General features: G+C 36.2%; 9 protein-coding genes and 1 long non-coding RNA gene across 27 annotated transcripts; 7 read left to right on the top strand and 3 right to left on the bottom strand.

Moving 5' to 3' along the window:
* The first annotated feature begins 1,725 nt into the window (after window positions 1-1,725).
* Window positions 1,726-65,644, top strand: LOC113508905 (NAD kinase-like). Of its 11 annotated transcripts, XM_026892114.1 has the most exons (10): window positions 1,726-1,828; window positions 7,817-7,948; window positions 54,326-54,409; window positions 55,777-55,906; window positions 59,581-59,775; window positions 60,082-60,184; window positions 60,566-60,769; window positions 61,134-61,291; window positions 61,941-62,023; window positions 63,904-65,644. In XM_026892114.1, exons 2-10 carry the CDS (start codon window positions 7,818-7,820, stop codon window positions 64,115-64,117), a joined length of 1,302 nt encoding a protein of 433 aa, XP_026747915.1. In that variant the 5' UTR covers window positions 1,726-1,828; window position 7,817; the 3' UTR covers window positions 64,118-65,644. The 11 variants fall into 11 exon arrangements, with proteins under 11 accessions (XP_026747915.1, XP_026747932.1, XP_026747924.1 ...); XM_026892131.1 differs by lacking the exons at window positions 1,726-1,828; window positions 7,817-7,948 and adding an exon at window positions 8,275-8,562; XM_026892123.1 differs by lacking the exons at window positions 1,726-1,828; window positions 7,817-7,948 and adding an exon at window positions 8,275-8,574.
* A 562-nt stretch (window positions 65,645-66,206) lies between these two features.
* Window positions 66,207-66,867, top strand: LOC113508896 (39S ribosomal protein L41, mitochondrial). The gene has a single exon (XM_026892067.1). The coding sequence runs from the start codon at window positions 66,309-66,311 to the stop codon at window positions 66,795-66,797; it is 489 nt and encodes a 162-aa protein (XP_026747868.1). The 5' UTR covers window positions 66,207-66,308; the 3' UTR covers window positions 66,798-66,867.
* Window positions 66,868-68,999: 2,132 nt separating this feature from the next.
* On the top strand, window positions 69,000-77,614 carry LOC113508887 (1,4-alpha-glucan-branching enzyme). The gene is made up of 14 exons (XM_026892054.1): window positions 69,000-69,342; window positions 70,691-70,860; window positions 71,256-71,473; window positions 71,862-72,006; window positions 72,174-72,264; window positions 72,604-72,813; window positions 73,053-73,124; window positions 73,439-73,610; window positions 74,030-74,239; window positions 74,589-74,760; window positions 75,147-75,331; window positions 75,774-75,911; window positions 76,782-76,895; window positions 77,345-77,614. Exons 1-14 carry the CDS (start codon window positions 69,230-69,232, stop codon window positions 77,390-77,392), a joined length of 2,058 nt encoding a protein of 685 aa, XP_026747855.1. The 5' UTR covers window positions 69,000-69,229; the 3' UTR covers window positions 77,393-77,614.
* LOC113508878 (glutathione S-transferase C-terminal domain-containing protein homolog) lies at window positions 77,607-80,608 on the bottom strand. The gene has a single exon (XM_026892044.1). The coding sequence runs from the start codon at window positions 80,060-80,062 to the stop codon at window positions 77,627-77,629; it is 2,436 nt and encodes an 811-aa protein (XP_026747845.1). The 5' UTR covers window positions 80,063-80,608; the 3' UTR covers window positions 77,607-77,626.
* Window positions 80,609-81,895: 1,287 nt separating this feature from the next.
* On the top strand, window positions 81,896-82,706 carry LOC113508866 (tail-anchored protein insertion receptor WRB-like). Its single transcript, XM_026892023.1, has 2 exons — window positions 81,896-82,139; window positions 82,212-82,706. The coding sequence occupies exons 1-2, from the start codon at window positions 82,053-82,055 to the stop codon at window positions 82,632-82,634; spliced, it is 510 nt and encodes a 169-aa protein (XP_026747824.1). The 5' UTR covers window positions 81,896-82,052; the 3' UTR covers window positions 82,635-82,706.
* A 129-nt stretch (window positions 82,707-82,835) lies between these two features.
* Window positions 82,836-96,646, bottom strand: LOC113508829 (mitochondrial carrier protein Rim2). 2 transcript variants are annotated; one of them, XM_026891973.1, is made up of 8 exons: window positions 96,236-96,646; window positions 94,968-95,130; window positions 87,349-87,506; window positions 86,109-86,287; window positions 85,784-85,896; window positions 85,441-85,660; window positions 84,804-84,906; window positions 82,836-84,724 (listed from the first exon to the last, which is right to left on the bottom strand). In XM_026891973.1, exons 1-8 carry the CDS (start codon window positions 96,274-96,276, stop codon window positions 84,604-84,606), a joined length of 1,098 nt encoding a protein of 365 aa, XP_026747774.1. In that variant the 5' UTR covers window positions 96,277-96,646; the 3' UTR covers window positions 82,836-84,603. The 2 variants fall into 2 exon arrangements, with proteins under 2 accessions (XP_026747774.1, XP_026747781.1); XM_026891980.1 differs by having other exon boundaries at window positions 87,349-87,416.
* A 663-nt stretch (window positions 96,647-97,309) lies between these two features.
* Window positions 97,310-100,541, top strand: LOC113508859 (superoxide dismutase [Mn], mitochondrial). Its single transcript, XM_026892012.1, has 5 exons — window positions 97,310-97,532; window positions 97,777-97,949; window positions 98,750-98,888; window positions 99,739-99,893; window positions 100,261-100,541. The coding sequence occupies exons 1-5, from the start codon at window positions 97,501-97,503 to the stop codon at window positions 100,401-100,403; spliced, it is 642 nt and encodes a 213-aa protein (XP_026747813.1). The 5' UTR covers window positions 97,310-97,500; the 3' UTR covers window positions 100,404-100,541.
* A 266-nt stretch (window positions 100,542-100,807) lies between these two features.
* Window positions 100,808-213,409, top strand: LOC113508799 (kinesin-like protein unc-104). Of its 6 annotated transcripts, XM_026891917.1 has the most exons (41): window positions 100,808-101,124; window positions 114,231-114,266; window positions 168,393-168,550; window positions 180,994-181,076; window positions 184,219-184,297; window positions 184,808-184,968; window positions 185,841-186,025; window positions 186,383-186,494; window positions 186,855-186,998; window positions 188,218-188,220; window positions 189,229-189,392; window positions 189,727-189,866; window positions 190,329-190,373; window positions 191,838-191,966; window positions 192,279-192,482; window positions 192,852-193,009; window positions 193,464-193,614; window positions 194,087-194,262; window positions 194,673-194,787; window positions 195,194-195,327; window positions 195,821-196,032; window positions 197,356-197,550; window positions 200,014-200,151; window positions 200,599-200,729; window positions 201,203-201,367; window positions 201,603-201,783; window positions 202,097-202,187; window positions 202,764-202,862; window positions 203,370-203,600; window positions 203,995-204,133; window positions 204,486-204,606; window positions 204,945-205,047; window positions 205,392-205,566; window positions 205,830-205,942; window positions 206,253-206,381; window positions 206,782-206,905; window positions 207,176-207,305; window positions 207,679-207,919; window positions 208,375-208,511; window positions 208,799-208,900; window positions 209,346-213,409. In XM_026891917.1, the coding sequence occupies exons 3-41, from the start codon at window positions 168,451-168,453 to the stop codon at window positions 209,392-209,394; spliced, it is 5,289 nt and encodes a 1,762-aa protein (XP_026747718.1). In that variant the 5' UTR covers window positions 100,808-101,124; window positions 114,231-114,266; window positions 168,393-168,450; the 3' UTR covers window positions 209,395-213,409. The 6 variants fall into 6 exon arrangements, with proteins under 6 accessions (XP_026747718.1, XP_026747761.1, XP_026747752.1 ...); XM_026891960.1 differs by lacking the exon at window positions 190,329-190,373 and having other exon boundaries at window positions 100,810-101,124; window positions 191,841-191,966; XM_026891951.1 differs by lacking the exon at window positions 190,329-190,373 and having other exon boundaries at window positions 100,811-101,124.
* A 137-nt stretch (window positions 213,410-213,546) lies between these two features.
* On the bottom strand, window positions 213,547-226,964 carry LOC113508842. 2 transcript variants are annotated; one of them, XM_026891991.1, is made up of 3 exons: window positions 226,662-226,964; window positions 215,491-215,681; window positions 213,547-214,830 (listed from the first exon to the last, which is right to left on the bottom strand). In XM_026891991.1, the coding sequence occupies exons 1-3, from the start codon at window positions 226,739-226,741 to the stop codon at window positions 214,442-214,444; spliced, it is 660 nt and encodes a 219-aa protein (XP_026747792.1). In that variant the 5' UTR covers window positions 226,742-226,964; the 3' UTR covers window positions 213,547-214,441. The 2 variants fall into 2 exon arrangements, with proteins under 2 accessions (XP_026747792.1, XP_026747800.1); XM_026891999.1 differs by having other exon boundaries at window positions 226,668-226,964.
* On the top strand, window positions 216,706-218,073 carry LOC113508874. The gene is made up of 2 exons (XR_003402053.1): window positions 216,706-217,004; window positions 217,480-218,073. It is a non-coding gene; the product is annotated as an uncharacterized LOC113508874 (long non-coding RNA).
* Window positions 226,965-227,375: the final 411 nt, after the last annotated feature.

The raw sequence follows: 227,375 nt of genomic DNA, 5'->3' as shown, positions 1-227,375 counted from the left end.
TGACTTCTGAACGACTGAAGGTTGAAGTCTCGTGTAGATTATCATCTGTTGAGCAATCATATGTTGGTTTCTAAACTAAACAACCTCTTAAAGTTAGGCTGTTGCTTGTGTGGAAGCGTCACAGAGCAATACAAACTCCAAAGTGCCGTCTCTATCTTACAACTGCAATAGTGACTTCGAAAAAGAAAGCTATTTATTGTTACTATCACAAAAAAGATATACTAGAGACTAGTGAGTAACTTAAGTGCTAGAAATAGTAATTAAAGAAGGTGGCTCAGCTTATGCTGTACCGGTTTAATCCACTCCTGCTCCCTTGGATGCAAGGCGGGCGTTTTTTTACTTGCATTGGGTGTGGACTGCCTTGCATCGTTTGTAATTATAATATCCAGAGGTTTTTTTACATAGAAAGTATAGATTTGAATCTGCATCAATTGGATTCACCACGCAAAATATGATACTTCAATACGAATTTTCTATTCACCCTGTAGCACTGCAGTTTTAAGTTAAGAGGCCCGAACTTAGTCGCTACCTGTACAATGTAGACTTTATTTCCGCATTATTATTTTTTATTGCGAAATCTGGCTTTACGAATATTATTATATAAATTAGTTTTTTACTCCTGATTTATGAAACTTTTAGTTGATTACCAAGACCTTCATTTGTTAACCTCAGTCTTAACGACTTAATCTGCAATTGGGGTAATTAATCATTTTTTTGTAGGCGAACTTGCGTCATTGTTCTTCCAAAAATATTTTTATTGTGAGGTGCCTAAAACATTGTTAAGTTGTCACATATTAATGAATATTTCAGATTATTACTGAAGTATCCAAAAGCAAATAAAATTAAAGTTTATTCAAAATTCAAATCGTAAATCTTCAATCCTTGAATCTTAAATCCTTCGATTAAGGTTTCAAATATTTCATTAACTGAGATCACAATGACTTACAAGAAATCCTTTTTTTAATTCAACTTCTTGATTTTTTTAATAAAAATTCCTAAGAAGATGATAAGACAAAACTGATATTAAATACCACAGTAAGTAAACTATAAACAAGAAAGAATTTATACGCATATAAGTACCAGCAGTTATAAAGGGTTAATCAAATTCTACCAACAAAAAACTGGCCGCTCGTTATCAAAGCAATGATATATCGATTGCAGCCTGATTACAGACAATATGATTGATAGGGTTCCACGACTATTCGTCCCATATTACGTAACACGTATAATTTTTGTAGAACGGATTCAGAACGGTTTGCTCACGTGTATTTATCCCGATCGCCCGACTAGTTTCGGACCCAACCGGACTCTTTTCTTTTTTTATGTCGGATGGAAAATCTTCAAATTACTCCGTCCGCCTTGGGTTGAGCGGAAGGGAGTGTCAGACTCCTGACTAAAACCCACCCATGTTCCTTCCTTTGCCCTCCGTGTACCAGCGCCACGGATACCGTTTCGGACAATCCCACTGCCCCAGCAGGCATCAGCTCTAATTGGCTCCGCAGAGTTAAAAAATGATCTAAAGACTCGTCATTCACGTATCAACAAACTGTCTTTAAACAATCATTCATCGTATCATATCTCCCATTGATCGTACTCGGAAACTGGTGAGAGGCTTCACAATCTGACCGTGGCATACTTCACAGACAGATGTTCGATCTCGCAGCCTGCGACACGCCACGACCCCACGGCAAAAATACACCGCATTGTCATACAAATGGTTTGAACGCGCACACGCATATAACGCGGAGAAAATACGAGTTTAATAATTTGTGACTCACATCTCATAGTGTTTGGTTTCAGATTATGTGAATATTGAGTGTTAAAACAAGTAAGTGTTGTTTACCTTTTTTTGTTGAAGGTAGGTGAAAGATTTTGTGGAGTAAAATAGTACAAGTACAGGAATGAAAGGGGAGTGAGATGTTATCAGTATTAGCTTTATTGTTAACTAAATTTAATGTCAGCTTTGTGGGTAATTGATGTTGTCAAAATTAACTTTACCCGTGTCTAAATGATCTGCGATAATGGGCTTTTGATAGACTCAAACGTATCTGATGACAATTCAAATGCATAAACGTTGTTTTCATTATACTTATTACATAATCCTAATTAATTTAATAAATAAAAAACACAGTTGTGTTATTAGAAATTCCAATGTGTTTTAATAAAAGCGTATTAAATACAGTAAACAAAAAATCGGTCATGAATACTTGTGGTTACGTATTGAAGCAAGTAGAAATAAATTGGAAACATTGAAACATATAACTATTTATTCAAATAAAGTCCAAATACGTAATTCCTTGCCCCATAACTATACCTTTTAACTTATAACCCTCAATATAATCAAAATCGAACCAAGCTAACTCTACCGGATCATTTACTATGATTGATCGATCACAGCTAGTTAGCAGTTGATATTGAAACATCAAGTGATTAACATGTAGTAACTATTAAAGTCACACATAAGTGTTGATCAGACGATGTAATTAGAGCTGTCGTAATACCTTGCTATGGTGATTCAATATAATGCTATTTCCTCATTCCTTCTTACTTAATGAAAATCACGTATCAAGTTATTATGGTGTTTAAGTTGTATGTAGGTTATGTTTTCATAAATAGTTCTTCCCGTATGTAGGGGAGGAATAAATATTACTTAACTCGCTTTTTAGAATTCCGTACCGTAAAAACGGGACCGTCGCGCGTAGTGGTCAGTCACCGACAGAAATTTTCACAAACGAATTTTTACTGATGATTCTAGTGGTGTAGAGCAACATTGTTTCGTTTATAAATGTCTTAGTGGGGAACAAATAAATTAGGGGGTTAACCCAACTGATTTGTTTATCTTTAGCGTTTTTGTCTGAAAATTTTTGAGGCAGACTCGCACTTGACCGCCATTTCTACTTCCTGGGGGGGACTTAAATTATTATCTAATATTTATCTTCGTCTTTTCAGGTCAGGTCAGTTTTAAGGAAAAGCTAAAGCTAAAGACATCTTTTAGTTATTGAGATATTACTATTCATCTATTGTAAGAAATTTGTGTTGAGCATTCAAACTCTAACCTTGAACTTCGGTCTTTAGTAAACAATGGATAAATACATCATAACGTAATTTAGGTAAGAACAGTTTTCCAACACAGGTCTAGAATCGCGCTGAGCATGCGTGAGGGATCTCGTGAGTCTGACTTAAGCGTATGTATGCCCAGAGTGCCTATGCCGAGGGTGATCATAAAGTGTATGAAGGATTGCAACGCATTGCCATACACCGACACAAAAATACTGATGACGTAGCACGGCGGTTCAAGTTTAGTCAGTAAAAAGTCTGACACTACCCATTTCCTCCCCCGACGGAGACGGTGTCCATGAGGATTTCCCCGCCTTAACAAAAAAAAGGGTGATCATAGAGTAGTAAGCTTTTCACCCGGGAAAAAAAACAAAAAAGGACGTTGATGTCTCTCATCCTCCATCTTCTTTAAGCACAGGAATTCCACACGTTAATCCTTTTTCCTAATGCTCCGTGGTACAAAACTATTCTGTTTTGTATACACATGAGATATTCGAATAAAGAATAATAGAATTCTTTACCATTGTGTTGATATGAAATTATTCATCCGCGTCTACGTCACTTCACCTCGTGCCATTCAAGAAAACAATAATAAGATTACCCTGGGGTTACATTATTTTTAGGGTTTATTAAACAAAGGGTAAAATTTTGTTACTATGGGTTCGCTGTGTGTCAACTGTCTGTCACGAAGTTGTATCTCATGACTCAGTCTATGGCTGCTTCTTTCTTTTGCAAATACCATTATTTCTTTCGCAAATGATCCGTTTTTTCTTCAAGTATTTTTAGGTTCACAAACATTGAAATCGTATGCACAAACACACTTAAACTTAGAACATGCTTTCGAGAATCTCATACCAATCCTACCGGGGATCGAACCTGCTTCTCGTCACCGTAATAACTGACGTTGTAACCTATCGACTATCGTTGCTTCCTTATAATATTCAAACGCTTACCAACATAATTGGTAGCACATGCCCTATAATTTACCAACATTGTCTTAAGGTAAATGTCATTACGATAAAATAGATTACCAATATGGGCTATAACGGTCATCTAAAAAGGCTTAATTATATATTAATGGTAACCGCAATATACATATAGGCCAATGTTAATTGTACATCAATCAAGTCATATGCTATAGGTATTGAGAATAGGAAACTGCGACGTGTGATAAAATCTCAGTACTTCGTTGAATATTGGCTAATAAGGCGCAGATGGAAACCAGCGTCAGGCACTCTTTTGCTGAACTTAGCCTATTTGGCACAGCCGTGCTGGCTCGCGATACCCTGGGCCCTGGGCCCCGATTCTGCTATTTACAATGTCCGATAAATTAATGTTAATTAGACATTATTCGTATTCTCTTACGCATTTTTCAAACGCGATAATTGGAAATTCAGTGCAGGGCGGAACACTCACGGCCAATACAATGAGTTTCCAATAATTTATTTAGTGCTCTCTGTCATTGCAATTGTGCGAACAAGGCTTGTCAAATAAACCTATTTTCGTTCACCTTTCAATATGGAAAATACCTTTAAAATATGTTCTTATGACTTGCATCTTTTTTTAACACAAAAAGCTGTGAATCAACTCATGGATTTTTTTGTGTTTTACAATCATATTTAATTTAGCATGATTAGACAGTTTTAGTATGTTCCTACGCAAGTAAAGGAATCTTAGAACTATACGAACTAGAATGGCATCTCTCTTTAACAACTGGTGGACGACCAAAGTATCTTGAACGTGATTACGATGAGGTGCAAATCCGACATAATACCTGATACTCAATGAAATCATTTCTAGGGATCCAAAAAAATACCATCTAGCTGTTGTTTTGAAAACTGGTTAAATAAGTCCTGGTGGACTAGCGACTCTATGCATAGATTTGTTGACACCCGGATAAAGTTCGATCACAAGGCAGGCAAAGCATAAATATAACTATTTTAAACTTATTTGAACTTCCTTAATTATTGTAAGACCACAAAAAAATGGTAAAGGAAAACATCGTAAGGAAATCATGGCCCCAATCATCAAATGGCCGATGAATGAATGGAAGTAGGATAAAATCTACTATCGCCAACCTGCAGTGACATAATAATATGGTGATCGATGCTCAAATCTTCCCTACAGTGGCCAAGATCTATGCCCAGCAGTTGGGACATAAGGCTGATATTTAACCTGGTAAAATTGGTCGAATATATTGAGGATGCAAAACTAACCATAAATTTTACCAACACTGGCGCGGTGATTTTATAGTTGATTATAATAAACAAACATAGTTCAAGTCAAATGAAAAGTTAACGGCACGGGCCGAGTGTAAATAAGTGCTTGTTTAACCGATGGGACAAGGTTTCCATTACTTTGTACATTGTACCTATTCAACGTATTCTAATACATAGTTAAAAGTATAAAAATACTTGGTATAAGAATTTTGTCGTTTGCTACGAATGTTATGGTTGGGACTGAACGATTGAGATTCTATGAACCGTTTTGGGGGTTGAATTTATGGCAAAAATGCATGTCAATGCTAAAATTAAGACTGTAACCGCGCCCGAAAATTTCTTCGTACAAAAATTTTATGGGTTTCAAAAGCTTTTTGTACGGAACCGTGCGAGACCTTTAACGCAAAAAGTTATATCCTCGTGGAACTTGTTCATAACTTTAAAGAAATTATCCTAAAAACTATTCCTTCCAAAGACTTTCCTAAAGTTGATAATTTATAATATCCCACAACACCATTTAAACCGTCTTAAACTAAGCAAAGCTTATATATTCATACCAACAGACAGAACAAATGAACGTGCCCATCACACAAACTTTTGCCCTTTGTGAGAATCGAACCCACGACCTCTGGTATACAAGTCAGGGCCACTAACCGCTAGACCAACAGACCAGTCAATTAGTAAAGACATAGAAAAATACATTTAAAACCTCACGATTGCTCTACAGATGAAACAATCTACTCATGTTTAATTAGTTAGCATATACGGTCGAGGTTGCAACAATTAATTAATGTCTTTATTGCACTGCAATTAGATGAAGCGCGAAATTCTAAGCAACTTAAGTTGTTAGACAGGACTTAAGATGATTTCGAAACTATCGTGTAAATAGCGAGGAGTTGTCACAATTTTTGGCTCGGAAACCAGAAAATAATGAAGCGATTCGTGACTGTTTTAGTTTTTTTGGAATCCAAGAGGATCGGAACCACTACTACCTACCGTCCGTCCGTCAGTCATCAAACTGTATCTTGAACCGTGGTAGACATTTGATATTTTCATAGATGATGTATGATATGGATGCGGTAGGGATAACGAAGTAATTAAAAATCTAGGTTAAGAAACAGTTGGAACGGTTATAGATTTGTTGAGTGTCAATTTGTGGTTTGTTTTTCTCTACTTGTACGGAAGTCGGAACCCTCAGTGTTGTAAATCTCACCAGCACTTGACGGTATCAAATCAAGAAAATCTTAGTCCCAGTAAGGCTAGTAAGAAAACATATCCACAAACACGCCATTCGCCAATCAAAACATCAAAATCCAAGCAATAAATTTCGCAACACAAGACACACCCAAATTACAACCGAACATCTGTAACACATCAAATCGATTCAACGAAAACGATTATCGGTTACACTCAATTCGATAATTACGAGTGCAGCTGTGATATTGCGAGCACACACGATTGTAAGCTCGTAATTCGTAATTATAAAGACACGACAACACGAAGGCGACGCGTTTGCCTTGGCCAACCAACAGGATCCCAATGCTTGCTAGCTAGCTTTTGTTTGTGGCTGCTACAGTTATCACTCATACCAATTTTGGATTTTATTAGGTACTTGATACTTGCAAGGCGGGTATGCGACTGTGCGAACATTCGTTGCTCAATTGGTGACTTGACACGTTTTGTAGTGCTAGATGCAGACCTCGTATTTATGATACTCTAGTATTTGAGTATTTTTTGGCCCTTGGTTTAAAGACCTATGTTTTCTTTGCAAGCCTTTCAATGGAAATAAATGTAAAATGTTATTTTACTTCTTCTTTTTGCAATATACTTCTGAATAACGTCATTGACATATCGTTTGTTTTTAGACAGGTAATTAAATAATCGTTGATTGAATGAGTGCTTGTGCTGCGGGAGTGTCATTATAATATCAAAAATATGTACTTCCTCACCTATAATGCGAATCTTAAAATGATTTCACTGAGGCAAGATCGACCGCCGCAACACTACATCTAAGCAATTGCAAATGCATTGAATTAAATAACTAAGGCACACCCAGCCAGGGGTACTCAAGGAAATTAGTTTAGATATTTCTTATTGATATTCCATCGTTTTGTTTTCCAAACTAGAGTCTAAGATAGCTATTGAATGCTACTCAATAGAAGGTGTTGTCGTCACTGTATTAGCATGACGGGTGAACGACCACAAAGAATGCTCATGGCGTCACAGTTCTCCTATTGTATTATGAAAGTTTAGTGAATCACTCAAAATTATATAACCTGGTACCTATGCATGCATGTATTGGGCTTACTTATATGTAGGAAAAACATTGTTGATAAAACGTAACAAAATTCTTTTCTGCAATAAAAATCAGTCCAGATCAAAATCAAAATTTACGTTGTCTACCTAAAAATGATAAATTGTTATTAGCAATTAACGGCCCCGCGAGTTTGGCTCGTAAAAAAACACTAGGCGTTAACTATTTATACTTCAAAGAAGTTAACTCATTTTGAGCTACAATTAATGAATTGTTTTTTTTACAGGATGAACGAGCAGGATTTAATGGTGGCGCGCGCGTTGGCGGCTGAGTCTAAGGAGAATTCACCAGGTGGATCTCCAGGACCGCTCAGAAAAACTGTGCTCACCAACCTAGCCGATAAACTTAACACATTCAGGTGAATAATGTTATATTTTTTTCGTTTTGAAATATAATACAAACTGTCAAAGCCAGGTGCTGTTTTAAACAATTTCCAAGCTTGTCGTATAGTACCTTCTCGTGTACAGTTTCGTTATTCAGTGTCTAGATGGCGCTGCATGTAAGACACAGCTAAAAGTCCGCTAACTGTATTGCTTATTTGATGAATTACTTAAAAGAATAATAAGTTTATAGAACAGTTAATATAAATAATACAGACAATGATTGATCTCAATATGCTGATATCCAGCTTTTTTCTCCTTTGGTTAAAGTCATGTCAAAAATGACAAGACGTCAAACCAAATGTCAACACATTTTTTACGGGCGTACTGAACTTAACCTGTAAATTATAAGATTTCACGATAAATTGTACTTTTAAATGTAAATATACAAAATAATGACTGATTGTAAACTTTGTAGTGATAATATTGTGAACGTTTTCTTACAAAATGACTTATTATGAAAGTATTGTGGTGAAACTTGGTAACTGTGTTGTTTAAAGATGGATAGAAGACCTATTAAAGTTAAGCCGAGATCTAGATCAAAGACTCGTCCCACGACCAGCGAGGAATTCGCTGCTGACGATGAAGACAGGTGCGTACTCTTGTACGTAAGATATTCCATCAAATAACCGTATGTATTTTGATATACATGTATACTTTTTCAAGTGGTCATCCGAAACCGTACTTTCTACGCTCAAATTTTACAAAACGTTCCTTAAACCCTCTGTTGTTTATAATCAAATTTTGTACATTTTATGTTGTATAGCGTTGTCGGAAGTCATCGGTCTTTGTTGACATTCGTGATTCGCGCAATCGATTTCACGTCTCTATTACACGGTGCGTTCCAATACACGTATAAAAAGTGCATCGATAAAAATTAATGACTTATTTACACAAACATGGCTACGGTATGACTCATTATTCGTTATAGCTACTATGTAATTTGTAGGTATTTGGTTTATCCTCTCATTTGTGACGTAAAACAAAGACCATGAATATTTTCTCTTTGTTCTAAATTAGCGTATGATTTGAATCGTAGTAATATACACTTAATAGCCTAATGATACTTAAAAACAATATCAATATCATAGAAATAATTTTCAAATGCAAAAAGGTAAGTAATACTGAATTTACGCCGAAACCGATGTTACTGCGAAATAATATTATGTACTATCGATAGAATAGAATAGAATAGAATATTCTTTATTGTACACCATGGAATTACAGCAGTGATTCTTAATACATACTTTCGTTTGTTTTTAGAGTACTGATTTAGTACAACTAACCTCAACATCCGACATGCATAACCTCAAATCTGAGGGCACGGCAGTGCCCCTGCCAAGTCTCGAGCAAAACGGGCACGGCCGTACCATCTTTTCTCGAAGCGATTCGCGGCTGTTTCGCCCCCCCTGTATCTTCGACGTGGACAAAGCTAGGAGTTTAGCTTTTCGGGGAATAATAGTAGGCATTAGAACAAGCTTAAGTTCGAAATTACATGCCAATTGAATTAATGGTTTAGGAGTTACGGTCGATCAAAGTTACACCATTTTGTCACTCACTGACTCACTGACAGATCATCAAAAATCTAAGGTACTTCTAGCAGACTTAGAAACTTCAAATTTTGCACCAAGATAGGTCCTTAGCCACATATAAAGGAAAAATTATAAAAACATTAAAAAATAATATGCCATAGAAAACAATTTTATATTTGCGGTTTGGCAAGAACATTATGTATGGATTTTGACTGCATTGTTAACTTTGTTCGTTGTTTAAGTACCTATTCAATTGGATGAATACATACATAGAATAGAAAAGAATAATATAAATGTAATACACAGACTATCATTAATACAAATTAATACATAAAATTCATAATTCATTAAATTAATAAAGCTAAAACTCCATTGTATTGCGATAAATATTGTATGCGCGCTCGATAGATGGCGTTGTACGTGTCTGAATCGCGCTATGGTTTCGTTACAAAGCGCAGTCTAAGTAGTACTTCAGAATAATTCGATAATTTTCATTTGATAGCGCCACCTGTCTATGAAAAACCATTTCGAAACTAAAAAATATTGTAGTGATAATTGATATACGGAGAACTTTACGTGTTATTTAGTTTAGTTTAGCTATAGTTTGTAAGTTAGTAGATATATATATGCATATATATATAAGTTTAAGCTTGTTTACATTAGAAGTAACGAAGTCTCAGAGAAGAAACAAAAGAGATAGAGATAGAGAATGGGTTCTAAGCAAAGCAGTAGCTGAAGTCCTAGAAATTATGACACCTAAAAAAAAAGAAAGAAATACACTTACAAAAAATAAATGAGATCCCACCAAAAACATTAAATGTAAAAAAATGCCAAGTCTCTCGATGCAGTCTTTCCATCGTAAAAAGTTTTGAGATCTCATAGAAGCCAAGTCCTATTCAAAATATTTTGTAGTTATAAATCAACATTTAGTAATTGTATCAATAGTTTTCTTTATATTATAATTATAGTGACTTGGCAATGAGCACAAATTAAAAGCTGCTTGATGCCTGGAATTATGTGCAAATGTTACTGACGAGACCAGTGATCAGATTATTTGTTATGTGTGAATCATGATGGTCACTACCGACTACATGCTCCAATACAATAATTAAGAATACCTTACGGGCCATCGCTTTATGAAAGTAAATGAATCGAGAGTACACTAAGACTGACTGCCGTTGCCGAAATTCGGTTGGGACGACACGGATAAACCAAAAGAAAATTAATTTTGTGATATTAATGTTTACGCATGCGGTGTGTGTAACTTTCAACTCCTACAAATATGCCGTTTTATTTGTTTCTTCTTGTGCTCATTGCCAAGTCACTATAATTATAATATAAAGAAAACTATTGATACAATTACTAAATGTTGATTTATAACTACAAAATTATTTATTACTTAAATTACAAAATATCAGACTAGCGGACGTATTTTCACGAAATAAAAGAAATGGGGGTTCATGTATTATGGTAAAATCATATCTTAGATTTAAAATTATCTCCGAAGCAAAAAGTTTAAGTATCTGCAACGTATTTGAATGTAGTGGCATAGAACTAGTCGATCATAAACTTATAATATTATGTATTTACAGACCACCTAAAAATAGGCAAGATTACCTGGAGTTGTTTTTTTCTAGACTTACAGAATTACTTAACAAAATATCATATTTAAGGAGAAAAGTAATAATATGTGGGGATTTCAATATTAATCGGTTGGATAACAACAATGTATCTAGACAATTTGAACATCTACTAACAAGTTATAATCTAAAACTAACTATAAACCAACCCACTAGGATAAGTAGTATGACATGTATAGATAATATAGCCCATAATATTAGAGGTTCAAAATCAAAAATTCTGGAATTTTCTCTGTCTGACCACACAGCCCAATTACTGACTTGCCCTATAAAGAAAAGCTATTACATTACTCACTGGTTTAAATATATACGCGACTATTCTGAAGAAAACATAATCAAATTTGTTCAATGCATAAAGAGTCTTAATTTCACAGAGTGCTACTCGTATGTTGATCCTGAAAAGGCATACAATTCGTTCTATGATTTGTTTCACCTACTTTATGATCTGTGCTTTCCAACCATACGAGTGAAAATACCAATAACAAAAAAACCTAAATGGCTCAGTAAAGGCATTCAAACATGCTCAAAACGGAAACGTATATTACTTTGGAAATATAGGCGAACGTCAAATCTAGAAGATAAAAAACACTTCAAAGACTACGCAAAACGATTTAACTCAATAATAAAAAAGACTCAAAAAGCACAAAACAGCTATTATATTAATTCATCTAAAAACAAAGGTAAAGCGATATGGCAAGTCATAAATAATTATAAAACCGTGACTCCTAAAGAAAATATAGAACGAATAAATGTAGGTAACAAAATAATTACATCGCCGAAAGAAATAGCTCAATCATTTAATAACTATTTCATAGATGATATAAAACCTTTGTCTAATGATTCTAATACATCCTCGGCAGCACTTGTTTGTAATCAATTAAATTCAATTTTCTTGAAACCCACAAATGCACAAGAGGTAAACCGGATAATACGAGGGCTAAATAATACTAATAGCACGGGATACGATAGTATAAGTACTAAAATTGTAAGGCGAGTTTCTGATTATATTGCGCCAGTACTCAGTCATATTATAAATCAGTGTCTTGAATATGGAGTATTTCCTTCAAAACTAAAAATAACGGTAATAAATCCACTATTCAAAAAGGAGGATAAAGAAGATATGAGTTTTTACAGACCAATTGCTCTAATACCAGTTATTGCAAAAATCTTTGAAAGGGTAATCTATGATAACTTATATAACTATTTCAAAAGCAATAATATACTTGCAAATGAGCAGTTTGGTTTTCGCAAAGGAAGGTCTACAAGTGATGCTCTTTATAAATTCTTAGGTAAAATAATGAAAGGACTGGACGACAAGCAACTAACAACTGCTGTTTATATGGACATGTCGAAGGCGTTTGATCACGTAGACCATAATCTACTATTAAAAAAGTTAGAAAAATGTGGGGTGAGAGGAAATGCTTTAAACCTTATAAAGTCGTATCTAAGTGAAAGGTATCAAATAACTCAAATAATAAGAATAATAAAAAATACAGAACAAACATACTTGTCAGACCCTAAAGTCATCAAATATGGCGTGCCACAGGGGAGTATTCTTGGCCCACTGTTGTTCATCATCTATATAAACGACCTCCCAAAAACTATTAACCAGGAAATTATACTATTTGCAGACGATAGTACAGCCATATTTACTGAAGATGACAAAAGCAAACATGAAGATAATATAAACAAATCTCTTGACGAAATTATAAACTGGCTAACGGCTAATAACCTGAAAATTAATATAACAAAAACTAATTATATGTCCTTTACAAACAAAAATACTAAATCAACAAATCTAAATATAAACTACAAGGGAACAAAGATTAATGAAGTCCATAATGCTAAATTTTTAGGAATACATATCGACTCAGAACTAAACTGGAAATTTCAAATTGATCAGGTCTGTAAAAAATTGAACCAGTTCTCATACGCCCTCTATATGTTACGCAAAGTGGTAAATGAAAAAGTGTTGCTAAATGTCTACCACGCATACGCAGGCTCCACATTAAAATATGGCATTATTTACTGGGGTAATTCTACTAACAGAGAATTTGCTTTCAAGGCTCAAAAAAGATGTATTAGAAGTATATGTGGACTTAAACCAAATGATACATGTAGAACAGAGTTCAAAAGATTAAATATTTTAACTCTTCCTTCGTTGTACATATTTGAGGCAGCAGTAATGATAAAACGCGATATCAAAAATTATGAAACATTGAGAAGTGTGAGACACAAAAATCAACTATGTATAAATAAATGTAGAACAGTTAAATTTAGAACAAGTATATTTGGCATGGGAGTAAAAATTTATAATAAAATACCAGAATGTATAAAAAATATTCCTAACATTACTTTATTTAAACTGAAACTCAAAAAGTTTCTAATATCCAAAGTGTATTATTCAATTAATGAGTTTCTAGAGGATAAAAATCTTGACTTATTCTAATAATTAACTGTGACATATGCATAAATATAAATCCTTTATTCTTTAATTGACTATAAGTGCTGACATAAATATTTTAATGAATGTATGACATGATTAAAACCTCGAGATAATTAAGTGATGTACCTACCTAGCTAAACTTGTAAGTAATTGTGTATTCAAAATAATTATTTTCTTCTCATTATGACATTGTACACCTCAAAGGTATGTTACAGCGATTCTATACATGTTTAATTCTAAGAACCATATTTTACCTGTGACAACAATAAATGAATTTGGTTTGGTTTGATTTGGTTTGGTTTGGTTTGGTTTGAAAATATTTTGAATAGGACTTGGCTTCTATGAGATCTCAAAACTTTTTACGATGGAAAGACTGCATCGAGAGACTTGGCATTTTTTTACATTTAATGTTTTTGGTGGGATTCAAATATTCATGATATCCCTTACCACCATACCCTACTGCATACCTATTATAAACTGCTTGTTTTAAAGTTTCCATAACAAAAGTAATTGTTTATCGAGAAATAAGCTCTTAATGTTTTTGTTATCGGTACCTAACGAATATGCTCTGTAAGACTGAGAGTTTCGAATAAGTACTTAATGATTTTCGTACACCAAGTGGAAGAAGACAAAAAGGACGAGAACTAACTCTGCTAGGTATGTCGCTTTGTATACGATCTGCGTATCAATTTAACATGGAAATTCCCAAAAAAACCCCATTGTAAGCAAAACATTTTTTTGATTTTCGTTCACGCCTCTTTTTTTGGTTATTTAGATCGCAGACGCGATGGCATACATCGACTTGAAGATTAGCGTCATTCAATGAAATTTTCTGAGTCCAATGCCCTCGCTAAACCTACGCGACCTCATAAGCGTGGCTAACGTCTAAACCGACTTATTTGGTGCTGGTTGTTACCGAAAAAGTGATAAACGCTAGGCAGAAGTATATTGCATTAGAAGTATTTTCGAAATGTATTGTATCTGCGTAAATTTCCAAATTTGGCTTTTTGCCAAACTGTGTAACTCCTAATTCTGTGGTACTGGCGTGAAATAATCTTTTTTAAACATAAAAGCCATCCATCGACAATATTTTTCGATTTCCTATTATTTGTATAATTACAAGTAACGTCGCAAAATAACTGCAAATTTTTGGGCATGTAATGTAAGTCGGCGCGACAACTTTCGACACTCTTCCAGCACATATTTTCAGTTTTTAGCACATACGATATCCAATTTCGAGTATCTCAATTAGAGGTCAAGTATTGTACCTACGTAATTAGGTTAATCTCATGATAAGGAAATGAAAATCACGTATGTTTTGCGAAAAAGTTGAATATCTATGGGAATAGAATATATCCCGTATTAACCTATAGAAAGCGTTAGATTGTCCATCGAGATCTTAAAAAAATCAAACATTAACTTACTGTATGACAGACCATAAATATCATCTTGTATATATAATATTGCGATGCGGCTTGTGTTTCAAGTTTTCGTGTCTGAGTCACGCCTGGCCAGGAACGTAACAGTTTTAGGACAATGACTCTTGACCCACACTCATATTAGGAGTCATACCATGTACAAGGAGAATTCTACGTATTATATGAACACTACGTATGGAATAAATGGCAGTAGTACTCGGTGTTAATAAGCCTATTGCGAATTCGACGCCCAGAAGTCTGTAACGTAACCTTAAATTAATGATGACCCATCTAAAAGGGTCCCGCGAATTAAATATTACTTGGAAAGAGCTTGTATTTGATGTTGACTGTGAAATTACAAAGGAATTTATAAAGAGGTACAAACTGAAGCGGCATTTTTGTGTGAATTTTCAGATAAATAACTTTCAAAAACATAGTAGTTCATGTCTCACGAAACTTTATAAAACAATCTGCCGTAAATCATTTTCGACGTTCCCAATTCTTTGAACGCTTAAACACTCTCCTTAATTAGTCATAAAGCAAACAATAATTTAATTATAAACACGAAAACTAAGTACTTAATCAGTGGAAAGAGACATGCGAACTAACAGCTGGTTGGTTCATGGGTGGTCGCAGTTTTACAGGTTTTTCAAATAACTTGCTCTATTTCCATTGAATACCTCATTCATATTTAATAACTCATAAGCCATCAATGTTAAAACGATCCGATAAAACGGACCAGCAAAACTGAGACTTCTTGAAGTCCGTTATCGCATGCCATTTGTAAAATGGCTGTAAAACGAAAATTTTCAGTTCGCCGTGACGCAGTGAAATTTTCGCCTTCCACAGTAATATGTGCTTAACACAACATTATCAATACTTCATCAGCACTCTATCATGATTCGACATTATCAACACATTTTTTTAATATAATCAGGTTGATTTTAGTGCTTCGGTGTAACCACTGAAGGGCAGTGGTCCGCGAAAGTTAACTCTAAATACTCCCCTGTTTTATCGCCTAATTATTAAAAAAAATGAGTTTCCTAATGTATTGACTGGTGACTATTGGTGTGTTGTTCGAAGATATAATTTCAATGGCGAATCGGCAAGAACTTTTCAAGATTCTTGGTCAGTATATGAATTAATTTGTTTATAGTTATAAATAAATTTTCGGCTTCGGTTTAAACCTTCAAAGAGAGGTGTGTAGAAGTGTGTGTCTGAATACATGTTTTTTTTACAATTTTTATTTTATTTTTGAAAAACGTTTATCAGGTGTGAACTTGTTTGCAATAATTATTTTCCATGCGAAATGTCAAAACTTTTAAAATTAAATCGGTCTTTGTCTCAAAAAAAAAATAATCTAATCGTGCTTTCAAAAACATAATATTTTAAGCAAACTATAATTGTCATGTCAAATGATGTCTAATTTATTGGGGTAACCTATAGAGTCTGAAACTATTCCGATTGTCCTGAAATAGCCTGTTATAAGATTTTTTTTAATTTACTTTAGAATTAATATTCCAGTACACGGCTGCACAAAAATGAGACCTCGATTCAATTTCAGCAGAAAAGAGTTTATTTATTCAGTTCACTGGTTAGCGTGTGCCTTTAATTAGCAAACACTTTCATTATTAACTAGCTCGATAGAAACAGACAATAGTTAATCCGTGTTTTTATACTCATGCATATTGAAATCAAGATAATTCACGGATCACTGGTTATTTGCAATCAGATTAATTTAATAAATTATTTAACGGCCAGGTAACTGGAGTGTTTCTTTTAATGAACATATTTGCTAATTACCTATTATATGTTTTGTGTTCTATTTTCATTAAAAAAATAAACTTCAATAATATAGAATAAACATAGTTTTAAAATAGTTAACACGTAAGCGACGATTTTGGGTGAAATGTGCACCGAAATCATTTTTCGTAAACCTTTTCTGCGCGTGAAGTAACCCTGCACATGTTTTAATTATATATTTCAGCGTTCGTTTTTTCCCGTCATGAATTGAATGCCACCGATGTGGACACCTCATACAATCTGTATCTAAAAGTCAGGTGCAAAGTCCATGGATAAACAATGCAAGAAGTATTTGGATAAGGGGAAATAAATAACTTTAAAACAACTACTAAAAACTTGCTAAACCCAATATTGTAGAGTTCGCTGACCATATTTTATGGGTGTTAGTAAATCTGGGTTCTTCCACAATCTTTGCTCCTAACCGCACGGCCTGAACGAAGTATTTATTCTGTATATTTTATGCCCTGCCTATAGTGTATTTCGTCAACATCGATGCATTTACGCGTGACGTCACGTGACAAATGAACGACAGTTCCGCCGTCATCTGAGGGGAAGCACCTTCGCACACTTAACTATACGTTAAGTTAGACAAATGACTTTATTATTAAGTTTAAAAATAAATACTAATACTAAAAATAAAAATGAAGAATTTATTCTAATGAGCATTAAAAAATGTAACCTCACGAAGGTTACATTTTTTACACATACATACAGGAACTTGAGCGTCCATAGCCTTGTTGAAAAAATAACAGTTTACGATAAGATAACGGTGTTTTAAATTAGTTACATAATGCTTATGTAATGCTAGCTCTTGTGTTGTTTCTCTCGTTTAAACTTTTCTCGGAAGATAAGCTATCGTCAAGCCAAATTCATTAAAATCGGTTTAGCGGTTTAAGAGTTTAAAGCGCAACAAAGTAACTCAAATCGCTCTTAAGATATGTTGGTAATTTCTTTTCGTAAGTAGCGACCTAGGACTAGTCTCAGAACACAATCGCCTGCATATTTTTTTACAGAACAACTTAAAAAATGAGGCCATTAGAAAAACAAAATTGTCATCCATTTTGTCTTTGTAAAAAATAGTAAAAAAATTAGGAATATTAAAAAACTGATACACCCCATTTTTCCCGCTTTCTCTGACCTTTGGCCTAATATCTGACATTGACTTCAATTTTATTGAATTATTTATTAAGAGGGTCAACGCTGAATACTCGACTATCTAAAAGCTTTCAGTGCTTAATAAGAAACTTGTACTATCTACCAAAACTCCTCGTACTCTGCTTTATTTTGCGAGCATTAACATAAAAAAACTTGTTTACATGTTTATTAAACGTGTTATCGCATGAATGTTTGTTTTGTTTGTTACATCTGTCTGTGATGTCATGTCAGGCCGCTACAGTATCTGTGATAACGGCAGCGTCCAGACACCTTTTGTTTGCAATTTTTGAGCATTCGGCGGCATCGTGGTCGTGGCGGGAGGTTCGCCGGCCGCCGCACTCGCGCTCTCAGTCGGCCGCTCCACGCCGCCACGGCTCCCGTCGCCACTCGCACTAGCGCGCGGCTCGCTCGCGAACGCGATACCGACTGCGGAACCTATCCGCATATTTACTTCCATAAATTCATCGGACAAACAGCTTTCTACCCAAAATATCAACATCCAGTCCATTAAATAATCGTGTACAATTGCATCACGACTTCGCGCCGCAAAAGGTTGCCGCATCAAAACATTCGATTGCAACATTTTACACAACTTTTGGTTATAAACTCTTGAAAATTGCAACAATTTTAAAGACGTATTCCAGTAACTTAAAGTTTGCCGGATCGTTCGTCTTAAATTGCGATTGCAACAGTGCGGTACCAAGGTTGCTCGTGAGAAAACTTTTGAACAGTATTTGGGATTAAGTGATGTGTTTAAACTAACGTGAAACAATGTTGTCGATGGAGTCTTTGTGGTGTGGGTCGGAGAGTGAGTTGTCGACGCTGAGGTTGTGTAAAACCGCGGCGGATCGACCGGAGTACCGGCTGTCGAGGCGCAAGCCCTCGAAGAGTCTGATCCCGCAGGCGCTGCTGCACGCTCCGGACCCGCAGCCGAGGGCACACCGGCGACGAAGGTCTGGCACTTGGCCGTAAGTGTACACCAAGCACTGGCACACCCCACTCGCTAAATATTTACAATTTAATTTGTACACACAGCCCTTATCAGTTCATACTATGTATTTAAGTATGTACTATATGATTTATCATGTATGTGCGATAGAGGTCTACTATACCACAAATTGCTAGAAACATCGGCTATTATCATTTTCATTGCTTTATTGGTAATGGTGTCGTAACTGGAGGAACATAAAGCAACTTAATGATCTAATTAGCTCAGGTATCATGTTCATATCAGATTGCTATTAATTTCGTATTTTCTTCACCTTATCTACTTTATCTCTGTTCAGAGATTCAAATGTTTGCACCGTGTACTTTTATGTGGAAGCGAATTATATGCTAAATAACGAACATAAGAAAGGCATAAACCTCAATTACAGCTAGTTTCATAGTTTCTAAGCAATTAAAATAGTACATAACGAATGCCGTTACATTCTAGACTCTGGGCCAACGCGTTTGGAGCAACGTTCCAGATATACCTGTCTAACATGTCTTTCATATCGCGTACATGCACCTATATGTCACAGAGCTAAAATTACACTACTTCAAACAAATCTGCGTCTTTCGAACTTTCTCTTTTAAACCTATATCAAGTTAATTCAAGTGCTGTGGATCAGCCGCCTCTATAGGTAGTAGTTCTATGGTTTCACTGGGTACCTCGTCTTCGCATCCGTCCCGACCCAGATAGCAGATGATGCGTTGCGGCTTCAACCTTCGTAACTTGGTCAACATATTCCAAGTATCATTCGAAACTATTATTTGCTAATGTTATGGTAAATGGTTGTAAGAGCAATTAAAACAATTGCCTATCGTTTTAGTATTGTCAGTGCAATACTCAATGGTATTTGACCTAGTTTATCAAATTTTGAACGTGACTGATACATGCATAGAAAAATTAAATATGCATGCATTCTTGTCGAAAGCAAACCTAGTGTGTGCCAAGTAAACTGCCTTTTCAAATAGCAGTAAAAGAAATGACAGCCGAACAATGGTCATGAGTAATCGTGTTCTAAAATCGAAAGGTGCATATTTACATACTGATGCAAATCTTCAATTTTTTGCGGTGACCGCTGAGCTCAAATCGTGTGACGTCACGCCACCATAAAAAGAAGAAATAGATGCTATACACTAATAAGTACACAAACCCATTCAAGGTATCATGGTCGAGGTTAAGTCTATAGAAAGTTGATCCTGTTGGTAAACAGGCTTTCCCATTCAGATAAATAGGAAAACCAATCCATTGGCCAGTTGAGACTTTAGTAATACAATGCGTTTTCTAAAACATTCATAATCGATTATGACAACAATTAGGCAAAGAATGTTAATTATTTTGCAAATTAAGTGGGTTTTGTGATGTGTACATTTACATAATTAAGATGTACGGTTCGCTTCATTGATCACTGTTTTCTTTGATTCCAATTGGCGTTATTACTTTCCCTGCATATTTGAGTATCTTATGAAAGCTGTCATTAATAGAAACAAGTATTGAGTTCCAGTGCTTTACATGAAAGGCGTATTTAGAAGATACGAGTTGCAATTGCGAAGTCGCACAGTTCTGGTATCAAAAGTGATATATCATAGTCGGCAATTAATTGTAAATCGCGATGTTTCTCGCCTTGTTTTTTTTTACTACACATCGCCATCTAGTCTTCACATCGCCGTCTTTCATATTTAAACTTAGCAAAGTTTATAATCTTTATGAAAGATGTTAAACTACAAACAAACATATTGATATAGTTTTCAATGCATACGTATTAAAGATAAATTACACCCAGTAGTGAAAAAAATGGTCATAAAAAAAAATCCTAGTTCAGAATCGAACCCGATCTCAGGCATTGCAGTCAGGGCCACTAACCACTAGACCATGTCAGTTTTGGTTCTACATCAATTGTATTGTTCCCTTTCTCACTAATTACATCAAAATTAACACTAATCATAATATAAGTATAATAGAAGGGAAATCTTACACGTTCACGTGTCTCAGTGACGTCCGTCAGTTGAGCAATATTCGCTTTCCTGTAGTAAGCAAGGTTTCATATCCGCGGACATGCAACTATGGCGCGTAATACTGAATCTAATCGCCTATTGTTTCAAACGTATCACGTTTGTTTCTGCTGTTTCTGTTGTTCTTGTTCACGCTTTATACCTTTTGTGGTGTCTGACTGGCATTAACTGGGTTTCTTTAATACATTTTCGCAGTTCGAACTTTGATTTTTTTGAACTCCGTACCCAAAGGGATAAATTGGAACCATGTTATGTACTAAGATCCGCTTTCTGTCCGTCTTCCAGTTATGTATTAAGGCTCTGCTGTCTTTCAGTCTGTCAGTCCATCAAGCTGTATGTCATGAACCGTGAGAGCTATTGTTTTGTTTTGATACTTATTAAAAGGGAAAACGATTTCAGTATCTTCTAATACAAATACTTTTTTATGTATGTATATCTTTTGACGCTTAACAAGGAGGCAATTATATTGCTTGTCAAGTTGTCATGTTTTGTGTGTGAGAAATTGGGTTAGTAGATTTTTCTCAATAGAAAAAAAGTTTCCAATTTCTAGTTGATTACAAGTATAATATTTATTGTATTCTTTGGGTCTCACAACTTACTTGGTTTACCTAGAATAGTACCCAAATCAGTAACAAAAACAAACACCAGAACAGACCCCTATATATATGTATGTAAATCTCCTTTTAATATTAGAAGAAACATCTGCCCTTATCCAAACAAATATTTAGTTCTTGATTCCCACAAACATTGCTATATTTTGTTGTCAGTGACGTAATTCGCGTTTAAACCTTTAACAAGCAATTAAACTCTGAAGTTCATATTGTTGTCTTTATCTATGCATAAACATGCTTCACATGCATACATATATTTTAAAATTGGAGTGTCTGTTTGTAATATTTAAATAACAGTTTTTTTAACAAAACGATTTTTATTTTTGTCCGTTCCGGTTAATCGCTGAAGATAGGGCCGGTTTTGACGGGACTTCTATTGGCAGGAACTAGTGTAATAAGGAGTAACTTTAGGCTATTTAAAGGCAAAAAGGGCTATTTTTATAGCGATGCTGTGTTAAAAACTTAAAATACCAAAAATCTGATGGACACATAATATAAAAATATTTCAATTTCAAGGAACCACTTGAGGCAATACCGGACTAATAAGATCGTGGCCTCATTTACTGTAGCTAATTAAATTAACTATAGGCATAATACTGTAAACTAGGTAACTAGACATTACTAGACCAGTTTCACCAGTACAAAACATCCTAGGTAGGTTAAAACACAGTTTTATGGTAGTACCATTAAATATTCAGATCTAAGTCAAGATGATAGCAGAGTGTATTAGCACCCACTTATAAAGGCACAGTTATCCTGAATACTATTAAAGTTTGAGATGCCGCCATGATAATTTTCTTATGTAGGCGATAGATTGGAATATTTTCTCGAGCATTTCCTTGTAATTTAACATTCGCGTGAACGCTCGGCGCTCTGTTCTATGATTTATGATCGTTGGCTAGAGACACATAATGCTCACAGTGACAGTTTACATACGTGTAAAATTTCGTTGATAGAGTCCCGTTGCCAAACGGCAAGAAACGGAGCCCTTTAATATAGATTTTCATACGAAAAATAATCATACCATTTTGGGGGTTCTCCATACTTAGAACTCAAACTCATTTTTTTACAGTTAACACGTTTAGGTTATCCTTAGATAGATTGCCGCTAATTTTAATTAAAAATTGGTCGAAATGTTATACCAATACACACACTGGTTTATAAAATTACGTCTTAACCAAACCGATCGCTGTCGGCGTTAGATTTTTGAAAGGGTGATACTGACTGGCTAACTTAGCTATCGGCTTGTGTTTTATTACAAGTAAATTTTATAGACTATCATCACCATTTCGCATTAAATGTGATTTGAATAGATAACCAACAGGATGGACGATGCAGTTACATCATTAACGTCCCAAGTAGGAAGGTCGTATTATAATTAATATGATAATATGAATAGATACAGCTTCATATAATACCTGTGTTAACCATATTAAATCTACGTCTCTTTCGAGAGCTGACTCGCACATCATTAAACGCAATGTTTATTTACCCCTATGTTCGGTTCAGTTTTGAATCCAGAAAAACAGAACCAGGCCCTATAAAGTTTAAAATAAAGGTAAGGTATGTAGTATAAAACCTCTTTCGAATATAATAGAACAATCTATCGACCGGCATTTCGTAAAAACCGCAAGAATGTTAAAACAATTTTAAATCAGATTTCCCTTCCTTCGGTAGCATACGATATATAAAATATATTTACAACACCTTACACAATCATTCAATTTAATTGCACAGTACTGAATGATAGATTTAATAGCATAGTAATTACTTACCTATTGTTTATTGATATATACGCTGTGCTGTAGAGTAACGTAATAGATTATTTGCTGTGTGCTAAGCCATGTGTACTCGTAACTCACGATCCGCATGCAACCTGCGGTTCATCATCTCAGCCTATCGCCGTCCACTGCTGAACGTAGGCCTCCCCCAAAGAGCGCCAACCATCCCGGTCCTGGGCAGCCCGCATCCATCCGCTGCCAGCCACCTTCTTCAAATCATCGGTCCATCGTGCCGCAGGACGTCCTACACTACGTTTGCCTACACGTGGTCTCCACTCTAACACGTGTCTGCTCCATCGACCGTCTGTCCGTCTGCAGACATGGCCGGCCCATTTCCACTTCAGCGTGCTGATTCTGCGAGCAATATCGGTAACTTTGGTTCTCTGGCGGATGACTTCGTTACGAATTTTATCCACCAGAGATACCCCGAGCATCGCTCTCTCCATCGCACGCTGAGCAACCTTGAATTTATGGACCAGGCCCACGGTGAGTGTCCACGTTTCAGCTCCATACGTCATTACGGGTAGGACGCACTGGTTAAAGACCCTGGTCTTAAGGGATTGTGGTATCGACGATTCAAAGATATGACGTAGCTTCCCGAATGCTGCCCAGCCCAAACGTATTCTTCTGCTCGCTTCCTTCTCGAAGTTGTGTCTCCCCAGTTGGATGGTTTGGCCAAGATATATGTATTCTTGCACAACCTCGAGAGCAGCGCCATTTACGACCACGGGTCTCGGAAGAACAAGGCCATTGTACATGACTTTAGTTTTATTTAGGTTCATTCCGAGACCCACACGTCGCGAAGAATCGCTTAGGCCGTTAAGCATCAGCTCCAACTCCTGCAGAGATTCCGCCATGATGACTATGTCATCTGCAAATCGCAGGTGTGAGATGTACTGACCGTTGATGTTCAATCCCCGTCCTTTCCAATCAAGCGTTTTAAAAACGTCCTCCAATGCGTTTGTAAACAGTTTCGGAGAGATTACGTCTCCCTGTCTTACTCCTCGACGCAATTGGATTGGTTTTGTGCTCTGTTCTTGTACTTGAACGGTCATTGTCGCGGCCTTGTACAAACACCTCAGCACCTCGACATATCGGCAGTCCACGAGACATCTCTGCATGGATTCCATCACAGCCCAGGTCTCGACGGTGTCGAAGGCTTTTTCGTAGTCCACATACGCTAGGCATAGAGGTTGATTATACTCCTCTGTCTTCTGTATAATTTGCCTTAGCGTATGTATGTGGTCCACGGTGCTGTAGCCTTTTCGAAACCCGGCCTGCTCCGGTGGCTGGAAGTCATCGAACTTTTGGGCGAGACGATTCGAGATAACCCTCGAGAACAGCTTATACACATGGCTCAGAAGTGAAATGGGGCGGTAATTTTCAAGCCGCGTATTATCGCCTTTTTTGAAAAATAATACCACCACGCTTCTGCTCCATGCCTCCGGTGTTATGCCAGTATGGATGACGGAATTGAAGAGCTTAACAAGCTCTGTCAAGACAGGTGTTCCACCTGCCTTGAGCAGCTCAGTGGTTATTCCGTCATCTCCCGGAGCTTTGTTGTTGTGTAGCTGTCCGAGAGCTATTCTAATCTCACCCATGTCAATGTCGGGAAGCTCGTCTGTAAGGTGGCGTGTAAGTCTGGCTCGTGGGTCATCCGCGCTGTGTGCTTGGGGCGGGCTCGATTTTGGTGAGTATAAGTCCCCATAATACTTTTCGACTTCAGCGAGTATCTCTGGCTTCGAGGTAACGGTAGTGCCCTGTGACGTACTGAGTTTTGTCAGGTGACAACGGGAGATATGAGCCTTGGAAAATACTTTTGAGCCTTGGTTCCGCTCTATAGCTTGCTCAATGGATCGGGTATTCGCACGCCGAGTATCGCGTCTTATCAGCTTTTTTATCTCCCTGTTAAGTACCTGACGCTCAGACGGTGTTGCGTTTATGTTTTCTCGCCGTTTCCTCATCAATTCCAGGGTCTCGCTGGTGAGTGCCGACTTGCGTCCATTACTCATCGGTCGAAAATACTTATAGCCCACCTCACGGACAACCCGTACCAGACAATCGGTGGCGTCGCTAATATCCTGAGTAGTTTCCAACATAGCGAATCGATTTCGTAGCTCCAACTGGAAGCTTTCGCAGCCAGCCTCGACCTGGGGCACGGTTGGTCTGAGAGTTGACTTCATCAATCGCGCTCGCTCGATTTTGAGATTTATACTCAGAGTGCCTCTTACCAGTCGGTGATCACTACCGGTATTGACCCTGTTAATCACAGAGACATCTCTGAATATCTGGCGCTTGTTTGACATAATGAAGTCTATCTCGTTCCTCGTCACGTTATCGGGGCTCCGCCAGGTCCACTTCCTTTGGGGCTTCTTCTGAAAGAATGAGTTCATCAGGAAGAGCCCCTGAGCCTCGAGGAAGTTTACCAGCATTTGCCCCCTGTGATTTCTGCGCCCAGAGCCGAAGGGACCCACTCTCGACTCGCCATTCTCTTGTACTCCTACTTTGGCGTTGAAGTCACCCATGACAACAGTGTAGAATGTTTTGGTACGAGACATAGCTTTCACTATGTCTTCGTACATGGCCTCGACTTCGTCGTCTGGGTGCGAAGACGTTGGGGCATACACTTGAATGACCTTCAAAGTGTAACGCTCCGTTATTTTAAGAACAAGGTATGCCACCCTTGCCGACACACTGCCAACTTCCACAATGCTGCCCTTGAGTGACTTGTGGATCATAAAACCGACGCCACCTTGAGATGGTTGGTGTCCTTCTCGGAAATAGAGTAAGTGACCAGCCTCGAGAGTTATCGTCTCCTCCCCCTGTCTTCGAAGTTCTGATAACCCTACGATATGCCAGTTAATACGACTTAACTCTACTTCCAATTCGGCAACGTGCTCGTTCAGCCGTAGTGTACGTCCGTTATACGTCGCCAAAGTCAATTTGCGTAGGTACCCTGCCGTCACCCGGGGATTCTTAGCACCCCCCACTGCACCGTTACCGTGGCCGGTACCATGGCCAGGAATAGTGCAGCTACCGGGAACTGGGGGCCGTGAATTTAAATTGTGCTGCATAAGGGGGGGATTTGCCGTAGTCACCACGCTTGGCATGCGGGTTGGTGACCGCAGTTCTGTGGTATAGTTATTCTCCGTGGGGCGCTGCTGCCCGCCCCCGGTGTTGTTTTGTCCCTTAGTCGCCTCCTACGACACCCACGAGAAGAAATGGGGTGGTGCAATTCTAGCCCGGCACCACACGGGTGGTGAACCAACCTGCGGTTACACTGCATCAAGTATGTAAGGTTCTATGTCAGGTCGAATGCGTATATCCTGGTAGAGAAACCATTCTAAAAATATGACGTGTAAGTTATGACTAGGTGCTGTATCGTTTTTGATAGTAGTCCATTGTTGTGATGTATCGAATGGTACCATGGTAATAGTATGTGCTAATGCAGGGCAGAAACCTCATGTAATGAGCAAGAATTACGCCATCATATTTAGATATGAAATAATTTGCTTGGCCTTTTTCAAAAAACGTCTCCTAAGTCAAAGAATATCAAGGCATAAGACAAGGAACTTTTGGGTTACAAACATTCAAGTCACATTCACATACACATACATTCGTAGATCACAAAAATGCTTGTCTTACGTGAGGATCGAACCCGCGAGTCGTCGCGATTTGTGGGTTTGGCGTGGTGACCTCGACCATCGGTCGGTTATGTATGTATTTACAGTATTTTTACAATAAAAAATCAATTATAACAACCAAAGATGTAGTTCGTAACGCTAAATTGAGTTATTGCAATGATGTGTGATGATGCAATAGCGGCTTTTCATATAATCTCGTTACGTTAATAGGTATCCTAAGTAAAGTACGATTCAAATATGTACTAACAGTATTCGCAAAACAAATGTTATCTCACCAAGAGAATGTAGGACGAATGTATAATTTATTCCATGTTAGTATAACCGCGATTGCTTTCATAAAATATTTATTGTTCGGCACATCCACATGTGCCTCTTTATTTCTAAACTCGTGTATGCTAAGTGTCAGTGACGAAATGAATCTATACTTACGTCACTTGCTTAGGTGCATTTGTGAGATGTGTAGAATTACAAACAGGTATTGTGAAGACATCGATTTTTGTTGTGAAATAGACAGGAAGATGGTCTGGAAACTCCAACCCCGTCCGTTCAGGATGGATTAAAAGAACGCACCCTTTTTTTTCTGGCTCTATATTCGGAAAAATGTGGCCAAACCACTACCGCCAAACACAAACCACAGTTCCCAATCACTAAAAGTCAACGATTAAAACAGTCAAAAGACATGCTGAAACGTATGAAGATGTTATGAAGATAAAAATCCCTGGTCAATAGAAATTTATTTTATAGATCTTGGAATCGGCAATTATGAGATTCATAAGAAAGGCGACACCAGCCATCTTGCGCACCGTTAATACTAGGAACTCATGTTGACCTGTCATCTAACTGTTATGACCATCCGGCCATTATGAAGATGACATTAATCGAACGCCATCTCAGGTTTTAAGACACTTCATACATCGGTTTATGAATCTACCTGACCGTTTCCTTCTTAAAGGATATTTTACGGTTCAACATATACGCTAGTAGATGCACAAAAAATGCAGCTTCTATGCTAGCAAAATATATTTTTCATATAATATTATCGAAATAAATACAAGTCAACAGATGATAAGCCCAAAATGGCCATTCTCCAATTTGGCCATATCACTTTCCGCCATAACGTACCTAATTAACTCTCAAATGAAAAATGGGTTGACGTACATTAAGCAGAAACGGCTGAACCACTAGCAGATATAAACGACACTCATCATTCAAACGCATCACACCCATCTTGCTGTTTATATCTCTCGAGCACATGCGTGGGTGGATAAGGATTTAATTCTGTATTTCCTTCTTATGCAAGCTTGATATACTATAAGTAGTTGATTTTAAATTACACTTCTATTGCTGAAACGTTAGACTAGTTACTACTAACCAGTTTTGATGGAAAATTACCGTCTGTACCACTTACGAATGTTCCAATCGCAATGTTTTCTGTGTCAAAAATTTCGAAAGAGTACGTTTTTTATTTTGAGTCATAGTACATACAAGTTTTTTTTTAAGCCTGTTTTGAGTATAATACGTTTATTAGATTTGTCATAAGTGCAATTAAGGATTTTGTCTGGAGAATCAGGCTGATAAACCAGTCACATGTTTTAGGACAAAAAGAAAAATGATTACCTAAACCAGTAGCCAAGTTACATTAAAAATTCTCCGAGTGAAACCGATGGCGAATTCTTCCTATGTATTAAACAGCTGATAACTCAAACGTGAACTTGTGCTTTTGGTTCGTTTTATTGGTCTTCTTAGTTCTGTCGTAGCCTTCAAAAAGTTTACCACTTGGCTTCTATCTTTTGCTATAGAATCTAGTGAATATTCTGTGTAAGTTAGGTTTACCAAACCAGACGTTCAATGGTCCATAAAACTGCCAATGTTCTAATTTCATCGTAAGTGTAATCAATGCAGTTAAGGCCAAACGTGTATCGATTATTCAATTAACGTATCGTAGGTAGTGTTCTAATTTTGTTACCTATGTTGGTAATTTAATTTCTTCCTCAAGGTCTCTAGAAAGGACACCATCAATATGATCGGTTGCCGGAACGTGCTTTTTATAGGATTTAACGTTACATAACTTAAGAGTACGATTTTTTTTCCAATATTCGTCTTGTTGTGGTCTCAGAGCAGTCAGAATGAAGTCAATATTATTGCTGGTGTCGAAGAGAGACGCGGCTCTACGCACAATATTGCTCTGTCACGCTTCCACAACCATAAAAATATAGCCATTTAAGATGGTGATAGACCCCCAGAATATTGACTACCATTAAAACCATCTCAACCTACCATACCTTAAGTTACCGTATTGCCTTGCTTTGTTGTACGCCGCCGCCGTACCAAGGACTGGGTCTAAATGAATATCATTTTGCTGACTAACATGGACTTTAAACTTATGCATTTATTTTTCTCTTATTTTGTTAACGGTTGGTGTATCACGTTTACTTCTTATCAGATACTGGTCAAAAACAATGATTAAAAGTTTGTTTCAGACTTAACCTTCATAATCATAATTAATAATCACGATATTTTGTTATTACTGTGGTTTTGAGATTTAATCAATGATGCATTATTTGAGGTATACTTTTCTCCAAAAAATGTAACTAGTACAATCAATTTCATTTCACGTTATTTCTCCTACTACTACTTACGGCTTTGGAGGTCGTTTAAGACATTGTACTTACCTACCTGAATTAGTTTTCACCTTGTCTTATTTTTTTATCTAGCCCCGTGCTCTACAGACCGTAATACGTAATCTATTTGTCTATTTTCAAATTGTTTGTTTCAGTCTACAAGTTTTTACTTTCACAAAAAATTGCTTGTAGAAACACTTTTTGTTAGATTAGCCTTTCTCATCCATTCTCTTTTAGTCATTATGGCTAGATATCCAGCTTTCAATGCCTTTATTTACACAAGCACACAATACACAAAAGTAAATTAATTTAATCTCAATTGGATATTGTTTTAATTGCTTTTATGTATTCTTAGTCTCGTTTTCGTGTTTACAATAAAATTTTGTTAATAAAAGGGTTTTGATTAAGCATTCGTCATACCTTGAAATAATTCACTAAAATAATCCGGAGAATCATTTTCATTCAACACTTCTTCGTCCATATTCTTATCCAGTTTCCAAACAACATCTTTTATAGCTAAAGCCTTTTACCGTAGTACCGTAGGCAAATAATTTCCTTTTCTAACACGGAAATCTTTATAAGCAATATTCTGCTATGGATATATTGAGTCCCGCAATCTTTCTCATGTATAGACACTATTGTGCACAAATTGTTCACGTCCGTTCCATTTACGGTACGTATCAATTTGCTGTCATGATTAATAATAATAATAATAATAACCCCCCCGGGGGGATCACCTTGACGTGGTGGGGGGGCTTCCGGATACATGGTACTGGTCACATGGTCTGAACATCTTATCAACCATAAACACCTATATATGGTACTGGTCATATGGTCTATTAACTCACCATTCAATCACCTATCCCAACTAACGATCCCCAAACCCATTAAATGGAGAAAAATATGGAAAGTCAATCAAGAAGATATAGTTTGCGGCCGCTGCCCGGGGGTCGCCGGGGCGCATCTGGAGCCGACGCTGGATGCCACAGCATGCGAACCGTTGGCGACGGGGGACTGAACAGGCGGGTTCCCCTCGAACAAAGTACGACAGCCGACCGTTCACCATCACCATCATCCTCCGAACATTCACTCTTTGCTAACATCCCATCACCATCATCAACTCATACTTTATTCCGATCCCCTATTTCATCGCCATCATCTACATATTCAACTCGTTCTACAAGGTCAGCAGCTGTTGTGCAGGAGGCAATAGCCATTAACCCTGCACCCACTGCAGGCCCTCTTCGTGCGCGAAAAAAGTGGTCTGAAGATATGAACCGATTCATATGGCGCACATACTTGTTAATAACGAAATGTGAGACTACACAGTTAAATAACTACTTAGAATCTTTACACCGAGAATTTGATGATAGATACCCAGATATGCAAGCTACTCGGCAACGGGTAGGTGATCAAAGAAGAGCTATATTAAGGAGAAAATTATTAAGTCAAAATGTACTGGAAGAAATAGAATCTGAAGTCAAGGAACATATTCAAGCTTTTGATCACTTACCCTGTACACTCAACAGAAACCTTACGGGACACACTACATTAACACAATCACACACAGCTACTGCAGTCACTAGCAGAATGAAGTGGTCCGATGAAATTAATGAAGATATTATTAAACTATATTTTGAAGCAACAGAACTCGATACAAACAAAACTAACTACAGGAAAAAACTTTACGATTTATTTATAGAAAAACATTCAAATTTATCTCATATAACAGAACAAAGAATTGCAGACCAAAGGAGATTATTATTTTGTAACAAGGCTAACGAAGATAAAATTAGTAGGTTAAAAAAAGAGGTAGAATTAAAACTGACGGAACAGAATAGTTATCTTCATTGCGACATTGGACGAGTAGAAGACGCAGTAATGAATATACATCCACATAATACCACATTAGAAATACACGCATCTCCAGAACAACCAGTAACGGAGAGTGTAGATGTTGCTGAAGAACCTATTTTAACAAATAACGATTCTATGGAATACCTAGAAGCAGAATTTAATAAGGCTGTAGGACAATTTAGTAGCATGGATCCTGAACAAAGGCCCTACATTCCTAAGCAAAGAACATCTCGCAAATTTGCCCAAATCGTCCACAGTCTGAACAGCGTAATTCTCCCGAAACATTTAAATCATGAGCTAGATTTTACATCGTTGCATTGTTTAATTTACTCAGCAGCTTTTACGGCAGCCATTTCTAACGGCACCAAATTAAATTTAGAAGAAAATACGTCTAGGAGTAGGTGCAATAAAAAACCTGCATGGCAAAGAAGGATTGAAAGTAGGATAGAAAAATACAGATTAGAAATAGGCAGACTAACTCAATATATTGCAGGAAATAGAACCACTAGAATATTAAAGACAGTAGACGAAATAAGAATTAAGTATAGCACACATTCACAGCATGAAGAACCAAACACGGAGCCGCAGCATTTTCTAGATACTTTAAAACAAAAACTAAACGTGGCATCCAATAGATTAAAACGATATTTAGCTTGTACATTGCGTAAACAACAGAATGCCACATTCAGTAATAACGAAAGACAATTTTACAGAAATTTAGGTATTGATAATCAGCAAAATCATGAACCTGATGCCCCTTCAGCTCAACAATTACAAAAATTCTGGGCTGACATTTGGGAAAGCCCAGTTCAACATAAGAATGATGCCGATTGGTTACAGAAAATATCAGATACGGGGCACATCAACCAAATGAATTTTGAGAATATCCCAATCGACACATTTGTGCAAATTATCAAGCGTACACATAACTGGAAGGCACCGGGTACAGATAATATACACAACTATTGGTATAAAAAGCTTAGTTCCACACACCCATTCATTCACAGTAAAATCTGCCACTTCATACAGTCCCCACACTCTATGCCATCTTTTATAACTCATGGAATCACGTACATGTTGCCGAAAGGTTCAGACTCCAAAAACCCTGCAAATTACAGGCCTATTACATGCTTACAAACGATATACAAAATTATTACTGGTTGTATTAGCGATATAGTCTATAAACACCTAGACAAATACAATGTCCTTGCCGAACAACAAAAAGGATGTAAGCGTAATAGCCAAGGATGTAAGGAGCAGCTGACAATAGATGCAGTAGTAATGAAACAAGCTCAGACTAAAAACAGAAATATTCATACTATGTATATCGATTACAAGAAAGCGTTTGACTCTGTTCCCCATAGTTGGTTAATTTATGTACTGCAACATTATAAAATACATGAGAATATTATTTCATTTTTAGGTACAACCATGCTTCAGTGGCAAACAAAACTTAAGTTGCTACAAGCGTCAATAACTACCGACCCTATCAAAATACAAAGAGGGATTTTCCAGGGCGATGCACTTAGCCCACTTTGGTTTTGCTTGGCACTGAATCCGTTGTCTGAGTTACTAGACCACACCCAGTTAGGTTTCCAATTAAAATATAATAACTCTTCTCACGCCCTCTCACACTTGCTTTATATGGATGACATAAAAATTTATGCATCTAATATCACTGAACTCGTAAATCTGGCCGATATTACACAAATGTTTTCTAATGATATACACATGCAGTTTGGGGTAGACAAATGTAAAATACAATCTATACATCGTGGCAAAGTGCAAAATAACTCTTATTTACTAGATACAGGAGAAGAAATTGAGCCCATGGATGAACAGAGTACATATAAATATTTAGGTTTCCACCAGTCAAAACAAATACATCAAAAACGTGCAAAATTAGATTTGATTGATAAATTTAAAGTAAGATTAAATAAGATTATGAGAACACATTTAAATTCACGCAATAGTATAAAAGCGATAAACACCTACGCGATACCGGTACTCACCTACTCTTTTGGCATTATTAAGTGGTCAAAAAGCGACTTACTAAAACTACAACGCATTATCAACACGCGTATGACCACCCACAGAAAACACCACCCTAGGTCGTGCGTACAACGTCTGACACTACCGCGCCAAGAGGGGGGAAGAGGCCTTATCGACATACAAAACTTGCATAATAATATTATAGAAAATATACGCAAGTATTTTTACGCCAAAGCCGAACAATCACAGCTCCATAGTTTCGTATCAAAAATAGATATTAATTTGACACCCTTACACTTAAATAATACTAATCTTCAGGCCAATGTAGTGAGTAAGCAGCAAAAAATAGATACGTGGTCACAAAAGTCTCTGCACGGGAGGCATCTCGCCGATCTCAGTCAAGAACACGTCGACAAGGATGCGTCGAACGATTGGCTACGGCGGGGTGAGCTCTTCCCAGAAACGGAGGCTTTTGTGATCGCTATCCAAGACCAAGTAATAGACACACGTAATTATCAAAAGTACATCAGTCGTATCCCTAATTTAGTCTCAGATTTGTGTAGAAGATGCCATAGTAGTTCTGAAACGATCCAGCATATAACTGGAGCGTGTAAGTCCATAGTACAAACTGACTATAAGCACAGACACGACCAAGTCGCAGCAATTATACATCAAAATTTAGCACACAAACACTCTTTTATTCCATTTAAAATAGCTTATTATAAATACAAACCTAGCACAGTTTTAGAAAATAACTTGATTAGAATTTATTGGGATCGAACCATTATTACCGACAAAACAATTCATTTTAACAGGCCGGATATATTAATATTTGATAAAATCAATAAGTCGGTATTTATTATAGATATTGCAGTTTGCAATACACATAACCTTCTCACTACATACACTGAGAAAATGTCAAAGTACATTGATCTGGCCACCGAAATAAAAAGACAGTGGCAGGTGGATTCCGTTAGAATCTTACCTATTGTGATATCTTCTACAGGTGTGGTCCCTAAGAGCCTTCAGCCTAATTTAAATACCCTACATATGCCCAAATCCACGCTCCCACTTTTACAGAAAGCTACTCTACTAAATACATGTCGTCTCACTCGCAAATTTCTTAGTTCACCATCATCATCATAATTTATTCCCCCAAGCTTACACACTTGGTTAAGGCCCGTGTGTAGGTTTTATACACCCCTTTAAAAAGGGAGATCGAAATTCGATAAACATAAATAATAATAATAATAACAAGAAGGCCTATGACTCGGTGCCGCATACATGGCTCTTGAGGGTGCTGGAGTTGTATAAAATTAATGCAACTCTACGCACCTTTTTGATGACATGTATGCGGCAGTGGAGTACGGTGCTTCGCTATCCAGGGTGTCGGGAAATCCTACAGAGTGGAGAACCTATCAAGATTGAGAGGGGAATATTCCAAGGTGACAGTTTGAGTCCCCTGTGGTTTTGTTTAGCCTTGAATCCTCTTAGCACTCTGCTTGAGAATTCAAGGCTAGGCTATTCGTTGCGGAGAGGAAGCCAGGTTATTTCCCACTTGTTATACATGGATGACTTAAAATTATTTGCGTGCACCAAATTGCAACTGATGAAGTTACTGAAGATCACTGAAAGCTTCAGTAATTCCATCAGAATGGAATTTGGTGTTGACAAATGTGCAGTCATGCATGTAAAACGAGGTGGGATTGTAGAATCCCAGGGTATACAGCTCTCAGATTCTATAAACCTGAGGTCCCTCTCCTCAACGGAAACCTACAAATACTTGGGTATGTCAGAGGCGTTAGGCATTAATGTCGTTGACATGAAACAATCGTTACAGACACGTTTCTTTGGCCGCCTGAATAAGGTACTAAAAAGTTCTTTATCGGGCGGTAACAAGGTGCGTGCCTTTAATGGTTGGGTCATGCCAGTGATTATGTACTCCTTTGGCATACTCAAGTGGACACAGACCGAGCTGGACGCCTTGGATAGAAGAGTCCGCACACTGCTCACCGCAAATCGAATGCACCACCCGCGATCATCGGTAATGAGGTTATATATCCCGCGAAAGTGTGGGGGGCGAGGCTTCTTAAACGCCAAGACCCTTCATAATCGCGAGATATGTAACCTCAGGGAGTACTTCCTCCGAATGGACGTGGGGATGCATCGAGATGTTGTGGCAGTGGATAAGGCCTTCACTCCGCTCTCTCTAGGCAAAGAGAACTGGCGCAAACCTGTCGTACTAAGCGTCAAAGACCGCAAAGATGTATGGCAAAGCAAGGAGCTACACGGACGCTATTATCGGACTCTTCATGGAGCCGATGTAGATCTCTTAGCGTCCGTGGCCTGGCTACGCTTCGGTGATCTTTTTGGTGAAACCGAAGGGTTTGTTTGTGCAATTATGGATGAAGTTATCTTGACAAATAACTACCGGAAATATATAATTAAGGATGGTACAGTTGACATCTGTCGGGCATGTCACTGTCCCGGTGAATCCTTGAGACATATAGTTTCGGGTTGTTCTCGTCTTGCTAACGGCGAATACTTGCACAGACATAACCAAGTGGCCAGGATTATCCATCAGCAGCTTGCTTTGAAGTACAAACTTGTGGAATCTGAGGTGCCGTACTATAGGTATGTTCCCGACCCAGTTCTCGAAAATGGTCATGTCACATTGTACTGGGATCGATCTATCATCACTGACAGGACTATTGTAGCCAATAAGCCTGATATAGTGGTGATAGATCGATCAGAACGTCGAGCAATGATTGTTGATGTCACCATCCCCCATGACGAGAACCTCGTGAAAGCGGAAAAAGAAAAACAAATGAAATATTTGGATTTAGCTCACGAGGTTGTCGACTTGTGGGAGGTGGACTCGGCAATCATTGTCCCGATAGTCGTGAGTGTCAATGGCTTGATAGCCAAGAGCCTCGATCAACACCTTATGAGGCTCTCGTTGGGCGTCTGGGTCAAGGGTTTGATTCAGAGAGCGGTACTTCTGGACACGGCGCGCATCGTGAGGAGGTTCCTCTCTCTGGAGCCCTGACCACCGGCAGCTTGGGCCCTGTTCCCGTTGCCGGTTGGACACTATTTTTTATATTTTTAAATGTATGTTGTTTTTTTATATATATTTAAAAATGTAATTTATATGTATTTAAATGAAATAAAGAAGATAATAATAAAATAATTTATTTCCCAAAAAATATTACAAAGTTTGTCTTAATTATTAGCTAGAAGAAAACAATGGTTCAGATATATAATAGCATCCGCTGCCGAACTAGGTTAGGACCTGTATTTCAGCAAAACGGCGCCACTCCCCGTAGCATCAGAATTTAAACTAGCTTATCACTATTTTACACAAAAACATCAAACTAGAAATAAATGTGAAATAAATGGTGTGTAAGAGTGCCTCTCTTTGTATATGGGTGTAGTGAACGTGTGTGTATGTGAGAGGGTGTGTATTGTTTACATATCAGACTTATGAATACTGATTCCCGCGAAACAATGACTTGTCCAGCTTGTTGTTATTTACTACGTATTTTAATGTATTTATTTTATATTATTATGTATATATATATATTTTTTTTCTATTTCTCTGCCTTATATATTATTATTTGTTATTATTAAATTATTAATTGATTATCTTTGTACGTTTAAATTACCGTAAAACCGCCAAAAGCTCCTCAGTATCTTTGTATTGCAAAGTTAGTAACCAAGCTTCAACAGTTTTTTTGCATTTGTTTTTATGTAGTGGATAGATTGTAAGGATATTATTGATCTTATTATACAAATAAGGACCTAACGCACAAAAGAACTTCCTGATGAAAGCTGTGTGAAACTGTTTTGTATATTCACATACTCTATTTTTGCGTCGTTGCGTATTGTTTTGGGGATTAAAAGGCAATTCGTGATGTTGCTTCAATATTAGGGACGAAATAAACAATTGTCTGACTGTAAGCACTGCACAGTCTTTATAAAGTAGTGCTGTAGGGTACAAGAACGGGCGAAAAGTGCTTACCTTTAGTACAGCACGTTGTGCGATTTCGAGGCGTTTTATAATTGTAGCCGGAGCACCACCCCAAACAGTGATACAATACGAAAGCAACGACTGGCATAGTGCGAAATACACTTGTTTTACAAGTTTGGGTTCAGCTACATATCTTAATGTTTTAAAAACTATTATAAGCTTGCGGATTCGTCCAGTTAAAACCTCAATATATTTAGCAAAATTTAAATTTTTATCTAAAATTAAACCGAGATATTTAATATGCTCAGTTTGTTTTACTTTGGGGCAACAACAGTTCTGGGTATTAGAATTAGGTTCCACGCAACTATGAGCTACCAAAACATGTTCATCTGAAAATCTACTTTGGTTACGAATGGTAAAAGTCATGTACTTCGTCTTATCAGCATTTAACGTCAAGACATTATCGGCGAGCCATGTAGTTATAACGTTAAGTGCATTTTGAGCAGCTTCGTATGTCTCTTTCCAGGTATTTGCTGAAAGTAAGATTACCGTATCGTCTGCGTACGATATAACTTGACCCTGGGTGATATTTTTTTGGCACAGATCATTAATATACATCAAGAATAAAGTAGGCCCTAAAACGCTACCTTGCGGAACTCCAAAAGTTACTGGCAAATCGGCGCTTACGTAATTTCCTATTATTGTAGCCTGACATCGATTTGTCAGATAGCTTGTAAACAAATCCAACTGTTTGTCTCTAATTCCAAACGATTCGAGCTTATTCAGAAGCATGGGGACAGAGACCGTGTCAAAAGATTGAACGCAAGCAGATCATTTTATTGTTCTGACAAAGGGCCACCTGTCGGGATTATGGCATGTTTGTATGCATAATGCAACGCATCGTGAAGCATCAATTGTACGGCGTGGATTGTATTTGACGTAACTGTGTAGACTTCTATTGGGCCGGTTATTGGTAAAGAAATTTCGTTTGACCATCAGTCGTAAGGTCTCAAGCCCAAGTGTGCAGAATTTTTGCAAGAGGAACTTCTTATAAACGACTCTCGAGGTGTTTTTTCCTTGTATCGCTTGGGTCTCACAAACATTCAGTCCACATGCACAAATACACCCAGATTCGTAGATCACACAAATGCTTGTCCTATCAAAACCGCGACACGGCTTACTCTGTGGTTTTGGCGTGGTGCTTCAACCACTCAGCTATCCGTGCAGTCGAAATAAAATAAAATCCTACTCTGCCTTGTATCCCCTTAATTTGCAAGTTTTACAGCTATTTCGAGATACATCTAACCCATCTTTATTGTTGAACCTGGTCTATCACGTTTAACGTGTGGTTAAAGCTTGTCCACTAGACTTGCGTATTTATGAATCTCAACAAGTTTTTATAAGAACTAATTAATTATGACCAATCAAAATCCACTTAATTAATAATTCTCAAGTCGCCTCTTGCAAGAATGTGACATTGCTCTCAAAACCTGTTTTAAACAATTTTGCATTGAAAATAAGTCGAAGGATCTGTATTTATCTTTGAATCGTCAACAGCATATTAAAAATTCATATCAAATTGAACATTTTTGGTTTTTCAGTATTCCTACTTTGTGTATAAGTAGTTTCCCATTCGTGAGTAAACCATGACTCAGCCATATTAAAGCAAGCTTCACCTTCACAACCGTCCGTCCTATGGATTACGTACGTAGGTAACAGCCCATTAATATATTTACTACGTCTGTCCACTATAGCTATGTTGACACCCAGGTTGCCATGGCAACGTGTGTTCATATTACTTTTTTTTTAGTTCATATTATTAGTCGCGTTTATGAGCTGGTTTTATGATATACTTTTAATATCGATAAAGTATGATAGAACACTCCAATTATATTAAACGCTTTATGAGTTATTATAATTATGTACATATAATTATTATGTATGTTGTACTTAGAAGACTTAGATCCATTTGTAATGTCCACATGTCCGAAAACTAAAACAGTTCATCCACACACATTTCTACAATCATTATCGTCAAAAGATTAACAGTCAAGTCAGTCAAATGTACGAAAATGACATTTAGTTTCGATTAGTCACGCGACTTTGACCTGTCATCTTCACACTTCTTCTATGAAATATATATATGACGGCGCGCGGATTAATTGAGAATACTTTGTTTATTTAGACGATTTTAATTGATTGTGGAAATGTGTATTAAGATAGTCCATAATTATTATTATAATGAGTAAGTGGTAAATTATAAAAGGGAGCGGGTTACCCCGAATAGAGTAGTAGGTGGCGCTAGGTGCGACGACGTTCGTTTTGCTTGTCAAGACAGTTGTCATAAAAATAGCGAGCACGTACTAACCTATTGGCTCCAAATAATATTCCATCTCAACCGTCCTATTGTATTCTACTCCATAATGTTATAAGTTCACATTATACAATCTACAAGATAACATTGACGCTTTTATTTCGAACATCCCGTCGCTCATACGCCCAAGATGGAGGCCAACCTAGACTGTTCGGAAAATGTTCCTGACGCTCCCACATCAGAAGTGGGATTACCAGCGACGCATCGTAAAAGATAAATACAGGTCAGCATGAAAATATGTCCTCAGAAAATTATTGCGATTGTTGGAAATATCTTTTTGCAATGCAACTACGAAATACATTTGGTGAAGATAATATAGACCGTTTCCTGGAATAGCATACCTGAATTGAAGACGTGTTTTGGCAACATTTGATCAATTGAAAAACCCCAGCTGCAAATTTATGGCGATTACTCAATAGAAGTCGATGATTGATATGAGTTATGAGCACCTGAACCGCACGGATGAAGTTCTTGTCAGTGGAGAAGACTGCTATTGCTTTTACATTGGCGCACGCAGCGATGATAGAACCACGATTGTACAGAATTGCATTTACCACAGATATTAAAAGTCGCAGTAGACTGCAACAAGAACTCGTCGCGCTTACTTTTAGAAAACAAAGCCTACTATGTATGAGTATACCATTTCGCCGATAATGGCAATGAAGTCACGAGTAGAAGACGTTCCAAAGGCCTATAGTTGTGGCAAGCAGGATTACGTATCGAATGAGTGCCGCAACCGTATAAAGAAAACGATCAAGTTCCTGTATAAGCTTCTAGAAGACAGAAGTGAGGTTGTTCTGAAATCGGTATCGACGATAAAGCAGTTTGTACGAGAAAAAGCAGGTTGACAGATCAAGCATTTGGAAGAAAGCGGATTGATTTGGTTTGAAATCTAGATTTGAAAATGAAAATTGGCCAACTATATACTACGTTGCTGTCTTACAATGCGTACTAAATTGAAATTCGGCAAGACGTTTAAAGGTTTGATGGTTATTGTACTAAGTTAATAAAGAAAAGCAACGCACGTAAGTGAATTTGTCTTTGCTAAATGGAATGTAGCATCATCACTTCGAGTCAATTGTATGTGGTCAAGTCAGTTGTATGTCTTGTGTTTGAAAAAAAGAAGTGAGTAAGTATAACGATTGTAGCCATTAGGCGAGGTATCGGAAGTTTAAGCAAAATGTCTTGAGTTTGATTTTTGTATGGTGCCAATATTGACAACTAATTATTGCTCTTATTACAGCTTGTCGTCTTATAATGTCGATTCAAAGAGACAGTTATTTGCGGAGGAGGAGCGACCTATGTCGACCGCTATGTCTGTACCTTAAAGTCATCGAGGGAAACTGGTGCGAAGTGCGGAGAGTGATCTGATCGTGTTGCGCTGTGTGAGCTCCAGCGAGTATCGAGTTAATTTGAACTGGGTGCTTATGGTCAAGCTTTCCTTAGGATCACTAACACAACGGTGGGTCGATTACAATTTATTTTTGATAAGGAGCGGCATATTTATCAGTATGAGTTGATGGCAGTTTCGTTAAGAAGTTGGTTATTTAAGATTTTAAAGTTATTGATTTACAAAAGGGGCTATGTATAGGACAAATAAAGTGTCAAATTGAAAGAACCAAGTTTAATGTTATTTTGATCAAGGTTTGAGAAAGTGAGGTTCTCTAGTAGTGGGTGTTGTGTTTGTAACCGGATGGAAGTTACGTGTGGTAGTGACTGGATAGAGGTTACCCGTTGTGATCGTTACCTAAGGAGGTTGCATGATCATGCCCGGAGGGAGGTCATTTTGGTTTGATGCTTATGATTGGATTAAAGTTATAAGTGTGATGATGAACATTTCCCAGGGTTAATCAAAGTTAAGCACTGATATGTTATAATAAGTTTCTTATTGTTTGAATGATAATAGGTGTTATTGCACATGTCATTGGCAGTTATGCGTTCTGAGTATAAGGCTGTTAACACTGTTGTTACCACTAGTAAAGATTTTATCCAAAGTGCCTATATATTTAGTCCGAAAACTAAGTACCGTTCCAAATAAAGAACGAGGTCGAGAATGGTGATAGTATAGAATTTTAGGTCAATGGTCGGGATCGAAGCAGAGACCGTGTTAACTATGGCAGAGGTGGCGACTGAAGAGACTATGGTGACTCTGGCTGAGATTGGGTCTTGGAGAGGCCATGGAGTCGGGTGGACTCAGTATTCACATGGAATGCGTGCGGACTTTGTATGACTCAGATTCCTGCTTTGAGATTCGTGATTAGTTCCAGTAGTGAGTTGCTGGTGGCAACTGTAAGATTGTAGAGTTACTTGGTAGCTCTGACTTAATGAAAGGTTTCTGGTAAAGAAGATACAGATGTTAAGATAAAGTCAACTATTATAATCATGATAACGAATGACCGAGTGGTGAGTACTGCTGTGTTGTTCTTTGATGCATAATGATCTTTAATAAAGCAGACTTTAGCTGACAAGTTTCCAGGCTAACGTAATACAATGCTGTGCAATACGTAGCGATATTTTGGGTTGAGTCAACGCGGCCGTGGCCGTGCGGACTTAAATGACTTTGTCCTAAAAATTAGGATTTCATATTTTTCATAAGTAAACATAAAGAAATATTCTTGGCTGAAAACAAATGTTGAATTTTGAGCTACGAGGTTTCCGTTGGTCAAATAAGACCCAATCCACGTAAGTGTGGAGCCTGAATTTGGAACTTAACTGAGTGAATTTTTGTTCTTGGTTTCTTGTACTTTTGATAATTTGTCCCTGGGATACTTCATGAGTAGAATGTGCCGATGACGGCGCGGGTAAGTGAGTCCTACTTGTGTGGTTAGAGGAGATCACTACTTAGCAGTTGATTCAATTTATCAGTTGGACTGTGTGGCACCGATTGGACTGTGTGTTGGCCTGTGTGGCAAATAGCCTGTGTGGCAAATGGCCTGTGTGGCAAATAGCCTGTGTGGCAAATAGCCTGTGTGGCAAGCCTGTGTGGCAAGTAGCCTGTGTGGCGAGCCTGTGTGGCAAGTAGCCTGTGTGGCGAGCCTGTGTGGCAAGTAGCCTGTGTGGCAAGCCTGTGTGGCAAGTAGCCTGTGTGGCCAGCCTGTGTGGCCAGCCTGTGTGGCCAGCCTGTGTGGCCAGCCTGTGTGGCAACGATTAGCCTGTGTGGCGACGATTAGCCTGTGTGGCGACAACTATCCTGTGTGGCACAAACTAGCCTGGGTGGCGAACCTGGTTGGCATTCAAGGGCCTATGTGGCATTGGTGAGCCGGTGTGTTTAATATTTGCTAATCTATAGCTATAGCTGTAGTTGGAGTATAGTTCGGAGATGGATTTTATAATTTTTAAGATAGATTTGTGGAAAATGTGTCTTATGAGAAATGATAAGTGATCAGCAGTCACCCAATTGGTCAGGAAGGCCAAGACGAGAGTGTAGTGTATCATTTTATCTAATGTTTGCAGACAACAACGATGCACATGAGACACACGAGGACGTGTGACGACGCAGGACGGCCGTGACGGCGCGCGGATTAATTGAGAATACTTTGTTTATTTAGACGATTTTAATTGATTGTGGAAATGTGTATTAAGATAGTCCATAATTATTATTATAATGAGTAAGTGGTAAATTATAAAAGGGAGCGGGTTACCCCGAATAGAGTAGTAGGTGGCGCTAGGTGCGACGACGTTCGTTTTGCTTGTCAAGACAGTTGTCATAAAAATAGCGAGCACGTACTAACCTATTGGCTCCAAATAATATTCCATCTCAACCGTCCTATTGTATTCTACTCCATAATGTTATAAGTTCACATTATACAATCTACAAGATAACATTGACGCTTTTATTTCGAACATCCCGTCGCTCATACGCCCAAGATGGAGGCCAACCTAGACTGTTCGGAAAATGTTCCTGACGCTCCCACATATATAAATAAGGCTATAGCTGTAGTCCAGTTTTGACGAGTGACAGATACGTATTTCCAAAAGCTTCCTAAACTCAACTATCTGCCATTAAAATACCTATCTAATATTTTCATATAAACAATAATTTAGTATGTCAGTAAGTGGGACAAAGCGGATCTCTAACAGAAGTTCCATTAGACTCCATATCAGTAAGTAAACAATACTTTTTTATAAACATGTTAACTATCGGGTATTTGTATTGTTTAATAATAATAAAAAAGTAATGACAGATAACGTGTCAATGTCACTGTTTGATCAAACAGCCATGTTTTGTCTCTCTCTCTGAATTCAAGCATACATTCCTTATTTGTATAGAAAATATAATTTACTAGCAGTTCCCCACGTGCCCGCCCGCCACCTATCTCAAAAGATCAAGTATCCTGTGTTAATCCAGGTCATAAACTAACTGTGCACCAAATTTCGTCTTAACCCATTCAATGGTTTTTGCGTGAAAGAGTTACAAACATACATACACCCATAGTACAAACTTTCGCGTTTATAATATTAGTAGTTTATTAGGATGGATTTTTCTTCTTCTTCCTGCCCTTGTCCCGTTTCATTTGGAGTCAGCGCAATACCTATTTTCTACCATTCCATGCTGTCACTCGTTGCGCTATCACAAACTCCTTTTCTTTCTTATCACTCTTCACGCAGTCCATTCATGTCTTCTTTGACCTATACTAGATGATTGATAATGTGTTAATTCATGAGATGATCAGTCTTGGTAAGGATGACGGTGTTGATACACTTTTTGGGTTCAAGCAGTCAAATGTGCCGTATCAAAAGAAGCATCAATTAAGATCAAATCCCGAATACATTTATACTAATCTAATAAACTCTACTCAACGTTAAGATAATGAGAAACTTAATTAAAGACTTCCTACATCCATCATTGTTTTATAAGAGCCGCCGATCCGATGTCGTACGTCACGAGTTGAAAGTGAAAGTCCAATTCCGTAACATAGGACCAATACCGGTCTTTTTAACTGCATTCTTTCTTGAATGTCGCATTCAAGAAAAATTGGTCCCGTTTTTCCTAGATAGTTAGATTACTTCATCATTATTATCTATTTGTTTTTTATTTTTATTATTTTTCTATTGTTCATTGTAGAGATTCGGTGTGGTGACATCATTTTTCGTGTTTTTTAATTCTGTACCGTATTTGTAGACTACAGTTCGTATTTATGCTGAATTCAAACCAAATCGTCGGAGATCGCATCAACTGCTACACTCTTTTCGTTAATGTTTGCGAGTAATAATTTTCTTTCCCATTTATCAAACTACTTTGGGGTGTGGCCATATTCTGTTAAGTACGGTATTTCAAACGGAGCCTGCGTATCTGACCTCGACAACCCATTAAAACGGCAAACTCTATATTCCCTGGCGGACTGGTTGTCAGAATTTTAATGACTTAACAACTATCAACAATTTGAAACTTAAGAAACAAAAAATATACTTAAAAACCGATATTGGAGATGACTTTTACCAATAAAGTGAACAAAGAAAACAGACTGTTCCTTATCACCATGGCACCATGATGACCTCAGTCATTAGTCGAGAGATAAAGGCACGTGGGTCATGCGCCCGTCCTGACCCCATCTAGATTGATCCATCATCTCTTCAATACTTTGTTATAAGTAAGAAACGTATAATTATGCGGTATCTCGATGCGGTAGTGTACTGAAAATCCTTAGTTTAAGTTGTAAATTGTTTTTACCTAAGGACCGGTCCTCAGATACTCAGATGAATACTAATACACGTTATTTTGTAGAATAAGTAGTTAAAAAAGAGATTATTTTCGGTCTCAATGGATAATGTATACTAATTATTATGTTCAAGGATATTTTATTTAAATCTTTGATCGACAAAATTACGGTTCCTTGACTAGCTATCAACATTTTATGATTGAAGAAGACATACAATGTAATAATCACGTGTTTGATACCGTTTAGCAACAAAAAGCAGCTTTAAACCATGCTGTATAAATTATACTTAAAACATAATGTTGATATAGATGTTTTTGAGCATACGTCACGAGTTTCCGCATAAATTCTGGTTTTCGTTCAGGAGATTGACCCGATTCCAGTGTATTCACCCTATCAACTAAAATCTAGACCGAGGTGTGAATTTGAATCTTGTTTAATTTAAAATGTTCTGCCCGTCGAAATGTAATGAAATGCTTACATGAATGAACCAATTTCGTTATCCCTACTAATATTATAAATGCGAAAGTAACACTGTCTGTCTGTTACGCTTTCACGTCTAAACCACTGAACTGATTTCAATAAAATTTGGTACAGAGATGGAGTGACCGTGGCCGTGGGAAAGAACATAGGATAGTTTTTATCCCGGACTTTTGCAGAGGTCTCTTGTTGCTCTAGAGAGCGGGCGAAAAGCTAGTACGTACTCGAACTTAAACGTTTAGAATTTGGAAATGTATTTTCTTCTAGGATATTAATTATATGTATGGTCTCTCCTCCCTTTTATTTATTATTTGATTAATTTTATGTGGCCTCCAAGAGAGTTCATGATTTCCTCTAGAACATACCGTGATTAAATGTTTCGGTGGTGTTCGTTGATGACGGACATGTGTACGCCGCACATACCCATCATTCCAGCTTCTGTCAGCCGTCTTTCTAGCTAGACCCATTTAAAAAAATACGTTAAAATGAAAAGTTTTCGAACAATAAAACGAATCAGCATTAAGTTCATGCTTAAATTGTTGGTAAGTCTTAGACTACGACTGTAAGATATTTTCCAATGATACGTATACATATACAATATTCAGGCACGACAATTTGTATAATTAATTATGTGATCAAATCTTAAACGGGTGTTATCGCTTATCATCGAATTATTTATTCTTAACGTTCCTTTTAAGTTATTTTTCTTAATTATGATTGCATATATCGATTGCTGATTAGAATGTTTTCGAAAAACTGATTAAATTACCTGTGTTTTAATATTAAAACCGACACCAGGGAATTTCAAGCGGTTTTCTACGAACTTAATTTGTTTTCCTAATCCTTTCCCCTGCAAAACAAATACTTAATCCATCATAGTTTTCTAAGTACTGTCGCGCTGTTTTCTCTTATTACACAACCGCTAAGCATGGAGCACCCCTCGTAACAACAATGAGAGCCAGTTTGGAATCCGATGATGCAACCTTACCGCATGTTCTATGTCGGTCAATGTTGCCATGTTGACATCTAGTTTATTGTGCAGCCTTCTAATAACCTCGGAGAATTAAGGACCATTATCAAAGCCCGAAGGACCAGCGTGACGTCAGAGAAATTCTTTCTATTTACTTAATCAGCGTTGTGGCGCCGCGCCCTCTAATGTCTAAGGACTGCACGCGATTGTATATTAACTACTTGACAGTTTAAAAAGCTAGTTTGATGCAAATTCTAATTTTTTTTGTCGGTGGCGGATTGTTGGAAAATTTAGATGAAAATTAGGTGATAATGATATGAGGCATAGATTATAATATGGATGAATTATAGCTTATTGATGCAAACGTTATTGCCTATTAAGATCATATAGGTTACATTGGATGATTATAAAAAAAATTAATCAGCTGCAAAATATTGTTGGTGGGTGTTGGTTATCGAAACGTTCAGCAAACCAATCATAAAGATTGTATTTTCCGAAATGAATTTCTTTTCGTATCGTGAAAGAGGAAAATCCATATTTTAAATCACTGTGTGTGATCACTGTGACATAGTGTGACAACTGTAAATGTTATCTGAACTTTTTAAACTTTGACTGCGTCTGTTGTGAACTCTGTCAACCAGCAGCCAACCGGCCAGGTATATCGGTCAATGTCGCACTGGCCCGACACAGATTAACAATGCTGATTCATTCGTTCTCCAACGAACAATATGCTAATACAATAAATATACATTCATTCTGTCCAAACAAGGAGCAGTAAGCGATAACACATATTTACATTTTTTTGACTCCAAAACCAGTTTCAGAGAGCATAATACATATATCAGTAGAAAAATCTTGATAAAATATTATCTGACATTGAGCAGAAAAACGTTATCACAATCCCAGCATTGATTTCGTTCAATATAAATGGTTTGTTTTAGTTAGAATGAACTCAGGCAGAGTCGTCTCCGCTTCCGATTGAAACGGCTTACGGGGCGACGCTCACGATAATCGCGAACGGCGCGAACGCTGCGTACACTTCAAGGTCAGAACTGTCACTTGTCCGGCAGAGTCTCGGCGTGGACTCCTGCGCAGCGCTCGTGAGTCGCGCCAGTCGCCCTCTGCGCACGCGCCTCCTCGCGCCCCACCACAAACTCACAGCCAACAATGTGTCGTCCCGTGTAATCTTTATTAACACTCAAATCTTCCGCCTATAACACACCATTAATATGTTTTTGTTAATACATCGGTAGTTATCTGTGAACTGTGAAGTTTGTGCTCTTGTCAATATGTTGCGACGCCAGTTTTCGCACGAATCCGGAAAAACGGAGCTTGTTAAAGCAAGGGAGGAGTATTTTGATCGCAGGTATGTTGCGAATGTGATTGCCGATAGCTATGCTATGATTTTTGTTATTGATAGTACATAATACTTTTGTGTTGACTTTAAATTGCTAACTTATAATCACGGAATCGAATTTAAGAATTATTATTTTGTTTTATTTTTATAAGTAAATACAAGTTTCCGGTACAAACGTACGGAGTGTTTTGATGCTATTCGACGCGGTTAAAACATCTTTTTGTAATGGTATCTTATAAGTCAACTTAAAAGGTTGTTGGCAAAACGGACTTTACTCTGAACATATCTAATGAGATCTAGCTAACGTTGAGGATAAAATATAAAAAAAACTATTTCACTTTACAGGAATATATACTGACACTATTAGGTTGAAATAAATGTTTCACCAAAATTAATTGGGTTGTATGTATATAGATTTCGTCGAGACCGAAAATCCTATTTCTGATAAACAAAGGTTTATCAGAAGAATATTAAATCAGTGATTGATTACACATAAATAACAATTAAGTAAATAATACAGTCTATATAAAGATCAGTTATTAATTAACCGATTTAAGAATAGTTCAACTTAATGGTAATCGAATTTGTTGAGGTAAATAAAGTCACAAACATAATTCACCTTATGATTCCATATCATGGAAGTGCAGACGTTATTTTATAATTAACAGTATTTAAAACTCTGTCAGTTAAATAAAGAAACATTAAAAGTACGTACATTTCGAGCAAGCGTTTATTAAATATGAAACATGATTTACTCAATTCTGCTTTTCTCGAGTTCTCGCCATGCATTTTTTGTAAGTCCTCTATGACACCAATGACTTTTTCAATTTTATATGTACTTTCTTAATTGTTCTAAGACGCCTCTGACAATCGGTGAATGAAAACATCGTGACTAAACCTTGGTTCCAAATACTAAAATCTGAAATAGCGTTAGTAATATAGCGTTTTGATCAATGTTCTCATACCGGCCTGTGCGTAGCAGTAGGTGGTATATAGGCGGGTATTATGATTAATAGTATGTCTCTACACTGTATTGACTCAAGTACATAAAATACCTTGCCCTTAACATATGACGTAAAACTACATAGAAACTTCTTTAATTCTATTTGACATGTGAAGTAACTACAGACATACTACTATTTCTACTTATCTAACTTTTACAAAGTAGCACAGTGACTATACAAAAATACTCGATGCTTTTATCGATATGATAACGAATTTAATCAAATACAACAACGGTTTCGATAACTCATATCATACGGTGAATTCATCTGTTTTTGTTTAAGACCATCTGAATAATGGTGATTTGGACGTGATAGGTTACAAGAAAAAATATTCATGAATTGACAATATTTCACCATGATTATTGTGTATTACTAGCATAATGCATATTTTTATTATTGTCATTAAGATTAGTATTATCATATCTTTAATGACTAATTCTATAGCCTCAAATAAAACGCAATGAATCAGAGCCCTGGTCAAATTTTCAATAATATCATTGCCAAGAAACAGTAATGACCATTATTAAAAAAAAAACCCAGAGCCCGTTCCCAAAAAATAATGGAATTACCAAACAAACAGATCATCAGCTGATTAAAAATAAACTGCTTTCCCGAAAGCTTCATTGTTTCTCTGTGCATTAGTATTCGGGAAAACCAACAACAATCACAAGTGGTACTTAAAACGGCAGCTGGTTTTATTTAAATTACGTGCTATCTGTCACAAAAAAAAATAGTCTTAAAACAGTTGTGAAAATCATCATCGGCCTAGCCTTTTCCCAACTATGTTTAGGTCGGCTACCGTTTACAATTGTGAAAATATATTACTCAATTAAAAAAAGATAAAGATAACGCTTGGAAAAGGTTAAAAAACGACGAAAGAGTTTTAGAGATTTATTTTAAGGGTATATAAACTCTGATACCATTCTTATTCGTATTTTCGCTGTCCTATAAATTCAAGTGACAGAAACGAACTTAATGCTATTTACAGCGTTAATTAAAACTTCATCATCATAATCAGCCCATATTCGTCAACTGCTGGACATAAGCCATAGAGATATCTTCGAATTAAAACTTAAGATTGGAGAATTTTGATTTTGCAATAACTGGAACTAAACTCTTAGCGTTCTTACTTAAAATTACAAAACCAAACAATAAAATAACAAATCGATTTTAATAACACTGGTTCATATGATGATATCAGCTGCGGAAATGCTTTTAGATATATTTACTATTCCGTCATCATACCATAATAATTGACGTACCTATTGATGCGATAAAATTATCTGACCTCCATAGTCACAAACTTCATGCAATTCATAATAATCCTAAGGTATCGTGTTTTCTCTGTCCTTATATGAGTACCTATTCGTCATTCCAAATATCGTAAGGGAAAGAAGGAGGCTGTAGAGACTTTAAGCCTGTTGACAATCAAACATGGATAATAGTAAAAAATATGGATGAAAGAAATTAAGCACACGATGTTTTTCACCGCAGTCAGTGCATATATCAAATCGAAATCATAAATACGCCAAATAGTTGTTAACTTTTCCTCATCGATCAATTCCTCCACGAGTTATTGTATGACTGATTCCGGAACGAACAGTTCTACCCCTTCCTACAACCCGGATATATTTCTTATCCACTATACATGTTCTTCCTCACCTCAATTAGCTTTAACAACTCGTACTTATCTCAAAATTGATGTGAAGACACGCGAAACAATAACAACCAAGCATACATTCAAGTTTTTTCTTTTATTTTTTACCAGTTTCTATATAAAACCATTTCGTGCTGACTGTCGTGTTCTCCTCATTAACAATGTCAATAAGGTTAGTACTAAAGTTCTTGTGCATAATGTTTTAAATTATAGTAATTTAAATTCCATACAGCGTGTTTTAAAGACGATAAAATTAAAGGCAATTTAAAATTAACGACATTCGATAAAGAGTTAAAGGCATCATTGTTCTGTTGGGTAAGAGAGATGGGTAGATCTATTGTATAAGCTCGTCCCTCTTTGCCATTAGAAAAGTCATGGATTAAAAATGTCATTACTAAACTATTAATGTCGATTGCAGCGAATTAATTTTGTGGTTAATTTATATTTGTTGACAAAGCACTAAGGCATTTATAAAAAAATTAGGATCGAAAGACCGCGCGTGATAACTGAATATTATACATTTTAAATTCAGCTCCTTATATTTTTTATTACATCTGTAAATATCTTAATAATAATGTCTATGCCCTTGTGCGTAATTCGTATGCGGAAGAATACATCTTTAGACGATTCTCAGCCTTATTTTGATAATCTTATAAAATCTAAGTAAAAAAAGAAAAGTCACGCAGATTGCCTAATCGCAAGGTTTGTGCCACATTACTATCAACAAGTGACCTCAGGCCTAGTACCACATGTTACAGTAATATTATTGCAACTGTGAAAGCGTGACAGAGCGCTAACCGCATAGAGCACCGTCTCTTTTCCCCACCTGCGTTACGTATTCCCTTGACGTTTTATACATTCTTATATTTCATATTATTGCGTTTATTTGTCTTTTTGCTGTAACACGAAATAACTCAAATAATTTACTGTTAAGCAAGATTTTTTTAGGCTGACCTTACGCGTTATTTAGTTACTCAGAAATAGAGTGGTTTTTGAAATAATTTTATAGTTTAAAATAACAGTATAATGAGGAGATATGGAAACCACCCACTCGAGTATGGATGTGAATGGAATGAGGAAGACAGGACCGAAACAGAGTATAGGGGCTAAAGACGATATGTAAAAGAAAGGTACGAATACATTTTTAAGAAAAGATGAATGAAAAGCAAATATTGCTCCGACCCTCATTGAATGAAAACATGGCATTAGAAATTTGGGAACAAGTATAATAATAGGTTAAAATGTAATCAAAACAAATGCCAACTGCCTGTATATACAAAATTAACATTAAGTAACGTCCCATTGCGATTCGTATTCGTGAAATGGTAGTCGCTTGCGTACAGTTGCGACATACGTTAGTCTCATCAATGGAACTACGAGCGTAGTAGGTTCAGGTATTTATAAACTTACATTAATTTACGTTTTCTCGATCGCGTCTTACATAAGTGTTTATCTAATATATAAAATTCCCGTGTCACGATTTTAGTTAACGTACTCCTCCGAAACAGCTCGAGCGATTTTTATGAAATTTTGTATACATATTGGGTAGGTCTGAGAATAGAACAACATCTATTTTTCATACCCCTAAGTGTTAAGGGTTGCTCACACTAAAAAACTAAAATATTTTCTGGACGAAATTGTTTGTTTTTATTTTTTTATAATGTGGCACTAAAATACATACAACTACTAAGAAAAAGAAAGAAGAAAAATATTCGGCTAAACAACGTTTGCTAGGTCAGCTAGTATTATCATACGTTAGTTTGAAAATCGTGTTTTACTTCCCAATAGCATTTGTAAGTCGATTTTTAATTACAGTATTATTTTATCGTTTGATTTATCAGTTCGGATAAGTTTAATCGATAAGCCTTTATATTTTTAGCTTTCGTTTACAAAATAACCGGTAATATTCTGTAGTGAACCCTGCTGTTTTCGCTGGTCCTTAGATCCGATGTTTCGATCGATGCGGACCGAAGGATCCTATTCAAGTTCTTTTAATGTGAATGCATAATTTATAACTGTGTGAACGTAGGTCAACACAGTTTTTTAACAAGACAGTCTTTTCAAATATGTTTCTTTTCAATTAATTCCTATTAATAAATAATTATGATTGTTAGTTTAAGGGCCTGTTTCACCACCGCCATATAAGTTGTCGTTAAATTACTTGACAGATTTTGTATAAAAAGGAGGACATTTTTTTTACATTTATCTACCAGGTAGCAGTGATTTTGAGGAGCTCGTGGCTAAGCTATAACCGCATAAGTGATTCGATCACAGGCTAAGCTATGCTTGACGCGGTTGGTCCGTAGATGGGTGACCATCTTTGTCATAACGAGTTCCTCCGTGTTTCGGAAGGCACGTTAAATTGTGGGTCCCGGCTGTTATTCCTACAACTTTGACAGTCGTTACAGGTAGTGAGAAGCTTGAAAAGTCTGACAGCCAGGCTAACCAAGGGGTATCGTGTTGCCCAGGTAACTGGGTTGAGGAGGTCAGATAGGCAGTCGCTCCTTATAAAACAATGGTACTTAGCTGAAACCAGTTGGACTGGTGGCCGACCCCAACATATTTGGGAAAAGGCTAGGCCGACGATGTAGCAGTGATTTTGGAACAAGCGCTTAGTCTGGTTGTTTAGTTAGTTATTCTAGCAATACACTCAAGTAACTTCTTCTATATATTTTTAGACTCTTTATAACTAATTTAACATTATTAAGCTTATTTAAGAAATTAATATGCTAATTTAGAATTAACTTGCGTCATTTATGTTCATTATGACTTCCTTGCTACGAAACAAATTATAACTACATACGACTAGGATGACTGTTTCTCAGTCATTATCTAGACTCTAAAGATCTAATCACAGTAAAAAAACATTAAAGTGATGGTATCTTGTTTTGCAAGATAATAATAGATGCTATAATAGTGTACTTGGTTTGTATGTGTGTGCTTCTACTTGTAATAACGTCAATTGTATTCACGTTAATTAAGACGTCGTTATATTTAAGTTTAATGTTATAAACAAGGTGATTAAGGTACCACTTGCATGGCTATATCTATCTCTGAGGTACGTTGAGTGTTAGGCACATGATTCAGTCAAATACCGTATTTTATATAGATTGCTATCCGTCTTCTACAACCCTTTTTCAGTAAACTCTATTGATAAATAAATTACACTAATATTGGTAATAATTCACGATATTACTATAAAAGCAAAAAGCGGCCTATGTAATTGTGGGTAAAGGACCAAAACATGCGAAAAAACTTCAGATTCAATCCACTGTTAACCTGTCCTTAAAATACATATAGGTATTTAAAAAAATCGTGCTTTACTCACCGTTCCCACATACTGTAATAAAAGCATAATATTTGAATGTGTGTTTGTTTGTTTCCAGGCGGACGAGATCCCTGAACGCGCCTTCCCCGATACAGCAGTTTGGACCATGCGGCAGAATAATGAAGAACTCTGCTATGGTTATGTAAGTATCCTTAAATCCCTTTAAATAATTTCGGAATATGTGGACATCTAATGAAAAAAAAAACACTACCGCATTAAGGATTTTAATCCTTGTGTCGCGGGGCTTTTCACAAACATACATGTCACATGCACAAAGACGCGCAGACCCAGGACAAGCATTTATGGATCACATCAATGCTTGACCTAGGCGAGATTGAACCCACGACACGTCGCAGTTAGTGGGTTTGGCGTGGTGACCCCAACCACTCGGCTATCAGTGCATTTTCTCTTTTGGAGATTATTTATTTAATGTCCAATTAACATGGGGTTAAGCGGAAAGATTTACCAGGTGAAACTAAAATGCTGAAATTGGCTTAGGCAAATTAGAAGGCTCTGGGTGTTTTTAGTCAGCGAGCGTCCCACTTAGTCACACAGTGTACTCTTTGTGACTTGAAGTCATAAGGTTTTCATCCCGGACAAAAAAAGAAGTATCGGACATTGTGACATTGGATATCTTTTTTTTTCAAAATATTTCATTTTAAAAACAGTTACACAACACACAAACAAACACACAAATAACGAATCTATTTACCTATGCACTTAAATTATCATATATTTTGTAAACATTGTGTATTTCAAAGTGTCTAATGTTGATGTCATGCGTAGCGTGTAAAAAAAACAATTAGTTTTATTTGTTCGACGCTCGTAACATTGTATATATTCTTGACCTTTGTATTTGAACGTTACCTTCAATTAAAGCTATATTATTTATATTTAATTCTTTGCTTATAACTGTACAATTATTCTCAACTCAATTGATTTATTACAATAAAATTCTAATGCCATTCTCGAATCAAACAATGTACATTTTTTGTGCCTGAAATTGAATAACTTTGCTAACACTCGTAATAATTTATGTTATTTTTCCTGCATTAAATCATGTGTTAACATAAAGTCTTCAAAAAGTAAAAACATAACAAATACGGTAGACATATTTCCTCACTTCGTAAAGGAAAAACTATTCGTACTCCACTCAAAGTAGATACTGTAACTGTTAGTTAATTGAGTTTGTAAAACCTTTTCATAAGTAGCCTCCTTCTCACAATACTCAAAATAATAGGAAACACCTGCCAACATTTCCACTTATAGAGAGATTATTTTATTTGGAAAAGAGCTATATATATACACATGGCTAAATGATTTTCAAGACTGTTAATTGGCTCTAAATTCCTCTCAACAAGGGCAGAGTCAGCCGAAAAGAAAAAATAACGAAATTTTGCTCATCGTTGTTTTAGACTATGTCCTCAACGGGTGACCTATCATTTACCCATACAGCTACACCACGTCTTCAAATTGCCCCAAAACTAATAATTCCCTATAAAATTGCAGGCAAATCCAGGACCCGGCGTCGCAGCGGCTCACATGGTACAAGCCCCCGCTGACGGTGCTCGTCATCAAGAAGGTGCACGACGCCACCATCCTCGCGCCCTTCGTGCAGCTCGTACACTGGCTGGTTCATGTGAGTTGACATAAACACTAGAAATGTGGAAAATTGTTCGGGAGGATACACGTATACCCAAATGGTCTAGAATAGGCTAGTTGTTACTTATTTCCTTCTATCAGAAATCCTAGGGGCACCTTTAAAAGTGCAGTTGTTAACCTGGCCTTTAGGTTTGCAGTTTTTAAGTGTAGTTGTGGTAACGTATCAGTGCACTATAAGGTTTAGCAGCCTATCTCTTCCTCAACCATAAAATTGTTTTTAGAATGCTATAAAATTTACAATCTCTACCCTTATCTCACTCTACCTTACTTTTAGCGACGTTTTTATGTAGGTATCTTCCTAAAATTTAGTATCTTCCGAAAATTCCCCAAAGTAGTCATTTCAAAAAATTCATTCAAAAAAATCATTTCAAAAAAAAGGTTTAGTCATTCGATATAATGATATGTAAATATAATATACATTTATACATAATTGACATATAATCATCTACTATATTTATAAACCATTAAAGAAATTGCAAATGATTATGAAATAATAATTTAATAAATATGACTTTGGAGCAACCAAAGTCTTAACTGTATTTCTGCCTTATCAATAGCCAAGCCCGCATGGGTGTAGCGTGATCACACTCACTTGGTACTTGTTATCTAAGAACCAGTTATAATTGCAGATTGACACTTGATAGTGTTACAGATAAGTCTTAATGTTTATTGAGTAATGTAAACATTTGTACGTGCATGGGTGCAACAATCTAGTTAGATTATTGGTCTAATCTGTAACGATGTACAGGATTAGGGCAATGTTGTGTGTCGATTAAATGAAGTCATTAAAAAAAGGAGGGCAGGGAGACACTTCAGCGCAGTTTAGTGAATTATGGTCGAAGTTAGAGGCAAGAGATGGGATGTGCTTGACAGTGCATTACTTTCACGTTATTATTTTCTGTTCATCGCGAAAGAGTTACCGCGGCTCTGGTACGCAAGGGGCAAAGGAAGGAACATTGATGGGTTTTAGACAATAGTCTGATACTCCTTTCATCGCAACCCAAGCGTTTTATAATAAATGTAATGGCTTCCGTGTTTTATATGGCACGTAAAATTAGGGTAATCGTAAATAATGAAGAGTAATTTTGGTAATCAGTTAAAAAATGAATTTTGTAATCCATCTTCAAATGTTTTTACAAAATCTATTTTAAATGAAGAAGGGTCTTCGATACGGTAGTCAAAAGATGTATTTGTATTCAAAAACACAAAGAGCGTTCATTGAACTGTCGTCGTGATTAATCTTCTGATTCCTATATCGCTGTTTCTGATAACGGATTTTGAGACTAGAGAAACGTTTTAAATAAATTGTTTCTAGTAACTTGATCTTGGCAGTTATAGAAATTCCATATTCGCATAGTCGTAATCAATACAGCTAGAGGTCAGTCACATTAATAAGACACGTGACAATATTTAATAAAAGTATTTCTTTGTATATGAACGTTGAATTAGCTTTCGTCGGAAAAGACAAAAAAGTTGTAAAGGCTTTTTCCCCATTTCTAGCGAATTGCGTAAAATATATTTGATTAATAAATATCATTTTCAACTTAACGACTTGCGATAGTTGATTAATTAGCGATAAAGCGCGAGGTGGGCTCGCGACACAAGATCTCCGTACTAATAGCCTAGAGAAAAACAAATTGGTTGGGTGGCAAATACGTTTAAGGGTAGGCAACACACAAACACATTATTGGGCACCAAAAAAAATATAACGGCTTCTTACCCTCGTCATTTTATAGCGGTATCAGAGATAAATCTGCGTAGCTATCAAGGTTCATGAGATACAGCTAGCTTGACTAGACGCACACATATATGTAACTATAAAAAAGAGTATTAATGACAAAAATATAATAACGATTTCTTTCAATATTTCAGTAGGTAATGGAAGTTGACCAGGATATCCGTTTATTAACATTTCCTGGTAGCCCGTAGATCAGATAGCTGTATACACACACAACCAATCTTCAGTTCACTTCTCCGAAGCGCAGCCTATTGTCAGTCTTAAACAATACCACCGGTTAATATGACCGGGTTTACGGAACAGAGACACATATTAAGACCCAGGACATCGGCAAAGAACGGCCCAGAATATTCTAGGCGAAATGGATTGTTCTGGTCTTGACCCGCACTGGGTCAACCACGAAAAGCGTAACGTGTGGGGTACAAGTAACGCTGTACGCGCTTGACCCAGAGAGACCCAGTACGTCGTTTCAGAGCAGTAATATGGTTAAACATTAAAGGCAACAGCAGATTAAATAACCCCGAAAGTAAAAGCTTTCAACCCTCGTAACTTGGCGTAAGCGTTTTTGATCATAAATTTAAAAAAAAAACTGTATTTGTCTCCACTCTCCCGTATACAGTAGGCATGTCCGAGTTCCCCAGACAGCTGTTTAACCAGCCTTATATTGTATTGAAAGTTATGACAGTACGAACAGTCATTTCCATTTTTTTCTTATTAGTTTCATCTCATGAATCGTCAGTCACGCCATTTTTCCTCACGCAAACAGCGGAACTCTAACGACGATGTCATTTAAGATTATTACATTCACATTCTCATACATTCCTTATTAAATCGATATGGACTAATAATACACGTTCTTGTCTGGTGTCTCTATGATAAAAACAAATGTATCCAACCTGTTTTTTTCGGTGGACTTGACATATTTTCGTAAGGTTGAGAAAGTTAATTCTGCCAAACTATTATCTAAAATCACATTTATTGTCCTATAATTGAGTCATGTCATGCCTTACTAAAATAAATTAGTCTTAATTTAATTATTAAGTAAAAATATTAGTCGCTAAAACAGACCGTAAATACAAATGGATCATAATGTAATATGTGACGACGAATACGAAGAATAAAGAGTCGGGTCATCTTTTTCTTATATTACGGAAACTAATGGGACAAGTCGCAGGAAAGGTTTATTGCACTATTCAACAACATAATTCATTTATACACTTGACTTCATAAACTGCAATACAATGAGAACAATGTAATAGAACCTCATTAATATCACAACAAATTCAGTCCCATGAATTATGTATCCAAGGATCGATTGGAATTTGGTCGGCCGCCAACTTTCCTACGTAAATCATTTTAATTCATAAATACATTGCGATTGCATTAGGTGAATGTAAATTGAATAATAAACACAATGTCGGTCCTATTGCTGTTGTGGATTTAATTGTGAAATGCGTTCCAAGATTAATGTTATTGTGGTAAAAATAATTATTTATTTATTTCGTTGTTAAAACAAAATTTGGTTTTTGTGTAGACATATCCGACCAAAATGAGTGCTATGGTTGAGAAACCTCATGAGAGCAAATGTCCCTTCATCCATCACCCAGGTTTCCTGAAAGAAAGAAACATTTATTTGTAAGAATGTAGTACAATGGGTGGTTTTTATAGTCTGCAGTATCTTACATTTTACCGGATCGGTGTACAAATTTTTGGTGTCGCAGACTAATGGGGCAGGCACCCTCGGTACACCGAGCTCCATCACAGTAGCTTGTAATCATCCCGGAAGACTTCTGCGCTTCTGGAGGGAGTTGGGATGGCTGGACTGATAGGCTTCCATAGCCACCCGACGTACAATGGGCCGACTTGGAGCCTACGTGCGGAAAAGGTCATCAACCAGTTATTATCTTTTCCAGGACAAGAGCATGGTGGTATTCGTGGAAGCAGCAGTTCTGGACGACAGGCTGCTGGCCGAGTACGGAGACTTCACGTCGGTCAAGGAGAGGCTGATGACCTTCAGAGCGGGCACCGATGACCTCACCGATAAGATTGACTTCATCATCTGTCTCGGCGGTGATGGCACGCTGCTGCATGCTAGCTCACTCTTCCAGGTAACATCAAATTGAGATAGCAATGTTATGATAGCGATAGTAGTATAACTATATAAAAAAGATATATTTCTTCTTTTTAAAATGACATTAAGTATAATGAAAATACCAGCCTATCAATGTCCCAATTTGGGACTGTAGGGTGGGAGCCCTGACCACCAATTCACAACGAATAAAGTATATTCTTTTTGGCATTATGGTATGTGAATATATATTGTGTCAAAAAAAACCCAATACTTGTATAAAATAGACTGAGGCCAAATTAATTTTGTTTTATTATTTTGGTCTAACTATGTGCATATATTCCAGCAATCAGTACCTCCTGTGATGGCATTCCACTTGGGATCGCTCGGGTTCCTCACGCCTTTCGAGTTCAATAACTTCCAGGGACAAGTTATGAACGTTCTAGAAGGTAAGATTAGAAAAAAAACCTATGGTTATTTAACAGTCCCAAATTACATGAATCCACTCCATTTCTTCCCACTTTACAAAATATGACAAAAACTGCATATTATTTATTCAGATTCATAAAGTTGCCTGTGAGAATGAAGAATGTTGTATGTCTGTACTTCTGTAGTCCATATATACATCGTAGGTAGGTATATGTATAAATCAGATAAATAACAAGACTGTTTCAAAATCAAAAGTTATATATTAAAATTAAGCTACTAAGAAGCACTTTTTGAAGGTCAAATTACATTAAACAACACCCTATTTCACCCAACAACAAACCCGGCGCAAAAAAACCAAAACGTATTCCTTACCCCACTACATGTTTCATCAACGATTCCAGGGCACGCAGCCTTAACACTAAGATCTCGTCTCCAATGCGTGGTACTCCGTAAAAGTCGTGATGACGCGGACGGCAAGGAGAAGAAGAAACCCACCACCATACTGGTGCTGAACGAGGTGGTGGTGGACCGCGGACCCTCGCCGTACCTCTCCAACATAGACCTGTTCCTGGATGGAAAGCATATTACTTCCGTGCAAGGAGACGGTGAGTGGAGATTCAATAATCATTGATTCCAAATTATACCTGGATGAGACAGCCTATTTTGTCCACCCTTCACCGCTCCCTAAGTACTGCACTGTAGCTGTTGTGAAGAAACGGCCGAACCAATGCACATTGCATCCACTCGCTGCTTCTGTTTTAAGAACGCCCTGATAATCTCCAAGTTTAAGTTGTTCAAAGCGAAACTTTTTTTTTAACCACTTAATTTGTAAATAAAATTCTGAGTTCGTTTCTTCTCACAGCGAGAGCACATAGGAAGCGGTGAAGGGTGGGCGATACGAGGGGCTCTCAATGTAAAATAATATTTGACCTATAGATTTTTAATGGATTTTGATTTTGATTTATCCAGGTCTAATAGTATCAACCCCGACGGGCAGCACGGCGTACGCGGTGGCGGCCGGCGCCAGTATGATCCACCCCTCAGTGCCCGCCATCATGGTGACCCCCATCTGCCCCCACTCCCTCTCCTTCAGGCCCATTGTGGTACCAGCGGGGGTTGAGCTTAAGGTACAGTATACTGATCATTATGTGAACACCCTAGGATCCCGAACTAAGTCAATAGATGTCTTTGGATTCTGGAAGGATGAATAATGAAAAACAATCGTCTAAAAAGATTAATATGTTATAACTTATTATTTTGATTTTTTACATCTTTGCTTAACATTGATCAGCCTTATAGGATCTACTTTTTTTAAACACTTTTTGATAATATTATAATAATTTACTATTGTATTTATAAAGAACACAAATACTCGTAGATCGTAAATCTTTAACACAAGAGTAGCAAAATATATGGCAGTATTGTGTGTAAAGAACACCGTTTTCCCACAGTTTATTTTGTGACAATACATTTATAGGTACTCCTAGATTATAAAAAGAAAAAAAACCTTTAGTTGTTAATGACACGCTTTTATTAGTCTGGAATAGAAAATTTAAGGGAGAATGACGAAAATAAATATTAGCTCATACTAAAATCTATTTCTTACATTCAACTTTTTTTTTATTAATTTTCTTTCCAAAATAAATGCCGAAATAAAAATCCTTCATTACAAAAATGCATACAATTTTCTTCTAAATTCAAAGGCTGAATAAAAGCGTGTCACCCTCAAAATAGTGATGTAACACACACCACAGATAAAATAACGCTAAATTCTAGATCGCACTGTCCCCGGAAGCGCGAAACGCTATGTGGGTATCGTTCGACGGCCGCAACCGGCAGGCGTTGCAACATGGAGATAGGTACAACGTACACAACGTACAACGTAGTACTGCTTGCACTACAGTACGCTACGCACGCCGCTACCCGCGCTAACGGTTGCTGAAAGACTAAACAACTATATTTACAATTATATTAATCAATAAGGTTCTACTCTGGGGCTTTTTATTTCAGATCGCTAGTTGCCATTAAAGCCACGTTTAAAAAAAAAGGTTGTCAATCATCTGTCAAAATTCAAATCGAGAACAGTGGTTGATTTTTTTTTTGTCAAGCACCGAATTTTTCACCAACAAACAATCAAATCACTGGCAACTAACCTAGTCAATAGATTTGTTGTAACTTTCAGAAACCGTTGGTTAGTATTTCGCATGTTGAAGAGGATCTAATATTTAATTTTATGTTGTTAACCTGTGCATTAATTAACTAAGTTTAATTTAGTTGTTATGTGTTGAGAGTACTAGTAGGGATACAAGTTGTAGTACTGTTTTATTGGAAACACGGAATTCGAACTCACACCAAAGAATTTAAAAAATATAATAAGTAATTTAAAGTACAATATGTAAATGATAGAAGAAGACACTTTAGCTAGGTAATGACAAACATACGAGATTCGATACCTATACTACTGATAGGATTTCAAATAGACATAAATTATGAAATATATTCTAATTATACTCAAGGAAAATACAAACATTGAAAACTTTTACAAACACTACAAATCCACAGTGTATCACAATCTTGGTAAAGAATGGTCAAAACTTCCCTATTTGAGAAGAGGCCTGTGCCCAGCAATGGGACAATAATTATAATACCATTATTACATAACCTACATATTCTTATATTTATCACTCCGCTTGAGTGTTGGACTTCTCCTATATGGAGAGGTAATCATTCCCTGAAAATTAGGTACCATATGGGAGTTTGACAAATCCAAAGCTAGGGTACAATAGAGTTTTGCCAGCAGGCTGAGGTCCGGGCTTGTTTCAGATAACGCCCACGCTAGAGGGGCGGAGCGCGGCCAGTGTGTCGTTCGACGGCCGCTCGCAGCGCACGCTCGGCCCCGGCGATAGGTAACCAGTAGACTGCCACACGACACACGATACATCTCCATCATACAGCCCGGTCAACTTGTCAAAGACAGCTGATAAAAAAAAACATCTCCATAGTTTCTTGTCTTGAAATTTAAAATTTTCGAAAACCACAGATTAAAAGTTTTATATCTATTCAGTTGAATCAGTTGTGAGTTATCAAGGGTTCAGGGGTTTCGTCAAGGCGAATCTTCACAGCATTTTCTATGAGTGACGGTTCTCTTGCATTCATATCCATATACAACAACCAATGATATATTTCACGATTGTACCTGGGTTTAGTCACGGCTGTATAATGAAACTCTTGTGCCATTTAAATAATGAAAAGCATAAACACTACAGATAATAGATAGGTATCATTTCCCACCATAAACATTTAATGGGTTGGTTTCGCGGTTTTTTGGTGAAGGTTTAAAACACTAAAGTTTGGTTAGAGTTCATCGTAATGTAGTCTTAATTGTATTGTTATATTTGTATATGCTTTCTGCTTCTGCTTTGCACGTACTTAATCATTATTAACATAGTTGTAATTTGGTTTAACACTTGTATGGTATTCATATTTTTAAGTAATAATGTTTTCTCCCATTTTTCTTTGTCAAATACTTTGTTGTTTTATCAGAACTTTGTTTTTTTTTTGGATATTCATGTTTTTTTTTTCTTAACAAATTCTAAATTTACATTCTTAAAAATGTTCATTTTCCAATTGGGAAAAACTTCCCACAAAATAATATTACGAAGTGGATTTCTTGGAATAATCTAAGATTTGGATTATCACTTAACACTACATTAGCTAATAAGCAATATTCTTATTTCAGTCTTTACGTGACGACGTCAGTGTACCCTGTCCCGTCGATATGCGCGCAGGACCAGATCTCCGACTGGTTCGACTCGCTCGCCGAGTGCCTGCACTGGAACGTTCGCAAGAAACAAAAGCAGATCGACGAGCTGAGCGACCTCACGCACTCCTCCAGCGACCCTCTCGAAGACCTCGACAACAACCACCACGACGAGAGACCAGTCGACACATGACCGAGTGCAGACAGTCCCCCACGATACCGCGGTACTTGTGAACAAACGTGACACTATAGACTTTAATAGGAAATTCTTGCTATGTAAGCGAAATGCCAATGTTTTGTAAAGATTAACCTCCTTAAAGGTTCATATTTGAGTGATATGTAAGATTTTTAGGTTATGTACCGCCTTGATGTCAGGCGTATAAGATGTAAGTGCTCTGAGGACCCGTTTAAATGAGAATGATGGATATTCGTTAGTATGTCCCTACTACCAAGACGTGATCTTAATGTTCGTGTTAAAAGAAACAACGAAAAACAATTCTAAATGATGAGAGATTTGTTAAATTTCGTACGTGAAGGTGTTTCGATGCGCTTGAGATGTTTATTGCCTGTCTGCTAGCTGTATGTGATAATAATTTCGATTTATGTTGTTTTTGACATTCCCTTGGACAATAAAAAGCAACGTGTTATGTCTTTCTCGGGTTTGATCGGACTTCCTAATCTTTTGTTCTGACTTCTTTTTTTCAAATCTACGAAATATTTTCGATGCTAAACATTTTTACGATAAACAATCTCAAACATTACAAAGTTAAGCGATTAACTTAAAAGGTGCTAACCGAAATAACACAGTGCCAATGATATAAAAAGTAAGTAAATAAAAATAGCACATTTTAGATGTAATCCCTTGTCGATAACAATAAGTTTTTTGACTCAAAATGGCTAGTTTTACTACAAAAGCAACGTTACTCAATCTTTTTACAGGTGTTTTAGATTAGAAACTCGTTTGATTTACTTAAAATATTGAAAAAAATATTGTACTAATGTACATTTACGCTATTCTCAAAAATTTTACGTTGTCATTAAAAGTCGTACATTCTAAAAAAGGTTGAGTACCCCTGCCCAAGTATACCACTAGTGTTCAATAGTGAGCACAAAATGTAGATAAATAATAGCTTTTTTTACTGGCTCGTATTGTAAGAGTATTATATGCGGATTGAATATTAAAGTGTACAAAATGAATTGTGCGATTTTATCATTATTATTTAGAATAACATCACAGAATTGAGCTGCTAACAAAATTAATTTTGCCAGAGTTTGATTAAAATGCTAGGTAACCTTAACTGAACTTATGTATGCAATCAGATTTTAGAAATTATGTTGATTTATGCGGTTGGAATGATTTTGTGTTAAATGATTTCAGTTGGTATATTTATACCATAGAATAAATCACTCTTTGTCACAACTATTACTCTAACATGATCATAAGATCAGTGTAATAAATAAAAAATAATGAAATTGACATGAAATCTGTAATTGGTGAGAATTGTCTTGTAAAATGTACACAATTCTGTACATTCGTCTTTAAACTGTATAGTTACTGATTAATTATTCATTCGGTAATGGCAATTTATTATTATGCAAAAATCTTTTGATATTTTGTTATTCCCTGGATGTACTTTTTTATTGGTGTTCCATGAATATAATAGAAAGATAATTATTATGATTATAGGATTACTATAAATTATATGAATGCGAATTTAAACTTGGTTTTATTTAACAACCACTATTATGATGTTTACCTAAGAGTTACTTAGGATATGGTAACTTCCCACATGAAAATAATCTCATCATCGGCCTAGCCTTTTCCCAATTATGTTGGGGTCAGCTTCCAGTCTAACCGGATTCAGCTAAGTACCAGTGTTCTACAAAAAGCGACTGCATATCTGACCTCCTCAACCCAGTTACCTGGGCAACATGATACCCCTTGGTTAGACTGGTTGTCAGACTTTTCAAAGCTTCTGACTACCTGTAACGACAGCTAGTTTATTATTGAATAGAACACATAAGTATCAAGGTCTCATTACCCGGCCCGGATGTCAGTATTACAGCATGCTACTGTATGCCCCAGGTGAGAGATATAACCAATCTACTTCTTTAAGCCAAGGTAGTCCATAACTATTACTCTACCACAAAGACCATATATTATTTAAATCTCTTAATTATAAAATTATTTGGTGAGAAATGTTGAAGCTCCGTAATTATTGAATGCTGCATGCGGCTGTTACCGGTTTTCTCAACCTTGTATTTATATAATCTGTCAGCAACTGACGTTTAACTTGACGTCTATGTATGATATAAAAACATAACCTTAAAATAAGGACCTATATTTTCCTAAATCATTCGAAAGTAAAAATAACAAGACCATAATGTCGAAAATAAGTAATTTAATAAACTTTTTTTCGAAAAGAAGTATTTCTGTGTCAGCTCCTAGAGAAGGCAAGAGAAACTTTAGAAAAATGGTGATCGCGAACAAGAGGGGCTCTCGTTTACATCGTCTAAAACAGGCAACTGAAAACAGAGAGTTGGATATTGACAAGCGAGGTGTGCGTGATGTGGGATACTACATGAACGGCCGCTTCGTGCCTGTACCAGAGATGATACCTGAGTTAATAGTCCCGGACCTAAAAGACTTCAATCTCAAACCCTACGTCTCGTACAAAGCTGCTGATGTTATACAAAGTGAATTTACCGCTCAGCAGCTGTTTGACGCTGTGTACAGTAAGAAAATCGTCACGGATTACAAAGAGGGCAAATTAGATGAAGAAGGAAACCCACTAGAGCCATCGGAGGAAGAGAAATTGAATGCAGAGGAGGCTGTCAACAGGGCTAAACGAACTGGCTCTGATATATTCTAATGTGTTAGTTTCTGCTGTAGTTTAGTTGTATATAGATAAGATTATTAAATAAATGTTAATTGTGAATCAGCGGAGTCTTCTTTCATATTTATATCAAAAATTCAACTTTTCAACAACTCAAAAATTTTACTCACCAATCGCTCTGTGTTCGTTTCTTTTACTAAGAATTTCGATCCCATTGTTCCATGTTAATAACTGTTTATAGACTTTTATAGTAAATTGGTTATTACACAAATATGAATTGACAATTGTTGCAGTGCTAACTGTTTTTAACTGTTTTTTACGTTTTATTATAGTGTGACAATGGTTTCAAAAAAAGCAAACATAATTTGTAATAAACAGCAGATTAAATATATTATCTAAAATCTATAACCATACTTTACAATGCAACATATATTATGTTTGAATTTATCCATAAAATTAAACAAGAATAATTAAGCAGTGAAGTTGAGAGTTGTTGTTTTTTACTGCATCTAATTAATACATTAATATAGTTCATTATTGTGATTATTTAAAAAAAGTGCAACGAATCAAAGATAGGATGACACATTTACAACTCAAACTGGATACTTGGCTAAACACCTATTAACTTAAATACAACACGGATTAAAAATAATGTTTAACAGAAGTTTCTTACTTGTGAATTAATCTAGCTGTTACACGCGAAGGTCCGCGTCGTTATAAATTAGTTAGTACTAGCTATTGCCCGCGGGTCCGCCCCCTACAAATCGAAAATGGTACCACGGAAACATAAAGTCTGGATAAAAACTATCCTGTGTTAGTTCTAGTTATAAACTATCTGTGCACTAAGTTTCGTCTAAATTCGTTCAATGGTACTTGCGTGAAAGAGGAACAAACATCTATACATACAAACTTTCACTATATAATATAACGTTTATAACATTAGAAGTAGGGTTTTTTTTCAGATGGTGTTTGAGTTTTAGTTAGCACGCCACTTCTCCCGTTTATTAACAGATATAATCTGTACTCTCTTGCTCTACTCTTAATAATTTGACTGCACGGATAGCCGAGTGGTTGAGGTCACCACACCAAACCCACGGTGCGCGACGAGTCGCGGGTTCGCTCTCCGCGTAGGACAAGCACGTTTTAAAAAAAAAAAAGAATCATAAAGTGATGTTAAATATCCTAAAACTTCCTCAATAAACCCCCTTCCCTCCTCCTCCAAAAGTATCCAAAATGTGTATCGAATATTTTTTGGAAAACTGTCAGACGGACAAGACAGACTATTTTGTCAAGCCCTATTTGAACCTGAAGATTATTACTAACTTTCCACAGAGTTAGTAACTTCTAGTATCTCAGCCCGAGGGTGCCAAACATAAAGGTAGGTTTTTTCGATCGTCGCGCGTCGGTCGGAGATAGAAAGGTAGATAGATGATTGATTTGTTAGAAATGTATGAAGAAAACTGCAATTGAGCTGGCGATCGCCGCTTAGACATCAATCTAGTCCAACGAAATCTATTAATTAACTACCTATTATATAAAACAGTAACATCTTCTTATCTGTCCACCTATAGATATAGGCGGAGTGAAAGTTCACAGATAATGGAAAGTGATTTCAATGTTTTGTTTTCCGAATGTCTAGTCTAGATACACGTTTATCACCTTACACATGGAGCTAATTAACTATTTATCAGTAGTAAAGTAAACAAATGTTACTATGTTTTAGCCGGACACCCGTCTGTTTACCTATGTATTTAGATTAATAACATAAGTAATGAATGCATAACAAATCTGTAGAAACGTCTATAGTCGAGCGATAAGAATAAAAAGATTAGCATAACTTTAGATAAGAATAGAATTTAGTATTAGAAATTTATCGTTTGCTGAGATGCGTTTATTTATAAATTGGTTTATTAACTAACCAATGCATAAAGTGCAGTAAGTACTGTAAGTAGCCATTTGTATGCGAATCTAAATATAATAAGCAAGACAGATTTAACTTTCGATTCCTGCAAATGAATTCAGAGGATTTGAGCAATAAGTCTCATGATTGTTAATAAAATATAAATTCGAAATTACTTCGTACCTAGATATTTACTTGTACAGTTTTATGAGAGTAATACACTAAGAAAGGTGTTAGGTAATCTTAATCCATACCTAAAATTTATTTCGCTTAAAGTGTTATAAAATTGATAAGAAATATCACAACATCAATGAGTGCTTTCGTATCGGGGGTAGATATAGTATTTTTTATAACCAAATGACTGGTTCGTGAACAAGTAAAGTTAAATAAATGAAGCACCGTCTCTCGTGGCACTAGTGACCCTTACTTTATCTGAATAATTGTACATCTCGACAGTTAATAAGTCGAACAACATTTTATCATTTAAACGATAGATATCATTTCGCGCGGTTGTGGAGCGCCTGCGCATTACGTACCGGTTTGACAAATAAGCGACTGTATAGCTATAATGGGTGGTAACTATTCAGCTATGGACCCGATGGAGGTTCCCGTGCCTGATATCGCGATATTATTCGAACGCGACGGTTATTTGAAGCCATATGAACGAGAAATCCGTCGCAGGTGAGCCCTAATAGTCCCTTTTATCATTTACGTTAAAGTTTAAGTGAGTTTAACAACAATATCAGTGAGTTTCAGTGATATTTAGCGTTCATTTTAGGTTAAGTGAGCTGTGTTTACGAATTGACGTCCGTGAAGCGGTATAGCGCTTTTTTCAATACCGCGTCTAAATACGTGTTAAATAAAACCTCTTTTGTAATAATACCTACCTAACTTAAGTGGGAATTAATATTGAGACCACACAGACAGAGTTTATCTGCTAAGAATAAATTAAAATTTTCCGTAACGACATTTATTATGTCTGTCAAGTTTATTTACCCGTTCAGCGCTTCAGTCGCTGTATTTCTATGACATTCCCAATGTCAAATGTAAGGTCAATTGCTATCAGAAATTGCATTCTGTAGCGGTACAGAAGTTTCGTTATATTTATATAAGTATTATTAGATGTTACAATTCTATGTTAAAATAACATTCACTATGAACTAATCTACTGCCGATAGTTACAACATAAGTAATGATTATCTTAACTACTATTCAATCGCACTTTATCAAGGGACCTGGGAATAGTACACAAGTGAATCAAAACATTATTATACCTAAAGTAAATAAGTAGTAAGGTCTTAGATAATGTAATACCTAGACTTAGATACCTACTAACCTACTGCGCATATATCGACACGTTAATTAACTTGTCGTTTCTGCCGACTAGCGATCAGTAATAAACAGTTTCGTTTATCTAAGTAGGTACATACGTAAAAGTGAATTTATAAGGCTGAATATGACAACACTAGTTTTAGATTTTTAAGTAAATCTAGTTCGAAATTGAAAATAGAGTAAATTAATAAGTTCCAAATTAGTATCTTATCCAGCACTAAAAAGTAACTAAGTGGATAGTTACCGTGTTACATTGGTAGTAAAGTTTGAGAGAACTCGACTTTTTACGATCTTTAAACTTAGATAAATCTTTGTAGACTTCTTCTACCATCCACAGCATAAAGTAAGTTGATGAAACCTGGTTTAAACCACCTAAAAATCGTCCCTCTTCTCTTTTACTGTAGACAAAACAAAACCGCGGTTCATAATTCAACAATCCCGGCAACTTTATTTTTACCATTATCATAATCAGTCGTCAAGAACCTACTGCTGGCCACTGGGATATAAGCCTTCCTTAGTTTATGCCATTCTCCTATGTAATTGTATCAAGGTATAATTAGAGTTACGCTTACTCTACCTACAACTAATTCTAATATCTTCTTTATGTGTCTACGATCCTCTCTGACCAAAGTCAGCGTAAACACTCATCATTCTGATATTCAAGTTCTGTTCTAAAAAACTTTCCTCCTCATTCCAGATATGGCTGCTACAAAGACCTGTGGGACAGGATAGAATCATGGGAGGGTGGTGTAGATGGGTTCACTAAGGGCTACAAATACTTTGGGCCACAGTACAACTCGGATGGTTCAGTGACGTGGAGAGAATGGGCGCCAGGAGCACACAGTCTACATCTACAAGGAGAATTCAGTAAGAAGACTATTAATTAAACCTCCTTAGTAAAAATAAAAAAAATCTTCTAAGATTTCAGTACACGAGAGGCTAAAAGAATCTTTGTCTAACGTATTTTGCCTTTTTAAACTTTTTTTTTACATTCAAAATGAAAACATCCTGATTCTTTGTAGGTTTTCTTGCATGTGATTATCTACATTTCTGTGATTCCCCCACGACAAAAGGTTCAATCTCCTTACTCGGGAATCATTTCAATAAACCCATCTACTCAGCCTACGTAGGTTTCCCCGGAGTCCACTTAGTTGCGCTATAAAGAGCGGTTTCCGTCTTAGGCATCAAGACTACAAAATGTCCTGCTAAGGTTACCTGTCCATTGGAAATCTCTCTAATCTCCTTCCAAATCTTACTTACAGATGGCTGGAATTCAAAGAGCCATCCATTCAAAAAACTAGAATACGGCAAGTGGGAGCTCACAATACCTGCAAATGCGGACGGATCATGTCCATTAAAACACGACAGTCGCGTCCAGCTCATAGTCAACGACCACTTGTACAGATTGTCGCCTTGGGCCAGTTATGTCAAACCATTCGAGGGATTCACTTATCAACAGTTTATTTATAAACCTGATCATGTAAGTTTGCCTAAACCCTATATTTTCTAGCCTAAAAATCATACAAAATTGTGTCATCCTGTAAAAATTATAATATATCCCATAGTTTTCATGCAAGTCCTAGTCATTAAATGAATGAGGGTCTACCACCGTCTTAAAGCAATAATAATATAGTTACCCACAATTATTTTAGTAGGCCCCCGAAATCCTGTGCCTTATGTACGGTGTACTGCCCCATCCTGTCGGACACGTACCTCAAAAACGGACTACCATTTGAACACCCACTATTCCTATCAATTTCTTTTCACTATTATAAAACACACCTATATTTTGGGTTGTCCTAACACAACTACGTTTTGGCTAAACCTCTTGAATAGGACCTTCTTTTAAAGTCCTTTTTCTTTTTTAGCCATATCAGTTCAAGCATCAGAAAGTAGCGAAACCAAAGTCTCCCCGCATTTATGAGTGCCACGTCGGGATAGCGACGCCTGAAGGAAAAGTCGGCACATATAACGAGTTCAGGGAGAATGTTCTGCCTAGGATCAAAAATCAAGGTAAGTTTTGTAACCCCAAATATTTTTCTCCTTTTTTTTACCCACCTATTCTAAATAGGATATATATGATTTTTGTTTTACAACCTGCCTTAGGGTTACTTAATCTAAAGAGATAATACATGTTTCTTGATCCTTAATTTTGTATCTTAATTTTTTTGTTTTTTCAGGTTACAATTCCATTCAGCTTATGGCTATTATGGAGCACGCCTATTATGCATCTTTTGGATACCAAGTTACAAGTTTCTTCGCTGCCAGCAGGTAAGTTATCACATTGATTACACTCTCTGCAGAATTAAATAAGCATTTGAATACATCAAAACAAGTTATGAAATTAAGTTTTTTTTACTATTATCGTGCCACCTAGAAATAACTTCAAATATTTTGCTCCATTCACCATGGCACCTGATAAGTTAAGATGTCGATGCAAAAGCGCTACAGACAGCAGAAGAACCTCTTATAAATATTTTTTTTATTACAACATCAAACCAAAAAACCAATCACACTCATCATACTTACATATATCTTCAGTTCTGCTTATTTAAATTTCAAAACAATTCTAATGACCAAATCTCTCAATAACCATCATATGTCCTCCAGTCGTTACGGCACTCCGTGTGAACTGAAGCAGCTGATCGACCGCGCTCACGAGCTTGGTCTATACGTGTTGCTAGATGTGGTCCACTCTCACGCCTCCAAGAACACTCTGGACGGACTCAACGAGTTCGACGGAACCAACTCCTGCTACTTCCACGACGGAGCCAGGGGGACACATGCGCTTTGGGACAGCAGACTGTTTAATTATTCAGAGTAAGTGAAATCTTTGTACATTAGGAATTATTCTGATATTTAATTATGGTATGCGCAGCCTTTAGTTGTACCAGAGCTAAATATAGACTTCCTCTGATATAGGGAAGGTTTGAGCATTGATCATCTTACTTCATTTTACCTCACCACAGTTACCAATTAGTCTACCTTGTTAAGTTTTGTATCCATACATAATTGACCCTCGTCTCCCTTGATCTAAACACTCTTGTGTAATTTTCCAGGACTGAAGTATTGAGATTCCTACTATCAAATCTGAGATGGTATCAAGAGGAATACCAGTTTGATGGATTCAGGTATGTACTTTCTAATTCTTTGCATAAACTACAAGGAAAGGCAGAAATTCTTCTAATTTTGACACTAAGAATCAGCTACCATTTTTTTGGTTGTGGAATCCATTGGAGTCATTTGCTTTGGGAAGCCAGTTGCCAACAGCTGGTCTAAGTTGGTACCCATTCAGATGTACTGCTTCGCCGGTAACCAACAGAAGTAACGTTGAACTGACTAAGTAAAATAAACAACCCTTTCGGACAATCCAACTGATAGAATCAGATACTGACTAATAAAACACTACTTAAAGGCAATGTTTACCAAAATTTTTCCGTCGCAGGTTTGACGGCGTGACGTCAATGCTGTACCACAGCCGCGGCATCGGCGAGGGCTTCTCGGGGAGCTACGACGAGTACTACGGACTGAACGTCGACACAGAAGCGTTGGTCTACCTCATGCTGGCTAATGAGATGGTGCATAAGATCGATAGCAGAGCCATCACTATTGCTGAGGTAGGTGTACACGAAGCCTACTCCCTACTAATATTATAAACGCGAAATTTGGTATCCATTTCACGCAAAACCCACTGAACTCATTTAGACGAAACTTTGTACACAGATAGTTTATTACCAGGTTTAACACATAGTTTGTACATATGTTCCCGTGGGATCATTTTAGATTTTTAGAGAATCAATTAATCTGACACCTGAAATGTTAAGGTATTGATATCATGGCGTGTTTGTTTGTAAATTTTCGTCACAAATGGTTTTTTAAATGCACCAGAGCATCTCTCTAGATGCTTGTGTTATGAAACAGCAGAAAAAGTCAGAAAACGTCCGTCCCTATATGCCACTATACATATTTTCATTTCAAATCACAAAAGACATCTTTACTCACATGCGTAACCGGATCAAAATGTACCCCTTACCAGGACGTATCAGGCATGCCAGCGTCCTGCCGGCCGGTGAACGAGGGTGGCACCGGCTTCGACTACCGCCTGGGCATGGCCATCCCGGACATGTGGATCAAGCTGCTGAAGGAGGAGAAGGACGAGGACTGGAAGATGGGCCACATCGTGCACACGCTCACCAACCGACGCTGGATGGAGGGGACTGTTGCCTACGCTGAGAGCCACGACCAGGTACCACTACTGAGTACTTGACGATTTTTGTTCATAATGACTTTGCTTCTTTTATGTGGATATGACAAAAGAGGTTTGATTTAGTTTGATACTTAAATGATATAACGATGTACACACGTGTTTTTGTTGGGATCGTCGCCCGACTATTTTCGGAGCCAAACATCGTTAACTGACGTAGACAGCAAATTTTGTTTTGCCATATAAATTATTTATTCCGATTCTCAGACTTACCTCATATGCACAAAAAATCATAAGAATCGTTTCAATGGAGTTCAATTTCGTACACCGTGTGACACGAAAATTTTACATAATAGAAGATTTATTCACCCATATTTTATTTTATCCCTAGGCGTTAGTAGGCGACAAGACCATAGCGTTCTGGCTGATGGACGCGGCGATGTACACGCACATGTCGACGCTGAGCGAGCCCAGCGCAGTGGTCGAGCGCGGCCTCGCCCTGCACTGCATGATACGGCTGGTCACACACGCACTCGCCGGGGAGGCCTACCTCAACTTTATCGGTGAGACTTACTTATTTATTGAGTGTAACAATCACGTTTTTACACGGTATCTTAAATCTATGCCCCACAAAACCATTTACACGGTTTGCTTGTGGTTTGTACGTGAACTATTTACGAGCCAAAACTCAAAACAAGCAGCTGTGGATGTTGGCAACGATTTTGCTTTATCATAAGGAAAATTAAATAATTAAAGACTATTAAAAATTTATATCAATATTAATTTGACTAAATTGCTATTCTGCTCTCTTCCTCACTCCTAATTTTTTGCTTGCCCAACATCGTCCATATTGATCTGTTACTGTTATTTTTTTGTACCATCTCTGTAACAAATGGAATGCAATAAATGATTGAGTATTGAGTAAATCCCTATTAATATTATCCCGTAGGCAACGAGTTCGGTCACCCCGAGTGGCTGGACTTCCCCCGCGCCGGCAACAACTCCTCGTACCACTACGCGCGCCGCCAGTGGAACCTCGTCGACGACCAGCTGCTCAAGTACAAGTTCCTCAACCAGTTCGATAAGGATATGAACGACTTGGAGGAGAAGTATGGATGGTTGAGCTCCGCACCGGTAAGTACCTACAGACAGGGTCTAAAAGATCTTAAAGCGCGCAAAGCAATGAAGAATGTTAGGCATGCACAGACACTATAGCAAAAAATAAGATATGTTTACTTAACTTCGATTTTAAAACTGCCTAAATTATGGTGTGTGTGTGTGTGTGTGACCATTGCATCTCAACCTTGGAGAAAATAATAAGCAAGAAATGGGATGTCATGATAAGTTTGACCGCCATACCTACTACCTACGCTATATCAAGATCGGCTGAGCCGTTTTCATAGCGTTTGAAAGTGAGGTTCACCCCACCCCAAATTAAAAACATTATCAGCACTTAAATATTACCCTCACTCTATGACTTCCGATGTAATATCCTAATTTACGTTGTAAACTAGTCGCAACCCTAATCTTTAGTCTACTAAATCTCGTAGTCACTATTGTATTTCCTTTCCCCCAGGGCTACGTGTCTTGCAAGCACGAGGGCGACAAGCTGATCGCGTTCGAGCGCGCGGGCTTGCTGTTCGTGTTCAACTTCCATCCCTACCAGAGCTTCACGGAGTACAGGGTCGGAGTCAACGAGCCTGGTAATTACAAGGTAAGGGTTTTCTTTATCTTGTTTTATTTACGGTGCTTTTTACCCCGATGCTTTATACAAACATATTTTTTGAAAATTAACGCTTACATATAATTACTGGCCTAACCGCAATCTTATGTCCATTATTATAATGCGATAAAACATTCTAGCCTCGTCCGTTAAAGGTGAGGCAAGAATGCTATTATAGAAGCCCAAAGGTAAGGGTTATAAATCAGAATATTCCACTAAGTTCGGCACTGGGACCAAATTAGCCTACTGATAGTTTGGGGTATCAGTTAATGCAGCGGGATTGTCCGAAAAGGTTTTCGTGGCCCCAGTACATAAAGGGCAAAGGAGGAACATGGACACTCTCAACTCAAATCGGAAGGAATCATTTGAAGATTGCGCATCCGAACAAAAAGTTTATCTGTTAATACTGTCAATCAATACTTAATTTAGTGTAAGTTGTTTTGTGCTGGAGCGTGAAATGGTAACGAACATACCAACTAACTTGTTTTTAAAATGATAGTTGACCCGTGTCCACCTCTGTGGATTGTATGATGTGTAGATACGACACTTGTGGATAACATGGCTTTCTTTTAGTACAAGAATTTGCAAATTCAGGTTCAGTAATTCCTGTTTTTACCCCTAAAACTCATTGTTGCTATAGTATGTGGTTATTGTAAGTTTATTTTATGAGATGTCTAAGAGAAATCAAGACGCACGTTCTAGTGGATACAATTTCTATATAACTTTAACGATGCTTCAATTCTGCGCACAATACATTAAACTTTCACCAAACGAAAACCTATCCTAAATATTTACATCGAAACATGTGTGGTATTAATAATAATGTAATTATTAAGCAAAGCTTTATTTTTGAATTCGCAGGCAGTCCTGTGTTCAGATAGCAAGAAATACGGCGGCTTTGGCCGCATTGAGCCAGACGGCGAGTTCCACAGCACGCAGGGCGTACCCTGGGGCAACAGAAACGACTCAGTCCAGGTAATAAAAACACGGACTTATTTAAAACATTTATTTCACAACTATTAACATATATAAAACATCAATATGATTGCAGTAGATATAGCACTTGTATAGACACCGACTTTACGACAAAGACTAGTAGAATATGTGGAATAAATATGTACAGACACGTCCAAAAAGATGTGAATTTCGAAAATTGTTACTCCAAAATGTTACAAGGATTATTTTTTTTATAAAATTGTTCAGTTTCAGTAAACACTTACACTTAGTCAGTATAATATACATTGTATTAAAACTTTTCACTACGAGTATACATCTTTTTAGACGACTGTTTATCAAGTAGACATCAATAACATCAAGACTGTCAAGAATTATATTAAACACGGATCGATAAAACTATTACTGACAAAGTTGTATACATTATTTTATTTCTATGCGCTGATTAGGTATTGTATTCTCTTTTGCAGTTGTATATCCCATGCCGCACAGCGATTGTCTACGCGAGAGTTAATTAAACAACATCAATAATAAAATATATTAGCTACTAAGTACATCAATTTATAGACAATAAGTATGTTTAAAATTCTTTAAATATTGTTTAATCAGTATGAAATGCATGTTATATAAATGCCTATTTTTGGAAAGATTTTATTTGGGAAGGTTAAGATTGAGCTATTGTGATAGTACAAATTCTATATTTTAAAAATTTGTTAAAACAATAAATGATCTGTTACGAATTTGTTTTTTGTTTAAATTGGGACGCCTATCAGCAAGTTGTTCTTAGGCGTGCAAGAGAGAGGTTTTAGATAAGTAAGTGTGACTTTGTATCCCGATTCCTCGGCGAAGCGCAACCTATCTGAGTCGATGACAGTCATGCACCTTGCGCCTCTCACCGCCAAGGGATGCTCTTTGTGAGTTTGGTCGGCTGCGTGACCAATACACATGTACTGCTCTATTGGCACGTTTCTGAACATCTGGCTCCGCGGATATGCGATTCTGTCTGTAGGATGTAGGGAACCATAGCAGCATGGACTTATCACGAACTTGGCTTTGGCTTTCAGACACTTGTCCAGAACAAGGTCACTGGCTATACCACAAGCATGTAAACCAATCCCAATGTCGAACTTTCCGTCGAAGAAGTCGAGGTTGCATTGATAGAAAAATACGTTTTTCAAGTTCAGTTGATAGGCCCTTGCCCTGGCTCGGTCTAGAGACTGTTCTTTGTTCTCCAACATCAGTATTGTGCACTGTGGCAACAGATATGCCAGCAATATTCCAAGATGGCCACTTCCACAGCAAAAGTCTATTATTGTGTCTCGTATTTTAGCAATATTAAGTACTGTGCCTGCTAAGTTTTCCAGCTGCTGAGTTTTTCGCGTTACCCTATCACTGGGTAGATGCCCGGCGGTGGGGTTTGCGCCATCAGGGATCGATGCCCAATTAAATGCAGGTTCCAACTCATTTTCAGTCATGGGCAGCTCCATACCCTCAGTTATAGCACTCAGAGCCTTTTCTATATCATCTTCTTTTGTAAACAACCTCTTCCTTGGATTATTTCGTTTTGGGTCACTCTTGTAGAGACTTACATCATCAGGAGTTGGTACTATAACATCAGCAAATGTCAAAGATTTTACATGCTGTTTGCTCAGCAAGTTAAGACATACATTTACTTCTGGTACAGTTTTAACGGTTCTGAACCATTTTGCTGTGAATGGCAAGTATGTTTCAAACATGAAGTCACCAAATGCCTGGTGGATTAAATAATATGAGGGTAGCAACACCACGTCAGCCAATGTGAAGAATGGGCCTTCAGCAAACTGATGAATAATCTGTAGATTTTTAAGTTCGATTTTTCGACTCTTTTCCTTCTTATTGTTTGATTTCCATTGCCTTTGTTTAGGTACTCTTGACGATGTGCTTGGAGCATCTATAGGCTCTGAGAGCTCCTCATCATCATCAAGTAACAGTCTGGCTGGCATACTACCCGAGCCAGATGCCACAGCTCCTTCAATACCTTCGTAAGATACACTGGCACCTTCATTAACCGCGCTAGATGAACATGCGCCTTCATTCCCCTGACTAGATGTACTGGCTTCTTCATATACTTGAATGGCACTTGCACCTTCAGTATCACTTACTTTATTAGCATGGCCATTGCTGGTCCCTGGCTTTTCTTCCACTTTAGTGGCAGCATGTCCATTCTGATCACTCCTGCCAGGTTTAGCTTCATGTATTTCTGCAGTAGTAATATTATCAGATTTTTCATCTGCTGCATTTGATTTGCCAGCATGAACTTCTGCTTTGGTAGTGGTACTTGTGCTTTGATTGTCATTGCTGGATCCACTTGCATGTATTTGTGCTTTAGTCGTATTACTTTCAGTTTCATCAACTGGGCTTGATAAGCTTGCATGAATTTCTACCTGGATAGTACTAGTTCCATGCACAAGGTTTTTATGAAAGTCTGCTCTAGGTATAGTTATTGGTAGTTCATCAATAGGGCTTGCATCATTAGAGTAATCAGCATCTTGTGATGTTTCCTCATCATCCTCGTCAGACAGCTGTGCAGCTCTCAACATCTCCTCCCTCTTCATCTCTCGAGCTATTTTATACATGTTATGAATGCGAACAGGTTTCTTCAAGTGATTCTCATATCGCACCAAATTAATTGGTATCTCTTTAACATGTACAGTAGATAGTATTTCGTTGACTGCACTTAAGAGATCAATCTCACAGAACTTCGTCCATATGGAAACTTCGTTTGGAGCTTGAAGGCAACTGTGACGAAAGCCCAGTATGCCATGCTCATGCTCCTGCACAGCCCGCTCAGAATGTTTAAACAGGCATATGTGCCTAGCCACGGCACACAGCCCGGTGACAATAACATCTGCGCACATAGCCGCAGGATACGTACAAGCTGCCACTTGCCATGGAACATCTTCCTTATATGAAAATATAAGGTTATTATCATAAATAGACAAGGCCGGTGTTCTTTTCTCAACCGGTCTATTTAATGGCACAAACTTTACATGCAATAGTTGTGGAGTACAAAACTTGTATATGCAGTAAGTAATCAATGTTTCCAATGGGACTTTAACTTCATGTGTATTTTTGTAGTCCTCGTGGGATGAATATGATTCTAAAAATACAATGTTGATAGGTTTCTTTTTGAAATTTATTCCCACCATATTGAAGCCTCTGTGCCTTTAAAGGCTCTGTTAAAATAGCTTAGAATTCCTGCTTCAGTTCACTTAAGTCTTTTTGTATTAATTTTGTTTTAATTTTCTAGTTTTTTTATCTTATTTTATCACACACCTTACGCAGACTCTTTGAAATACAATAATATTTCGTTTATTTTTTTTAGCACGACCCTGACCTTACATTTGAGCGTAATCATTCAGTCTAACATATTAGTATATTATTTTTTCAGTATTTAATACTGTAATATTAAAGTAAGTATGCTCAAAGCTGAGACAAATTTAAATTAAATCATAATCAGGCTCACAGTGTTCACTCACTACACTCAGTATCACAAATTGTCAGACCCGGGCAGATCCGAGTGTTGCCTACACAAGCACAAAATGTACCACGTGGGAAAATTAAAATGCATCCTCCAAAAGCAGAAAGGACTTAAATACCTTGAAAAAATATTTTTCACTTTATTATATAGATTAAAATACTGTTTCCAAATAATGAGACGGTAACAATCGTTAAGGTTTTATAAGGCACATTAAAAATAAAAGATTTTTGAGAAAATCAGCAGTTCCTTAAATATTTAAATCTTTTTATAAAGGTTATCATAACAAAAATATTAAATGTTACTAGAGAAGTCTTTCAGTTCGAATCTACTTCTTAATTTTATTTTCAAAAATCAAGGAATGACGTATTATATACCTGACGACTTACCGTTGATTGTGGTAATTGTCGCAACAATAACAACATTGGTCCTGTGGAGATGGCAAGCATTTCTAGTGCGGATCAATACTCAGCCGATTCTGCTAACTATTAGTCTATCTATTGGTCTAATAGATATTTACATCTATACACCTAGTACAGAACCGTTTTTAACAAGGTAGAATAAAGGCACCGAAAATAGGCTTCCAATGGTCTCATAATTTGAGTCGTCTGCAATATCTACATCTCTCACAAATTACAGAGCTATACTACATTATTTTATCATTTTAATATTAAGTAATGAGGTATTGGTAACAATGAATGTATGTGAAGGTCCGAACAAAAGCTCTCAATTCATGCGACAGTGTTCTTTCTAGCTATGATGTCCCATTGTTCCACCAAATATTTCCACAATTCCAGATATTATTAAAAAGTTAGTATAAAGAAATAACAATTAACCCAAAATCCTATTATTTATTACAAGCTGATATTGACCTTCACCTGTCCCTTAGTCTGTGATTAACTCATGTGAGTTAATTTTTACACATTTTCCAGGTACCTATTGAGCTGCATATTGCGTGACAAAGCCATATTATGATTTCGTGGAGCTGATCTGATGCTGTAGATAGATGGCGGTTAAAAGAGATACCCTCTTAAATAAAACAACCCCATTGAGTTTTGAATCGTTTGAGTTATTTAGAATTTCTATTTCTAGTTATCTAAATTTGAATGCTATTATTTTACAGTAAAGTGTGTGAGACTATTGTACTGCTTTCATCTCTCGTTTTTCACATTAAAAAAATAAGGATACTTGTTTTTATTACAAAATTTCTTATGAAATTCTGTTGTGTTGAATGATAGAAGAATATAGAAGCAGACGAGGAGAGTTAGAAGTGAGACATTTTCTTTTTAGTTTTTAGCTTATAAGACTTGGGCTAATATATTATCCAGTTGTTTGCTGGTGTGTTTCAACATACCGCAACAAAATTGCATGCTGTTGTTCAACTCTTTTATCGTATTTTAAGCAAATTAAGATATTTGAATTTGCGACTTGCAATCAATAATTTTATTGATTCATTGAATAGTAGATTTGCCATTTTAGGGATAGCTACACTCATGTTACGTCAAATGAAATTAATGTCAAACTCACATTGATGACATTTGCTTTAATTTGAATCTAAAAGTAGGTTTTTCAATAATTTCGTGTTATATGCGCATTTTGTTACCTTTGAATACTAAAAACACGGAGTGTACTTGTAATATAAAATTATATAAATCGTCAGAATGTTGGAGGTTATAAATGGATTCCTCTTGGTCTATTTTGTTGTTTTGTGTTCACTCAGTTTACTTGTTCCGCAATTAGTAAAACCTGTAAGTACACATACATATAACTGAACTATTTAAGTTATAAATATACAACTTTAGTCTAATAAATAATTGCAGATATCAGCGTGTTTTGGTAAGCCTTCGCACGAAGAGCGGTCGGTGTGGGATGAGGTTGTGAAACTTAAAGCTGAACAGAAGAGCATATCTATGAAAGATGAATTCGCTGCGTACTCAAAGTTGCAGCGAAAGATAAACAAACTGGAGAATCAACTGAAGGATAATTCACAAACGCGCATTGGGAAGAATTTGGCTGTTAAAGGTACTCTTCAGTTGGTCCTGCATGCAGTTGTAGGTTTAATGACTCTCGTTTCTGTAATATGGTTCAGGCGCGAGCCTATTGTAGCTCTCAAAGGAGATCTGTTCCCCCTCACCACAATGCTAAGGTACCCCAGTGACATGCCAAATGCAATCTCCACTCATATGTGGGTGTTAATATCTAGTGTATCTATCAGAATTCTTTTAAAACCTATTGTACCATAATTAAATATTCTTAGTTGTTTATTAAGTAAATTTATGTGTTGTTTGGAAATAAATTATTTGCATTTTTATATAGGACATAGTTTCATTTATTTTGAGTAGTTTTAAAGATTTTATAGGTCATGAAAGATGAAAGGGAAACAAGAAAGGGGTAAATTTGTATTATATCCAGGAAAACGTAATAAAATAAGGTAAATATTTTGATTTAAATATTTTATTTATTAAACAAATAATAGTACTTTATACTCAGTCCGACAAAAGTCCAAATGTGTCCTCTAAATTTTAACATAACCAACAAAGATCTACTTGTCTATGTCTGGAAACAGTATTATGCTTAATTTATAAATCACTCTTATTAACTTTGATATAATTATAATATTTAACAATCTTTATCAACCATAAAATATGACTGATCTCAAAACGTTCAGTGTTTCCAGACTGGATAAACTTCTATATAAAAAACTTACACAATCTTAAATTTATGGTCTATTCATATTTACCAGTTTCGCGCACAAGAAACACAAAAATAGAAAATATTACAAGACAACCAAAACAGATAACAGATACAAAAATAATTGGTATATAGAGGGCTTGTAACAATTAGTATTGAGTTTAACTGAAATAAACAAGTAAAGTCCAAGACCAAACTAATAACTAAGAATAGACCATACATTTAAAAAATTGCACAATAAACAATGTGTGACAGTAATTAATTTTCCATCATTAATATTTACAAGCTCTATATCACAGCTTATGTTTACTGTTTGTGCTGAATAAAAAAAGAATTTAATAAAAAATACTCTTGTGCATAACACTTTGTGGTAGCAATGTTTTCAAGGACGTTATCTTTAGGAAAATAATATTGGACAATGACTGACTAGTCCATTATCATAATGTACAATACAATTAATACGAACTACACTTGCTATTGTAAAAAAGCGCTTTTTATTACCTACACAGATACATAAAACAATATTTTCTAAATGATGTTCCCAAAATATTCTAGTTGGCACAAATTATATTTATATACCAGCAAATTAATTTTATCAGCTGATCCTACTGAAATTAAGAATAAGGTTTTAACACTTAACAAGACTAGAAACTAATGACTAAACGAATTCAGGTTGCTGGCGGGCAATGTATTCACAAAGACTATCTCTTCAAAATATTTTTTATATTTTTAATATTTATTTTCATCAAAATATAAAATTTTTGTTCAATATTTATTAAGACACAGATACATATTGTACTGGTATTATTGAGAACTTGAATAATTTCAGGTACTCATAAAAATTGAGAATATATCAGTTGTACACACTATACAATACTAAATAATATATTGTTTTATACACATTAACAAGTAAATTGCACCAATATATGTTTTAAAAGCTATATTTTTGCGCGATTAGATCGTCCAAGCAATAACGATCTATTTTATTTGTAGAGAAGAGATGTATTTTTAGAATGGCAACATTGCGCCAGGTCTAAAGGTTAGGAGAAAATTTACGGAAAATTATTTTATCTTATCTGCATAAGTAGTATCACCTTGTAAGTACATTCCAAATCCCTTACACGTTTTTTTACAATTTTATTATTATGATCTACAAAGCTGACCAATCAATGGCTAAATATTAAAAGTTTAAAGATCTTCGTAACGTTTATCTACTTCTTAAAATAGTAACTTTAAAAGTAATCAACCAGTTTCTTAAATTTACAAACAGCCAAATTACCACCAGCCTGTTAGAAGCCTTTTAAATGTGTTGTCCTTACTGAAAACATGAAGCATGGTGTTTAATTTTTTATCTAAAATGGGCTGGGTTTTGGTTTCGTTTCGTAACATCTCAGCCGCAACAACTATACAATGTCTCCATCTACTCGGACATTCGGGACGTTGTCATCTAACGATGGCCTACGAAACTACTGGCGTGGCGCTGGACGCGGCTCGGACACGACTAACAACTCTCCCAGTCAGCTAGGTGTTCTCATAGAAGGAACTATTAAAGTGTGATGTGAGGAGGTACACCACGGCCTCATACGTCGACATCATGATCGCCGTGTTAGGTATCTGACGCACCAGCTGTGTGCCCAGTCCCCTGTAATGATACAATGTTATTAATAAAAGTTGGCAGTCTTATCAAATATGTTGACTTTTGATAAGAATGCAGTACTTACCTATAGACTCCTCTGTATCCCTCCTCCTTCAACACTGTGTGAAGCGTTTGCCAGAATTTACGGTATTTGTCGCCCTCCTCTCTAAGACGCGTTCTTGCCACCTCTGAAAATTAATTTCGGTTTATTAATCAGGAATGTTCCACTGAATTTCCCTTTGATATTTATTTTTACAAAATTTTTCATCAATTATGCAATATTTATGATAATATTTATGTTTGCAATTAATTTATGTTTTAAATTTAAACTCGTCTTTAAGGATTTGTACTAATTTCAGGCATTTCACATTCACTGTTTGTTATGACTGTGACTGAATTATTCACAACTCATGGTCAGACTTAATTAAAACTAGCCAACAATAGGTCATTAAAAATCATGTACCGAACAGTTCAATAAAAGTTGTAGATTCTCATTATCAGTCAAACGGAAAATGTCCTAGATAAGGTGTCTCAATTAGGTTGCCCAGAGATATCTATATTAATAACGTTTTTGGTTGATTATCCCGAGTAATCTCAAATTACAGCCGATGACATCAGAAAAAAATCGTTTCCATGTCAAAATGTTAGTGAGATTAGAAAGCCCTAAAGCGCAATCAAACATTTAATGTTTGATTGCGGTCCTCATAATAGGTAATTCTTACCATGTGGATAAGCAATACACGAAGCGACCGTCTTAGAGAAGGCGCCAGCTCCCATGAACTCGAGGAAGTCCCTCGGGGAGCGGTGGTCGCTGGGCACACCGTCCACACTCCTGGCTGCCATCAGACGGGCCTTCACACCCTCGTACAGAACGAAGTGGACTACAGTCTCACTGATCCCCATATACGAAGCTGTTATGCCTTTATAGAACCCCCTTATACCCTGAAAACAACCGATACACTTAATCATTTGGAAAAATTCGAACAGATAAAACTATTTGTGTTTCTAGATCGTCAGACGGACGTGTCTACTCTCACTATCTCTAAAAATATAAACTTCAAGTACCGTTTTAGCATATATCCTCTTTATACATTGTAGTGCTGTCACATTTTGCCCATCCAACTGCAATCGTGTCTTAACAAACCAAATAGGATTTGTCATCGTACAAGACACAAACCCTGAAACATTATGTTACTTCGTATCATAATCAAACTGAACAGAGAGCTAAACAAACGTTATTAAATGAACGGGAGCGGGAGAGAAAGACAATGTGATAACATAATGTTTATTGTAGCGTACATTTCCATGTCTCGTAGTCAAACAAGTTTTGATGACATAGGAACTTAAGTAAACATTTTGGATAAATGTCGTGAACAGCGTAATGTGTTACCTGCAGCACTGGCTGCGGATAGGTGCACGATCGGTGTATCCGGCGATATGTTTTGATTCAATATCGCCTTTGCTTGCGAATATGTGCAGAAGTATATGGCCCTGGACGGCGCTACGCCCACAATGTTGGGTCCTAACCCTTTGAATAGCGCTTTAGGGCCTTCAGTCTGTACTATATGTCTGGAAAAAATAAACTCTTGTCAGTAAATCACCTTTGCACCGAACTCGGAGATAATTATCGTTTATGACGTAAATGGATATCACATCCACTGAGATAAAATTTTAATGTCAACATACGAGCTATAAATACCGATTCCAGCTGAGGTCGAATCATAACGTCGTGAAAGTTAAATGAATCAGCATTTGCCGCGAAGGGGGTAGCAGTTGATCCCGAGATAATTTCTAAGTTTAAAGGCGAGCCGCGCCGCCAGTGTTTGTGATTGGCAGCTAATCTGCAAACACCGCGCGCTCACCAACACGGTTCCGATCGCAAATCCAGCGCACGTTCAGCTCTCGTGACACTTGGTCATCACTTCTTATCTATTAACATACGCTCGATAACTGGCTGGCTGTAAGCGGTTCGAACTTCTTCTGTTTGCGGGGGCTTGATTATTTAAATACACAGCAAATTGATATTTGTATCTTAATTTTGATAATTGATCGTGTTTTTCCACTAACGCTGCACAGAGTAGTCGGTCGTTACATCATCTGATCATCACGACTTACGCTAGACAACATAGTCACGGCGCCCTGCCCTTAGCAGCGTAGTAAGTAGCCCAGTCACAGACACAGAGTGGCTTCAAGCCAAAACGACATGCTCACCAAACAACACAAACAGTAAACACTTTACACTCATTATTACAATAACTCGTGAGACGGATTTAAAATTATTTATTTATCAAAAGTTCACTCACGCGTAAGGCGGCGCTGTTGCGAGTCGAACTCCGTCGTAGTTTCGATTCGCAACTCCGCCGCTGCGTCAGCTCATGATTTAAGAGGACGACCAGTTTCAGTTGGGTCCGAAACCGACAATTACGCGTGAGCAAAGCGTTGTTAAATAAATAATTTCATTACACCCAATTATAACGCAAAGTCCAATAATAGATGCTCACAAGCGCATTATGTGGGAAGAAAATTATCACATTAAGATAATGGAGCAATATAATCTATGGAACGATATAAATAAACGCGACGCAATGAATGCAGATAATGCACAAGCGTATAATAAACGATGCTCTTACCTAATGCACTGTATAAGGCTCATCCTGGACGGGGGCCGGGCTTGTCCCGCCCGCGCGCACTGCTGTACCTGACAATTGTACGACATCAGCATACGATCTGCTTGCTTGCTGTATGCGAACATCGCGCCCATCGTACGTCTGTAGCCCCATTTGGCCTCCTGCATTACATGGCCAATATTACGATAACCATCGCTTGTGTCAAGCATACATGCGGATAGGGATCATCAGGTTGTTAAACTTAGTTTCAAATGGGAAGCATGTGGGTGATCAACAATAATATTAAACACATAGGAGTTTCTCTAAATCGCACTATTGGGGTACATATAAACGAATAGCTGACGTCAAATGTGTGAGTGACCTTTCAGTCCCGCAAATGTTCTCGTCCTTGAGTAGAAACATAAAATGTATGTACGACACGCTCACTATTCTATATAAACATATAAATGAGAAGCGAAAAATTAATGCGCTTTACACAAGTGATGGAAACAATGGGACCTACGCAAATGTTAGGGCCAAATGTTTCCATACCGCTAGCTTTCAAGTTACAATAAAACCTGGACTTTCGAACTACTAATAAATAATAAATCTATTAAAAACTTTTTCAAAAATAAGGTATGTACTTATTAAGGTATATAGCCTTTAATAGAAATTAGGGGCCTTGTATCTCGTTTTAGGTATAGCTCTGAGTGTATCGTGTTTATAAAATTTGTCTAAATTCACATTCACTTGTGAAATCCTCTTAAACTTTTAACACGTTTTAGCAGAGGAAGTAATTCCGTGTTGACCTATATATATAATCTCTTTACGAATACAAACAGTTTAACTCAAGACCAAAAACACAAAATAACCTTAAATAAACAGGAAATGTCCTTAACAGTATCATTGTATAACGACATGCAAATTTTATTTTTTATCAACAGCTAAAAAAATATTTCTTTAAAGTAACCGTTGACTTTTGCTACCCACTTAATCAAAAACCTGTTTTGATGAACTACGCATCTTAACCTCTCGTTGTCTTCAGACCAGTTTATTTGATAAACTCTTATCAAATATTGGCTAAAAATAAAGTGTATGAAAATATATTTCAGGCATCCTGTACATTATGTACTGGTTACATCAATCAAACTATGGAAAATAACAGAGTAATCATCTCAGAAGCCTTGCTAGTTGATTCATTACGTCTAGACGACAGGCGTTTGTTTTTCATTATTTTTTCCTTACATATTATAGAATAAATATTGGTAAGACAAAAAAAAACATGTCCTCAAAATACAAAAAAAAAGGTTTCGTGTTTGTTTATAATTTCAACAGTGACGGTAGTTGTGGTGCAGTTGTAAAACAGTACGTATTTCTTACTACGGCTAAGTAGGGTATCCTATCAAATGATGAAGTCATAAGCAGTTATTATTTCCATACCAGATACCAACATCAAATCAAAGGAAAAAGATAAAGACACCTCTCGACAAAGGACCAAATCAATCCTTTCGTAATTCGCATTCAGATAATATGATGAAGCTATCTAAAACTGTATACTCAAATAATCACGTTCGAAATAATAATATAAGACTACCTTTGTTAGCGAAAGCGCATGGGTAAGGTATGCGCCGCGAAGCCAATGCATGTGTATTGCTATTCCAACTTGGTATGCATAATTCTACTTTTAGAACAACCTTGAGAGCCGTTAGCTTCAGTATGTCTAATGACATTGTACAAGGTCATTATGAATTAACACTACGTAACATTTCAACAGTCTTACACTGCATCGATTGTTTTGCTAACAAGATATTTGAGCGGTGCAGTTAATTAGACCGAATAAAACAAACGCCCACCAATTTGCCCCAATTGTCGCGGCGAAATAAAACAGGAAGACTTAAGCCAAGAAAATGGACTGGTTTATTTTAGAATGCTGCTACAACCTGGGAAACTAATGAATCGTGACGAATAGCTTTAACTACTGACGTTCTAAACGATCTAATATCCAAGATATAGCGAAGAGCAAATACCAGTCACTGCACTTGGACATGTGTATTTATAAACATCCTTGGTATATTTTGCGTAAATAAATTGATGCGGCGTGGCGTGGTAAACTGATTTAAACATTTCTGAAGGCGTGTTATCTGGATCGATTTCGAAAGAAATCGAAGAACATAAAATTCTTCATTGCTATTATAGTTTCTTAATGGTTTTGGAGACTTATGTATTAGGCACGAAAGTTATTAGTACTGGAAGCGGATTCGAAACTTCGCCTGCCGCAGAATCTGTCGTAAAGTGGAACTGTGGAAGGGAGTACCTATGTATTGTTGTTTTGTTTGGACTAATGCCAGTACCAGGTCACTAGCTCAATAATTTCACTGGGAAACAAGCGATACATCTTTTTGTTCACTTGCTCATCAGCTGTAGTTTTTTTCTCAACTAATCCATTACACTTCACAACAGATTAGTTTACTGGCGCTCCGGTAAGACAGGAGTGATTTATTTTGGCAAACAAGTAAATTGAGCTCACACTGCCTACATTCATTTGGAAACTGATACTAAGTATATTTGGCAATACGCAAGTAATATTTCTTCTATTATATTGTTATCTCTTGTCAGCCTTGGCATTGATGAGAATATCGAAACCGATTAAACATCATGTGTAGGTATCGTGGACCGGTTTACTGTTGATGTGCAAAAAATTCGACACACTGATAGGTAAGTGCGTAGTTTGTGTACATAAGCAACAATATATGCAAGATATATTGTGGAGTGGATTCGTTACGAGTAAGCTGTGTCCGTTGGTGCGTCATTTAGAGATAGTAGCTAGGAATGGTAAACAAATTCATCTACGTTGATTGTCAATCGAGCAGCGGTACCGGTGGCTGCCCTGTCCTAAGTGTGTCAGGGTGTTCTATAAACAACTGACAGGTACTCGATTCACCGGCTTGTTATTGTGATTTATCGGTTCATGAGGATAAATAATACCCATAAAGGTTTGTAGATTTGTTTGTTAATTCAAAAATAAGTACCGTTACTTCGACTTTTGAAAGACGACCGTTATCATTACGTAACTAAGTTAATGAAAGATTTTGTTAATTGTTCTTCAATTGGCTGTATTGTTTTAATTGTTGGCAGAAATTGGCGTGTTTACTTCTTTGTTTCCAGCGTTCGTACTTGTTGAAATGGAACATTATCTCGACCGCCAAAAGCTGACTGCACACGAAGAGTAAAATCTAATATATTTTCGGCTTGTTTGCACATTACAGTATAAGTGGACTCAAGTAATCGAGTGATCACAGCGTATCAGTTCACACTAGACAGGCCCTATTTCGTTTGCAGCAAGCTTTACAATAAAATAATGTGCGAACATTATTTTCTCTAGATTAAATTCTATATTTAGAGAATGGCTGTAACATATTACATAAACATTTGAACGCATAACATACCGTAGGCATCTCGGGACATAAATAATGCGCAGTTATTCAATGTTTATAATGTTTTATCGTTTCGAAAGTGATTATTGTCGTATTAATTAGCTTAGGTATAACGTATAGCATGAGAAATGGAGATACCGGTAGATAATTGAGTATCAGAACGTACAATCAACGTATATATGTTTAAAGATTTGGATCGTCTGAAACGTATGTTCTAAGGTTTAGATTATTAATGAGACTGTTCCTAAAAAAATTAATACTATTTTTCCGCCTCCTTCTTTTGCCTGGAACTGGATGCGGAAGATGGTGGACAAAGAGTATTATACCGCAACTTGATGGAGGCCTATCTCCTACAATGAACCCTCAATATGCTGGATTGATGATTACTCTGTAGCAAAAATAGAGGTCATGGGAACCACTAATTTTGGGGGCAAGTAAATACAAGATCGCGAGGATGAATTCCTTCCAATGTCTTACCCACGTAAGAAGCTCATGACTATTTTCACCAGTTCTAAAGAGAAGTTTATCTCTGTGAAAAGTATTCTGAGTCAGACTGAAATGTAGTTCCTAGGGTCAACACCGCGCATTGACACGATTCTAAAATGTATTTGGAAACACGTGACTATAGAATAATGTTTGGACTTAAGTCAGCACGTGTTGTTTCAAAAAACAAATAAAGTATTTTTGCATAATTAATCATCGATTAATACATGTAATTGCATAAATTATAGGAAACAGTCCATCACACATCGGAGTTTACTTATGAAAAAAGAAACGCCTTTATAAAAAAGCAGTAGGGTTAAATTATGTAATCAATAATTACAGGATGACGCACTTGATCGTATATAACGACTAAAGTAATTTTAAAATTATGGGTTTAGATTCCCGATACAGTTGTCTCATTCTTCCTCGAATTAAGATGCGCCAAGTTATAGTGTCAAGACTGGGTGAGAGTTTATTTTGCTTAACGGGCATGGGAACCGACACAGTGATTGTATGCAAGGTAAAAAGAGCCCTGGCCCATATCCAGTGTTTCCTATTGACATTAGCTATTGTGGAATTGTCATTTGTCTACAGGGACTGATAGTCGATGGCTATATTCTCCAACTGATGTTGATAGTACCAGCACGTACCAGTTAAAAGACTGCGTGGATACCAAGGACCTGGTTGCCTTAGACAGCTTAAAGATTTTCATCACATATTGTCATATTAAATTAAATGACATTGGACCTTGTATCGTGTTTAAGCCTTAAAACATGACATTACTACAAACACATTGGATTTTGTATTTATATAAATTTAAATATGCTTATTCATTGTCAGTGTAATAATAAGTATTCATACGATTGTAATACTCAATTTAAGTATTTATTTTCGGAAAGCCGATTACTATAAAATGTTACGTGCCCTACAATTTATAATCTTATCATTAAACATACGTCGTCGGAGAGGTTTCGAGATTTTTAAACTACAAAATACCTCATATTTAAAAATATACTTTATTAAAAACTTTTTGCAAATTAATTGCTTTATAAAAACCTTATTAAATTAAACGCATTAATTTCACGTGAACTATGATTGTCTTATTGTTATCACCATTGCATAATTTGTAAAGAGGTCTGATAATAGCACGATATCAGCTGATAACAGAGATTACAGGTATCGTTTTTTATCGAAAATTTATTTTATTTTTACCGAATACTATACAATGTTTCAAACAAAATGAAATTACAATTTTCTTTGCTAATACAAAGGCTAATATTATTCAAGTTGATTGCTATTTTGAGTCTATTAATATTAACGTGTAATTAATTACTCCAAACGCTTAAGGGATATAAAGGCCTAATTAAATTTACAACCAATTATTCTCGTTTTTTGGATAATCTATCATTACTTATTTGCTTTATATTGCAGTCTGAACTCTGCACTACAATAAGAAGCAAATGTCATGCAAAAAAATAATAAAAAGCTTACTTTCACCTGAGAAATATGTCATCTTTTTAAGATTGTCTAAATGACATAGATGATTTAAGAGTCTATGGGAAGAAATAGGAAACAATGCCGTGCAATAATTTATACGTACACGAAATAACTTGAGACGTGAAAGATGTTTTTATTGTTGTTTATTTCAAACAACTTATTCATCTAGGTTTACCTTTCCGTAGCTTGGAAAATAACAAACAAAAGTACCCTCATATCAGGAAATTCTATTGTTATAGATGGTCGAAGTACAATAGAAATCATTTCACGGAAAGATTTTGTAAACAATTTTATAAAGATCAAGATTAAATCAAAGGTGTTGAGCATGGATGTGGATGGATTTAAGGGAAGAGGATGACCGAAGAAACGATGGACGGATTGTGTGAAAGACGTTTTAGCTGCAAAGAGTGTTACTTGTGAGATGACGTCAGATAAAAGGGTATGGAAGAAGAAACCATGCTTCGCCGACCCCAAATACAAATTAAATTGGAATAAGGGCAGAGGAATGATGATGAGGTGAAAATTGATTTTTAGCCCTGTTAGCCGGTGTGGTATTACAGGTATGGCAGAGTCAAAACGTCCATTATCAGCGAAAATCGTTAATCATTGCCGAAAAGGTATAACAAATGATTGTTTTATTATTATTTTCTGATTTTTATGTCGTCATACCAATACTATAGTTATTACGTTTGTATTTTGATGGGATCAATTATGCACATTTTGAAATCGAACTTATGACGGCTTCCTTCAGGCAAACACATGTGCGAAACTTTACACATGTCATGTATTGCCGCCATACTCATGTAACCGCTTGGAAAAGTTCGTTAGAAACCTTCATAATAATTTAAAAATGTCATTATACGCGTGTGAGTTCAGATATTTGCGCAAATGTCGGTAACCGATACAAAAACAATTTCGCAGCAACAGCAGTGCAAAAACAAACGAATCGTCGCCAATTACAGAACCTCGATCTATATATACACATACGTTTCTAAACTGACTAAACTTGGATATTAAATCGATTATAAGTTGTTGAACAACATTCCGAGTAAACTCGATAAAGTTTGATCGAATTTACATTGCATGATGAACATAATTTATGGAACTAAAACAAACAACTGTTTTATCGATTCGATTTCAGTTGACTTTGTAAACATAATAAATATGAATGATGCTGTAGTGACCTGCACATCATAGCCCATTGGCTTGCACATGCCTCTCAATGAGGGACTTTAATGGAAGAGACAACGCTCTAAGGTTTGTAATGCGCTGTCTCACTTCCACAATGTCAAGGCTTACAGTTTACTCTAAGCGGTGGTAGTACAGTAAACGTTAAAAGTAACAACACTTATTTTTATGACAGTAAAGTTCATTTTCGTTACTTCGTTGAGTTTTGCGATTTGAACTCTGAATGATGCATAGGTCATCGATCGACGCAATCGTTATTTATTTTAGTCCACACTAAGCGAATTTTATTGATCAATAAAGGTTCATGTGCGGAATTTATATAGTGTAATAAGAAGCCAGGTGACTGATACTTGATATAATTACGCTTTTTAATGAACTTGTTTACTACTTGTTATACTGCATTTGTAAGTTACGACGTTGGACGCTTCATTTTTAATGGCGCGAATTCATCTGACTTTTACATAACCCGCCATTTTGCGGAAACGTCATCGATCATTCGACGGAGATAGCTAATTACAGAAAAATAAATTGTATACTATGCCCCAAAAAAATACAGTAAAAAAAAGGTTATTTTTCATTTTATTTTCCCAGGATAATAACATTTATCAAAGCATAATTTCCTATTTTGTAGTATCAAGTTATGCTATGGAGGTATTTGTTTATATTTCTTCAGACTGTAATTAAGATCAGAGATAAGATTGTCTATTTTTTGTCACCAAGCAAGTTTATTGCAATTTGTAAAATAAATCATATTATATAAAACGATAGGAACTTACAGATAATCTTTTTTTTAACTGACTGTTAATTTCCATAGTTAAATCTTTATTTTTTAAGTGGATTCTGCTTACAGGTCACAATAATGAGATACTTTATACAAAACAGCTTCTTAATACAGAATTTAAAAATCTAATAAGAATCTTACACCATTCTTATCACTCATATCTGTTTCTATTCAAATATACAAGTTTTTTGATTCTTAACTCAAATTTCTTATAAATAACAGTTTTAAAGAATAAATAAAATAGTTCTTCTACCACATACCTGATGTTTAGGAATCTTAGAGCAGATCTTCCTTGCATTGCTAGCATTGTCAGACGGAGGTGGTTGGGACGGCGGTGATATTCCAACGCCCTTTGAAGACTGCAGACGTGTCTTTACTACTTCTAATGGACATGTCACAACAGCCCCAGCAGTACCAGCAACTCTGAACAAGAGATAAAAGTTTTTTAATTTTAAGTTTTATGAGAATTATTTCTAGTAGTTTATATTGGCCTTCTTTAGTAATAGTAGTAGCACTTTTAAAAAGCTCTTAATGAGTTTGTTTAAGCATGTTTATTTGCAGGTAAGAAGAGGTTTCCCTAGCCTAAGGGTTTTACAAGAACTTGTACACATATATATATATTTTTTTCATATATACATATTTTTTTTGAAGTATTCCAGTAAAAATGTGACTGTGTTGGTAACTGATCATTAGTTTAATTTTTCAAATGGGTTAAGTTTTAGGGTTTTCTAAAGATTTTAAAACATAAATTCAGTTCATATATCAATAGTTTCATTTAATTTCATTTTACTCTTTTAGTAATGCACCCTTAATAAATTAATAAAAAAATTGCCTTGTAGGGGTGTTTCATATTTACTATGGGTCTTTGAAATTCACATTGGTTTATTTCAAGAGCATTAAACATGCTAGCCAATATTCAAGACATTTTGTATTGTTTTGACTTATTCATAACCTCTTTCAAACCACTTGTTTACTTTTCTGATGAAAGATTGAGTAACTTGAAATACATAATGATGATACAAAACACTTATTCTATTATGAAATATTAGCATAACAAAAGAAGTAGGTAATGTGAATACAGTAGATCATCAGCTCCAAAAGTTATATTTTATTGTTAATCTTTACAAGTCCTTGGAAAAAATAGATTCTACCATTCAATAGACCAGTACATTGTGTTATCTGTTCTCAAGGTAGTTCATCATGTGCATTTATGTAACAAACACATTGACTCTGAAAGCCAACATAATCATGTTGTTTACACAAGTTCTGATCTGAAATATCAAAGGAACTGAAGTACTGAATAATTCATGTGCAACAAGGCTATACAAATTGAAATAACGATATGTAAGATGTAGTCTAGATGTGTGCCACGCGTAGGTACATTGAAAACGCTGGCGTAAACAACGTCTCGCCACATGTGCCAATACTTCTGTAGCTGTAGGCATCGAGATTATGATAAAGATTTATGTCATGATAACGCATAACATTACTAGCATTCATTACACACTTCCCGCTGACCAATACTTACCCTCCGGCAACCAAATGTATCGCTGTATCCTTCTGAGACATTTTAGCGCCACAGGAATAATTACATGACTGCAAATTGCGACTGTCTATAAATAAACAAATGCACTGCTTATTATAGCTATGTCCACACTATACTACAACACTCCGTAAAAGTATTGTTATTGAACGATACACCTAGTTAGGTAAATAATGGTATTATTTAGACGCAAAAGACCGTAGAAATTCTTGTAATCACAATTAAATATCGGCGAAAACTTCACAGCACAACACTGTCGTACGTTCGTCGTCGTAACAATATGCACACGAACACACTGGCGGGCTCACGTGCACACGGCTCGAATACACACACTAGTGAAAAAAGAGCGAAGACTACGTGACGTCTCGACTGTCGGCAACTTCGTAGGGTGTCTCTACTATGCCGGTATTGGTGGTTTGTATTTGGTGGCAAACTTGAAACTTGTAGAAGGCCATTGGTGGAGCGGTCGGTGTAATGAACAATGAGAAGTACCCGACACGCAAAGAAAAAATAAATTGTGTACGCGTACATATTGTGAGTAACAACCTTTCGTTGCCTACATGTTTGTCAAAGGATAAAGTCTGAATATATTATATTAAAAATATATATATTGTTATTATCTTAGTTTATTAATTAATAAGTTTATTATATAATAAGTTTAATTGTAAAATTGTTAGTTAATAAGATTAATTCATTACGCCCACAGACAAACTGTGCAAACAGTTTTGTGGGGTTTATACAAAGCAAATAACTATAATGTAAACAGTTAAATAAATAAATAAATACTGAATCGGTTAATGCATTTCTTATTGAATGGATTAAACTATTTGATTATTTTGGTACAAATTGCCTTCCAATAAAAAAGTTGAAAGTATCTTTTTACGTTGGTCATTATGGCGAGAATGTCAGTGAGAAACATTTATGCACCACAAAAAATCCAGTTCTAAGTGAAGAGACATTATTGATATGGAATCTTAAATCTCTCATTTTTGTTTAAGATTATAGTTTGAAACTGATGCTGAAGAGAGAAAGTAGAAAAAACAGGTTTACAATTTCTGCTTCAAGAACATATGATTCTGTGTTATCACTGCATATTATCTGTATTTTGATATGATGACATTTGTGACAGACCTGACAGAAGATTTGCGATTTGTTGCATAATTCCGCTTTTCGATAAATTTATCAGGCAATTGTTTGCCGGTATCTTATAAAATTTTAACTTGGCATTTGGGTATCGATTGCTTTTAAAAATGTTTGCTACACGCAGGATTGGAACCGTTATGTAAGTAAATCATTAAAAATTAAATAAATTCATGGAAAACTTAACTAAAGTAATATTATTTTCACGTGTTTGTTAAATCACATTGAAGTATGTCAAATTGTCATTTTGTTGAATTGATCTTTGGAGTCTTGAAAATATCTGTAAGATTAAGTCTTGAAATGACCTCATTAACTGATGGACATTGACCTGTACTGCAGTATTCATGGCGCATTATTGATTTGTCCTATTGCATCTGCGTTTACAGTGTGGGAGCCGCACGTCAGAAGCACACTCTTCCAGAGCTGCCGTATGAATACAGTGCCTTGGAGCCGGTGGTCAGCCGGGAGATCATGAGCTTGCACCACAGCAAGCACCATGCTACCTACATCAACAACTTGAATGCCGCCGAGGAGAAACTGGCTCAAGCTCAGACTAAAGGTACTTATTCAAAGTGGAATATTCCTATTTTAAACAACTTCTAAAAAAGGAGGTTACTCAATTCAACTGTTTTTTTTTAAATATTTTTGATACATCATAACTTATCTATAATTTGATTAATACTTTGGCAGCAGCAGATACGAATGTGATACTAAGTCTGCTCAGTATAATAAAGTTTAATGGTGGCGGTCATGTCAACCATGGTATTCTTTGGTCAAACCTGAGCCCTTGCAAAACAGAACCATCTGAAAACTTAATGGCAGCTGTAATAAAGTAAAACCTTTTTTTAATTTTATTGGTATTTCTTTTTAGATTATTTTTGTTTTTAATAATTGGGATTAGTTTTGTTGAAGTAAGTTGTTGTGGTAGTGGAGTACTTATAGTATAGTATAATTTGTTATAATTAGTAATTGTTGAAGTATCAGTATAATCTTATCATTTCTGATAAAACCTTCATTATCTCCAATATAAATATCCTTCAAATTGCACACACATGTCATGAAACTTCAATTTACTCTTAAGACTTCCTAAAAAGTTCTTGTGTTTAACATTTTATTGCAACAATTAATAAAAATAAAAAATATATATAAGACTGTTGTCAGAACACAACATCTGTGTCTATAATGTGACATCATGGAACAAAAAATAGCCACAGAAACTCTTGTAAGTTAAATTATAATTTAAATAAGCTTATGCCTAGGATAAGGATCCTCACAAAAAGGAAAAAATATATTTTTTTTTTTTTTAACTTGATGTTTCAAAATTGTATCTAATTTCTAATTTCCCGCCTATATCTCCAGGTGACATCAGCACAGTCATCAGTCTGGCACCAGCCCTCAGGTTCAATGGAGGTGGTCACATCAACCACACCATTTTCTGGCAGAACCTCTCACCAAACGGTGGGAAACCATCCGCCAAACTCACCCAGGCTGTTGAAAAGTAATTTAATCTATGGTTCTATTTGCATGCCTTCCAAATTTGATTTGTGCTTGTGACCTTGTCTTTTTAGACTATCCAGTTTGTTTAAGCACAATAAAAAAAACTTTGCTCTAAAGAGTTACCAACATCTTGTCCTCTCTTTTTTCTTCAATAACTACTATTACTTTTATTTAATCCAGTTTCTTTTTTCTTCTTAAAAACATTTCTATTTTTAATAATATTCTCTTAATCTTTTTCAGCAACCATGAATATCACACTCAAAACTAAAAATAAATTGCAATATTAACTGTAATTTGTTTTTGTTGTTGCTTTATTTTGCTATAAGAGTTATCTTACTTAATCAGTCGTATTAAATTAGTGCATTGTTTTGATATTTTGTTAGTGTTTCCAGTTTTACGTCAATGGAGAGAGATAACCTGTTCAGAGGCCAGGTTTACTTAATTTTCTGATTATTCGATATATTTAGACTTAAATGAAATTATTGTTGATAAGAAAACATTATTGCCGCTTGAAAAAACATCACCTACAATTTTGTCTTCTGCAAAGAGGTTCACATGCACTTATTTGTAGAATTAGATGCTAGTAGCTGGTAGCCATCCTTTATTATTGAAAGTTGCTGTTAAAGGCTGCTGATAAAGTAAAACAAACTTCTTAAGAAGTGTAAAATTATACTGAAGAGTAGGATTTTCCTCTCTTGGCTGGAAAAGCCTGAAAAAAGACATTTCATTATCATATCAACCTATAGTTGTCTACTGCTCGTCATAGGCTTCTCCACTCATCTTCAGCTCGCCTGGTTCATTTAAAAAACATTTAACTATTATTGAAAAATCTTGACATTCTTTAATTTCAGGGACTTTGGTTCATGGGACAATATGAAGAACCAGCTGGCGGCGTCGTCAGTCGCCGTGCAGGGCTCCGGCTGGGGCTGGCTCGGTTACAACAAACAGACCAAGAAGCTGCAGATTGCCACTTGCCAGAACCAGGACCCGCTCCAAGCTACCACTGGTATGATATGATAATAAGGGGTTATGTAACATAAGTTCATTATGATTATGATTTTTTGAGGTTTTTTTTTTAATTTAATAACTCACGCCCTGATTTATTGATATGAAAATTTCATTTTTATCCAATTTTTTACTTTCAAGTTATCTCTGTAATCAACAATAATTTTTTACAGAATTTTTTTTTTCTTTTCCCTTTTTTTTATTGTAATTCTCGTTGTTGTTGGGTTTTCACAATAATTCAACTCACATTCACAATGAGACCCAGACTCAGGACGAGCATTCATGGATCGCACAAACGCATGGCCGTCGCGCGCAGTGGGTTTGGCGTGGTGACCGAATTTCCTAATAATGTCTCTCATCTTTCACAGGTCTGATTCCCCTGTTCGGCATTGACGTTTGGGAGCACGCCTACTACCTGCAATACAAAAACGTACGAGCTGACTACGTGAAGGCCATATTCGATGTCGCCAACTGGAATGATGTCTCTTCGAGATACGAGAAGGCTCTGTAGAGTGTAGAAATTGAATATCTGATTCTGGCTGAGGTCATATAGATGTAAAGCTTTAAATTATGTTCTCACTTGGTGAAACCCTGCATTGTTAGATGTATGTATTGCTAAAATAAGTTTTAAAAATATTTTCCAAAGTAAGACGTTGTTTTATTTGTTACCCGTTTTAATCCTTTGACTTATTGATAAAATATTAAGGTTAGCTGAGTATTGAACTGTTGACCAAGTCAAAATGTAAAAAGTTTTTACCAAATAGGCAGTTTTCCAGGCAATTGAAATTGTTATAGTTATGACTAGTTGCGCGGTTCCAAAATGTTATTCCTCCGGAGAAGAGCTGGCAAGTAAGTTAGTTGAGTTAGTTAATTAAATGTTAATTTAGTATCTCGTTGAAACGCTCGTGTCTTTATTTAACTGAAGGCCGTCGTGGCAAGAACATAGATAAAATGTCTTCTGTTTATAAGTTAAAAAATTACTGGCACATTATTTTTTTATCGATTTTAGTCATTGACGATGTATCAACAAACAACCAAAAATGGAACGTAGAATTATGGCAACGTGTAACGGGACGCACATGTCAAACTACTGTCAAATCAGATGATTGTCACTCTGCTTTGTTGCAAGTTGTGGTGAAAAATAAATAAATATAAATACAATTCTGAATTATTTACGGTAATTCGCTTTGATATCGAGTGCTCGAAACTCTTCTCTTCAATTCTGTGAAGAGGTAAGTCCTAAAAACGTTTTTATTGTGTTGAAGTTTCGAAAAGAAAGCAAGCTTGTAAGCTTGTGGCAGTGTTATTGATTTTTCAGGCTGTAGACGTTACCTACTTACTTTATGTCTTAAACTTAACACAGTGTCTAGAAAGTGTTTGATGTGTAGTTTGTTTGTGAAATCTTCGCTTCTTAAACATCGTCACGGGTAAACTTCACATTGATTTATTTAGAATAGTGCAATTTTTCTCGAAGGTCGATGTTTCAGTGTTTTGAAATCGACCAGCAGTTATGCTTTATGCATATCTAGGTTTTGCACTTATCTGCAGCATCTAGCGTTGTTGGAATGGCTCTCGTTCGTGGTCTTATTCATTTATACGACTTGATACAATGTAATTAATTAATTAGTGTGCATGAATTAAAAGAACAGTTATTATTTTTATCTGTATTTATGTTTGTAACTTCTTTTTGATTGGATGTTGATTTTTAGTATTATCACATTAATAACATGCTTTATCAAGTAATTATATGAAGAATTTCAATCATAAAAATACTACCACTTATAATTTTTATTTGTTTAAACATTACAAATATTTTTCTACTTTCACCACATTTCTTTGTTCTATAACTCAAAAATTAATTATTTACACCACTAACTTCACTTCAAATATTTAAAACTGTCTTTATATCTAGATTAAAGATATATAGGCAAATAAAATTATTATTTGAAACATGAATGAAATAGTATTAACATACACATACATGAATAATAATTAAAATAATTATCCTATATGGTTTGTGACTCATTGTATCTATTAATGGCACAGTCTCTTGCAATGCATGTGGTATAAGATGATTCATATTAATTAGCCTGTGAGTTTAGCTTCGGATGTTGATGTTATTTTTTATATTTCTCTGATGTGCTACTGTATAGTTTATGCTATAGAAGCAGATTTAGAAGATTGAGAACTCGGAAAAAGTCTTAACAATTAAATCACTGGAAAAGCTTGCTTTTAGTTAAGTTTATTTTAATTAAACTTATGCTAGGCAGACGCATCAATAACTTAATTCAGATGAAAAGGTATTGGCAGTGCATGCATTTTTAACCTTATATCACATGGTAGATTCCAATTGTAAAAAAATTATAATATTTGATTCTTTGTCATTTTTTAGAAATGATCATTAATACAGCTTGAAATGTGATGCATGTAGAATTTTCCTTATACTACAACATTTTTGTATGTAAGAATCACTTAGTTTTGCAAGTCTAACTCGTAATTGACCACTTAATTATTTTTCTTCTCAACTGCACAACATGCACTCAGCACTCATTGCTTGACCAGACACTATTAACAAATAGCAGTGATTGGCCAAGATTAGTTTGTCTTACAGAAAATTAGCAATTTTTCCCTGATCAATGTCCAAAATAGTGTTAATAAACCACTTACTCCTTACTTATGAGTAATGTATGAAACAGGAGCCTACATAATAAATAATAACTACTTAAAATAAATATTGATAAATCAATGCTATAAATTAGTGTTCCTTAGTATTTCAGTTATGTGATACAGTAATAACAGTTACAGAAGGTACAAATATGAAACCAGGACCTACCTTAATATGCAAATTGCAGTGCATGAATATAATTATACGGCAGGAAGGGTGAGGACTGCTATTGCAAGAAATATGCCGGGTATAGAGATAGGTCATGCATTGGGGTAGGGTGCCCATGAGACTTGAATTAAAGGGTTTCTACTTAGGGAATGAAAACTACCTACTTTTATGAACTTTTCATAAATATTTATTTGAATTGTGGCTAGCTGTTTTCATGGAAATATCTTTCAATTACTACAAAAGTGTTTTAAGGATAAGGTGTAGAGTTTCTAGCCAATTGCAAATGATTGAGGCACTTTTTATAAAGATTTGTATCTGCTATGGGATGGTTACATTTAAATCTAATGTGGAGCTAGTAGGTTTAGTATATTTTAATTCCCCGGTGATTATTTTCCGTGTAGTGTGATAAAATATAATCATATCAGCTTGATTTATTTAAAATGGATGTATCAGTTGAGTAAAGAAAATGATTGTGATTACCTAATTTACATTTTATGAGATTAAGAATAAAGGTTGAGGCTTAAACCCTTGTTTTCTTAAACGTTAAATGTATACACACCATACACCATCACGTAATCCAGCAATTTATTGGTTAATTCATATTTTTTTTGCATACAACTGCACTGTCTTTAAAACTTATAGAAGGTTTATGGGGCGCCTACCGCAGCGATGGTTTATCGCGGACGGCGCCGCACGCGATCGTCCGGTGAATGCACTCCCACCGAGTCCCACCGGTGGGGGTAAAAGGGGGGGGGGGCGTAGGGGTAATCCATAATTGAGCCCCAAGGCCTTTTGTCTTGTATTACGTTGTTTTTAGATACTCATGTCCTGTAAGCCTTTTGGAATTGTTGAATTCCCTAATCTCTATTGCTATAAAAGCAGTCAGTTTCGTGATAGAGTTTTCTGGAAATTTCTATCTTTGTGAGTAAGTTGTTAATCGGATACTAGGATCTTAAGTGCTTATATAATTTATTCGTAGCTTAGTTCCGTATTCGTAGTTGTAATACCAGTTAATTAAAATATTAATATTAATTAAAATATTGTAAAATGCGCAAAATACAAATAAAGGACCATTAACGTGACGACATGTAGGTACCTAATAGACAACACCATTTCCAATTCAAAGTAAATATTCTTTAGATTGTTTTTTTTATATTCTGAAATAAAGCCTCTTTGGTCTGTTGTAGTGGGCTTTGATCCGGTAATCCTAACAGACATGAGACTAATATTATTTTGTGAGGTACCAGACGGGCGCCGGTGAATGAACTCGATTCTCTAGACCTCTGTATTTGAAACATTGACGTTTCTTAGCTTCCTCGTCTCTAACGCGGATCCTCGACTGATTTCGGCTATGGCGACCTCTTCAAGACTATTTAAAGATATTATCTGTTGTTGAAGAGCTCGTGCATGGCTTACATAGTCCATTCTATTGTTAAATGTTCGGTTCGCGCACAAATCGGGCAGGTGAGCACACCGTTACAAAAATTGTTAAGTCTTATATTTAGTTCTGTAGCAAATTTATATTGATTTATTTTAGTTTATAATAGATAATGTTGATGCAGGTGTGCTTGAGGAAAGATCTGAATCGATTAAACATAAATATATGTATCTGCTAAAAGTATTTCAAAATTTGTTTTTGATTATTTTACGTATTAACGAAGGATGCAGTTTTTTGGAAAGCGTTGTCCAAAAAACCCGCATATTTGAAATGTTTTTTTTTTATTTAAACTGTGTTTTGCAACTGTTTGAATGTTTTAAGTATTTGATCAGTAATCTTTTCTTTGGAGAAAAACTTCTTTATATCAAATCAATGATTTGTCGCCTATTTATACGTAGTAAAACTATCACACCTGTTTCGTATTCACACATTCTCTGACAATATAATCTTACCTTCACTGTTAGCAACTCGGGAGTATTTTTATCATTTTTTCCTACAATAGCTAAGTAGTTCAGTGTCAGTAACCTCAACAAAAACTCTGTTTACCGTTCTCACACAACACATAACATACTTATTACTTTTTCTTGCTTTTTTTTTCTGTGGTAATCTATGAAATTCTGTGATTGTTGTTCTGTTTAATGTAGGTTTTGCGGATTCTTGTTTATAATAAATGGGACTGTACCTTATCTGGTGGGCCTCTACAAATGTAGGTTGCCAGGATCATATTTATTTTATTTATTATCATTTGTTAAATATACAATTACAATATGTAGTGCTCCACAAAACGGTCTATCTTAGAAATAGTCTTATACTTGAATATTTTGTACATTGTGTCATCAGATAAATCTATATTTTTTGGCTCCTTAAACGCTGAACTGCCAAGGTCTCGAGTTCGAACCTAACGTTTTTTTTGATGTGCTACTGTAGTTAGCTTTTTCGATCGATTAGCGTTTTAGAAATTAATATCAGCTTTCGTCTCCCGAAAGGAATTTAGAAATGTGTGTCCTGCGTCTGAGATTGCTGTCTCATCTGGCTATGACCGTGAGGGAACAGAGAATGCTCGTGTGATAAGATTTTTTTGAATACTGTGGCTGAAATCGGTCGGGACAATATTATTTTATTTCTTTATGTAGGTACGCAATCCATTTCCTAATAAGCCCCTTCACTTTAAATCTTATTATCGCGTAGTTCTTTATAATGTCAATACTTGCCGAAGTTTACCCGAAATAGGGCTCAAACGACTGAACTTCGTACATTACGTGACTAATAACAACTTAGCAGCCGATAAAACCAGGCTTTTGACAATTTTGACAGTTATAGCTGTCAGAACTTCGTCTTACACGGAATTTAATTTGATTATTGTTAATAAAATTGCTGTTTTTTTTGGAAATATACATCGCGGCGAACTATTGTACTGTCAAGTATAAATGTTGTTTAATATTGAAAATTAAAATGTGAAACACTTGACTTAACATCCAAGTAAAATGATTAAATCATCATCATCCAGCCTTTTTCCAAAGTTGTTGGGGTCGGCTTCCAGTGTAACTGGATGCAGTTAAGAACGAGTATTTTATAAGGAACATACCATAAAGGGCAGCACGATACCCCTTAGTCAGACTAGTGGACAAACATTCTAGCTCTGACTACCCGTAACGGTGCGTAAATAACGTGCCTTTCGAATAACATAGGATCTCTTTATGAAATAGATGGTCACCCATCTACGGACCGACCGTATCAAGTGTAGTTTACCTATGATCAATTTACTTGTGCAGTTGTAGTTTAGCCATGAGCTCTTTCAGTAAAATGATTAAGTCGTTGTCAAAATAATCGCTTGCTGTGACTTATAATTAAGAAACACAATGTCTCTTATCAATATAATTAGTTCTATCGAACTGTATACTGCTAATACAACTCCATGTTCATTCAAATCAATTAAATTAATTGTAATAATGCATTGCTGATTGATACACACAAGTCAGTACCAATCTCAGCTAATCTAATCTAAATGTCAATATTCCCAATGGGCTCAAGTTATTTGCTTCTGCGTTGATCGTGAATCTCGAAACCGATCACTATTTGGATGGACTGCTATTAATTAGGCTATGTATTCAAGTACTAGACTGCGTAAACACAGACTCCTGAGGGTCCCCCTACGGCTTGGAATACATTTCATGATCAATTGGCATTAGTATAATAAATATCTGATTCTACAGACTACAGATTCTACATACCAAATAATCGATTTCTATTCACAATTTGTTAAGGCTTCAAATTGTGTAAAGAAATGATTAAAACCCACAAACACCAAGGGGTTTGATCCCCGTGTAGGATAAGCGTTTGTTTGATCGACGAATGCTTGTCCTGTGTCTGGGTGTTTTTGTGCATGTGACTTGAATATTTGCGGTACGCCCGCGACCTATGGATTACATCCCTTTCGGTGCGAGCCGTTTTTCGTTTTTAATAAAAAAAAACACGTATACAGCTCATGAGTTGCAATACATCCCAAATTACTGAAAAAAATAATATCAATACGTATTCTAACATTATAACGTTTAGTTTTATTGTCTGACGTGTTGGTATTATAGCTATGTTACAATACAGATAATAACGCTATTGTAAAATAGGTTGCTTTGTCGTGTGTCTCCAGTCTCCAGTAAATAAATGAGTTTTCTCTCGTATCCCATTATGTTACGTTGGCGTTGTGTCGCGTGACTATAGGTAGCTTGTAGCATACCTAACGGAGGGTAGGTAGACTCCAATAACGGTAGCTCACATTTATGGCAAGTTTAAATGAAATACTTTAATGTTGGCACTTGTAACTGTTATATTGATAGTTTAAGGATAGAGAGATGATAGGGATATTTAGCTTTTAAAATAGAAAACAAGGGTATTTAGGTTATTACAGTTTGACTTGTTAAAGCACAACATAATGAAGAGCAACTTGTTAATAATTTGAGGCAACAAGGTTTAAAAAACCTGTGACTTCATATCACTCACACTCCAAAATAGGAAAGGCTTGCATTTGTGCCCAATTGGGTGTCCTTCTGCAAATGACTTAAATGTTTGTGAAACCCCCACGACGCAAGGATTAAATACCCTAGTACTTAAAAAAAAGACTATAGATCAAGTACAAACGTACTTGGCAACTATTATATTATCGATGAGTGCAATATGTCCATAGCTACGCCCCCTTTGACTCATAGTCGCTATTCTGTGTTTGTAAAAGTATTCTTAGTATTCTGAACAAACGTTTTTAAACTTTGAGCCCTTGAATTAAAGTTGTATTGAATGTAACATTTTCATATAACGACGGTGCTCTACAATATAACGTCAACATAAAGGTTTTACTACAAAAAGTCTTTAATTAAAACCTCTTATAGAAATCCCTGAGTAAATGTTAATTGAATCCTGTAAGCGGGTATAAAACATACACAAGCAAGCACCTTGTTTGGCGGTGCACTCGTAAAGCGACTGGAAGAGTGCACCGGTGCTTAAACGGCCCGAGCACCCGTCTGCAGGTCTACTCCTCATGAATTATTTCTTCTGCACGACTGACGTACAAACTACCTGGTAAAATATTCCCGACTATTTGTTACAGAACAACGTACAGTCAGCGACGAAAGTCGTTTATGGGACTGCTAAGAATGATAATGTAAAAAATAAGCTTTCTTTCTGCTAGGAAGTTTGTTTTTATCGTTATTTAAAGTCACTCGTCAATCGAACGAACTCAAACTCAGGGGATTGTGTCGTTATATTTCGGAGCTTCTATGGCCTCGTCCCCATATTCCAGCTTCACCTATATGCATTTGCTTGCAAGATAGCAGCCCAATTTGAATTTGAAGTTTGGAACCGGGCAGTGGGTCAGACCTAACTTGCAAGATGTAGTATACACTTGTAAAAAACACAAGATGTGATATACGTTAAGCAAGTTTTCAGTAGATTACTGAGGTTCAACTTAGGTACTTTATTTCCCAAAACTAAGTATTCTTGATATTTTCAAACGTCTCTCGCACTTGAAGAATTTAATCCTTGGGTCGCGCCGTTTCAGAATCATTCAAGTTACACGCATAAAACCACCTGGACTCGGAACAAACATTTTTAGGACCACACAAATGCTTGTCCTTTGCGGGGATCGAACTATTCGGTTATCATTGTTTTCAGAAGCTTTGTAAATCTGATAGACTTTTGTTTCTGACTGTACGTAGTTTCGAAACTTTTTGAGTCTGTTTTCCAGTTCTTTGTATGAAATACGTTTTTCGACGTATTTCGTTTCGATAAATGGTTTTTAGTTTTTTTTTTACGAAAGCTTTCAATCTCCATATTCCCCATTTGAAAGTACTAAAAAGTTCGGCGAGAAATGCAGTTTTAGTTTTTTTAGGACGTTGTGCTGTTCGCTTTACGTTTCTAATATCTATTTATTGATCTATGTCTGGTAGATCGCTATGAACTTCTTTTAGAAATAAGACTAGTTCTTGCTTATTTAAGAAAATCTTTTCTCAATTCTTGATGTCTTGTATTCTATTGTGGTCTATTTATGTAAATACTTCAAACGATCTTTCATATTTTTGAATTGTTTGTAAAGCTATTAAATACTCGTAATAACACCTATTTCGAGTTGGCGTTAGTTAAATAACTGTAGAAAATCAGTGCTCATTCACGAAAACGACGTGACAGTACTATAAATACGTGAATAGTTTCAACTAATTACATTTAATTAGTCCAATACGAACCTATTTAGTTCATTTCAGTTGCCACAAAATAATTATAGGTATTATGAGTATTTCTCAGAATTTCAAATATTCTGGATCAGTAATCTGTAGGCGGACATCTTTGTTTTGTCTTTATTAATCCTGTTGTTTCCCTTCGTGGTTCTTTTGAGAATTTAATGAGATTATAGGTCTGTGTCTTTTTTAAAACGAGTAGTCTTTTTTTAAGTCATATTTGAAGCGGTTAGAGTAACCTGTAACGACTGTCAAAGATCGACGAATAATATCCGGGACCCACAATTAAACGTGCCTTCCGAAACACTCGCGTGACCATAAATGGTTACCCATCCATGGATTGGCTGTGTCAAACGGAGTTTAACCTGTGATTGATCAACTTATTTAGCTTTGGGACGAGCTGATATATCATTAAATTTACCATTCGTGTAAATATTTCTAAAAGAAACAAATAAACAATAGATCTTATAGAATCCTAAAATAACACGTCTTCCATTGTCTTATTTTCAAGAAAAAGCCAATGTTTTTATAAATTAGAATACAATGATATTTATTTTCAATTATTTCGAGGGGTAACCAAATAATGTTGTTATATTTATTCATAACCATAAGTAAATCTATTATAATTTGTTGCGTAGGCGATTGATATTGTATTTGTTGATCAATATAATTTGATCCTTATTATATAAACAGTAACATTCAATTTGTATTGTAACTAGAATCCATTATATTTTCTGGTAATAGAGTTTATTTTTGATTGAATGTTTTCTGTAGAATTGTTAAGCATCTCTAAATATACGTGAGCATTTCAATACAAAACTTTAGATAAAGAGTAAGCAAAGTTATTGTGATGTCAACTGTATTTTAGTATTCAGGTTCATTTCGTAGAAAGCCTATGTGAGGTCAATGACATATCATCATTATCGGCCTAGCCTTTTCCCAACTATGTTGGGGTCGGCTACCAGTCCAACCGGTTTCAGCTAAGTACCAGTGTTTTACAAGGAGCGACTGCCTATCTGACCTCCTTAACCCAGTTACCTGGGCAACACGATACCCCTTGGTTAGACTGGCTGTCAGACTTTTTCAAGCTTCTGACTACCTGTAACGACTGTCAAAGATGTAGGAATAACAGCCGGGACCCACAATTTAATGTGCCTTCCGAAACACGGAGGAAATCGTTGTGACAAAGATGGTCACCCATCTACGGATCAACCGCCTCAAGCATAGCTTAACCTGTGATCGAATCACTTATGCGGTTATAGCTTAGCCACGAGCTCCACGAGGTCAGTGACATAATACCGGCCTAAAAATATCCCATCATCATTCAATGGCCTTGAGTAACGCTAAGTTACAAAAATATCTCATTGCTGGGCAAACTAGAGGGTTTTGCTCAAATAATGGGCAATGCAAAAATGTTCGCAAACAGAAAATGCAACATTGAAAAACCTTTATATTCTAGGGCCAATACAGGAAGCCCTTTCGCCTAATAATGTAAATGGATCTTCTAAGAGGAGAGGAGGTTGGTCCGTAGATGGGCGACCATCTTTGTCATAACGAGTTCCTCCGTGTTTCGGAAGGCACGTCAAAATTGTGGGTCCCGGCTGTTATTCCTACATCTTTGACAGTCGTTACAGGTAGTCAGAAGCTTGAAAAAGTCTGACAGCCAGTCTAACTAAGGGGTATCGTGTTGCTCAGGTAAATGGGTTGAGGAGGTCAGATAGGCAGTCGCTCCTTGTAAAACACTGGTACTTAGCTGAAACCGGTTGGACTGGTAGCCGACCCCAACATAGTTGGGAAAAGGCTAGGCCGATGATGAATGTAAATGGATCTTCATGCTGCTTGACGATTTCCTCTATCTAGATTGGAAATCCAGATTTCTTTACAGTTAGTGAGATTTCACTTGTAATTACTGGTGCAAGGGGTAGAACCTGCATCTACATGTACACGAATTTAATAACCCGCCATGATTCTACCACTGACGTTATGACGTTAACTAGGTCATATAGTATTGCTTGATAACCTTTGAGCAGAATCCACAATGAGACATCTACATATTCAGTGTCCAAAGTGCACAAAGTTGCGCGTCGCTTGCAGTGTTTTCAAGTCATTTTCTTTTCATAAATAATTCATTATGCTAATGTTTTCTACTGTATTTTTAGCAGAGATTCCTCTCGTCTTTGACCGTGGGTGCTGGTGATGAAACCAGGTTTAAAAAATGGCAGTTTCATATCAAAATGAAATACTTATCAGTAATTTTATATGGCTCAGCTACATCCACATGCGATCAATATTGTAAAGTCTATTAAAATAGCCAGCAAGTAATAAATTATTAGAAACCGCTGTCATACAAGTGCAGCTAACAATACGTACTTAAGTATGATGTGGCCTTAATGTTCGCTTTCCCATTCTGTTAAAAAGTTCTTTTTAGTTTTTCACACGTTTTGATAAAAACATTGAACAAGGGTACTAAGCGACCTCACTTCATTATCTTAGCCATTAGACACTCGTGACAAGCCGGTGGCGAGAGCCGGCGGCGGTGGCGACACTTGATGCAAATTTAATTACCCGACCGGCGTTAAAGCTTAATTGAAGCAAGCGTGTTCGTGTTTATACAAACATCTTGTATTTACCTCAATATTATGTTGTTAAAATGTTTTGGGAGACTCCTCTTACCGGTACTATACACGTACTAGGTATCTAAACTATAGTTGTATTACACCTAGGTCGCGAACGCCATTAGCATGTTTAGTTAGGCGACAATTTGCAAGCGCCACCCGCCGCCCACGTCTTTGTTTAAAACAGACTTAATAAAGGCACACTCCATTAAAGCTGGAATCGAGGTTACCCGAAAGAGGCTTGTATTCGTATTGGACAAAGTTCGTTTTAATTCTGTTCGCTCTCTTAATATTATTTATGGTCGAGAAAATCGGCTGAAACGCGCCCCAGAAATATTATGTCTTCTTTCGTCGTTTATGTAAAATATTGCAGCTCTCAGTGTGATATTAAAACTAAGCGGATTGTTGCGGGGATTATGAAATTATTTAATTAATTAGTTCCCGGTTTTTTGCTCAAGGTCTAACCGTCGTGTTGCGTCATATTGTTTAGGTGAGTGTAAGTAGGTCACGGCGCCGTGCGTGGAACATGATTTTTCTTAGATTATTGTTCTGATTTCATTCGACTGTACGATTGGATTTTGTACGATCCGATATTTCGATCTGATTACCATTTACCTCGAAATGTTTATGCGATGGGAGAACTCTCGAACTGGAAAATCGTCATATTTAACGGAGCTGAAAATCTCTTCGGCCTTGTCGTAAGTAATTAGGGAGTAAGCAGGTTTCATATTAATGTTTCTTTACGAAGAGTCGATTCTTAGTATTTGATAATCAAATTATTTATATTCACGGCGTGGGCCAGGCGTGTAATTCCTCTCGACACGTGTTATCATATTTCTATTACTTGTACCTCACCTAATATTCGACCTCCGTCGTCTTCTCTTAAAAACTTTACTGGACGTGCGGTTCTGTTTTCGTATTTATTACTGAGTGGGGCAGAATTTGTTGAACTTTAGACTATGTTCCCGTAAAATAAGGTCGATTTTGAGTTGAAGGTGGGTTCGGAAGTCTGAGGTGTCGTTTTGGGAGCTTACTCGGGTCGTGTTATTAGAGTCTTGTCCTTCTTTATTGGAATATACGAGGGGTTCGAGCCTCCCCCCCTTTCCCCTGCTATTGAGGATCACCGCTGTGTTGGCTGCTTCTGTCTGAAGCGCAAACGATGCGTTTGGACCACAAATTCGATTAAGTAATTGCTCGCTTGCGGTGACATGAATTAATCAATGACAGCCTCTAATAACGTTACCGAACATTATTTGGTTAGACACGATTAATTATAGTGTGACTAAGTCTCGAGTTTTCGTAATTAATAGACGCGTATTTGAATTCGCTATCTACTTGATATGTATTGAAGTGTCAGTTTTAGTCGAGTGCCCTTGAATTTACATTTAGAGTAAATGTCTATTGTTTTAATAAAATCTTTGTTACGTTCAAGTATTTTATTAGACACTGTGACAGCAGATACTCGTAAACGTTGAAATACTTATAAAATATTTAATTCAATTTATTGCCATAGTAAAATAAAGTTTGTATGTATTTTTTAAACATAGTCAGTATTTTTTTTGTTTCCAACCACTGAGATATTTTTAAATAACAATTCGTTTCACGTAGCGGCTCATGTGAAAAGCTGTCGTAGCGACTACGTATGTTCGTAGCGGGTCTACGAGGCTACGCCCGCGGCGCTCGCTGTTTTGTTTCACACGATGTAAATATATCATGAGATGGAATTTAATGAAAGAAATACAACTGAAAAAGTTATGTTACATGGTTATATTATAAGATAACGGAGCCTCTCATGCCTATTAATATTTCCAGATAGAATAATGTTTAGTGAAATCTTTGTGGTACTTTTGATGTAATCTTTTTGTGAAATAATAAAATCAAGATTACATAGTCTAGACTATGTAAACATGGTCTATAATAAGTTTCTTAGTAATAAAATAATATCAGTTGGATCTTATCAAAGCTTTTAAAAATCGATTTTCTTAAGCTTCTCTGTAACTATTTTATTTTTACTGCCATTTACAGCAAGGAACCATACTACGTCCTTATCTCGTTTGAACATTAAATTACGTATATTTCCATTAAGTAAGTGGCAGGTCACGTCCTCCAAACGTGTTGCAGCAACGCGTTACAATGCGCTCTCGTAACGCTCACGATCGCTGCCTATTACCGCATTATTCATACTTATGTTCTCTATAAAAAGGCTGTTAACGAGTAATTTTTCAATTTTTGATTAGAAGATAAAGAAAAACATGGTGCTGACGTGAATTGTGAATGGTTTTTCCTATACTACCCACTGTTGATACGATACTCAAATTGTCCAATACTTCACTTAACCCTTTGCAAACAGTAGTCATTTTGCTTTCTCTGTTCTTTTAACAACGATGCAACGGTCGTTTCGTTCTCTTTTGAAGCCTATAAAAATTCACATTAGTCATCACGTCTTGAAGTAATATTATGGCCTTGAAAGCGTGACAGACCCCCTCAATAATATTCTTTTAAGATGTATCGTTCTAAATGCTTGTTGCAGCAACATGTTACAAAGTGTACCGTCACAGCGTTAATGACTGTTGGACGGTGCAACGTTGTTGTACTCGACAAACAATTTATTTTTCTCATTACATTTTATGTTGTTCACTGAACTGGAATCGACATACTAAGGTCACTTGTTAGAGGTACTATTATTATTTTTTTAAATATTACGACTTAAGATTTTGATCTTTTGTTTCAGATGAGAGCAGTTTATTGAGGGGAGTTCTACACTAAGGTAAGTTATAGTGACAAGAACAAAGCAAGGAATAAGATTAACATACTTGAAAGAACAGAACTCGTTTTTTTTTATTTCCGTCGATATTTAAATTATTTTCTATATACTCGAATTTTAAAATTGTCTGGACTTTCAAAGGGGCTGCTAGGGGCCGGACTCCAGCGTTTCCAAAAAGGACATGTTAAAAGCGATGTTATATTATTATATCCAACTTGCAGAATAAAAAGTCTTTCGTTTCGTATAATAAACTGTATACTATAATATTGACTGCCGATAGTCAATAGTCTACTAAGCAAGTCTTGCGACTTGTATAGTCATATTCTACAAATTTTAGTTACGAAAAAACAGCTTAAGTACTTGTGCAAAGTTAGTCATCAGTATGAGCATTATAACTGCGAGGAATCATGACAAACAAAGGAACGTAGCCATAATAAGTGTCACCGTGACCTTACGGTAGATATAAAACTGTAAGTTGAACGTACTTGGTGACTTTTTAAAATAAACCCAAAGCGATTCTTTGTCGAAAATTTCTCGACGCTAAAGAACCTAGAACTTTATAACTACCTAGAACCTAGAACTTTATACCTACTTTATTCCTAGTTTACATAAACGACCTGTGCAATTTGTCTCTGCAAAATGGTGTCATTATATCGTATGCTGATGATACAGCTCTTGTGTTCTCAGGCAAGTCTAAGGATGAGGTCTATCAAAATGCCCAAAATGGTTTTAATGTAGTGTCTAACTGGCTTAACAATAATATTCTAACATTAAATTCAAGTAAAACAAATTACATGTTATTTTCAATGAGAAATAGTAATAAGTCGACTACTAACCTAAATATTTATGCGCATAAGTGTAATACGAGCGCGTCCGCGGCGACTGCATGCGCTTGCCCTACATTAGTAAAAACTGACAATACTAAATATCTAGGTGTCACTATTGACAGTCACCTTAATTTCCGTAAACATATTGATTCATTATGCACCAGAGTACGTAAATTAATCTATATCTTTAAACACTTACGCAACATTGCAGACTTTAATCTAATTCGCCAGGTGTATATGGCTTTGTGCCAATCCATTCTTACCTACTGCATAGGCTCATGGGGTGGTGCATCTAAATCTATTATCTTGCCCCTAGAACGTGCTCAAAGAGCAATCCTAAAGGTCGCCACCTTTCGTCCTTTCAGGTTTCCTACTCACCAGTTATACAGGGAATGCAAAGTACTTACAGTACGCCAGTTATTTATTCTACATATAGTACGACTCCAGCATACTGAAATTGGTTTCAGCCCGGTACCTTCCGGCAAGAGAAGAAAGGATTTAGTTTGCACTAACCCACAAACGCAACATGCTTTTACTAACAGATTTTATTTATTTCAAGGACCCTATTTATATAACAAGTTTAACAGGCTACTTAAGTTATATAGTGTAAGCTTAAATAGGTGTAATAGAATGGTAACAGAATACTTACAGTCCCTCAATTACTCAGATACGGAAAAATTTCTAGAAATATTACAATAAACTGTTTAGCTTAGAAATTATAATAATAAGTACAGGTAATGTAATTAAATAATTCAGGACAGCTTGTCCTGCTTAGTCTTTTATAATACAATTAAGTGATAGAATTACATTAAAATATCCATCAATCATTTTTCTGCACTGATAACCCGAAACACAGGTTTAAAACAAACCTAGTTCGGGTGTCCCTATATTATCTTTAGACCATCCTTCTCGTATATTATTATGTTTTGGTGTAGATTAACTCAACTCCTATGATTATGACTATTAAGATATTTTTACTGGTTTTACATCGGAGTCATTTGTATTCGTACATGTATTTAAGTAATGTGAACTATGTTTTTAATAAATATATTTTTAATTTTTTTTTTCTTTTTAAATTTTTTTAACTGAGAAACCTTATGTCGGGGGGGTTCCACAAACATTCAAGTCACATGCACAAATGGTTGTCCTACGCGGGGATGGAAACCGCGACCCTCCGTGTTCAGTGGGTTTGGCGACATGACCTCAACCACTTGCAGTCAGTCTCATGCAGTCAGTGCCAGTGCAACTAGATTCAGTAATGTAACGTTTTAAAAGTGCCTGAGAAACGGCCTATTTTAAATAAAAACTTTTTGGTTTTGATTTTGACTTGGATATCCGTTCAGACTAAACAAGACACTCCACAATTATACCTTAATACTGACAGTTTTTCTTTAAATAGAGCTAAATCCATTCAGGACATACCTGCGTGTTTCGCATCGACCTATTAACTTGATTAATGTTTCATTATTTTGAGTGAAGCCTGTGCTTATATGGGATTTCTGATGGGGTCTTTACTGTCTCATTTGTGGTTCCATTTCGATGGCGTTTTATGAGAGACCGGTAATTTTCTGATAAGGATGCTCTTCAATATCTCTGTGTATATTCGTTTTATTGTTCCTGTGACCTTGAAAGGTGTTTGTATTTTTCTTTCTTTTTTGGTTAAATTGCATGTTATATGATTAATGGAATTATGTGTAGTTAGAACTATTACATGTGAATGAAGGTTGCATATTTTCTTGTAATTTACTGAGTGTTTTCATTTTTCCAGTTTTCCATTTCATGCTGTATGCATTCTTTCAATAGGCTGAATGTTTTTCGATTGTTTCATGTTTATTTCTGCATTTAAGTAAAGAAAAAATTGGTAGTTGAGTTACATATGCAACCTCTTTTTATCCTCGATCGCAAAGTTACCAAAGATCTCCCCAAGCCTAGATTCAGTGTTACAATGCTCTGAAATATGGTCAGACTGTCATAAATCAAATCCTGATAGACGTGTATCACTACATGTATAGGACCAACAACTTAATGTCACATGCCAATCTATTTATTACACGTGCCACGTTAGTTGCTAAGCCCAGGTAATGCAAGGTAATGGATTGGTTAATGCGTGCCACGTGACGCCCCATATTTCATACATTTAATATTAATAATAGTCATAACCTTTGCATTTTACTCTAGGGAGAGGAAGACCTTGAGCATTTCTTCTGAAAAAACCTCAGAAAGCTTTATTCCTTTTAAGTTCACGTTTTGTTAGACGGTCTTGCATGGACAATGGATAGCCGAGTAGTTGAGGTCACTATCCTCACTACCCACTGTACGATTCCCGCGTAGGACAGCATCACGAATGTGACAGTCCTGGGCCTAGTTGTCTTCGTGCATGCGACTTGAATGTTTGTCCTTCGCGAACAAGGTATCAATTCTTTTCTGCGAGATTAGATTTAAAAAAAGATCAATCTATCTTAAAAGTAATCTAATGAAAGCCGATATTGTGTGTACCAGCGCATATACTTATCAAGAGGTCTCCACACAATAGGCTATGTTACAGTTGTCGAAAATAGATACTACTCTACATATGTAGAGCGGTATGTCTCTTCTACAACTACAATAATACTGCTTAAAGAGGAAGGTAGTCTGGTTTCAAACCAGGCCACGGGTGCAAGCGAGAGAGCATCATCTCTACACGTCGCCCACACGTTGTAATAATCCTTGCTTTAAAATCGTATAATAAGCGCATTATCCTGTACTACTTTGTCTCTACTCTTTCGTGTAGAGTCGAATTAGTCTACTTTTTCACAAAATAGCTACAACAAAGTTCCGAAATTCGCACTCCCTACTCTACAAAGCCTAATAGTGAAATCTAGGCATGTACTTAATCAAATCTCGTCTCAACAGGGGTTATTGTTCTGCGGTATACAGGCATTGTTCGAACACGTCGTTATGCTCATTACCGTCTTTATTACATTACCGCGATTGTTTCAATCACAATGAGACTAACTACTGTTTGCTTACATTCGTATAGCTGACAATTAACTGGATTGTAATTAATTTATAAAGAGATTTTGAGTAGCTTGTAGCTTTTGTTTGTCCCTTGCTCGTGTTAGTGGTATAGTGGAAAATATATGCCTTGAACCTTTTTTGATGTTCAAGTTATTATTATGCAACATTTGCGTGATCAGTTTAGGCGTGAAAACGTTGCAGACAAAAAAATCTACATAGTTTTAATGGAGTCATACAAATCTTACCTTGATTATAAGATAATGTAAAATCGAACAGTAAAAGACGTGACTTGTCACCGATGAGCGCTGTTAAAGTAGTATTTGTATGAAATCGCGAAACTTCCAGATCCGATGCTTTCTAACCGTGGTTTGAACGATCGAACTCGCGCTAACGAGATAGCCAAGCAGGCTATGAGGAGTATGTTAGGTTTAACTGTTTAACATCTCTTTGTGCTTGTACAACACACATTTTGAAACTGCATTTTGCGTTTTGCATTCTGTGTAGTCCATATTATAGTTATAAAATGATTTAATTGTTGCGTATTTTGTTCCTTAACTAAAATTGTAATATGATCGTCAAAAAACAAAAAATGTGGCGTTTAAGCATTTCGGATGCAGCCTGTTACGTAAATAAATGTTTTTGTACAGGGTTTAAATTTAAAAGATACATATAGATGTTTTACCGAAGTGACAAAACATTAAGTTTTGGATTGTTTCACACGCTCTACATTACCTTCATTTGCTGTTCAGCATTATAGTTTTTTCAATCATCTAAAACAATCTGTCTTTTTCTTCCTCTTTTATTATTTCGGAATATGAATCACTTAAACGTTGAGTTGTTTCACAATAGTTGCTGTAGAACAAGTTATAGATTAAAAGTATAATATTGCTAACATTAAAGACCAATTTAACTTGAAACTCGTGCATTCTTATTGTTGTTAGCGTTTTATATCGAGCCAGCACCTGGGAGGGACCTTCTGAAACTAGGTCAAGGAATTCCTGATACCCGATGTTGTCCTGCGGTTCAAACTTACTCTGTATGTAGGACATCGATGCAGCGCTGTGTGTGACTCGGAGACAAATGGGCTTCTTGAGTTTATAACGAGAAATTAGTGCAAGTTTGTCTCGAGTATGCTATAATATGTGAGGAAAGCGTGCCTTATTATAATTACGCGGGGCAAATTAATCGTGGAAAACGTTATACTCACGCGTATTTATCGGATTGCCCGACCAGTTTCGCAGCCACAGGAGTTCTTAATCATGACATGACGTGGCGGCGCGGCGGTGTCGATCCCGCGTTGATTATTTTATCGGTTACATCTTCGTAATATTTTGGGTGTTAGTAAACAGTAACTTATGTTTTTTCTTGGATTGACAAAGCAATGGTGTCGCTTATTTCCACTTAAAATTACAATAAAGCTAGGCTCTCGTTCGTTTCACGTTTAATTGTACTTATAACGTCGTAAAAAAGACATATTTTTTATGGTGAATCCATATAAAGTTAAAATAACATATACGTACATGACATAGCACAGATTATATAAGCACTTCTTGGCACTCGAACGGTGCTGAAGTCTGGGTTAAGATAACGTGTACGTGTCCGCTGTAACATTTAACGAGCTTTGCTTGTTTTGTGTGTAAAGAAACTTCTGGAATGTTACAGTTTTTAGTTCGCTGGTGGTGTCGCGCTGCAGTGAGATTTTACGTTATGTATCACTAGCTGTTGACCGCGACTTCGTCCCCGTGGGTAGAAGATATAAGTTATGATTTATACCTGCCCTGATTTTTTCACATTTTCCATTGTATCTTCGCTTCTATTAGTCGCAGCGTGATGTTTTATAGCCTAAAGCCTTCATCAATGAATGGTCTATTTAACACAAAAATATTTTTTCAATTTGGACCAGTAGTTCCTGAGATTAGCGCGTTCAAACAAACAAACAAACTCTTCAGCTTTATATATTAGTAAGTATAGAAGTATAGATTAGCATTCGAATTTTAAGCGCTACTTAAATCCTTTTTTTTTAATCAAAGCTTTAAGCCTTCTTTTCTCAATTCAAATTTCAGATTGGTCGATCATTAAACATTGTGGTCTTGATCATACACCTACCTGCCATGCCCGTTTCTCAGATACCTACAACATCCGCTACACTTTCACGTAGAGGTTGACCATAGACTAACGTCGACCATAAAACCGTTGCGTATCGCGGTTTACTCCTAAATTGATTATCCACCAATCGGGAATCCTGGGTAAATAGGAAGAGCTATAAGCAAATATTATTCTTCCTCTATTTACTCAGGATGAGAACATCCTATATTTTTTTCCCTCATATCGAATGGAACGGGACGTTATTTAATTTGAGTACTACCCACATTATTCCAAAAGTTCACACGTGGGCGTTAGGCTCAGTTTTACATAAAGCATTATTATAATCCATCGTTCAAATAAACCTTTGTTATGGAACGAATTATTTGAAAACATCAATAGAATATTATGATGAACCGCAGTGGTATACTGTGGTACCTGTTATTGTATAGGTATGTATAAGTATTATAGTACACGATTTTTTTTGGATATGTATCTGGAAAACTAGGACATATTTTGACTAAGGTGTAGAGTTTGTGAAGTTAGGCCTTGTAGAGTTAGGGCGTGTAGTGTTAGAAGCTTGGCTCTACATGAGATCTGATAACTTTTTGACAGTGCGAGTCATATGGGCTCGTCTTGGCAATATTTTACATGAAAATGTTTTTGGTGGGATTGTTTTGACAAATTCCCAAGTAAATAATATATAATTCAAAAACAATTTATTAAATACCGTAAATCAATGAAAATCGGTAGTAGAAGTAAATTAATTTCTAAGTGACACCACTGCTACTCAATACTGAAGTACCCTCAAAGGCTGATGTGACCGTAATCTCGGTGCGATCATATTATTTATTGTGACACGTTAATTAGTGTTTACGTCGCCTACTAATTGGGTTCGTATTACGTATTGCGTTGGAACACGGCGCCTCACCTGCTCTCCGAAATTATGTATGTTTGTTTAAGTCACAACGGATTTTGTTTTACTAAGTGACATATTTTAAAGGGGTTTGTTTGTAATGCTGGTTTAAGCGTTGGTTATTTTGATGCGAATTTTAATTTAAATGTTATCCTATTCAGTAGTACTTTGGTCAGTGGTAGAGTTTTTTTTGAGATTGGTGGCACGGATAGCCGGGTGGTATAGGTCACCACGCCAAATCTACTGTGCGCAATTAGATGTGGTTTCAACAACGAAATAGATAACAGTTAAAACATAATACAAAGATGGTTTCAGGAGCAAATTATATGTAAGTCTAATAAAAAAGAGGCTCTAACAGGAATGTCAAATCAATCTATCATTGCATATTCTTGCCAGTTCTTTTCTATAAAATGGTATTTTGGAATCTAGAAAATACTTCGAAAGAGCAGGAAAAACAGCTTTTCATAAAAAAAAAACAATTTTAAAAGCAAACACGACTTCTTATTTGTTTTAGTACTATTCTTCTAATATTATGAACACAAACTATACCAATTGAGTTGCACCTTATTAATAGTATTTACCGGGCGCGTGCCGGCCGTCCGGTTTCTTTACGACCGGACCGGCAGCCCCCGGGGACGTAACTTACGGCGCTGGTACTTGCCCGGTTGAGTTACGGTCCTCCTTTCCGAACGTAACGATAAAACATTCGATGTTTGGTACTTGCTAGTGAAATTAGGAGGTGAATATTCTCCATCTATTTACTTTGTACCGTGGTCCACTTTTAACAACAAAGAATCCCTACAGCATCATATTATAAGCCGGTTATGATTCACTGAAGAAAGAAATATATACGAACGTCAACAAAGTCTGAAAGCTTCAAAACACAACACAATCCTATTGGACTTGTATATTCTGATCTTACAACAAGAAAAATATCCGATCCTTGAGGTACAGCGCAGACGGCACTTTTTGTGCGATCGTGAGTCTGCGGCGCTCAAAATTTTACACTTCGGGAAATACCTAAAAATGATTATTCATTTCGCTAATAACCTTAGAAAAATAGTCAAAGAAGAAGTTATTAAAATATATAAAGAAACATTTACTAAGTGATAGAAAATAAGTTTCCTTAAAGTGAAAAGTCGTTGAAAATTGACTTAAAACGTCATAATGCGGTGCGGATATTGCAATTATGTTGTAGCGGGCGTGTCGAACTGAATATCCTGTGCAGACAATTAGATTGGCTGAGTGAGGAAGCTGTAGCAACTAAAGTTAACTGAAGTTTAACATCTACGAGTTCAAATAACGTTATTGGATAATGTATGAAGAACTATACGTGAATATTAACTATTAATATTACGTGACTAGTTTTATTTTTATTATATCACTCATCTATGTCTGCTTATATAGGTTTATTTATTAATTTTAACTTCTTTAATTAAGTTTATATTAAGGAATTAAGGTGGTATTAAACCAACCCGTAACCAAAAGATAAAAATGTAGCCCCATCACAAAGATTACGCTGTCCGTCCATTTTCTCTGTATCTAGAAAGTTTTAACGTTTGCAATTAATTTTATTCTGTCGCTTCTAAAACAAAAATGAAATATAAAGATGAGGCTAAGCAAATTTTGGTGCGGTTATAAAATTGATAGGTGTTAATGTTTTTTAGCTAATTTTGTGTGTGTGTTTTTTTTAACCTAATCGTACCGTCTGTCTCGCAAGCTAAGCCGACATTACTCCTATTTTACTGTTTGGTTAATAATACGATTATTACCACATCTGAAATCATGAAATTTTTATAGCGTTGCGAAACTAATCGTAAATTATTAACTCGTATACTCACATTCATTATTATACTTGTACTAAAGTTCTCATTAAGAACGCGCCAGCCCCCGCCTACTTTGTTTGATAGCTTCACGGAATTCATATTGCATTTTGTTGAAGTATGACGCAAACTTACTAGTACGGTAATTCCGAACTTTTTGAGCGTTTTCCGTATAATCTTATTCACGCTTTGATGGTGAGACTGTGTGAGTATAGTTATATGCTCATTAAAGTTGTTGAACATAAGCAAGAATTTACAACTGCGTTTGTTTCGACATTTCTTCGGAGGGTAGTCAGAGAGGAAATGTCGACTGCAGCGTTCTTGTAAAAAGACATGTCGAAGTGATGTCCACGTAAAAAAATATGTGAATTTATTTCGAATTACTCGATGTTCAAATGTCGTTTAATCAATTAAAATGGAGGCAGGTGTACTGTTTTTAATATGTACATTAGTTTTATTATTGGCTTTTGCTGTGTTGTCGCGACCAGCTTTCCCTATTATAAATTTTATCCAAATTGATTTATGCTATTACGAAAAAAATTATTTTAAGTGTATTGGCCTTATTATTATTAATACAAGTTGTATGCTGTACACTATGACTTTCTGAAATAAACGAACTTTTGGCGAAACCTTGAAAACAATAGAATTTAGAAAACCAATGTGCAATGTTTTCATTTGTATTTTATTGCAGTTTTGAATGATCATATTGAAAACAATTTATCTCCTCTAACCGTAGGATGTAAAATATAGATGACTGATCGTTTGAGTGGGAGCTAGTGCTTCTGCCCACGTGAATGCAATACATCAAATATTTTATTTGGTTAGTTATAATTATTACAAGTATAACGGATTTAGTGATGTCGTTTTTACAGCGTTTGAGATCTTATCTTGCAAAAAAGCAAATTATTAACTTCACATCGAATATGTCGCTAATTCCATAGATGAACAGGTAACGTAACCCTTCTTATTCATGAATTACATATATCCTTGCGCTATAATATATTATTCTTTGACATACACAAGCTGCTTATAAGGCGCATTTTCGTGAATAAATAAAGGAAACCGAATGCAACTCATTTTAAATGCGCCATGCCAGTTTTATATGTAAAAATTTATAGCTGTTTCCCATATTTTGGCGTTCTCTTTCAACCTTCCTGTCCTATGAATCAGTTATGACTCATACCATTCCTACTTTTCCTACCTATTGTCTGCTAAAACCAGATCTAGAGAACTGAAATGTTTTTACGATTCGTTTTTTTTTCGTCATTCGCACTCATTCCCCAAACGTTCTACCCCCACACGTGTTAAGGTGACTTTGTAAGACGTTTCTTTTGTAAATAAACATTGGTTTTAGCCATCTAGACGTTGGGTTATCTTTTTAATCTGTGTGGTGCGTCACCGTCGCGACGGCTGGGCGCCGAACAGCGTAGAGCTAGCCAACTCGACTCACGCTCATCCCGACCCGAGTGGGTGCATGCTCCACTTATTACAATAATTAGTCGTGACCCTCTTGTGACATGTCTATAATTATTAGACATCTTATTGATTGGTGTCATTAGAATTTTATTTATAGTTATGACGTCAGTCCTCAGTCTGGAAGTCTGGAGTCTGCGTAATCATAATCTCGGCTTTGGTTTTATACGTCAGAGATGTTATTGTGCGTGCCTATAAACAGTAATAAGACAATAATGTTAATTAAAATAATTATAAAAATTACAGCTTTATTTTGCCTATTTGAGACATAGAAACCTTTTTGGTTTTTAAAATCCGTTTAAAGCCCTATTTACTTCTACTCATTAATACTTAAACTTGAGTTTTTATTATTGGTATTATATGTGTGTATGTACGTATGTACATATATGCATGTAAAATCATAATAGTTTTACAATTCCGCGTATAATTAATCTGTAGATATAGTCCATGGTCGTGTCGGGTAATCGTATATTTAATTTATAACTTTTCTGTCCTTGGTGCTGTTCGCATTGACTTAGTTTTCAGTCCCTCGAGATATTTGCTGTTAGACAGTGTTAGCAAGGAGATTTTAATAGCTTTCGTAGTCAAGTGAGAGTGTTGAGACTTGTTTAAAATTATTGAGATAAACGGTTATATGAGAATAGTAGGAATACTTTAGTTTTTGATCCGAATGCCTTTATTATATGATGTCTTTATGCTTGTGATTTAAATATTTGTGAAATCCTCCGAAAACAAGGATTAAATTCCTTTGACCGTGGACTGATCGAACTACACCACGCTAAACCGATGCGGTTTGGTTGACGCCGCAGCCTCAATAATTTGTACTGGCCAATGAATGAGGCTGTGCCGGTGTCGTGGTGGTGCAGATGAGGTTCTCATCTCAAAATTTGAATTCCTTGAATTTTATTACTTGGCGGTATTGAATAGTCAGGTTTATAACATAACGGCAATTATAAACAAAAAACAAAACACATATTGTTATATAAGTAACTGTGACTCCTTTACTTGAATTGTTATTAACACACAATTTGACCGCAATTTGTTCGAAGTATTTTTAACTTAAAGCTGCTATGACACATGTACAGAAACCTAAATGGTTTCTGTAGATGAAGACTTAATTAAGATAATAAACACAGTTATTAAGAGCAATAAAAGATATGTTATCAAAAAACAAATAAAAGCACAGCGAACACTTATCATTTAAAATCATATTAATCAAATAAATGCACAGCGAAGTCACAAAGGGAAATGAATTAAAACATTAATGAGATATGTAATAATTAACTTGTCCTGACTCATATCAAAGGGAAAACTTAATTAAGCTAATGATTAATTAACCGTTTGTGTATATACGTTTTTATTGTTCGTTAACAATAACAGTACGGTCATTAAATGAATTCCTGCTTTAGAATTTTTGATGTGGCTTTTATGATTTTCATATGTCGTACCGAAGATTTAATATCCACGTTGATTTCACAAACATGAGTGAAATACCTTTCTTAAGTTCAGTAAAAAAATATATTAATTTTTAGCTTTAATTTTGTTTCAATTGTCTCCTTGTTTGTCTGTCGTCTGTAATCAAATTCTGCAAGTTGAACTTTCCGGTTTCCGATTGAGCTGAAATATTGACAGCATATGTATATAGCGTGATAATACTAACTCTACATCTATACTAATATTATAAGCTGAAGAGTTTGTTTGTCTGTTTGAAAGCGCTAATCTCAGGAACTACTCAGGGTTAAATTTAAAAATTATTTTTGTTGTTAATAAACCATTCATGAGGTTTTATTCGATATAAAATCACGCTGCAACTAATAGGAGCGAAGAAACAATGGAAAATGTGTCTAAAACGGAAAAATATTCGTCTTCGAGGGCTTCCGTTCAAAAATTCCTAACTTATATCTTCTAACCACGCGGACGAAGTCGCGGGCAACAGCTAGTCATTGATATTATGGAATGACATAGAGTTGATCTCATGGTGGAGCTGGAAGCTGGCCACAAGAGCTCTGCTAAAACCACGTCGAATTAAACCTTGTTTTTTTTCAATAATAGTTTGTTTTAAATAGGTTTTTTTTTGTTTCCAGCTATCTATGGGTGCAGTTACTGTACCTAGTTCCACAATAACTGCATTAACCGTTGGTTTTCTTTGAAATAGCTTTGCGTGTTTCTATGCGCGGGGGGTTGGGGCCAATTGTTTGTGCTGATTGCCAGTTGTTGCGACACTGTGGCGCCGCGCAATGCTCTAAAATAATTGAATATTTTTCGCCTAATTTCTATTTTTTTTCGGTCATTTTGTTTGACAAATATTTGAGTCACTGTAACCAAGTCGTAGGCCCAATAAACGAAGAAAATTGTGTTTATGCTAGGGTCCACTGTCAGCTATTGTACTTCTTTGTGCAAAAAACAAAAAAAATCATCCTGTTTTTAATGGCGAATACAATTTTGTAGTCGCCGAAAAGGTAAATATAAATTCAATAAGAAAAATGTGCTTAAGACACTGCAAGTAACGTATATCAAGTTCCAAGGTGAACAAGTCAAAATAATCGCAAAATGCAATCAATAAGTATATATTAGTAAAAGTACTACCGTGAAAACATTACAAACTCGCATTTCCATTCAAAATAGGCTATAAATAATAGCTACGTAGAGTGCTCTCAAAACTTTGCACACTCCATAAAGGTACAGTTGAATCATAAATAAGCCAATTACTATCAAACACAGCTGTGGAAAATATTAATTAATGCATTGTATAAAAGCTTTAACAATGCCGAGTTTACGTCAAGAGCTACTGCTAAACAAAACGGTTGTTACGTAAATGTACCGAGTTTATGTATTCTTCGCCTAGTTTCTGTTCTAATGTGAATACAGGGTCAGTAGAGAAGTCAGCTTTATCCGCCGCTCAAATTGAACAGATAAGACAATCATCATCATCGTCATCATCATCAGCCTATCGCAGTCCACTGCTGGACATAGGCCTCTCCAAGTGCACGCCACTGAGATCGATTTTCGGCTTCTCGCATCCAGCTCCTGCCAGCAGTCTTGCGCAAGTCATCACTCCACCGTCAATATCACATCATTTGTTGAAATCGAAAGTCATACTCATAAATTTGATTTTTTCTGCTCGTATTATATTCGTATGCTGTGTGACATAGTGTAATATGTAATTAAAAATGAAATATAAATTATGTTACTTACCGATAATGTAGCTATCTTTTGGTGTTCTTTTTTTCAAAATTAGTCTATGGGTTTAGGCGCGAAAGCATGAAAAACAAACTAACATTCGTATTTGTAATAATAGTTTGTTTTATTGAGCAATAAATGTACTTACTCATGGCATGTATTTAGTAACCCTTGCTCAATAGCTTTCAAGGTGACTTGAGGCTGGTTGGCGACGCTTTTGGGTACAGTTTTTTTGTAGAGCAATCTATTACTTACTGTCTACTTAACATGTTTATAATATGCAGTTAAAGCAGTCACACAGGTTCTGTAACTAGGGACATTAAAATTTATACTTATGTTAGTATTTTTTGTGCTTCAAAGAAAGTGTTGTGTTGAATTTCTCTTAGAAGCTTCTTTGCAAAGGCATTTTGTGGTATTATTGGTCTGTTGTCATCACGGTACTTTGGTTGCCATATTATATATACACACATACACACACACACAATATATATATATATATATACATACTATATATATATATATACTATATACTATATATATACATATTATATATATATATACATACGTAACATATACCATACGTAAACTTAAAAAAAAAACAACATAATTACCTACTTGTTTACCTTTTTTCTGTCTAAAAATTACTTGACTTATCAAGTAATACATAATTTTCAAGGTAAGTAACAAACTTTGGGGCATCTTATTCTTTTAATTTCTTTGTAAAACTTGTACTGAAAGCTGTAAAAGTTGTTTGACTTTGCCGGCTAACGACGCCTCTCTATAGCGAAGTTCTGACTATAGTACTGGTATATGGTTAAGTTTTCTTTTTTCCATTATATACAATACTAGCTGACCGGGCAAACGTTGTTTTGCCGATTTTTTTTTTCTAGTTGTATAGCAGATGTTGTTCTATTCTCAGACCCAGCCAATATGTATACAAAATTTCATAAAAATCGGTCGAACCGTTTCGGAGGAGTACGGTAACTAACATCGTGACACGGGAATTTTATATATTAGATAGTCGTACCTACTATATTATCATTGTTCCATACCTAAGATATTTTTCTCGAAAGTAAATCATCGATTTTACTGCATTTCCTATTTAATGATATGTCAGCCCTAGTCCATCTGTCACCAGCCTACATATATCTCATAACAGGAAAAAATGTTTTGTTCGCTTGAGATTTTTTTATTTAGTGTTTTTTTGATACTACAAGAAACTTTCATTCAAAATTTTCTAATTTTGTTTGCAAATTTGTTTTTGTGTATTCTTTGTTGGAGATCCAATATTAAATAAATAAAATAAAATATTATAAAAATAATTGTTAAACATTATGACACCTCCTGAAACGTATGTGTCTATCTGACTTCAGTTAGCTAGGAAAATGTTCCGCCTCCCTGAATTCAAGACATACCCCAACTGCAATATTTCATTTAACATTTAAGTGTTCAAAAACTCAACGCATCAGTATTCCGGTGTCGTCCGACCTATTTTTGTGTCTGAAAGCCGACCTAACTTATACAGTGTCGCCTAGAACTTTCGAGAAACTTCTAGAAGTTTTAAATTGTCGCCATATTCTACGTAAACACATTGAATGTGAAGATCTTTGGAATAAATAAAGGTATGTGGGCGTTAGATGGACTTTTATTAACAGAGTCGGGAGTGGAAAAATGTCGAGGCATATTGTGTAACTGGTATAGTTTTAGTAGGTATAAATTGAATACTAGCTCTTTTAGTATAAGTTATTATAGAATACAAACGCGTTAGGGCATTGTAATGTAAGCTACTTATACAGTTAGCCCAAACACTAGTTTTTTTTTAATCCGTTGTTTAGGTTTCGGCGCATCCATGATACATAGACTTATTAGTATACCGCATCTTAAATAGAATGCCTGTAATACTGACCTCTGCATTCCATATTTCTGGATAAAGTGTGTTTTGATTGTAAAGGAACCACTAAACGAATTTAACTATCATAGTGACTCATAGTGTTACAGTCGGGACCAACGGTTAAATATATGTACTTTCAAAGTCGGGAATAGTCATAAAATAGTTACGTTAAAACTATATCGATTGGGGTCGTTAAACTCCTCTAGGAAGCCTACAGGGGAAATAACCCGTAGATAAGGTTCTAGTTAAATCTCTCGCGTCATTAATGTCTTAGCTATTACCTCCTTACGAGTTACACTTCACGATTCTATTTTCTGGAAAGAAGAATACCCTTTACTGACTTAAATTAACTTTAATAAGTAATAATTATGCGCTCATCTTTATTCATATTAATCGCCAGATTTCCGTAGCTAATGCAATGAATATGCATTGTTCAAAAATAGCCATGGAGATTTTAATAGCTTTTCAACTGTCCCGTGCTGGTTAGCAGGGGGTAGTGAACCTTGTGTCGAAGGGGGTGGGGTTGTTATCTAAAATAGTTGGAAGTAATTTTAGATGAGAATGCGTTCGGAAAGTTTGGTTCTATGTTAAAAGTTTCAGAGGCAAACGGTTTAAAGTAGATTGTTCAGGATGTGTGTGTGTGTGTGTGTGTGTTTACTTGGATAAAGTTTTGGAGATAGATAGATGCTCGTTAAAATAGACACAATGTTAGAAGGAAGAAATTTTAGTGAACTAGGAATTATTTATTATGTTATGAGCAATGAATCAGTTTTGTGACGTTTCACCTTAATACTGAATACTTTATCTTAAAAGTTACATATTAATATTTATTTTGCTTTCGATTCACAATATCGATGTGACCTTTGTAAAGTTATTATTATTACATTAACATTCTCTTATCCAAAGACAGCTTTTCCCCAGCTTTAACCACACGATTACCGGTATTCGCCAAGAATGTTCTCTCCTCATCTTTCCCGCAATTGTATAAAGTCGTCGTCAAAAACTCACGAAATTATATTTCTCTTCTTAAAACAGAGGGAATGTCGTCTTCGTGAGCTGCAAGGGGACTCGGGGCTCGTTAAAATAATTGTCACATCTTTCTTGCATTTTACGGTTTGTTTTGACGACGGGTGACGTTTCTTCAAAGTTAAATTTGATTTTTAAAGCATAAAAGTGAGAAACGAGGTACGGGTTTTGTTTTTAACTTGTATGCGTCAGAATGTTCTGGAATATTCTAGATGCTATGTAGCGATGCTTATACATACAATATTACGTGTGTTGATGTTTATGATAATTTTTCATTAACATTTTTATAGAATTGCATAATTAGTCCAGTGATAAATGATCCACAAATAAATTAATTTGTTTATCTGTTATCAGTTGTCTAACTCATAATACAAGCTTCGCTTAGCTTGAGACTAGATGGCGTTGTGTGAAAGTTGTAAAATATTATTATATACCATCAGAACCAGTGGCTACTAGACAAAATTCTGTGTAAATTCACGTAATAATAACAATAAAGATTAAATATATTATATAGCTTGTATAGCACTCTTATAACTGTACTATTGAACTCTATATTTTGCGGGGTTATCGGTGCATGTACGAGTACGTTGCAATGTCTAAGAATGTTTTCAATAAAAGCACAAAAGATTCCACTTGAAAGTTTTTCCAATCTGATGTAAATCTTGCATATTTTCTGTTTTCGCAACGATATTGCTTTGTTAGTATATCTAGTTGAAGATGAGTCTGTGTTAAGTACACGTTGTAGGGACGTATAAGGGGCTACTCATACATGTTCAGTTCTATACATTTTATTTCTAAGGAACAGAATTTTGGAGCCTATGCATACGTTAAATATGCGTACGTGTTTTACAAACTTGTTGTTAAGTGGAATAAGTGTGTGTAGTCCCTTATATATACCATTTTGTGTCAACTGCTTTAAGTATTTTTAAATTCGTTATTACTTAACCTTAGAGTGTAAGGGCGTTATTCTGAAGAGGCGTTTGTTTCGTAGAAGGTCGTTTAAATTTAGATTAAATAAAATTTGGAAAGTTGGACTTAAAATAGCTGGATAGTTTTAAATATTATAGTCTTCTGTTCTTATAATAATAACGAAATAGATTAACACTGGATTAGGACACTGTTTTCCATACTAATCATGAGGAGGCTTGAATAATTTCCTCCGTCTTTTCTCTTGAATTCTCATATTTTATACTAAATCTGTTTTTTTAACAATCTTTAACACAATTCGCGTGTTACTGGCCCATATCGAACCATTTGCATTATAATCTGTACTTTACACCCTCACATGGCCACAAATTTTCCTATCTCCATCATAGCTATTCGAGTTATGAATGCAGCAAGATGTTATAACCAATAAGAAATGCAACAGCGCAGAGTTTCTGTTGATTGTGCCGAGACCTCTTGCTTTATTTATATCTGTGCCCCGAGAGTAAAGCGTACGTACCGTCAGCAACAAAAGACAATGAAGAAATTCGAAGGGTCTATTGCAGTTATGGAAGCGTGACAGCGCATTACATGGTATAGAGCGCTGTCCCTCTTTAGAGGAGCTGGGAGACGACTAGCATGCTTCAAAAAGTATTATTGCAGTTGTGGACCAGAGTTAAAAAATAAGACTCCCGCATTAAGGAATTCAAACCTTATGTCGCGGGGGGTGTCACATGCATAAATACACCCAGACTCAGGACAACCACTCGTGGATCACTCAAATGCTTGTCCTACACGAGGCTCGAAACCGCTATACGTCGCCCCCAGTGGGTTTGGCGTGGTGACCTTAATCACTCGGCTATACATGCAGTCATGCAGACGCTCTACGCCGTTTAGTGCGTTTAGTTAGTGCGATTCTACATCTCTAAAAAGTATTTAACTTTTAACTATTACTTTAAAACATCTACAGTATAGATATGAACCCCCAACCCAGTCCTCTCCACTATGGTAAGAAAAAAAGACCAGTACTTTCGAGATACATCTAGAAAATAAGTTTTTATTGCGTTTAAACCATACGTTACGTAGTAACTGTTTAGTAATCTGTGCCATAGTTTTCAAACTATTTTTGTTAGTTAGCAAGATTAACTTATTCATTTTTTTGCTAATCTATTTATTTTATCCGAGATTTTTTGTTGCTGACGGTACAACCCACAAGTACCTACAGGCCGACACGAGTCAGATGCTCTATGGATTTATGTAACTTTGCTGCAGGGATGTATGAATGAAGACACAAATTCAGCTTTTGTTTACTGGGTGTGGAAATAGGTTGTATTGATCTAATGTGCAATGTACAAGAGTACTGGGTTTCGGGATTTTATTGTTTCGCTTGATGCAAAATGTATTTAAAATTATAGGTAATACAATAGTACAAAATAATTGTTTTTTTTTGCGTTTGCGTACAAAATGAAGAGTTTGGTTCGGCTTTCATTATCCTCATCAGCCCATACTCGTCCACTGTTGGACAAAGGTCTCCCCAATTGCACGCCATCGAGATCTTCGGCTGCTCGCCTTAATGATGTCAAAATATTGTTGTAGCTCTTTTGCACGGCATATAGATTTTTTGATCGTTAAAAATTGAGAAATTACCTCCTTTTTGCCGTCGAATTGATGAGTACATAACTCGTCTAATACAGTCATCTTATTTATCCAAATCTTTGGACTACGTAACAATGTTGTTCCATTATAATTGAGAACCTTGTTGTTTCATTGGTTTTATACAATTAGTATAGTTATGATTGGCTTAAACAATTGCGCGGAGTTTTGAAATTGCCCCGTGGGCGTTAACGTGTAACTTTCGTAATTTATATTTTGTTGGTCGAGAATTGGATTTCGCAACATTTACAAAGTACAAGATTTTGTGTTCGTAATTGTTTTAAGTTGAAGTTATTTGCGAACATGTCTTCCAATTAAGTACCTATAAAGTAAATGAAAAGAAAGAAAAAACATTGCAGTCATGAGATATTGATATAAATGACTTCTAAAATAAAACATTTGACATTTCTGAACTAAAGAGTCAAATAAATGCTATTTACTTGATAGTATTTACTCATGTTACGTAGACATTTGAAACTACGTGCCTACTTTTTATATCTTGTATGTCACACGTGTTTTTTGGAATTCTTTTCGTTTTGAAGATTGAATAACTTTTCTCGACGTTTGCGTCTCAGGAGAATTTGTCATACTCGTATCACGATTATAATATCAAGATTTGAACAATTGAGCATCGTGTGTTATCTTGCACCTTCATAATACAGACCGAGAAATACTGAAATAGTTTACAATTAATAATAACCCTTAATTTAAGACCTATTAGGTGCAATTTTGCATAAACCCATATTTTTACCTATGTAGTTTCAACTTTCAAGTTCTCGTAAAACCTATAAAATCTAACGCTTTCAATCACACATACATCAGCAGAAAATTTGCATGTGACGCATAAATATAACCCAGAGGGGCTAAATATGTTCTTCGCACGGAAAAATACAGTCTTGAAATTTGAAGTAATTCACGATGCGTGCCCTGAATATATAGTACTGGATGCGAACGTTTTGCCCGTTTTATGGGCGTTATCCCGCGAATTTGTGTCCTCTCGACTTTTCTACGGGACCCATCCTTGTCTTGTTTATACCGATTGCACAGTTTTGAACCGAATTAGGAAATATATTGTATCATTTTTTTGTTGTCTAATTTTCGATATCAATTTTTATTCCCAGGATATTGTAATGATTGTATTTAAATATTTTTAATCAATGCATTTTTGCCATAGTTGTACAAAAATTGCCCGTAATGTGGTTTTCCTAACTATATGAAATTATCCGGTGGGGTTTCCTTGGTGTATAGTGGACTTTGTAAGCATGATGTAGGTTAAGTTTTACTTTTTTGAAGTAATTAGGACTACGTCTTTTTTGACATAAGACAGTTTTGTCTCATAATACAAGTCAGTCTCATTTCCCTTGTAGCTATGTACTGCAAGATCCAAGAATGCGCGTTTTCATATTCTGCCAAGGAATAATCTGTCTTCAAACTATTTTGTATCAATTGACCACTTTCCCTTAAAATCATTTAATGATGTACTTAAAGGTACAGTCACGTACAGTCAACATGGAAGTTAGAAGGAATGTGTTAATATTGAGTGTTCTCCGATTGGTTTTATTTGTTTTCGCGCCATTTGTTTTGGCGGGTTTGTTGAAGCTATTATGTCGCGTTTGGGGTATTTTCCCAAACAGTTGTTTTGTTCGTGACTATAATTAAGAGGTGATTTTGGAAAGTTCTAAATATATGGAATAAAATGAAATAAAGTGTGATAGACTGTGGAAAAATAATATTGTAGTCAGTATTTATTGTCTACGATCAAATGATTAGGAGAATCAATCTATCATTGAATGAGGACTCTTGTTATATGTACCCTCGAATTAAAGGAGCATATGTATGAAAAGCTAAAGGATGTTTTATCTCTGCACCAAATTACACAGATAATTAAATTACATAATTTAATTTGAACGATCTCATTTTGAAGTTAATATCAACACTATTTTAGTAAAATTTTATCCCTTTTATCATAACAAAATATAATAATGACAAAATAAGGGTGCTTTCGGATAATTTGGGTGGAAGTACCCCGGCACCGCCTGTTAGGGTCAGATGAGTGGAGTTTCATAACGCCACATTATAGTATCGTGTATCTGGGTAACGATCAAAGTATCATTAAGATTATGTTTCAAGACAAATTAAACCATAATCATAAAGATTTTTAGTCTGAAGTCTTATAAAAGTATATGTAAAATTGTTTAGATTTAAGCAGCCAAATTTTGCTCTTAGGTTTCTTCAGACCCCGCTTCAAAGAAAGGTTGTCTAGCTAATAGTTATGTTTTCACTGGTAATTTTGATCCTATTCTAAGCACGTAAAAGTGTAGAAATTAAAAAAATCCGTACTTTTATCTTCACAACCGACAGTCAGTAATAAATACTATGAATGTTATATGTTGTTGACTGAAACTCGACCTTTCATTTTAATGGACTAAAAATAATACTCTAGATCGAAGCAGGATGAAAAGTAAACAAATCCTTAACGTACCGGTATCCATAAACCTCTTACCTCAAGCACATAAACTCAGCTGGATTCACCGTCGCGGTAAAACTTTCGCAAGTGGACAAACATCTTGAAAACCTTTTTGTATACTCAATGGAAAGGTTTTAGGCTTTTCCCTCTTAAGAGACCTCTGATTTAGTTTTCAGATTTTCTTTTAAGAGCTTTGTTAGGAAACAGACATTGGTTGGTATCAGCACTGTTTACTTTAAACTTTTAGCTGTAAATCAATTTGATGGTTCTGAAAGTTGTTAGATTTTAATATGATCTCATCAGAGATGACAAAAAATACATAGGATAAGTAAATGAGACAGGTGTTCTTCCTCTTCTCTAAACCTTGCTGTGCCCGAAAGGGTCCATACTGATTTCAATGATAACCTATCATCTGTTAACGTGTTTGCTAACATGGAAACAAAAAAGTATTGAGCATATGCGGGTGATATAACTGTAAGCAAATCAGGGAAATTTAAAAAACATGTTTCACATTAACATTCGCATTTCACTTCGAAACAAAAGAAAATCTTTCACAGATCCTTAAATAGCCAGTAAAACTAATAGCTGCAGACGGATAACCAAACGATGGGGTAGCCTCCCATTACCTGAATAGATTACCATCGAACCTCGACCGTCACGAATAATTCGTTAATTAAAATTCCCAAAGATCATCCGACTGGAGATCAATGCGGGCTTCATTTACATTCGAGTGCCATCAGACTGATCTACCCTTGAATACTGTCCTGTTCCACCAAGAAGCTTTTAAACCAACACTATTATCCTTGAGGAAGCGGGATAGCGCTAGTCGTTTGTAGAGCGCTGTCTCGCTCTCATATTACCAACTGTTTTGTTCTCAGGATTTCATGGTAGAGGCACCGGACAGTCCTCATTGTTGTCGACGTCACTGATGTATTGTCTAGTGTTTCGTTCTGAGCCTGGATTAGTGAAGGCTGTTGATTAAGTGCCGTCACAATAACTCGGGATTATCACGTGTTGTAGCTTCCAAATGGATGTTTGATGGTTATTTTGAGCGTGGGTTTGCGGTTTCTGAAGGTCAGTTCAAGTAACATTTACGACTCCGTAAATTTACTGTTGTATTCCAGCCAGTAAGATTGTGTGGGCTTTTCTCGAAGCCATGGAAATATTCCCAGATTAAAGAAACGCCAAATATCAGGTATTAAGCAAAGGTTTTCCCCGTCTTACAATTATAAAGTAATTGTTGTATATTATTACTTATTGCACTCTGTTTTATATAAAATGTAGCTAAACATCCAATGATTAAAGGATTGACCTTTAAAAGCGAAGTAAGAAACTTCATACCTCTTCCATAAAATAATATGCTTAAGAAATTACTAACAAGCCAACTAACTCAATCAAAATACACGTGCCCATTTCACGTGCAAGAGTCAGATTAATATAATATGCTGTTTGCAATAATACGGTTTCTTGGTTTCTTGCATACGTTAGATGTACGCAGTTATCTTTTAGATGCCGTATGTAATGGTGTCTGTCTGACATCCAGTCTGCCTCTAGTCTTGCCCTTGGGATTTTGAGAATCGATCATCCGTGGCTCACTGAGCGGTTGTTCAGAGTGGAGAATTCTATTTATCTCTGATAAGGTCTGTTTTTCTGTGTTGGTAAATAAGTTATCGTTTAACGTTGTTTTGTAAAGCTTCAAGTAGAGTAATGTAAATTAAAAGTTTAAATAAATAAACATTCTATTTTAATCTCAGGAGCCGAGTTTTGAAATTTAAAGTAACTTAAAAGAATCCGATCAAATTGCTGAGAGCAAAACTATAATTTCAAAAGTTATGCGTTCTAAAATTCACTTGAATTCATTTCGTACGTCAATCCGTCGACAGGTCCGTCGACCAATCGCGTGCGAGCGCTTTCTGTTGACGCATGCGCGCCCGTGGGCGGCGGATCGATAGCGCGCGTGACGTCACGAGCGTTGACCAATGGCGCCGAGTCGTCGCACGTCAATCGATGTGAACGATTCTGCTATTTCCTTGCCTTAGTTTTGTTCTTACATTGTATACTTAAATGCGTCTTTGTTTTGTTTTCTTTTCACGGCCAGCGATCCGTTGATTCATTGGGTAGAGGTTTTAAATATTCCTTTTAATGATTTACAGCAATGTATACAATATTTTGAACGACGATCGTTAGTCCATTAGTTGTATTTGGTTACATTACACTCGGGACTTAAATTAGGGATATACATCCTTAATTTTCAATAACATTTTCAAACAGTTTAAATGCTTTCGTTCTTAATTATCGTTTTATAAATAAGTTCGATGCATATCTACGTACACATAATATAATAACACTACACTCGACAACATCTATTCAAATTAAATTTTATGATAGGCTGATGTTATTTCGCTTTGCAATTACTATATTACAATACGCTTACGTAATTAGAAATCGTTGACTATTTATTTTATGGAAAATTAAAAGCTTTATTTTCGTACTTGATTATGAATTAATGAATTAAATGCTTTAGAAGTCCGTTTATCATAAACTTGTTATGAACTAGTTTTTTATAAATTTTCCCACAGTGCAGATGGGTTTATCTCATGAATTGTAATGTCTCGTATAATAACGTTGGGTGAAGGGTGCCCTAAAGCCTTCGGTCAGATATTGTCCAGGAAAACCCTTTTTTCTGACGGAAACATTAAATAAAATCACTATTTAGACGGATAACGGGAGACATGGGATAGGATAACAACACAAATGGGCAGTGGGGGTACAATATTGCCTATTGTTGCCTATTTTTCGGTAGGGTTACTATGTGAGAAGTTTTTCATTTACAAACCCTTATTTTCCTTCCCGTCTTGTAAAACATCTTGAAATATTCTCCTCTGGATAATGTTGAAGTTTCTAGAAGGAATTTTTAATTTAAGTTCTTTGCATGTAAGATTTTGTAGAACTTCAAGTTGGAAAATAGTTCGATGAAAAAGAGGTAATAAGTACAGATGATTCTTGGAACCCATTTATTATGTATCTGGTATCTCATTATAAGAGGTTCCTGGAAGATCTGTCGAGCGCATTTTTGTCCCTGCCATCCAATATCAATTTTCATAAGAAAATTCTCAGTATCAAACTTTTAAAGGTCTTCATTTTAATCAGGAATACGGAGATTCCAAGTATCGCTTTACCCCTTTTTGCGGAACTGAATATAATGTAATAATCCATATTATGATCAAGGAAATTATGAAAAAGATTAAGTGGGAGTTGATTCCCCGAAGTCAATTATAACTTGAAAAGGGTATATAAATGAGCAGAAGAAAAACAGTTTTCATAAAGAATATGACTTTCAATTCTACCAAAAATGCAAGGATTGTTAATTATCTATTTTCGTCCTCTCAAACCTAAACCAACACTCCTCAAACATCAGTACATCGTCGTTTAAAAGAGAAACAATTCCAGCAAAAGCTTCGTACAAATCCAGTTAAAACTAGTTCTAGACCAACGCAAAATTACAAAGTTGTACGAGCCAGTATTGATTTACGGGGAAGTGCACCCGTTTGATAGCGATGCTCAACGCACTCGACTCCAGTGGAACAAAACTGTGCGAACAGTTGAAGCTGAGTGGGTGTGGATGTGTGGATGTATGATACCTCTTTTTTGTTAGAAACTCTTTTTAAAGAACGATTTGTAGCTCGGCATTTCAGTAAATAGGTTTTATGTGTGTCAGACTTGGGGCGTCGTTAGTCTTCTGTTTCTTTGCGATTCGAATTTTAAGTCTTTTTAGAATACTGTTTGGCCTCTTTGGTGACATCTCTACAATCGTGTTATAGAAGACCCTTATAAATGTATGGAAATGACATTACGTGTCAGCTAGTCACGTGACAGTAATTTCCACGATTTAGAGCGTTTTCTATTAACGCTGAATTTGTTTATCGGTGATCAATGAACATTCTTTTCAATTGGTTAAATTGAACCTTTTTAAGGATCAGGATGTGGTCCGGTTTGCTACCTGATGCATGTAAATAGTCTGTGTGGGGTGCTACAGCATTGCTCAGCATATATGTTCGCGGACGACTTATGCGCGCTACGCGCAGGTACCGACCTGCGCGACACGTGCCGCGCCGTGCAGGAGGACGTCGACGCCGTCGTCAGGTGGTCACATGACAACGGCATAGTTTTGAACGCAGACAAAACCAGATTATTAATAATACATTCTCCCTATTTACCCTTAAAACAAATACCCTGTCCAATAGTTACTCATAGTTTCGAATGTTTACACAATAACCTCGTTAATTGTCAATGCAAACCAATACAAAGAGAAAAAAGCGTCACCTACTTAGGTATGAAAGTGGATGAGCACCTCTGTTGGTCTGAACACATTGATCTCATAATTAATAGACTTAGAATAATACTAAGCAAGTTTTGTCAACTCAGCTACCGTGTCCCCAGGGGTACACTTAAAGTCCTATATAACGCATTAGTTGAACCCATCTTGGACTATGCTCTTGATTGCTATGGTCTTACATTTAAATCACATATAGGAAAACTAGAAAATATACAAATTAGATTTATTAAATTGATTGTAGACAAGAAAATAAGACATAAATACAGAGACGACTACTATAAACTATTTAAAATATGTAAATTATTACCAGTAAAACTAAAACACACTTATCTAATTGCAACAAACAACCATAGCAATCAAAAGCATACATCACTTCTGACGGTAAACAATAATTATAATACGAGAGCGATGACCTCGGGTAAATTTGTTGTCCCTAGAGTTACCAATGTCTATGGAGACAGGACGCTAAGGAAACGTATTCCATATATCCTCAACAGTTTACCTGCGGACATCAGAGATGAACAAAATAAAAATAAATTTAAGTCTAAATTAAAAAAATATTTAATAAATACTCTGCCATAATAACACTCCTTTATAAAATTAATATTAAGTAACACCTTGTTAAGTTTATATAATAATATGTATAATTTAAGTTTATTTATAAGTTTATATACTTTTGATCTCGCAGACAAACAGTGTGTACTGTTTTGTGAGACACTGTACTATGTCATAAGAATAACGTGTACCTGTAATAACTGAATAAATAAATAAATAAAAAAAAAATAATTAAGAATCTCGGAATGTTGATAAATCTATAATATTACAAGGTTGTTTTTACTTAAACAAAGTTTCTGAATACAGTTAACGAAGTAACTTAAATCAACAGAATCCTAAAGGTCTCGTATCACTAATTAAACTTTATCGAATTGGATCCCTAATGGGAAATTTAATTAACTCTCAGAACAATTTGATGATATTGAGGCAGATATTTTTAATTTACAATCAGTGTACAAATTCAGCCATGGCGTTCATGAAAAAGTAATTATTGATGGAATAATTAAGCGTTTCATCTCAATCAATAGAGCCAGCGGTGCAATGAACTGTTGCCCGACTGTATTTAATACAACATTGAGGTACTGATTTAAATGAATGACGCTTAATTAAGTTTGTACATAAAACATATAATTTATGTCTTGATTTAAACCTAAGAGTTGAATTTTTTTAAGACATATGTATTTGTTTGAAAAAGAGCTGTGTTTTGGTTTAAATCTAAGAGTTGAATGAAAAATCGATGAACATACCCATTTTTTAAGGAGGTTGAAAATGATGTCGTTAATTTGAGGTTTCGTCACACCAAAATTTACTTCGGAATTGTATTTGTAAAATTGTGCTATCTGCTTTTCTTTCATTGAGTTAGTTTTGATAAGAATAAATACAACAACAACAACAAAAAATACATTATTATCAAAATGAGGATCTCACTAACGTACAATGTGCGACAGTGAAGGATGATCGATAAGAGCCCTCACCATACAACCAGTACCGCCACTATGGCAGTAATTTGTCACTTTGTTTCCGTATAAAATGAGATTTATATCATTTAGACTCGCCTTGAACTCATTTCCTAACGAAAATGTCTTGCATACGAAAAATAAAAAATGGTTTGAATTTTCCGGCCAGTGCTGCAATATGATAGAGTATTTTATACATTAAAACCGCTTTGGTCAAAAAGTGGAATATTTTATCGTTGTTTTTGATAATGTTTGCATATTATAACTTTCACAATAACGAATGTCGTTCCACAATATCAAGATACTCTGAATTTACTTCTATTCTTAATTTACCTTCTTACTAGATATTTGTAACCAGTTAGTGCATTTCCTATATTCCGGTCCAATAAATCCTAGTGTATAAAATACTTTTCAGGCAATCCACTTAATGATAATGACGGCAATTTTTGAAGTGGTACCAGTTAATAACTCTACCAGGAGAAAAAAGCATTACTTGTCACATCCTTAACCACACCATCCTTTAATCACTTTAACCTCAACATCTGTTTCCAAGATGGCGGTGCATTTACCTCGATCATCCAATGCCGCTGTCAAGGCCGCCTCAGCTTGTCAATGGGATTAGCCGCCATTATTGTGTTCTTGCTAATATTCGCTTTCACTCTGACCTTTGCTGATACCCTTAAGTGTAAGGCGAATACTCATCACGATTGATGGACTTAAGATTTTTCGCGGCCATAGCTGACATTCTCTGGCGTCCAGTGGGTGACGATATCCTTCATCTGGCACTGGATGCCAGCTGAAGGATATCGTCGCCAAAGTCGTCCGTGACAAAGGTGGTGTGACGATCTAGTCAAATACCAGAGACACAGGTGGCCAGAAATCACAAAAGATAGAAAGGTCTGGAAGAGAAATGGACAGGCCTTTGCCCAGCAGTGGGATCTCAAACAGGCTGGCGGAAACTGACATCCCCACAAACGCAACCGAAAGCTAAAGACATTTAGCTATCGGTCTAAGTCCACCAAATCATGTATCACTCTAAAAACAAGAACAAAACCCCTTGGAAATCCCTTAATCACTTCATCATTTAATAACAAAGATGGCAGTGCATTTACCTTGACCATCCAATACCGCTGTCAAGGCCAGCTCTCAGGCTGACAGCGGGATTAACTTGCGTTATTGCGTTCCCGCTAATGTTCGCTCACTCTGACCTTTGCCTGTTCTTGCTAACCTTAAGTGTGTTGCCAATGTTTATTACGATCGATGGCAGATGGATGACATTGAACTTCGGTATGAGCATTTTAATGTAATAATCTCTGGTTATGTAATTAGAGGATCTCATGCTTTTTGTTTGGAGTGGACACTGAGGGGAAAAGTTTGGGGATAGGGTTGGAAAATATATAAATGCTTCCTAAAATTAGATTACGGTCACCCGGCGTCGTCGTGGGCGACCTAGGAAGCGGTGGCGAGACGACCTCAACGCTTACCGCGCAGGCTGGTTCCATGCGGACCAGATTAGAGAATGATGTCGATCTGGCCGTTGTGATGGATCGGCGGCTGGAAGACCGATCGGTTTGTTAAACTTGTAGTCCATTAGGACTTAGAACGTGTAGCCTACATAGCTTTGCTCAGTACTTAGTAAATTCTTTACAATTTCTGCTTGTTTCAAAATGTATTGCCTAGCAGATGGAGGTTGGTTATTTTCTTCCATTCGTTTTAAGTTTTAAATGACTGATCCTAATGTTTTGTTGTGCAGTAGGTCGATTATTGACTTTATCTGAGTATTTTTGTCCACATCATATATCCAATACTATCACACTCAGGGTGCTTATTTCAGGCAAGAATAACAAGAAGTGTAATTTCACGCGGATTTCGTTTTCGGATCTATAAGTAGATGTGTTTTTGTGAAGGTATATTTATGTATGAACAATAATCTAGAAAATATAAGTCCTTTATTGCAAGATCACTCCATCGATTAAATCCTAAAAGAAATCGGTGTAGGTGGTGCATACAACGATCAAATTCATTACTATCACTGTAATAACTTACATAATTATCTCATTAAGATTCTTTAGCACACCTTAAATGTTCAGAAACTAACTTAGGTTGTAAAAGAGACTTTTAATCACCGGGTTTAAAATTCTAGACTGTCATTAACCTCAGCAAGACCTTTAACACCTATTTTATATGGAGCTATCGAATCAGATTGTAGGTAAGGTATGCAAATTATATAAATTCTCTCCCAGCTTTTTAGGTTTTTAATATTCGGAGAGGAATTTCTTAGGCTGAACCGTCCATTAAGATTCATGGGCTAGTTTTGGTCAAATTTTACTGAGGTCTTATAGATTCTAAATTATTGTGAATTTTTATTCTATTCTTATGTAATAGCACAGAGCCTATGGAGCTATTTATGTTGATTGCAAAGAGAATTGCTGATAGTGACGTATTGAAGACTTCTATGTTCTAAGACGTTTCATAAAATAAAAATTAAGGTTTTTTCTTAATTTAAAGAATCAGAAGACACTAGCCAGTCTTCTCACTTAAAGCATCACTCTTTTAGTAACAAATGCTCTATCCAAAGCATATTGTGCCTTATTTATTTAGCTAGCAGCGTTCAGTCATTCAGGCCGACATCGATGATCATGTGGTATCGACATCGCCTACATGACACTCTACTCCGTCGTTTTATAGCGCCCCAGATTCAACTCGCGTAATGTACTAAATGCATTATGTACGTTCTCTTAATTTTTATACATTTGCCCTCTTTCGCTGGTGGACCTTCTTTGTAGCTTGCTCTCATTTCACTAAGTGTAGTGTTAAAGTTATAGGAAATTATGATGTTGGTGGATGTTAGATAAATTTTGTTTGTTTTTTTTTTTTTAAGAATGGTGATATGTATGTTCAGGTTCAATTAAGACCTGATATGATTGAAGGAGAGAAGAGGTTTTGCTTTAAATTTAAACACTGGTTTGACAACATGTCTCTAATACATTTGTTATTAAGACTTCAGAGTGTGTGAAATTAATTTTAAGCTTTTTCTCCTTAAAAAATCGTTTGTTTTTTTAATTATTAATTAATAATTTTAATTTTTTTATCACGATCCAACTATATCATCATCATCATCAGCTCTGAATAACTCACTGCAGGGCAAAGGCTAAGTTTGTCTCTGGTGCTACGTATCCATCCTCCTCATACTCGGCCTTCCGGGATTTCGATGCCCAAGTCCATCTATACACCATAGTACTAATCACCAGTATTTCATATTCCTATTGTTCTTTGCTTCATCAATATTATAATAGGAATTGCGACCTGATTCAACAGAGAACAGTATTGTAGAAGTCTTTGAATTGAAAATCCATTGGGGGGCCGCCCACGCGCTCCTACGTTCGAGTTAGCATAGATATAACTACCGCCTATTGCTAGGACACGCTTCGCTCGCTTTTAAAACAAGTTTAACGATAAAAAGGTTATATACATTTAATAAAATACGGCTGCCAGATTTTAGGAGTTATTTTCTTTATTATAAGTATTATGGTTAGGTATTTGAGAATTTTAAAGTATTTATGGTTATTCTATAATAATAACATAAAGTTAAGATTTTAACGATGGATGCACAAACAAAGATATTAAGATTTTAGTATGTTTTTTTTATTATTTTGAAAATGTATACTAACAAAACAGTTGAAAAACAGAAAATAAAGGTACGCACTAAAGCTAAAAAAATATATTTATATGTAAAAATCTGACAACATTGCGATAAATAAGTTTCAATTTCCAATTGAGCGCTATATCCAAAAGCAAACATCATTAATCTATCGGTCATATAATTCACCAAATATATAAAATCGTAGGATATCTTAACGATAGCTCATACACCCATAAATCGCTTTACAGCGCTGTAAAGTGCTTCAATGTACTTAAGAGCGCTTCTACAATTTCAATTCAGAACCTTATTGCTTTACGTGTTCTCAAAGCAAGGAAGCTGTGTCGAGCAAGATCGAGCGATTGATACAAAGAGAATAATGACTTCGATTGAAGATACAAGCGGTAGCTTTTATGAAGAAATAGCTGTTGCTCGCGTACCCGCTCGCTACTAATCGAAAATGATCCTAAGGAAACATAAAATCGAGATAGATTTATCCTGGTTATAAACTTTCAGTGTACCAAGTTTCGTTGAAATCCGTTCAGTGGTTGTTGCGAAACAGGATCAAATATCCATACCCATACATACAAATTTTTGGTAGAAGGTAGACTGGGTGTTGTGACGGAACTTGGCATGGGCCTATGTCGGGCAGTACACTGCGATAAGCTGAGTTGGATGAATGAAATATGTTTGTCCCTCTACTAATAATATTCTCACAATTATACTTAGCAACTAACTTTCACAACAGTATATTTTGGGAAAAAATGGCGTATATTTGGACGCCTACGCAATATTCGCTTCTGACGCCCACTGCCTTTGGTAATTAACGTTGCTCGCAGTTTCAGGGTACCTGTATATTGTTTACCTAATGTACACTATTCGAGATACTGGTCTGTAAAGCTTGTATTGGTAATAAGGTCTGAATAAGTTTGGAATTGTAGATCCAGTCAAATGCGGTCGAGTATTAAGCACAGTCAGCATTTAATCATCAAAATCGGAATGAGTGGTACGGTTAAAAACAAGGGTCGATAAATCAAATCGTATTTAATACAGAAATTGTTTGAAAGCATCCATGAAATGTTTTTTTGTTAAACCAAAACCAAAAGTATCAAAGACAATTGTTGCTTAAAAATAATTATGTAATCATTTAAAAAAATACCTGTCTATAAAACTACCATAGCGCGATCTAATAAATAAAAAACAACACATCCAAACTTACTGGTCATTGCCAATACCAAGGTGTTACATACTAATAATATATCTATGTATTTTTGTTTTCACTGTATCATTATATTGTACTACACGTAAAATGGTTTTAAGTTAATTACTTGCGTAAGGGTAGTTATGCCAATTAATTGCGTAAACCCTATGATGTAGTGATGACGCATCGCTTTGGACAAGGTATACCGTCAATAGATACTCTTTAAAATCGACTTTGTTTTTATATTACGTAATAGCTAGTAATAGACGTAATAGATTTCCACTCTCTGTATCTTCTCCTGCTAGGCACAGGCCTCTTCCCGTATGGGGAAGGTTTGAGCATTGATCACCACGCTAGCTTACTACAGCTTGGTGATTTTCATTTTCAATATTATGGCAATTCAAATTTCCATAATTATGATGTTTTCCTTCACCGTTTATCAGTGGTTTTTAAAAATAATAAAGAAAGTACATATATCTTTAGAAAAGGCACTTTTTTACTTTGCCTGAAAGGAATCAAACTTGCACCTCGTTCATAGAAATTCATGAATATCACACCATCACATACGATGATACTGGCTTCTAAATGTGTGTTAATAAATTACCGTAGCACAAAATAAGACTTAATAATCTTTATGTCTATTTTACACTACGTTTCGCATAACGGTCACCGCTAGTCAATACATAGTACATAGTACATACGTACATACATACACACATTCATTGGGAATTCCGGTCGCTACATGAGTCGCCTGGTAATGCCTGAAAGCTGTTACGTATCGCTTCAGTGCCTCCGAACTAGATTCCTTTTGCTCTGAAAAGAACTGCTGTGCTCTACTTTATTCGATAAGTCTAACCTATATTTAAGCTGAATCTGTGCTAGATGTGCCTTTAGATATGCCTGTAATAACGAATCAGGGGATCGTAAAAAACTTGCTTAAAATGTAACATTAAAACCCTATTATTCTTTTCTGCTGTCTTCAGGTTTAAATCTAAATATATCAGTAGTTTAAATTTGATCTTCTGTATCTAACGAAATTATTTAAAAATTATAACTTTTACCTTGATTAATAAATGTACATATTATTGTAAACACTCCCCTAATATTTTAAAAAGTTAGCATAAGCTCAGCTAACCAAACAAAAAACATTAAAGGGCCTTTATCAATCCCTGAACTGCAGTAAAGATACTTTTTTCACTAAGTAAATAAGAGTAAAAGGCAACCCGTAACTAGTTACGTATATGTATTATTCTCATTTAAACCTTGAAAGTAATTAAGGCTTTAAAAACAGATGTCGTTTGCTGGCTCTGGCTAACCGCTCTCAGAACTGTCATCACTTCAGAACCTGTACTATTAGTAGTATGTACTTAAAGCTAGACTGTTATTGTGGAAGGGACACGGAGCTATACACTGTACATAGCACCATCTCACTCCCACAACGACGTTATTTCTGCTTTCAGTCTATTGTAGGCGCGCAGTTCACCGCTAAAGCCTCGTTGAAAGGCTAACGTACGTCACCAAATAAATTACGTAGAGGCAAGTTTAACCTATTATTATGTTGATACATCGTCGCTTACATTCAATTTGCAAAAGTTTTATTTATTATGCCTATACACGGTGATTTTTTAGTCGTCTTACAAAAGGAGCCCATGTATCCATAAAGTTCATGTATCCGACGTAAAATACCCCTAGGCGCGATTATTATTTTTTATCATTAACTAAGATAATAAGTATGAAGAAAAATTAAACAAGAGAAATCTGAAAAATACTCTTAAAAATGATAAAAACGCCGCCACCCGTGCCCCTCACCATTGTTACAAGGCTCGGACCGCACTCGCAACAGCTGTGTTTCTAAAAATCTACGAATTGCATCATAATATTGAATAAAATTGCATTTTAAATTTATTCAAATCTCATAAATACCTATTTTTTTATCATGAACGTGTTCTAGTCATTGGATACATGAACTGGGCTGCTTTTGTAAGACGACTAAAAAATCACGGTGTATAACTCTATAGGTCTACAATACTTAATTGTCAGAAAATGCGTGTTTTTGAAATCCTTTATGATGATAATACTCGTAAGGTGGATCATTTTGGGAGAATAGATGATAAAACTATGTAAACAAATTTATGATGAGCTAAAATCTTTTTTGATATTTTTTAACACGTGATGAAAACAAAAGCTAGTATTTTAGTAAAAGATAAAGCTCTAAAAATATGTGTCTATTTTTCACGCGGCAAAAATATATGATTTCTGCACGAATATTCATAACACAATATTAAATAATATTGCTGCTAACAGGAACTCAGTAAACCAATAAAACAATTTAATTAACTTACGAAGCGAATCTAGGACGTCCTTAATTTTTATTACCTTCTGCTCGGAAAAATCTCGTTTATTTGACATTGTTACTCGAACATTGACCACCTATGCTACTGTAATGGTGTTATTTTTGTACCAGAGCCGGTAATGGATACCAAACTTTTTGGATGAAATGACGTCGGCTGGTTTCTTTGAAACATCTGTGTTATGTTTACAATAGAAGTGATAAAACATGTCGATACAATTTTCCTTCGAATATTTTTCCTAATTTATCTTACAGTTACCCGGTCTTTAGATCCATTTTCCCGACTTCTGACCAGTCGCATTTATCCTGCCCGTGCAATTGAATTCCCAAACAGTCTTTATTTACGAAGACACGTGTAAGCAGTTAAACCTTGGGGCGATAAATTGGTCCTTTTGTTCGCGTAAATCGCGCACCAGATAAAAGCTAAGCAACACACTCACAAATATCGCTATAAAATTGTACTTTTCGTTCTTTCACCTGGTTTAAAAGGAACGTTACGTCGTCTTTGATTTGCGAGAAGGTTCCATAGTTTCTCTTTGTCAAGTAGCGTCGCTCTGGAAATCGCGAAATGTCAGAGTTCATCTGACGCTTCGTCAATGAACCAATATATGACGTCACAGATTTATTTCCACACTTACGTAAGGTTTATTATATTTGATAGCTGTGTTTACTCGCATGATTTATTTCGGCAGAGAATTTAATTTAACTTCTCCGAGAAAGGCGATACCGAAAGGTCTTGTATGTTGCCTGAAGTTTGATGAGCACACATATGGTGTTAAGAATGTTTTGTTGCGTGTGTGATTTATAGGCTTTAAAAGGTTTTTGTAAACTCATATTTTTGGTAAGAAAGGTGTCTTATAATGTAACACCTGACTTGGTTATTTTCTGTTATTTAACCTTATGTTTGAATTTGCTTCGTTAACGTCATTAGTTTAATGTGTACTTAGTTTAATGTGACCGATTCGAAGCTAAAAGCTTTGTACGAACCTTTTACAAAGTTGTAACGGTCTCAACAATGGCCTAGACTCAAAGTTAGACCCTTCTAGAAAAATGTGGGTTATAGTTCGCTAATACATTTTACTCTCACCCACGCACGTCTGGCGCTCATTGAGTTTTATTTGAAAACTTAATAAAGTGAACAATCTTGCATTAATACCGATGACGCAATACGCCGCGCCTCAACGGCGTAGCACTGTGCTACGCTGTACGTAGGTGCGCTACGAATGTGCGTAGCAGTAACTGGCGTAGACGGTTGAAAATTAGAAATAATTTTGTCCGTTAAATATTCACAAATCCCCTTAGTGATTGTACATAATATTATTGCGTATTGTGGGATTATTCCCAATCCGTAAAGGGTTTGAATACTAATATACCAATTTATAAAATCGTGTTTGAACAAACCCTTGTAATCGGAAAGTACTTGAGCCCATCTTGTGGCGTATGATTTCATCCCGTCCCATCCCTAGGAACGATGGGTCGTATCGATTGCGATGCTGTGACCTTTGTCCCACGCTTGCCGCGCACTACACTTGTGTAACCCAATTACATAGTGTTGACTGGTATATACCTAGGACTCTAGGACCTAGATAAACTATTATGTAACGCGAATTTAAATTAACGTAGAGGACTGGGCATTCTGTAAATGATATTCCCGAGTGTTTTGGTGTGAGTTTCTCTGCGTAATTATTTGGCTACGTATTTGTTGCGTAAATAATTTACTCGTGCGGGCTTTCGAGAATTGTGCGAAAATGTGCTGAAATATAAAATACTTTAGAAATTGATATCAGCTGTTTCTTTTGTCTACTTGCTAGTGACATTGTGTTCGTCTTTTCATGTATGAAGTTCGCGGAATAAAATATGACATTGGAGAAGTCTGTTTCATTAATATAGTTTCAAACAGCCTCGTATAGAGGATCCTCGTGTGACGTGTCCCCTATGTGTTGTGTGACACGAGTAGCCTAGTTTTATTTTCGATTTTCCTGTTTTAATAAGATTTTTTTCTAGAAGTTTTAAATATATCTCTGCTTTATTAGTCGCAAAATAGAAGATTTTATAGATTATTCTGTGTTTCTAAACCTTTTAATGGATAAATAATCTTTGCCATCACGGCTCAAAACTTGAAGCTCCAGAACGTTCTAAGCTTTAATTTTATAAGTTCTTTAGATATGACGACCTCCGTGGTCGAGTGGCGTACGCACCTGTTTCAAGGTGTCGCTAACTCTGAGGTCCCGGGTTCGATCCCCGGTCGGGTCAATGTAAAAAATCATATTTCTACATTGTCTCGGGTCTGGGTGTTTGTGGTACCTTCGTTGTATCTGAATTCCATAACAAAAGTGCTTTGGCAACTTACTTTGGGTTCAGAACAATGTACGTGATGTTGTCCGCATTTATTTATTTATATTTTTAGCATGAGCCTTTTTTCTATTTTATAATGCAATAATAAGCCAATACTTTGTACGCTTAAGACAAGAGTTATTTTTGACACTAATATCTACCTTCCTTAACTAAAATACCTATTCGGTTGGGTCCTTTGTCTCCCAATACTATGAATGCTCGCGTAAGACAAACTAATCGAGTCTATCGCCGACACATCAAACGGGATCGTTAAACGTCTGTGGGACATGCCAATGCCCCTCAGTACAACGATCTCCGAAAAGGGGACTGACTTCTATGAATATGGCTTGGAAACTGGATACTGGAATCGCAAAGAAATATTAACGAATGTTTGATTATTAAAAAGTCAGTATGCAAATATTTATAAGTAAAGATTAATTCTATTTTGTCTTACAAAAAGACCAAAATAGAATGTATATTTTGGTCCTTTTATAACCTTGCGTACCGTAGGACCAAAATTTTAAACGACTATTTTAATAGGATAATATTTCCTTAGCTATGTTAAGCTGTTGGTAGAATAATACATTTTTTATGGGCCTGTACATAATTATAAATTGATACTAAAGGACCAAGCATTAAACACGATCCTTAATAGCATCGTTAATATAATTTTAAAGGTCAATGTTACAAGCTCATATTGTGTCTGAGATTAAACCAATGAATTTAAATGTTAATAAAATAATTATGTTTACAAAGGCAGAAGGTTTTATTTAACTTAGGCCATTACGTGGCTCTTACGAAAATTATTTTCGATTAATATTGTGGCTCGGCTTTGTGAATATAACGCCAAGTCAGGTGTTTGACCTCCCGTGTACAATATTTCGAGGTGACTGGTGCTTTGCGAGTTCATTTCGGTATGAAAACTGGTGCAGTGAGCTCTTTAGCTTTATGGCCACTGTTATTGCTGTTATTGTCTGTCTACAGAAGAAAAAAAGCGTTATGGTCAACAACGCAGTTTCGAAAGGTTCACAGAATTCTTTAGAACATGCGGCGAAAGTGCAGTGCGCTTGAATTCTATTGAAGTTTATTTCATTTGTGGTTAAAGTCTGCTAAATGTTCCCATTATTTATAAAACCTAAATGAAAAAAAATGCTACAAAAAATGTAAAATGTCCATGTTCAAAAAATTTAGTTACAAATTTTAAAGAAACTATTGTTTTACCTGACATGCCCAATGGCTCACTGCCCCTAGCCATACATGTAAGTGAAAATGTTTTCAGAGAAAATAAGAAAGCCTTTCTGAAAGAACAAGTCCTAACAAGGCTTATGCCTTTAGGGGATAGCAGAACAATACGAAGTTTTCACTTGTTAAGCACAGTTCTGAAGGTCAAGAAACTGCCTTTACCCCATTAAATACAACTTAGAGAATAAAAGGTTGATTCACATTATCTTAGTTACTAAGAAAGAGGTAAGCAGTGTTCACTCGATACTCTTAGCGAGGAGGTTATTGATTTAGGAGACGCAGTGGAATGGCAATGCTTAGTTTTCAACCGATTTTAAAAAGAAGTTCTCAATTCGTCTGTATTTTTTTATATTTGTTACTCGGAACTTCGGTCTGGATGACCAGATTTTGTTACTTATTTTTTTTGACGTGCTTTAGCCATTCCCATACATAATAATAAAAGTAGTTTTTTTATCGGAAGCTGGTTGTATGTTGATCCTTTTTCATGTATCCTTGTCCAGTGATTTGCATCTACAGAAATCTGATTCCCTTTCAATTTTTTCATCTCCCTGTCTTTACACCGTACTAATTAAATATTCTTTGAGTTGTTGCTCCCCTTTCAAGTCACTGAACTAAGTGAATATGATTTGACAGTATTCCGTTTACTGTCAGCACTTGATATTTATTTCGTTTTATCCTGTTTGGGTGAAGGAACTCGGTAATCCATCTTGATTATATCCCGGTTAAGCCCGAGTAATTCTTTACGATGTCGCGTCTCAAACTTGTGTGAACCCGCCGGTCGTTGAACTGTCTTCCGGTGTCGAATTAAATTTGTAAATAAAGATACGATGCTCGTAATCGTTAGATCTATTCTGGGATATTAAGTTGACAGTCGTCTTGCTTATATTAGATACTGGATATCTCAACATTTTATAAGGAGTAATGGATTTATGATGTGAAGAAGGTAGCTGTGACGAATTGCGGACAGAAGGACCGAGGGTTATAACTCAATTTGATGGAGTGTTATGCTCAGTAGCGATACAAACATACTGATTGATTGATACAGAATACAACCTACCCTTAAACTATTGACCGTCATGGGTCAAGCTTTTTTCGACTTGCAGTAATCATAATCTCAGAGCTATTTTCGGTCTCAAAGCGATATTTTTAGATCGAAACATCCATTGTAATTCAAACAGATTTAGAAATACGTTCTGTGTAGTGAGCCCCTTTGTCAACAAAATTGAGTGAGTTTGTTTTTGCGTTCAATATAACGTTTTTCTAACAAGAAACTGTGCTTATTTTGTCCTCGTCACGTTGTAACAGTTTTTATACTTTCGAGTGCATGATTCAGCAGATTTTGTGGAAGAAGTAGATTATGGTTGTTTAGATTGAAAAGATGTTGTAATACAATGTTGTGGTTGACCCGATTTGTGTACTCTAATTATGTATAGGCATAAACTAGGCATTCGTAAAGGCCTAGTGTTTTGATATAATTTTATCAGTTTTGTTTTTATATGGTTAATCGGTAATGTTTATATCGTTATTGGATTCAGACACTTTTAAGGGTACCGTAGACATTGGGAGAACACCACAACCCTATTACTAACGCTCCGCCGCGCCGTTTTTCCGTCCGTCTGACACCAGCTTTCATCTGATGCACTTGTTGTTGCACAGTTGAAATTTTTGATGACAAATGATGTATAAGTTATAATATAAAAATCTGTACTAAGCAACCATGTATACGCTCAATGTACGAAACCTCTGTATTGCGTGTCTGACTCGCACTTCTCAGGCGTTTTGAGCCTTTTTTACTAGGTCTAGCCCTATTTCCTAAAAAATTATCATCTCAGTCCAAGTTTTTAACTCACATTAAAAAAAGTTAATTATCGTTTTAAGGCACAGCAATTAGAATTTTAAATTCGTTAAGTTTAGCCATTTGTTATGTTCGTGTCTCATTTGCGAGCGTTTGTTTTGACGGGACCTATTAAGATGTTTTATTGTTAATTTGTAAAGTAATGCAGAATAATTGTTTCGCAATTTGTTAAATATATTTTTTTATGAAGGAAAAGAAATCTATTTATGATAATATATTTTTCTTTAGTTTATTAAACAAAATAAGCTCATAAATAAATATCATGTTAATTTCTTGATGTTTTTATATCATTATTTTTTCATTTCCGTTTCTTATCGACATTAATGGTCAAGTTACACTAAGAATACTTAAAATCGCTGGCAATAAGGTTCAAAATTGGATACACTAAAATACTATCAGCTATTGGATGACGTCATCGTTTCAGTCCTTTGATGTATCACAAACAGGCGCCCCGAACTGAGTCCCTTTGACACCATCAGCGCTAAATATTAAAATATTCATGAAATGAACTCGAGACGTCTCCCAGCCAAGGCATCGATGACGTCAGGGTAAACATGCTAAAAATATGTCCTGTTATTAGATGCCTACGTCACGAAGTCACCTTCAGGATAAACGGTGTTTTTTGAGTGATCTGTTGGTCTAGTGGTAAGTGGCCCTGACTGCTGTGCCTGAGGTCGTGGGTTCGATCCTCACCCAGGACAAATGTTTGTGTTATGAGCACGATGATTTTTTTTTGTGTCTGGCTGGGTGTAATTCATCTATATTATTTATGTATTTAAAAATACACACGCCGGCACAATTAGGGGAACACTAAAAAAAGGTCGATTTTCTTTACAAAGGAAAGAAATACATATTTTTTTTAGTTACACAATTATTAGTTGCACTCAACCTAACAAAACTAAATGTTTTAGTAACTCACACAATATTTATTCTTGAAGAATTTAACAAAATTACAAATAAATAATATTGAACGATTTTTCGTTATGATTAAAATCTGCCAAAAACTTTAAAGTTCACCCATAAAAGAAAATTTTAATAGCGGGTATTGCCGCCACGGGCTCGAATTAAAGCCTGTATACGATTTCCCATGCTTTGGATAAGGTTGTCGATCAGTTCTTGGGGCAAGTTATTCCACTCTCCCACTAACGCCGATTTAAGTTCTTCCACATTGTTAGGGGCTGGATTTCTTTGTCGAACCTTTCTTCCCAGGTAGTCCCACACATGTTCTATCGGGTTCATATCCGGTGATCTCGCTGGCCAGCCCATCTGCGTGATACCTACTTCATTAAGGTAGTCACTCACTATGCGTGCAGTGTGAGGCCGTGCGTTATCATGCATGAAAATGAAATTTTCACCAATAGATGGGGCAAAAGGCATGACATGGGGTTCTAACACTTCTGTAATGTACCGCTGTGCAGTTAGCGATCCATTACTGATGATCACTAGCTCCGTGCGGGCTCCCAAACATATGCCACCCCATACCATCACTGATCCTCCACCATACGACACAGTTCCAGTGAAATTGGCTTGGCGATAACGTTCCCCTCGATGTCTCCACATTCTTTCCCTCCCATCCACAAAATTTACACAAAATCGGCTCTCGTCACTAAACAAAACACGGCCCCACTCACTTGTCCAATCTCGATGCTCTCGAGCAAATGCCAATCTTGCTACACGATGAGCTACCTCGAGTTTTGGAGCCTTTGCTGGCACGTAAGAGTTTAAACCAACTTCATTTAACCGTCTTCTAACAGTCCTTTCACTGACATTCACATTACGGACTTCTGCTAAACGATTTCGGGTCTGAACAGCTGTTTGACGACGATTTCGTAAAGTCTGCATGACCAAGAAACGGTCATCTAAGGCGCTAGTTGCCCGATTTCTGCCCTGCCCTCGTCTGCGCACGTACGATCCAGTCTCCCTATAACGTCGGACGACGCGATAAATCACCGATGTCGATACACCCAATGCGCGACTGACTGACCGATAGGTGTGCCCTTCCTCGATCATGGTTACAGCCCTGGCTGCGGAAGTTGCTGGTAAATCACTCATTTTGTATCGGAACAATGTGCACTATACAAATGTAAACAGTTAAATGACCTACAGTTCCCTTTAGCAGCATCCACTGAAGTTCTTATCAGAATGAGTAAAAAACGTTAAGTGAGCAAAATCTTAAAAAACCATAAATTCTTGTCAAAACACTTACAATAAGACTTGGGTGTACTTAAAGCAATCCGTTATGATGTTATTAACACTTAAACCAAAAGCACTCATAGAAATATCCTACAATGTTAGAAAAAATCAACCTTTTTTTTGTGTTCCCCTAATTGTGCCGGTGAGTGTATATAAGTTTGTTTATCAGTTGTTTAGTACTCATAATATCAGCTTTGCTTAGTTTAAGACTAGATGGCGTTGCGCGAAAGTTGTGACTATTATTATAATTTAATTTTCGTCGTTAGAGCGAGATGCTGCTTTACACGACATATAACTCTGTCTCACTTCCACAAGCACATTAAAAGGTAACGTTAGGAGAATATTACTAGGTTTTAAGAATTCTGTACTTCGTTACCAATGTTAATACATTTGGGAGTTAGCTTGCCCTTGCCCTACGTTACGTTCAATTTAATCTAATAAAACTCTTGAAGACCTTTATTTTTATACTTGCCAATTCTTTTTCTGAGAGGCTTTATTTGTACCGCAGCTAAAAATACTTCATTCTGGATACTTTTGTTCAATTAATTTAGTCATTAATATCATTTATAGTCGTTTATATCAATTTCAAATCTTTGACATGTTAATTAAGTAATTTGGCGTTTACTAGTTTGTCTACTATAATTAAAGTCTTGTCTATTAAAAAAAAACTCGCTTTTAAAGACATATCATCTCAACATAAAATGTTTTTCACAACCTTTTATCCTTTCAGAACAGTTTACTACATATTTTGTGGAATTATTCACTAACTATCTACCACGCTACAAAGAGATACAAATACAGGAAAATGGACGTAAGGACAGACGCACAACGAAAATGGTCCTATAACTCCTTATAACGTGGTAATTGTAACTACAGCTCTATAAATATATCCGTGACAGTTACAAAGATCTTCTGGTAAATAAACTTAATCGCACGGGAGCGAGGAGACAACGAAATTAGTACTTAATTGAGACACAGCCGTTTGTTTAATTAAGGCTGTGTACAACGTTGCGATTGTGAATCTTTTCAACCGATTGTGTAAGAAGGGTAATGTTTCCGCCTGATTCTTGGGGTTCTACTCTCGTCGGAGTTGATTAAGCTGAATACCATTTTTCTGTGCCGGAATATTAAAATGTATTTCATATATGAAAACCTTGGAATTAGATATAAAAATAAGTCTAGTTCTAATACAAACCACATTTAGTTATTTTTCCCGTTCAAAAGGGTTTAGTTCAAGAGATCAAATTCCCTCACATTTTGTCGTAATCCTAACTTCAAACATACTTAATTCCTCAAAAATACAGCCTCTTACCGAGCTGCGTCTTACAAATAAAAACCAGTATTTCTTTAGAAGTAAACTAAGTCCACAAACAAGGTGAAGTTTTGGGCAACAAACTGCATTCGAGGAAACCACGATTCCCTAAAGACTGGAAAGTTTTCAACGAACAGACAATGTTGGATTAGATCTAGTCTTTGATGTTAGAACAACGTGATATATAAGTTTAATTAAATTATTTCCTGAAAAATCAGTATTTGGACAATTAAATAGACCTAGTAACTATGTAAACCTTAGATATTTAATCTATTTTATTAATATAGAATAGAATATTATTTATTGCCCAAGCACACCACATAATTTTATAAAGACAAAAAGTTACATGGTCCCATAATGGGCGGTTTTATCCCTAAAAGCGATCTCTCGCACACAACCTTTGGATCGATTTTATACAGAAAGAGCAACATTTGGGCGCATACACACTTAAAGCTATAAAAAATTATTCATCTATTTAAAAACTGATTTAAATCTTTAACTACAGAAAATAAGATTGCGGACCAAATTATTTTTTATTGGCAGGATGACGACTGTTGGTGTTAAAGATGATAGCCTCATTCAACAAAATATCTAAATTCCACAAAAGTAGCACTAAATACTAAAATACTCCAACAAGAACAAAGCTCTTATTGATCGAGTAAAATCCAGACTCAGTCTACAAAAGCTTTTTTAAAAGTAAAAAGAAAGAAAAGCGTTCGTCTTCAAACCACAAAGAAAAGAAAAAAATATCTTAAAGAGTTGCACGTTAATAATATATACTGAGAATTGTGGGTGGATGTAGGTTATGTCATTGTTAAGTCAGAGCACTGTCAACTCGTGAAGCCCACGTCCCACTGCTGGAGAACTGACATTTACTCAATGAAGCTATAGTTTTATATCACTTATGAAGTTCTGAAAGGTTTAGGTTTGTCTTCATGATATTATTGTTATTTTAACCCCATTGCGTATATCATATGTGAGACTTCGAATAGAACTTTCGAGGAAAGTCTTGTAAGACGTAGGTATACATTGCGTGGCCCAGCGACTATGGTATCAGAAATGATTGACTATCGACGGCAATGGACCGTAACTGAGTTGCAATTTTACCAAAGTTTCAAGCAAAATTTATTATTGTTGTAATCACATCAATGTACGCCAATTTATTATGCTGCGAGTTTTAGGAATAAGATCTAAAGGAAAAAGCCTTAATCGACTTTGAATCTAGAATTTCTCTTTATTAAGCTTAGCAACTAACGGCTAACGTAGGTGAACAACAGTATTTACTTATCTTCGTTGATAACAGACGTTAGCCATTATGAAATTTGCATATTCAGCTTTTATTATTAACTAGCTGTTGCCCGCGACTTCGTCCCCTTGGGTAGAAGATATGTAAGTTATGATTTATACCTGCCCTGTCTTTTTTTCACATTTTCCATTGTATCTTCGCTCCTATTAGTCGCAGCGTGATGGTTTATAGCCTAAAGCCTTGATGAATGGTCTTTTCAACACAAAAAGATTTTTTCAATTTGGACCAGTAGTTTCCGAGATTAGCGCGTTCAAACAAACAAACTCTTCAGCTTTATATTTTAGTATAGATGAAAACCGCTTGCATTGCCAACAAAAACATAAATATCTAAAAAGCCCTTAGGCACACAGAGAGGGAGAGAAACGCCGCTCTATCCCTCGTCTAGCTCCGTCTCTTTTCAACAACTGCAACCATCTTACTTGTTAAAGTAGTAGCAAGCCATCCGTCTCTCTATCCACGTGACATTCCTTCTATCGTTTACGTTTAGAAAAATACATATTGTGCGGCATGTATGTAGATGACAGATCAAGGTCACGCGACTTATCGAAACGAAATTAATGTAATTTCCATACATACATACATTCTAGCGTTATTGACTTTAACGATTGTAGAAATGTCACTTGAGTCTAGCCAGACTTCACACCAATCTTTTCTCTTCTGCAAAGACTTCTTTCGCTACAAAAGTATAAATAGACTCTCCAACTTTACATTCGTAGTTAGATGAATGTACAGTATTACATTGGCCGTTGTTTTAATTGCTCTGCCTCAGTAATTGACTCTCGACACGCGAAGGCGTGACTTACAATTTTAATTGCATTTTTGTTTTATTGTTCTTAAATTTAGCTTTGTAAACACAAGCTAGTGAATTGCTTTAAATGATAATTGAGTTTAAGAATCGTAATTGAATATTATTTGTTTAGGCTAATTGTTTTTTGAAGTATAAATATACATTAACTAAAAAGGTATTTGTTAAATAAACGCATTCGCACAAAAGCATAATTTGTATTCTTTTTTCTAGTAAAATAAATTTTCGGTTTTAAAACGAAACTGATTCTACTCAGAAAATCTGTAAAAGTTCAGCAAATAATACTTTTTGCTTGTTTTGCTTATAAGGACCAATCTTAAAATATTTTAAACATAAAGTGCCTGAAAGTAAACGTTTTACGTTTCTATTTCCCTAAAACATGAAAATGTTCCGTATTCATAGCTTTCAATCCCATCGAGAATTGAAAGGAGAGGGGTCTGCGTAGTACAGTCAACCTCACGTCACAACGACAACAAATCACTAAAACTCAACCTTACCCCCTTGACATAAGACTCATTTGAAGATCGTTTGAAGTTTAACGTTTGTGGTGGACTGTACCTCAATTTCATACCAATATTTGTTACAGAACCTCTCAGAATGGTGCAACGACGCAATCAGAGATCGGAATCTGATCTTCTATTGATGTTGAATACGAGATGATTCTGAACAATTGTGATTTGAATTTGTTTTGTTCAATTATACTTGTTCCCGATTTGTTAACACACCTATCTACTGAATAGCCTATCTATAATTATTTTATAACTGTGGTTAATATTCTGTAGTAGCTTAATGTTTTCATGAAATTGCGTTTTAACTAAAGTTGTCATGGTCGCTTAAAAATAGTCTTAGGTGATTATAATGTTAATTTAATATATATAAATTGTTGTGATCTAATAGAAAAAAAAACCTTTTATATCCACTTACCTATGCAATTTTGCATAAACTTCTTCCATCATCAAAAAGTGGTAGTTCGTTTCATACGTTTATTGGAAAAAGCTTCATCTTGTTCACGTTTCCACTATATTTGAGAACCACCATGCATAGACTTGATACGCATAACAATCGACTTACGCGTTATTAATGTTGTAGGCTGCAAGGCCGTTTATCAACACCTAACCGGGCTTAAACAGGCGAGTTATATGTAACTTTTATATGAGGAAGTTTGGGAAGTAGATGCGTTTATACATAGAGTAAAAACATATTGTGATATCAAAATTGGAGTAAATTTACACTGTTTGAATTTCTTGGTAGTTATGGGCTAAAACAATATGTATGTATGAGAAAAAAAAAAGTTAAAACTATTATTTTGGGGTATAAACTGTTAATATATATTTCTATCCGTAATTCAGTTGAAAAATTAAATTGAATGTATCGTTATTTATGTTATTCCTCATTTGGCTTAAAAAGTAGGTCAGACATCGTAAAATATCAGAGCAGCCATTTCATCAGACGGCACTAAACTGGAAAATGATTCAAAAGTAATACTTAAATAACAAGGTTCTGTATTCTAAAGTAAAGTAAGCATAAATCTGTTTTATATCGATTCACAACCAATGATAGAAATAAAATATTATTTTTTAATATTCGGTCCTAAAGAAAATCGAATCTTGATCAATTCTTGCCTTAACAAAACATCAATTTAAAGCTTTAAAGATATTTAAATATTCTTCACAAAAACGCTTAGATAAAATAAACGTAATTTCGTTATGACAACTTAATCATCATCTAGGAGGTATAATTAATATTTACGATGACTTTAACTAACCATTATAACAATATTTATGTCTCACATAGCAGCACTTAACATTACCCTTTTCTTCTCAAAACAGAATTATAATAATTTTTCATTTTAGCTGTATTCCTTCGAGGCTTGGAGTTTTGGTCCTACGGTCCTATTTTAAGTAACGAAGGACCACTATCTAGTGTGAGCGTTTTCATTTGCACGCTATTGCTTGTATAATGTTGTTCAGTAAATAGGTCTCGCGTGATGGAACAGTTTGGCCTGCGTCAGATTAAGATTGAAGGTTCCCGTTAACCCCATTCACGAGCCACACATCTTTGGCATGCTCTAGAACCTTGTTATAATTCGACGTTGGGTTAAGTTGGTTTCTCTTCGTCTTTATTACCTTTATTCTGTTGATTGAATTGTTTAGGTTCTTGTAAATGTTGCTTTGTTTCTTTTAGTTTTTAGCCTTATACTCATGACACGTTTAACTAGAATTATTTTTAAATCTGCGTGACTAAACTCACATAACAATTAAATCATATTAGTTAAATCACGTTAATCTCGGTTCAGTGTCAGGGGTCAAAAAGTTTACATTTATTTTCCATCTGAATAGAACCAATAAATTCATATATCATACAGAGTACTTTCCAAATAACTTGATGACAGGGCTTGTTACGAAACAAAATTTATCAAAGCTTGAACTTGGTCCTAAGAGACGCACATACAAAGCAAAATGTATTTGAATGTCACGACATCCATGAATAGAGCCCTAATATGACTTGAATAACCAGCTAACTAAGTCTTTAGTCAAAGAGGGCTATATAAATCTGAATTATTTTCCTTATTATGTGACATTGAAAACCCTAACGGGTGGAATTTGAAGGAAACATAAGCCTGTTTGATGTTCTCGTAAAATACTCTCACGGCTTGTGGACCCCTCGCGTTCGTATCCAACAGACCCTTGCTGGAAAGGTGACCGTGAAATTGTTGGGGTTTGTTTCGTATTAATATTTGAAATACCTTTTTTAGGGCTTGCTTCACTGAAATATGTATACCGATGTATTTTGATCCTCGTATTTATATTTTAGATTCGAATTGACTGGAGTAGCGTAGGTGCACTAGCAGGAGACAAAAAAAAAGATAAGAAATAACCAATTTCCAAAAAAACATACTTAAAATGTTGATACATTTAAATTATTGTAAAATAAATAGAAAAATATATGTCATATCCTTCATAGAATGCGTGTTACTTGATATTACTAAATAGCTGTCAACAAACTACAACCCATATGGGTTTAAACTTACATCATGAAAACGTGTGATACTATTGTTAAAAACTCAATTCAACGAACATCTAATGAAAGGGATCTACCAAAACGATGCCAAATAAAACCAATAACATGGAAAATGTAAAAGTCCTCGGAAAGGTGACCCCTACCGCTTTGGGTCCCATCATAAACATATTTTATAGCTGCGTTACGTTGTAATGTGCGCCCAAAAGGACCTTCTCCTTGATGTGGAACCACTAATGTTAATCGAACCTATTGATGTTTGTTAATTGTGAATTATGTGTAATTGTAAACGTTGAATGATCATTTCTTTGTCTTCCTTCTGGATGCCTCGTGGTTGTAGGTCGTGACTGTATGAGGTTGCGCTTTTCACCAGAGCTCTGGAAGGATTCTGGAATCGCTAATCATCAAGTGATCAACGATAGCTTTTTTTAATCAATGGGCGAAAATATGATTACTAAGAAAAAGGTCAAATAACAGACTGATGATATCCTACAAAACGATTCTCGTTTTAAGACAAGTTTTTACAACAGATCAAGTTGTAAGTTCATGTTCATCTTTCGTTGTCAAAGTAGTGATATCTTCTTCTTATAGTTCTGCGATTACTAAAAAGTTTATTGAGCTTTATCAGAGTTGTTTTAGTGTCATCTAAGTGAGTGATATGTCACCAGTTTGTATCGGTGCAGGTCCAGATATCGGCTTGTCCCAATCGATACGTTTCAATTGCGTCACCGCTCGTTCAGATTCACTGTAAGTGCGTAGTTCGTCTGGTCCTTTGACCCAAGATTCGCTAAATCTGTGATTGATCACGTCTATTGTCGACAGTTAACTGTTATTGGGAGTTATTGTATATATGGAATTAGTTTAGTTTCGAAATGTTCCTATACTTTGTCTAGAACATTCTTTCCACTTCATAAATTGACGATGTTCAGATCGAAAAGCTGCCTTGCTCATATTACTCAAGTAAATCCTTTTACTTCCCGTACTTAAGAAAATTGACTCTTAAATATTTCAGCCAGTTTAGAAATATGAACCCTATTTTATTGCCGAAATCAAAATTCAAAACAGGTCACTGATCAAGTTGATCTAGAGTGCTGGAATCAAAGCGCACGTGCCTCGAATGTCCGTCGCGGCACTTAGTTTAGATTCGTCCAATCCTTTCCTCTTGTTTGCATTTTCAATTAGACACCTACTAACCCATTATGTGTACCTTACTCGAAATGTTTATTTAGAGTCCGACGACGACGACGTATAGTTTGCTATAATTTATCACGCCCTGAGCTTTTGAGCAAATAAATTCATATGTGGGAGTGTACGGGAGGCGGAGACTGCGACGAACGCTAATACGATTGCGACGCAAAAAGAACCTTTCCATGGTGAGTCTCTCCCTACATTGATGGCATAGCTATATCATATCAAGTGAAGGTTTCTAAATATAATTAGGGTTAATTGTAACACAGTTGGTCAGTTATCGGGTTGTTAAAATGGTCAGGTTAGTGAGGATAGTGTTATTTGCGGTGTGGGGTGCGCGGCGGCGGCGTCGCGCAGCGCGGAGTTAGATCGAAGGCTCGGGGGCGGGTGGCGCGCATGCGGGGCGAGCGCTCGGCGCGGCGGCCGGCGCGGCGCCCGGCGGGCCGCAGTCGCACCGCGGAACCGCACGCGACGCGCCATGTCGGCCGGCGCTGCTACCTGACCGAGCAACCAGCTCTTTGAAAAACAAACCAAGTGAAAACGCGATTCGGATCGTCATCGTCGGTCGCGACCTCACGGGGATTCGGGTAAGTTCGTAGCGGACCCGCCCAGGCCTCGCCTGGCCGCGCAGAGTGCAGTGCCCAAGGTTAAAGGCTTCCGATGTGCTTTTCCCGGATACCGATCTGCGATCTCGGGGGTTGTAGGTGGCGCTAGTGCGCGCGGTGAGTCATCTCTGCGACACGTTTTTTCATGGCCGCCCCTTCGATCTCGCGTCCGCTGCCAGGCTAGCTGGAGTTGTGAAGATTCGGTTGCACTGGATGTTACGTAAGTGCGTTGCTAGTGCAGTGGCCGTGGTGGCCGACGCTTTCGATACGCTCGGTGCGCACTCGACCGCGGCCAATTACCGCACGCGAGGATCGTTTTCAGGAAAACATTCACCATTTTATGGTCGTCGCTCGCGGGACCGACTGTGAGTTTAGTGATCAACGTCATGAGTCCGTATTGTGGCCGCTGTTACCGTTACTCCGCCGGGACATTTCAGTGATATCGTTTAGTGTGCAAGTGAATTGATTGGCTCTCTATAATATTGTTTGTGCTGCGTATACTTATTACATAATCGGAGACACCAAATAAGTAGGTATCGGTTTTATTTATTTATAAAATTGTTTTATTAGCATTGCAAGTCATTGCATAGTTCTGTACTAATATGTTGTTTCTTTATAAACGTTTTCTTGGTATTAGATTCTTAAATATTTATTGTGAAATAACTATAAACCGTTCGAAGACAAATTATTGAATTGAATTTAATGCAATTCACTTTAATATCCAGATTGCGTCATTAACATCCCATTTCAATCGTTTACTTTATTTAAAGTGAACAAAATTCTTTCATATTCAAATAAAACTAATCAATCAGTATAATATTTTCAAATTATAAAAGAAAATTCATTTTACAAAATTAATTTGTTTTTCAATAGTACTAATAAACAAACAACAATAAATGATTATAAAATCCTTGACAAATAATGTAATCATAATAGTAATACATCATACTAACACAATACCCTACATAATTTGGTATTGTGCATAAAAACGAATCAGCTGTGAACGCACGCGCAACGCGGGCCGCGCACGCGCCTTCCATAACGGTTTCTCATTAAATTACGGCTACATTTTACATTAAGAAGAAAGAATACAGTAATTTAAAACATAAATGCCAGTAAAAGAAATAAAAATGACGTCATTATATTAATAGAAAGTTTCATTGAAGACTGGATAGATTAACTACATGGTAGTGATAGAATCAAATGAGTCATAAGTATAATGCAATACTGGACTCGCAAAAGTAGGTTCGAATATTAAAAATATGAATTATTGGAATCATGTAATATGAAAGCATTATATACTATTGTCGTATCCGATAAGGTCACACACAATTGTGATTAATTATTTAGAAAATAGTTACGAAATCAAGTATGTATGGAGCAGAGTCTGAATACGTCCAGCTAAATCTAACATAGATGATAAATGATTTGCTGATAACGACCAGATGATAATGTTGTCAGTCTTAATTTATGAAGAGAACTTCTTGCCTACAGTATATTAAGTACTTTATTCTTGCATTGTTAGTTAAATGTTAAAATTAAGAATGTTGACTAGGATAACTCACCTTTTATAAGACATTCTAGACATACATTTTCATAATTTTGTACTTTCTTTCTGACCTAATTGACAAGATTTTCCTTCTCCTAAAAACTTGTCTATGGGATCAACTTAAACTGAGTATAATATAGATCAATTGGCAGCTTAAGAAAACAAAATCTTCAATAGTCGATGCTAGAACGATTACAAAAACTCTTACTAAAAACAAATCTTATTCAAACCGTTCTAAAATCTCGTAAAACCATCAAGCCTATTCCATGACGTCACTAGAAACATTAGCAGCCATTCCACAACGTTGGATAATTGTAATGACCAGTGAAATAGCCGGGAGAACTTAGCATTTGGCTTCAAAAGGCCCTTCCACGCGACAACCTCATTAAGACACGACTTTTATTCTTGCAACGGCTTTAAGCGTCTTCCGCGACTTTTATTTTATTTTTAAAGGCTTTTGAGTCGTTTGAGAGCCACTAACTGACTGTTTTAAAGGTAGTTTTCTATGTTCTTAGACTTTTTATGTTTCAAAAGAGCCCGAAAGGAGTTTTGGCCTTTAAGGATTGCAGTCTCAGATGTCTTGCATTTATTTTGTTATATTAGTCTTTGTTTGTCCTAATATTTTAAAGTTTTTGCTGTTAATCTGGGTAATCTCTGTATCTACAGAACCGATTTTGAAAATTCGTGAATGAATAGTCACGGTATTTCTAAAAGAAAAATAAAAGAGTGCTGTTAAGATCTGTTTATAGTATAACGGTTTTCTAGTTCAGTATCAATTTATAATGCGATGCCAATTAATAATTGAAATCTAGTGTTATTACCTTGTTCCAGATTGTTAAGATATTATATTAACAGTTTAAATATTCTTATGATCTACTCTTGAAATATACTGTTAGTTTTATTGAATATTATTTTAACAAATAAACAGTATTATAATTTATCTTTAGACAACAAACGAGTATTTCTGTTCTTCTTATGTAATTTATTTACATTTTTGATTTTGTTGTGTCTAAACAGCAATTGTTTTTAAGTATTGTTCCTATACGTACAACTTATTTATCTTTCTGCTTCGGTGTTTCTGATTCATTTATTTATGTCAGTTTGCGTTTAGCTTGTCAAATATTAATGCAATACAATCATATAACCCCTTTTGAATATGGTGTTTATCAAATTATTAAGTTCATACTCATTTTTTTTTTGCGGCATATTTGTATTGGTTATAAGTGATTATATTATAGTATACATTTAACAAACGCCACCAATACGAAGGGTACTTTAGTGTCAGCCACTGTCGATAAGTCGCGTTTTTATGAGCGTTAGGCTGCTGAAATTCGAAATGTAGGCCTTTACTATAAAAACTATAGTTCTTTTCGTTGCATAGATGGATTCAAGTGAAAAAATATCTATATAATATTGAAATGAAACTACTTTTACGGATTTTATCGCGGATTAATGTTTGATTTTATTTATTTATTTACACTTCTATGCATTAAATGTACAATTTTAGTTCCCGACATTTCGACACCTTTGCAGGTATCATGGTCACGGGCAGACTAACCATTCAACATTCGCGTAAACCTAAGAAACCACTAACTGGAATAATAGTTAAGAAAATGCATTTGATCGCGACTCTTATTCTCTACCTTTCAGTGGGTCTTCTCTGTCATATTCGAGACATAAGATATGTTAGTTTATGTGAAGAATGTTTCAGATCTCAATACTATCTTTAGCATTAACTTACAACCATTGCAAAGCTTCGTAAACGTGTCGGCCACAACCTTTTTTCGGTAAATATCGGTGAAATGTATTTTGACACCTTGAAGTTGACAACAATCGCAGTTTAACGGGTAGTGTCAGACTCTTATGTAGTGACTAAAACTATACTTTCACGTTACGTCATTCCCGTTATGGTGTCGGTACTTTATTCACCTAACCGTCTTTGCCTGCAAAACTTCATCACTTTGTCCCTTTAGCCCAACTGTTACTCTAGGGTTTACCGTATGTACGGCTAGCAAACTTTTGACCGTATGCAGAATGGATCTTAGCCAATTGAATTACAAAATGTCTTATGTCAGTTACTAGCTGTTGCCCGCGACTTCGTCCCCGTGGGTACAAGATATAAGTTATGAGTTATGCCTCTCCTGTCTTTTTCACTTTTGTATCCTCGCTCCTATTAGTCGCGGCGTGATGGTTTATAGCCTAAAGCCTTCCTTGATTAATGATCTATTCAACACAAAAAGATTTTTTCAATTTGGACCAGTAGTTCCTGTGATTAGCGCGTTCAAACAAACTCTTCAGCTTTATATATTAGTATAGATTAAAAACAACTTGACACCTAACAGCGACTTTTCGCCGTCGCCGTTCTTGCATATGACATTTATATCTTCTCATCTTGTAATTACTAACATAGTATTATTTGTTTCAGTTGTAAATCCGGCCCCGTACCGATGCTCTAGTGGTTGCAGCAGCTATCCAAAGCAGCCATGTCGTCGGTAAAGGTGGCCGTCAGGGTCCGCCCCTTCAACTCCCGGGAGATAGCCAGGGACTGCAAATGCATCATCGAGATGTCCGGGAATACTACAGGTAAGGAACATAATTGACTTGATAGCTAGACAAAGTATATGCTAAAGGTAAAGAAAAGAAGGACAATTAAGGAACACGGACAATTGAATATTAGTTATTGGATTAAAAGTAAATTAATTGAAACGCTTATCAACTCAAGTCGATCCATTATTAAACGCTTTTTTGAAAATGTTGCGAAAGATTTCGCACTTATGAGAATTAATAGGGTTGGTATTGGATAGGTAACACAAATTCAACAGCTGTTAACTTAAATACAAAAACAATCAAATCAGACCAGACAATTTTACCACTTGTCAAACAAAGCTATCCAAAAACCAAAGTTCATAAAATCTGTATAATTCTAGACACGAATAACAAACGCCACGTTTAATAACTTCACTTAAAGCTCCACGCATGAATAAAGAAGGCTTTAATATAAGCCTTCATACTGAATATTGGACAGGCAGAGACCACAAGCGTCGGGACTCCGTAATTCATACGTTTTGTTGTGTCTCGCCGCCTGGATATCACCGCTTTCGTCCCACGGTACTCCCCATAAAACCTATGAATAATAAACGAAGCTCGCCACAGGACAGTGGTCACTTTTGGTACTCTCGTGTCCGTGTAAATGACCCTTAATGATAGGTAATAGAGTTGATTGGAGGAACGAGTCAATGTTCTGTACTTTGGGTTGGTGGATAGGGATATTGTGTATTAAATATTGTTATAGCAATGCAAAATGTTTTGATCAATTGCAATTTGGTTATTGAAGAAAATATCATACAAATACTTAGAATTTTTCACAAGGAATTGGTACTGCCATTCAAACTAGCAATGTTGCCAGACTTGTGGGCACGTCTCCAAAGAAAATTTATTTTAGTGAAGTAGTAGAAAAAAGAGTTTCTTTCATTTGCATTACATTTGCAATGTATTCGTAGGAGCTGATTGTTTCATTCAAATTTCTTTCAGGATTGATTGTATTCAGAGTTTCATACTGTACAAGAGAAGTAAAACCATTCATAAATACAAGTCCTAAGAAAATAATAAGGCGCTATAAATTTTGGTTATTGTTTATAACCAAAAAAGACAAAGTAATGCAAGCATCGTAATTTGTCGCAGTTGATAATTAAAACTTGAAACAAAACAGTATCTTTCACACAAGATGGAAATTGTAATCATTTACTATCAAACGTAAACATTATTGTAAAACTGCGTGTATATTAGTATAGAAATGTTTACAGCATTCCGATCATAACGAAAATCTGTTTATATAACACAAAACAGATGAATAACGGTACCTATGTTTATATACAGGGTGCATGTTATTATAACATACGTTTATTATGAATTACTAACTTATAAATTAATTATTATTATGACATTTTGTTACACAGTAAAATGGGATGGAAATTCAGATGAATTTGATAAGATTGGAATTTACTGAACTAGGTTAATGTATACTAATATACTGTACTGTAGACTAGAAGTTTGTATACAAAACATATTATTACAAATAATGATTATATCTTATATTCAACAACTTTGACACAACGTTTTCAAGCCTCAAATTACATAAGCCAAGCTTGTACTATGTGTACTAGACAACAGATAAAGATACGTCTTATACACTTCTAAATACATTCCTACATAATATATTATAGATAAATTAGTACTAGACATAGAATATTTAATGCTATACGTGAAGTGTCCTATTTCTAATCAAAAACACTGAAAGAACGAGTATTAATCACCATAACTAGTTTTAGAATTATATAGTTTGTAGGTTACAATTCTAATCTCCTAGGTGCCTACGTCACTAACCTCGACTAATTTCAGTTACCTTTTGACCTTCGCCTAAAGCAATCCTCTTTAATCTTCTAGTAGTTGTATAATCTTATGTACCAGATAACCTTGAAAGCCCTTTCAAATTAGCAGCCGTCCCTACAGTCCTTAGATAACGAAGATTGACTTTTACATTGCCGTAAAACCCCGCCCTTTGGCCCTTAGTTACGTGTGAAGCGGTAAATATAAAAGCAGTGGAAATAGCGACTGTTTAATGAAAATTGATATGCATTGAGTAACAAAACATGCAGCCATTTAAATAGCTCTGAGTTTTAGGGTTAAAGTTATTGACAATAGAGTTTTCATTCACTTTTTACCTTATCATTGAACATGTAATTGACATAAGTATGATACAATTTGCGCTAATGTCTGAAACGAGCATAAATGAAAGACTAACTTTATATACATGTATTTGTCCCAAGTAGCAAAATTGCTAGCTTTATTTTCTAGTTTCGAATATAACCGATGACTAGTTGCGTGTCGGGGATGAACAAAATAAATGGCAAACTAAAATTGTGGTATTTAATGACAAGTATTAAAATATTTTCCTCAAAATAATTTTATAAATGGCAATCTGTGACATCTCATTATACATTGTTGAAATGAGAATTTATGTCGAAACATAAAGCTGTTGAATATCAGCTATAATTCAACTTTATTCAATTTACTACACTATTAAATTGATTGCGTTAATATATCATATCGAACTTTTATTATAATAAATGATTGAAATTCTTGGCAGACAAGCTTCTTTCCCCGAGACTCCAAGCGCTAACTTCGCTAAAGTCAAAATCCAATCAGTAGTAAAAAGAAATATCATTCCCGTTCTATTAAATTGTAATGTTGTTTATTCCCTATATTTACGAACAAAAAGAGACTTTACAAATCTCAAATACAATGGTTTTTGTAAAGATTTTGTTATGAAACTTCATCAAAGAGACGTCTTTTGTTCTCAAATACTGTTCCACAATTTTTCTAATTAAATAAACACGGATTGTATGGAATTCGGTGTTTCTACTGCGCAGTACAACGTGGTAGAAGGTCGCGAACGAAACCTTACAAGACGGCAATGTCAGCAGAAATCAATTGAGCTGTTTACCAATACTGATACCTTTATGAAAAAACACTGTAAATTCAACCTTATTGCATCAAAATAAGTGTTAGATATGCGGCGGTGGTGTAACCTCATGTTGTAACTTAAAAAAGGTTAGGCGAAAGATTAATTGGAATTCCTTTTTCGTGTTCAGTATGCTTAGGTTGGTATGCTTCCATGGAATGTTTTAATTTTCGCCTATCAACGCCTATAACGTTCTCTTGTATATTCTGTCGTTAGGACGATATAATGAACCTTTCTTTAATAATGTTCACTTCACTATATTACGTTGTTCTCTAAGTTGAGTATGTTCTTTGTTACTAGAATATAATTTCGAGAGTTCTAGAAAGATCTCGAGGGAGAGTCGACGTCATGTGAAGTGAAGTACTTGAGCTGTGGCTACAGAAATTTATTACCCTGGCCTTACACAATTTTATATGAACCACTCGTTGGAAACACGACTTTAAATATTAGATGCTAGAACATATTTTACTTTAATATCACGTTAGCTGTTAATTATTTACGCAGTACAATTTTGTTGGTCTTAGTAAAATGTTAGTTGGTTATACAAACAATTGTTTTATGTTCCTAAATTAAGTAACCATGTGTTGTTAGCTTGGTAATATCAAGAGTTGCTACAAGTTTCTCACTTATAACCTCAAATACCACAGACCTCGAAAATTCAATTTTATTTTTTTCCTCTGAATTTCTGGGTGAAGCGTCGACGTTGGTACCAATTAAGTCTATCAACAGTTCCGCAAGTGAATTAAACTGAGTCGTCACAGTCGAGGTAGCTCCCATTTCTGTAGTCTAACGAGCAGACCTCGTTAGTCAACTAGTACGCTACGTACGTCTCCGGCGTCCATGTTATTCCGAGCGTCGAGTTGCATTTCATGAGTTTGATAAGTATCTTCATGTTTACGTGTTATGATATCATTTGCTTTTTCAACGTCATGTTTTTCTCCAACATCTTCTTGAATAGAAACTGTTTTAGCATTTAAATTTATATCTTTATTAGTGTCATTTGGTTTAGGTTCTAATTTGTCTTGTTCTAAGATAATTTCATCAAGAAATAGGACTTCATTATAGTCTTATATTATGTACTCGTTCAGTACCAAGTTCATTGTCACGTCTCTTCGATATGGGCGTTCTTGCGGCGCCTTCGTAAAGGGCACGGCGTGACGTCATCATTTGCGTCATATCACAGTATTTTGCTCTGATACCATTAATATGCATTAGCGTCGACATCGTTAAAGCTTTTACTCGTCTATTGATGCTTTTAAGAGTTATTTTCAACGATGTGTTGGCAAATTTTCCATATATTATGTTAATGATTAGTGAAAAACCTACTGCGAAAACTTTGCAGATGCGAGGAACGAAACCTAAGTTAAATTTTCTTTTAAACCTGAGTCATTTATTTTCACTGTAAAGCTAGTCATTCCGAACCGTTGAATGCCCTTCATTCTGCGGCCAGGTGTTCAAAATCTGTTGAAACGTATTGCGGTTCTCCCTTGTATTATGTTTCAATGGGCTATAAACCCTATAATGCCCCATAAACCGTGTCCATGGACCGCTCCATAGCTCTCGTAAATTCCCCGCAGTTTCGCTTCCCACTTTTAACTGATTCGCGTGGTTTCATTACATTGAGTGGATTGTTTTTGGATCGTTATTCAAACTTTCGAAAGGTTTTGGTTCAAGAAATTCAATTTTATTTAATACTATTGATTTTATTGCTTTTAAAGTTGGAACTTTCGTGTGTTTCCTTCTGAAATTGCCGTCTGAAGTCCACGTATTTCCAAATTCCCTGTTCGTATGTCTTCACTATATATTCTGCGGTACGTGTGGAGTAGATGGCACGTCCGCAAACAGTCCATGAAGTCACATAAAGTTTTATTAAGTTACCGTTCTCCATGAGTTATGTCTGAAACGTGTTTGAGCACCGGCGCGGGCCTGCTCGTTAAAATTGTTAATAAAATATCGGTACTACCCTCACTTGTATGTCGAGTGGAAATGTACTGGAAATGCTGTTTTCTGGTTTTGTCGAATTAGAGATATTTTTTTCATAAAGTTTGTTTTCCAGGTTTTCAATTTATTTCTTTATTAATTTTTTGATAGAGAAAATCGTATCTCAACAATAATACTGAAAGGTACATTGAAAGAGGACTTTAAACTTTCAGGAATAGAAACTATAATTGTATAACTTTTAATAACCTTATTATAATGCCGGCTGTACACATGGGGCCAAGGTGTTGGGCCAACGTCTTGGGCAAAAATGATGGATAACCAAGATTGCTGTTCACACATTGGCTTACTGATCATTCTGCATTGGCGCTTCAAAGATGGACGTAGAAGTTCTTTATGAATTGTAAAACCTCATTGCTTGTCCACACCGGCGCCGCCATCGCTATCGGAACATGGGAACGTAAATTTCACTCACGCGCAACAATACTGTCTCCACTGACGAGTAACAACGAACTGAACAAGACACCAACGTGTAAACGCTGTTTGCGGAGCGCGCCAAGATCCTTTGATGTGTGCACAAAAAACCGACACTATTCGGATGGCCTGCCAATGTTGGCGCCAACTAGACCAATTAAGCCAACATACCGCCAGGTAGCTCTCTACACGTTGGCCCAACACGTTGGCCCAACACCTTGGCCCCATGTGTACAGCCGGCATAAGAATCTAATTTATAAAGAATTTGAATCAATATAAAGTGGGTATAAATAACGTTTGGTACAGTTTACAGCACACAGCATGTTATGTTAAGCGCGCGGCCTCACGCAACCCTGTTCTTGACTAGAATTTATGCTGAAATGAACATTTAGGTTGAATATTGATCAAGGTCATATGTTATATACGTATATCGTGATAGTCGGTCTCATTGTTCATCCTAAGATTATTGTAAATAAGTGATTAATGTTAGATGAAACTTTAAAAATATATGTAAAACTAGCTGTTGCCCGCGACTTCGTCCCCGTGGGTGGAAGATAAGTTATAATTTATACCTGCCCTGTTTTTTTCACATTTTCCATTGTATCTTCGCTCCTATTAGTCGCAGCGTGATGGTTTATAGCCTAAAGCCTTCCTCGATGAATGTTTTATTCAACACAAAAGGATTTTTTTTTAATTTGGACCAGTAGTTCCTGAGATTAGCGCGTTCAAACAAACAAACAAACTGTTCAGCTTTATATATTAGTATAGATTTCTCAGTGCAATCAATTGTGTAATACGAGAATGTTTAAATTTAAAACGCGATCGTGTTTTGGCAGTCTTAATTAATCTTTTCTGGAATATTCTATGTACGTAAGTTATATATACCTATAGCTATTTAGAAAATAAATTTCACGTTAAAAATAATACTCCCTATTAGAAAGTTAACGCAAAATAAAAACGGTATTTTTAGATTGACATTCTCTTGCAACAACAATTAAGTAAATTACTGGATATTAATGAAACATTTAATGAAATTAAAGCATTAAGATTTTATTTACATAAAAATTTAACGGTCTTGTTTGGGAAAATTCCCGCCCTAAAGCTGTTGAGGCTTCAACACAATTAGTCATCGTTAATTACATTTCATCTCAAATTCTTTGAGCGAGCCATCATTTGTGAAATGAACCTTTCTGATGGATTTGATGAAAGCTTGCAAAATATTTCTTTTTCGTAACGAACAAAGTGTTCTTTTAACTTATTAACGAACTTTTTAATTAACAAAGTGCTTGGTACATAGTTTGAGTAATATAAGTATACTAGCAGTTTCGGAGAACTACATACCGCCTAAAAGTCGACGATCACAGTGACAAAATATTAAGGGTCGACAACCCTTATCACTTAGGGTTATGAAAAATAGTTAGTAGCCAATTCTCAGACCTACTGAATACGCATATTAAATTTGGTAAAAATAGGTTAAGCCGTTTCGAAGGAGTACGGTAGCTAACATCGTGACACGGGAATTTTATATATTAGATGTACGTATGACGATACAATAGTTACGAGTTTTAGTAGTAGGCATTAGCATGCAAACTATTTGTAGACAATTTACTAAGGATAATTTTTCAGAGCGAAAATGAAAACTTCTACATTTTTTTCTGTATTTTTTGTTCTGTGTAACTATAACGTTAAGGAAACGTCCTGGATTACTCCATGTTCAGAATTCGTTATGAGAGCTTGCAACATACTCATCTATCAGACCATTGTAAATTTAACTTTACATCTCTACCTCCCAAACTATTGCCAATTTTCAAATTCAGTCTAACTTTGGTCTGTTTACAGTCCTGCACGATTTCTACTGAACAAACTTACACAGGGGTTAAAGTTTCCATCTTAACGTAACCCTACGAACCGCTGATTTTTCCGCTCCATCACTCCACAATCAGAGCCGTTATTGGTGAGTCACGTGGTACTCTGACCCCAAGCTCGCCTCATTCCCTTTCAGCTATTTTTCACCGGGGCGCATTGAAACGAGACCATTGTTTGGAAGTTAAACCCGTAAAATGAAATGGTACAGCCAATTATTGGCCATTTTGTGGAGTTTATGTTTGTATTATATTTGTAGGGTTCATTGGCTTGCTTTATTTTTCAAAAGCGTTTAAATAGAATTATTCAGGTAAATACGCAGCTTAATAGCGCGTTTTTTATGCATTTTTAAATAATTCATCATGTTTTTTTTTATTTAAAAATAAATGAATATGTTGTTATTTAACGAAATATATGGATCAATAGCCTGAATCATACTTTAACATAATATTTGCAGAATTTTTTTATAAATATTTTTTCTTAATTTACGACGCCATTTAATTAGTAGTCAAACTGTACCTACAATACTACCTACCTAGTAGGTACTACCTTAATAACTATAATATTAAACTTATCCTTCAATTATTTGAATTTATTTAAAAGAATCAAGGCCTCTGTCATGAACAACGAATCGATTCTCAAAGTGAAACACCGAACTATGGCGGTGATTCAGTAAGTAGCGCTACTGCTAGAAGCTAACACTAGTAGGTATTCAAAACATACAAGTGTCATGCTGTCTTTATAATTTTCAAGTAAAATATAGAGATAAAAAATATAAAAAAATCGCGTAATAAAATTGTCGTTCTTGATTGCGGCCGTTGACGCTATCAAAAGTAATACAAGCAAGGACAGATCATGACATTACTCAGCAGTGTCAAACCAATCTGTGACCTCTCTCTCACAGTTTGACTCCGGTCTCAACATTCGGCCTTCACGCTCAAGGTCCTTTTCGAACGCGGAAGCGATCGATTTCTTACCAAATGTCCGGGCAGACTATTATATTCCTAATTTTGTTATAGTAGAAGATTAGGTAATGTAATTGTAGTATCGGGCTATCGGTCACAATGCTTACACTGTATCTTTCCATTATTAAAAACAATTGAATATGTATTGAAAGGTATCCTTTTCGTTTCTAACACTTTAGAGTGTGTCGTTATGTATCAAACTCGGACTTTAAAAAAAGTAATCGTTACTTTGTCATAAGCATTCGTGTGCCATATAAATGCTTGCCCTATAGGGATCGTACCCGCGACATGTCTTGCGTAGATCCAAAAATAACTAATATTCTCTCCCAAATCACTCAGTTTCAACAAACCTCTTTATTTAAGGGTTGTATACCTTTTTTGAATATTCATTCCTTTGTTTCCTAAGCTATGTTTAACCGGATTATTCTACGCGGGTTGTTTCCGATTGAATAAACCTTACCTTTTCCGTCCAGGTCTATATAAATCTTTTAAAATAAATGCTATTGATGTTTACTTCGGTCTCCCTGAAATATCTCCGTATAAATCTCACGAACACCAAAAGATCAATAAAAGAATTGGATTTATATCCAATGCGATTTGTAGTTATCTTACTGCATGCTATCATTTTATACCATTGACCAGCATTTATGTCTTAGTTCAACGCCCGGAAGAGTTTAAGAACTGACTAAACATATCGAAATCCTATATTTATATCCTCACGTGTGAAACTCTGATCCACACAGCAGCATAAGCCAGAATACTGTTGTAAGAAAGAGACGCCGATACGTGTTGGCAATACGATGTCTCGTTTCCACAATAGCAGCAGAACTTTAAAGGCTCATACTTCAGACACTAAATCTTACCTATAAAGCTACAGCCAGAGACACTAGGTGTATAGTTTTGAGTTTGATAGCTCATCTCGTACCGGAGATGCAGTAAAACTAGTTATTTCCTGGGTACACCTCGGTGCAACAAAACTGACTCATAAAGCTAAGCTAGACGTAAAACAGTATCATAAAACTAGTCTTGGAAGCAATATATCACGTGGGGAATAAAATATAACTATAGTAAGGGGGAGTTTAATCAGCTGGCTTTGAAAATATCTCTATTTCTTAGTAAACTAAATAAAGGATAGAGTTAAAATGACTCCCGCATAAAGGAACTTAATCCTTGTGCCGCGGCAGGTTTCACAACTTTCAAGTCATATACACAAAGACACAGGTGGGACAGACGGCTGTCCTGGGGGACAGACTCAGGACAAGCGTTCGTGGATCACCCAAATTTTAGACTACTATCAAATTAAGATAAGCCATTCAAGTTTAATTGCATATGCCAAAGTCAATGTGCAATTGCTTCTAAATACTTAACAATAACCTATTTACTAATATTAGATGAAATTATAAACGTCATTCGTTTTCATTATTCAATTACACATCGCACATCGCAACAAATCTTCTCAAAACACTCAAGAAACTCATTGAGCGGTACAAAATAAATACGTTAGTACACATGACTCATGTAAAACTGAGTACAGACAAGACTCTACTCTATATTAACTCACACACTCTCATGTCGAGTTAATTTTATTTTTTAATCCGAATAAAATGTCTGTACAACAGTCTAGGACATGTCGCATGTCGTTCACCCCCGGGAGTTGGGGGTAGCACTCGTAAATACGGATGTATTCCTTTACGTCTGGTTGCGATGGCGCTGACTCATGCATCAGCGAGCACCGCTGGTGCGCGCCTGACTCATATTTATTCTGAAGTTGTTGATGTGCTCTGCCTATATAGTGCTTAGTGTGTAGTAACCTATTGAAATCTACTGAGTAAGTATGATGAAATTTATAGGACTAAAAGACAGATATTTCACGTTAGATGAAAAAAAAAATCGGTTGATGTGGTAACGGAGAAATTGGCACGAGAAAGGGGAGGCCTATGCCCAGCAGCCCAGCAGTGGGAGGAAAAAGCTGTGGATGATGATGATGATGATGATGATGATGATGATGTGGTAAAACAGACGAATGGAGAACCTCATCCTTTTTGAAGTCGATTGAAAAAACTGCTGAATGCTAAAATGCCATTCAGATTAAAATCTCTGTTAATTCTGATGCTCATTTGACATTTGTTAAGTAGTACTAGTAGTTAAGTGGTACAAGTTAGTAATACCTATTACAGAACGTCATAAATAGTTCACTTTGAACCTTTCTAAAATAATTGTCAAAGTTTCTTTCTTGAAAAGTCTTTTCCGTTTATTTGATCCAGCACTCTTACAGCACATATCTTGTTAAGAATAGAAATTTAATCTCATAATTCTCTGTGAATGTTATACGCTAGGGGAAACAAAGAGTAATAACATTGCTCTCTATTTGATTGTTTGCTTCGCTCGGGAATGTTAGCGCTGTTTCTAGCTGTGAGTGGTTGCAATGTTGCTTGTATGACTTACAAAGATAAGGAAAACATTTGACGAAAGAGTTAAGTTGTGAAAGAATTACATTGCGTATGTCTAGTACCCAGTGTTTGATGTTACTCAAACCAAAACTAACTGATCCAACTAGTATTATAGACGCGAAAGTTTGTATGTAAGTATGTTTGTTCCTTTTTCATACACAAACAACTGAACGCATTTCGATTAAACTTGGTACACAGAAAGTTCATAATACATAGAATAGTAATTTAAATCCCCATTTCGGTTCCGGCTTTACGTTTATAAAGTGAGCAGTCTTTGTTCCCAAAAAATGGTTAGCAAAATTCGAGCTTTCTCTAAATCACAAACTATTTTCATTTAATTAAATTCACAACATACATAATGCAAGGAAATATTATTATGTAGCAATAGAAACATGAGCCAAGAGGAAAATGTCTACGTACTTTGGCACAGTATGGTGGCGTTGCAGCTGTGAGTCATATTAAGCTGAGTGCAGGAGAGCGACAAAACAACGCTTACTCATACATTATTAAATTGTGTAAATCAGGTTTATGAATGGGGGACTTTATTGAATTAGGGCTTCTGTATGGGGTCGGTTAATACCCCCAAAACATCGTTATCTAATTTAAAAACATTAAGACGATTATACGAGTCAATAAAACAAAATTAATTAATGAAATGTAACGTAATCCCAAAGTAATTCTAAGTTTGACTGAGATAATAGATAAACGGAATTAAGTTTAAGAAGCACTTAAGAGTTTAGAACTAGCTTTTCAATCTGTTTCTATTAAACTTAGATGTTTGAAGTCAAATTTGAATGCCTGTTCTTGAGTTAAGTTATCAAGTTTCTTCGAAGAAATTGAGATATCTCGTCTATATTTAGAAAATGATATCATCGGTAAATTGTCCGATTAAAATATTACCGTGTAAATCAACTTGGATTTAGAAATTATTTGTTAACAATCTACACAGCGTTTATAAAAATAAAAAGTCAATCAATATAGAATCATAGATTATATTTCAAATCTTTGTTTTAATAAGTAGGTACATCGCATTCTGTATTTTGGTACACTGCACACATAAATACCTATCTCCACAATTCAGCTCAGGCAACACAAAAAAACAAACATCAACGTCATCACGCAATTAACGCTCAGCTATAGAAACATTTGAAAAGCGCTACTTCGCTTTTGTGCACCAGTCTTTAGAATGCAGGCAAACGGCGCCGTGCGTTGTGGCGCCGCGATCGATGCGTCGCGACGCCAGCTCTACGATGGAAAAGAGCGCGTTTACGAGACTGGTGCGAACTGTGGCTTATGATGGCTGGCTAATGAGCGACTAGGATAAGTTATTAAGTACTGAGTACACAATTTGATAAGAGGACTAGGGATTGATGATTTGTTTGGATACTTTGGACCATAAAAGACGTTAAATAGATTAATAAAGTTCCTTCCATTTCCTTTTTTTGTTCCTTCCTTAAGTGCGGTGGTTGATTTCTATAGATACTCGTAGTTTGTTATGAAATGCATTTCATGAAGATTACACGGATAGCCGAGTAGTTGAGGTTACCACGCCAAGCCCACAGGTGTGATCGACCGATCGACCTTTGTGCTTGTGTTTTGTTTGTTTGTAAAATCCAGCGTGACAAAAGGATTAAATTCCTTAATGCAAGAGACTTTTTTTTAATAAAAAGGAATTTGAATTACAAATATATGTCCTTTAATGTTGTTTTTTTATTATTTTTTTACATTTATCACAGATCGTGGAAAATTCCTATTTATTGTAATGATTTTTTTCTTTTTAAATGTAATATTAACAAGCTCTTTCTTTTGTTACAGTGATAGTAAACCCGAAGGCACCCCCCGGCAGTAAGGATGGCGCAAAAAGCTTCAATTTTGATTTCTCATACTGGTCTCATGATGTAAGTAACCTTAAACAATTTATCATCATGCAAGAACGACGCATAGCAATGTCGCGTCCTTAGCACTCTCAAATTAAACATAGAGAGTAGATATATTAAAACGTCATTTACCTATGTGTCGTTCTAGTATTCTGATAGTTATTATTTTCTTGTATTATTTCCAAATTGACGTTGAATTGTAAGATACATTTAAATGCATGGAATGTCAACGATATTATACGTAGTTCGCTTTATCATATAAGAGACACTACAAAGGTAGAAGTTACTGAGATAGAGCACCTAATTGGCTCTGTTCTCAAATTTACTTTCGTATTACAAAATTAAAGATCACCTAGTTTGTAGTGCACAAGCACCAACGTCATCGTCACGGACATCAAAATGACGACAATTAATCGCGTGGATTAATTGTTAAATTTATAATGTTTCGTATAGATATGTAAGTGTATGACAGGGATAGTTTGTTGCAACTTGAGTGTCCTAAAACATACACCCACACAGCCACTGTATTAACCAATGATCTTTGACCAATACAAAATAGATTGGATCCTCTTACTCAACTTTCATGGCGATGGGATTGCGGGTACAACATGTAATCAATCAGTACCCAATAGTTATTGGTTTTGTATTAACAGCTACGAAAATAAACTGATCGTGTGTTTGGGTAAAAAGGTCTAGTAATATTATCTCAAGATCTTTAGATTTACTTTTTCTGGAATGGATGTTCTTTGAAAATGTGAAAATCTTATGTAACAAAGTTTTGGATTTGGAACTCTCGTCTTTTAGGCAAAATTATTATTTTTAGGTTTAAGTGTCAGTTGATTGTCTAATTTCGTATTGATCAAAACACAGTGAAGAGCAAAACTTAAACTCCGCTGCAAGATACCTATTTACAAAAACATACTACAAACATGACTGCAAGAAAACTATGAAAAAAAAACTAACATTTGATAAAAAATAGTATACAATTGTAAAAACAATATTCTTCGCTATACTAAATTAAAATAATATTTCCATCTGAGTATTAGTCTTGCTATTCCACAGTTCAATCATCGTTTCGCAGTAATCGATCAATTTCGCACATGTGCAGGTCTCGCCTTGTAACAAGATTCCCCACATACCACTCGCTCCGTTTTGGACGGCAGCCATATTGGATGCAGGATGCAGGCTACATTGTTATCCGATTACTAAGCTGTAGCATACTGTATAATAACATCGAATCCCTTATTGAAAATGTAGTTCTTAAGGTTGTTGAATAGTGTAATTTGTACTCAAGGATTTATTCAATATACTTGTTGGACAATCGGTTAGTGACTGAAGTCTGGCAATTAAACAAGACATTTAAACATATTTTGCTTGTATAGTAACTTCGCTGACCCAAGGATAGTGTCAGTAGTAGTCGTAGTTTAACAATAGCTATGTTTATATATGACTCACATAACAAGAAAATTGTTATGAAGGCAACGATCATTACTAGTGCAACAACAATAACAACACAAGTACAACTACCTCAACTGCAATATCTCTATGTTATCATCATCCTAGCCTTTTCCCCTACTATTTCTGATTCGGCAAACCTGAATATCTCTGTAATAAGGAGGACTGAGCTGAGGTCCTCCAAGGAGTGACTTCCTATCTGACCACCTGAACCCAATTACCTTGGCAACACAAAACCCCTTAGTCAGACTGGTTGTCAGACTTTCTAGCTTCTGACTATCCGTGTCCACTGGTAAAGACGTATGAATAACAGCCGGGACCCACAATTTAACGTGCCGAAACATGGAGGAACTCGTTTTGACCTAGGTGATCACCCATCCACGGACTAACCGTTTCAAAAGTAGCTTAAACTGCAATCGATCAACTAGTGCATTTATAGTATAGCCACCAACAACAAAGTTACAATTACCCGAATTCTTAGCATGTATTTTTATAAAAATCAACTGCCGTACCTTTAATCAGATGCCTAAATTACTGTCCATTCGAATGTTCCCATTACAAAGCATCATGTACAGCAAACAAATCGATAACACAATAACACCATGACATGTATTCGCAATCACCACTCGACCGCATCGACCGGCCATCCGATCGGAGATTGCACTGTAATGATAAATTTACGACCATTGAGCGCGGTACCCCCGCCACAACCTTGTCGGTTTGCGGTCATCATGTATTGGGTGCAATAACTTAAAATAATTTTGTAATTATAGAAAATTTTTTTTTTTCGTTAAATAAATAGTTAGTGCTAAAACTTGCAATACACACTAACACTTATAATACATATTTCTCCATCTTTGATGCGAAAAAAATTAGAAAATATACTTTACCAATCTTTTGTTAAGTCGACTTATTTTATATTTTTTGGCAAATATCCAATTATTTAATTTACCTCTTTGACGAGATAGTCAGCTAATAAATGAACAGGCTGATTCATAGTCATGAAGATTATGTAAACCAGCATAAAACGCATTTAATGAGAATTGAGAATAACAGATAAAGAAGCGATAGAAAGTGTTCTTGGATATAATATAACCATTGTATACCGTTATGTGTAAAAATACAGCACTCATAGCTAGGTACCAAGCGAATACTGAAGAATTTACTTAATTTGCAATTTCTTTTGCATTCGAGGGTTGAGCGTAATTAATTTATTATTATACAAATGTATGCGATACTCTGTCTGACGGTCATAAAACGCCAGATGCTTATTTTAATCCTATTTAATTACTTTTAAGTTAGAATATTGTATCTGTTTTCTCTATGAATTTCTTTTTACTTGTATTTGATATGGCAAGCTGCTCCAAATCCACACCTGACCAGAGATATTTGATCCTTATTAAACAAATTATAATCCTGATTAGTGTACAACAAACACAAATAAACGACCGCTTACTCCTGGTTTTTTCTATGCATAACCTACTTTTGTGAACCCCCAAAGTGCAAAGAGAGATGTTAAAGTCTGACTTCCATCCGATTAAGGCATTGTTACTTTCGATCGGGTTGAACGATTTCAATTTAGTTTGTTTTATATTAAAGGGGAATTATTTTGTGTTTCAAAGGTTTACTGAGGGGGAGTCATTTACACGTTTTTTTAAATCTTAGTATTTCTTCAATATTCATTATTTAATTCTTTTTTTTTCCACAGCCCAATGACGCGCAGTTCTCGGACCAAGTCATGGTGTACAAAGACATCGGCGAGGAGATGTTACAGCACGCCTTCGACGGTAATAACATACACTTTCCTTCCTGACTTTCACCGACGCGTTACGAGTGTTCAACTTTCGTTTTTTGCAAAATGTCCATATCCGCGCATCTGAGATTGGGTTTATCTAAGGCTGTTTTAAGATTTTTGTTATGTTCTGGCGCATTTTGCAAAAGTGACACTAACGTGTTGAAAGTAATGATTATACTAGGTTTTGATCAATAGCTACAAGGGCATTAGTAAACCTCACAAGCTTTCATTCAAATGAGTTCATTGTATAAATATTATTATCTACAAACTATAAGTGTGGTGCCTTCCCACTGCACTTCAGGCAGTATTGCGGGTTTCATACAATCATTGTCATTGTTTGGAACCCGCCAAATTTTTTTTAAGGTATTGTTTTCCATTCTATGGAGTGATATATATGATCAATCAGGCAACTTAAAGCATCTTCAAATATTACTTCAACTCTATCTTTTCCTCGTTTTTGCTCTACAACTGAATACAATATACTGACTCTTTTTTCTCACAGGTTACAACATATGCATATTCGCTTACGGCCAGACTGGTGCGGGCAAGTCCTACACGATGATGGGACGAGGGGAGGATGGCCAGGAGGGCATCATCCCTCAGATCTGCAAAGACCTCTTCAGGCGCATCAGGCAGACCACTTCAGATGATCTTAAATATTCGGTCAGTATAGCGTGTGTCGTGTTAAGAAGCGGGCTTAGAAGGAACTTGTGTCTATTCAGGCAAATTCCAAACTTAGCTATGCAGCGAGAAACTTTAAGAAAATTTAGCATACACATAAAATAGTCTTGAAAATGCACGTCTTGAGCTTTAAGTAGTGGTTCCAAATATTCAATCTTAAATAATCAATAACTTAATTACCCTTGTCAAGTTAAATCTAAATCAGACATTATAATTTTTGACATTAAAATGACATTAAAATTTCTGCTCAAAAGAGATTTAGATTATGATACAACACTAAAATAAAAATAATAACCTCCCAAAGAAATACGTATAAATTAAACAACAGATGTTTGAATATTTTTCGGAGACTGCTCTACTAAGCGGATCGAGTTCCACTTTCATGAATATTCAGATTAAATTGTGCCGCGGATTGTAGATCACAATCTGGTTAATAATTCTTGACGTTGAAATTGAGGGAAATGTATTTTGTGGACGAAAATAAGGCCACTAATATAAGATGCCTTCTCTTTGACTTGCTTGGAGGAAACATTTGGGGAAAATACATTTTTGAAGTCGTTGACCGTGATAGAATTTCTCCAATGTATATCAAATGTTCTTACCAAATATTTCGGCATATTTGCTTGTTAAAGACAAGCTGTGTTTCATTGCAATGCTAAAGAGAAATTTTTACCCAGATTGAAATGTTTTTTTTTTTTGTAGTTTTATCTTCGAGATCCTAACTTATCTAAATGTCAGCTTTGTCTTTAAATATCTTGCACGTGTACTCTGGTGTTTTCCTGCAATCGAACATAATACTAATACTTTTTTAATTCTTCACCTATTAAGCAACTATTATTTTACAACTCAAACAGGTGGAAGTCTCATACATGGAGATATACTGCGAGAGAGTTCGCGATCTCCTGAACCCTAAGAACAAGGGCAACCTGCGTGTCCGTGAACACCCGGCCCTCGGACCCTACGTGGAGGACCTCAGCAAGCTCGCTGTGACCTCCTACCAGGACATCTACGACCTCATCGATGAGGGAAACAAGGCTAGGTAATTTTATCATTATCATCCACAACCTTGCCCTCCCACTGCTGGGCATAAGCCTCTACTTCCTCGTACCAATTTTTACGGTTCTATGCCAGACTCATTTTATCATGACTAAGATGCTAATAGTAGTATAGATTAACTTTGTCCATAACATACAACCTTCTTATGTTTTATGTCGTTGTGCACTCATTATTGTATGTAACTATTAAATTATCTACAAGGTCATCGACATCATATATTGGAATTAATTAAAATGTCTAAATGAATATCAAAAACAATTTTACTGTTATGTGGACCAAAACTCCGTAAAGATGAATTTCTCTTACCACAAGCCTCTATTGTAACAATATATTTTCTCAGGACTGTGGCAGCAACAAACATGAACGAGACCTCGTCACGTTCTCACGCTGTCTTCACCATATTCTTCACACAACAGCGACATGACCAGACCACCAACCTCATGTCGGAGAAGGTAAAGAAAAATAAATTATTTTCTGAATTAAATGAGTTATAATGATTACAAACCTTAACAAACTCCTAGTAATAGTTTTGAGAACTATTTCTGTAAACAATAATCATTTATTCTATTCTTACCTACGTTGTGTCAAAAGTTGGAGCAGATGCTTTGATACTTGGGAGCTACAAGAAGCAAATCATCAATGTGAACTTTATTGTCAAAGGGTTACGTCTTAATTTACACTAACACGTTTTTTTAACAGATTAAATCGTTATGTACTGATTTACTCTTCGGTAGTGGATGTCTATTTGCGAAATCGGTAGGGAACTAGTTCTGGAGTAAAATGATAATTTCATACACATGTTCAATTTCCAGGTATCAAAAATCTCCCTGGTGGATTTGGCTGGGTCCGAGCGAGCGGACTCGACGGGCGCCAAGGGTACGCGTCTGAAGGAAGGCGCGAACATCAATAAGTCACTGACCACTCTCGGCAAAGTGATATCAGCCCTCGCTGAGATTGTGAGTAACTTTGTATTGTGGCTCTCGTTGTGGGTAGTGGCTAGATTGGTTTTATGTCAATTTCATTTTAAGAAAATTGAAAAATCTCTTTTCTGCCCTTATTTGGACTTACTTGGGGTCAACGCTACATGTTCTAACTTCTTTCTTTTCTTTTGAAATTGCTCCTGCTTTTTAATCTTTGTGTCGCGGAGATTTCACAAACATTTAAACTACATGCACCGGACACCCAGACTCTAATGTTTGTCCTACACGGGTATAAAACCTGCAACGCGTAGCGCACACTGGGTGTGACGTGGAGACCTATACTACTCGGCTATCCGTGTATTTCAAACTTCCATGCTCCCACTGCTTTTAAATTTGATAAATAGCGAGCCCTTATCGAAATTTTTACAATTACAGTGATATGTAAAATTGAATTGACATAAAACAAATTTACATTTATATTGGTGTTGTAGTGAAGTAGGAAATATGTTTAACTAAATGTATTATTATAATAACAACAACTATAATTATTTGGAAATATCCGCACCGAATTATTTCCCTAAATAGAGGATGTTTTTCATACATTTAGTTAAAAATTTAATTAATCAGAGTAATTGTAAATTGCTCGATTGTTGATTCTAAAACTACACAGAAACAAATATAATACTGAAATATTTGTAATAACAATATCAATTTGTTATTACAAAACTAAAATTGAAGAATTAATGAAAAAACATATGCAATTATAATTCTGAAATTTTGATTGATTTTCAAGCAATATTTTCGACTACTTCTTGTGTCGACTTTACTTATTGTTGTAAGTACAGTTTAAATTAAAATGATTAATTTGATGTAATTGTCTTATATCAATTTGAATCGTCTCTTGTGAAGATAAAAATAATTTTGTATACACCAACATTCGGAGAAATTGACTAATAAACATTATGTAAGTATGTAGTGTAAACGCCGAAATAGTAAAGCAGAAATATCTGTCTACAAATTTTTAGACAGAATAGTCATCAACATACTTTAGAAAATTTTAATTAGAAAAAAAATGATCCCTGAAATATGAAATTTTACCATTTTTTGATTCTTAGAAAATTTTAATTAGAAAAAAAATGTCCTTTTAATAGAAAATTACTTTTTCTGATTTGCTGTTCGGCGCTATAGTATAAGCTAATTACTAACAAATGGTTCACGTTTGTTTTGCACCGTTTCCTCGGAACCTATATTATAGTCGGTAAGTCGGAGTTTATTAACGGAATGCTAGCAGTCTGTGTTTTAATTAATACTTATATTGACCCCCATCTATTGAGTATGTGATACTAGAAATGTTATTCAAACGAACTATCATGTTTTGTGAAAGGGCCATCGTTAGAGCGAGATAGAGCTATTGTACCATTTGTTCAAGCGATGAGTAGTTTAAAAATGATTGATTTAATGGAAGCGGAATCTCATTACATGGAAATACAATTATAATGCCAAATTTCTCTCCAGTGTGTGGGATGCTAAACATGATCGTTGTTTTGAATTCATTCTAGTGTCACATAATTCAATATATTCCATGAGCTTTGCTGAGAGCGGGTTCACTGCACTGTGAGTGATTCTCACAAACCCTCGATTGCCTAAAAGCTTAAGAGTTCAGCTTCAATTGCTAAGAGTTTTGAAGATTTTTTAAATTTTGCCTTTTGCCTCGGTTTTATCGATTTTTGTATTAATAGAAATAATTTTCACTAGAAAAAAACATCACTATAGTACACAATTCAGTACAGTGCGTATTTTTGCGGCACCATTTGCAAAACAGCCTAACGCTACGTTTGCCCGCTCTAAGTTTTAATAAGTCTGTAACAGATATCACAAGGATGTGCACGAAAATGCACTCTATAGCAATGCACATAAATTGCATTTTGCTTCAAATACACTGGTGGATGCGACTTCCAGTAGAACCAGATCCAAATTAATTCCAGGTTTTTGCATGATGTGCCTATTTCGTCCGTACAACCCTTAATGAATGAAGTTAAACAGAATCCATTGAAAAGACTGGTCGTCGCAACCAACAACTACCAAAAAAATTAGTTGATCAAATTAGATTAGAGGAAGCAATATCAAATAGCAATACCTTGCAATATCTGTCACACTAAAACTTAGAACAGGCACACCAAGCTGAGCTTATCACGAGGGTAATGCAGATAGCCCCCTCTAGCTTGTACCCAAAAGTTTCCTCTTCATAATATAAGATGTTTCTTAGGCGTCGAAGAGTAAGAAGTCGAAGAAGGCTGACTTCATCCCGTACCGTGACTCGGTGCTGACGTGGCTGCTGCGTGAGAACCTCGGAGGCAACTCCAAGACGGCCATGATAGCTGCTATCTCACCAGCTGATATTAACTTCGATGAAACTCTTAGTACACTCAGGTAACCTATCATTATACTAGTAAAAAATGACACAAATGAAAAGTTTAGTGCCCAAAACTTAAAAAGTAGGTAATGTTTTGTTGGACAAAATTAACTTCATACCATCAGATCAGCTTCCAAAATAATACAGCTTTAAATCTGTTTCTTATAAAATTATTGATTATTTAATTCAAGTGGCGTCGCAAGTTGAACTGTTTCAACCAATTCGCCCACTTTGACTTGTGAGCCGGCAATCGCGATACGTACGGGAGAGTAAACCGTTATCAAATAATTATGAATCCACCTCAAGAGACTTGTTATAGTAATCAAAACTAATTAACTTCCACTCCCTCAGATACGCCGACCGCGCCAAACAGATCGTGTGCAAGGCGGTCGTCAACGAGGATGCCAACGCGAAACTTATTCGAGAACTCAAAGAAGAGATACTCAAGTTACGAGAGCTGCTCAAGGCTGAGGGCATCGACGTCGAAGAAGGTAGGTTATTAGCGGCAAGGGATGGCCTAGGTACCTTTGTTGGTGGTCGGTAGATCAACTGATTTTGAACGTTAAGTTACGAATGTCAAGGCACACTTTTCTGTAACCTAAATTGAAAAAATGAAAAAAGGTGGCCAATCCAAAAGTAAAATTTAATAATACGGAACGGATTGCCAGAAGAAAAATAATACATGAGAACTCGATTAAAGATCAGATTATTGGATATTTATGTACTGAAATAATAAGTCAGTTAGTCTACCGACCGTGATGAAAGCTTATTCTAGGCCTTGTGTTTGAGTTAGGTTGTTTAGTCGTCATGTGATCGGATAGATCGTTCTGTGTGATTGTTTCATAGTGAACGAACATCGCTAGTTAAGACACGCCACAGTTAAACCCTTTGAATTAAGTTTAATATTCCTGATACTAAAACTTGATTCTGTTTCCAAAATCCACACGAACTAGGACCTGATGGTAGAGTCCTTTATGAAAAGAAAGAACAGCCTACCAGTAAGTAACACCGATAAAGAGGCTTGCGCATTTTTGCATCTGTACACCCCACCTGTACGCTTAGCCTCCATTTTATATCGGGGTTGCCAGACACAAAAAAAAACAAAATTTTGATATACCTTTTGGACTATAATCTGGCAGCCTGACTTATTGAAAATGAAGCAATTTATTTTGCACCCTTGTCCAGAGCTTGTGGCGTTAGTAGGCATATAATATAGTATTATCACTTCACGAATATATAAGAATATTATATACTATATGATGTGGGTCACGCCACCGGTATATATATTATAATTATCTGATGCTTCTATCACTATGTATTGGTGTTGGTTTGAAACACTATTATAAACATGGTTATACAGTTAGTGTATGTAGTAAGTACTTGGTGTGCTGTTATGTATTTTATTACATTTAAACGTATATACAATATGTATTAATAGAATATTATATAATGCTCTGATCCGTGTTATGATGACAATCGATTTTGATTCATAAAAAGATAAATTTCAATTGATCACGTTAAAGCAGAAATCTATTTACCAACCAACAAACTTATATTTTCTGCTTCGACAATGACTTGGCTCAACGATTCAAATTTCATTTTGGCCAACATTTGGACCAATATTGGACTAACAACTTCAAAATCGATTGTATAGCGGGTCCACATCTGTCCGTTGGCGGCCATATAACAAATATTGGTGTATCTTTTAGTTCGAAATTCCCTTTGGTCGCAAACGGCTGTTATATGAATATTGCATTGCTACGACAAAAGCTTCCTAGCTTCAGAAGCCTTGCATGTTTTCCCATTATATTTTGTGTCAAAATAGAATAATTTTTGGTGTCAAATATTTATTTTATGCGTAGATATAATGTAATCACATAACCAATATTATTTTAAATATAAATGTTGTTTAACTTATGCAATGTGATCTGTGTCGTAATGTGCACACAAAGATGTTCTAACAGAACTATTTCTCTTTATTTAAGATTTAGGAAGACTAAAAAAAAGATAATAATATTATTAAAAAAGAAAATCTACACTGAACTACATGTGCTTCGACAAATAATCGATTTAATATAACGAGCACAAAGTAGCGCAATGCAAAGAGACCTCAAACCTATAACAAGGCATTTTGACCTTCGTGCACGACACAGTCACGATTCCTACACAGCAACTACTTAGATCCGAATCGATTCACAACGTCACGTCACTAGCAGTCGACTTCTATATCCATTTGAGTCCCAAGACAAAAGTTCTCGAACAGTTTCAACTACTGTTCCGAAATTTTGGAACCCCTGAAAATTTACTTGCAAAAGTCGTATTCTGAAGTGTAAAAGCCACTGTGCTTCCAAAAATGTTCATCTCTTTTTTGTTTTCGAAACGTTTCCATTTCTAAAACGTTTCAACCTAGTTTTCGTTTACCAGAATAAGTATGTGAATGCTAATGTTGTTTAATATGACAGCAGAAGAAAACTCGCCTCAGCGCAAGAAGAGCGAGGCGGAGGTCTTGTCTCCAAAGCTGTCGCGAGCGGCCACCACCATCGCCGAGGAGGCCGTCGATCAGCTGCAAGCCTCGGAGAAACTTATTGCCGGTATGTGTGAGATTTTTACTAACAGGCTTGGATTTTATAAAGGAAAGCTGCGAATGAGTGATTATTGAGGAAGATTTGGAAGAAGTAACGTGTGGTGATAGGATTTATCAACAACATAAATATTGTTGTGATATTCCTTGTCTTAAAAGAAAGGGTAACTTTTAAATTCCCAAAAATTTGACTAAGTGTGTAAGTTCTATACTCGACTGTTTTGAGTAAAGGCTTTAAAATTTTACAATCATATTCAGATCTTCATCTATCACCTCTTAAATATGCCAAAAAGTCTTCAAAATATTTTTTTACAACCTTCAGAACTGAACGAAACATGGGAAGAGAAGTTAAAACGTACCGAACAGATCCGTGTGCAGCGTGAAGCTGTGTTCGCCGAGATGGGTCTCGCAGTACGCGAGGGCGGCATCACTGTGGGGATATACTCGCCGAAGAAGTCCCCGCATCTCGTCAACCTGAACGAGGATCCTAACTTGTCTGAATGCCTCATATACTATATAAAGAACGGTGAGTAGCTTTGGGGGATTTTAAGTTATAATTACTTCTGCCATTAGTCGACTTGTTAAGAAGATGATAGTGTGATAAATAGATAGCCTTTATTTTGGACATGGTGAATCTAGAATCAGTATATTGGTTGATTTAATTTGTCTGAAAACAAATGATAGGATCAATTCAAAGCTTTCGAAGCAAAAAAGTAAAAGCAAAATTTATAAAAATCCAAATTTTTTTAACTTTGGAATGGACGTGGTTGATGGTAAATGACTAGATAAATATTACACCAACAGAAGATTAAAAGTTTAGAACCACAATTCATACAATACAACACTGTCCAATGATTAATAATCATCATCAACTATTATACCATCTTGTTCCCAGGCGTAACCCGCGTCGGTACATCAGAGGCTAACGTCCCTCAAGACATCCAGCTGTCAGGCTCACACATTCTGAGTGAGCACTGCATCTTCGAGAACACTGATGGTGTTATACTTCTTATCCCACATCGGGATGCCCTCATCTATGTTAATGGACGAGAGGTAAGCAAAAATAATGAATAGGTATGGAGGTCCGTTGGCGACATTTTTACGCCTTATAAGAAAATGAAAAAAAAATCCAATTCAAAGATCTATCCTTCTGCAAAAATAATTCTTACAGGACTTTTGCTGTTGTAGAAGCAATGCTTTGCTTTTGCGAGGGAGAAAAGTTTTGCTTTAAGAGATACTAAAAAAATCTTCTTCAACTTGTTAAAGTAATATTATTGAGCTCTTACGCTTCCTTCCCAATAATATTTAAATGAAAATAAATCATTTATTCTGCAAATAGGATATTTCATCACTTTTACATGTCTTTTTTGAGACGCTGGAGTCGACCTCTCGGATGAGTTTGAAAGTGCCTCCAGGGAATAGAAATTGGCAGAATCTCCTTAGTTTATCTATACCTTTAATATCAATAACGTTGATGAACAATTGTCTAACCCCTCTACCTCCACAGCTCACAGAACCAGTGATCCTGAAGTCAGGTTCTCGTGTGATCCTGGGCAAGAACCACGTGTTCCGCTTCGCTCACCCTGGACAGCCACGCGAGGAACCTGTCAACAACAACAAGGAACTCACTGATACCCCCGAGAATGTTGAGAATGATTGTAAGTTAGACTTTAGACTTAGAAGATTGTACTTTTATGTACAATCAGACTTTTATGACAATAAGTTACTGAATACTTTATTTGTGAATATGAAAGATACGTATAATATGACTGTCAGATAGGTAAATGAAAATTTTGGTGACAAATGACATTTTGTTTTTACCGAAAAAAGTCCTAAGATTTTTTTTCAAACGATATAAAAAATTCTTTCAGTGAAAATTTTCTTGTTTAAATCATGAGATTTTATTTCAATGATTAACTTTAACCCAAAAAGAGAAATATCTCTATTGAATATCATGAAATTGTATTCAAATTGACAATTAACTTTCACCAAAAAAGAAGAATATCTTATCTCTATTAAATGTCGCAGGGTAGTAGAAATTCCTACTTACTTTACCACGAACAGTGATACCAACTACTCGTAAACATATAATTCTGTATATTATGTTAAACGTTATATTGTTATCCACAGCAGGTACAACTGACGCCGACGGCAAGAACGTGGACTGGGACTACGCGCAGTGCGAGCTGCTGGAGAAACAGGGCATCGACCTGAAGGCAGAGATGCAGAAGCGGCTGCTGGCTCTCGAGGAGCAGTTCCGCAGGGAGAAGGAACATGCTGACCAGCAGTTTGAGGAGCAGCGCAAGGTGGGTTGTGATGACGTAGTTGAAGCTTTAAAGGGATGCAGTGCTTGGTAGATTAGGTTAGGTTGTTTATGTATTTTAGCACTTCTAAATTGATTGGAGCCTGTGTTAAATTTGTGCCTGATTCATACAATTTATGACACTAAAATGTATCAAGGCTGATGAATTCTCCTATTAAAGTCTCGCTAACCGAAGTCTTTTGTTATTTTCATCTCTCTTTTTCGGCCTATTCTTTTCGTAAAATATGTTAGCATCGGCTTTTACATTCTTTGGCGCATACATTTGAAACAGGATATAGCCTGATAGATTTAAGTGTTATAATATGACAAATTCCTTAAAAACTTGCCCAAAATTGCACTATACTTATTCATTTTAAATTCCGCTGTATGTTAACCTGACGATTTAACCTCCAGAACTACGAGGCCCGTATCGACGCGCTGCAGCGTCAGGTGGAGGAGCAGAGCGTCACCATGTCCATGTACAGCTCCTACACGCCGGAGGACTTCCATAACGATGAGGATATCTTCGGTAAGATACGATAATTATATACATTTTATGAAGGGAATAGTAACAAGCAAGACTTTTTCTGAATATACGATCTTTTTGTTGCTTATTGCTGAAGTAATCGTTTGTTCGCAACTAAAGAACTGTCATTAAGATACAATATAAGTTTTGTTATTACTAGATACGCCTATCAGCGTATACTGGAAAGTTATATCTAGATCTTATTATCATACATGTAATAAATATTTTCCAGATTAATAAATTAAATTATCAATGCCTAAAAATTTGTTAAACAGATAAGAAGAATAAGAAGAATAAGATAATAACAGATCTTCAGATATTTTACAATTAGCTACTCAGTTTTAGCATCAAAATATTTACTAAACTTAAACTCTAAATCCATAGCTATAAAGTTCATTTTCGTCCGCAGTGAACCCCCTATTCGAGACAGAGTGCTGGTCCGCCCGCGAGGTCGGTCTTGCCGCGTGGGCCTTCCGTAAATGGAAGTACCATCAGTTCACCTCCCTCAGAGACGACCTGTGGGGAAATGCTATCTTCCTGAAGGTTTGTAATTAACGTTTTTTGAAGAAGAAGTCATTTAGGTAAGGGAATACTCGAATCAGGAGATAAAAAGTTGTTTTAAGTAGTCACAGTATTGTCTTTTAAAGTTAACTTACTAAATATGTTTTGTTGCAATTTCAAATACCAAATATGTAATTAGATATTTCTTTTAGTGTTGGTAAAATTCGATGATTTAATAGAAAATGAGAGTTCTATTTGTAATCTGGGCAATCACACCAGGAGTTCAATTTTATCCATTAGACTTGACTTTACGCTCTTTAATTCATTTTTTTCCTTTTATCTCAGATTTCAAATACCAAACAATTAGAATATTTTTGAGTGTTAGTTAAATTCGATGATTTTATACAAAAGAAGAACTCCACTTGAATTTTGACCATAAGACTAAACTATACGCTCCTTACTTCTTTCTTATCGTATCAATAAGCAAGACTTCCATTTCACACATCCTCACTTACCATACACATGTTCCTAACAGGAAGCCAACGCGATATCAGTGGAACTCCGCAAGAAAGTCCAGTTCCAGTTCACTCTATTAACCGACACACCGTACTCGCCGCTGCCCGCCGAGCTGGCCCCGCGCGACGACGCCGACGACGAGTACCGCCCCTCCGCGCCTACGGTCGTAGCCGTAGAGGTGACCGACACCAAGAATGGGGCTACGCATTACTGGACACTGGAAAAGCTGCGGTAAGCTACAAGGATATAGTGTAGACGTTCTGGGCAGGTTAAATCTCTTGTAGGGATTTTATATAGTCTAGAATTAGGCAGGTACGGATTGACAGAAGTTTTTTGCAGTTCTAGTTAAGTTTTAGAAATCATATATTTTGGATAGCTTCTTTGTTTTTAGTTCAGAGTCGAAATTACTGTTGTAGGGATTTTATTTAGAATAGAATTAGGATGGTAGGGATTGACAGAGGTATATTCTATTTAAAGTCGAAGTTATGTTTCAGAAATAATATATTATTGGTAGATTTTTGTTTTTGTTCAGAATCGGGATGTTTTAATTCTATGTAGTTTGGTACTTGTGTTACAAACGCAAGATGATTTTTTTTATGTGATAATGAGGTCATAGAAATGATAATATTGGCCGGTGAAAAACATTTTCTTGATTCACAAGTCTTAATGTGGGGCCATTCTTCAGGGGGGGGGGGCAGTTCTTCCATGTTATTATATTTCAAAGTACTTTGTTTATCGCCCCTAGACTGTACAAGATGATAGTGTTAATTAATTTTAAAGAAACGAAATTATAAAGTTTATTTAGGTTTCTATGAGTCATTTATGTATGTTCAAATGTTTTATTTTGTTATTTTTATTTGATCGTGACACTATGTAATATGTTTCCTTATGACGTCACTCATTGTTTTGGTTGATTTGCATTTTTTTTGGTCTTTTGGTACGTATAATTTTATTTTTTTATTTAACCCTTGAGAGATGAAAGTAATCTCAGTTTGCTGGTGCCCTGGTATACATACTTATTTATATAATAAATATATATTATGGTAGGTATATAATATTTGTATCTAGACATTGTAAATACATATTGGAGGTAAGTACACTTTCTTCTACTAGGTCTAAATGTATAGATGCAATGTCTATTCCATATCCAATAGCGCTTGTTTAATTTGCTGCTTTATCCCTTTTATTTTCCATTCTAAGCTATTTATATATAACTATGAATTCCCTCATTTTTTATAGTATAGAAAGCAAATGAAAAGAATTTTGATAAATCATCGTCGAATAGGAAATTTTCTGATCATTTGCTCGAGAAAATGAGAGGGCATGCCTGTATAGACGATTAGAAGTGATTAAATGGCAATAGAATTAGATGCCTTTTAAATAAAATTAGATTCGTGATTGTCTAGGTGATAACTTTAGGTTATAGTTTTTTTTTTTCTATGCGACATGGTGTTATCGAAAGGAAAGCAGAGGCATATTCTCTCATATACCGAAGGTAGGATGGGTCAGGCTCGGTAGGGCAGCGGGGGGCTACATGGCATGTGTTGTCCGTAGCCACCGGCTGGAGCTCATGCGCCAGATATACAACATGAACGAGAGCGTATGCGCGGAGGACGAGGAGGTCCCGCCCCTGGTGCTGGCCCCGCCCCCCGCCGCGGCGGCGGCCCCGCCCCCCGCAGACATACTGCACTGTATCTCTGCGTGCGCGCAGCAGACGCGCCTCTCGCTAGCCAACTTGCTGCCCTCGAGGTTTGTGGACGCAACGCCGAGCCGAGCTTAAGCCCCCTGTCAGTACTTATACCATGTGGCGATTCAACTGTGGACAATACAATACGCAAAAACAATACTATGTTTTAATATACAATTTAAAACTTAAACCTACGTCATAATACGATCTCGTTTCTTTCGTCAGTTTTTTTTCTATCCTTCCTAAACATATCAAACAGTTTTAATTTCCATAGAATAGCAAAACTAAATGACTTCACAGTTTAATCGTCATAGTATGATCGTTGTTGTGGGCTTCAAAGGCAGACGAACCAGGGACACGGACACTACCTTAGGGCCGGCTAGACTGCGCACGACGGTTGCTGTACCTAGCTGTGTATCACCGAGAGCATACCGCCTGTCATACGCACAATTAGCTTGCAATATAGAAGCAATATCACAGCAATCTGTGAACAAAATGAAAATGTGAAAAAAAAAAGAAGCTGAATTCGTATATTTGTTACTGTACAGGCTTAAGATTTACCAACTCTTAATGGTAAAAGTTCGAACCGTTCTGTTATCATTTTGAACTTTTACCACCATTCACTTGGTAAATTTTGGGATTTCAAACTTCTAATAGTAATGCTATAAATAGTTTCTTTTTTAACCCTAAGGTTTACCAATATTCGGTAATTTACAGTAACGTATATATTTGAACATTAAAAGTCAATTTAATATTTTTTCATGCCATAAATGTGCCTGTTAAGCAAAATAAATAAATAAGACCAAGATTATAAATAACGAGTTATTTTGCACGTCATGTACATTACCCATGTAAAACTATTTTAAGTAGTATTAATACAACTAATTTTTAAATAAAATTAATTGTATTAATACCGGCTTAACAAAAACAAATCATTCTTATATTTTTGCTATGAATTTAAAACGTTTATTCACGCTTGTGTAGCTTCCTTTCCATTGTAATCGATCTTGAAACCTGTGCAGTATGTAATTAAGTCCAAATTGCCCTAACCACATACATAGACAAATCATTGCCTTGTACTTAGTTGTGTCAACTTAATGTACTTTTAAAACTTGAAATATGTGTTAACTATATGTTATTTAAAAAATATATATTATTAGTCGGTTCCATTGTTTTTAATAGTTGTTGAAAATATTTATTGATTGCTCTTTCTTGGTATAGCTGTATAGTTATAGAAAATATATTATTAAAAAAAAAAGAATCATTCCATAAGAATCATTTTTTAACTAAATTTAATAGAAAATTGTTCTAAATAGCAATTCCTTGAGACAATAGGGTAGTTGACAGTGAGCAAATATTTTGAAGATTTCTATTTTTTATGGTAGCTTAATATTTGTAAATGTGAAAAACAATCACATTGATTAAATAAATCATGATTATTTTTGAGAAATAACATTCCAAAAATATTGCCATTAGTCACGTGACAACGAACGCCGATCACGACGCGTGACGACATTTGTTGCAACACAAAACAAACTTGACATTTGACAATATTATTGACTATTACAATATTACAATATTATTGGTGATCCATTTTTAAAGATAATTTGTAAAAACTTGTTATCCACTCAACCAAACAGTTCTATGTTTAGCATATTGTGAGCACGAGTTGCCATGATAGTTTGGCGAGTTTTTTAGCCATAATGTCAAATAGTTCATAAAAATATAAAATATAATGTGTTACAGATTGAATTTTACTGAAATATTCATATTTCCGCTAAGTTAGACCATAAGGCACACGATGAATTAGTTTTGTTAAATTAGTCAACTACCCTATTACTGAAAAGAAGTTTTAAAGTCCTGAGATTTTTCAAATGTTTTTGCTATATTTTAATTATAAATATCTTACAAGCTATTTTCTTTTGAGCTTGCAATGTGCTAACGCCCTGATGTGCCTTCAATGTATTTATGTGATGCACGACTAGTGTATAAGATCTTTAAATAATTAAAACTGTAAAAATCCATTATTTTTAAAAGCAAACCCAATTATAAAAACGTCGTCATTCCAAGTAATTTCAGTCTTCCTGAAAGTTTACTTAAAACATTGTAATATTGAATTCAATTTAAAATGTCCTGCTAAATGTATATTTTTCCTTTTCTCAATTTGAGGTTCCAGCTTATTATTAGTACCTATAACAGCTAGCTTTGCTTTACACTAATTATATTTTAATTAATCTTCCAAAACAACCTTAAAATGTTACTAATAATGTAAAGAAATTTCAACTTTATTGAAGCCATAATACAAATTCATATCATTTAACATCAAATATATAATCAATTTAGATTAATACCCCTTCATTTGAAATTCATCTTTATAATATCTACTATAAAGTATAAATTTATATTTTAAAAGCAAACTCATTTCATTTAACTTAAAATACTGCATCAAATTAAACTAATCTCAGTATTTAAAACTGAACTCTATTCCAAGTATATTAAGGTCTTCATTTCTATACACCCAACAGACAACGGCTGGAGCTTATGCGTGAGATGTACCACAACGAAGCGGAGTTGTCCCCAACGTCCCCGGACCACAACATCGAGTCCGTCACCGGCGGGGACCCCTTCTACGACAGATTCCCATGGTTCCGTCTAGTTGGACGGTCAGTATATTGTGACTAACATCTTAAGTTGAATATGAAAAGTAGAATATTGGCAATTCCACTTGGAATACATCCTTGTTTAGCACTGAGAAATAATCACATTTCAGCATTCTTGAATTCGTTCTATAATATAGAAATCTTCTGCTGGGGCTTTAGAAATATAAGAAAAACGAAATAAATGTTCTTTAGATATGTTGGGGCTGTCTTTCGTTTGTTAATGAAAAATCAAAATATAAAATATTACCAACATGGAATATTTATTAAATAAAGCCTTTAATAATATTATTTTCCCATTATATCCTCCGCTATTTACCTTTATCCTAATAAAAGACTTTACTAGATCACCCTTGTTTACATAAACACAGCGTGGCGACATTATTTCTACGTATTATCCTATATAACATCTATTACTACGTATTATATAAAATACATGTATATGTTCCACAGGAGCTTCGTATACCTATCGAACCTGCTGTACCCGGTTCCCCTCATTCACAAGGTCGCCATCGTGAATGAAAAAGGAGACGTCAAGGGCTACCTGCGAGTAGCCGTGCAGGCTGTTATCGACGCCGAAAAGAGTGAGTTTATTATATAGGTTATAGTTAGCTAGCTGACCTAGAAAATTATATCCCTTAAAATTTAATGGTGTAGAAATATCATACCATACGAATAGAAAGTTTATCACAGGTAAATAAATAAAGTATATAAGATAGTATCACGACAATTTAATGTAAAAGATAATATTTGAATTTAAAAAAGTTACATACCGAGATAGTGATGTTCAGCAATTCTCAAGACTTTTAGGGAATGGCTTACACATTTCTTGGTGATTAATATCAGTGAGATCAAAAGAACAAAAATAAGTCAATATTAACCTATTATTAAACTATTTCTTAAAGGAACTTCTTCAGACATACACAAAATGGCATTTCAAATATTACCTACACTCCTATAATTTATCTTGATAAAAAATATATCTTGAATACATAATTTCAAACCCCTTTTCGTTCACAATCCTACCTTAGTATTGAACTTCTTATACATTTTGTAGACAACGCAGAATTCGCAGCGGGCGTTAAGCAGTCGGCGAAGATATCGTTTGACGACGATGTGGCGCCGGCGCGACGCAACAAGCTCACAGCTGTTGATAAGAACAACGCTATCAATCTGGATGAACGCATCAATGAGGTGCCAGACTCTAATATTAAAATTGAAGGTGAGTTACTGAATAAAGGTCCTAGTTTTGACAAAAAATATTTTGATGTAATAAAAATTTACTAAAGTATTTCAAAAATTTGTTGTTTTTTGTGATTCAAATATGATGAGGTTAAATACCCTAGGTGCGACCTCTTTACAAGATAACTCCAAACCTGTGACAACTACAAATATTTTGACCAAATACACTTAATTTCAAAGAAAAGTTCACTACTTTTTTTATCCCTTTCCAACAGAACTAGCAATGGGCGAGTGTGACGCAGACAGCGGCCGCGGCGACAGCTCCCTCGCGTCCGAGCTGAAGGAGGAAGACCTTCCCGAGCATCTGAGCCTCGGCAAGGAGTTCACCTTCCGAGTCACCGTACTGCAGGCACACAGCGTCTCTACTGACTACGCCGATGTCTTCTGCCAGTTCAAGTGAGTTCTATTCCCTTCGGAAATAAGGTTCAAAATAGATTTAATATTTTGTTTTGTCCTGACAGTGGGAATTGAGTTTTATTCTTTATGGCATAAGGTTTAAATTAGCTTTTCTTGTATCACAAGGAATGTAGAAATTATTGATTGTAGTAGACATGGTCCTTAATCAAGGGTAATCGAAGATAAAAGTTTAAATATTTTCACATTATGCGGTTATTGAGTCTCGAAAACTTATAATCATTTTGAAAAGTCGCCTTGCTCAAACATATCTAGACTCTTATTGGTTAAAAATTAAAGTGATATGTTTTTACAGTTTCTTACACCGCAACGAAGACGCATTCTCAACAGAGCCAGTCAAGAACTCTGGCAAGAACACGCCTCTCGGATTCTACCACGTGCAAAATGTAAGTACTACCACATAACAACATAATTTTAGCCACTCATAAAGTACTTAGTCCCTATGTAACGCTGGATTGAAAGAAAACCCCCGTGTCTTCTTAACAGTATAAATTTAACATTATTAATATACTAGGTGTGGCCTGCGGCCCCGCCCGCTACAAATCCAAAATGATACCATGGGAACATAAAATCGGAAAAGCACTATCCTATGTATAAATCCTGGTTATAAACTATCTGTGTACCGTATCTGGCTAAATCCGTTCTTCTTGCTAAGGGGAACGAACATCCATACGTATAAACATTCGCTTTTATAATATTAGTGGGATTGCAAAATAGAGTATTTTCCATGTTTTTATACACTCACTTTCTTGTTTGTATGTTTGTTTGTCGTTCCGGTTGGATTTTTGTAACTCAATTTTGAGGCGCTTCCCGATAAGCTGAAATTTTTAGAGTAGCTTCAAACCCGATGACAATGCAATTTACAACTATAAAAACAGCTGGACTGATTTTGATAAAATTTGACCGTGGGTATTTAGATTTTTTAATCTAAACTTTAACAGCAAATTGTTCCTCATCCATAGATCACGGTGCCTGTAACGAAGTCCTTCGTGGAGTACATCAAGACGCAGCCGATCGTGTTCGAGGTGTTCGGCCACTACCAGCAGCACCCACTGCACAAGGTAAGCGCAATTGTACGTAATGTTCCCGTTTGTTTTATTTACATTCTCAGATATCACACTTACTTGACATGTAGGGGGCAGTTTTATACACACAAGTAATATAATTTAGTTTTTTTTTCTTTATAATTACTACTATTTTGTATAGGAGTTACTATTCATATACTGCATATAATTAACTGAACTAATTGTATATTCAAATATTTTCTAAAATCTATTCAATTAAACTACTTATTTCGTGATAGAATAAAATCAAGTCATTTAGAGTCTAAAAGTATTCTTCGACAAAACACGAATTCGGATACAAAAACGATGTCAAAATGTTTCCCTTAATGTTTCTTCATTTTCAAGTACAATCTAGGGTCAAATAGATATGTTCGGACGTCGTTTAACAGAGTATCGTTCTAGAATACCGCGGTTATCGACCCTTAACTAGCTACTAGTGACTTATAACACTATCTTTCGCCTATACCTATAAATTACCAACTTCAATTGTCACTATTGTGTCAGGACGCGAAGCAAGACGGCGGCGTGAGTTCAGTAGCGGGCTGCGGGGGCCGCACTCCTCCCCGCCGCATGCTGCCGCCCTCCATCCCGATCTCTGCGCCGGTGCGCTCCCCCAAGTGGGGCGCCGCCGCCGTGGCCGCGCCCTGCTGCTCCTCGCACCTGCACTCCAAGCACGACCTGCTCGTCTGGTTCGAGATCTGCGAGCTCGCGCCCAGCGGCGAGTACGTGCCTGCTGTGAGTATTCACTACTTAAAACGTAGGTAATACTGTATGCCAAACCTCCCATACAACCTAGCGGAAAACTTGAAAAGAATCATGTCAGTAACAGTCACCCACCCATTCTAATCCAGCTGTTGACGGCAATCGACAGCCTGCATACACAAGACTCATATAATACCGAGCAATTGCGATACCTATAAAAGTATATATTCTTCTGTGCTTCTGACGAACATCCGACGTTAACGAAGTTTTTTGTTTTACTTTTTCATTGCCAACATGGCTATACTATCCTATTAACACGGTGTCAAAAAAATGCTGAAAGTTGAGAAATTTTTAATCAAAAAAATTTGAGAAATGATCCTTAATTTCGACCCAAATGTTCCTGTCTGATTCGAACCCCGACCCCCAGGTGGTAGAGCACAGCGACGAGCTGCCGTGCCGCGGGCTGTTCCTGCTGCACCAGGGCATCCAGCGCCGCATCCGCATCACCATCCTGCACGAGCCCTCGCAGGACCTGCAGTGGACCGATGTCAGGGAACTTGTTGTTGGTATGTACACTAACACTTTCTCTTGTGGGATTTCCTTCAATCTCTCTCTTTTATGAAGTGAAATGGTTTTATCGAACTTATTATCTCTCAAATTGTATTTCAATTAAAGCTATGCAATCTGAAATTTTATGCCATGAGCCATGCCACGTAATACAATTAAAATTAACTGGTTTAAGTAACTTGGCTAAAAATAATCAATATAGGAACCAAATTTGATATGTTTTTGCCATCTGTTACTTGAACTGGGCTCGACACCCTACCCTATGTCTAGATACTATAAAATTCAAAAAGAAAGCGAAACGTATTTTTTTATAAAACAGATATACTGTTATCAAATTGTATTCTTTTCCAGGCCGTATCCGCAACTCACCAGAAGCGAATGAAGACGCCTCAGATGGAGACGAAGACGGCGCTCTATCCCTCGGACTTTTCCCCGGCGAGAGGCCCACACTCGACGACAGGGCTGTATTCAGGTTAGAATATATTTTAGACCTTGGTCCTAAGTTTTAAAAAGCCTATAAACAAGTAATGTTACAGATGCTAGAGTATACTGAATACCACAGATGTCTTAGTATTATTCTTTCTGATTTTAACTCTTAATAATTTAAAGAACGTCAAAAAATATATCTTCAACCCTGCCAAAGTCGGGAAACGTGCCTAGAAGGCTGGCTGCATTGACACGTTGAATGACAATGCTAAATCAAAAATCTAGTTCAAAAAACAGACTTCCCTTTTGATGACATGTAGAGTCAACCAAACTCCTTGAGAGTTTTTTTCTGATTGAATTAATATATTTATTTGTTTATATTAGATTTGAAGCGGCCTGGGACAGCAGCCTGCACGGCTCGCCGCTACTCAACAGAGTGAGCGCGAATGGAGAAGTGGTCTACATCACACTCAGTGCTTACTTGGAGGTTAGTATCGGTGTATTTGTCATGTGAATTGAATGCTTGTCAAACCTAACCCAGGTATTAAAAGGGTCTCGTAGTAAATTACTATTAACCCCTATTTTTGTAGTTATATAAATATCTCTTTTGGGGTTATTTTGCAACTAACGGAGTAACTAGGAGTACAATCAATGATTTATCAAGCTTAGGCATGAGTTAAAAATAATATTATTATGTTTTCTTAATTATACGCGGTTACAACTACTTAAGAAATGTTAAAAAATAAATCATTTCTATTTTATTTTCGTTTGTTCCAAATTTCGCTTTCATTTTTTACTGACCGTTTACAAACAACTATTTTCGCCCACCAGGTGGATAACTGCAGCCGGCCAGCCATCATCACGAAGGACCTGTCTCTCGTGGTAGTGGGTCGCGAGGCCCGCACGGGACGCTCGCTGCGACGCGCGCTGTTCGGGTCGCGGGCCGCGCGCGCGGACCATATCACTGGCGTCTACGAGCTCAGTCTGCATCGGGCGTTAGAACCTGGTAGGGATACTATAGGGGGTTTAGTTAACAGTGTGGAGTATAAGGCGGGGTTATTTGTGATGATGTGATTGTAAAGGCAATCTAATTTAAAAAGTAAATCTAAATTGAATGCACGGATAGCCGAATGGTTGAAGTAAACACGCCAAACCCACTAAGCGTGACGACATTTATACACACACACATTTCTGATACACGAATGCATGCAAGATAGTCTCAATTTAGCCTTACTGCAGGGTAGTAATCCTATATTCGTTGTTATCCAGGTGTACAGCGTCGCCAGCGCCGCGTGTTGGACACGAGCGGCACGTACGTGCGCGGGGAGGAGAACCTGCACGGCTGGCGCCCGCGCGGGGACTCGCTCATCTTCGACCATCAGGTACGTTAATCTAGACCTTATAGGTATGCCCTTAAGGTCGATAGTTTAATAACGTCGCCAAATTTAAATTAATTCTGAGTAAAGAAAACTATCGATAAAATTGAGTTGTTATTGTTAAGTCTGCTGTAGAGATATTTTAGAGGTTTAATAAGCAAATACATGTTTATGAATACAACTTAAAACAGTCGCGTTAGCTCTAATAACTTAAATACCCTGTTTGAAAATCTTTTAAAAGTATTTTACTGTCTTTAAAATTGATTTGACAACTGATTAAACATTCCTATTATATTATATTTGTTTTTTTCTGCAGTGGGAGTTAGAGAAGATGACCCGTTTGGAGATGGTGGGTCGCACGCGCCACCTGCTGGCGCTGCGCGAGAGACTGCGACACGGACACGAACACACCGTCGCGCCTAACGACTTCTCCAAGACTGAGAAGGTATAGCAATGTCTTATCTTGCACCCGTAGCATGTAAAATGAAATAATTTTAAAACACTACTGAAATAACTCGTAATCTAGATAAACATTAAAAGTTTGCGATCACGATAACTGAATATACCGGTTTAAGTTTCTTAGGTCAGTACTCACCAATATTGAAAAGATCTATCTCATATATTTCTTAGGTTTTCGCTCTTGTAAAGCTGCGACCATTCAAATTAAAGTTGCCTAAAAATGAAATCATTTTTTAATATGTGGTATCAACTTTTAGCCTTTACATTTATCTTCACGTTCCGCAAAATATTAGTCATTGCCGTCAATCCTCTTGCACCCAAATTGTAACATTTTTGCATAAATTTAACATCCATAAATACTAAATACTACATCGTTTGTTATAAAGGAGGTTTGCAATATGGCGGCTAAGGCGGCGGCAGACAGCGCGCGCGACGAGTCGCTGTACGAGCCCTGGGAGATGACCGCGCGCGAGAAGGAACTCGCCACCAAGTACATCAAACTCATACAAGGTACCATACATAATTTAACATACTACAAATTTCATACAACGCCATCTAGTTTCAAACTAAGTCAAGTTTGTATTATGACTACTAGGCAGCTGTTAAAAGTATTTATATATTCGTAAATAAATTACATCCAGGCATAGCACAAATAATCATGAGAACCATGATGAATGAAACAAGCAAGTGCTTTGTGACCACAAACAGTTGAACTACAACCTTGGTCCATTACCCGAATCTGTGTAAATACATGAAATTAATGATGTATGTGTGTTGCAGGCAGGATAGGGTCTCCAAACAAGGAGGTGGAGGCGGCGGCGTCGCCGGCCACGCCCGTGGACGAGGGCGTGTCCGCGGACATCTCCACCCCCAGCCTGCTCTCCTCCATACACAGTGCTAGCAGCTTTGAGTGAGTTATATATCTACTACTTGCTTTTCTTCCTGCTTTTTTATTTAGTTGACTGCGTAGGTTTTTCTATCTTCGCCGTCAGTTGCAGATGAATTAAGATGATCTTTTCCATCATGTTATGTATGAAATTATGTTACTTTTTTGCGCAAGGTTGACAAATCTAGTCCATTTAGAATAAACTATTTCAGTTATTTTTTTTCGATCTTGATAATGAGATCTGTTTTTGCCAAACTTGATGGCATTTACCAATCAATTTATCATATCGTAAGTCACCGTTTCACGGAAAAAATCCTTTATCTAACTGTTTTGTGTCTGATTCATATTTCAATAGGAAAAAATAAAGAACAGAATTAAACGTCCTTTACATTACCAGGCTATGTTCCCCCGAGCGCGGACTTCTCGAGAAGTCAATGTCTGGCTGGGCGGGCTCGCACGGGGCGGGTCTCGGCCTGGGCGCGGGGGGCGCGCTGGGCGGGGGCGCGCTGGGCGGGGGCGCGGGGGGCGCGCTGTACGTGCCCGACTGTGAGGAGGTGCGCGTGTCGGCCGCTGTGGCCCGACGCGGACATCTCAACGTGCTGCAGCATGGCACGCATGGGTGGAAGAAGCGCTGGCTGGTATGTACTTTGACACACTTTCTTAATGTTCTGGTTCAGATAAAGGGCAATAGATGAATGTTATCTTTTGCTTTACCACACTACCACCACTTAACAATTCCTTAATGAGTAGATTTTAGATTGTCATATTTACGAGGCCGTCGACTGTTTATCGGTAAACACTTCCATCACGCACTAATAATAAAATTGGTAACTGATTATGTAATCTGTTTAAACAAAGCCTGAAAGGCCTGAGCCTGACAAGTATGAATAACTCAAAATTGGCCTCAATTCATCATCATCATCTCAGCCTATAGCTATCCACTGCTGGGAATAGGCCTCTCCATTTGTATCCAAATTCTCCGCTTACTAATGCAAAATACAATTCTATATCTATACGATATACCGTTCTATTCCACCCCATCATACACATGACCTTCCAAGAGTGTACCTTCTAACCAACCGTCGTGTCGCAGGTGGTCCGGCGGCCGTACGTGTTCATCTACCGCGACGAGCGCGACCCCATCGAGCGCGCCGTCATCAACCTCGCCAACGCGCACGTCGAGTACTCTGAGGACCAGGAGCAGATGGTCCGCATGCCCAACACCTTCAGGTACTCATACTGATTAACTAATAATTATCGGCCTCTGGTGACCGAAAAAAAATCTGTCACGGGTGACCTACGTGTACCATTTCTGTCACGGGCGACATAAATTAAATAATGAAACTAGTAAATTTGGTTTTTGGAGCATATAGTTATTTTAAAGACAATTTCTATGTGATCATATTTTTATGAGATATTTTAGAAAAATGCCAGGCTATTGTTTCCCTTATAGCCTGGAAAGAACGGTTTTCACTTCTCCTTGTAAAATATTCTAAAATCGACATATTTCATTGCAGCGTGGTGAGCAAGGAGCGCGGCTACCTGCTGCAGACCCTTGGCGACAAGGAGGTTCACGACTGGCTGTACGCCATCAACCCGCTGCTCGCCGGACAGATAAGGTGAGAAAACTTGATATAACCCCAAACGTAACAGACTCAGTTGATAGACTACTTAACTGCCTTTGAAATTTGGATCTTGTTATAGTCAGTTTTGAAGTCCCTTATGTTAAGTAGAAGTAGGGCAGTGGCTTCGATTTCCACTCGGCTTTTGAGTGTACGGTTAATTTTAGTTTTTTTACGTAGTTGATTTTAGTAAATTATGCAGCCAACAACCAAAAAAAACTGCTATTATTTATAAAAGGCAGTTTGTAACCAAATAATCAATTACGAAACAAGTGCCAAGCTTGCCCCCCCCCCCCCATAACCTCTAAAAGTAAACGATATAGTATAAATAAAGACATAAAAAAATCCCGTAAGAAAGTCCCGTTTCATATAAGTTAGTGATATAAGCGAGCTAGTCAGCTCGGCCTCGTCAATATACACGCGTGAAGGTGTGGGTCGACAGGTCCCGCTCGGCGCGGCGCGGCGACAAGGCGGCCGGGGCCGCGCCCTGAGGCCCCCTCACCATGGAGTCTATCATCGTTCTTTAGGTGCGTCACGGACAACGCGCGCGCCCATCGCGCCCTGCACAGGCATTGAAACAGCTCGCGGTAACACTTGGTGTGGAATTAAACTGTCAAATTAAATATGTGGGAAATGTAGCTTAAGGGTTGTTGAAATAGTTACGTATGCAAAAATCTTAGATGTGACTTTTCGATTAGCTTAAAAGCCTGAGCCTTGAACCTGAAATCGATTAAACAGTTGAATGAAAAACACTGACAAGAACTTCAGTAATTCGTTCAGCATGAATTCTTGACGGAATAGACGTGATTTGTCTAAGATCATACGACGTCTTACGTAGCTATTTCAAAATATATTTAAGTAATAATGAATTAAAAGTTAAAGATCTGTTGCAAAAAGGGTGATAAACTTAATATACAAGTCTTTCAATTATCGTCAATCGTCATTAAATTTGTGAACTTTAATTCATTATGGCTTAGATAAGGACTGTTATTGCCTGTCTTCTTGCAAATTCGATCTTTAAAGTCAAAATTCAGACTGGCTACACTAGCGCCAAGTTAGTGTAGATCACTAAGTACTAAAGTACTTTGAGACTGAAATTTTGACTAACATGTACCATCCGATATGCACTGTGCATACAGTCGCGCGAAATGTTCAAAAAAATATACGATGTGCAAGGAGACTGGGTCCAAACTTGTGTGGTGAGCTGTAAAGTTTAATTCCAAATACCGAGTGGTCTAATACTTGTCTTATTGAGGATAGATATCTGTGACTGGTTTGGTGGGGCATAGGCAATCTATAGTCACCGAGCGCTCAACATAGAGCTTTTATTTACCGTGGCCCAACGTTCATATTTAGTGGGATAGTTTACGTCGTTTTAAAGTTGCCAAAATCGATCGACTGAATAGTGATGTAACCAAATCGATGAACAGATAGTCGACTAACTATAGTTGAAGTAAGTTTTCGCATCACTATTGTGTAAGCGTAAATTTTGTACTTTTTTACGAGTTAAACTATTTCTGTAAATAGTTATTTTGTTATCAACTTTGGGACCACAATATTATATTGTAATGTCAGAGGACAAAGCAAGTGAATCAATTATTTTTGCATATCTGAGTTTATTATCAGTATTATATGAAGCAGCTGCATTTAATGCGATATACGATATATACGTAAATAGTTATACATTATGTATATTTTATTTACATTTGCTAATAGAATGAAATAACCAGTTATTGGCACACAAATTGGTTTCTAAATATTTTTAATTAATTAAATTTTGGAATCTCTGTAAAATAGTGTAGCTAATTATTTATTAACAATTTAATATCATCAAAAAGACTATAGTTAGAATTTATTTTTAATTGAAAATATTCAAGTGCCAAAAATACCTGGTAACTGGTCAATTTGTTCGAGTTTTGTAGTTTAACGCGAGTGTCGAATGAGACGGGACCAAACCGGTGCACTGATGACGGGAAGGGTACGTACAGATAGTATTTACAAACGATATACCACGAGCTGTTTCAATATCTACCAGGTCTACCATCACTTAAAGCAGTACTCTTGCAGTTGTGGGAAAGAGATGGCATTCTATGCCATCTGCAGACCGCCATCTAGCTTTCACAACTGCAACAACTGATTTTTGAAGTGGTAGCCCTCCAGGACGCATTTAGCACTTGATTTTATTACCTATATTGTATACTCGCCTTTGGACCACGATACATAGCTCCATTAAACCATTATAATCCTATAAGCATATGATAACAGCATTTATGTAACCCTATCGTGGCCCATCGGCCGATTTGTAGTTAATGTTAACGCGCATGTCTACGTTCAACTCCTGTGCAATTAATATTATGTGTTGCGCACAAATAATATCGGCCATGTGTGATAGACTCCATTTTGTATCATGACTATACATAAGAATTTAATAAAATGAAACACTGTACTTGTTAAACAACAAATTACTGATCTATATAAATTTTCTTCTAATGTTGGATACATATTGATGTAATTAACTTTGTATATACGTATGACCAGACGGTAGTATAAAATTATATTTTGAGGCTCAAAAGGCCGTGGTGGCGGTAGTCCGGACTCGTATGACGTCATACGTAAGTTTCACCTTTTAGTATCGATTGTAAATACAATAAACTATTTGTAGTGAAGTGTAGACTACGCATAATACATCATTTACGCTACAAGTTCGTAGTTGGATAGTTTGTTTGACATTATATTGTTTGGTGTAACGATGTTTTCTTTTGAAATTCTTTATATGGGATGTATAAAGTAGGTTAATGTGATGTTACTCAGGTATAACGTTTCGATCATTTCTCGATTACCGATGATTCCGTTCGGTGCATTCCGTACGTCTAGTCATTCCTATACCGCGTAGGTACGTATGTGATAGAGTAGCTCATGCTGTGCTGCGAACAATCACAAAGTAGAGTGTTAATACGTGTTGCTGTGTTACGTTACGTCCCTTACCCCCCCCCCCCCACACTGTCGTCTCACCAGTCCATATTGAGTACTACATGATATATTTATACAGATACGACAACGTAGTTAGATAATGAATGTGACTGTAGTTTTATATGGAAGTTGTTTGTGTTACTTCTGTTCTAACACTGTTGTAAGTCTGAGCAGTTGTTTATTCTCGTTGCCGCTTCGATAAATGTGAAAATAAATTATATTATAATAATTGTCACTATACTATCGCTTCTAGGTGACTATTTTTCAATCAAAATCGAGCATACATATTTAAATAACAACTTGTAAGCTTAGGACTTGTTAGTCGTTGTAAATATTTTACTTCGTTTGGTACTTACATGGTTTACAGAAAATTAAAAAAAAAAATAGCTTTCTCCAGTTAAAAGTCCAGTCACACCGGCTTACACACTCAAATGTAGACTAAATATTCGGCTAACACTAGAGAATATCCTGATAATAATTTAGCGTATAATGAATAACGTAGCTGTAAGAACAAAAAGTATTATCCCAAAATTTAGACATGCTGTGTGTTTATAGGTAATGTTTCTTAAAATTGAAATTAATACAATTGTCGTCGAGATTATTAAATTATTATGTAACTAAGGTGTCGATGCGCGCAGCACAACGTCAAACGTTACAAAATTATTTTTCATTCGCGTACGGTTCGGTTGACGATGTACTCGCACACTGGACCCTCTTACAACTGTAAGATCCTTAAGCAGATTACTATGTCCAAGTATTTCTTCACCAAAATTAAATATTTGTGTAACTTCTTCAATAGGCGTGTTTATTGTAAAGAATGAACGAGATCTCAAGATGAATGACATGTTTGTTATACCTTTCTTTCTAGTCATTTTTTTTGTATTTACATTCCAAAGTTTGTATATTACGTGTTTTTCCTTTTTTTTAATAAATAGGGTAATGTATTTTGCATAGCAAAATGGTGTTTACGTAGTTGAATAGTGCAGAATGAGTACCACGGGTGTGTCGGCGGCTGTAAAGATATTTTCTATAGCTTTTATTTCCTTTGACGTTTAATTTGCTATTCGTGTTAAGTTATATTATTGTAATATGAAAACAAACATTTTAAATTAGAGATACAGCTGGCGCTGGATTATATTTTTTTATAGAGTATACTGTTTAAGCTATACTGCTATTTTTATAGACCTAGCTGTTCTATTATGTTTGTTTGTTTGTCTCGTAATTTATTTGGTATGCGTTGTTGTTCTGTGGGGCGCGCGGCGAGCCGCTGCCAGCCCGCTGCGGGGCGGTGTTGCCAGCTCGTTGCGGGTGCGGTGTTGCCAGCGCGCTCTTGTGATTATGATAGTGATTGTTGATTGTTGGGCGAGAATGATAATGAAAACAAATTATATATTCTATAATTTATGAATTTCATTCAATTTATGAAAATAAGAACAATGTAATGATTGGTAATATTACTCATTGCTCTAAATGTACTATCAAAATATATTATACACAGTGTTAAAGGTCATAAATAAAATGCTTTGAAAATTTCCACATCGTTGTTTTCTTTTACCCGATTTCTACTAGTTTTCAGATAATGGAGTACTGAATCAACGGAGGGTAAAATGGGGTTTTCCTGAAAAACACTTATATACTACAAGTAGCTTGAAAAATGACTAAAAACAGTTACATAACTTATATTATACTTTTATTATCACATAATATAACCAAGATACAAAATGGATACAGCTTACAAAACAATACATGGTGTCCATACATGTACCAATTTACAATACATTTCATGAAGCGCATCGCATAAGGAATGTCTATACATTTATATTATTATACATTTTGACGTAAACATACTTTTGATCTAAACCATACATTTTTAAGCGATAAAGTCAGACCCAATTTGAGTAAAAAAAAACTTGCAGTGAATTTTAAATAATATATTGGTATTGCATTGGGGTTTTAAAATAAATTGATTTTATATAAATGAAATAAAACTGTTATATATTCACACCAGTCTTTAGCGTTTCTTTCATTGCGTTAATGTTTATTTATAACCTAACATATACAAGAAAATACAGATATAAAGATGCTTTTTTTTTAATACTCAAAGAGTTAATTTTATTATGATTGTTAAAGTGCAAGACAAATGAAGCAATATACGTTCAAACCATTTAAATCTTATACGAAATCTCGATCTTTAGAAATAATTTCAATATTATATTAATACCAGGGTAAAAAATTACGCATAATTGGGCGCAAGCCTATTTTTATATAGAGAAGAAACTAAACTATTCAATGATAAACCGTTATCTGGCATTTAAAATGTATTAAAACTGAATCAACGAAAGCTCTTCCAATCACTGCCAAAAAAAAACATAAAAAAGTATATAAACACCACAAGACTAGAACTTGTCACGAAATCTGCAGAAAAATAAAAAAAAGTCAATTGATGCGATTTACGTCTGTACATACATATAATATGGCATGCCGTGAGCAATAGGACCACTATCGCTTAGCAGGACCGCAGGACAACACCTGGACCGTCAACAAGAACCTAGAGACCACACAATCACTTCACGAGAACGGATTATAGTTCTTATCGTAATCGTCGTCTTCGTTAAACGGATTCGTGGGTTCCGTCGCCTCCTCAGCAAAGGGGTTCTTAGTTTCATCATAATTGTCCTCTTCGAAGGGATTCTTGCTTGTCCTATTTGCTATGGCCGTGGAAATGTTTTGGACGACGGGGGAGACCCCTGTGCTACGAGGTTTGTCTTCGAATCGTTTTTTGGCGGAGATTGGTGAGGAGTACGGGGATGGTTTGTGTACTGGTTCTAGCTTGTTGAGGTTTGCTTCTAGGCTTGAGCTGTAGCGCTGTTGTTCGAGTAACCTCATCCGCCCCTCGCCGACGGGGACCACTGTCGTACCTTTGGGTCCCATTTGCTTTGTTGTATTTGATGCGTATACTGAAATTAATATTTGAGAAATTTATTTTAAACTTGTTTTGAAATGGACGAGCAGAAGATTCATATAAATTTAATACAATTATGGCTCGACGTGAGCGTGACTTTTTAGTGCGTAACTATAATATACATACAGTACAGTAAAGGCGTGGTCACTCAAATAAATTTAAATATAAACGTTCGTTATCAAAGATTTTTATGCACAAAATAAGGCGTTACGAATAATATTAAACCAGTTCTTGAATAATTGTATTATTATTCATAAAAAAATCCCAACTGTTTTAAGTATTCTTGCTCGAAACGCGAATAAAATTTATTAAATTTTAATTTTATATGATATTATCAGTTGTATAAGCTATTAATAAAAACGTCTGTTACTACAACTTTTTGAATCTGGATTATTGACATGAAAAATACTGCACAGATAGAGGATGTGATCACCACGCCAAACCCACTGAGCGGGACGTGTCGCGGGTTCGAACCCCGCGTAGGTCCCACCGAGCGCCACGTGCTATCGATTCGATCCCCGCTTAGGACTAGTGTTTGTGTGATCCACTAATGCTTGTACTGAGTGTAAGTGTCTTTGTGTACGTGATTTGTAAGTTTGTTAAAGCCCCCAGTGAATTCCTTACTGTGGGAGTCGTAAAAAATAAGTGTACTTACATTGCTTGCTCTGCCCCTCTGCCTGGCGGAGCTTGGCCTCAGCCCCGGGTCCGTAGGGCTGCGGCGCGGGCGCGGGCGGCGCCACCGGCGGGGCGCTCGCCACCACGGGCGACTCCACGCCGCCCGACTCCGTCACTACCGTCAGCTTGTTGAACAGGCCGCGCCCGTAGTACTCTGATACCACCGCATAACTGAAAAATAGTATGAAATATAGCAGTTTTTAAGTAAATCAAGGTTCTCCAAGAAATATATGTGAAGAGTCAGAACAAAAAAAAATGCAAGTAGGTAAATCCACAAAACATGAAAAACATTAAAAGAAGGAGGCCCTTTTACTTCAATGTATGACTGCACGAATAATGCACTCTAATTTAATAAGGTCGAATGACTTATAAGATTTGTAGTTCTGTGTAATGTTGTCAAATAACATAATTATTTGAAATCAAGTTTCAAGGTGGTTATCGGTAGCACGCAGCGATGCGAGAAGGTCACATCTACGCCAAATTAATTGCAACTTAGGGTCGACGCTCACGCGCCGACCGCCACAACTACGAAACGTTGTCTTCAGCCAAATTATAATATAAGCTATGTACGCCGTCAAAGTAGTTGTCAATAAATATGTTTAGTTCTTATGGAGTAAGTTATGTGTCGTGGTATGGTATGATTAAATAAATTAATAAATGAAAGTTGGCATATTTCCTATACTTTTTATGGGAGACGCGAGCAGCGTCGTTTTGTAGTTATTTCGTATGTAGATTTAGACGGCCACCATGGATTCAGCCGCTCGTGGTGTTAAATGGTTGTGACGGGTCGCCCGTGTCAGCCGCCCCTAAGGTCGCGGTAAGACGACACACGTTCGTGCACTGACGTTTGTCAAACTTCATTAACGTAATTTGAGATTTATTGATGAAACATAAGACTCAAATTAGCGTGAATAGCGTTCACGTGTCAACAGAATGCAGTTTACCTTTAACCTAATAGGCTGTGGCGAGTAGTTGATGTATGTACAAATATTTCACTTGTAACGGAACGTTACATGAATAATCATGTTTTGTTTCTACAAATTATAAATTGAACTACCTACATATTGTTCATATTATAGTTGGCAGCGGTGGGTATATTTATTAAATTCTAACTAATACATAAAACAAAACATAGAAAAAAAATATATAATAATAATAATATTAAAATAAATAAAATCAATTATAACTGTGCAAAACTTAATTAATAAAAATAAAATAACAACATGAAAATGAATGCATTGTTCTTTGTTTACGCGTGTTTTGGAACGCGCCGAATGAACCGAACGAACCAAGAATGAGTTCGATTGAGGGAGATGGGACATACTGGCCAGTCGCTCCTAGGCTGATGCGAGCGTGTTACCTCTGACCACTTTCCGTCCTGTCAAGCGTCCTAGCAGACACGGCCGTTAAATTCAAATTTAAAAAAAAAAATAAGTTGAGAGTGTTCAAGTTGAATACTTGCACTTAATATTGTCGTGAAGATCCCGAATTAGGGTAAGTTTTAAATAGCACACAATTCACCCATCTTGATCATATAGTTGTTTGTTATATGTTTCTTTTTATTTGCAGCTTATTATGTTCTATGTGCCACTGTACCTTTGTCTTGCTTTGCCACTCGTTTGTTACTGTGCTGTGTTACTCGCTTTATGTTGCTTAATTCACCAAGCTAATGAGCTAACACTATTTAAGTAAAGTAGTAGTTTCAAATAAAATTATTGCTTCAATCTACCTGCAAGTAAAATAATATTTTTTTATTCAAAATTTAAATATCTCAACGGCCATAACCGTAATTTTATGTTTGTATTTTTTTTTCCGTTAAACTGCTTTATGTGTAAACTCCGTTCTGGGTAGTACCGCCACGTCAATACTACTACATTTAGATAGGTATCGCTTCCTCGTTGTCGACGGTGGTACTCCAGCACGGAATTTATTAGGCCGAGTTCTGATTAGCTCGAACGGTGATTTCCAGGCTTTTTCTTCCGGCTTTAAGGAGCCAGCAGCATCCTCGCGTTCGGGCCTGCCTACCAACCGAGGTCATCCGAGGAGCCCGCTTCCGGCAACACCAGTCGCACGTGCGCGCCATCTCCATCACCGGTGAAGTCACCGTACAGCTCAGCACTGAACCTCGGCCTACTTCCATCTCCGGCCAGCGGCGGAATCCCGCCACAACTACAGGGGTACCTATCCCTGCAGAGGTGACTACAGACAAAGTTGTAATCCACGACCCATAAATCTTCGTGTGCCTCCGGCTGTGTTTTTTTTTTATATAATATAAATTTTGAAGGTACACACCCGTTTTATTTTTTTTATTAATCACCTACCTAGGTGGGAATAAACGGGTGGAGGTTACACTGGCGCCCAATTACGTGGTTTTGTCTGTTCTCGCTTCTGTAGTTAGTAGTTAGTTATTGTACGGTGAGTGGGTAATTTTATTTTTTTTATTTTGTAAAACGCTTTGTGTGTTTGTTTGCATCAACTGGAGTGAAGTCTTATAATCTCATCATTTCCGTTATTTTAGTATATTGTGTTAACGTTAAAAAAAAAAAAAAAAAAAAAAAAAAAACTCATATACAGGGTGTTTTTTTATACAGGCTGTTCAATTTTTTTTTATAATATTGCTATCAGCCGTGGTAAAATTTGAATCGTGCTGTTTTTTTCCAATTCTTTGCATAGCCTTCACACCAGTTGCAAAAATTGTTTTGTCTGCTTTTGTTCGCAATTTTTTGTTTCTTTCTTTCTGTTACTTCTTACTTACACAGCGTTCTGTTAAAGTAGATTATAACGGAACGGAGTATTTTTTTTTCTTTCCATAAAATTTTGTGTGCTATTTACAACTTTCTCCCATTTTGATTTTTTTTTTACCCGTATTTAAAATGGCATACCCTATTAAGTTTCTATCATTACAAAAGTCGGAATTAGAATACGAGGTAGCCGTACGAGGTGAAACCCCAGCTAATACTGTGGCGGATCTTAGACGGCAGATCTGTAAGCTCAGCCAAGTTTTTTGTCTGAGGATATTTTGTGTTCCCACCTTGACCCTCTTGATGACCTAAATAGTTGTCTGGAAATTTTAAATAAAATTAAGTCTAGCCTTGAGGTGGATACCAAGGACAAGAATATTTTGGGGAGAATCGAAAATCTTTTCCATCATCTTTATCATAGACTGAACAGGATAAGTAGGGATGATAAATTCTTGCACGTGCATACGGAATGTACAAGTATGTTTAAAGAATATTATGGAGCTTTAACATCTTTAAAAGCGAAAAGTATAGACCCCCTCATTACTACCATCCCGCATTCTGATCCGCAAGTTACAACTGAGAGATTAAACATTTCAGTGACTTGCGAAGGAAATGTTAAAAATTGCGAATTAGCGAAACTAAAATATGACGGCAAGTCTTGCGTACGTGCTTTTATTCAGCGAGTCAGCGAATTTAGTGTAGCTCGTAATATTTCGAATTCAAAATTACTATCATTCGCTACGGAAATCTTTGTGGACGATGCACTTCATTGGTTTAGAAGCGTAAAGCAACAGGTTTCTTCTTGGGATGAACTTATTGTCCTTCTGCAACAGGACTTCGACAGAGCGGATTACGATTACCTTCTGCTGTCTGAGATTCGATCTAGGACTCAGGGAGCAAAGGAAACATTACCATCTACCTATCGATTATTTCAGGAATGTTTTCACGCTTGTCGAGATCTTTTGCAGAGGAGGATAAGTTAGAAATAATATTGCACAACATTAGACCGTGTTACGCGAGCACTCTGGCCTCGGCATCTCAGATCACATCGATTGACCAGTTAAGAAGTCTTTGTAGGAACTACGAAAACGTGCAATCACGCATGGCACAGTTTCGCGAACCTGCCGCTCCTACTTCTGACACGTTAGCACCTGAGTTCGCATACAAACAAAGAACCGATATAGCTATCAAACAAAACTATAATATTAACAATAAGTTTGGGAACAACAAAACAAATGCAGAAAATAATAATAAACAAAATTTAAATAACAGTGTAAATGAAAAATATTTACATGCCCTAAATACTAGTGATTCCATCCCCGGGGCAAAATTGCCGTATTGTCCTAGATGCCGTAATAATTCGCATAGCCTGAGGGATTGTCAGAATAAAGAAATTATGTGTTTTAAGTGTGGTCACAAAGGTATCAAGAAACCAGATTGCCCCAATTGTAACAAAGCTCAAAAACCAAAAAACTAAGTATGCAGAATTGTCTCGACTCAGCCTCGTTAGCAGGTCGCTTTAATAAAGAGGATTGGGAAAATTGGTTGAAAACAATTAAATTGTTCTTCAACAGTTACAAAATGTCTTCAATTCTGCATACTAAGCCTTTGGGCGATTTGCGACCATATCTGAATATTAAAATTAACGATATTACAGCGTCCGGCCTCCTGGATTCCGGGTCAGCTATTACAATATTAGGAAATAATTCTCATAACACCCTAGTCAGTCGTGGCCTTAAGCTATGTACTGATGATACGCCTTCGATAGTAGCTGCAGGTGGTCAGATACTTAAGAGTACTGGCTATATAAATGTGCCAGTGCATTTAGAGGACCAATTTCATATAATTAAGTCATACGTAGTTCCAGAAGTTCAATCATCGCTTATTTTAGGTATTGACTTCTGGCGCGCCTTTCAATTGTGTCCGAAATATTTGGGTTCCGTAGATTTGTCAAATAATTCATTAGTAGAGTTAAATAGTAATAATCACCAAACTTTCATACAGTCTTATGATAGCTTAGATGAGTCTCAACGCTCTATTGCTGATAACGTTGTTGAGCAATTTAGGGACGTTTCATTTGAGGTTAAAGGCTTAGGCCGTACACACCTTTTATCCCATCGCATCGATACTGGCGATTCTCCTCCGGTCCGACAAAGATATTATAGGCTCTCACCTGAGAAGCAGAAGATCCTTGTCGAACAGGTGGACGAGATGTTGAAACTAGATGTGGTAGAGTACTGCGAAAGCGCGTGGCAGTCTCCGGTACTCCTCGTTACTAAAAAGAATGGACAGCCTCGTTTTTGTCTAGATAGCAGAAAGTTAAATTCAATAACAAAACGAGATGCTTATAACCTGCCATACATTGCCGAGATTTTGGATAATCTGCGCGACGCCCGTTTTCTTTCTAGTCTGGATTTATCCAAAGCCTTCTGGCAAATTCCGATTGCAGAGGAGGATAGAGATAAGACGGCTTTCTACGTTCCAGGTCGAGGAACTCTTCGATTTAAAACCACGGCTTTTGGTTTGACAAATGCTCCCGCTACGCAACAGCGTCTTGTAGATATGCTACTAGGTAACATAGATCATCGCATATTTGCTTATCTAGATGATATTATTATTGTTAGTAATAGTTTTGAGGAGCATGTGTCCCTTCTACTTCGCGTTTTAGACAAATTACGTAAAGCGGGCCTTACTGTAAACTTGAGTAAGTGTGAGTTCTTTCGAAGTCAACTTAAGTATTTAGGTTACGTAGTTGATGCGAATGGGCTGCGAACCGATCCAGAAAAGGTTGAAGCTATCCTTAACTACCCTACCCCTAGTAATCGCAAGGAGCTGAAGCGATTTCTGGGCACGGCAACTTGGTATCGTAGGTTCGTTCCCAGTTTTAGTACAATTGCAGGGCCGCTCAACAAGCTGACTTCAAACAAAAAGAACACTCCACCTTTCAAGTGGACTGATGAGGCGGAAATCGCTTTTAAAAAACTAAAAGAATGCTTAGTTTCTGCACCTGTTCTTTCTTGCCCCGATTACAATCTTCCTTTTGAGGTGCATACGGATGCAAGTAACTATGGGATGGGCGGTATGCTCACGCAATCTGTAAACGGAAAGGAGCACCCTATAGCATACATGAGCAAATCATTAACGGCGGCAGAAAAGAACTATAGCATAACGGAGCGGGAGACGCTGGCTGTTCTTGTGGCATTGGAGCATTGGCGATGCTATTTGGAAAATGGGAAGAAGTTCACCGTGTACACAGATCATAGTGCGTTAAAGTGGTTTCTTTCTCTTAATAATCCTACGGGAAGGCTCGCACGTTGGGTGTGCGTTTATCTTCATTTAATTTTGATATAAAGCACCGTCGGGGTGTCGACAACGTCATTCCCGATGCGTTGTCAAGAGCAGTACCTGTTGCTGCTATGGTCACTTCTAATTCATCCGCGACTTCCAGTGATGCTTGGTATACTAACATTTATAATAACTGTGTCACGAAACCTGAGAATTTTCCCAATTATCAAATTAAGGATGGCACTCTCTTCCGCCTTAGTAAGAATAAATGCTTGCTTACTAATGAATTTTCTTGGAAGGAAGTTGTTCCCTCCGAGTACAGGGAAAAGGTGATTGCGGATAATCACGACGAACCAACCGCAGGTCATTTGGGCATTTTTAAAACCTACAGGCGCGTTGCTCTTAGTTATTACTGGCCGGGTATGCATCGAGATATAGCGAAATACGTTGGTTCTTGCAACACTTGTTTACAGTACAAAACTCAAAACCATGCTACTCTAGGTGAAATGGGACGTCCTAAGCAATGCTCGCGCCCGTACCAAATGATTTCTGTCGACTTAATGGGACCACTTCCTGTCACACGAAAACAAAATAGCTACATACTAGTAGAGACCTGCTGTTTTTCCAAATTTTGTCATATTTTTTCCAATTAAAAAAGCTACTTCTCAGATTATTGTTAAACTTATGGAAGAACACATATTCCTTGTTCACGGTGTTCCTCAAAGTATTTTCCTGGATAATGGTACCCAATTTATTAGCGGACACACTCAAGACTTGTTTAAGAAGTATAAAATACCGAACGTATTCTTTTCACCCAAATATACCCCCCAAGTTAACACCGTGGAGCGGTACAATAAAACGATAATCACCTGCATTTCCACTTTCGTGGACGGTGATCATCGAACATGGGACTTATTTATTCCAAAAGTACAATTTGCAATAAATAATTCTGTTAACGAAGCCACCGGATTTACACCTTCATTTCTAGTTTTTGGACGAGAAATAGTTTTATGTGGTGCGCATTATACAGATACAGACTTGGGTGACGAGGTTTTGTTTCTTCCTCGCGATGTATACGCGGAGAACCTTGGATGCCTAAGTTCAATCTTTGATCAAGTCCAAAAATCCTTGCATCACGCACATGTCAAAAATACATCATATTATAATTTAAGACGTAAAGCTTTCGAATTTAATATTGGTGATGTAGTATACAAACGTGCTTACGTCCTGAGCGATAAGGATAAGCACTTTAGCAAGAAATTAGCTCCCAAATACATTAAGTGCCGGGTCATTCAAAAGCTATCACCACTAGTGTATGTTTTGGAGGATATGTCTGGTAAAAATTTAGGGTCTTGGCATATTAAGGACTTAAAAATTCCTACCTACCAATGAATGTGATCTTTGTTACGTTTCCCCTTACACTATTAAACGATATTAAGACCTGTTACCAAAGTCAATGACGAATATATTAGTCGTTTGATTTTTTTTGTATGTTAGGACACGTCGCACAATTTTAATATTGTGTGTTGTTTATTATGACTGGTTTTGAGAGATGAGGGAATGATTGAAGTGAATGTATGAATAAAAGGATATCGTAACGAGTTTATCATGCGGATTTTATTCTTAAAATAAAATCCTTATGAGGGACCGGGGGTAATGTAACGGAACGTTACATGAATAATCATGTTTTGTTTCTACAAATTATAAATTGAACTACCTACATATTGTTCATATTATAGTTGGCAGCGGTGGGTATATTTATTAAATTCTAACTAATACATAAAACAAAACATAGAAAAAAAATATATAATAATAATAATATTAAAATAAATAAAATCAATTATAACTGTGCAAAACTTAATTAATAAAAATAAAATAACAACATGAAATGAATGCATTGTTCTTTGTTTACGCGTGTTTTGGAACGCGCCGAATGAACCGAACGAACCAAGAATGAGTTCGATTGAGGGAGATGGGACATACTGGCCAGTCGCTCCTAGGCTGATGCGAGCGTGTTACCTCTGACCACTTTCCGTCCTGTCAAGCGTCCTAGCAGACACGGCCGTTAAATTCAAATTTAAAAAAAAAAAATAAGTTGAGAGTGTTCAAGTTGAATACTTGCACTTAATATTGTCGTGAAGATCCCGAATTAGGGTAAGTTTTAAATAGCACACAATTCACCCATCTTGATCATATATTAGTTGTTGTTATATGTTTCTTTTTATTTGCGCTTATTATGTTCTATGTTGCCACTTACCTTTGTCTTCTTTGCCACTCGTTTGTTACTTGCTGTGTTACCGTTTATGTGCTTAATTCACCAAGCTAATGGCTAACACTATTTAAGTAAAGTAGTAGTTTCAAATAAAATTATTGCTTCAATCTACCTGCAAGTAAAATAATTTTTTTATTCAAAATTTAAATATCTTCAACGGCCATAACCGTAATTTGTGTTTGTATTTTTTTTTCCGTTAAACTGCTTTATGTGTAAACTCCGTTCTGGGTAGTACCGCCACGTCAATACTACTACATTTAGATAGGTATCGCTTCCTCGTTGTCGACGGTGGTACTCCAGCACGGAATTTATTAGGCCGAGTTCTGATTAGCTCGAACGGTGATTTCCAGGTTTTTTCTTCCGGCTTTAAGGAGCCAGCAGCATCCTCGCGTTCGGGCCTGCCTACCAACCGAGGTCATCCGAGGAGCCCGCTTCCGGCAACACCAGTCGCACGTGCGCGCCATCTCCATCACCGGTGAAGTCACCGTACAGCTCAGCACTGAACCTCGGCCTACTTCCATCTCCGGCCAGCGGCGGAATCCCGCCACAACTACAGGGGGGTACCTATCCCTGCAGAGGTGACTACAGACAAAGTTGTAATCCACGACCCATAAATCTTCGTGTGCCTCCGGCTGTGTTTTTTTTTATATAATATAAATTTTGAAGGTACACACCCGTTTTATTTTTTTATTAATCACCTACCTAGGTGGGAATAAACGGGTGGAGGTTACACACTTTGGCTTTATATTTTTGTTGTAATCTCATAAAAGTCAAATCGCGGCATAAAATGGCTTGTTTCAAATTCAATTAAACACGTTTTTCAAATTGCATATATAATTGGATAATACATAATTGGATTCATACTCTTGTGCAGTTTTTCAGTATGATGAACGTTTTCGAACGATTTTCGAAAATAACGTTACAATCTCGAAACTGATGCATATTTAATGAATACGAATACCTTTTATTCATTTCGTATAAAAGTAATGGTTAAGTAACCGATACCTAATAGTATACTTAGTGATCCGCAGTACCGCAGATGTTGATTGTTTTCCCTCATAAATAAACCCAGTGAGATCAACAAACAACTTGCAGAATGCAAACACATAATAGCTATCACAAATGTTACGATCATCGTTTATTTGCATCTCTATTAAGATCTGTTTTTCGGATGGCAAATCATCAAAGGACATTTCAGACTTTGACTACTGACTGAAACCCACTTCGTGTACCTGGGCCGCAGTAACCCTTTCGGAAAATTCTGTTTCAGATTTTTTTTTCTAGAAACGTCTACAGTACTCAGGTATTTAATTTATGTATCGCGAGTATTTAGAAACATTTAAATCATATGCACAAAGACACCCAGACTCAGGACAAGCATTCGTGGATCACACAAGCACTTGTCCTACGTAGGGTTCGAAACCGCGACACACGACACACGTCACGCGCAGCGGGTTTGGTGTGGTGAATTCACAACCAACACACAAGTAGGTAATATTATCGTACTTGTGGAAGAGAGACGCCACTCTACGCCATGCAATGCTCTGTCTTGCTTCCACACTGAAACTGCAATGAAACTACTACTACTACAACCACTACTCTAAGATGTGTTGGTATGTGTTTATAATCGTCATTGTCCGATAGATAGTTTATAAAACAGTGAAACGGGTTCACGGGAACAAACCAAGTCTTGCTTACATTCATCTGCAAATCAGCTTCAAGCATTGTCAGTATGTTTGGAACATTTTTTAGTGACATTACAAAAACAAATTTATTTTGCTATAATGTTATAGTACCCAGGTGGAATTGGAGGGATGACCTGGATTCGTTCTTTCAAAGAGAAACAAGTGGAGGAAGAGTGGGGAGGCCTTTGCCTGGCAGAGGGACGTTCTGGGCTTGTAAAATAATAATGTTATTTAAAACTGTCTGTCTTGGGTTTTGTTTAAAGCAGTACTCTTATCCTACAAGAATGGCCTTGTCGACTTGAAAACTAGTTTCGCATTAATTCAGGATGTCCGCTAACTCAACATTAAATTAGATCAAAATTGGTCCAGTCGTTTGAATCTGTAGACGTAGACGTAAAAGAACTCATCATCTTTAGGTTTTCAAATATTAGTTGTTTTTATTTACTTGTTTGGTAAATAAAAACAACTTATATTAAGCTAAGTATAGTTTTCCACCAGTAAGTTTTTGTTTTTCTTACAAAATTGTCATTGGTTAGCAAGGCAAAAGCCCTTCAATTTTTATGACATACATTTTATTGGTGTAAACAGACCTACTATAATACTAATTTTTATCAAGTTAAAACCCGAAAAGGTTTGTCAAAACAAGAGCTATCCAGAAAAGACCATATTCAAACCAACTTATGATTATTAGGAAAACATTTCTTGATTTTTTTTATTTATTAATAATGTAACTTCATAATCGTTAAATTTATTATCAAACAAGATTAAACAGTAAATCTTTTAGATAACATATCGCTATTCGTTTTAATTTACTATTTAGCTGTTGATGCAATTTCAAACTTATTATTGTATTACATCACTTAAGCCATAAACATTTATTTTTTTATCTGATGCATTGTCATGCAATGGTGATTATTTTATTTATTCTAATCATATACACTTCCTTTCTTATTCATAAAAATACATAATTAAATACCTATTATGTTTCAGAGTTATATTTTTTTCTACATAAATAAATAAATAATTGAAACACCTACTAAGTAAAATATCTAAATAATTTGCGTGTGGAAAAATTAACTAAAACCTCGTTTCGAATCGGTTAAATTCACTCCGTATTAATTAACCTATACCATAAAAAAAATTATGATATTATTAATAAGAAACTCACCCATACCTGTCTTCTCCACTTGCAGCGAAACACCACGAAAAAGGTGGTATGCTTATATTTTTAAATAACGATAAATACATATTTAGAATGCTATAGTTCCCACACACGTTATCACTTCGTTTTAATAGCGAGTTTTAATGCTATCGATAAGACATGATTGCGCGGGCGCAGCGCACCGACTGGTTTGCGTGGCCTTGTGACAGGTGTAGCCGATATACTTGTTTCTTTTTAATTGAGCTTGTTTTGATAAAGGTATTAATAATTTTGTTTTGTGAATGTGTGTGAGGTGAGTTCGGTAGTAGAAATCAAAATAGAAATTTGTATGATTCGTTTCTATTACTATATTGTGCTATATATAACAATACTATATAGCTATAACAAAAGTTTAAAAAATGTGTTTTAAAAAAAATATATTTACAAAATTTGTCATTAGACAAAAGTTTCAATTAGAGCAACCTAAAACTGTATTGATGATAATGATTTTTTTTTAAAGGCCCAGTATATTAAAAGAAATCATATTGTTTTTTAGCGTAATGTCCTATATTTCACATGACTTTAAAATAATTATTAAACCCAACTTTTCAATCACTTCTTCACTATTATTCACAAAATCACAAACACCACCTTTCTTTACACGACCTGAACTACAACTCCAAGATATTGGATGACGTCACAATACAATTTTATACGTCAAAAGACATCCGCTAACAGACA

This window comes from Trichoplusia ni, chromosome 1 (genome assembly GCF_003590095.1).
Source record: "Trichoplusia ni isolate ovarian cell line Hi5 chromosome 1, tn1, whole genome shotgun sequence".
Classification (NCBI taxonomy): Eukaryota; Metazoa; Arthropoda; class Insecta; order Lepidoptera; family Noctuidae; genus Trichoplusia; species Trichoplusia ni.
The sequence above is the reverse complement of the archived record's forward strand: the minus strand, read 5'-3'. Positions and strand labels throughout refer to the sequence as shown.

Bases quoted from the DNA above. Each gene is read 5' to 3' on its own strand.
- LOC113508905 (XM_026892088.1), top strand. From the start codon at position 18,736: ATGTTGTCGATGGAGTCTTTGTGGTGTGGGTCGGAGAGTGAGTTGTCG. The intron at 60,185-60,565 runs GTAAGATTAGAA...CAACGATTCCAG, and splicing joins AGTTATGAACGTTCTAGAAG to GGCACGCAGCCTTAACACTA. The intron at 60,770-61,133 runs GTGAGTGGAGAT...TGATTTATCCAG, and splicing joins TACTTCCGTGCAAGGAGACG to GTCTAATAGTATCAACCCCG.
- LOC113508896 (XM_026892067.1), top strand. From the start codon at position 66,309: ATGTCGAAAATAAGTAATTTAATAAACTTTTTTTCGAAAAGAAGTATT.
- LOC113508887 (XM_026892054.1), top strand. From the start codon at position 69,230: ATGGGTGGTAACTATTCAGCTATGGACCCGATGGAGGTTCCCGTGCCT. The intron at 72,007-72,173 runs GTAAGTTTTGTA...TTGTTTTTTCAG, and splicing joins GCCTAGGATCAAAAATCAAG to GTTACAATTCCATTCAGCTT. The intron at 75,912-76,781 runs GTAAGGGTTTTC...TTGAATTCGCAG, and splicing joins ACGAGCCTGGTAATTACAAG to GCAGTCCTGTGTTCAGATAG.
- LOC113508878 (XM_026892044.1), bottom strand. From the start codon at position 80,062: ATGGTGGGAATAAATTTCAAAAAGAAACCTATCAACATTGTATTTTTA.
- LOC113508866 (XM_026892023.1), top strand. From the start codon at position 82,053: ATGTTGGAGGTTATAAATGGATTCCTCTTGGTCTATTTTGTTGTTTTG. The intron at 82,140-82,211 runs GTAAGTACACAT...AAATAATTGCAG, and splicing joins TTCCGCAATTAGTAAAACCT to ATATCAGCGTGTTTTGGTAA.
- LOC113508829 (XM_026891973.1), bottom strand. From the start codon at position 96,276: ATGTCTCAGAAGGATACAGCGATACATTTGGTTGCCGGAGG. The intron at 86,288-87,348 runs GTAAGAGCATCG...TATTTTTTCCAG, and splicing joins AGCCTTATACAGTGCATTAG to ACATATAGTACAGACTGAAG. The intron at 85,897-86,108 runs GTAACACATTAC...ATAATGTTTCAG, and splicing joins ATCCGCAGCCAGTGCTGCAG to GGTTTGTGTCTTGTACGATG.
- LOC113508859 (XM_026892012.1), top strand. From the start codon at position 97,501: ATGTTTGCTACACGCAGGATTGGAACCGTTAT. The intron at 97,950-98,749 runs GTACTTATTCAA...CTATATCTCCAG, and splicing joins GGCTCAAGCTCAGACTAAAG to GTGACATCAGCACAGTCATC. The intron at 98,889-99,738 runs GTAATTTAATCT...CTTTAATTTCAG, and splicing joins CTCACCCAGGCTGTTGAAAA to GGACTTTGGTTCATGGGACA.
- LOC113508799 (XM_026891917.1), top strand. From the start codon at position 168,451: ATGTCGTCGGTAAAGGTGGCCGTCAGGGTCCGCCCCTTCAACTCCCGG. The intron at 184,298-184,807 runs GTAATAACATAC...TTTTTCTCACAG, and splicing joins GTTACAGCACGCCTTCGACG to GTTACAACATATGCATATTC. The intron at 204,134-204,485 runs GTATGTACACTA...ATTCTTTTCCAG, and splicing joins TGTCAGGGAACTTGTTGTTG to GCCGTATCCGCAACTCACCA.
- LOC113508842 (XM_026891991.1), bottom strand. From the start codon at position 226,741: ATGTATTTATCGTTATTTAAAAATATAAGCATACCACCTTTTTCGTGG. The intron at 215,682-226,661 runs GTGAGTTTCTTA...ACTATTTTTCAG, and splicing joins AGTGGAGAAGACAGGTATGG to TTATGCGGTGGTATCAGAGT. The intron at 214,831-215,490 runs GTAAGTACACTT...TATTAATTTCAG, and splicing joins AGAGGGGCAGAGCAAGCAAT to TATACGCATCAAATACAACA.